Raw genomic sequence first — 288,358 nt, forward strand, 5'->3', positions numbered from 1 at the left:
GCTGGGATCATATGATTCACGGTGCACAGAAACAAGTCAATGGCACACATACTGTACATGTTAGGTCACATCAGACAATTCATGAACAAAGTTCTGTCCTTTGCTCCCACACTTCTTTCTGTATTATTTTCTGTCAGTTGATCTCTGAGGGAGCACACAGACCATCCCAAACTGGTGGCTCAATGGATAAGATGTAAAAGGGCAATATTTACTAAAATATACAGTATATATATATATATATATATATATATTCTAGTTTGGTAAGATTCTTAAATAGGCCACTTAATATGATAGAAACTACTTATTGGTTAAGTATTCATGCTGGGGGTATAATTTTCACTTAAGGGTTAATTATAACATTTTTCCTCAATCACAAAGTCACAATGTAACATTTTCTCCCAGAATTACACCTTAATTTTGTCCACAATTCAACCTTATTTGGACTGGGCTCATTTACTGAAAGTACCAAAAATCTGCTTAATTCCTCATGTTTTTGCCCATAATGCAATATTGCTCCCCAGAATTTTTACTTAATTGTGGTTTCTGCGCTGGGCACAAATTTCCAATAGATGCCAGTATCTTAAATATTTGTGTTAATATATTGTATGCAAATTGGCATAGCCTCCTGACAGTTAAGGGGGACCATGCAGACAGGACACACTGGATTTTGACTTACACAATCTTCAATTGCATGTGATTTAACTAGAGCAACTGAAGTGGTAGGCACAGTGCTTACTTTTGCTGGAGGGTGCTTTGGATTAAGCTTCATGCAATGTAGGTGCAAAGGCAAAATTGCTGCAGAGTAGCTGCTAGTAAAGATTAACACCAATTGGAGCAAGAAAGTTGAATAAGGTGTTCTGTTGGTTGCAGTTTTGCCATTTTTGCCACCGTAAATGAGCCCTAAATCCAACAATATGCTGAATAGTCTAACCATCCACCAAGCAAGCAAGCACTCTTACCTACATTAAGTCAACTGAACTACATGTATGATATGACAAAAATGCAAACAATGAATTTGCAGTGGATCATTTTGGCTGTAGTGAAAATGAAAATATTCAGCCTCCATTTTCAACAGTTTTGCCCAGCTTTTGCTTAGAAAATCATGGGGAGTTACAATGTGTGAATTATCTGGCATAAATTAAAGGTGTCCTGATGCTGACCAATTTTTGTAATATTAGGTTGTATATGATCAAACTGCGGGGGGGGGGGGGGGGGGCTGATTATTCAATCCACTTCAGCCCCACCCTGCTACATTTTTTTCTAATCTGTGGGTTGCCATTTTGGGGAGTCCAAACCACAGGATAGCAGGGAAGTTTCATAGCAAATAGTGGTTTATTTAGGCTGAAAGCTTATTTACAGTTCTAAATAAGTGCAGTCAGTCTGAAGGCCAAGGACAGTGAGATGTAGGGTTATCACTTATTTACAGACCAGGTTATTATTTTATAACTAAAGGAGAATAATTGATATCACTGTTTTCTTTTGGGAGAATCATTGCTCATTATTTTTCATTACAAATGAGCCCTTTAATAAATTAACAAAAGTGTGGGGATTTGTAAAGATACCAAACAGTCTGCACTATATGCCAGATGACAGCTTTGTACTGAGTACTGAGTAAGACTAGCATCTTGCCTTCTCCTCACCTTTATCATTTGCTTTATACTATCACTATAACACTTCCAGTAAATTAATTCTAACAGAATTTCCAAGTCATAGGGGCAGGAATTAGCTGTGCTTATGATTACAGTAGTTGGTGTCATCTACAGTGATGCACACCTAAAATCTTGGTTTCTATTTATGATCCCAGAATATGAGTTCATTTTAAAGACATTTGCAGTTATAATTAGATAAAGGCCACTGAAGGGATATTTTGGTCCTTACTTCACAGAAAATTGATTAAAAAATCATTTAGTGAGTCCATGTTTGGTAGGTCCATATCTGACAAAACATTCCCAAGGTGTAAAAGAAATGCATTACAGGCATGACACACACAGCAATTTTCTCACTAGTACAGTCACTTTAGGAAACACCACATCGATCTGTAATGCCAGGAACAAGGCTCAGGAAAAAATTGAATGTGCTAGCTCACAGATAAAATCATCACCTGTACCATGGTCCTTATACAGTATATACTTGCATCCAGACATATTGAATATTCTGATGTTCAGTCTTCACCAAAACAGAACAAGTTTAAGGCAATATTTTGGTATTTCTATTTCTGTGTAGAAGTAGCATCAGCTACTTCAGTATATGGGAATCAACAAGTATAACTGGACAAGATTTGCAAGCAAGAAACACTATAGTAAGCATCACAAAAACTCTTAGTAGGGATGCATACAAGGTCCAATATGTCACTCAGTTTTGCTCAGTATCAGTTTTTACAGATACAGGTATGTGGATGGTGCCTTAGAGATATTAGTCACCAGTTAAATAAGATCTAATTAATCAATCCCTTGATCCTTTGACTGCTCCTTCTCCAGAAAATGTGGAGGGTTGTGGTTATACACAGATTTTTTTTTAGCAGGGTAAGGAGTGGCAAAAATACAGTAGGTAAGGAAGAAATATTAAATCATTCCTGTTGCTGCTATTTTAAACTTTTCAATTAATGATTGATTTGGTTCAGCCATGCTTAAGACTTGATACCATAAAGGTAAATTATAACACTACAAATTCTTCTTGTGGCCAAAATACTACCCCACCAAAACAAAAAAACATATTAATACACTATGGCCTAAAACAAAACAAAAAACAGGCCAACAAAACACTTGGGCACACTTAAACACCATACATAGTTCATTGTGTTGTCTTGTACCTAGTGCCAATTGGCCATTGTGCCTATTCCTATAACACCAGATACACATGGGAGCCCTATACTTTACAGGTGTCACTGAATAGACAGTCAATACAAGACGCTGTTGGAACACTAAGCTAGCTTCCTTTCTTTGTTTTCCTTTTTTTTTGCGACTGTGAAAATTGAACTTAATTGAAGGACATCCCTCGACTTGTGCGGCATATTACAACATTTCTTGTGCCTAGCAAACTCTTCAGTAGGCATCATTTTGCTGCACTTCTGAGGAAAACTGGAGTATTGTGGAGGGTAAAATGGATAATCTGCAGCAATTGTATTGCTCCTGCTAGTCCCAATTCTTTGGTATTTATCAAATTGCTTTTAACACAACTTTCTGCACTCTCAGCACTCACGTGTTTGAGAGGATAGCATTCAGCTCATCCAAGGAAAGGATGAATGGGGAAGTTTAATTTATAGCACACGTGATTTGTTATATGTGTAATTAGTAACACGTTTATGGTGATTACAGTCACACCCATTTGTCTGGTTATTCAAGGAAAGCCATGAATATTATTTAGTCACATACACGTCACTTCTAAATTGTAAAACAAAAACCCAAACGGAATGTGTAATTAAAGACAGGCAATGTTTGTTTTGTAGGTATGGGATATGTTATCTGGAATGCTTGGGATCATTTTGTGTGGAAGGTTTTTCCTAAAATTTGGATCACAATATGGTATCTTAAGGCTACTACAGTGTGCCACTGCTCTAAGAGAATACATTTTAGGCAATAGACAGAGATATGTAGTGGCCAGACAGCAAGTTATCAATAGAGGCTTACATAAGAGTACCCTGATACAGAAAGAAGATAAACCAAGAAGGAAATAAATATTCATTCAATTTTTTATATTTTGTATAGACAAATAGCAACAGAATTGTGCATTAACTATATAAATGACTATAAAAACAATTGAATAAAAAAGGTCATTATAGAGACACAGTGATGGGGATACCTAGACTGTAATATTCTCAGATACATGTCCTGATGTATTGTAATATGTTTTTAGTGCTTGGCCATTTGTGTACTGTTACCCTGTGAAATATGTTTTCAGTGCTTGGCAATTCGTGTACTGTTACCATGTAAAAAGGGGTGATTGTGGCATCGCTGGCTCTGTACCACTTTGTAATGCAATCTGGACATCTGAAAGTACAATGCTAACCCAAGTCCTTGTATTTCCAGTTTGACTTCAGGCAAAGCAAAAAATTGATTCACAATATGGGCACCTAAAAGGACAAAAAATAAAGCTTTTATTTAGAGAGTTGCTTTATTCCAAAATAATCCTATGATATACCTAAACAACCATTATAACTTTAGTCAGGCAATTCGGCTACTGAAGGTGAAGCAACACACTCAGGCTTCAATAAGAAAAAAATCTCTAATAAATGAATCTGAACCTTGGTGATAAACTATGGCAACCAATATTTTACATTAATTGTACAGGTATGGGATCTATTATCTAGGGACCTGGGGTTTTCCAGATAAGGGATCTTTCAGTAATTTGGATCTCCATACTTTATGTCAACTAAAAAATCATTTAAACTTTAAATAAACCCAATAGCATTGTTTTGCCTCCAATAAGATCAATTATATCTTGGTATCTTGGATCACTGTTATATTTTAACAAAGAAAAAGGAAATATGTTTTAAAATTTTGACTTATTTTATTAAAATTGAATCTATGGAAGATGGCCTTTAGAGTTTTGGCGCTTTCTGGATAATGGGTTTCCAGAGAACAGATCCCATACCTGTATTACCTAAAGCTTTATCAAAAACTTATCACTGATTGGTTGCTACAGGTTACTGGCCAAGTGGAAATTTGCCCAGTGAAGTGCTTATCTGCAAAGACTTATCGCATACAGGCCCGGATTTGTGGCGAGGGCGGCAGAAAAATGTTGACATTTTGCTCCCATACGGAGCAATGGGGACTTCTCCCCACTGCTCCGTATGGGAGTTTAAATGTCCACGCATGCGCGCTTGCGTTGGCGCGGCGCAGGGGGAGGTGGGTTTGTTCGCGCATGTGTGCGGGGGGGGGGGGCGGCCTAGGGGCGCCCAGATTTGAAATCAAATTGCATACCTCCAGCCTGCTCCATCCCATGAGCAACTGCTAGTTTTGTTACATGGTAATCCTTCCTTTAGCCCTTTTAGCTTTTGCTTAAATATGTTTTTAAGGGCTCATTTTGTTTCCCTGCTTACTAATCTTTTATTCTATTTTGGCTGACCATGATATCATTTGTTAAATGCAGATATCTTCAGCACAAGATACATTCATTTATTATATATTCCTATATACTTCAATGAATATAAATGAAATGTTATAATTGAAACTGCCAATTTTTTTTGCCCCATGAAATTCATGCACATTATTGAAAAGTATTGTGCTATATGTCAGCTATATATACAAAGGCAGAAATAATATATTCTATGTTAGTGTTAAAAGGGGTGGTTCACCTTTGTAATAAAATTTATATATGGCTTTCCTGTGCCAAAAGAAGCATTTTTGCAATATATGCATTAGCAAAAATTTTAGGAGCTATTCACCTTGCTAATTCAAAGTGAACCACAAGACTTTTAGCAGAAAAATGCCACATATAAATTTCATTATAAGGGTGAACCACCCCTTTAGGGCCGTGGCAGACGGGGAGAGGAGACTTCCGCGATTTTGGGAAATCGCGGCTCCGCATATGCCATCCCACCGGCGATTTACATTCAAGCCGGTGGGATGGCATATCGGGGAGATTAGTCGCCCGCGACAAATCTCCCTTGTCACGGGCGACTAATCTCCCAATCTGCCACAGCCCTTAATGTTACATACAAAGAACAAAAGCTCTTATCCAAACAGAGCAACACAACAACAACTCTCCTTCTTAAGGCCTTATTTATGAAGCCAGGAAAAACATACTAAGCACGAAAAATAGGGCATGCCCGTGAAAAGTCAGTTAGGTAGCAAAGGTTAACACAATATTTTAAAAACAAATGTGCAGAAAGAAGGGTGTAATCAAGAGACAGGTAACCCAATACCTCTTAAGACAACTTTCTTTTCTCTTAATTTTCAAATTAAGTTGCTGAATTAGCTTCACGACCTTCCCACTGGCGATTCACTTTATTGCAGGTGGGAAGGTATTTGGGTAGATTAGTCCCCATCAGCAAAATAGTGAATTGCCGGTGGGAAGACATTAAACTGGGGGTGACTAATCTCCATTGGGGCAGGACTGAAGGTAATATATAGAAGTTGTATAAATAAAGGAAAATTATAGTTCTCATTAATTTAATTTCTAAATTACAAGGTGCCTTGGTATGACTGTTATCTTGTATTACTGTCCCTCTTTGTTTGGATAAGACAATCCATGGCTTCTGTAACCTAAGCAGGAGGGAGCCAAAACAAGTAAGCTTTTTTTCAGGTCACTGGGTAACTGTAAATCCTGACCTATCTCTGACAACTCAGCCCACCAGCAAGTAAAGGATTAAAGTTTATAAAATGGCAGCAATTGTTTATTTATTTTAGAGCATAGACCCTAGGCAATGCAAAGTACAAATTTATTAAACACCTTCTGCTGTTAAATTGTAGGCCACAGGTTTTTAGATTTTTATGAGGTGAAAGCCCCCTAGTCAATCCAGAAAATGGCTTCATTGCTACCCAATTCCACAGTGTGGGAAACTCTATTCCACCAATGGTGTTTTTAGTGTAGGGACCCATAGGGTTAAATGCCCTATGGAGTGATATCCCTACCTCTTCACATAGATCCCTTGTTACTGGGCGGTAGCCTTTGTAACAGTTTATAGTTATGCCTATCCTTTATTGGCCGATATGGTTGTCCACACCCCTTGCAGCCTCATATAGTGTCTAGCAAGGAGGTGTGGCTTCCTTTTTGGCTGCCGGTCTGCTACCTAGTACAACCCTCCATTGAGACTGGGTGCAGACACAGGCCCCAGTAAGCCATATCAATTGAAGTAAAGTCGGGGACAGGGCCCCATGAACGAGGTGAAGTTAGTTGCAGGATTAGACTCTGTCATAGCATGCTCTAGGAAATTGCTGTCCAACTTCTGTGGTACCGAGGGCTGGAATTTTCCGGCCTACGTGGTGGAGGGCCGATAATGGAAGCCAGTTTTGACCACTCCCCTTTTTAAACCACACCCACTTGAAACCACACCCATGTTTTCACATGACCATACGCAATGGTACAGCAAAAGCCTGCCATACTCTGCCTTTCCTACCCTGCCTGTGTGTGCCAAACTCTGCCTTCCCTACCCTGCCTGTGTATGCCATACTCTGCCTTCCCTACCCTGCCTGTGTGTGTCATACTCTGCCTTCCGTACCCTGCCTGTGTGTGCCATACGCTGCCTGCCCTATGCTGCCTGTGTGTGCCATACTCTGCCTGCCCTACCCTGCCTGTGTGTGCCATACTCTGCCTGCCCTACCCTGCCTGTGTGTGCCATACTCTGCCTCCTCTACCCTGCCTGTGTGTGCCATACTCTGCCTGCCCTTTGCTCCCTGAGTGTGCCATACTCTACCTGTCCTATGCTGCCTGTGTGTGCTATACTCAGCCTGCCCTACCCTGCCTGTGTGTGCCATACTCTGTCTGCCCTATGTTGCCTGTGTGTGCCATACTCTACCTGCCCTATGCTGCCTGTGTGTGCTATACTCAGCCTGCCCTACCCTGCCTGTGTATGCCATACTCTGTCTGCTCTATGTTGCCTGTGTGTGCCATACTGTGCCTGCCCTATGCTGCCTGCGTGTGCCATACTCAGCCTGCCCTACCCTGCCTGTGTGTGCCATACTCTGCCTTCCGTACCCTGCCTGTGTGTGCCATACGCTGCCTGCCCTATGCTGCCTGTGTGTGCCATACTCTGCCTGTCCTATGCTGCCTGCATGTGCCATACTCAGCCTGCCCTACCCTGCCTGTGTGTGCCATACTCTGCCTGCCCTATCCTGCCTGTGTGTGCCATACTCTGCCTGCCCTACCCTGCCCAGTGATGGCACACACAGGCAGCATACAATGACACAATGCTGGCACTGCTCTTACAGTCTGCACAATAACTATATATTAAAAAAACTTTTTAATTGCAGTACCACCTCAGTATATATTGTTTTTGTAGTGTGCAAGGTTTATTTGTGGGTTTCTACTGCTCTGAGGTGTGAAGAGGTGAACAATGTGGGTGATTACAGCCTGAGCCTGAGGTCTGAACACTGCAGGGGGTGAACAATGCAGAGATTAAAAGGTGTGAACAACACAGGGGATTACATGTTTACAGGGGGTTTACAGCCTGAATCTGAGGTGTGAACCATGCAGGGAGTCAGTTAATCTCAATACTGATACTCTTACACTTACATAAGAGTAAGCCATCAAAGCAGCCAGACAGGTGGGGGGCCACACAGAGGGGGGTCGCGGGCCGCATGCAGCCCGCGGGCCGCCAGTTGGACAGCACTGCTCTAGGAGTGTGACTCAGTTCAGGGCTATTTAGAAAGAGCAGCTGTTTGCTTCAACAAAGGAGAATTTAGTGGGTTTAGCATACCCAAGGCTCTGCTGCCTTACTGTAGGGACCACAGTTCAGACACAGGTGTCAGGCTAGTATTAACCCCTGACCCACCGTTGGCTGTAGGGATCCGGTCCAGTAAAGGGTATTGATCCTTGGGACTTCTGGCTAGTTGCTCATATCTATCTCCACTGGGGTGCTGCCTTGCTCTGTTACTTTGCAACTGTATTGAACAACTGTACCATCCTACCTCAATTACTGTGAGTCTTGAATGATCCCTGTACCAATAACATCTGTCATGGACAATAAAAAGTTACCCAGTTCATTTGCAAGAGCTCCTGGCGTCCTATTACTTTATTACACCACACAGTACCGTGGGAGTTGTAGTACAACAACATTGTTCAGTTTAACCTTCCACTTAGCGAAGGCCCACTCCTTTGAAAGAGACTCCCAATGTGCCCCATGCTCTAACCATAGCCTGGCGTTTAAAGTGCTTTTTAGCCAAAAAGGGGTTACATTAGCATGACATAAAATGGTGGCCTTTTAGTGGGCTTTTACTGGAGTTCAATTTTAACTACAAATGGTTAGAAATAATGGTTACATTTTTGTAGTAAATAGATTTTCTGTGACCATTTTAGTCAAGTGTATTCAGCGTTAGACTGGCTTGCCAGAGTCCCAGAGGATATACCAGCGGGCCCTAGCCAATTGTAATTCCTATCCACTTTTTCTGAAAGGTCTACATCAGACAAATTACATTTAGCACTATTTTTATCAAACTGTCTGAGTGGGCTATTGATATCTCTTGGGCTCTAGGTAAACCAGACCAACACTGGCTGTATTCCAAACTATTCTCAAACTTTTCCTAGTCTCTGGGACAGATAACAACAGTTTTAGGTCTAGTAATCTATACAATCAAGCACATAGTAATCAATGGTAAATTAAATTCTACTTGCTGATTGGCTGATTTGATTAAATAGAACCAAAGCAACTTTGCATCTGTTTTATTTCCCCTAATATTTCATGGCTAAAATCTTAAACCTAGTGCAGCTGAGAAAAACACCTGGTGTAAGCTGTATGGTGAATAATATATAGACAGACAGATCAATAGACAGATCTATATATATAGATATGGTTCCTGTCTTCAATATTACAATAAAGGAATCTAGAGGTTACAGTCTTTTCCTGACTGGATGCACCTCACGTGGGTTCACAGAATATTAACCCTTATGCAGTTGTAGATTGTACAGTATAAAACTGATAGTGTCATAACATCTTCTACCAGGTGCAGGTTAAAACTTGGTTTTGTGCAAACATCTGCATGGGAGCTCAGTGCATGGTTGCAAATGCAGCACCATTTCTTCCTTGTCAAAGCCATTTATACTGACACCAGTTTAACTATTTACAATTATCACACCATAGTCTTTGCATGTGGTTCATAATTTTGCTATAAAAGTATTTGCCTGGTGCTTTTGCATTACCTTTCCTATCCCCCATGGTAACTGTAACAGAGTCTCATTAATTACATTGTTATATACTTACAACTGTAAAGTCAGAACTGCAAGACTGTAATAATATTATTTATTTGCCCTTATTATCTTACAGTTGTAACAGTGACAATGATTCATTGGAAGGGTTAATAATTCAGAGCTATTTAAGATTACACAGTACCTGCAATTGTGATACATGGTGCTACGGTCTGATTAATATGTGCAATAGTATTCTAACAAGTCAGCAAAGATATTCAAAAATGACACATGAAGGTATGCCACACCATGTATTTAAAAACAAAAACACAAATTATGTCACTTTATAGCTTCCCTTTAACCCTTGTAATACTGGTTTTTATAGTACTAGCATAATCTACAGGTCTTTACAGAGATTATACATTTTTCACATTGGTCTTTGCTAATGGTTCTTACTATCTAAGGTTGGGTAAGGGGAAAAGACAGACGTGCCTATGTGCCTTCCCTACCTCTTTTCAATTCTTATGAGTACTGCAAATGTAGGAAGCACTGTGTTCATCCAAAAAAAGAGTGCAGAGACCTGTGGCAATTTTTTATACAATCACACTCTTCGTTTCTAAACTACTGCAAACAAATCAAAATCTGGTTTACTTTAACGATTAACTATCTATACCCTACCAGTGTAGTTTAATACTAAATTCTCTTGGTAAACAATCCCCAGCTAGGCAAATAAACCTAAAGCTATTAATCACATGACTAGTTAATATATGATAATTTAAAATGTCTGTATATTTCTGTGATAGACAAAAAAAGGGAAAATACACACGCTGGACTGAATATTTAGACAAAATGACAGACCGTGAGAAAATTGCCATTCCCTTCACACTTAGGTGCTACCCATCACAAAGGCTTTTCTGTGCAATCACTGTGAGCTTTGTATAATAATGTCCTTGGCATGCACAAACAAATCTTATTCGATGTCCTTTTACAATTGCTTTAGAAACAGCTTGAGAGCAGGCAATAGTTTACCAGGACACTTTGCCAAATGGTTAAAGTACAGGTACTAATTAACATTATTAGTATGGTTAGCTCAAGCATCCCCATCCTTTCTAACTCGTGAGCCACAGTCAAATGTAAAAAGATTTGGAGAGCAACACAAGCTACTAGGCTATTAGATAGCCCCTATGCACACTATTAGCTTACAGGACCTAGGAAACCTTGTTTTTTTAATTAACCAAAACTTGCCACAATTCACAAATAATTACCTGCTTTTGGGACATTGAGAGCAACATCCAAGGGGTTGGTGAGCAATATGTTGCTCACGAGCCACTGGTTGGGGATCACTGGGTTAGCTATTACACCCTTGCAGAACTGTGGCATGGGACTTGTACACTGGATGTAATATTGTTTACCTAAAATAATAAAGAACCACTCGGAGACCAGAGCTGGGTGGAATATAATGGCCGCAGCTTATTTATTAAATCTCACCAAAATAAACACAAAATGAACCAAGCACGCCAGAATAATAACTCTTCCAGCTGCCTTATTTTAAATCTTTTGACTCCGCCTTAATGCCAGGCCAGGAGCATATCAAATTTGTTTCAACTCTCCCATTAATTTTAGACCAACATAAACAACTCCAAGCTGCGACAATATATATATATATATATATATTTATTTTTTTTTATATACAACTACTGAATTACAATCATTACAAAGTAAACACTAACATGGGGTGGGTGGGTGGGAACGTCTTAAGACCGCTCCTGATGGAAGGTGAGCCTGTGCCCAAGAGCTTGCCCTTTTATACCCCCGTACCCTGTACATGTGACCCATTATAGCCAATCTTCTGTTAGCCCCCTTTTCTTGCCAGGACCCCTTGCCCAGCTGCTGCTTAATTTTCATCAGGAACCCCATTACCCACCAGGTGCGTTATCATTAACCCTGCCACTGCTGCTCCCCCCAGCTACAGTCCCATGCTACCTACAGCCCTAGATTAGGCCCTCCGTCTACACTAGGTTGGATTCTGGCCAGTATATGTTATCCCTGTGAGTTTACTCTAGACTAGATACATTGGTTTTATCCCATACTCCAAAAACATGAGGACAGGTTAACTAACACCTGAAAAAATTGCCCCCTGGGCCAAAGAATGATATGAATGATGCATAATCTCTACAAAAGCAATGTTGCTATATAAATAAAGAATACTCATTCATTTTATTATATATACAAGAAAGTATATATAAAAAATATAAACTGTCTGTATTAACCAGAAATGCTTGGTTCTAAAAGGGCTAGAAACCACTGCTTGTATATGAGGGACAGTTCAGAGGAGTTAGTCAGTTTATTCTTCCCCAGTGGCCATCAAGTCAATGCTATAAACAGCCATGGCTCCAATTACCACTTTTTCATTTGTCAAATATACTGTCCCCACATATAAATTTGTTAAAGAGACCCACACAACACAGAAACCCCTAATGTACCTATCACTGTAATCTCAAAAAGTATGAATAAATACTATTTTTATATGCTGAAGTCTAGCTGCAAATGTTTTTCTCTTTCTGCAGTATCATTTGAAATCCTGGCAGGGGAGGAGGGACTAAAACATGGATGCTACAAATTGTAACAACTCCTCAATAACTTGCAGACAGCATAAAGGAACTACAAAACCCACAAAGCATTGCACTGTGATGGCATTTCCCTACTGACATCATGTGTGCAGGGAATTGTGAGATTTGGAGGCTGAAAGCAGGTTTAGGACAGTCGACTACTGTTACATATTTTTGAATCTCAAAGTAGTTAGCCAGATCAGCAGGAGAACAGGGAGCTAGGCTTAGGTAATTGTTCCAAACCATAGCATTACATTATAAATCATGAAAAGGCTGCATATTTTTTCATTGATGTATATTGCAAAGTTTTCAAAAAGCTTAATTTGTGTTTGTGTGGAGTTACCCCTTAAGATGAAACACATACTCCTATGTGCCCAGTACTCTTTTTGGTCCCAGGGACTAATAGTCTCCAAAAAACCCAGAATGTTATTCGTATGCCATCCTGCTTGTGAGCACTTTCTTTGTTTGTCTCCCTTTCCTCTGTTTCCTCTGCCCTCTCTGTCTATGTACTGTATATACAGTATATGTTTAACCCTAACTTTGCAAAGCTTTAAAATTCAGTTAAGTTTGCCAGCTCCAAACCTGCCAAGAGTTTTGATTATGAATAAAAAAAAAAGGAATATGGATGAGTTAATCATACACATTACATATTAGTTACAGACAGTTTTATTTTCTTTACTGTAATCTTATTACAATAATCTTTAATTTGCTTTGCATTTCTGTTAAAAACTAGTGTCACATTATTGCTTGTAACTATTAAAAATGCTGGCAGTAATACCTGCCATTGATTTTCCCCATGTCAGATTTCCACTGATTATAGTTAGTCATACTGTATTTACTGACACTGATTACTAATATCAATACATTACCGTGTCAGTAAACAGTTTTAATCATTATGGCTGGCAAACTGGTAATGCTGTAAATCAGTCACCATAGATAATTCTGCTCAGGAGGGCTTGGGGGGGGGGGGTTGTAATTTTGGTGTGTTATGCTGTGTGCATCCCACAAAAAACTTTTATCACATCCTGCCCACATTAAGAATTGGAACTGGAGGGTAGCCTTGCCCACCTAACATTATTGATGTTGTAGTGCCTATCCAGTATGAGCATTTTCTTTTTCAAATGTATTTTAAATACTATATAACTAGGAAATACTTTGTTATTATGGGGTTTATCCATATGGGAATAGGGCTTAGTTTAGTTGTATTTCACATTTATAGCCCAGTGTTGCTTTTCATTGCTTAGTTCACTATATCCCTGGATGCATTTTTTTGATACTTTGGACTTGCTCATCTTGACATTTCAGTTCAGTGTTTTAGTAGAATCTCTATAGTTTTGAAACTGCAGTTTTCATTCATTCAGTTTCAGAGGAAAAGTAACAAGGATAAAATGATCTCTTTAAACCCATGACAATCACATTTGATATTACAAAAAGAGGTGAGTCACTTAACAGATGGACCCTTGGCTGGTGAAAATCCTTGGCGTTGAGTCTTTCTAGGCAGACTTATAGGGTACAGGGGAAAAAATGATCAAATAGGTAGTCTCAGAATGGAAATGTGGCAAAATTCCATTCATCATTTAAAAATAGGTGCACTAAGGTACATGGGCACTAATATGGGTTTATTTAGGTTGTGCACATGGTCTAATTATTATTCTGCAGTGCTCTGTCTAGCAGTTGCACCTATTATTCCCCGTAGCTAAAGCCCATGAGCCAACCTAAAGGTTCAGTCGCCCAACTTTTCGCCTTTACCTATGTGTTTTTCTTTGCTTTTTAAACTGCTAATATCTCAGATATTTTTTGGGTTTAGACTCCTTTAATGTGCGTTCATACGATACCTGTGTCAGTTTTCAGGAGGAAACACTTACTAGAGGTTATATACTAATTTGCTGCAGCAGTGTTATTCAAGTAAAAGCGTAATTTGTCAAATGCATGCCTTATAGATTAGATTATTTTCATTAGATGTAATGAGTTATTTGTCCCACTGAAAACCTTGCTGCTGGGATCATAATGTTCTAAATGGCCTCTCCAGAAAACAGTGAGATATGGAAGCCCTGAGTATCAAGGCATCCAAGTGAATAAGGTGTACAGCTTATACTGCGTAACATAATTACAAAAATTTTCGTTAAGTATATACATTTTGCCATCCTGGCTGGTACATTCTTTGTAAATAAGATCTCCTGTGCCTATGTACCTACAATAATAGGACTATAGGAGAATGCAGATAAAAGAATATCTTTTATTTCTTTGTGTATTTCAACTTTTTGTTATACATTTCTTTTTTAAACACTTTCTTGCTATTCACATGCCTTTTCAGGGCTCTCTTCACTGACAAGCCAGTACTTGTTATCTTTGTGGAAAACAATGCTCACGGCTGTTTCCTGTCAGATCACTCTCCCCTTTCAGTCAGTTTCTCTTTTAAGAATCATGTCACAGGGCTCGGCACATGGCTGGGCGGCCCAAAAGCAGTGCATTTGTGGTAGGGTAGTTCAGAGAGCAAATATATATCAACCTCTTTGTAAGCTCTTGAACTACATTTCCCAGATCACCAGTGAACAGCTACAGTTGCAACCAAAACACAATTACAGGAGCACTGAGTGTATAGTTACATGTTCTAGTTGTGTGCTGAGGTTGCACATATACAGTGGCTTGCAAAAGTATTCGGCACCCTTGGACTTTTCCACATTTTGTCACATTAAAGCCACAAACAAATCAATTTTATTGGAATTCCACGTGAAAGACCAATACAAAGTGGTGTACACGTGAGAAGTGGAACGAAAATCATACATGATTCCAAACATTTTTTACAAATAAATAACTGCAAAGTGGGGTGTGCGTAATTATTCAGCCCCCTTTGGTCTGAGTGCAGTCAGTTGCCCATAGACATTGCCTGATGAATGCTAATGACTAAATAGAGTGCACCTGTGTGTAATCTAATGTCAGTACAAATACAGCTGCTCTGTGACGGTCTCAGAGGTTGTCTAAGAGAATATTGGGAGCAACAACACCATGAAGTCCAAAGAACACACCAGACAGGTCAGGGATAAAGTTATTGAGAAATTTAAAGCAGGCTTAGGCTACAAAAAGATTTCCAAAGCCTTGAACATCCCATGGAGCACTGTTCAAGCGATCATTCAGAAATGGAAGGAGTATGGCACAACTGTAAACCTACCAAGACAAGGCTGTCCACCTAAACTCACAGGCCGAACAAGGAGAGCGCTGATCAGAAATGCAGCCAAGAGGCCCATGGTGACTCTGGACGAGCTGCAGAGATCTACAACTCAGGTGGGGGAATCTGTCCATAGGACAACTATTAGTCGTGCACTGCACAAAGTTGGCCTTTATGGAAGAGTGGCAAGAAGAAAGCCATTGTTAACAGAAAACCAACGGGACATTTGCAGTTTGCAGCAAACATGTGGAAGAAGGTGCTCTGGTCAGATGAGACCAAAATGGAATTTTTTGGCCAAAATGCAAAACGCTATGTGTGGCGGAAAACTAACACAGCACATCACTCTGAACACACCATCCCCACTGTCAAATATGGTGGTGGCAGCATCATGCTCTGGGGGTGCTTCTCTTCAGCAGGGACAGGGAAGCTGGTCAGAGTTGATGGGAAGATGGATGGAACCAAATACAGGGCAATCTTGGAAGAAAACCTCTTGGAGTCTGCAAAAGACTTGAGACTGGGGCGGAGGTTCACCTTCCAGCAGGACAACGACCCTAAACATAAAGCAAGGGCAACAATGGAATGGTTTAAAACAAAACATATCCATGTGTTAGAATGGCCCAGTCAAAGTCCAGATCTAAATCCAATCGAGAATCTGTGGCAAGATCTGAAAACTGCTGTTCACAAACGCTGTCCATCTAATCTGACTGAGCTGGAGCTGTTTTGCAAAGAAGAATGGGCAAGGATTTCAGTCTGTAGATGTGCAAAGCTGGTAGAGACATACCCTAAAAGCCTGGCAGCTGTAATTGCAGCAAAAGGTGGTTCTACAAAGTATTGACTCAGGGGGCTGAATTATTACGCACACCCCACTTTGCAGTTATTTATTTGTAAAAAATGTTTGGAATCATGTATGATTTTCCTTCCACTTCTCACGTGTACACCACTTTGTATTGGTCTTTCACGTGGAATTCCAATAAAATTGATTCATGTTTGTGGCTGTAATGTGACAAAATGTGGAAAAGTTCAAGGGGGCCGAATACTTTTGCAAGCCACTGTATGTATGTTTGGTTTATTTGCAGACAATTAGAGGTTGGAAAATCAAGGCATTGGTGCTAATTCATTATCAATGTATTGTGTGAAACTACAAGATATTCTGAAATATTTTAATGTAATCAAATATAAGACTGTGAAAGTGAGAAATATATGCAGTTTGTCAGACGCTGCAACAGGTTAGCAGCATGTAAAAGAAAATTCTCACAACTGGATTAATGTTAGACACACACCAGTAAGGTGAGGCTTACCACAGATGATTGCCCAAAATGATGACTGAACAGCAAAAGATGGTTAGCTGGATATCCTACATATGCCATCATCTTAAAAGAGGACTATACCCCCGGGCGCAAAAAGCACCCTTAATTATCATTGCCTAGACCCCCCTCACCTCTCCCTTATCGCACTGTTTTTAAGTTTACACTCTGTCCCTATCACTAACCACTAGCTAAAAATGCAAAGAAGCGCAGCCGCGCTGACATCTTCTTACCGACTAAAGACTCTTCGGGTCTTACCGCCAACACCTAACCTCCAACTGTGCATGTGCATGCAGGTTTGTATTGGCTGGGAGACCCAAAGTATCTTTAGTCAGTAAGAAGATGTCGGCGAGATACCCGGCTGTGCTTCTCTGCATTTTTAGCTAGCGGTTAGTGATAGGGACAGAGTGTAAACTTAAAATCAATGCGATAAGGGAGAGGTGAGGGGGGTCTAGGCAATGATAGTTAAGGGTGCTATTTGCGCCCAGGGGTATATTTCTCCTTTAATGGGCACCTATCACCCTCAATTTGCTCCCCCTACCAGAGGTATGGGCTATTAGGACCCACAAAAGGGGCACAATAGTTAAAAAAAAATCCCCAAGGGAGGTGAGGGCATAATGAGCAAGACTCCATGGTCGTTCATTATGCACATGCATGTGACGTAGGAGCGGTGTTTGTGACTCACCCACCTACCACACACACAAACTCAACTTGGCCAACCTTTACTCATAACTGAGAGCTTATTTCAGTTATGCTCCATTAAGTACTAGAGACTGTACTGCATATTCTAGATGGTGCTTTACCAGTGCTTTGTAAAGGGGAAGAATAATTTTCTCCTCCTGTGAATCTATACCCCTTTTATTACAGGACAATACCCCCAGGATTTGTCTAATGCAGTCCCATCAAGGGTATCAGTGGCTTGCTTATTTCTTATAATAAGCACATTTCAGTAAGTCATGCTAAGCACCAAGTATATCTAATAATACCACGACTAGATACTGTTTGTAAGAATATCTTTTATCTTTTAATTCATATATATGAGAATTGTCTGAAATGGGCTCTTTGCTACAGGCCCTGGTTTGATTCCTTATGACCCTGGACCAGTCACTTAATACAACGGTGCCCTAGCATAATTAATGTGCCTATGCTGGCTGCTATGGCAGAAAAACCGCTATATCAATATTTTTCTACTTTGACCCTTGCAGCTCAGGTTGATTTATCTAAATGACTTCTGTTTTAATATACACCTTATTAAAGTAATGGCAGGCTGGGTGATTTTGAGTGTTTTTAAGCTCCATGGGAATAAACCTAGCAAAACTCTTTGACCCTTGTGGCTTAGGTTGAGTTCTGTAAATTATGACCTAGTGTTTCCATCTGTTTTAATATACACCTTAGAACATACCTTTGTAGCTTTGTAGTTTTAAATTGTCCCTTCAAGGTGAATGGGACACCTGCATGCACCCTGGGCAGTCAAGTGACAGGCACATTGGTCCAGACAGATTCAAAATAGGCCCTGGCATTTTAAGTACACAGAGGCCCAAACAGCACCCCACAGACCTAATACATAGTGACTGTCTATGGCATCTTACAGCAGCCCCTCTGGCATTTGCCAGAACCCATATAATGCCAGCCGGGGTCTGCAGGCACAAAAATGCAGCACTGTTTTCTTGCAGTAATAACAGAATAATTATATCTACTGGTATAATATACATACTTCATGGCTGCATGCCTAAATGAAATAATTGCAACTCAAACATGATTTGACCTATGGGTTTATTTTATAAGCTGTCATGCATGTATCTCTTTGTTAGAGAAGCAAAAAAAAAAACCATGAAAGGATTCAGTTCAAATGTAACCTTGCATTTAACAACTCCATTGAGTCATTCTGAAGCGTATCTTTACAAACCTTGTCTGCCAGACACAGACACACTTTATATCCCTCCCAAGAAGACCAGTTGATAGATGTTCTAGTTTTTTTTGGTTTCTCTGGAAGGGTGATGTGTTATGAAACGCACATTGTTTTTCAGCAGACAGAGCCACTTCAGGTCTGATTAGGCTGTGTACCAAAATGAACCTAGAAATTTGCCTCATAATAACCTCGGCAAGAGAGGAAGAAACTGCTTACATAAGCATAACCGATTAGGAAAATGTCTTTTTTTTGCAGATTATCGACAGATCAAGGGTAAAAAGGACACATTTTCTTTTTTATTCATTTAGCAGCACAATAAAATCATTATTCAGGAACAATATATTAATGCAACTATATAGTTATGGTACTTAATGTCAGGAAATGGTATATATGGTAGTTAAGATAAAAAAAAGTAAGTTTTAAAAAAAATTATTCTGTGGTGGCTGGCCCAGGCCACTGGTATATGTTCTAGATATTCGCTTAGCGGCACAGGAAGATTTTTAAATCTCTGAGAGATCAACACATGCTATATATAACTATTTTGGTATGTTTTTCCTGCTTCCCTGTTCCAGGTTACTTGTTAGTCCATGATTTACACCCACAAACACTGTACTGCAGGCTTTCATAGTACAGTATATTGCAGTAGGCATAGGAACTCACTGGGGGGTCATTTATAAACACTGGGCAAATTGGCACCTGTGCAATAACTCACAGCAACCAATAAGAAGTTTGCTTTCTTTGTTCTATCGGCAGCTGGCTGAAAGAATTTCATAGTTGATTGGATGCTATTGGCTACTGCCCACCTGCAAATTTGCCCAGTATTTATATAATACTTAAAACTATTAAACAAAACCAATAAGGACACTTTAGATTCTCTGCCACCAAAATTTCAAATTATGCATAAATATTTTGTTTCATAACAGCAGACAGGCAAAGTGTTTTCTTCATATATTTATTACAGACTTTAGTTACTAAAAAATTTATGTTTCATCTGAAAGGCACAGCACCCTACAATTCAAATTCAGTCACAGTATATAGAATCCATAATAATGTCACTTACATTTACATCACAAGCCAGTGCTGTCCAACCTATTACATGTAGTGGGCCAGTTATTTGTCATACTGCATGTTGGAGTGCTGGATTAAATTAAAATTATAATGTCATATAGTGAGGATTATCATCCCTTAGACCGATTCGGCAGCTAATCGGCCCGTGTATGGGCACTACCGACGGGCCTGCCCGACCGATATCTGGCCTGAAATAGGACAGATATCAATCGGGCAGGTTAAAAAATCTAGTTGGATCAAGGACCGCATCAGCTCATTGATGCGGTCCCCGGACTGACTTTGCCTATACCCGTCATTATAATTCGATCGTTTGGCCCCAGGGCCAAACGAGTGAATTAGCCTGGATTCTCCCGATATCACCCACCCATAGGTGGGGGATATCGGGAGAAGATCCACTCACCAAGCAAGCGGATCTGAAGGTGTATGGGCACCTTTACATAAGAACTTTCCTACTTTTACCCCTTGATGAAACTGAAGCTGCTTTTCTTGGTCACCATTTAGCAACCTTTGCAAACTTTATCTCAGTATGTGTGTTTTAAATATGTGTCTGCTAAATTCAAGCTCCTCACTAAGTAAGGCTCCTTTATCAACACTTGGGGGCACATTTACAAAAGCACGAACGCTCGAGCGTTCATGCGAACGATCCAAGAGTATTTTCGCTGATTTTTTCGGGCGTCCGCACGACTTTTTCGTATGGCGCACGACTTTTTTATATGGCGCACAACTTTTTCGGACGTTTGCACGAAGAAATCGCAAAGGTTTTACCGTTGTTTACAATTGTTCGGTACAAAAATTTTGTGAATTTCGGATCGCCAATGCGATATTATCGTGACAAGTATGATTTTTTCGTAAGCATTTTCGTGATATTTGCGATCTTCCGAAATTTTCGTTTCCAATACGATTTTTTCCCATTCGTGATTCGGATTCGTGTATTAGTAAATGTGCCCCTTGGTATATAAACTGGGCAGTAACCAATGGCTACCAATCAAATAATTGCTTCCATTGTTCTACTAGCAACTGACTAAAAAAAAGATTATGACTAACTGGTTGCTATGGGTTCCTGTCCAGGTGCAACTCTGCCCACTGTTGATAATCGCCCCCCACCAGCCACAATATTTACCATATTTTTTAAAATACATTGACTAAAGGAAGACACTTAATAGAGGCTATATTGCATGAGCCAACCTTGATCACTTCCATGGAAAACACTAAAGTTCTATTAAGCCCTTTACAATGGGAATATGTATAAGGATTTATGGAACTATTACCACATTTCCTATAAATGCATTGTTAGTGAGTCATGAGCACAGGGCAATTGTAATAGGTTTCTAGTTCCTAAAGAAATTTTTATGAAGTTACTGTAAAGTCTTATGGAATACAGTAAAGACAACTTATTGGGCTATTAAATATACTTGATATACATAAACAATATGGTAGACACTCTTCTGTCTCTGGCTATTTACCATTATAAGCTTCTAAGTATAAATTATTATCTGGATAGCAAAGCAATTAGAATTTTAATTTACAAAAGCACTGACACAACAGACATGTTTAGGAAAAAACTTTAGAAAAACTCAAATTTCCAGTGATAGAATATTTTATTTGGATAAATTACAAATGGCTTGCTCATTTCTGGTTAGGACAATTTTCTACTAACAATATATATTGTACAGAAGAAGTATTGGCAAATACATCTGCCATTGCAAATAAATATTTTCTTCACTGGCAAAACTGTAAATTACATGTGTGGCCTTTTTGTTTACCTTGTTTGAGTTAAGATCTAGCAAACAGTGAGCTTTCATGTTTTAGGCTCATAAGCTAATTATTACTATGCAGGCATAGGTCATATTTCAAAGCTTCCTATGTGCAACCCATTATGCTTTGGCTCTGCTGGTGACTTTTTTTTACAAAGAATCTTTCAAGCTTTCAGCTTGAATACAAGGTCATTCAGTGTTCTGTGATGATCCATCTTCCTCATAGTGACATTTGTATTTTTTGGTATTGTTACATGAGCAAATATTGTGAAAAATGGGCATGTATATTTACACTATACTGTATAATGAAAAGCTATTACTAACAGGGGCCCCTAAAACACTTTAAAGGAGAAATAAACCCTAAAAACAAATATGGGTCGATTTAAATACTGCACCAGCCTAGTAAGTTTCATAATCTCTATAATAGGTTAAAAATTGTGCCCACCACGGATTTTGTTAGAAGTGTCAGTGACTCATGTCCACTGGGCAACTGTTAAGAAGCAGAGCTTAGGGGTTGCCACAAGCAGAAAATAAGTTTCCCTGTCATATAAGCGATGCCGCAGGGCCAATAATTAATTTCTGATACAAACTGCCATATATCGAAACTGCTAGATAACGAAGAACTTTTACCCTCAGTGACACTGTTTTCTTTGGGAATATCCTCTCTCCATATCACTCTTATTTTGGGTTTCTGTACTAGTGGCTCTGCCTCAAAAGTACTTAGTCCCACCACAGAAAAATATCTAGACACCTAACCTGCTTTATATAAACTTTGGTGAGGAAGGAATTTACAAACGTTTTTGTTTTGTGGGTATCTGACAGGTTAGAATATTTTGGTCATGTCCCCTGATTTCTGCAATAATAATATCTCAAAGAAAGCAGCGTTTATGTTAATGATGCATAGAACTATATGCCAACGATCTGCACATGTATGGCCACGTACCCAAAGCTCTCCCACTACCCTAGGGAGCACTGATTCAGAGGTAAAAGGCATACCCAATTTACTGTACATCTATAGTTTATCCACCTTAAAGAGATACAGACACCAGAAATGAAAACTTTTTTTACACCTATCATAACATTGACTTTGCATGAGTTTTATAATTTTGCCAAAAAAGTATTTCCTGATGCTTTTCCATTCCTTATCTGATCCCCCATGTTTTTCTATGAGGGGGCGGCCATATTTGTGCAGCAGGAGGCCGTTAGCATTAGAGGCTATACCTGACAGGCTGAGAAGGGACAGTCAAGTTGGCAAAACAGTCAGGTTTAGGAACTTCAGGAACAATTACATACAAAACCAGCCCTAACAGTGAAAAAAGATCAACATGACCTTTAGGTAACTTTTTATGTAGATTCATCACTTGAAAAGTATTTTTTTCGTGTCAGTATCACTTTAATAAAAGTTCAATTAAATTTGTTCACCTAAATTTCTCAATATACATTAAATTGCCTCAATGGTGTCCAAAAAACTCACCATGTATTTAACATTCTAACAAGATCCTCCCTTTAACCTACAGGAAAAATATATGCGGCAGGCATTCATTCAGATCATTATTGCCATATTTCATTGTATATGTCTCCCGTGAAATGGTTCATCAGTTTAGCTTACATTGAAATATTTACACTGAATGGCTAGTTAGTAAAAAGTACTGATGCTTTTGGACAATACAAGATAATATATATTGAACTACTTCATCCTTCCTCATGTAAAAATTGGTGTGCTCAAATAGTCATACCTTTATTAAAAGGAGTGTAACCTACAGGGTGCATCACAGAAAGAATGAATTAAATTAATTCAATAAGGTTCAGCTAAATATTCCACAAAAACTTGTCAAATACCAAACCCTAATTTGCAGATTTACATTTGTGCAAAATAACTAAAAATGTGTACCTGTTTTGTGACTTCCTCCTTAAACATCACATTGATAAATAATCACTCTCCGGAGATTCCCCAGGGCAGGGGTCCCCAAACTTTTTTACCCGTGAGCCACATTCAAATGTAAAAAGAGTTGGGGAGCAAATTAGGTAGCCCCTATATGAACTAACAGCCTACAAGAGGCTCTGTTTGGCAGTACACATGGTCTTTATGCATCTAAAACTTGCCTCCAAGCCACAAATTCAATGGGAGCAACATCCAAGGGGTTGGTGAGCAACATGTTACTCACAAGCTACTGGTTGGTGATTACTGCCCCAGGGTCTCAGCCTCACTTCCCCATTCCACTAGAGGGCAACCTAGAGTCTGATGCCTTTTTTGGTTATCTCTATACCTAATCTCTATAAACCTAATTCAGTATTACATGGTTCTACTCTGGGCACTACCAAACAGCGGCTTAAAGGAATAGTTCAGTGAAAAAATGAAACTAGGTAAATAGATAGGCTGTGCAAAATAAAAAAATGTTTCTAATATAGTTAGCCAAAAATGCAATCTATAAAGGCTGGAGTGAATGGATGGCCAGAACTCCTTTGCAGCTCTCTAACCTGTTAGCAGTCAGTAACCAATTAGTGACTTGGGGGGCATATGGGACATAACTTTAACTGTAGCGGTAGCTCGCAAACTAATTGAAAATGTCCAATGTTCCCCATTCAAGTCTCTGACTAACTAAGAGGTTAGAGAGCTGCAAAGGAGGAAGTAGTGTTCTGGATATTATGTTAGACATCCGCACACTCCAGCCTTTATAGATTACATTTGTGGTTAACTAACCATAATAGAAACATTTTAGATTTTGCACAGCCTGTCTATTTAGCCTGTTTTCATTTTTACACTGAACTGCTCCTTTAACTATACAAAGTATATCTCTAAGGTGAACTACACCTATAAGGGCAGATTTCTTAACTCATACTTATACTTACATCATGTGGGGTTACCACTATAAGAAATAAGTTTCCATTAAATACAGTGATATCCAAGTTACAAATCACTGGAAACCCACCTCAAGCTTTTCTATAAACATCTCATCATCCAACTACCCTGTGGCCAGTCTTCTAGCAGTGGCAGAGCCCAAGGCTGAATACACTGATTATCTCTATTAAATATGAATGGTTTAAAAACAGCTCTTTGAAGTTAAACTCCCACACCCTCCAACAGTCCACTGACAACCAAAAGCTGAAGACCAAGTACAATAATTAATTAATTAGTTAATTTTGATAGCAAAGTCAGACCTAATGTATGGATCCACTTTCAAGCTCTGTAGCTTCACTAACAAATATAGTGTGGGTCTGAGTGCAAATACAAGGTCTGACTTTACCTTAAGAGTTTGCAGTATTGCCGTACTGGCTATATTGCTACATTATAAATACTCATACAACTTCTGCTCTGTGGGGCCCACTATGTATTAAGCTGGTCATACATTGAAACATCTGCTTGTTTGGCAAGGTCGACAAATGAGTGGTTCTATACCTGATATGCCCACCTTGAGGCAGGCAGTATCATACTGATCCAATCACTTGGCCCATGAACCAAACGATTAGATCACAATGATAGGAATAGAGGCTGTTGGAGCGAGGACCACATTAATGAGCTGATACAGTTATCAGTCTGACAAGATGTTTAAACTTGTCTGATCAATATATAGATGATTTTTAGTAAAATATTGGTCTGGTTGGCCTGTCATAGTGCTGGGCATGGGCAGATAAGCTGCTGACTCGGACTAAAGGAGCTGAATCAATAATTAAACCTGCCCATACATGGCCACCTTTAGAGCTCTAAGAAGTTGCTGCAGGTTAACCAAAGACAGCTCAGCTCTAGACTTAGCTCAAGTGATCAAAAGACAAGGGTTATTCTTGATCAAGGACAGCCCAGAAAAAAAGGTGCTTTGAATAAAAAGTCATGTGCTGGCAGATCTAAATACATTAATAAAGGCAAAACACCAAAAAAAAAAAGCAACTTTACTATTTTCTATATAATAGATGAGAAGAAAAGGAGAAAAGGCTGGTCTCTTTCTGTTTGCAGTGTACTGATGGGCTCTGTATAGGCCTAAAAGCACACAGTCAGGGAGCTGATTTAGAGGAGTATGCATTTTTGTACAACTGGTTCTGTGCAGCACAGCCAATACAGGAACTGTAGAAAAACATGGGCAGCCTTCTGATTTGTTCTTATAGGTTACAGCACTTCTTTGCTAGAGATTTTAATACAGGGAAATTAGTATTATAAACAGACAGCCGTGCCTTTTCATGATCATAAATATGTAATTAAAACCCCCTGATGTTAAAATATGGTTTGAGAGTTGTAGTTTCACAACTCGGAGGCGTGAGAAACAGATTGCCCAAGGCATTTCAGTGTTAAAATATCTGTTTATCAACTAGTCTCTAGGCATGCTGAAATAAGCCTTAGCTATGTTTTCAGTTGCTAAAAGACAACATCACAACAGCCTTTCTAAACATATTTTAGTCTGAAAAACAATGGCGTACTGCTCAACATAACAAAGCTAAAGCGTGATCATCTACGCTCCACAACAGCTCTGAATCCTCTCACAGACAGATCTATTTCTCTGGTCCATCCTGTTGACTACAACGTTTTGTACGGCCAGCAGCTACAGGGCAATGAACGACTACAAAAACCACATATATCGCCTTAAAACTGAATGCAAAGCACGCAGGCAGCGAGCGGGGGAGCTGCGCGCATGCGCAGAAGAACTGAGAGCTTATGAACGGCAGTAACCTCCCGATCAGCTGGAGAAGTAGGTGAAAGGTAACTAGCAGTCAGTGGCTGTGCAGATTACACAACGCCGCTGGCTTCCTCCTCAGGGGCAACATGGGGATGACGGTGGCCGGGGAAAAGCTTCTAGGCATTGCTGTAGCAAACCAAAAAACATTCTCTAATTACACTTCATTGCTTTTATTGTTTGCGATCTCTATGCCCGTACAGTAATGTTGCACTGTTTGCTTTGGCTTTAGAAGTGGTCAGAGAACCTTGCACAGAAATAAATTGCCTTGTAAAATAATTTCTTTTAGTGCTTAGCGTTCGGTGTTATACATGGAGGAGTAAGAGCAGTGAATATACATGTATTTTGCGAGCTGTTTCTAGAAAAAAATAGAAAATAATATAACATGGTATTATTTACCTAGCAAGTACTAGTAGCCAACCAGCTGGTTGCATTTACTGGTCGGCTGTTTTAAAACATCTGATTAGCTGCTATGGTTTACTAGATGCAGACAATGTTTTTTTTAAATATTTTTTTTTAGCCCCCTGATAGTGGTGTATTTAAACTGTGACCCACACAGTCTTCTTTAAGGGAAGGATGAAAGGGGGCCTTTCAATGAGGTTGTGGAGTCCTGCTGAGGAGGTAGGGAATAAGCATAAACCAGTGATAATGCCTTACTCCAGTTATCATTGCACTACAACTATCAGCATCTTAAGCTGGCCATACACGCACCGAAAATATCGTACGAAACCCCGTTTCGTACGATATTCGGTGCGTGCATGGCAAGTCGGCGAGTTGCCTGATATCGCAGGAGGCTGCTGATATTGGTCGACTCGCTGATCGGCCATGTTAAAAGATTTTGATCGGGCGCCATAGAAGGCGCCTGATCAAAATCTGCCTTCAGGGCTGAATCGGCAGAAGGAGGTAGAAATCCTATTGTTTCTACCTCCTTATCTGCCGTTTCAGCCCTGAACGGTTAGCGGCCGATTGTACGATCTTTTGTGCGACCGATGGTCGCGCGAAAGATTGGAAATTGCCACATGTGTGGCCACCTTTAGAATCAATTTATCAATTGAATCCTCCTCAAAGGGCCCCTATGATGCTGAGGTTCCAGGCCCAATGCACTCTGTTACAGCCTGTTCAAGGGCACCTATCCTTAAAACATGTCACAAATTTATTAAAAATGTTAAAATAAACTCTCTAGTTTTGATATTCCCGAGTCCCTTAGCACTCACTAGGTCCTTTCTCTATCAGCCCCAGGAATAAGCATGCTTGGAATTGGGCAAGGGGAAAGTAAAATGAATGCCACATGGAGTGAATAATACTTGTTTTGACACAATTAATTTGTTTTGTACTAGTATAACAGTCATTTAGCTTGCATCCCTCTTAAATGCAAGATGCAATGTTTCAATCTCTCTGGAACAAGTATTGCATGGGTTGCTTGCATCTAAGGGTTAAGAAAAGACATTATCTGCCAACCTCCCCCCCCTCCAAAAAACAAACAGCATTTTGGTACAGGCTTGCCTCTGTATGCTGCACGATTAGCCTAGTGTTCTCTGCCTGTGACAGAGTAATATTCTTGTTCTTTGACCGACAGTAACCTCAGCAGGAGAGGAAGGAAGAGAGAGCTTGAGCAGAAGTGAAAAAGAACACAATAAAAAAAAGCATGTACCAAAAATCTACAAGTACTAAGAAATACCCAAAGGGTTATTTACAGTATTTTCCCGATTCTATTAACATCTAACTGTACATTTGTACATCTTCTCACAACACCTAGCAAAAGGGAAAACAGACCCTGCAAGTGACTGTTTGGTGGCTGTGCTCTCGGGAGCGTAGAGGGCTCAGAGGGTTCCAAGAAAAGTTGGACAAAGCAGGTCATATTTCCATATTTGTAAACATTTGAATTATTCCTGCATTTTTCTTAAATACTCCTTCCTGCTATACAGAAAGGGCTCACTTGCAAATGCAGTCCAAGTGCAAAGCACTCTGCGCACCCCCCCAAAAAAATCCTTGTTAGAGCCCAGCACAGACTTGCACCTGGATGCGTCTGCCCATTCAAATATAAATTCCCACTTCCCACCTACTCTCCTACCTAAGAGCTGGTGGGGAGTTGGCATTTATATGCAACAATGAAGGGAACTGGGAACTGCTTCCTCGGTTGTTATTTTACTTTTTGTATGATTAATGCAGAGCTGTGCTTATACTGACGTCACCTTCGGTTGGCACAAAAAATGTTCAGCAGCACATTAGTGTTCGATTCACAAGCTCTGATCCCTGACTGTCGAAGGTTGACAGCTCTGTTAATGTCAACACCCACTTATTGCACAATGCTGCAGTATATGTTGGTGTTTTATAAATGCATGTTAATAATAGCTGTTCTATGGACCAAAACATATTATTACAGGGAGTCATTAAAACCAATACTGTGTCTCTGGTAGAATCTTTTAAAAATCAAAGAAGAAGATAATGTTCAGATTTAGGGGCACATTTACTAAAAACTTTGGGGGGCTTAAAACACAATATGGTATAAATTGGGAGTAACCACGATAATTTCTGATGTTCTAAAATGTCACAAAAATGCTTTTATCGGTCGTACGAAAATATCGTAATTGCGTTCCAAAAGTCACAATATTTTCATACAGAAAAGTTCGTTAAGCCACGAAAACCTTTCTTGCTTTGTTGCCTTTCATGTCTAGCTTTGGAAGCCTTCCATAGGACTGGTTCTCGACAGATACAACCTGGCGCAAAGATAGTCCCAAGGAAAGTTTAACTAAAGCTTTAAAGAATTCTGAAATGTTTGTAGTTTTTACGCAAAATACGATTTTTTCGTGGTTTTTTAACAAACTTTTTGCATACATTCCGAAATGTTCTATAAGTTAGTGTTAGTGAGACTTTGAAAATAGCAATTTTCTATGTTGTTGTTGTTGCCTTTCTATTTGGTTATTTCAGTGAGACCTGAAGACTGTAAAACAGATTCACTTTGAGGCTAGGGTTTTTTTTTCTTTCTCTTCACTGACCTGTAAGTCCTATTTATCTTCTAGTGTGTTGACCTAGAGGAAGTGGCAGGGCTTTAACAATAGCCTTTTTATGTGCATATGTTGTAAGCAGGGCTTAGAAATGGGCTTGCATGCAGGACACCTATTAAAAAAAATCATTCTGTCTGTACAGGAAAGAGTGAATTCTGTACAGCTGTCGTGCGTTAAACATGAGGTTTGGTTTTACGCCTTCCCTAGTGCACTGCTACTACTTCAAACAACATATTTCATATTTTAGACTTTTTTTTTGGTATATTTTTATTCATAATGCGCTACTTGTGCATGCAGTGCTGTAGAAAAACATTATTAGTACAAACAGAGGGCAATTTAATAATGCAATTAAAGATAAATACAAAATATAGTTACATGTAAGTTAAGTGCTCAGTGTAACTGTAAAGCTGGGCATACACAGGCCTATAAATGCTGCCAGCTGTCTGAGTGTGGGGTATGGCGCCCTCAGACAGGCCTGCCTGACCGATATCTGGTCAAAAATCAGCCAGATGTCTATCAGGTAGGTTTAAAAAAACCACCATAAGGGCTCTGGCACACGGGGGAGATTAGTCGCCCACGACAAAACTCCCTGTTCGCGGGCGACTAATCTCCCCGAGTTTCCATGACCCGCCATCCCACCGGCGAACATGTAAGTCGCCGGCTGGATGGCAGACGCGGCGGGGCGATTTGCGCGAAATCGCGCCGCCGCGTCTGCCATCCCGCCGGCGACTTACATGTTCGCCGGTGGGATGGCAGGGGTAGGCAACTCGGGGAGATTAGTTGCCCGCGAACAGGGAGTTTTGTCGCGGGCGACTAATCTCCCCCGTGTGCCAGAGCCCTAAATGTGATCTTATTGTTCATGATCAGATCAATCTGATATTGGCCTCCTCAAGGTGGGCATATCAAGGAAAGATTCGCTCATCTCATGTTTCTACAGCCTGCTAAAGTTATCTAATTGCGGTAATAGTAAACTGCTTTATTTTATAAAGAAATAATGACAGAAATTAAGTTACTGCTGTGTGTGTAAGTATATACACTTTAGCGGTGTGTGACCCATGGTCTATATATATATAGGTTATTCGGGGTATGGATTGCTAAAGACTAGACAGCTGCTCATCACCAAAAGTGCTTGCAAGAGCTGATTCACTTCTTTTCTCACACACATCATAGGAAGTCACAGCTGCTGACTAGTATATATCTTTTTAATGGCAACTAGTTTTTAATTCACAGAAAGCTGTGTATTCTATTGTACAACATTTAGTAAGACTTGATACACTTTAGACCAGCAATTTCTAGACCAGCAATGTTTAAGTATGGTCCCCTATTACCTACTATCAGACCCTTGACAAGGAATAAAAAGGTGAATGTCCCAGGCAAAACTGTGATCTTGGACCAAATGAGAATCCATGCACAAGTGCCATCTGCATAAACTGAACAAAACAGAGAAAACCTACCAGGACTCATAAACAATGAGCAAAGTGGTACATATACGAAAGGGAGCTTCTGCAAAATATTTTCAATATTCTTGTGACACAGTGGTCAAAAAGTGCGACACTATTTATGCAAAAAGCATATTTCATATTTTTTTTAGTTTAAGATTTCTTTATTCTGTAAAGAATTGATCTAGAGTCTGAATATTTGCGCAAGGTATGTTTTTGCAGTTTATTTATTTAATAGTATTACATTGAGAAAAAAAATCTTCAACTGCCAATTTTTCATAACTTTGGGGAAGGTGTCATAAGCCTATTGAAACTGTGACCCAGGAGCACCACTGGGCCTTTTATATTATTTGGTCCCCAGTAGCTGCATGGGCAGCTGTATCCCTTTTCTACCTCTAGCTGAAGGCATCATGTTATATATATTTAATGTGCTACTAAGTAAGTGTCAAGTGTAGTGGTTCACTAGCTGATACAGTGGATCACTACTGAAAGGGACAAAAGGTGGGCTATTCTAAGATGAGCAGATCAGTTATAAAGATGGAGGAAATGTGCAGTTTTAGTGAACCAATGTTGTCCAACTGTTTTCAAAGAGTGGACCAATCAGCACATAAACCACATATTTGTGAGCTGGAATAAATTAAATTGATAATGTCAAAGAAAGATGTCTATAGACCCTTGGACATGATAGATGCAATAAAACAGCCTATTTAAATGTATCACAACAAATGTATCGCAAATGGTTGAATTGGTTTCAATGCATGGTAAGGTTCGACCTCTGCAAAATGCCAACTGTGCATGTGCACTGGGTCTTCCACAGTGGTCAAATAACTCTGTGCATGCACACTTTTAAGTAAGCTGGGGGGCTTCCAAAAAGCAGGAGAAAGACATATAGTGATAGGAGGCCAGTGGAGGGGACCTAAAACCAGGTAACACTTGGGAAAACCAATGGGATTGACATCTGTGCTTTTTCTGTTCTCTGAAATTCTGGTTTTAAGAGATATCTTTTCTGAGAAATAACTGAAATGCCATAAAAAGCCATAAACAAACACTTACCATTTAATTTACACTGGTGTTCTGTATCTAAGCTAAGGTTAAGCTTCTGTACAATAGGCCACTGGATGTCAGGATTTAAAAAGGGGTATCCTGTGGCTGTGCTTACTGTAATTGATAGTCCTGGCAAGGAGCCAAAATCCTTAACTGCATAGGACCTTCCCAGCCCCTGCTGACTATGCTTGTTCTTTGCATCCATAAACATCATTGTGCAGCTTAAAAAAAAACCTTTCTGGTATTCCTGGCATTGTCTTTGCTAACTGTGTCAATAGTGCATGTAGAGGATTAGACTTTGTAACACAAAATCTGCCCAACCACTTAAGCTGTGCAGCAGATGGCATCTGTGATCTATCCGACTTCTAAAACTATCTGCAAAGTGCAGTCTTAAAGACACAGTTTTTTACCCATTATAATATATTAGAATAAAGTGATCACCTGCCATTGGTTTGTAATAGATCAGAGATGCAAAGTAGTGAGCAAAAGTGGCTGAATTACAGAGAAGAAAATAAGCTGTCCATAAACATTCCCTAACAGTCCATATTTTTAGGACAATCCTCAATTGTAGAATAGAAAAGTGCAGGCCAAGACTGGGATTCAAAACAGGCCCTGGCATTTCAAGTACACAGAGCTCAAACAGACAACAAATAGTTACTGTCTACAGCAGTTTACAGCACCTCCTCACCCCACCTCTGGCATTTGCCAGGACCTACAGATTGCAATTTCAGGCCTGAAAAAGTGGATGGGCTAACCAAATGGTGGCTGGGGTTTGTGAAGATTGTTGCTTCACTTGGCCCAGTAGGGCATGGCCTGGGTTATTTAGGGGGTGTAGCTTAAAATGCTCCCCTTCCCCATTTTTTAATAACTATTAATATTATTGTATTCAGGAGACTGACCTAGGGTAGGTGTTGCAGGACCCCTTTCAGATGTGTGGAAGTCATCCAACTGGGATGCCCAGTCTTATTCTGCCATTAGAGAGGCAAAAATTACATCTAAAATGTCTGGTTGCTGCAGGTATGATTGGAATCAACCTCTTACTGCACACCACCTGTTCTAGACTAGGCATAAAGGTTTCCAGTCTAGGTACCTAGTGTGCCATGTGTAAACCTAACTGTGTAGCTAATTAAGTATAGTCTTAATGCTTCAGAGAACGGAAGGAATAACATAGTAAGGTCCATAAACACTGATTTCCACAAAATGAATTTATCAACTAGAGAGGATATCTTCATTCAAGGTACTGTTAGATGTATTGTTAATTCCATTGAGTCTGTTCAAAGAGTATATAACTCTGTCCTTTGGTTTTTCAGTTATGAGTGATCCCACATTACTGTGCAGAAAAACACGTATAGCTTCCAGTAGTCTTTGTTGCAGATATAAGCAAACTATTCCATATAGGTATTATTTCTACTTTGGTGGGAAATGTTGAAGCTAATACCCTGGATTTAGGAAAATTTATAGTATAAAATGGTACCTGCTAGAGAGGCTCTAAGCTTAGTAATGAATAGTAGAGTATTTATCTAAGGAGTTAAGTGCCCAGCAAGAGTTTGTGGAGTGCATCGTTTAGGGATGTAACTAGCCTGTAGGAGTAGCCTGTTTTGGAAACAAAGGGTAAAATGTTTCACATATTGTAACAGGTGGATATGTGTTTCTAATGGGGCATTTTACTGGCAATGTGGTTATACTAAGTTGTCTCTAGGGCAATCAACATTTATATACTCCTGTTAGGCCTGTCTGTAGTGAAATCAGTTCATTATGGCCATAGGACACCTATTGCATACATACAATGAATGTCAGGAAATGCCCTATCCAGATGGAACTATAGCCCTCTATGGAAAAGCACCAATTATTAATTCCGTGGTATTGTACAACTAACAAATAATTAGTCCACAGTGGGGAGTTATATGCTGTGAGGTGCAAGAGTCCCCATAAATACAGGGAATCCAATGTTTAGCAAAACCTTTGTGGGCATACCTCCCCCCACATTTTTTTTTTTTGGCACCCCCCCCACCAAAAAAAAAATCACAAGTTCATGTTTGTCAAAGGTAACAAAAAAAACAAATGTGACCTGCAACCCCCGTGAGTAGGGGCCCCCTTTTATAGAGGAAGTAGTCCCAGTCCCCCTGCCCTGCAGAGCCATGAGGTCTACTTCCTCTATAGTTTCACCACTGCATATCCATCTAGTAAGCATAGCAGCTATGTGGCTAAGCCTTTTTTTCTAAATACAGCACTGGAATATGTTGGCACTTTTTGTGTTAATTAATAAGGCCTAATATGAGAATGAGGATGCTGCATGACCCAAAGGGTAACAGTAACTGAAGATGGCATCATAAGGCTACAAACTTGATTACCTATCATTTTCTTGTTCATAAGGCTACAAACTTGATTACCTATCATTTTCTTGTTCATGAAACTAAGGCTAAGATACGCTCGGGTGCAGGCACATGTAGCCGAAATACGCATAAAAATCGAGACTTTGCATTCTCTCGCGTATGCGTATATTGGCTACATGTGCCTGCACCCGAGCGTATTCCATTCATTCGGATACAGGCACATGTAGGAGGCGTAGGGCGGTGTTTTCAGCAAACGCTTTTCCAATTGCCAAAAATATCCGCCCTACGCCTTGTCTGGCATTAGCCTTAATGATTTTAAATGGCAGTACAGTCACCCACACTCCCAATCAATACCTGCACCAGCTAAGTATTATGCATTCTGGCCCCCCTAGCGCTCCACCATGCAGCCAGCAGATTTGTGTTTGGGCTGGTGGGGCCCAACAGGATCGGGGCCTGCAGGGTTTTCTCTTAGTACACCGGTGGGCCAGTCCAGAATAATTAGGGAGGCCCGTATTTTAGCACAACTGTACGTACAGCACGGCCTATATGAGTAGCTGTATAGAAAAAATATACACGCACTGCAATTTTTCTAGGCAGCGCTCACTTGAGTTTGTAGTTGGTAACCCTAGTTTCTGAGTGAGGAGGGGGCATAGCTTCATGTTTATGAGTATAACAGCAGGACGGAGCATGCATGAATCAAGGCTCTGAAGGGTATCCATGCAGCTGCTCTTAGTAGACAAAGGCTGACATATGCCCAGCAGAGCTGTGAAGTGGCGCTCATGCGTAGTCATTGAGCTAATAAACTCTAGTAACCTCAACAGAAGGCAAGAAACTAGGTGAAAGGTAATTTAATGTCAGCAGCTCTGAAGCACAGACTCCACTGTTAGGATATTTACCAGTATGCATAAAAACACACACAGATTTCATTGGGAACAGCAAAAAAAAAGAGATTGTAAAAATATTTTTCTGCTCTGTTGCATCTAATTTGCTCTTTTGCTTTTCTGTGTATTGTGCCAGTCTTGCCCATGTTTTCTGTGTCTGTGATGTTTATATTTTTATTACCCCTGTTCTTTTACTAATTAGATAAATGTCCCTGTAAAAAGGGGGTAGTAATTATAAAAGTTCCTTTAGGCTTTTGCAAGACGTGGCGCAGGGCTGATATTTTCGGCAAGCGGAAAAACACTTGGCGAATATACAACCCTACGCCTGCTACTTGTGCCTACACCCGAATGAATGAGATACGCTCGGGTGCAGGCACATGTAGCCGATATACGCAAAAAAACACGAGACTTTGCATTATTTTGCGTTTTCATGCGTATATCAGCTACATGTGCCTGCACCCGAGCGTATCTCATTAATTCGGGTGCAGGCACAAGTAGCAGGCGTAGGGCTGTATTTTCGCCAAGAGTTTTTCCGCTTGCCGAAAACATCAGCCCTACGCCACGTCTGGCATCAGCTTAACATTGCTGCTTTGGGGTCCTAGGTTTAATTTCAACCTAGGACCCCACCTCTTCCCATGTCACCTCTTGTATCAGTTATTGACTGCTTTATATGTTACTCTGTATGTCCAATGTATGAAACCCACTTATTGTACAGCGCTGTGGAATATGTTGGCGCTTCATAAAATTCTTTTAATAATAATAATGTTAATAATGCCTGTGTGGGTTTCCTCCAGGTACTCCAGTTTCCGCTCGCACTCCATATACATATATGCAGATTAATAGGCTCCTAACAATAAACTGAATAGTGTATATTCCAGGTGTATCCCATTATTTTTTTTCTCTTCTACTGACATGGAAAAGTATTATCGGTGTCCTCCTGAGCCCTTGGTGCTGTACACAGATGTAAAAAAGTGCATGATTTTCTATCAGGCACTATAGGTCATGACAGGCAGCTAAGGACACTGTGCACCCATTACCACAACTTGTATCCCCATCCCAAACCGCATCTGATGTGTGTCAGCACTGATCATTTACAGTGAACCAGGGTAATGGGACAAAGGGTGTTTTGATTGCTACAGTCCTCTGCGGTGATTAAAACTTTTCTCAGCTGACAGCCACTTTCCATTCTCATAAACTGGAAACACATTCTCTTTCTAACCAGTTGTGATGACTTGAAGCAAGTAGTACGTGGAAACACAAAAGCCAGTGTTCCAGAGCAATACTCCATTAAACTCACTAATATATATGTGTATCGTACCTAGTGCAATTTTTATTTTTAAAGGAGACGGAAAGGCTAATTAAGAGTTAATCTCAAGCTGCAGGCATACCTTCAGTTGTCTCAATAGTCCCCATATTTCTCCAATTTCTCCAATTCAGATGATCAGAAGCCTCATAGGAAAAAAACACTGAGCTCTGAAAAGAAAGTTCCCATAATGCCTCGCTCCTGCACCAAGACCAAGACCAGTGTACATGCTCAGTTTGTAAGACTATGAGGAAGCTGCCTGCTGATTGGCTCAGATCACACATTCCCAAGGGGGGGGGGGTGGAAGGGAGTTCTTGGCATTCTTGAGGGAGGGGGGAGCAGGAGAGGGGGATAGGAGAGAGCTGCATGTCTCTGGCAGAGAAAAACAAACAGATAAGAAAGCCTGTATCTTTTGAAAGTCAGTGCAGGGTTTCTGTGAGTGCTTATGGCTGTATTTACATAGACCTTTCTGATAGAACTTACTTAGATTTTACCTTTCCTTCTCCTTTAAGGATGGGAATTGGTTTCCAGTAGGTAAGGCATATTGGCCAACACAGTTCTCCCTGAGGACTTTAGGGCGTGTTTATAAAAAAGTAAAAACAATACTTGCCATAGTTTGTAAAAAACTTGAGAAACTTGTAAAGGATTTTTAGGGGCAAATGTATTAATTTGTTAAAAATGAGAAAACACTTGAAAAGTATGCTCATTAAAATCCTATACAAGTGGACATTGCAGAATTGCTATTGTGAGCTCACGCCACTTTAATTATCTACAACTACCCCATGTCATTACTGCCTTAAAGGAGACATATATGATAACTAAAAAACCCCTATAGTAATGAATAATATATGGTGCTAGACTAAAAATTTATTTTTTCTTTAAAAAAGATAAATTTATTAGGGCTCCCCATTGATCTTCCCTGGTCCCTGACCCGGTGTTTAAAGTGAGGGGTGGGAATGTCCTAACAGTCCCTGCCAGAAGCTCAGTGGAGGGGGATAGCCAATTACAGCCCTGCCATCACACAAGCAAAGACATCCTTCAGTTCTCTGTCAGGTCAGCCTAGCAGCTGATTGGATCCTATTCTACAGTGCAGTGTGTTGAGTGTCACTGGCCCCCCTGCACAGCCTGGTAAAGAAGGCTGGATAGATGGGCTGGACTATTGGGGTATTTGGAGAAATTTTCAGTAAATATATATAATATATTTAGAGGCGTATAATGCACTGGCACTCTTGTTTTTCACACAATATAATAAAACAAACTCCCTGCATAACTTAGTATTTATAATAATACTTGTCCTCCCTGTGTGTACTTTTGTGCATTGTAAGATTGTACAGAGCTACGTATCCCTGTAGTGCTTTATAAATAAAGTTATAAATACAAACATACATACCAATGTGCTGGAATGAGAAAAAAAAATCATAATTTGGCAAAATCGACGACAAGAAAAAAAAATCACATCTGTATACAGCTGGAAAACCTCTAAAAGACAGACAGTAAGAGCATTAACTGGCCTGTTGTTGAGTGGAAATGCCTTGAATTAGACACTCTCTTAGCATGATAACTGTAGTAGTTAGCTCTGCACTGGGCAAAGTACATGTATGTTCAACCCATGATTTTGAGGTTGTCCTTCTACATTCTACATTCTTGTAAGTTACAAGAGAAGGAAAGGTAAAAACTAAGTAAGCTTTACCAGAAAGGTCTATGTAAATACAGCCATAAGCACTCACAGTAATGCTGGTCAGTGAAAAGAAACGCCACATTTCTTCTGTTCATGTATCTTCGGATCATGTATACATGATCTTCTGTGTAAGGCTACCTTCTCCTAGAAAAATCCTTCAGGGCACAGCACAAGTCTACTCAGTTTACTCCTCTCTCCCCTTCCCATCTCTGTTGTAATTGGAGCTGAGAGCTGTACCCTGGCGCACACTGCTATCTGGAAGTAAAGTTAGTCCAAGCTAAAATGGTAGCTTCTATCTTAAACAAACAGATGAAGCTTCTAGCGCTGTTTACTCAGTTATGGTAAAGCATTGTAGCTAATCTATTGGCAATAAAATGCCCAAGTGGCTTTCCTTCTACTTTGAGAGGCTTCTAATAAAATCATTCTAGTATGGGTACAAATGTGATTTAGACTTTTTATGAATTTAGGAATAGAGGGGGCATAGGTGTTAGTGACCATGGGTGCAAATTCCTGTGCTTCAGAATGAAAGCTGTGTATTCTGCAAAATGCTTTGGAATGGAACCTGTGCATTCTGCAAGAAAACAACACTGTATTCATGAACCGTGGACTGTGGGAGACATGTTGGCATACCTCTTACAAAATTGTTTGACATTCAGGCTTTAATGAGGACGTCCCTGCAGGCAGAGGATGCAAAGGAGGCCTGTACTTACAGCTTGCCATATTGTAGGTGGTAAAGACAAGACTGCTTTTTGCTTACCAGCAGAAGATGCAGAGAGCAGCAAGGTCCAGACATAAGGGCTTATTGAATGTGCGATTTTGCACCCCTTAGTATAGAATTTGCATCCAGGATCTTGGTAAACAACCCCTTTAAATTTTAATTGAAGTGATTAATGTATAATGTCTGTAAAGTACTACAAGATATGTCAGCTCTATTTATATAAAAGATAATACAAATTTGTATGTACACACTGCCATTGTACTTTTTTTTCTGCCAACCTTGGAAAATAAAGTCATAAAATGTAATTATGTTTACTTTTTTTAAAAATCCAGCAATTTATGTATATGATCTTGCTTTTTTTATAGGCTCCATTATAAGCAAATATTCTAATTTTAATTTTCCTTTTCTTTGTAATAAAACAGTATCTTGTACTTGCTATAATCCATCCATATTGGAGGTTTAGGGGATGATTCTAGGCCTGCATTTATTAACAGGCCAATAATTCATTATCTGTGGCAGTAGCCTGAAGCATGTTATAGTATTTTGGTCAGTTTATTGAACTGGGGATGTGGGCTGGTCTGCTGTTCATGGGCCCAGATTAGCTCAACTTTGTATAGACAGTCGCTACTCAGATAGGTCATCTTATAGGGGGGGGGGGGGTGTCTAATTTTTCAGTTTTTTAAAGCTCTTTAGGGTAGGTACAGTGAGTAGCTTCTAGTCTTAGGAGCTATGTTTTCTATTAGGCCCAAGTAGCATGCTTCTGGGGATTTAGCAAATTCTGATCTGCAGAATTGACCACTTCCCTCCCCTATACCTGGGATATATTGGGACAGGTCCAAAAACAGGAGTGTTCCTGGGCTCACTCCCATTTTAATCATAAGTTATCTAGCCTAAGGCCCATAGAGTGGAGGTGATACATTCTATCTATCATATACAGTAGATCATATCGGTGATGTATAAGGACACCACTACTACCAATTATGGAGGGTAACTATAAATAAGGTCATCCCAGTCATGAGTATCCAACTCATGAGTCATGTCTCAAACCCATTCTGAATGTAAGTTTGCAAAAGGGTTGCTTCTCTGTTTAGTATGGAGTAATTAGGAGACATGAATACTTTTGAGTGTGGTGCACTCACACACTCAGGTTCAGATATGGCAATCTTGTAGGACTTCGGAAACTGCCTGTTAGTTCATCTCCACATTTTGTTTAATTTTCTTTTTATCAAGAATATCTTTAAGACTTGGAACATTAATGAGATGCATCACTTTTTTGGTAGTTAATTTCATTCTTTATACACTTTTGACCCTTACGCTTAAAGATGAGGCTTTGCCAAGTTCTATAAGGTGGTGTGCACAGACCTACTCAGAAGGGCAGCAGTGGTTCTGCTATCACCAAAACACATTTTTGCCCTAAGCCAACATATGTGATTACCTATGTTGCTGGATTAGTTACCCAGGTTACTAACCCACTTACCACTTACTTACTAGTGGGCAGCTCAAGCTGCTTACTAGACAGCATCATTATCCTATGTACCTAGAGGACAAAAACTAAGGTTACCAGATCATTTGAAAAATCAGAGATGCTTGTCATAAATGCTGTTTGCTGGGCTAACCTAATTGCAATTTAATTTGAATTAAATGCAGTTGATGCAGCCCTTTTTAGTTGAATGTGTCCCTGATTTGTCACATGGTCTCTTAACCTACAGTAAACTTTTCGGGGCATCTTAGTACTTCTGTATGCATAAAATCAGCCAACAGACTGAGATGATTCATGAACTGAATAATTAGCAAAGCCTAACTAGTGTTTTCTCATTTCCTTGAAATGACAGTAATAGTCACATGTATATAATAGCTGCCAAGTGCTACAGTGACTGGTAATCATTTCTTTGTATTCTTTGTATGTCTTGCATACATTTTTTACTTACTAATTACTCCATAATCCATTAGCTTCTATGCACTGAACAGTTGGCTAAAAAGCAATGCCACGCATCCCTCTTCACAGATAGGTATGGCAATTGGACTGCCCTATCTGAATTTTTCACACTATCAGAACAATTTACCAAAAGTGTGAAAAGTAAAAATTCATCCAACTGTAAAATACAATTCTGTAAAAATTCAAAGTGGTTGATTCACTAAAGTGCATTAAATCGAGCGCTATTTATAGCATGCGTTAAAAATTTTATTGCTTCTTATTTTTGCGACTTAACACACGATTCACTAAAAGGATACTTGCGTTAATTTAGACGCAATGTTGTTTGCGTTATTTAAGCCGCGATTAGCATTTTTCTTGCGTTACTTTCCGTGTGTGCTTTAATTCCCGCTGCGTGCAATATATTTTGCTGCTTGCTATATTAGCGCACGATTTAACACATGATTTAACGCACGTAACCATTACGTTCGTAAAACTACTTTTCTGAAAATGACCATTTCCCTGAAAACTGGAGGATGCATGACTCTAGGGCCAACACATAGTTGAAAAAATCCCACTGCGAAGTCCATATTGTGTTGCCAAAAGCTCACCAACCACAATTTTCTAAGTACCGCCTACCCCAAGTAGGTGTTAATCTTCGCACAGACTAATGCGATATTTAGCGCGTTTAACACTTCATATGTGTTTGTGAATCATGCGCTAGTATTATTTCTACATGCGAATTAACGCATGCGTTAAAATTAACTCATTGCAGTAGCGTGCTATTAAACGCATGCGACATGCGTCTTAACGCAACGAATCGGTCGTTATTTATCGCGTGCTTTTTAATGCAGAAAGCATGCTATAAGCGTTATCGCACTTTAGTGAATCAGCCCCAAAGAATCACTTTGTCCTTTCAACCTTTGCAGTGTTCCCCTTAGAATAGATATTCTTCATGAGACAGGTTCTTCATTATTGAACGTAGTCAGAACATACTAGATGGACTGTCCATGAACTGTTGATAATTGATAAGGCTAGAAGGGCCCGCTTAAAGCGGACCTGTCACCTTAAGAAATAATTTCAAATTGTTTTCTGTTGTGTTTGGCAAGCAAAATAAACTTTACTTACACTGTATAAATTATTTTAATTTTATTTTCTTCATCCTTGGAATTCACAGCAATTGCAGCAAGCAGGCAGGGGCCATTTTGTGGACACTGTTATCAAAGCAGGCATTGCATCCTGCCAAAATCTTGTTTCTGTGCCAGTATGGGGGGACCTGATGCCCATGTCCATGCACTGGTTACACAATTACATGGTGAGGAGGGAGGGGGAATGTTAGGGGCGCAGCAACATCTAAGAAGTTCTGAATTGAAAGTGAAAGTAACTGTCTGCCCCACCTCTATGCCTAAGGCATAGAGGCGGGGCAGGCATTATATGATTGACAGCTGGGATTTTAAAATGCTTTTATAATGGGTATGGATGTGGTAATAAAAAAATTATTTTGGGTTTCATGTTTAATTTGAAAAGGACTTTTATTATACAACTTTTTATGTCTGGGTGACAGGTCCACTTTAAGACAATAGGCTACAAAAGCATATAACTACAAATTAAAATACTTATTTATTTTTTGTAATCGCCCAGTCTCACAAAGTGGTGGTTGATAGGATGTATAAGGGCAAAGACACACAGAGCTGCTTAGTAGCAGCTACGTGTCACAGTTACTAAACACCAGAAAATACCCTGCCATAGACAATACTGAGAATTGCCTCTGCTAAAACACACAGAAAGAGACAATTATCAGTAAATGATCAGCATTGTCTATTTTAGTAGCTGTGACAAGTAGCTGCTACTAGTAGTTCTGTGTGTCTTCACCCTAAAGAGATCCACACATTCAGAAAAGGTGGTTAACCACTCTTTTATAGTTTACATGCCTTTGTGATTCATGACAATGTGGCATGTTTTTTTGCCAGAAAGGAATGTAGAATTAGGGCGTAACTGCTTTGTTTAAAATGGGTAATAGCACTGCACGACTTGTATTGTTATGCTGTAATGGCATTTGTCATGCAATGATTAAATCAAAAAGGAAATTTAATCATTTTACTTAATGCCATCATACATACGCAAGACACTGTTTTGTTTTTCTCGACAGACAAATAGCATTGTACTCTGTGTTGCGGGGAATCTAACATAGAATAAATCCACAGTAACAGGCACATGGAGTGCCATCTCTCTTCCTGTCTATGGTATTGCAGGAATGACATCCTACTTTCAGGTATTTATAGTATAAATAAAATGTGATTAATGTAAATGTATTCTAATTAAGTACCTTTGTGTAGCAGTTTTAAATGATTTATTATTGTGACCAGACCAGTTGAAATGTATAGATCTATGTTCTTTTCAAACTAGGTTTCATTCAAAGAAATATTCAATGAAAGTGTGGATAAAAGCATACTGCAACTAAAACAGCATTTGTTTCATCAAAACATAAAGTTTCCTAAAAATATTGCTTTACCAAAATGCACCCCACACAAAAATATGTGCGTATGGATATAACATAAAGCTGATGCTACTTTAAGACCAATGTAAACTTACTGAGTCAGAGTTAATGGTAGAGAAATACCATTCCCATTTGTAAAGTTAAAATAGCATATTGATGCCAAATAGACCAATATTTCACAAAGCCAATAAAATATAATGTGATTAACACTCTACATTTTATCAGATATACACCAGTAATACGAATGACTTGCATTTCATTTTGTGACACATCCTTGTGACCCACCTAATTGGCCCTGAGTGATAAACTTTGGTGCCACACCTCATATGATGACCCTTTTTTTTTAGCTATACAGAAAGAGCTGAGCAGTGAATGTGGGAGCTGCTGATACAGCTAAAACCATAGTCCAGTCATGATCAGTTTGACAGTAATGCATCTGTTTGTACTTGCATGAGGCTCTTCTTTTTAGTTTGTTATTAAATGTTTAAAGGGATTCTGTCATGATTTTTATGGTGTACTTCTTATTTCTAAATTACAGTGTTTACATAGCAAATAATTTACTCTACCATTTAAAATTTTATTCTTGGACCAACACATTTATTTTTTTAGTTGTAATATTGGTGTGTAGGCAGCCATCTTAGTACATTGTGCCTTATTCTGAGCTTTTAGAAGGAGCCAGCACTACACATTAGAACTACTGGAGGAGTCCCTAGTCGGACTTGGATTTCTTTCTATTGACTGCTATTCTGATATCTACTGGGAGCTGATATCCTTGTTACCTTCCCATTGTTCTGCTGATCGGCTGCTGGGGGGGGAAAGGAAGGGGAGTAAAATCGCTCCAGCAGCTCAGCAGTAAAGTGTGACTGAAGTTATTAGAGCACAGATCACATGGCTGTAGCACCCTGGGACATGAAGAATAGGGTAGCCCCATGTGAAATTTCAGAGTTAAATATAAAAAAAATCTGCTTTTGAAAAAAAAATGGGTTTCAATTCAGGATTTTGCTGGAGAAGCTCTATTAACTAATAAAAAAACATGTTTTTCTGTGACAGTATTCCAGTATTCCACAAAAAATGATGAACAAAGAATATGGCCATTCTGTTGCCTGGCATCAGAACCTGGCCACCTCAGTCTGCCTTGCTGCTAGGCCCGGACTGTGAATTCTAGCAAATGCCAGGGGGCTGCTGTAAGATGAAGTAGCAAAATATTGATATATGCTTTCTGGCTACTCAGTCTATGGACCTACCAGACAGAGAGCATATGCTGGCACCAAACTAATTTTCCAGTGCAGCTGGATCTGAAACTGCTGATCTTTTCCACTCTAATCTGCCGATTCACCCTGCTTTGGCCAACATGATGCGTCACCAGATTAATATTCATAATACGTAGTACATCAGTCATGATTGGAAGGGCATTATACCAATATTCGTATGAATTTATTTAGTACAATATTATTTGTACATGAATGGCCCTCAATCTACTTAGGTAATGGTGTGGGTAGAGTTGCCAACTTTTCCTTTGATGAGATCCAGGCGGGTGTTGATGTCGCAGGGTGTTCCAGTGATGTCAATTTCCTTTTTGGAGGGTGTGGCCTTGACATTTGGGGGTGGGATATGATGCAGCAGACTGTGATTGGCTGCATTTCATGTCAACCAGGGGACACTACTGCCCATTTTTGAATTTCTGTCAGTTTTGATCCAGGCAGCCTGTTAAAAAAAACAGGCTGTCTGGTTCAGAAATGGTGGCAACCCTATTTGTGAGAAAGTTTGCCAGCATTACTTTCTCTATAAAAAAAAACACAAAAGCAGTAAAGTAGCACAAATTGTTTCAGGCTACTTTTCAGTGATATAAATTTCTACAGACTTTCTATCAATTTTAGCCATAGTTTAAAACTCTGTGCTGTTAGTTTTGTGGATTTTAGAAGTACATTTTTTCGAAACTGAAAACAGCAGATGAGGGCATATTAAATCAGGTGTGGCTACTTCTATTGTCTCCTAAGCTGTTTTTGCAGTAATAAATTAAGCACATCTACTGTGCTAGCATCTGCTTGATTTCTTATTATGATTACAAAATAGAGCTGAAGACAAATAGAGAGGTTACTAGAGGTTATTGGCATCCTTTAGTAGGTGAAGTAACCCCATTGAGACTGGTACAGGTAATTATTATATGTGGAGCAGGACACTATTATTTGTACAAGGTACTGTTTTATTATTACAGAGGAAAAGGAAATCATTTTCTAAAAATGAGGCTTATATGCTTAAAATGGTTTGTGGGAGATGGCATAATATGTCGCTTTCTGGATAAAGGGTTTCCATTTAAGGGAATAATAGTAGGATTTGCATTATTCTGTGGGTCTTCTAAGAAGAATGTATGATATTAACCTAAAATGTACTGCATTTAAAATAGACATATCTAATTTCCCAGGACAACAAATGCCAGTAACTTCATACCCATGTTCTACCCAAATAGGCACAATGCAATCATTTCTGTTATTGTAAGCACAGCCTACACACCTTTGCCCAGAGCTATCAGTCAGTGACCTGAACCACAGAAGAACTGCTGCTCAGTGAGGCAAAGTAATGGTTTGCAGTATCTCTGGGAGAAGTTTGTCAAAAGGCAGAATGCACAAAAACAACTGATCATGTGCTGTTGTTTTTCAGATGTCACACTTCTATTTTTAAACAAAGAGTTGTGTAACTGCTATATGTAACTATTCTGTCAAGTGTGAACACTCTAAAAAATAAATTATTGATACGAATAACATGCCAACATATTACACATTTATTGTATATAAATACATATTTGATAAACAACTAATAACAACACAAGTGTAGGGGTCATGTGACTGGGCAGATATAACCAGTGGCTTGCAAATATGTGAATACACGTATGGGATCCGTTATCTGGAAACCCGTTATGCAGAAAGCTCCGAATTCCGGAAAGCCTGTTTCCCATAGACTCCATTTTAATCAAATAATTCAGATTTTTAAAATTGATTTCCTTTTTCTCTATCAAAATAAAACAGTACCTTGTACTTAATCCCAACTAAGATATAAATAATCCTTATTGGATGCAAAACAATCTTATTGGGTTAATTTAATGTGTTATTAATTTTTTTTTAGTAGACTTAAGGTATGAAGATCTAAATTACGGAAAGACCCCTTATCTGGAAAACCCTTGGTCCCAAGCAGTCTGGATAACGGGTCCTATATCTGTATTAAAGGAAGTAACATGCAACAAACAATGACTACTCCTCTGATTCTCCTTCTGATATACAGTAGTTTACTAGATGGAATCATGCACACCAGTATAAATACCAGTATTTATAAAGCGCCAAAATATTCAGCATTGCTGTACAAAAAAGGGCAAACCAATCAAGCATACAGATTACATGTTAATACTTACAGAAGGGAAAGAGGGTCCTGCACATTGAAGCTTACCTCTAAAAAGTAACACAAAGTATGGCGACTTTGCTTGTTAATGCAGAACCACCAAAATATTCTATATTGATGCAGCAGATTTACCCCACCATCATACAACACATATGATAGAAACTATTTTAATAAATAGTTCTTGCATATAAATAAAGGGATCTCCATGTCCAAATCCACCTACTGGTTTTACAGGGGATACTTAGGGAAACCTGGATAAGGTAAAAAGATGATCTAGTAAAAAACAGAGCTTTTGGGGCAGTAAGCCCTACACTTTGCAGCTGTTGGCTCTATAAAGCTAGTATACAGTTGGCTAATTGAGACATGAGAAAAATAAATACATCTGTTTGCCAGAACATGACAATCTTGACTACCAGTGCAACATCAGCCTTCCTTACAACTGAGTCAGGGCAGCAGAGAATGACCTCATGTCATAATATACCCAGAAAATTGATGTCTTGAAGAGATTATTGCATCCATTTTCTATTAGTGATGTAGTTTTTTCAGAGACAGTTATATACTAACGTATTTTGCAGTGCAGTTTAATTCTGTGTTTTATTTTGGAACTTTTTCCTGTGCCCATTATTTAAAAGAATTGATCTTGTGGATCCATAAGTGTGGAACATCCATAGTCTATAGTGCCAGACAGTGGTTAAGGACTAGGCACATGGACTGGGAACCAAATACTCTTTACTTTCTCACCAGAACATGTGAAACATTCAGTATCTACTGGCCTCTTTAGACCAGAGCCTTTCACCAGCATTTTATACTCCTGGGATTCTCTAAGATCTCCTACCAGAAAACACTACTTTAAAAACATTATCCATTTACATAGGATCCTTGCCTTCCAGTCACACATGCAAGTTCTTCCCTTACAACACAAATCTTATCTGAGTGTTAGCAGAAGGAAATGTAGGTTAAAGGTGACATTTTTCTTTTTTGTTTTGTTTTTGCTGAATACAAGGCTGAAGGTTAAGCCATAAAGTCAGTAATGTCAGCGTCCTTTTGTTACATGGTCATAGCAATAAAAGACATGTGGAAGAAAGTCTGTCATGTGTTCATTCTCGAAGTTACCTACCATCGTTTTCTGCTAAATTGTCACCCTGAAAGGGAAACAAGGTAAACACTATGGGGCAGGTTTATCTAAGTACGAATTTGAATCTCGAAATGGGAAAAATTCGGATAAAATACGAAAATTTCTGATGATTGGAAATGTCACGAAAATGCTTACTAAAGATCGTAATAGTCACAATAATATCGTATTGGCAATCCGAAAATCATGAAATTTTCGTATCCGAGCGATCGTAAACGGCGGGAAAACCTTTCTGACTTTGATCCTTCAGTGCATGATTTGGGAAGCCTCCCATAGGACTCTGCAGCTCCAACCTGGCCCAAGGAAAGTCACGATACCGAAGCTTGAATGAATCCGAAACTTTCGTACTCGTTGCAACAAATACAATTTTGTTGCGCAAATTGACGCAAAGTATGAAAAAGTAGCAAAAAATACGCACAGTTCAAAAACTTCAAAATCAATCGTACTTTGATAAATGTGCCCCAATGGGTACTGATATTTTGGGCACTGCAGGGCAATTTTTAAGCTTCTGTTAAAGCATAATGGCTGCTCCCAGTGATATAAATTTTGAACTCAACAGGAATTTTAATAAGGCTTCCTGGGCAAACATCAAGCAAAGAGGAGAACCCCGGTCAAATAAAAGCATGTAAAAAAAATAAACTATACTTAAATCTACAAAACTTAAAAAATCACTTAATATTAATAAGTATATATATAGAGAGAAAGAGAGAGGCAATACATTGTGCCCAGGTACAAGACTGTACTTACTACAGTCAGACAACGATATGCAAAAGTAATAAACAAAATGAATTACATTAATAGGCTTCACCCTAGAATAAAGGTGGCCATACACGGACCGATTTTTTACTTACAAACGACCGATTCCCGAACGATCCGATGCTATCGTTAAGTTATCGTATAGTTGGTGGTGTACGAACGATCGTCGTCCCACTAAACGAGCCGACATTATCGTCCCCAAAATCGATCGGCCAGGTTTAAAAATTTTGGTCGTTTAACGATAAAATCTGCCAGTTGGTGTGAGTGTCAGACATTTGTCTTTCAACGATTGTTCTCTGCGCATGTCACGATTGCCAGCAGCGGAAATCAACGACATTCGATCGTACGTAGATGTACGATCGTACGTATTTTACGATAATGATGCGACAAAATCTTTCCCGAATTATCGTTGCTCGTGGATGGCATATCGTATGGGAACTCGATCGCCATACGATCGTTTGTCGATATAATCGTTCATCGCACAACGAGCGAAATCGCCTCGTGTATGGCCACCTTAAGAGTTTGAGAAGAAGAAAATTAAAGGAATAATGTCACGGGAAAACAAGTTAATAGAGCTTCTCCAGCAGAATCCTGCATTGAGATCTGTTTTTCACATGAGGCTAGCCATATTCTTTATTTCCCAGGTGCCACAGCCATGTGACCTGTGCTCTGATAAACTTCAGCCACACTTTACTGCTGAGCTGCAAGTTGGAGTAATCACCCCCCCTCCCAGCAGCAAACCAGCAGAACAATATGAAGGTAGCAAGATAGCAGCTCCCAGTAGATACAGTATCAGAATAGCACTCAATAGTAAGAAATCCAAGTCCGGCTTGCGACTCCTCCAGTTACATGGGAGTAGGAGAAACAATAGGGTATCTGAAAGCAGTTCTAATGTGTAGTGCTGGCTCCTTCTGAAAGCTCAGACTCAAGCAAAATGCACTGAAATGCCTGCCTATATTACAACTTAAAAAAAATACATTTGTTGGTTCAAGAATAAAATTTTTAATGGGAGAGTAAATAATTTGGTACAGTGTAATTTAGAAATAAAAAGTAATTTCTTAAAATGGGCCTTATGCGCCTAAATGAAAATGTAAGACCCCTTAGGAATGCTCTAGTTCTCCAGCTTGTGCTTGTGAAATGGAATGCATCTGCCCATACATTCACTGCCAAGACTCAGGGTCAGACTGCATACCTCCCAACATTTGAAAAATGAAAAGAGGGACAAAAAGATTTGGCGCGCGAAGCGCTGCAATTTTTGACCATGCCCACTTTTGTGGCCACGCCCCAATTACCACACCCCATTTTAAAAAAATACTCCTTTATATAGATGAAATGGCGGGATCAGACGCAAATGTGCTATACCCTCATACTGAACGACTTAAGGGAAACAATATAGCAACTCCTACATTAAAATACAAATATAAAGAGAAGGCAGTCAGTTAAAAGTGAGTTAAAACTATGTACCAGTTTTGCCCCCCCATACACAGTAGCCCCCCCAAACACAGTAGCCCCTCCATACACAGTAGCCCCCCATACACAGTAGCCCCCATACACAGTATCCCCCCATACACAGTAGCCCCCATACACAGTATCCCCCCATACACAGTAGCCCCCATACACAGTAGCCCCCCCACACACAGTGTCCCCCATACACAGTAGCCCCCCCATACACAGTAGCCCCCCCATACACAGTAGCCCCCATACACAGTAGCCCCCCCACACACAGTGTCCCCCATACACAGTAGCCCCCCATACACAGTAGCCCCGCCATAAAAAGTGGGACAGTTGGGGGGTTAAGGGCCCACCGGGGCTCCCGCCCCAGGGGCCCCCCTAACCCCCCCTTGCAGGGCCTCCCACCCGACCAGTTTTGCCCCCCATACACAGTAGCCCCCCCCAAACACAGTAGCCCCTCCATACACAGTAGCCCCCCATACACAGTAGCCCCCATACACAGTAGCCCCCATACACAGTAGCCCCCATACACAGTATCCCCCCATACACAGTAGCCCCCATACACAGTATCCCCATACACAGTAGCCACCATACACAGTAGCCCCCCCACACACAGTGTCCCCCATACACAGTAGCCCCCCATACACAGTAGCCCCCCCATACACAGTAGCCCCCCCACACACAGTGTCCCCCATACACAGTAGCCCCCCATACACAGTAGCCCCGCCATAAAAAGCGGGACAGTTGGGGGGTTAAGGGCCCACCGGGGCTCCCGCCCCAGGGGCCCCCCTAACCCCCCCTTGCAGGGCCTCCCACCCGACCTCCTCCCCCGAGCGCGTAAATTTAAAGCACCAGGGGAGGAACAGTCGGGCAGGGGGAGCACCGGCAAGGGTCAGGTCTGGGCCACTGGGGCCCACTAGAGCGGGGGCCCACCGGGATTTTTCCCGGTATCCCGGTGGCCCAGTCCGACCCTGCCAAGACTGACTGGCCTAAAATCTAAGGGGGTGGCATAAATGCTAAAAAGGGCCGCCCCTGGGGAGGAAAGGGGGTGCATTATGGGTAAATGAGTTTATGGGTAAATTAATTTTAAAAAATTACTGTCATGGCACTTTTTATTTACACTTTAACTTTATGTACAGTCTGTCTATATGAGAGATGACATAGGATTTTCCTTTATCCAGATCTTCATGTCCAGACATGTCCATGCATTCCTTAGCAAGGATTCATCTGACATTTAACTAGCTCATTTCCTCTTGCATGTTCTTATTAACTAATTAAGTGTAGGATTCTCGTCCTCTTCCCATACACATAGCTATTCTGTTACATGTTGAGTAGCTTGCTCCACTTCATAAACTCACAAACTTATTCACAAGATAAGCTTTATTTTATAGAAATTTGTACACTGTATATAAGACCATGTACATCTGCAAGAGCAGTAGTGGCCCTGCAATTTCTCTGCAGTCAGTTGCACGTTAATTAAACTACTTTCATTAAAGGTACTTGCATTAAAATAAGCTCTATGCACTTCCAAATAGTTGTGCATGGCACTACTTAGCCAATCCTGCCTGCCATTAGAAATTAAGTGGTGCTGCTCCTATTGGAGCAGAGGAACCCTGGACCTACTGCCACCTTCTGACCGCTCCATAGTTTCCTCCATGCCCAGCATCAATAGGCACGCCACAATTGAACCTAAAGAATTGGAAGCACACGTGGACGTGGTGGACTTCTGCACAATTTCATTGCAACGTAATATTTCGTATATTTTCTATGATGCACCATGAAGATATGCCCACATTGGGCAAGATTAAATTAACTGAACACAATATGTATCCTAGTTTAGATCTATATTTTTTTGCACTGTTTACTAGAGTATGCATTGTATTTTTACTTATAGCAACCAATCAGAAGCTAGTATTTACCGATCATCCAATCTGTTGGTCTGCTTTACTGCTCCTGGGCAAAGTAAAAGTTTGTAAAAGTTTCATCATTGATGCACAGGCATACTATTCTAATGTTGTAATGGGAGTCTTCACTCAAGAAGAAAGCAGTTGCCACTGTAAGGCCAGTCAGCTTTGCTGCCCATACATGGGCCATTCCAGATAAGTCTGTAGTTTATTGGTCCCTGCATGAAGATAAACTGATAGATTGCCTTGTCATCTATTGGGAAGATTTGAAAAGGTCCTACTGTCATCAGATTACCCGATCTGGCCCAGCATATATGTGCATGGCATTATTGAATAGAGATCCACTCTGGTCTATGGCCAGCTATGTAGTAAGGGAGCTGCTGTAGTCCAGGTAAAGGGCTGCCTAAAGCAAGGTTCTTACCTTCCCTCATGGCTCAAAACTTCTGAATTCTAATATCTGACTACTATAGGTTAATGCAATGCATATCAAACACCAATACGTAAGGTGCTCTACTTTTCCAAGTGCCAATTAGATTAGATATTAGATTCAAGATGCAAATTATAGTGCAGTTCATCTGGCCCATGTATTTAAGGCAAAAAAAAATATACTGTTTAGTCATTTGCTTAAAATATCTAAGCATACACTGACACCTAGTGGTCCAAATGTGAACATCTATTTATTAACAAAATACACTGGATGTTGTATTCATATAAAATGGTGGACATTGCAAAAACAATATGTAGTCCTGTTAGACTTGAAAATCATGTCTACTGTTGACTGTTGAGTAAAAGATACTCAAACTAGCTGATCCTTGCATAAAACAAACAATTTTTTACAATATAGTTCACTGTACAAAATTATCATAATGCAAGAATTAAAATTATAATCAAAAACACTAACCAATAATAAAACATGAACATATTTCCTGTCCCTTAAACATTCCAGTAACATTAGTCTCCAATGCACAATGCACTTATGAATAAAAATAGCTATTTATTTTGTACAGTCAGTCAGTCAGTGAGGACACCATTATCTACTGCAGAGTAAAGCCTCTATGGAACAATTTAATTTGTTCATACACATGATTCCACTGGTCACAGAATGTTCATTAATAATAAAGTTACTATGATTGTAGTGTAGTTATCATTGCAGCATGTCACATTTCTATAGAAAGGTCAGCCAGGCACATTAATATAAGAGTAACAATCATATTTCTCCTATTGGCCATATTGGTATAGACAACCAACATTTATCTCTACCTCTCTGTTTGTAAGTGTATGCTTTTTGATTATGCTGAAAGTTCCTGCTGGTTACAATATGAGTGATAAGCATCTAGCCCTGCGCCATAACCCTCAGCTTCTTCTCCCCTGCATTCAAGTGACACTGACACCAGAAAGCTTCTCTTTAAAATATGAATGTACATTAAAAGTTACCTATAGGTCATGTTGATTGTTTTTCTCTGATAGGGCTGCTTTTGTAAGTAATTGATACTTGAAGTTCCTAAACCTGACTGTTTTGCCAACCTGACTGTCCCTTCTCAACCTGTCAATTATAGCTTCTACTGCTAATGGACTCCTGCTGCACATATATGGCAGCCCCCTCATAGAGAAACATGGGGGATCAGATAGACACTATACAAACATTGGGCAAATACTTTTAAGGCATAATTATAAATAGCATGCAAGGACAATGTTATGATGGATGTAGAAAGGGTTCATTTTTGGTGTCAGTATCTCTTTAACATTCTTCCTCCCCATCACCCCACAACTCATATTCTCCTAAATCCTTTCCATCAGTTACTTCTTCCTCAAGCTTCCATTCTTTAGACACACACCTATTTTTATCTTCTAAAGCCAATTGAGACATGGAGATGTGCTGAACTGGAGGAGACATACTTCTGCAAGCAAACGCCATAACCGGATTAGCATTGTTTATAAATGGTGGGTGAACATACAAGTATATTTTGATCCACATTTGTACTGTGCATCTCTCCTGTGTTTGGCATAATGTCATCTTGTTTTGTAAGATTAACAAGTCCTTTTGAGTACATTTCGATACATAACAATCTGATCATATAATATGAGTACAGCCATTATCCTTGTTGGATTTAGGACACAATATTCTGTCCTAAACTCAAAGAAGAGTACTCCAATGTATATGTAAGAACTATCACTCATCTAACACATTGCATTTCTGGAATTTGAAAACTTTTGGACTGCTGTGTGCAGCACATATAAATGAGGTGATTATACTGTGTTCACAGTTGTGAATTTCAAATTTGCATGTGCCTAACTTTGAAGGAGAGATCATTTGATCATTTTGATACTATGTGGATTACTATTTGGCCTTTTTTGCTTTTTGCAGTTCATACAAAGATTGGACTTCCCCTGCCCTTTAGCAATAGCACCATCTTTGTTCTTATAGGTTAGAGTTATTTTGAGGTGCTGGTTTAGTTGATACATAATACAATATATAATAAATGACTTCTCTCTTTTAAAATGTTTGGTGTTTTTGATTATTATGGCATATATCAACCTATAGGGGTTATGCTCAAAACAAAGAACTGAAGACTTGTGCATATTTTCACTGGAAGATGCTGGTTTGTACCCCCATAAGGTACTCACCCACTTATGTAATAAAAAGCACTAAGTTTGTCCAGGAGCAATAACCCATAGCAACCAATAAGATGATTGCTTTTAAACAGATGACCAGTAATTTCTACCTGCTGATAAGTTACTGCTCCTGGGCAAACTTAGTGCCATTTATTACATAAGCCTGTAAGTAGTCTAATGTCACTGGACGATCTAATAACAATTCAGCTATAATGTTATTAGATCTTCCAGAATGTTTTGAAGATGATCTGAACACTTCATAACACTGTCCCACTGCACCTAGTAGTTCTCTGAGATACCTGACCAAAACCTTGGTGGCTTGGTTTTCATATACTGTATTAAAATAAGCAATCCTAAAGGTTCTAGCATTTCAATATTTTCCCCATTTAAAAAAAAAAAAAAAGTATATTCTTGGGCCTAATACTGTAATCTTCACAATGCATTTGTTCTGATAAATAAGCCTTATTGCCTGAAATCCTCACCGTCTGGATGACTAAAAGATTGACTAAACATAAAGACAGTTGAAAAAGTGGCGCAATTAGCGAAAAAATCTGTGAAAATATGCAAGGTACGAAAACGTCGGATTCGGACTGATCGTACTTTAGTAAATCTGCCCCTAAGGGGCACATTCATCAAAGTACGAGTTCGAATCCCGAAATGGGTAAAATTCGGATTGGATACGATAATTTCTGATGATCGCAAATATCACAAAAATGCTTATGAAAAAATTGTATTAGTCACGATAATATCGTATTGGCGATCCGAAAGTCACAAAATTTTCTTATCCGAACAATCATAAATGGCGGGAAAACCTTTCTGACTTTGATCCTTCTGTGCATGATTTTGGAAGCCTCCCATAGGACTCAATGGCACTCTGCAGCTCTAACCTGGCCAAAGGAAAGTCGCGATACCGAAGCTTGAATGAATCCGAAACTTTCGTACTCGGCGCGGCAATAGGATTTTGTCGCGTAATTTTTGAGGCACAGTACGAAAAAGTTGAGCAAATTAGGGAAAAAATCTATGAAAATAAGCAAGGTACAAAAAAGTCGGATTCGGACCGATCGTACTTTAATAAATCTGCCCCTAAAAGATGACAAAATCCTAAAATGCATTAAATTGCTGACCTGATGCTTACCACTAGGTGCCGCCACAAAGATACTTAATTTGTTCTGCAATTCACCTATACTTGTATTTCAGCTACCAAAAAAGCAGTTCAAAAATATATTAATTGCATATTAAAGCCTAAAATTTATAAATGCAAATGATTGCCTCTCTATGGGTATGTTAATCAAAGTGACAAGTTCTAAGCAAACATTTCTAATATTGATTTACAAGCTGTCCATCAGAATTTGACTCCAGCTACTGCATCTAGAGAGATAGATTGCTAACAGTGGGGTACTGAAAAGTAATTTAATAGTGTCAGAAACAGTACAAACATTTTTAATCAGTTATATCTAAGTTTCTTATTTTCCTAATGTGAAACTTATGCTAAATTTTCATGACAGTTCCGCTTTTAAGAACTATTCAGGTAGACTAGACCCACACACAACCAAAATCTACATTTTTACCCTTTTGGGATTGCTGTCTGACATGATCTGCAGCTGCTTTATCAAAACCCTGCCCTGCTATCCACCATATAAAACCATAAGAGGCATCATCCTAGAAAGTAGAAATATCAATATTAGAAATGTCATTATCAGATGGCAGGGAAGGTGGCAAGTGTGGCAGGAAATCCTACCCCCAGCTCCTCAAAGCTGCAGTCAAACTCATATCTGCAGTTCATATGTGCAAAATAATTTTTTTGCGCACACAGCCAAGAAGAAATTAGAGGGAACAATAAGTTTACCAATTAGTGGGGACCCTGCTATTAATTCATTGTTGTTCACATGGATCAATAGCTATGTGACATGGACTGCACTGCATTGTAGTAATGGCCTGTCTGGTTGGTAATATGTATAAACTCCTTTTAAGAATGATGGTATGTGTTTGGTGCTTGATGATTGTATGAGTAGTGAAATTCATTTATACTGTATAACTGTTTTATCTGAAGTAATATTCATAATGGTTGTTGCTCTGAATGAAAGGCTTATTGCGCTGTTCTTTGTAGTATGCTTAAAGGCCAATATATTGCAGACTGTCTCTCTTAAAATCTGTTAACCTTATGTTTAAGGGGGGATAGGATTAAAGAGGATCATATAATAAACTCTGTTATGCTTTATTTATCAGTAGGTCCTTCTACCAGACTAGATTAGAAAAAATGAGGTTCCATCTAAAGATTTGGAAAGGGTTTTTACAGTGGGAGCTGGGAAGTTGTAGGAATTCTTTCCCTGAATCAGTGGTACTGGCTGATACATTAGATAGCTTCAAGAAGGGATTGCATGGCTTTTAGCAAGTGAGGAAATACAGGGTTATTGAAAATAGTTATTAGTACAAAGGACTGGTCCGATTCCCATCTTGCAGTCAGGAAGGAATTTTCCCCCTCTGATTGGAGTGATGGAAGAAGGGGGTTTTGCTTGCCAAGGTTGAACTTGATAGATATCTTTTGTCTACCTAACTTACTATGTTACTATGTAAGGTACAGTAACAATCAATGTAAACTGAAACAAGAACAAGAAGAATTTATAGTAGCATATAGATATGTTAAATGTCTCCTAGCTTAGATGTTAAGCGTACATTTTTCACTGTATTTTCTGATATGCTGCTTTATGGTAACACCAAAACTTATATTATATACATGGCACCAGTAATTCTTCATTAAACTAAATCATACAAAGTTTCATGCTTGGAAGGAACCTGATAAAGAAATGAATTGCACAGGCAGGAGCCCTCTCTTCAAGTATCAAAGGGGAGAGTCTAAGATTCAGTCATTTTCTTATAGCTGCATGATTACCTTTTAGCTTGTTTTACAGAAGAATTGTAACTGAATAGCTGATTTCAATTTCATGCTAAGCTATTGAGAGTAGATACTGTCTAGTCTAGGACGCCTGATACATTCTGACATAAATGGCAGGGACAAATAAAATGCAAAGACTAACTGAAGGTCATGTTATCATTAATGGAGACTGCAGACAGTGGAGGGAACAATTGCTTACGTGATTAAATCTCTCGTGTTTATAATAGACTAAAGTGCTATTGACAATTCTAAAAAAATGGCAGCATTGGCCCAGACATATCATTTAGATGTGATTGCATGGAGGATTTGTGCCTTTTATATAAGTTGACTTCATAGGTATAAAGGCAGGAAACATGAGTAACTTCCTATCACTTGCACCACCCTTTAGTGGGCAACCTTATAATGAAAATATTACCCTAGGGCTAAGTTAAAAACTCCATAAATTAAAATATTTGAAAATTCAACAAAACATCATACTTTCCAGAAGGATGCGGGGTGGCACACAGATGGGGCCCAGACTTGTTAAGTCCAATATATCATGTTTTATCAATTTATTAGTTTGAATCTTTAAAGCTCCTTCTAACTAATTATTTGAATACTGAAATAAATGGTAATGCTAAGCAACATTCCAATATACATCAACTACAAATTTGAATTGGTTCAAGAAATATTTGAAAATGCATTTAGTATTGATAGCAGTATTTGTCTATCCATTTCTGCATTGCTGGTCCAGACACAATAATGATGTTCTTTACAGGTCTGTTAACTGTCTTCTGCTATATTGTTTTCCCTTTAAACAATAAATCTTTTAGCCAGTCCTTTGCATAAATACCCTTTAGCTTGTTTCCTTAAAGGAACAGTAACACCAAAAAATGAAAGTGTAGAAAAGTAATTACAATATAATGTACTGTTGCCCTGCATTGCTACTACTGGTGTGTTTGCCTCAGAAAGACTACTATAGTTTATATAAAAAGCTGCTGTGTAGCCATGGGGGCAGCCATTCAAGCTGGAAAAAAGGAGAAAAGGCACAGGTTACATAGCAGATAACTAGTAGATAAGCCCCATATAATGGGAGTTTATCTGTTATCTGCTAAGTAACCTGTGCCTTTTCTCCTTTGAATGGCTGCCCCCATGGCTACACAGCAGCTTTTTATATAAACTATAGTAGTCTTTCTGAGGCAAACACACCAGTAGTAGCAATGCAGGGCAACAGTACATTATATTGTAATTACTTTTCTACACTTTCATTTTTTGGTGTTACTGTTCCTTTAAAAAAGTACATAAAATACCTTTAATTGACAACTGATGGGAATTCTGTACATTGCCTCATTATGTATGCTGAAAGCCAACACAGAAAATACAAAGCTCTCCTGTGAGTGGCTAAAAGTGTGTTTGAGCAGCAACGAAAGAGAACAGGCCCGGTGTCATAGGGTAGATTCATAAATATTCTTTTAGATCAGTGTTCTGCTTATAAAAACAGGTATGTTACTGGCTCTGCTATAGTATTACACTGAGAAAAAGAAAAAAGTAAGTGGGGATATTTTTTTGATGCTTACAGTCTCAGAGTGACTCAAAGTTCCTTGTGCAAGTTCTTCTCAGGAGATACTTCTAGGCAATGTTTGGCTGGCAAGTGCTTACCGACAATTGCCATGTAGTCAATGGGAGTGAGAGTTTTAACTCCCCGTTTTTGGCCTACTCAAGTGTCGTGCTCAAATTTCACTACACTATTACTTTAAGTAAATGTTAGAAAGATCTCAGTTATAAAGAAAGGCCTACCAGTTTGAAATTGATAACCAGTTCAAGGCCAACTACAATGTGCCCCCAAGGCAAGCTGGCGATCACACTTTGCACCCCCATACATGTGAGCGTGAATAAAAAAAAAGAGAAAGAGAGGTGCACGGGAGGTGGGGTGATTGGCGAAGTCCAGGACTTGGGGAAGCAGAAGAGTTTGTGTCTAGAGCCCCCCCAGCATTGTGTCCTAGGCACATGCCTTTTCTGTTTCTATTAGTTCTGGCCTTGTTGATGTTGGAGAACTGTAGTTTATGGCAGGCTTGGACTGGCAGTCTGTAGACTCTGGCAAAGATGAACTGCTATAAGATTTACTGGGCCTGTAGGGGGCAGTTTTTTAAGTACTGTACTTAAAATGTCAGCCCTTATTTTGAAACTCAGTCCAGATACAGCTTACATGATTAAAAATAACTAGATATACACTATAAACATATTTTTAGAAAACATACAATTAGCCATCATGGGGCATGTTTACTAAAAATGGAGATAAATATCACTAGTGATGTTGCACATAGCAACCAAACAGCAATAAGATTTAAACAGTCATCTACAAGTTAGAAATCTAGAAATCACAGATCTTTCCATAGGAAACAAAGGTAAACAATGAGCTATCAATACAAAAAAGATGCAAATTTGTATACATGTGCATATAGCCATGAGAAAGAGCTGGGTGTCTTTTTAGCAAGTGAGGAAATACAAGGCTTATACTGTAATATAATGCATACTGTTATAACCAACCCAATGCATATTGTAAAAAAATAGAGTGTTAGTAACTGCCCGCCCTAGTGTCAGTATATGTTTTCTGTGGCATCATTATGAAAATGAGAGCGACACATTTGGATATCCTTTACAAGTTGGAAGCCTGCTGGTTTAATGATCCAGTTACCAACAGTGCACAACCATCTGATAATGAATAAAATCTGCATTTAAAAAGCAATTATTACATTTGGCAGGCAGAGAATGCATGATTAATATGCCACACTCAACACTTATTTCCATTAAATTAGCTAAAGCAGAAGTCAAATTGTATGGAGCAGCTGAAATTCTGGTGATAGCTACTGCTTCAGTAGTCTAGTTGCCTGTAATCAAAAGAGATGTTGAACAGTTTGTATTTTAATGTGTCTTGTAGAAGAAGCCAGACAAGGTCATTTCTTTTTTTTCAAGTAAGCTTATGATGGCTTAATACAATCTATCCTATACAGGGACAAGAGGACTTGAGGAACAGAATTGTACCTGAACCAATGCAAAATTATATTTTAGCTGGGTGATGTTACATGTAGAAATAAAATGCAAGGCGCACATTGGATCTTTCATTGTCAAAACATTAAAGGACATATAAGGCTTATTTCAAAATAGGTGCCAAAATGTTGAGTACCCATTAGTAAAATAAGATGCACCCAGTACCAGTGCCCCTGTTCGGAGAGAACTTCTCTGATGTTTAGCTTACCTTTCTCCAGGCATTCCCAGGCATCCCTTGTGCAGATACTTGTTCACTCATGTGCAGTAGAATAAATCTGGCAAGTTTTACTCTACTGCACATGCAGAAATTGCCAAAGGGCTGAGGGTTTAAAGGTATAAACATGCTGGGGAAGCTCCAGTGCAATTTTGTTTCTAAAAAGGAGCACTGGTCTGATTTAAAAGCAATTTTTATCAATCTATTTCACTACGCCACATAGTTTGGTAAATCTATGCCTATTGGGCATCAAACTGTTCAGTAGTAAATTAGTAGTAAAGTTCATATTTAGAATGTTTTATGTTGATACGTTCTAAAATGTAGGATATAGAATAGGGTTAAATGCAAGGTTTAAGACAATTTTTGGAAATTACATAAAAATTGCTACATTTAGCTTAGCTTTACTGTTTAGTGCTTTGCCATACAAAGACATATTTACCCATTTTACATTCGGCAGAATATGTATTTTCTGAAAATATGAGGTCAACTTACTTATTTACCACTTTTACCACATTTATTTCCACATTTATCTACCAAAAAATTTTTTATGTACTAACTTCCTTTTGGGGTCTCTAAATGCCACAGTGGGCATCAATCTGTTCAGTGGACCCTTGGCTTTCATATTTAGGATGTTTTTTTCTTGGTATCTAATGTTATGTGGGAGATAAGACATGATTACCTATTTTGGATTCAGCATAATGTGTACTTTTCAAAAATATATGGTTTTCTGGGGTAAACTTAATGTTCCAGGATTTTTGGCTTCAGAAATTTAAGTATGCCGTATTCTGCTGTAATGCTTTGATAATTTGTGTATTTACTACTGGGAGTTTCTGATCTATAGAAGTCAGAAATCTCCATAAAACTATACATATCAGGTATTGGCACACTTTCGAGAGACATGAGACTTTCTGAATCAGTTAAATTTCTGTCCATAAAATAAAACATGTTTCAGGTTCTCCTGAAAGAAAAAATATATAGTTTTCCTATCTAAACATAACCTGCCCCCCCAGTAAATGCCCCTAAAATGAGAGCACAAAACACCTGGCACTAAGGGGAAACAAAAATATGAAATTCTGCTGGCACTTTAAGGGTTAAGTTGGATTTGTCAGCAATTTGATTTTGTTTTCTAGGAACCTCATCCCATCAACCAAAATGTTGACAAATTAACTTTAATGTTTGAACCTGAACAAGAAAAGCTGCATCTAGACAAGTGTCTTAATCTTTTTTTTCAGAAGCAAGTGCAGGTATAAGGTGTTTTTGTGTGTGCGTGCGTATACAGACAGGGGGATCATTTGTAGTTGACAGTTGTCTTTTTAATACCAAATATATTATGTAACTATAAATACTACATTGCATCCAAAAAGCAGAACAAAATGTGTCAAACCGAATCAACAGCTAATCCAACCCATACTCAAATACCTGATCTCCATTTAATATTTATGGAGGTACCTGAACTCTCTGGGGCACATTTACTAATCCACGAACGCTCTTGAAGGCTCCGAGCATATTTTCGGCTACTTTTTCGTAACTTGGGTATTTTCGACAATTTTTTCGTTATTTTGCACGACTATTTCGTATTGTGCGTTAAAAATTATGCGACAAAATCTTATTGTCGCAACGAGTATGAAAGTTTCGGATTCATTCAACCTTCATATCATGACTATCCTTGGGCCAGGTTGGAGCTGCAGAGTGCCATTGCTTCCTATGGGAGGCTTCCAAAATCATGCACTGAAGGATCAAAGTTGGAAAGGTTTTCCTGCATTTTATGATCGTTCGGTATGAAAATTTAGTGACTTTCAGATCGCCAATACGATATTATCGTGACTAATACAATTTTTTCGTAAGCATATTCGTGATATTTGCAATCTTAAGAAATTATCATATCCAATTTATCCCATTCGGCATTTGAACTCGCGTTTTCATCAAAGTGTGAAATTAGAGTTCATCACAGTCAAATGACCCCATTCTCTGTTCATTCCTATGGGATTTTAAGAGGCGTATTTGTGGTGAACTATGACGTTCACACATTGATAAATAACACCTCAAAAATTAATAGAGAGTGGGGGTTTGATTGTGGTGAGCTCTAATTTCACATTTTCACATTTACTAAAACTCTAATATTCCTCTTTTTTCATTTTTAAAAATTCGACTAAACTCATTTCCACAAATGTCTGACATTTACTAAAACATCCGAATTGAAGAATTCAGTGCGGGAAAGGTTACAAAAAGTCGGGAAAAGACTAAAAATCCAAATCAGAAAAAAAAAATAAAATTAGATGGTTAGTATGACCCTCTTAGACTCTGGTCTCTGGTTTTCCTTTAGGCTAATGCCTCACGGGACGTATTTGCGGAAAGCCGAAAACCTTGCAGAGATTACGCCCCCTATGCTTAAAAATGCTTGCAGCTGATAGCATTGAATATGCTCGGGTGCAGGCACATGTAGCCGATATCTGCCAAAAAATGCGAGACTTTGAATTTTCGGAGGATATCGGCTACATGTGCCTGCACTTGATCATATTCCATTCATTCGGGTGCAGGCACAAGTAGAAGAATTTTTAAGCATATGGAGCGTATTCTCGGCAAGCGTTTTTCGGATCCAAGAATACGCTCCATACGTTCTGTGTGGCATTAGCGTTAGACGTAACTAAATCTTATTAGAATTAAAATGATTCATCTCTGATAACAGCAAATTGCTTAACTCAGGACCCAAATATTCAGTAGTTACCACTCCTGTAAGCATTTGATGACACTTTGTATTTAGTTTACATGAAAAACAGTTAACAGGGCCTTATTTATGACCTTACTCAGTATGTTCATCTTTGCTTAAAACAAGAATGGAGCCTACTTTACGTTTAAAAAAAAAAAAAAAAAAAAAGGCTTTCAGCTTTTATAAGGTGCTTAGCAAAGATTTTTGTCAAACCAAGAGAGATTGCGCAATTCTAAATTCACCACTTACGCAGGTCAAGATGGAATAATAGAGCTTTAAGTAAATCACTGCAGCAGGCCATGCTATAATTGTTTTAGTCAGGTTGAAACAAGGATGTGAATACACAAAGCACTTAGAATAAATGCAGTTTGTTTTTTGGAGCAGTTAAGTAAGCAGCATTTTCACTCCTTTTACATTTTCTAATTACAAGTACAAAACAGCTCATTTTTTCCTGTGGTGAATGTGTTTTACTTTTTTTTTAATTTATATATTGTCCTCAGTGCCTCCATTAACTTCTGTTTAAGGAAATGTCTCTCCTGAGACAGCCTGGCAACAAAATAATGTGTTTAGCATATTGAATAAAGGTAAGCTATTCAAAAATATACAGTGAAACAATGAGATGCTTACATAACATTTTTGCAGTATCTATATCTTATACACTCCCTTCTCCTTAATCAAAATACTTTAATTCAGCTGTAAATTAATGATGTTTAAAACCAGATCCATGATTCAGGGGAGCACTCAGGCAAATACATCCAACCTTAATTTAACTTTTAAATTTGTTGAAATGCTAGAAGTTTAACCCTTTTCATGCTGCCATTCAAAGAATGTGTGGTACCAAAATAAAAGCACTATGGTGCCAATTCTGTAGATTCTACTTTTCTGGGGTTCTTTTTAATCATGCCCCATTACTTGTTTACTGGCAGGACAGGGGTTAAATGACTATTGTTTATAGAATCAAAACTGAGAATCGTAGATCATGTGTTGTCTTATAACAGATGTCTGATAAAACCTCCAGCTGCTACAGTCAGACCGTGATTGGCCTTCCTGGCACAAGTACAGAAGCTTAGTGCCCCCTGATATAGAAGTGCATTGTTCTTTTAGTGAATAATATGCAATTTTATCACTGAGCCTCTGTTTTGCATATTAACATTGTTTATTAATAATACTCGTACTGATTAGGTCTTCTGTGGTAACCTGGTTAACTGTGCTGCAACTAGAAAACATTAGAAAAAAACAATTATTTTTAATACTTAAATTATAGAAGTATGGTAAAAAAAAGAAATAGAAGACAATTACATTTTGTATGATGTAGAGGGTATTATTCTGGGACAATTTGTAGTTGGTCATTTTTTCATTATTTGTAGTTTTTTAATTATTTAAATCTTTGTTCAGCAGCTATCTGGTTGCTAGGGTCCAAATTACCTTAGGAACCAAGGAGTGGTTTGCATAAGAGACTGGTATATAATTAGAAGAGGGATTGAATAGAAAGATAAGGAATACAAAATAACAATAGCAGTAAAACTGTAGCCTCGCAGAGCTATAGTTTTTTGGCTGCTGCATTTGAAATTTGGAAAGAGTCAGAAAAATTAAATAAGGAAGACCAACTGAAATTAGAATTGGCTATTCTATAACATACTAATAGTTAACCTAGGTGAACCACCCCTTTAAATATCATTATTTGTTGTATACTTAGCAACACTTAGCAGCTTTTCAATTGGTCTTCATTTTTTATGCCTCTTTTGTGCCTTTCAGCTTTCAAAAGGGGGTTACTGACCCCCACATCCAAATAACTATTGCTCTATGAGTCTAAAATGTTATTTTTACTTTTTCTTACATATCTTTTTATGCAGGCTCTCTCTTAGTCATATCTCCCATTCAATCCACTGCCTGGTTGCTCAATAATTCCAGCACCACAACAAATAAAAAATCAAGTATCATTGCAAATTGTATCCTAATATTACTGTCTGCATCATACTAAAAGTTAATTTAAGGGCTGTGTCGCCCGCGACAAATCTCCCTTGTCGTGGGCGACTAATCTCCCCGAAATACCATCCCACTGGCGATTGCCTTGAGAGGAAACTTCCGCGATTTCAGGGAAATCGTGGCGCCATGTATGCCATCCCACCGCCAATTTACATACTCGCCGATGGTATTTCGGGGAGATTTGTCGCGGCCGACTAGTCTCCCCATCTGGCACAGCCCTAAAAGTGAACTACCCCTTTTATGGCAGAGACCATGTCCCACAGGAGGATGTTATACACAACAGAAGATGGGCAAATATATGTGCTGGGAATGAGACCTAACAAATGATAATGGGGACACGACAGAATCTTACAGTTAGGGGAAAAGGTGCGGATTCCCAAACCACCACAAGCAGAAACAATCTGAGATGGTTTGATCAGCCTGGTAGCAGAGAGTCAGGGGGCGGGGCTTTGGCTGCTATTGCAGAGTTCTGATTGTCACTCACAGTTACGAGGACTTCCTGTGAAAGAATGAAAGGATACGCCCAGCCTGCATTTCAGCCTAGACACCAAGCAGAGAAGAGCTCTCTGCAGCCCTGTTGTTACGTTTTTAAGAAACAAAACGCAATTTAAGCCAGTTTTTCCCTGGGACAGTCTACAGTTTAAGGAAGGGTGCATAGCATAAGGAGATGAGGATGACACAATATGTTCCCCTTAAACAAATGTAGTTTTCTTTTCCCCCTTTTTTTTATATTATCCCCTCCCCCACTTGGAAATCTTCCAGTCTCAACCGAAAAAGGAATAAACACTACAGAATAAAAGGAACTGGTAACCCGCAAGAGGAGGCAACCATCTTCTCAGTATGGGATGCTGTGGGAGCACACAGGTAAAGCAGCTTATGGAGATTTCATCTCCCCCCCCCTTCCTTTACTTGAGCATCAGTATAAATGGAATCAGCTTTACACAACCGCTTTGAACTTGTTAACTGAGAATAAAATAGCCTAAACAACTTTACTGCATTTACCTACCCTTACCCAGTATTGATCTTGATTAGGTGCTTTGGTTTCGGGTCTTTACTGTTGCATCCTTGTTTGGGTTGTATGGGAGCTGCTAAGTATAACTGCTGCTAGGTATAACTGCATCTCAGTTAATCAAATTAATAATGTGTAAAGTGGTATTTTTATAGGGCCACACTCCATATAATATACAGTATGTGTTTGTGCGTGATCCTGATATATCAGAATTGTGACTAGGGTAAAAGGCGCTCTCCAATACTGATAATCATCTGATAATAGAATTATTAGCAATAAGAGAAAGGTAACTCAGTTATAAACATAATTATGTCTTTTGTAAATGTTGTTTTGTATTATTTGCTAACATGGTTATAAATTATAGTCATCCAGATTTGAAACGTTCTGCTTATCCTCAGGTGAACCTTTTACAGAGCCTTAACAATAAGTGCTGCCTTTTTTTTTTTTTAAATAACAAGTGTTTTTATACAGGCCTTTGCCAAGTCTGTTTGCAGTTAGTAGATTACTGTGGAAATCAGAAAGGTGTGTGTGTGTGCTTGTGTGTTACATTGCACCTACACACAAATAAGTCTCTTGTTTACTGGTAAAATTTGAGCTGCAATTTTTTTTTGTACATTCATTTCTTTGGGTATCTAAATGTAAATTAGTGTTTACTTTTCTTTTTCTATAACATGCATATAGAATGGTTGGCATATGTAAGTGAGCCACAGGCAGTGTATAATAGGCTATACGACTAGCTGTAAGGTCACTTATTGTGAAGTTCCAGGTCATGCAGGATTTAATGTGAGCTGCTTGAGTATATAGGGATGCCTATAAATTTGCAAATACTGACACCTGCATTTATTTATTTTTTGCATGTATCTTAACAACTTTTTTTTTTTGCCAAGCTAAATAGGATAGTATATCTTTTTGCAGCACTGCAGTTCTTAAATCTTCTGGCTGGTTATCAGCTCAATTCTTTCAAATACAGTATACCCACTTAGGGCTCTGGCACATGGGGAGATTAGTTGCCCACGACAAATCTCCCTTGTCACGGGCGACTAATCTCCCCGAACTACCATCCCACTGTTGAAAATGTAAGTCGCCGGTGGGATGGCACATGCTGAGCAGGCGATTTTGGCAAATCGCCGAAGTTGCCTCACGAGGCATTTTTGTCGATTTGCCAAAATCGCCTGTGCAGCGTGTGCCCTCCCACCGGCGACTTACATTTTCGATGGCAATCCGGGGAGATTAGTCGCCCGCGAAGAGGGAGATTTGTCGCGGGTGACTAATCTCCCCATGTGCCAGAGCCCTTAAGGGCTTGTCGCCCCAGGCGCTTTGGCGACAAGTCGCCACAACAATACACACGAAGAGATTTCATGCGAGTTGAGCTCCAGGCGATCTGCTACCCATGGTACCACTCAACAGTTACCCCTCCCACATGTTTACTCAAGTCGCTCAGAAAAGGGTCTGTGTGCAATTTGAAACAAGCGACTTGAAGTAGCCTCGTAAGTTTTGATGCTGGCGATTTCCATTGGTTTAGCATTGGCGTCTTGTCGTTCGTCTTGTCGCCAAATCGCTCTTTTAAAAATTGCCGGCGACAAATCTCCTCGTGTGCCAGAACCCTAAAAGGGGTTCTTTCACATTATCTCAGTAAGGCTGTAATTAACCAGAAAGGAATGGTAGATTATAGCTGCCTTTGGAAGATATAGATTACTTAAAAAATGTTTTGCTTTAAGTGTGTATGAATGTGTGTTCAACATGAAAAAGTGGTGACCGATAGCTTCTGGATAAATATTTGTATGTGGGCCAGACATGCAAAAAATCAAACAATATGTATTCTACTGCATCTGTGCTAGGGGCTACAATAAAAAACATGTACCTGTGTGCGTGCTTTACTGCAGTAGGAATGGACCCCTAAATGTATGCACATGTATCTCCTTATTCTGTTGAATGGTAAATACAAGCCAAGGAGAACTACAGTTAAAAAGAAGCATTAAGACATCTCGTGCTATTTTAAAAGCACAAAAGGAGCTCAAAATAACTTAAAGGCATAAACTACTGTTATTGAAGGATAAGGAAACACTGATTCACTGGGGGGCAGGGGTGTGGCAGTATGTTAGGCACCCTCCAGTGAATTGAATTGCAAATTTTCCCCCCAGGCCAGTGCTCCATTTAGTAAGAAATGCACCATAGCATTGCACAGCCATTACTTACTTTTGCCAGGCCTCTATATGGCAAATTTAGATTTGTGAGCATGCCCACCTTAGTTCACAGTTTCAAAGTACAGGTATGGGATCCCTTATCCAGAAACCCGTTATCTGGAAAGCTCCGAATTACGGAAAGCCTGTCTTCCATAGACTCCATTTTAATCAAATAATTCAGAATTTTAAAACTGATTTCCTTTTTCTCTGTAGTAATAAAACAGTACCTTGTAATTGATCCCAACTAAGATATAAATAATCCTTACTGGATGCAAAACCACCCTGTTTGGTTTAATGTTTTATTGATTTTTTAGTACACTTAAGGTATGGAGATCTAAATTACGGCAAGACCCCTTATGCGGAATACGCTTGGTCCCGAGCATTCTGGATAACAGGTCCTATACCTGTACTTGTACCCTGAGGTTTGCTTCCCTCTGCACTGAGAGCAGAATCAAAAATCTGGTGCTCAGTGCAGTGTCATGAGGCACAGTTTGCACACTTCATGGTTGCACCTACGAGTGGGCTATATCAGGCTAATTAGGTCGTTTGGCCCTGGGTTGGCAGGATTGATTCTTCATTGGATCGGGGACCACATCGGCTATTATTGCAGTCCTTGAACTGACAAGCACCTATACCCGCTGTTCTAATTCGATTGTTTGGCCTGATATCACCCACTTGTAGTTTTGGTTTTCGGTAGAAGATGTGCTCGCTTGGTGCCAAGTGAGCGGATCTTACCGTGTATCGCCACCTTAAGTTTTCGAGATGTCGATCGGACATGGTTGATTTTTCTTCTGATCGGGGACTAACAAATCTTACCTTAAGCCTATTGGCACCATTTTTTCACTATTGGCAGAAAAAACACTGGTTCAGCCCTCTTTCACTTGCTGTTCAGGGTGAGATAAAGACCAGAAAATGCACACTAACTTTGTGCCGCCCCAGACCTGGGCCTACAAATCCAAGCCTGGCCACACACTTCTTTCAGAAGTGCAAGTTGGGGAGCAGCATAGGATGAAGGCTGCTGCAATGGAGCACAGTACTTATTGCCTTCTGTGTGGCAGGTGGTAAGAACAGAGCTGGTCTGTGCAGCTTGCGCTAGATTTTTAATACGTTGCATGGTTGCATTAGCTAGGGCAAAGGTGCCACATGTATGAGCACTTCTGCCCAGAGAGCATTTACCCAGTGTCTTTTCACATTGGAGTATTATTTGGTAAATTGTAAATGTTTCTTTTAAAATAACTTAAAATAACTTTAAAATAACTTCTTAGGTAGATTTTATTTTCAATACAATATAAACCAAGGATTCTTAATTCAAGCCACTTTTGAGGATAGGCACACAGCCTTCAATATATGTCGGAGCCATATATAGAAGGCACCATTAGTACCCAAGGCTACTGTAAGTTTTCAGGTTGGTTTATTTCCCATGGATCCCCTTAGCCTAGCCTTACCCCAGGGAGATGGTATGGTTACTATCTGATCTGTAAAAATTATACTTGATGTCAATGTTGTTAATAGGGAAGAAAGCTAAAAATATACAAAAAAGGTGGCAACCCTGGGAGATAGTGATGGATGATGTTACCTTATGTGCCTGCTGCAGACACTGAGGCAGTGCAGATTGGAAGTCAAAGTGGAGTATTACGTTTCCCCTGATAGCGTAAGAAGTTCAAATAGTTGAAATACGCATAACTTGTGCATTTAGTGTTTACAAATACTTGAGAATAGTTTTGCTGTCTGCAAGCTTCTACTTGTTACATACACAGGTGAAAAGGAAGAGATTTGTAGCACAGGCAGACAAATGACAAAAGGGGGTTAAAGCAGAGGGGATAGCAGACAGAGAAGGAGAAAGGCTGGCAGCTGCAGGGACATAGTTATACATAACTGCAAGACTGATACGTCTTATACAGCTAACAGAAAAGTAAATGGTACTTTATTATTAGTGGATGTTGTGCCTTGCTGTGGTTCATACGAGTTGTGTATTTTATATGAGCCATTCTGTTGCTGGGGAGGATTCCTTTTGTGATAGACACAGCTATCCCTGCCCAGTAGCCAGAAGCAACCAATCTTCATTTCTATTTGGCAACACCAAAAGCCTGTCGACTCTCTAACCATCGCCCCCTTTGCCTTTAGTCCCACCCTCTTTGTTTACAGTCCCCACTGAGAAGCTATCTGGCTGGAAACAGCAACCAAAAGGTGCTGCGGAACCTCTCGCAGTCCTAGCAAGCAGTTCTCCTGCTCAGACATTCCCCTGTTCTTTCCATTTTTATTTCTTTCTTTCCCTCTCCAGTGAGTTGGTTGCAACTATGACTATGTCTGGTCAACCCATGACAGCCTTTTCCAGACAATGCAGATGGGACTTAACCTTTTCTTAGAGGAACATGTCAGGAGCCGAAAATAAAAGAGAAAGCAGCAAGTGCCTCCCAAGTCCCTGCCCCCCAGTGTTATTCCACCGGCTTTCATTTTGTATAGGGAGGGATTTAATTTTTCCTTCAGACCCTACCCTGTCTTGGATTTTTTTTTCCTAATATGGCAAGGTTTTTAACTAGATCTGTTTGAATTTTGGTGGACAATGCTAAAGAAAGGTGTGTGTGTGAGTGATGCAATGCATTTACACACAATAAACTTCTTTTGTTTATTAGAATAATTTGAGCCACTATTTATTGGACATCCATTTCTTTGGGTATCTTTCAATTAGAGCAAATATTTTCCTTTTTTTTTGTCAAGCTAAATAGGATAATAAATCTGTGTGCAGCACTGCAGTCTTGAAATCTTCAGGGCTAAACAAGCTTTAATTTCTTTTTAAGGCAATGTATGTACATTTAAGCTAAAAAAATTGCCAAGAACTTTGGCTAGAACATTTTCATCAGTGGGCGAAAGGAGTTAGGGGGAGACACAAATCTGCTGCTCCTCTTAGTGGGTCCAGGCCCCTCCCCACAGACAGATTTGCAGGTCACCGGTGACCCCACGGGTCCCCTGTATCGAAGAAGCAGATCCAATCTCCTCCTTGCAACTGCGGGGGTGTGCTTCCTTTTTAATTATTCGATTGTTCCTCTATAGCAGTGCTGTCCAACTTATGTGGTACGGAGGGACGGAATTTTTCTGGCCTATGTGGTGGAGGGCCAATAATAGAAGCCAGTTTCGACCACTTCCTTTTTTTAAACCGCACCCACTTCAAACAACACCCATGTTATCACAAGGGCTTATAAGACCATACCCACATTAATGGTGGTAGCGCAGCAAAAACCCAAATAGCTGGCGCTCACTGTAGGATATCGTCCTTCAATCATATGTGAAATAATTTTATTATGTCATATTAAGATACACCCTTAAATCCATATGCCTCCTCCTCCCTTGTGGATAGCACAGCAACCCCCAGCATATCATTACACACATTTGGGACCATATAATAACTATTTCCAAATGCTAACAAACTCCCAGAACAAACCCCTGCCTGGTTCACCTCCCACAGGCAGCATAGGGCAGGCAGAATATGGCACACACAGGTAGCATAGGGCAGGCAGAATATGGCACACACAGGTAGCATAGGGCAGGCAGAATATGGCACACACAGGCAGCATAGGGCAGGTAGAGTATGGCACACACAGGCAGCATAGGGCAGGTAGAGTATGGCACACACAGGCAGCATAGGGCAGGCAGAATACTACAGTCTGTCTGAGGTGTGAACAGTTGAACAATGTGGAGGCTTAAGGTGGCCATACACGAGGCGATTTCGCTCGTTGTGCGATGAACGATTATATCGACAAACGATCGTATGGCGATCGAGTTCCCATACGATATGCCATCCACGGGCAACGATAATTCGGGAAAGATTTTGTCGCATCATTATCGTAAAATACCTACGATCGTACATCTACGTACGATCGATGTCGTTGCCATTATCGTAAAATACCTACGATCGTACATCTACGTACGATCGATGTCGTTGCTGGCAATCGTGACATGCGCAGAGAACAATCGTTGAAAGACAAATGTCTGACACTCACACCAACTGGCAGATTTTATCGTTAAACGACCAAAATTTTTAAACCTGGCCGATCGATTTTGGGGACGATAATGTCGGCTCGTTTAGTGGGCCGACGATCGTTCGTACACCACCAACTATACGATAACTTAACGATAGCATCGGATCGTTCGGGAATCGGTCGTTTGTAAGTAAAATATCGGTCCGTGTATGGCCACCTTTACAGTCAGATGTGTGAACAATGCAGGTACTAAAAGGTGTGAAAAGTACAGGGGATTACAGCCTGAGTCCGAGGTGTGAACAATGCAGGGGGCCAGTTAATCTCAGTACTGATACCATTTAAAGTTTATACAAGAGTAAGCAGACACAGCAGCCAGACAGGTGGGGGGGCCATACAGAGGGGGGCTGCGGGCCGCCAGTTGGGCAGCTGATGTAGAGGGTTTTATTCTGAGACAATTTTGCAATTGGTCATTTTTTATTTTTGTAGTTTTTAAATTATTTCAATTTTTGTTCAGCAGCTCTCCAGTTTGGAGTTTCAGCGGCTATCTGGTTGCTAGGGTCCAAATTACCTTGCCAACCAGGGAGCAGTTTAAATAAGAGACTGGTATATGAATAGGAGAGGGACTGAATAGAAAGATAAGGAATAAAAAGTAACAATAGCAATACAACTGTAGCCTCACAGAGCAATAGTTTTTTGGCTGCTGCTGCATTTGAAATTTGTAAAGAGCCAGAAGAAAAGGCACATACTGATACCATTTAAAGTTTACACAAGAGTAAGCAGACACAGCAGCCAGACAGGTGGGGGCCGCCAGTTGGGCAGCTGATGTAGAGGGTTTTATTATAAGACAATTTGCCATTGGTCATATTTTATTCTTGTAGTTTTTAAATTATTTACATTTTTGTTCAGCAGCTCTCTAGTTTGGAGTTTCAGCGGCTATCTGGTTGCTAGGGTCCAAATTACCTTACCAACCAGGGAGCAGTTTGAATAAGAGACTGGTATATGAATAGGAGAGGGACTGAATTGAAAGATAAGGAATAAAAAGTAACTAGCAATACAACTGTAGCCTCACAGAGCAATAGCTTTTTGGTTGCTGCTGCATTTGAAATTTGTAAAGAGCCAGAAGAAAAGGCACATACTGATACCATTTAAAGTTTACACAAGAGTAAGCAGACACAGCAGCCAGACAGGTGGGGGGCCGTGGGCCGCCAGTTGGGCAGCTGATGTAGAGGGTTTTATTCTGAGACAGTTTGCAATTGGTCATATTTTATTCTTGTAGTTTTGAAATTATTTCAATTTTTGTTCAGCAGCTCTCCAGTTTGGAGTTTCAGCGGCTATCTGGTTGCTAGGGTCCAAATTACCTTGCCAACCAGGGAGCAGTTTGAATAAGAGACTGGTATATGAATAGGACAGGGGCTGAATAGAAAGATAAGGAATAAAAAGTAACAATAGCAATACAACTGTAGCCTCACAGAGCAATAGTTTTTTATGGCTGCTGCATTTGAAATTTGGAAAGAGCCAGAAGAAAAGCCACACATCATTCAAAAACTATAAAAATTAAATAAGGAAGACCAACTGAAATGTTGCTTAGAATTGGTTATTGGTAATACCTATTTTTACTTTTTGTTACATATCTTTTTATTCAGGCTCTCTCCTGTTCATATTCCAGTCTCCCATTCAATCCACTGCCTGGTTGCTTAATACTTCAAGCACCACAAATAAAAAATCAAGTCTCATTGCAAATTTTAGAGTTTGAGGAAAAGGTGCGGATTCCCAAACCACCACAAGCAGAAACAATCTGAGATGGTTTGATCAGCCTGGTAGCAGAGAGTCAGGGGGCGGGGCTTTGGCTGCTATTGCAGAGTTCTGATTGTCACTCACAGTTACGAGGACTTCCTGTGAAAGAATGAAAGGATACGCCCAGCCTGCATTTCAGCCTAGACACCAAGCAGAGAAGAGCTCTCTGCAGCCCTGTTATTACGTTTTTAAGAAACAAAACGCAATTTAAGCCAGTTTTTCCCTGGGGCACTCTACATTTTACAGAAGGGTGCATAGCATAAGGAGATGAGGATGACACAATATGTTCCCTTTAAACAAATGTAGTTTTCTTTCCCCCATTTTTTTATATTATCCCCTCCCCCAATTGGGAATCTTCCAGTCTCAACCGAAAAAGGAAAAAACTCTACAGAATAAAAGGAACTGGTAACCTGCAAGAGGAGGCAACCATCTTCTCAGTATGGGATGCTGTGGGAGCACACAGGTAAAGCAGCTTATGGAGATTTCATCCCCCCCCCCCTTCCTTTACTTGAGCATCAGTTTAAATGGAATCTGCTTTACACAACCGCTTTGAACTTGTGAACTAAAATAGCCTAAACAACTTTACTTTTTACTGCATTTACCTACTCTTACCCAGTATTGATTTTGATTAGGTGCTTTGGTTCTGAGTCTTTATTGTTGTATTTTTGTTTGGGTTGTATGGGAGCTGCTAAGTATAACTGCATCTCAGTTAATTACATTAATAATGTGTAAAGTGGTATTTGTATAGGGCCACACTCCATATAATGTATGTGTATCCAGATTTGAAACGTTCTGCTTATCCTCAGGTGAACCTTCTACAGAGCCTTAACAATAAGTGCTGCCTTTTTTTTTTTTTTTTTTTTTTTAAATAACAAGTGTTTTTATACAGGCCTTTGCCCAGGTCTGTTTGAATTTAGTAGACACTGTGGAAATCAGAAAGGTGTGTGTGTGCTTGTGTGTTACATTGCACCTACACACAATAAGTCTTTTGTTTACTGTTAAAATTGGAGCTTCAATTATTTATTGCACATTCATTTTTTTGGGTATCTAAATGTGAATTAATGTTTACTTTTCTTTTTCTATAATATGCATATAGAATGGTTGGCATATGTAAGTGAGCCATAGGCAGTGTATAATAGGCTATACGACTAGCTGTAAGGTCACTTATCGCAAAGATCCAGGTCATGCAGGATTTAGTGTGAGCTGCTTGAGTTTATAGGGATGCCTATAAATTTGCAAATACTGACACCTGCATTTATTTGTTTTTTGAATGTATCATAACAACTTCTTTTTTTGTCAAGCTAAATAGGATAGTAAATCTGTTTGCAGCACTGCAGTCCTTAAATCCTTTAGGCTGGTTATCAGCTCAACTCTTTCAAGTACAGTATACACACTAAAAGGGGGTTCTTTTGATTATCCTGATAACGTAATGTAAGATACATTATCTCGGTAAGGCTGTAATTAACCAGAAAGGAATGGTAGATAAAAGCTGCCTTTGAAAGATATAGATTACTTAAAAAATGTTTTGGGGTCCCTTTGCTGTGGTGTGTTTGAATGTGTGTTCAACATGGAAATGTGGTGACCGATAGCTTCAGGATAAATATTTGTATGTTGGCCAGACCCGCAAAAATCAACAATATGTATTCTACTGCATCTGTGCAGAGGGCTGCTAGCTGCTGCAATAGAAAACATGTCCCTGTGTGCTTTACTGCAGTAGGAATGGACCCCTAAATGTATGCACATGTATCTTCTTATTCTGTTGAATGATAAATACAAGCCAAGGAGAACTACAGTTAAAAAGAGGCATTAAGACAGCACATGCTATTTTAAAAAAACAAGAGGAGCTCAAAATAGCTGAAACTACTGTTATTAAAGGATAAGGAAACTCTGATGGGGGGGGATGGCAGTATGTTAGGCACCCTCCAGTGAATTGAATTGCAAATTTTTCCCCCCAGGCCAGTGCTCCATTTAGTAAAAAAATGCACCATAGCGCTGCACAGCCATTACTTACTTTTGCCAGGCCTCTATAAGGCAAATTTAGATTTGTGACCGTGCCCACCTCAGTTCTCAGTTAAAAAGTACTTGCACCCTGGGGTTTGCTGCCCTCAGCACTGACCGCAGAATCAAAAATATGGTGCTTAGTGCAGTGTCACAAGGCACAGTTTGCACACTGCATGGTTGCACCATGCAAACTGTGCCTCGTGACACTGCACTGAGCACCAGCTTTTTGATTCGGCTCTCAGTGCAGAGGGCAGGAAGTAACTGAGAACTAAGGTGGGCATACACGGGCCGATTGTAGCTGCCGATATCGGTCCTTTAGACCAATTTGGCAGCTTATTGGCCCATGTATGGGCATTAACGACATGCCTGCCCAACCAGCATCTGGCCTTAAATCGGGCAGATCTCGATCAGGCAGGTTTGATTAACCATTGGATAGGGGTCCACGTCGGCTTGTTGTTGTGGTCCCTGAAGTGACGGGCAATTATACCTGCCGTTCTAATTCCATCATTTGGCCCATGGACCAAATGACCGAATTAGCCCGATATTGCCTACTTGTAGGTTAGAATATGGGGAGAAGATATGCTCGATTAGCAACCTTGCCAAGTGAGCGGATCTTAGTGTTTGGCCACTGTAAGTTTTCCAGTTATCGATCTGACAGGCTTGATTTTTCTTCTGACCGTATCGTATCTACTCATTTATGCGGTTCTCTGTCTGACTTTTCCTATCCCTTCAACTGCAGTGTGATAATTTGACCCTATGTCCAAACGATCGCATCAGCACGATTTTGCCCACCCAAGATGAGCATATCAGGGGCAAGATTTGCTTGTTTCGCGACCTTGCCAAACTAGCAAATGTTACTATATATGTCTACCTTTAGCCTTATGGCACACTTGGTGCTTTTTTCACCATTGGCAGAAAAAACACTGGTTTCACTCTGTATTTGTGTGCATTGACAGCAGTGGAATCTGTCTGCCGGTGGCACACACAGTGGCAAGTGGATTCCACTCCTGCCAATGCACACACGTACAGGGTGGTAGTGTGAAAATCTGCGTTTTCCCTCAGCAGAGTGAACACCAGGTGTGTGTGTGTGTTTTTTTTTTTTTTTTTTCCCCCTCGTTAATTCTTATTCAAATAAATAACCCAGAAAAACTTCAGAAAAATTATCTCACCAGAACATACAATTTATACTATGGTCAAAATTATTGGTTTGTTTTGTGAAAGGGCAGCCACTGGGGTCAGTACTGTTATTACTAGGGTCCTCAAGACAACAGTTTTGTTCTGAAAAGTACGGCAAATCCTTCCAAAAATGTTTTGTATAGGGGCCCCAGGTGTGGTTTTCTAAATAATTCATAAAGTATATGTTAGGTATGTGAATTTATTTCTCAAGCAAGATTGATATGTACCTTGGTGACCAGTTCTCCAAGTCAGGAATATTATGTTTCCCCTGATAGGGTAAGAAATTCATATTTAGTTGGCAACAAGTCATATAATATAGTTAACAAACAATACCAGTAGTTGAAATAAGCATAAGCATTTGTTTACAAATACTTGAGAATAGTTTTGCTGTCTGTAAGCTTCTATTTGTCACATACACAGGTGAAAAGGAAAAAGCAGGGACATAATTACTCATAACTGAAAGACTGATACATCTTGTACAACTTGTACAGAAAAGTAAATGGTACTTAATTATTAGTGGATTTGTGCCTTGCTATGGTTCATACGAGTTGTGTAATTTGGTTGCTTGGGGAGGATTCCTTTTGTGATAGACACAGCTATCCTTGCCCAGTAGCCAGAAGCAACCAATCTTCCTTTCCATGGGGCAACACCAAAAGCCTGTTGACGTTCTAACCATCACCCCCTTGGCTGTTAGTCCAACCCTCTTTGTTTACAGTCCCCAATGAGAAGCTATCCGGCTGGAAACAGCAACCAAAAGGTGCTGCGGAGTTTCTTGCAGTCCTAGCAAGCACAGACATTCCACTGTTCTTTTTGTTTTTATTTCTTCCTTTCCCTCCCAGCATGTTGGTTGCAAACTGTCTGGTCAACCCATGGCAGCCTTTTCCAGGCATTGTTGAAGGGACTTTACCTCAACATGACGGGAGCTGAAAATAAGAGAGAGCAGCAAGTGACAGGGATGTTCCACTCTCCTTCCTTCCTTTGCCTCCCAGGTCCCTGTACCCCAGTGTTATTCCCCTTATTCCACTGGCTTTCATTTTGTATAGGGAGGGGTTTCATTTTTCCTTCAGACCCCGCCCTCTCTTGGAATCTAAAGAATTTCTTTTCACCTTCATTTCTTTTAAGGGTTTCCTGTTTTACCAGTGTTCCATAGCAGTTGGTGCGCAGTTCTCTACCAAACAAAATCGCACCCTCCCGTTGTTTAAGCAAATGTAGTTTTTCTTGCCCCCCCTTTTTAAATAGAGTATCCACCTGCACATGGGAATATTTCCAGTCTCAACTGAAGAAGGAAAAACCACTCCAGAATTAAAGGAACTGGTAACCTGCAAAAAGAGACAACCATCTTATCAGTATGGGATGCTGTGGGAGCACACAGGTAAAGCAGCGTATGGAGCTTTCATCTAACCCTGTTTACTTGATCCTGAGTAGAAATGGGACCTGTTTTATACCAAAGCTGAGCCCTTGTGGATAGGGGATAAAATTAGCAACGTTTAAATGATGCACCTTTACGCAGGTTTAGGTGCTATAGTTTAAAGTTGCTACCTCTGTATTCCTACACTGGTTTAATTGCAAGTATGATAGTCATAATGTGTAAAGTGATATTTGTTTGTAGATGGCCATTGTGCTCATAATTGTGTTAGGTGATCCTGATCCGTCTGAATTGTGATTCGGGTAAAGGTAGCACCTGTCTTTCTATCTGATAATTGTTTTTTTTTTTTTTTTTTTGCCATAAGGGAAGTGACACAAACATGAATAGTACCATATATCTCCTATTAATTTTGTTTTCACTTGCTAGCGTGGTTATAAATCATAGGTATCCAGATTTTAATTGCTCTGTTTATCCTCATATGAATGTTTTACAGTGCCTCTACAATAAGTGTGTGGGTTTTTTTTTTTTTTTTTTATATCACAAGGTTTTTTTACTAGATCTTTTTGACTTGTAGATTGTAAGCTCTTTTGGGCAGGGCTCTCTTCACATCTTGTATCGGTTATTGATTGCTTTATATGTTACTCTGTATGTCCAATGTATGAAATCCACTTATTGTACAGCGCTGCAGAATATGTTGGTGCTTTATAAATAAATGTTAATAATAATTTTGGTGGACGATGCTAAAGAAACGTGTTTGTGATGCAATGCATTTACACACAATAAACGTCTTTTGTTTATTAGAATAATTTGAGCCACTGTTTATTGGACATCCATTTCTTTGGGTATCATTCAATTAGAGCAAATATTTTCCTTTTTCTTTTGTCAAGCTACATAGGATAATAAATCTGTCCGCAGCGCTGCAGTCTTGAAATCTTCAGGCTGATCAGCTTAAATTTTTTAAGGCAGTGTATGTACATAAGCTGACAAAACTGCCCGACTTTTTGGCTAGAACATTTTCATCAGTGGGGGAAAAGGAGTTAGGGGGAGACATAAATCTGCTGCTCCTCTTCAGTGTTGTAACTGTGTGGGCCCAGGCCCCTTCCCACAGATTTGCAGGTCACCTGTGACCTACCCCCCTCCCACGGGTCCCATTTATCGAAGAAGCAGACCTCCTTGCAACTGCGGGGGTGTGCTTCCTCTATAATTATTCCATTGTTCCTCTATAGCAGTGCTGTCCAACTTCTGTGGTACCGAGGGACAGAATTTTTCTGGCCTACATGGTAGAGGTCCGATAATGGTAGTCAGTTTTGACCACTCCCCTTTTTAAATCACACCCACTTCAAACCACACCAATGTTATCACAAGAGCTTTTAAGATCAAATGGTTGGTGATTTACTTTAGGGGTGTCATGCTTCATTCATATGTGAAAGAAGTTTTTTGTCATATTAAGACATACCCTTAAATCCATATGCCTCCTTCTCTTTTGTGGATAGCACAGCAACCCCCAGCACATAATTACACACCTTAGGGACCATATAATGACTTATTTCCAAATGCTAGCAAACTCCTAGACAGAGTAAGGCACACACAGGCAGGGTAGGGACAAGCAGAGTACTGCCTGTGTGTGCAATACATTGCCTGCCCTATGCTGCCAGTGTGTTCCATATTCTTCCTGCCCTATGCTTCCTGTGTGTGCCATACTCTGCCTGTCCGATGCTACCTTTGTGTGTGCAATGCACTGCCTGCCCTATGCTGCCTGTGTGCCATACTCTGCCTGTCCGATGCTACCTTTGTGTGGGCAATACTCTGCCTACCCTATGCTGCCTGTGTGTGCAATACTCTGCCTGCCCTATGCTGTCCAACTTCTGTGGTACCGAGGGCTAGAATTTTTCTGGCCTACATGGTGGAGGTCTGCTAATGGAAGTCATTTTTCACCACTCCCCTTTTTAAATCACACCCACTTCAAACCACACCAATGTTATCACAAGAACTTTTACAACCAAATGGTTGGTGCTTTACTTTAGGGATGTCACGCTTCATTCATATGTGAAAGAAGTTTTTTGTCATATTAAAGCGGACCTGTCACCCTAAGAAATAAGTCCAAATTATTTTCTATATTGTTAGTTGAGCAAAATAAACTTTACTTACTCTATATAAATAATATAAATCTTGTTTCCTTCCATCTCGGAATTACTCAGTCAAAGCAAGCAGGCAGCTACCATTTTGTGGGCACTGTTATTAAGACAAGCTTTGTATCATGCCAAAATCTTATTTATGTGCCACAATGGGGGACCAGATGCTCATGCCCATGCACTGGCTACACAATTAGATGAGGAGGAGGGAGGGGAAAAGTGAGATGTGCAGTGACATCTAGGAAGTGCTGAACGGAAAGCTAAAGTTATTGTCTGCCCCGCCTCTATGCCTAAGGCATAGAGGCGGGGCAAGCAATATATGAGTGACAGCTGTGATTTTTAAATGCCTTTATAATGGGTTTGGATGTGTTAATATAAAAATGAATTTGGGTTTCATGTTTAATTTGAACAGGACTTTTATTATACAGATTTTCATGTCTGGGTGACAGGTCCACTTTAAGACATACCCTTAAATCCATATGCCTCCTTCTCTTCTGTGGATAGCACAGCAACCCCAGCACATAATTACACACCTTAGGGACCATATAATGACTATTTCCAAATGCTAGCAAACTCCTAGACAGAGTAAGGCGCACACACAGGCAGGGTAGGGCAGGCAGAGTACTGCCTGGGTGTGCAATACATTGCCTGCCCTATGCTGCCAGTGTGTTCCATATTCTTCCTGCCCTATGCTTCCTGTGTGTGCCATACTCTGCCTGTCAGATGCTACCTTTTGTGTGTGCAATACTCTACCTGCCCTATGCAGGCAGCATAGGGTAGGTAGTACATACAGTGACATAATGCTGGCACTACCGAGGTGTGAACAGGATAACAATTTGGGGAGCTACAGTCTGAGCCTGAGGTGTGAACAGTTCAGGGACTAAAAGGTGTGAACAGTACAGGGGATTACATGTGTAAACAATACAGGGGTCTGAGGTGTGAACAATGCAGGGGGCCAGTTAATCTCAGTACTGATACCTTTTAAAGCTTACAGAAAGGAAGGCAATCACAGCAGCCAAACAGAGAGGGGTCGCGGCTGCCAGTTGGACAGCACTGCTCTATAGGAACGGTCCGTTCAGCCATGCTTGGTTGACCTGTTTATGCCCACTTTTACAATGGATAATTTTGTTTACTTTTTTTTTTTTTTACCATTGTTACTGGAAACATCTCTTTAGTGGTGGCTTTCAGACCCAGATTTGCAGGCAGACCACAAGGGTCCTGTGTAGGGTTGCCACCTGCCCGGTTTTCGCGCAGACATCCCTGTTTTTGGGAGGGCTGTCTGGGTCAAAACTCCCTGTCCAATTTTCCAAATTAGGAAAAATGGGCAGGGTGCAAAATCTTCTAATCCAGCCCTGGTGGTAGTTGCCTAAAAATGAAGCAATATAAATTTGTAGTACAAGTATAGGGTTCCTTATTTGAAAACTAGGAAGCTTGAAAACCAAGAAAGGAGAACCCTTACCTGGAAAACCCCAGTTCCCCAGCATACTTTATAATAGATTCCATACCTGTAAAAAATGTATTCTTTCTGCTTTTACTGAAAATTGTTTAAAATTTTTTTTAGGGGTGTTCACCACTTGGCAAACATCAGGGCCCCTTCCTTTAAAGGACATGTCAACCTCAAAAATAACTTTTTGTCCAATAAAAAGAAAACTAAATTCTAAGCATCTTTGCAATTTGCATTTATTACATATTTATAATGGTTTTTGAGTTATTTGTATATATAACTGCTATTAAAAGCAGTGTTGGTTCTGGGGTTTGAATCAATGTAACAAACTCCAACAGATTTTACAGACTTGACTTGCTGGAGGAGCCTGGCACTTGCAACATTGTTTAAAAAGTAACAACCAGGTATTCAGCAAATGCTTCTTTCCATAGCAATTGCATTTACAAATAATGTTTAAAGCACTAATAGTTTTAAGATATTGCAAAGTTGCTTAGAATTTTGTTTTCTTTTATTAGGCTTAAAATTATTTTTTGGGTTGACATGTCCTTTTTATTTTGGCTACAGGTAGCTGCTGCATAAAAGTTGGAATGTATGTAACACCCACAAAAATATAACTATGCATCTGTCTGCATCAAGGGTATGAACCTGGTTGCTGTTGCATTGTGTAAGATGGTCCAGTACCACCTTTACTGCAGTAATAGCAGACCCCTAAAATGCTTGTGCATATATTTTCTTTATGCAATGGTGCAGTGATGAACTAACAATACACTTTTTTTTTTTGTATTTGTTAAGCCGGCGATTTAACTCCCTGTTCGCGGGCGACTAATCTCCCCGAGTTGCCTACCCCTGCCATCCCACCGGCGAACATGTAAGTCGCCGGCGGGATGGCAGACGCGGCGGCGCGATTTCGCGCAAATCGCCGGAAAAGACTCTTTTTCGGCGATTTCCGCAAATCGCCCCGCCGCGTCTGCCATCCCGCCGGCGACTTACATGTTCGCCGGTGGGATGGCAGGGGTAGGCAACTCGGGGAGATTAGTCGCCCGCGAACAGGGAGTTAAATCGCGGGCGACTAATCTCCCCCGTGTGCCAGAGCCCTTATACAAGCTGTAACCATGAAACTCCATTTAAGTACTTTTGCAGTTTGCAAAAGTACAAGTAATGGGATTGCATCACTTGGACACAGTTGGAGTTCAAATGAGTTTCACTGTCCTTGTTGATATAGCTTGCTGTGGGAACCATGGAATTACCACCTAATTGAAGATAGAGGTAGTTCCAGGATCCTTGAGTGTTAATAAGTACATAGAACACAATTTAGCAGAAGAGGCAGGATGGATGCAATAGCACATGGCACAACTATACAGTGAAAGAAGCATGTTTGGAGGCAAGTACCTTCAATGAATAGTGTCAAAAAGCACATCCACATCAATTTAACATGACAGCGCTTGCAGATGCATTTGCAAATTACCCCTATGTCCTCTTTCTCAGATTTAATGACCTCAGCATTATACTGCATTAAAGTTCCAAAGGTAGGTCAACTGATTCAGTCTGGTTATGAAGATTTTTAGGGGGTATGCACAAAATCGGCTTTCATTATTAGCTTGTAAATCTGTAAAGCTTCAACACTGTATATACAAGCCAACTTTTTTTAGTTAATGAAATAAAATAATTTGTAGGGTTTGATACATGTTCTAGGCTAATTAAATATTCATATACAGGCAATAATCCTGAAGCTCTGAATGCTGAGGTTTAATCAGAATAGTTATATTTAGTGAGCAACCTTTATGTTTGCAATTTCTTCCCGTCTATATTCTATTTACTTTTGAAAATGCCAGGAGAAAAGGGTCAAACACTAGTACCTTAAAAATGATTAGCTAAAAGCTTTTTCCAAGCACTTTGAATTGATTCATTTCATTAGGTTAGGTTTGCACAGACGATTTTTGTCACCCAGTGACCTGACAAGTCTGGCTCAGTTCCAGCAATCTCTGAAGACAGATGGAGAGGTTGTACGAAGCCAGAGATCAGTGTTGACGCCACTTTGTTAGGTCATGTGGTTTTTCACATTGGAATTTTGTTTAGTGAATTGGAATTGTTTCTTTTAACTTAGCATTTGTTAGATCTGTTATTTAATGTGTTTGTAATGTAATTTATTCCTTGGGTTAATTTTATTTTATTCAGTATAAACCAATGATTTGTAATCTATGGGTTAATATTCAGTAGTGGACCTTTTACCCTCCCTTGAGAATGGCCGTGTGTGTGTGTGTGTGTGTGTCTTTTCTCTCTCTCTCTCTCTCTGTCTCTGTCTCTGTCTCTGTCTCTCTCGACTTCAAGTCCCAGGAACCATTGCTTGTGTGCTGGTGCATCGTCAAAGCTGAGTTCCCTGTGGCCCATATAATATGTTTTAAAAATGGCAGCTTTAGGGGATGCCTATTTATTTAAAAACATAACTATCTGGGGGAAGAGACAATTTGTGGTGTACTAACTGAAAGCATTTTATTTTTGGGTGAAATAATGGAAGCATATAACTCAATCTAATTTTTTCAGGTCACTGGTGTATATATACTCCAGTACTGTACCTTTAATTCCCAGTTCCCCAAATGCAATTATATCTGCAAACTTTTATATGTTTAATACTCACAAATACAATGTGCTACAGTTGTGTAATTATTTTTTTGAGATCTCAACACAGATTTTTCAGGGGTGAACATTTCTTCAGGTGACATTTGGGCTGTTTGTCACAATTTGTTTTAAAATTTTGGAAGTATAATACCCAAGATTGTTAGTTCATGCACTTTGGCAAATGGGTAAATCATCTCTATACTCATAGAAAAACAATTTGAATTGGTTTTAGATCTTTAGTACTTCTAAGCAGTGACAAAAAGTGCTTTTTACACCAAATGTAAAATGAATGCTAATGTCTTCTAAAAAGCTGTTCCAAGAATCTGTGTGTGTGGCAATTATAGCTCTGTGTACCTGTCAATGGATGTCTGATTTCAGCAAGGTTCTCGGCAGCCATTAAACACCAGTCTTCAATGCATAGGAAGGGAAAATCTCTGAAAATCTCTTCACAGTATCGTTACTGCACTTTTGCGTAGCCTCGTTCTTGTTGCTAGTCACAATTTGTAATTAAAGGCACTATGCTTGCAAAACTAGAACAAATGTATCTGTGCATCTCCCTAAACTTGATGTTTAAGAGTCATATCAGTGGGAGGTGATGAAAATTAGATCATTCCCAGATAATAAATGCAATTTATTAAGACCTACTTTTATTTAATGCTTTTCATGTGAGATCGTTTCTGTTTTGTTTTCCCTAGATGTCTATGCTACAGAAGGAATTCTAGTTGCTGTTGAAATGGTGATATCATTATACAGTCTTAATTCTTAATTTGGACTATGATTCAGTCAAATCCAAAAATTGATGCTGTACATTGATGTGATTGAGCTGCTATATCATGCCCTTTCTCAAGTGTAGTCATTATTTTTAAAAACAATACTATGCCCCATATATAACCTAATTAAGTTACCATAAGAAAATCAATTTTAGAAATCGGTAATATGTGAAATCAGCCATTTCTCTAAATATAATCCAATATAACAGTGGTTTTAGAGATACTGGGCATTTGTTTCAAAACTTTTCAGTCAGTTCTATCAGTGCGAATGTGTCCATGCAGCCTAAGGAGGAGAGGTTAACCCATACACCTTCAGCTCTGTCATTTTACAAATGCTTTGCAACGATCCTAATGAACACATTAATGATTTTTTTTTTTTGTAACTCAAAATTTTTATTTAAAGAGTTATCATCTAATACATATAGTGCACATACAAGATTGTTCATCAATATATCTTGACCGTTGATTAGTTGAGATTTTTCTTTGACATATAAATGAAAAGAAAAATATAGTGTGGACAGATTCAAAACCAATAGAACAATGAGTGATAAAATCCAGACATTATTACATGGGATATCTTGTAGTTCTACAACCTCTACGTGGTTTTTCGCTAAGATATGGTTTTTAACTTCCATCATTCGTGATTTTTATGTTTGTGGGATTTTCTGAGCTCTCCTGGGGGTTTAGTGCAAAATAGGCTTCCCATGATGACCATATATTGGCATTTGATTGTACATTATTTGTTATGGAAGTCATAGTTTCAAATCGTTTATTATTTTCCACTCTTGTTATGACCTCAGATATACTGGGGATAGTCTGTGACTTCCACTTGGAAGTAAGTGCTAGTCATGCCGATGTTGTAATATGATTTATTAGTTTTTGAACTGGGCGTTTGAGTCTCGCTATGGGTTGTCCCAGTAGGAGGTGTGGTAGTTTAATGTTTAGTGACATTGCAAGTACCGAGTTGATAAGATTGCTCACCTCTTTCCAATAGTTTGTTACCAGGAGGCAATGCCATAGTATATGGCTTAAGGTACCTCTAGTTGTACATCCCCCTCCAACAGTGTGGGGAGCTATTTGGGTATATTTTTGATAGTCTGTCTGGTGTCATGTACCATCTCATTATTACCTTATAGACACTTTCTTTTTGCTGTGTGCAAGTAACTGTGGTTGGCATTGTCCCCAATTTTTGACCAGTAATTTCCTCCCTGAGGACCTCCTCCCAATACCGCATGTAGCTATGTTTGGGAAAGGGGTCCTCAGGTAAGGTTACCATCAGTTTGTAGAGATGAGATATTAAACCCCTATAGGGGAATGGGGAGCTCAGGATTTTTTCATACGGAGTCAGAGGGTTGGTTGCGGTTGTGCCCAGTTTGGAGATTATAAAGTCACATTAATTAATTTTATAGACTCTTGATGCAATGTTATGTCTCTGCAACTGCAAGCTGCCACATATTGCTTTTTTTACTTGCACAGACAAAAACAATGGTGTCTGCAAAGCAATGTGACAGCTGGTGATGTTATATCTATAAACCTCATAGGGGCCGGTTCATTAAAGCGCGAATTACGAGTACGATTTACGACAATTCAAATTAAATCCGAAATTTTCTGATGTGCGTTAAGTTTGGGAAAAGTCGCGTCGTGCTTGTATGAAAATATTATTGTATGATCCAAAAGTTACAAATTTTTTGTATCCGAACAATCGTAAACGGCAAGGAAACCTTTCTGCCTTTCAACCTTCAGTGCAGGATTTTGGAAGCCTCCCATAGGACAATTGTCACAAAGAGACAAGAGACAGGTATAGGACCCATGATCCAGAATGTTCGGGACCAAGGATATTCCGGATATTTCCGTAATTTGGATCTCCATACCTTAAGTCTACTAAAGAATCAATAAAACATTAATTAAACCACATGGGATTGTTTTGCATCCAATAAGGATTATTTATATCTTAGTTGGGATCAATTACAAGGTACTGTTTTATTGCTACAGAGAAAAAGGAAATCCGTTTTAAAATTCTGAAATATTTGATTAAAATGGAGTCTATGGGAGATGGGCATTCCGTAGTTCGGAGCTTTCTGGATAACGGGTTTCTGGATAAAGGATCCCATACCTGTTTAACCTGTTTGCTATTCAATTGCATTGGTTAAAATTAATTCTGGTGCAAATTACAATAAGCAGGAGGCTGTGACAGGTTGAGCAAGGGGGAAAATTAGGATGACTATAGAAATTTTTGTGAGTTGACATGTTTTCAAGATCTGTTAAGTCTCGATTTGACCGTTTTCGATGAAGAAAATAGCTACTTCATAAATGTACTTTGCAGATTCTGTCAATCGGGGTGTACATTTTTTTTTAGAGAAAATAAAATTGAAAGTGTAGAAAGCTACTTTTCCAGGCGTGAATTTGCTTCTATTTTATGCTAAAAATCCCTGCAGCTTTTTGAAAATATCAAGGCCATTTCAAATCACATCTAAAATGACCCTGAGGCATGGTGGGAAAAGAAATTATGTTTGTCTCATACTTTTAATGGATTCATTTATATTCTGCTTGTAACTGCATGATTGTGGGCTGACTACTGTGTATCAGAGTTCTGTGGGATTTCTTTGGACTTGCACTGCAGTATAGAGCCATGCTGTAACTAAATCGTTTTATTGTGCTTGGCCTGAAATATTTTAATGCATTTTTTTTTATTGCCAGTAAAGTGTACTAAAAGAAAGATAGCATAATAAATGTATCAGATGCTTTATCAGTATCCCTGGTATCCAATGACCTTTGTAAGGATGTCACACACAACTACACATAAACACATTTAAAACAGCCTTAGACCGAATTTAATGCATTTTAAGGGTAAGGGCAGGCAAAGCAAATATCCTATTATCAGCCCTGTGTTTTCCAGGCCGACCGCCACTCCTCTCTGTGTGTGCATACTAGGGCTTTTGCTATAGGTTTTGGTGCATGCAGACAGAACGGCGTACGGGAGCAGATCCGCTTCTCTCAGTGCAGGGCTGAGAGAAGCGAACATAAGCTTAGTCTGCCCTCGCCCTAACAGCTATTCCCAGTGCTGTGCTGACCAGGGCATTTCTGAGACCCTGATGCCTAACCCAACAGTTTACCTGGCACCCAGCTGATTGCTGTTGGAATGAATAAGGAACAATCCAGAGCACCTGCTGAGCTTGAAATTTCCCAGGTGACAATGCATAGAGAAGCACCCTATGTGCCGTTTCCCTTAGGCTAATGCCACACAGAGCGTATGGAGCATATTTTTGGCAAGCCGAAAAACGCTTGCCGAGAATACGCTCCTTACGCACAAAAATGCCCCTACCTGTGCCTGCACCCGAATGAATGGAATACACTCTGGTGCAGGCACATATAGCCGATATCCGCTGAAAATATGAAGTCTCATGTTTTTTTGTGGATATCAGCTACATGTGCCTGCACCCGAGCGTATTCCATTCATTCGGGTGCAGGCACAAGGTTGGCTGAATTTACAGTTGCGGGGCGTATTTTCGGCAAGTGTTTTTCAGCTTTAGCCTAAGCATGATGCATTGACACTAAATAATTAAAGAATAATTAAGAAAAACTAAGCAGCAGTGCAAGCGTCAATCAGTGTAGCAATTGCAGCAAGGCAGCTGGTCTACACATATGTTTTGCTTAAAGTTTGATGAACAGAGTACTGACAATTTGTGTGGTAACTATTTATTACTGTTACACTACAAGACTTAAAACACTGATTGAGTTGTATGTACAGTATGGAAGAAGAGAAATAATCAGATTTGCTGTTCCGTGCCTCCTGCAACCTTAGCATTTCAAATATTTTGACTTAACATTCCCATCTACCTTCTGTACCTATAGTTCAGGAATGTTAGTTAAGGGTTGGTTTTTATGCTGTTGGTTTTCTAGTTTTGTCAGTTTACTTGCTTTACAGTATTTGTTGTTATTTTTATAGTTTTGACCTTTGACCCCTGATTTATTGCCATGCTCATTCTATTTTTTTTTTAATTTTTTTTAATATATTTTTGTTCATAAACTAAAAGGCAGAGCTGTTAGAATACATTTCTAACTATTAACATAAAGAAACAGGTTTGCAGTCACACAGGTTTGCAGACCTGATGTCCATGCACTGGCTGCATAATTATAGACAGGGAAGTTGGTATGTGAGGAGTGCGCTGACATCTGTCAGTTTCCAAAAATATTGTTTTACCAGTTCTAGATTACAGAATTTTGTAGTGCATGGGATCTTACTCAGGCACACATTTTAAAGCTGACCTGACCATACTGTATCTGTGCAGGTAGAACCTTCCCAAACCAAAGGTAGGATCGGATCTTAAAAGAGAATGAAAGTCAAAAAATAATTTAAGCTCAATGAAATGGCCATTATGTCTACATGTAAACTCTCATTAACTTTACAGTCTGGATTAAGTACAAATGAAAAGGTTTCATTCTCCTTTAATAAACAGACCTGTCAGAAATGGACCATGTTTACTGCCCAATATAGTTCTTTCAATGGGAATTTTAAACATACCCAATAAAATATCCGTCTGGTCCTAAGAGAGACCATCATTTTGGCCTATAAGACAATAAGTTTCTGGCTATGTCTAAAGTGGTTGTGTAAGCAGCTTTTGTCTATCAATGTATGTCTAAATACGTAATTCACTTTTGGGATAGCTTTTAGTGTGCTAAAAAAATGTCCTATTAGCAGCTTTTCAACTGGTATTATTTTTTTGTCTCTCTCTCCAGTTCAAATGGGGGTGACTGACCTGCAGGCAAATAAATATTGCTTTGGAAGGCTTTCATTTTGTTTCTTATGACTTGTCTTTTTGTTCATGCTCTCTCCTTATCATTTTACAGTCTTTCATTCAAGCCATCCACCTCTCATCCAACCCGGATGCTAGGGTAAATTGGATCCTGCTGAACATAATACTAAATAAATCAAAAACCTTAAAAAGAATTAGAGTATCACTGTCTACCTTTAAAGTTATGTTTTAGCATGATGTAAAGCAGTGATCCCCAACCAGTGACTCGTGAGCAACATGTTGCTCAGCAACCCCTTGGATGTTGCTTTCAGTGCCCCCAAACCAGGTAGTTATTTTTGAGTTCCTGTTCTGGTGGCAAGATTTACTACCAAATAAAGCCTCTTGTAAGTTGATAGTGTGCATAGAGGCTGCCTAATAGCCAAGCTTAGCCTTTATTTGGCCCCTCCATGAATTTTTATGATGCTTGTGTTGCTCTCCAAGTCTTTTTACATTTGACTGTGGCTCAAGTTTAGCTTTCTTAACTAAGGTCTATTGGTCTTAGTGAAGTCGTTTGCACATGGATAGAAAACTGGCTACAGGTTCGGGTACAGAGGGTGGTTGTTAATGGTACATTCTCTAATTGGAGTAAGGTTCTCGGTGGGGTCCCTCAGGGTTCTGTACTGGGTCCACTTTTGTTTAACTTGTTCATAAAAGACTAGGGGGCTGATTTACAAATCCACGAATCCGAATGAGAAAAATTCGGATTGGAAAACTAACATTTTGCGACTTTTTCGTATTTTTGCGATTTTTTTCGTCGCTGTTACGATTTTCCCGTAAAATGTCTTCCCCTTTACAGAGCGCTGGTAAGGCCCCATCTAGAATATGCTGTCCAGTTCTGGTCTCCAGTGCTCAAACGGGACATTATTGAGTTAGAGATGGTCCAGAGAAGGGCAACTAAGCTGGTAAAGGGTATGGAAAGTCTTCGTTATGAAGAAAGACTGGCCAAGTTGGGTCTGTTTACACTGGAGAAGAGGTGCTTAAGAGGTGACATGACAACTATGTATAAATATATAAGGGGATCATATAATAACCTCTCTGATGCTTTATTTACCAGTAGATCCATTCAAGGGACATAAGGGCACCCACTCTGTTTAGAAGAAGGGAGGTTCCATTTAAATATTCGGAAAGGTTTTTTTTAATGGTACGGGTATAGGACCTGTTATCCAGAATGCTTGGGACCTGGGGTTTTCCGGATCTTGGATCTCCATAACTAAAGTCTGCTAAAAATCATTTAAATATTTTATAAACCCAATAGGATTGTAGGATTGTTTTGCCTCCAATAAGGATTAATTAGATCCTAGTTGGGATCAAGTACAAGGTACTGATTTATAATTACACAGAAAAAGGAAATCATTTTTAAAAATTAGAATTATTTGCTTATAATGGAGTCTATGGGAGATGGGCTTTCCATAATTTGGAACTTTCTGGATAATAGGTTTCTGGATAAGGCATCCCACACCTGTTCTAAGCATCGCTGCTGTGCATTGCTGAGTACTACTATTCCATAGGGCATAATGAAATATCAGCTTTGTAGGTGACTGTCAGGAAAAACTTAGTGATTTTTTTTTTTTTTACACGATCGTGGTTGCTAATAAATTTTGCTCATCACCATTTCATAATAAATATGCTCCTTTATATTCAAGGATTAACTTGCTGTTCTGGCTATTGAACAGCCTTTTTTCATTGATTTCTGTGGTATGTTTGTTCTACCTTGTTTTAAAACAGCCAAGTGTAAAAAGATTATGTTCATCATGGTAGCCATAATGAAAATCTCAAGATATTGGCTTTAATATTTTTATAGAGTGCATGGGCTTTTTACTGATTGTAAACAAGGCAATAGATGCAAGTGCTTGTTTGGAAGGGCTTCATAAATCACTAGGCCTTTTATTACAATGCCAGTATAATTATGGGCCTGTGTTGCTTGTCAGGCAGGAAAATGTACGACTATCTGGCAAAAGCCATTATCAGAAAAGGGACCAGATGCATTCAGCTCTCCATTCTCCAGTGTCCTCTGATATATTTCATACACAATCTGGTGATAAGTGGTGATAGTTTATTTGACAGGGTAGTGCCTGTGTGTAAATTTTGTTTCTATATAGCATGTTATGGATTTTTACTCAAGTTCTGCAAAGGTGATTGAATGTTAGCGATTCACTATCACTAACATTTGTTCTCCCTATTTTCGACAGCAGCTACATAATAGATGGCTTTGCCTCCCTGACTGAAATTAAGCACATGGGAGTTTTGTAGTTATTTTCTTCAAACAGAAACTGTGTGTACAGCTGCTATAAAAACCCAGTACTTTGTTATTAAATATTTATAAATTTTTCTCTATGGGACTCCTGGTACAGTATTAAAGCCTAAATGATCCTTTATCCCAAAAAATGATATGCAATACAATATACAATTTTATATGAACAGTTTGAAATACCTATCTAAAATATGTAATAAAGGCCTGAAGATAATATTTAACATTATTATACATACAAGGCAAGGTGAACAATGGGAATTAGGACTGTTGCAAGATCTTTTAATCTATAGGGGGAAAATGGGGTTAAAACCTGTGTTTTGTTTTTTTAGCTATTTATTAACTGTTTGGATTTGCATTGTAAACTTGTTTGTTGTGTACAGGGGAATATAGATTTTGCAAGGTTATTTTATATGCTTGCTTGAAGAGACGGAAGGCTTGTGACGGTAGGGATATCTGATTTTGAGAAAGGAGTTTCTCCAGATATATGTTCAGAAGGTGTGAGTTAAATGAAGTAATTAAAAAAACTTCCCTTGCTTTATTTAATTCATTAACTTTTATTATTTTATATAGCACCAACAATTTAAGCAGTGCTTTTACAGAAATTATCAATCATTTACATTAGTTCCCACCCCATTCAAGCTTACAAGCTAAGGTTTCTATCACATTCACATATACTTAGGATGTATGCAATTTGACATTGTTATATGGGAGGGTATATGTAACCTTTAAATGCAGAAAAGCAAATGTATTAAGAAAGCAAAATTAATAAAATTATTATGTAAATTAATTAAAGGTCTGATAATGTGTTTTTTGGAAATAGTGTCATGTTAGCAGGAACTAGTCATTTTATATATCAAATATCTTTAAAGGAGAAGGAAAGGCTAAGTCACTTGGGGGTGCCAAAATGTTAGGCACCCCCAAGTGACTTAGATCGCTTACCTTGTACCCCGGGCTGGTGCCCCTGTTAGGAGAAAAAAGCACCAGCCCGGGGCACCTGTAGTGAGCGCTTCCTCCTTCCTTTTTCTTCTGCCGGCGAAATCCGTGGGCCGGCGCATGCGCAGTAGAGTGAAAAGCCGACTTTCAAGTCTAAGTTCGGCTTTTCACTCTACTGCGCATGCGCGCGCAAGCGAAAAGGAAGTAGGAAGCGCTCGCTGCTACCCCGGGCTGGTGCTATTGTCTCCGTACAGGGGCGCCAGCCCGGGGTAAAAAGTAAGCGATCTAAGTCACTTGGGGGTGCCTAACATTTTGGCACCTCCAAGTGACTTAGCCTTTCCTTCTCATTTAAAGTGTTACAAAATGCATATTTTGCCACATTTATTAAAAGTATGTATCTGTTTCCTTACACAATCTAGTAACTATTTTAACATGGACTTTTTTCTATATTTAAACTTTTAGAGCTCCAAACGAGACTGGAGGCCGTTGGAGGAGCACAGCTGTACTGATATTCCATGGCTCCTACTGTTCATTCTTTTTTGTGTTGGAATGGTGAGTAATTTTATTTGCCAGTGGTCACTGTGGAAAAGAGATCCCCAACATTTTGTTAAAACATTAACATAAAAGCACAAAAGCATGTGTTGCAAAGAATGCCCGTTTTTTGCAGATTGCATGTCCTTAGACTCTCTTTGGTACCACACTTGTCTCCAAGTCTGGAACTGACAGAGCCCTAGCTTTGAGGCCAGTGACATAAACAAACAAACAAATCTCAGTAGTGCACAAATTTTGAAGAGTGCAAAACCGATATATGCATTCCTCTTGGGTTTACTGACAAAAATGCTTAAATCAAAGATAAAAGGAATTGCTATTTGGTTTATTTGTAGTTTAAGGGCTCTGGCACACAAATCTCCCTTTTCGCGGGCGGCTAATCTCCCCGAATAACCATACCACTGGCGAAAATGTAAATCGCCGGTGGGATGGCATACGTGGCTTCCTCTCAAGGCAACTTCCGCAATTTCGGGGAAATCGTGGGGGCGTGTATGATGTCCTACCGGCGATTTACATTATCGCCGGTGGGATGGCATTTCGGGGAGATTAGTCACCTGCAACGAGAGATTTGTCGAGGGCAACTAATCTCCCGTGTGCCACAGCCCTAAGCGCAACAGTATGCACAAATACCAAGGGCCTCTGTCCATTTTCTCAGTGTGTTAAATGGCCATAAACGTTTGCATGTTGTTGAATTTAATCTACAAATAAATTTACAGTTGAGGAACCTGATAAGCAGGTTTGTGGACAGATAGGCTTGGAGTGGAGGAAGTAGGAATATATAATGAATACTGTACCCCCGTTGCAAAATGTAAGGATATTCGTCAATGAGAAGTTCTATGACCAAATAAAGGCATGAAGATAAAGTTGTTATTATAACAATAATTTATTGTTATGATAATACGCAAGTTTCACAGCGTTATGTGACACATATGACATCACCAAACACAGATTATAATAATATAATTTACATGATTATCATAATCTTGTTTTTTTTTGTTTTTAATATGTTCACTGCGTAACATTTTGAGTAGAAAGACATAAAAGAAGACATACCTTTAATTGCTAATGCTGCAAAATCATATACAATTTTCATGATATAAAAGTTTTGTTCTACACCTAAAACCCGCAGCAGATTGCTGTTCTATATAATCCAGTGGGTATTTTGCATTAATGTATTGTAATACATTTATACAATTTAGTCTGTATGTAATTAAAATATGGTGTTCGATTGTAATAACAGGCATTGAAACTATTATTTCAGTACTCTGTTAAGAATGTCTGTTATTATTCTGTTGTGTTTTTCAATCAGTTACTTCCAGGCTGCTATGAAGCAGCAACTTACTTATATATATATTCCTAGTCATAAATAGATTGTACTGTTTTATTTAGGTATATGAAGAGTGGCTAAGGACAAGCTGAATATTCTATTTACATGTGTATATATGTGTAACTATGCAGAAGAAAATGTCAGCAAAACAAATCTCATAAAATAAATAGCAAAAAATTAAAAACAAATACATTTCAATATAAAGACTGTTTTTTTCATTTTGGCAAAAGAAATTACAATGAAAACCATCACTTTTAGGTTTATTATATTTTTGAGTTCCTAAACATCTAATTAACATGCTAATTATTGCAGGGCAGCATGTAGAGCTTTCAGATTTTGCTTCTGTTTGCTCATCTGAAGACAAGTAATTAGCTATTCCGAGTTATTCTTTTCTTTTACAAGTTGGCATGTTAACATGTTGTGACAATAGAAAGAGGTAAGAAGATCAAATTTGAAGGAATGCATCCTAGATTTTGTACAGGCTGAACATTAAGCCGAAATTTCTTTTTTCATGCTAATAAAAATGTGGTGGTGGTTAGCAAAGTGTTTAGTCATCTGATATGAAGATGACTTTGTTAAAACAGGCGCTAATGGTTGACATTATTACATAGCTATTTATGGAAAAGACATCAGTCAAGTCCAGCTCTTCAATGTTCAGCCTGACCATGCTCAATCACAGACATGCAAAAAAAACTCCACACATGGGTTTAGACAGGGGAAAATTCATCAAAGGATTCATATCCATTAGGACTTTAATAAAAACATTTATATATAATTATGATAAATATTTATTTATGCCTTGACAGCCCCCTGGGCAATGAGCCAAGGGGGCTGTCATGTTGGTCCCACAACTTGATTGTCACTGGACTGACCTCCAAACCGCTAAATTTAGGAAAGCATTGTGACTTATTAGTGTCTAAATTAAAGCAATTTATCAAAAAAGAGTGGGCATAAACACCTCAACAATAATTTAAATACTTCATTTTAAACAATAGGAAGCATTTTTTTTTAGTTATTGCTGCTAACATGGTACAATGAGTTATATTTAAAGTGGACCTGTCACCCAGACATAAAAAGCTGTATAATAAAAGCCCTTTTCAAATTAAACATGAAACCCAAAATCATTTTTTTTATTACCACATCCATACCCATTATAAAAGCATTTAAAAATCCCAGCTGTCAGTCATATATTGCCTGCCCCGCCTCTATGCCTTAGGCATAGAGGTGGGGCAGACAGTTACTTTCACTTTCAATTCAGAACTTTTTAGATGTTGCTGCACTGCTCACATTCCCCCTCCCTCCTTACCATGTAATTTTGTAACCAGTGCATGGACATGGGCATTAAGTCCCCCCATACTGGCACAGAAACAACATATTGGCAGAATGCAATGCCTGCTTTGATAAAAGTGTCCACAAAATGGCCCCTGCCTGCATGCTGCAATTGTGGATTCCAAGGCTGAAGAAACTAAGATTAAAATAATTTATATAGTGTAAGTAAAGTTTATTTTGCTTGACAACCACAATAGAAAACAATTTGGAATTATTTCTTAAGGTGACAGGTCCGCTTTAAAGGAGAACTAAACTCACTGCACATTTTCTTTACAAATACCATTACTGAGTGCCCCCAAGTGAACTGCTAAATCGATTTACTATATACCTATAAAAAAATTCACTATTCAGGCCGAATCCAGCCTTTTTTTGATGGATTTGGTTTCGGCCAAATCGAATCCAACCCCTAATTAGCATAAATTAGCATGTGCAAATTAGCATTCGGAAAAGGGTTAGAGTTTATGGGGGAAAACTTTTTAGCTGTGCGCACGGCAACTTTTAATCCTTCCCGGTCCTAATTAGCATATGCTAATTAGGATTCAGATACGGTTTGGGATTCTGCAGAATCCATCGGGGGGGTTTGGCAGAACCCAAAAAAGTGGGTTCAGTGCATCCCTAGTTCTAGGTGCCACTAATGTGAATCCATTGGCAGTAAAATACCAAAATGACTTTCCTTCTCCTATTAAGGGAGAGGGAGAGCTACATAAACGCTGTGCTTTGGAATGCAGTTCATTAAAATTCTGACTACAGGCAATGGCAAAAGTATTTTAAGCTTGGAAAGGGGTAAAATAGAATTGTGTTTAGCTGGCCATCCAGAGGGGTTTAGTTTTCCTTTAAAGAGCATCTCCTTTTTTTAGGTAAGGCCTTTATAGGTCTTTGTAATATGGAGCAGCTCATGAAGTGGTTCAAATTGGATTGCTGATTTGTTTTTCAAATTTAATTTTGCTTTCAATTTCAGATTTTGCCTAATTTAGTGCAAGGAATGGCAAAATATGCGTATTTCATAATTTAAAGAAGCAAATTTATGTGTATCTTAAGCACTGTTAATTGAAATGCTTTTGAAAAATGGGGTATAAATGCGCTTTAACGTGGCAATTACTTTTTAATAATGGTAATATGGGTAACAATGGTGATATGGGTGTTTGATAATTTTGTTCCTTAAATACTTTCAGTAATACAGGTATCTGTTATCCCGAATGCTTGGGACATGGGGTTTTACAGATAAGGGGTCTTTCTATAATTTGAAACTCCATACCATAACTGACTGATATGCAATAATAGAGATAATTAGACATGTGGCAAAATCATTTCTCGTGTTATTACTGTTGTAAGATAACACTAACAACTTTGTTGCTTGCCTCCTTGGGAGCTAGGAACTAAAAGTAAATGGAAATTGTATTTTCAGAATTGGTTAATATAGCTGTATTGTAAATAATTTTTTCAGTGTCAGATTTATTTGCATTCTCCATTTGATAAAGGAGAAGTGGATGGCAACCACTCTGCTCTGTTACAGGGCAAGTGAATTTATAGCTAAGGTACCTTGAAAGCTTTTAGCAGTAGAAAAGTTGAATCATTTTTTCTCCTCCCAGCATGTGGCATAATGCTAAGGCTTCCTTCTAAATCACTTTGAAGAATAGATCATTGGTGGAGCTAGAAGGGAGACCTTCATAAGGCTTAAGAGCTTCATAAAACTCTTGAAATGCTATAGCTAGGTAGCAAGCTAGTACCTTGCTGCTTTATGGGTTTTTTTTTGCAAATGACAATTGATGTTTAGTGAGTGGAGTAGATCTAGTCCTGCTTATTATATGTAAAGGTGGCCATTCCGGTACAAATAAAATGTGAAAAACAAACATTTTTTGGTATGTATATGCTGGTCTGCCAATCTCAACCAACATGTATGTGCTATGAATTTTTGTTGCTTTGTTGATCAAGCCATGCTAGCCATTGCATTAACAAATCTTGTGATTTCCCATTCCTGACAACAAAGATATACACCCACGCAAGTAAGTGGGTGTTTTGAACTGCTAAAAAGTATTGTTAGTCAAAAATGCAGAGTAGAATGCTTTACTCAGAGACTAGTCAGTGCTGGGTTTTTTCACCAGATATACTATGTAACCCCCTTGTTTCCTGTGTATAACATACACATACAGTACACATACAATATGTACTTCTGTAGAGCAAGGAAGAGCAAATGCAAAATTTTGTACTAATGCTATTTAAAGAAGCAGTATAACCTTAAGTTCAATGAATAGGTCTTGTGCTGAATGTACTCTTTGCCTATTGTTTTTATTACAAAAAAAATGGAAAGCTATTTCATGTTCCTTGCATGGTAGATCATTCGATTACCAGTAATGGGGTAGCCTAAGGCATACCAAAATAATTAAGATTCCTGAAACTAAAAAATAAAAATGGGCAAACAAAGTCACCTCCTGGTGACCAAAGGAGGGAAAAGCTACTAAACATGGTTATTCAAGCTCAAATACCACTCATGCTTAGTTAAAAATTAGTATACATTTATTTCAGTTCATTAAATAACAGCAAAAGACCCCTTACATGCAATTCCTAAAACCATGTTATGCTTACCCAGCACTTAAAGTAATCATAGGCTCCAAGGGGGGGAAACACACACAAAAGGTATATATAAAGATATCAAACCCCTCTCGCCCCTTAATTAAAATCCATCATGTCATAATTAACTCTTACACTCGCAGGTCCCAAGTTCAATCCAATTAACATGTAAGATAGAAACATGATATGAAACATACATGTTATGGGGTCACATATCATTATACTGTTATAACACAAAAAGGGACAGTTTTAAATACAGCAAGTACCTACTATCATATCAAATATAAGTCGCGTCAAAAGTAAAATTCATGGCCAAAGGTATGCGTGTTTGTAAATTAAAGATCCACAAAACCTCTTGTTTATGTAAAGTAATGTTTGATATGATAGTAGGCACTTGCTGTATTTAAAACTGTCCCTTTTTGTGTTATCAGTGTTAACAGTATAATGATCGGATTAGCCCGATATTGCCCACTCGTAGGTGAAGATATCGGGAGTAAAATAGCAGCTCCCTTTTTTTCCATGGATGGGGGCACTGGCTGGGGAGTTAGAGAGAGATAAAGCAATCCCATTTCTGTGGGAAATGGCAATGCTGTCTTCTGGATCATAGATTACATGCCACAATATAACTAATTCTGCTGTTTCAAGTACAAATTATTTTGACCATTCTGAAGTTGGCTGTGGAAGATCCTTTTACAGCATGCTATCTGAACATACATCCTACAGATATAAATATTCTGTAGTTCATACAGTGCAGGGCAACATTACATAATATTTATATTACCGGTACTTTAAAACATTTTCATTTTTTTGGTGTTACTGTTCCTTTTAATGCAAGCAAAACCCAAAGTACTACCCAATTATTTTCTTTCTAACATTTCAGCTGTAGCTTGCTTTTTTGAAGCTAACAGAGGCAGCATGAGTGTAAACAGCATTTTTAATGGTGTATTCATCCTTAGCTCTGCCTTTTATTTTATACTACGGCTTTTTGCTGAGATGCTGCCTAAAAGTAATGAAGGTAAAATTATTTTCCCAGCAGTAAAAAAAATACTGTTTAAATTTTGATGTATTTTATACAAAATAGTAATGGTATAATATGCTATTTCATATTGCAGTAGCTTGTTTACTTTCTCTTTAAATGAAAGTGCTTTTCAATTGATATTAATCTTTTAAGCAGGTGTCTTATTAATAAGTTAACAAAAAGAAAACAGGTTCATTTGTTTGATCTATTACCGTAACAGTAAATAATGCTACTGTATGTGATTTTTAATTTGTTTTGCTCATTGCAGGTAACCCTGCAGAGAGCAGTACACTAGAACAAGCTTTACCTGAAAATAACTGATAAATCAAAGGCAATCACAGAATGGATAATTCCTTGCTGATTATAAAGCACTGTCCATAAATAGATGGCTGGCTGGACCAAGATCCAGAGAAAATTGAAATAATGCTTTGTTTCTTGTGACAATACTCCAGGTCAAAAACTGAAGAACGAGATTGTCACCAAGAGTAAAATGGGGCCATTCCCTCTCTGTTTTGCTGCAGCTATCTGTAATCAATAGTAGTTTACTCTGAGATTAAATGGGTGCATTACAAAGGAACTTCTCGGCTGTTAGTTTTATTGATAGTTATGAGATATTTAAAATGACCAAAGCAATGTGCTGATTTAACAGTAGATTGTATAGGAAGTATTGTTATCTCAAAACTTTCTCAAACTATCTCAAAGTTGTATTTTATTGAAAGTTGTAATATTTTTCTGTGTTTTGGGTGCCTTTTGCTGCCATTCTCTGCCGTGCAGTTTTAATATATTACCCCAAATGTGCAGGCTGTGTTGTCCTTTTAAACTCTTCAATGCCCTGAAAATGCCATCATGTAGCAAATTTACCACAGAGTGGTACGCCTTTTGTTTTTAAAACTGCAGCGACATCTCCCAAGTAAGGATAGGTTCCCACTGGGAGCTTTTTTTAAGGTATATAAACAAATGAAAACATTGTAAAATACCTTCTACCTCAGAAATAAGAGTCCTAGCGACATCATACAAATAAATAACCCCTGTATAGCTGACATTTGTTTTTGCATTGTTTACTATCAGTATGTTCACTGTCTACAGCAGTTTTGTCCAACTGGTGGCCTGTGGGCCCCTCCTTGTGTGACCCCCATTCATCTGTCTAGCTGCTGTTACCAGTTACATATGCAAGCTTTAAAATTGTATCAGGACTGAAAAAAACTGCCCCTGCATTATTCACACCTCAGATTCAGGCTTGTATATCTTTGTATTGTTCACACATGTATTTTCCTGCATTGTTCACACCTAAAAGACCTTAGACTTTAGGCTTCCGCATTGTTAACCTGTTCACACCTCAGACCGACTGTTGGAGTAGTGCCAGCATTGTGTCACTGCATATAGTACAGTACAAACTGTGTTGGAGATATCATGATCGGTTACTTTCCTTCTCTGCCTGCCCTGCCTTTGTGCCTTACTCTACCTGCCCTACCCTGCCTGTGTGTGTGCCATTCTAACTGCCCTGTGGAAGGTAAATTTGCTGTTCTACCCAAAAGGGCGGAGGAGGCATATGGACTTGAGGTTTTGTCTTAATATGACATAATAAACATCTTTCACATATGAGTAAATGGTGATATCCCTGCAGTGAGCTCCAATTTTCTGTTTGTGTGCTACCACCAATGATGTGAGTTTGGTCTTTAAAGATCTTGTAATAACATGGGTGTGGTTTAAAAAAAGGGAGTCGTCAAAACTGGCCATTATCGACCCTCCGTCACATAGGTCAGAAAAATTCCAGCCCTTGGTACCACAGAAGTTGGACCGCACTTGTACAATAATGTCTCATAATTGTATGTAGCTATACAAATTACTATGTCCCATTATTCTCAAACGTCAGATATAACACAGTATGATATTAATTCAATGTTGTTACCAAACATGATCCGTAAGATAACTTGTTGGAGATATTCATTAATGTAATCACAGACCATAACATATCATAGGTAACAATTTAACTGCACTGAGCCATTCAGTCCCTCAATATAATTCATATGTCCAAAAAGTCTTCCTCTGTAGTAGTAATATAGTAAAAAAAGTACCCCTATTAAAAAATAGGATATCCAGTGACAGGAATTCCATGACCATATAGAGGCACAAGGCTGAAGGCCAAGTATATTTTATAGAGCACATGGAACTCCGAGGTGACTTCTAAAATCATTTTGTAGCAGGGGTACTTTATTTATTATTCGTGTCATGACTCATGTGTCAGTAAGTCATGACACAAATTACATCACATAACACTGATTATAACTGATGACATCACTAAGCATTGCTTGTAAGTATGTAATGTACAGGATATTCACCACTCTTGTGTATTATATATTTAAATTCACCACTCCCTTTGGAAAATTGGTACATTGTCATTCAGCACCTATTGGGTTTCTGGTTTGTAGGAAGCATTGCAAAGTTGGCTGCTTTTTTTTTTGCCATAGACAGGTTTCAAGGCTGTACAAATTAAAGTTTGTTGCACACAAATCCTCTTAATTGTCTTGTAGTTCTTACAAAAGAAACTAAACCACATGGGTGTTTAATAATGAATAAGACATTTAAATGCATGTCAGTATATGCCTTATATGTTAGTGTTGGCCATTGTGTACATAGTAAAATATGTTACTCTGTGCAAGTTTCTGGAGGCCCCTGTGTTTTGGGGGCCATGTTTGGTAGACAGTGTGTATTTGCTTCATAGGTCAAGCAATACTTAAGTTTCTTTAGTTTTTATTTAAATTTTTTACTCCAAAAAACATTTGACAATTCACTATTCATATACCAATGCTGTAAAATAGACTTCTTGATTAATGCACAGCGCATATGCTACAGAGCTACACCTTTTCAAATGTAGTGGCCGGATGTGGTCTATGATGATTGTAATTAAGAAAACAAATCTATCAATAGAGGTTGTGTATAAAAACCTGGTAGGCATGAGTTTGTACAGTCCACTATTTGCGGGGTGCAATTCGAAAACGCTATATTTTGTAAATGTGAACTAGTTCTCTAACCAACTTAGATTTTAGGGAATGCAACATAAAATTAATATGTATGTAATAAATTCTTGTCTTTATTGTATTCCTTAATCAGGGCTTCATTTGTGGTTTTTCCATTGCCACTGGAGCTGCCTCACGTTTGGTGTCTGGCTATGATAGCTATGGAAACATCTGTGGGCAAAAGAATACCAAAATTGAAGGGTTTGTTAACAGCGGCCTTGACCACAGCAACCACAAGTAAGTCCATTATTTTGTAATGTGCATTTGTTACAAAAGTACTGCGTTAATCTAGGTTTACATTAAGATTCTGTGTAAGCACCAGTCAGGAGTTTGTGTGGAGACAGGTCTTGCCTTGTTAATCTAAAGGTGGCCACACACGTGGCGATTTCCGATCTTTCGTGCGACCATCAACCACTAACTGTTCAGGGCTGAAACGGCAGATAAGGAGGTAGAAACGGCAGATAAGGAGGTAGAAACAATAGGATTTCTACCTCCTTCTGCCGATTCAGCCCTGAAGGCAGATTTTGATCAGGCGCCTTCTATGGCGCCCGATAAAAATCTTTTGACCTGGCCGATTGGCGAGTCGACCGATATCAGCAGCCTCCTGCGATATCGGCCGACTTGCCATACACGCACCGAATATCGTACGAAACGGGGTTTTGTACGATATTATCGGTGCGTGTATGGCCAGCTTAAGTGGGTGGATAACATACAGGCACAAATAAGAGGGGGGCATTCCAAGTAAGTGCTTTTCCAGTCATTGTGTAAATTCAAAGCCATCCTACTGGAAGAGAAGTACGCTGCCCCCCCCCTCTTTTCACAACACTGATGTTGATTAGGTGGAATAAAATCAGAAGCAGTCAGGGCAGCAGGGCTTTAAAAGCTACTATATGACCTGTCTATTGTTCACTCATCTTCATAGCATCATTTGTAGCAAATACAATTAATTCTATGCTAATAAGGAGGAGACAAGGCATTCACGGTAGTGCTGCAAGATAAGTTGCCCTGCCTCCTCCTGACTTGGTGCTTACTACTTTTCATCAACATAGTGAAGGATGGGTCAGTGACTCCCTTTCTCTGGCAGAATAGTGCTCAATATGATGCTAAGGTAAGAGCTTCCTTTAAAGAACAAGTCAACCCAAAATATATTTTTTGACAGAAAAAAAAGCTTTGCAATATACATTCATTACAAATTTGTAAGAGTTATTTGTATGTATGATTGCTATTAAAAGCAGTGTTTGTCCTTTTTTTATTCTGTGCCCTGGGGCTCTGATTATCAGATTATCAGACCGGTCTTGCTGGAAGAGACTGACCTTTGCAGCATTGTTTAAGGGCTCTGGCACACGGGGGAGATTAGTCGCCCGCGACAAAACTCCCTGTTCGCGGGCGACTAATCTCCCCGAGTTGCCTACCCCTGCCATCCCACCGGCGAACATGTAAGTCGCCGGCGGGATGGCAGACGCAGCGGCGCGATTTCCCGAAATCGCCGAAAAAGACTCGCGAGCCTTTTTCGGCGATTTCGGGAAATTGCGCCGCTGCGAGAACCGCGAGTCTTTTTCGGCGATTTGCGCGAAATCGCGCCGCCGCGTCTGCCATCCCGCTGGCGACTTACATGTTCGCCGGTGGGATGGCAGGGGTAGGCAACTCGGGGAGATTAGTCGCCCGCGAACAGGGAGTTTTGTCGCGGGCGACTAATCTCCCCCGTGTGCCAGAGCCCTAAAAACTAACACCCAGGAGTTCAGCAAATGCTGCCTTCAATAGTAATTACGTTTACAAATAACTTTTATTAGGAAAAAATGTCCTTTAAATGCATATATTGAAAAAGCTATTATTTTTTATAAATCCAGTGTAGAAAAATTGTTCTACTATATTAAAGGGCAATTTCCATCAATTGCTGAGAAATTATATATTTCAGATAATGTTAGTCATGGTAAGAATACTTTAGAGAAAATCCTTATTTACAGAAGGACTCCTTTACGTGGCATGTAGATGGCGCTACTAAGATACTGTTATTGTTATTTCCATGCGCTTACTCCAGCTGATGGAAAAAATGTGGACAGATAGGTAGTTCAGTTTTGAGTCCTTCATACTGATTCGGCAACCCTATTTATCTGTGTACAGCAACCTCAAAGGGGCCTACCCGATATATGCCTGAAAATTGGTCCTATGTTGATTATGCAGATTTGATTTACCCGTCAGATCGAGGACCTCATCGGCTCATTGATGCTCCGGCATCTTGTGTTGCCTCACTTAGGTGGGCATATTGGGAGAAAGATCTGCTTATTTGGAGTCCTTGCCGAACAAGCAGATATCATTGTGTATGGCCAGCTTTAGCTTGCAGTTTCTTTTTGTTTTTTTTTAAATATGGTTCAAGCTACAAATGTCAGTCTAATAAGCCACTGGATTTCTTGTCAACTCACAGCCCTCCTATAATGTTATATTGTCCTCACTAAAAGTTGGCAAATGGTGTTGCATAGTTAAAAAAAAGGGTTGTGACTAGAGATTATTTCGACTGTAGCCAGTCAAAAACCTGCGGGGGTAGAATACCCTAGGTTAGTCTTAGCATAAACCACCCCCTTAATTTGGTCATAGGGATATTGGGGCCCTGTCAACAGCATTTCACATGGCTTTGCAACCAGCAACTTTTTACATTCTGCTAAAACATGTGAAACATTATAGAATATGAAATATTAATATATGTTTGCTAAGTAAATGTTATTTTTAATACCACCTAGGAAATCTTGTATAACCTATTTGTTAATGTCATCTTAGTGAATGCATGTGAGCAAAGTGATTGTTCTTATGGTAGATAGCAGTCTTGCAGCCTGCACTAATTCCTCATTAAAAAGGGCACCAAATCTGATGTCTTAATAAAAATCTGCTGCATGTAAATTAAAGTAATGTAATAGACGTAAGATTAAGTAAGGTTTGTAGCAGTAGATTCATCTGCAGCAACTGTGATTTTATAACCTATGTACTTATGCTGTCATGTACATGTTTCAGGTACGTTTTTTTCTTGGATCCTTGCAAACTTGACTTAGTAAATCGAAAAATCAAGTCTATAGCGCTCTGTGTTTCAGAATGTCCTCGGGAAGAGCTACAAACCCTCAATGATGTTAAAAAATTTGCAGAAACAAATGGTGAGTCCCTAAGGTCATAGAGCTGGCAAAGCAGTTCTGCAGAGTAGCTTTTCACAACAGAAATATCTGTTTGAAGCCACACTGTAATAATGTTTTTTATTTTTTTTTTTTTTTTTACGGATTGGTAACAATGGTTACATTTTGTAAAATATACCATACTCTTGCTCTCAAAAGTTTATGGGGGTTGGTTCATTTTTATATATGTTATTGTGTGAGGAAAATAGTAATAACTGGAGGGTAATATTAAACTGGTAAGAATTCTGTATAAAGTTTAATATGCCCCTGAATGCCCCTTTTAAGAAACACGGGTAAGGACAAGAGGGTAATAAGTGCTGTCTACCACAAGGGTTGGGCTGTTGGCACTATGGGCCTAACAACACCGCAATTCACCCATACGGCTGCTATAAGGGTTTTTTTTTGTTTTTTTTTTTAACTTTGTCTATAAAAGGGAATACAAGTCTGTTATAAACCTACATGTACAAGCTAATGATTCGGTCAGCAAATCTCATGAGGGTACCTGTATTCCATTACTCCCAGACAGAACATGCTTTTACTGCAGTAATAAAGGGATTTATGTGCTAATCTCCCTAGGCACAGGACCATAAAAGAATTAATTCAGTGCTTTCTGTGCATGAAGCCTTCTCTTTAGGTGTTGGTTACTTTATATTCAAATTTAGAAGGCAAAAGGTGGAAAATAGAAGCTTCCACAGAATACAGCATTGATTTCTAACGTTTCATATTATACAGAATTGCACAGGGAAGTAGATCAGTTATTTGGTGGGTAATCAAGAGTTCTTTTATGCTTTTGTGTGGATATACAGGAAATCACTTATTCTAGATACTGTCTGGGGTTGCTTTATCATTTATATTACATTCCCTTTTGGTGACATTACATACATTGTAAAATATTCAGGTTTCTAAATGTGCAGGGCTGCAATAAGCATTTTTAGTTTCTGTGAGCACCATGAGCTTAAGGCAATTTTCCTGCTTGTTTGTGAAGGAAACAAAAATATTTGAAACATTTTCTTACCCAGTTAGCGTATACATCAAACCTAACTGCAATGCAATCTAGGACATTGTTTTTATTCATATTTTCTTAAAACACATTTAATGGTTGGTTCAGTTAGGTTTGATTTACAGAGAAATACATTTTTACCATTCTTTTTAAAAATGTTAAAGGAGAAGGAAAGGCTAAGTCACTTGGGGGTGCCAAAATGTTAGGCACCCCCAAGTGACTTAGATCGCCTACCTTGTACCCCAGCCAAAGGTACTTGTAGTGAGCGCTTCCTTCTTCCTTTTTCTTCTGCCGGCGAAATCCGTGGGCCGGCGCATGCGCAGTAGAGTAAAAAGTCGACTTTCTTGTTTAAGTTCGGCTTTTCACTCTACTGCGCAAGCGAGTAGGAAGTAGGAAGCGCTCGCTGCTACCTCGGGCTGGTGCTGTTCTCTTAGTTACAGGGGCACCAGCCCGGGGTAAAAGGTAAGCGATCTAAGTCACTTGGGGGTGCCTAACATTTTGGCACCCCCAAGTGACTTAGCCTTTCCTTCTCCTTTAAGCAGATCATCCCCTGTCCACTGTAACCTATAATATATATAGGTCAGATTATCCTAAAAGCACTGTTAACTTGCAACTTGCTGTAATTTTACTAGGTAAACCAGCATTCTGAGGTTTTGTTTTGTTTTTTTTTAAAAAAAAAGCCATGATTTATCTTTATAAAAGATTTTATAATGTATTAAATGACCAAAATAGCACTAACCCCCATATGTAATAAAAGACTAGTCTCTTTTATTACGTATGGGGGTTAGTGCTATTTTGGTCAGTTGCAGTAACTCATAGCAACCAATAAGATGTTTGCTTTAAAACAGGTGACCAGTAAATTATACCTGCTGATTGGCCAGTCTAGAGGTAGCATTTACTTGTCATCTCTTTAAAAGTAAGTATCTTATTGGTTTCTAAGAATGCAGACACACGGAGCTACTAGTAGCAGCTACTTGTTGTGGCTACTAAATTAGACTACTACTAAATTCCCACCAGCGATTTACATTGTTGCCGGTGGGATGGCATTGCAGGGAGATTAGTCGCCCGTGGCAATGAAGATTTGTTGCGGGGCAACTAATCTGCCTGTCTGTCAATGCCCCAAGAGTTACTGCACCTGTGCAGACTTTGTGCCTTTATTACATATGGGAATATATATAAGGTTACATAATTTCTATACTTAGCCTTTTTGGGCTTTAGTTGTTGTTCAGTTTATTTTTTATGTTGTCTCTTTACTGTGCCATGGTATTTATCACAAGTGGCTTGTATAAACATAGCACATAACTTGCTTCTCTTGCGTCTGTGGGCAGCTCTGACAAACAAATACCATTGCTTATACCTTGTAGATTCTTTTTTTTTTTTTTTTTTTTAACAATTTTTTTATTGAGCATCACTAAATATCATTTTACATATACAGTATAACATACTGATTGTGTTACAGATGCCATGTTTAACATTGAAATAAAATATAATCCAACTTAACAGTGATGGCGTCATATTTTGTGCAGTTTCTAAGTTCTGTCTCTACTTAATTAACATCTTTTATTCTGGTTGAGGGGAAATTCAGAAATCATTATATGTACCAACATTGGTTCTATATATACATTATGTAAGGGTCCACTACTGGGTCTAAGTGTATCCAGGGTTCCCATTCTTTATAAAATTTGTCCGGGCAACCTCTTAGTTAGCTTGTAGAGTGGGATAGATTTTTCTATCAATTGTTCCTACTTTGTAGGTAGGAAGTATTATTCAGAGTTTAAAAAGCTGTATCTTAGATCGAAAAAGCATTTCACACTCATCGCATTCTTTTGGTAACTTATCTATGGATGCACCAGATCCAGAATCGAATCCCAATCTGAAGTTGTGACTGTTGTTGCCGCAACCCAATTTTTTTCTTACAATTTTTTTTTAATTTGCAAATTAGTGTTCGGCGCGTCCCTCGGCTTTCCCTTGATAGCCAGTATTTTTATTTTTTTTTTTATTTATTTTAAACTCGATTCAGAAAAAAAAACCACTGCAACTTTTCTGACAATTACTGTGCGTCTAAATGGCTAAAAATCAAATTGTTGCAGCGACAATTCGATAAAACCTGGATTTTTGCGGCAACAATTGGAAAAAGTTGAGTTTTTTTACCACTGTCTTGCAGTGACTTTTCCTTGCGACTTTTTTTTTATTCAGTAAATATGATATATTCGAGAAAACAAACTTAGTTGAATTTGAAAATAAAAAAAAAAAAGAAATTATGGAGTTTTAGTAAATCTGCCCCCAAGTCTTATGTTTGTTGGTGGATATTGACTGAATGTGCCTGCACCCAGGCAGATTCAGTACTTCCGGGTGCAGGCACATTAAGAACATTTTTCAAGCGTACGGGTGGATTGTAAGCCTGCGCTTGTATGCAGGCTGACAGTCTGCCTTGTAAGGGCCTTACTCTATGGGGCCCATTCATTAAAGCACAAATTTAATTTAAAGCACAAATCACTACTAAAAAACACGATTGAATAAAAAATGCGGAGTAACCACATAGATGTGCGAAAATTCTTTTCTTGGTCATATGAAAATATAGTGGTTTGCAATCCGAAAGTCACAAAATTTTCGTATCCAAACAAACAGAGTGAAAACCTTTCTGATTTTGAGACAAAATGTATGATGTTGGAAGCCTTCTCGATACCAAAGCTTGAATGAATAACAAAACTTTCGTAGTTGTGGCAAAAAGTACTACTTTTTTGTGGAATAATGAATCTACCACAAAAAAGTCGTGAAATTTTAACGAAATTATTGTGAATATTACGAAATGTTCTATAAGTTAGAAAAAATACAAATTTCTCTCAATCGTGGTCAGTCGTGCTTTAATGAATAGGCCCCCGTGTGTAAATGTGTGGTTTGCCTTTACTGCTTTGTAAGATTTGCTGCTTTTTTAAAAGTAGACTACTTACAAAGATAGTAAATGGAGTCAGTATATTTTTAATTTAAAAAAGGATGTCCACCCAACTTTTAGTTGTAGATTAGTATGAAAGAAATGTATATTTAAGTAGGTTTTAAATATACATTTTCGGTATTAAAGTTTTTTTTGAATATAATTTTAAAGCAGTATCCGTCTTATTTTTTTTCGCCACTGCTTGTTTTGGCTATTCAGCTTTCGTCCAGCCAAGATTCCAGTTTCTACAATGCATTGCATGTTCTGTTATGAACAGACCTAAAAAGAAGGAAAATAATTAAATAAAAGTATAAAAGGCATTGTGGAGATTGTAGTCTTGGCTGGAGGAGAGCTAGTTTTTGCACATTCTGTACAGAATGATATCCGTATCTGCAGCTTTTTCTTAAATAGCAGCAGACTTTACAAATACATTTAAAAACGCTAAATTACTAGAATTAATTTATAAATAGTTGCTGAGAATTACAATTTCTTTTATTATGCCAAATAAACAATGAGGAGGAAATGTCCTTTAATTGTGGCATATAATCAATGAATAAAACATGTCCGTCAGTGCTTGTGCACATTAAATCTATTTTGTACTGAGTATATTATGTGCTTTATCTTTCACTCCTCTAAACAGTACAAAGCTAGCTTGGTTGTTATTGATTAATTAAGATAGATAAGGCTTTAATCTTTAAGCTTTTTGTTTTGATGTTTAACTTCTGTCCACGTTGAGAAGAGAAATTGGTTTATAAATGCTGCATGCTGATGGATGTTTACCAGGTTTATCAGGTGTGCCTCCAAAAAGGAGGGAGAATGGCACATGTCAGCTGTAATCCTCTTGAACACTTTCAGCATCTGCTGATTAAAGTCACCTCTAAAGTTCAGCTTTATAGTCACTGCGGCAAGGGCTTTTTGCAGCAGGGATATTGCAACTGCCATTATTATACTAAAGGGCCCATTCATTAAAGCACGATGACTGCGATTAGTAAAAATTTGTATTTTTTCTTAAGTTTAGAACTTTTTGTACTGTTAGCGATATCGTTAAAGTACGACTTTTTCGGGATACGTTTGTTATTGCATGAAAAAGACGTACTTTTCGTACTTTGTGCAACGACAACGAAAATTTCGGAATTCGTTCAAGCTTTGGTATCATGACTATCTTTTGGCCAGGTTGGAGCTGCAGAGCGCTGTTAAGTCCTATGGAAGGCCTCCAAAATCATGCATTGAAATTTCAGAAAGGTTTTCGCAGCGTTTATTTTTTCCAATCATACTTTTAACAATCCGAAATTCATGCTTTAATGAATGGGCCCCTAAGTCTTGCATTATGATGTGGTTGACCATATTAGTCAGACTTTGTTGATCCTCTTGTCTTGAAGGTTGCCACACTAAGTATTTTTAATTTTTTAACACAGAAGCATCCCTATTTTTATTGTGTATGTAGTTGCATCAGGTTAAGCTGCATATTTGTATCAGCATTTTAGATGCATCTCGGGGTACATTTGAATAACTTCCAATGTGTAAGAAAGGGGGTACTGTCATTGTGATATAGATTCTCAAAATACTTGACATTTTTCATCTTGGTTATTTAGTAAAGTGTTGGTAAACATTCCTGTGTGATCCTGGGACAAATGCAACAGAGGGAATAGCCAGACAGTGATTTGGTCATAATTGTGTACCCAGTACAGCACCTATGTAGTCTTTTAGCCGCTTGACATAAAACTAACTGCAGTCTGTTTGACTATAGGATTTATGAACCTGTGGGTAAAATGTATAATACCTTTCATTGGTATTCACAATCCTGTAACCATGTTTCAGAGACAAAAATAGAGGGAACAAGCATATTTATTTGGTGTAGGCTCCTGAGGATTCATAGTAATCCACTGGGTTAATTTCATTGAGATTCTGGCCTTAAATCAAAGGTGGTATTTAGAAATTCTTAAACATTATGAATTCTGGACCAGTGTCATAAAAATAAACACTTCTGCACTGTTATAAGATGTTTATCTTCTCTCTGACGGATTTTGGGTGTCAACTCTTGATCAACCCATTCCTTCCCAGTGACTGGGGTCTCTTCTCCTCTGCTTTCTGACTTAATATGTTATGTTCCCTGATCCAGTGATTGCTGGTTTGGGAAGGAGTTACTCCTTTGTTAGGAACAAATAACAGCCAAAAACAGTGTACGTGTACTTTAATTGGACCCCAATCGTGGGGATGCACCAAATGAGCCCAAATTTAGAAAACAAAAGGAAATTCCGGACACACTAATACACAAATTGTTATTGCAAAACAAATGTGTAATTTATTAAGTGGAAAAATTAATTCTGTAACCTTGGAGACTGGTATTTAATACATAGAAATTCACTGAACCACAGTGCAATACTATTGCACTTCCAAAATATATATCTGCATAATTTGATATAGTGTTAATATAAATAGTAAATCATGCTACACGGATTTTAGCATTGCAATGAAGCTCACAGATGGGCAATCCTTATGTATAGCACCATAAATTACACTTTGTGTTGCAATAAGGACTTGTGTTTTTATGCCCACCATTTCCTTTCTTTTTCTATTTGTTTTTACACTGACATATAAAACAGTTATGAATGAGAAGGGTGCAATCAGTGGACCTTTAGTCTGCTTCTGTCCTCCATGATTACCAAGCTATGCCCCCATAATTAACATTTAAATCCACATATAAATGATATGCATAGTGTGCCATTTGTATTCAGATGTTTCCTAATCTTACCAAAGCACATGGGTATTTCTGTAGCTAAAGAGCTCTGTACAGAGTAAAAACAAAAAGCGATTCTTCCCTATCTCACTTCAGCTAAGATTGTAAGTTTCTATAACGAAAGGATCGTATTTGTAACTGTGATTGATAGTGTTCAGATACAATGTACTGCTTAGATCTTTACATAACAGGTATGAGAGCTAAGTAATTGCAGCCAAAATGCACGGTCTCCGTCTGTACATTAACCATAGCTGCTGCTCATTCATTTTTGTTCATATAATCTTTTATACCAATCTTATTCTGAGAACAGTAATGCTGTTGCCATGCAATAAAAGACAACCTTCTGAAGGCGCAGCATTATAATACATACACTACATTAAGGGGGAGATTTATTAACCCATAAGTTTGATTTCTTTTCACGATTAAAGCTTTTTTTGCACTAAAAAAACTTGAATTATGTTTAAAAAAAAAAAAAAAGTCGAATGTCTAGTATTTATTAAGTGCCAAAAACCAGAAAACTCAAATTTAAAAATTCACCATCGAAAAGCTTGTGCGTTTCTATAGAAGTCAATGGGAGTTGTCTTAGGCAAAGTCAAGCCATAGTTTCCAAGGTATTTTAAAGGTTTTCTAGTTTCTTATTCAAGCGAGTTTCCCTTATTAATAAATAAGCAAGCATTTGATATGCGAGTTTATCCAATTTAGAAAAACAAACTCAAATGCACATTCAAAAACTGATAAATAAGCCCATAAATGCAATGAAGTGTAAAAAATAACGCTTCCCCTTAATTTGTTTCCATGTGTTTAAAGAGCTATATTTTTTCCCCCCAAGAAAATAATAGGATATACATATTAGCTCTATGGACAGTTTCATTGACTTGTTTAAAGATGATTTGTACCATTGACTATCTGTTAGAGCCTTTTTTAAAAACATATATTTCTCTATTGCCAAAGAAACAATTTGTCAAAAGAAAAAAAAAAAAAGGGGTGATATCAAGTTTTGATCTCACCCAATTTTGCCAACGTAGATAGAATTCACTGTTTAAGTGTTCAGACCCCTTCCCAAATTTCTGTTGGTTGTAATAAAAATGTCCTGGGTCTCATAGCGCATACAGATTACAGGACAAATATACAACAGCAAAAAGTAGTTTAATTTAAATTACAAGGATTTTTTACAAATAATTAGGAAGAGCTAAAAGGGGGCAGAGACAAAACCGTTTCTTTTATTCCCTTAAAAATGGTGTTAATTCAATATTCTCATTCAGGCCAAAAGGTTTGACCATATGAAAATCAAAAATGCATTTTTGTTCCTTACGGAGCAGTAGTTTAGTCATATCTCTTCCTTTCTCTCTCATGTTGTGAGTTAAGGTGGCCATACACAGGTCGATTGTTGCTGCCGATATCACTCCCTTGGCAGCTTATCGGCCTGTGTAGGGGCAGGAACAAGGGGCATGCGCTACCGATATCTGGCCTGAAATTGGCCAGATATCGAAGGGGCAGGTTAAAAGATTTAGTCGGATCGGAGACCACATCGGCTCATTGATGCGGTCCTCGAACCGACTGCCCCATTGCCGCCAATATAATTTGATTGTTATTGTTATTGCGATATTTATCGGGACAATAATTCGGAGCCCACACATGGTCCGAAAATCTTACGATTATCCAAAATTATTTGGTACGCGACCTCCTGAAAAGTAGCATATTAAAACCCAATTATGAAAGGTCAGAGCAGGAAACACAGACCCTAAATTTGCCTATAGCCTGAACAGAAACATACCATAAAATGATGTCAGAATATTTATACGCAAAGCACCAAAATATTTTGGTAAGTAAGCAAACAAGTAGCTGGTGTCTGTGGAGAGCAGTGTGACGTATTATCCAGTGATGGTCTGACTACCTCTTATGGCATTTAAAGACAATTAATAGTCAGGGAGTGTTAATTCTATACTAAGCTTGGGGAACAGAAAGGATAAACAATACAAGTCCTGGCATCCGTCTATAAAAAAATCATTCAAAATCAACATTTTTGTTGCAGAGCATTTTGTCATACTACTTCATACACTGACACTTCTTATCTAAAAATAGTTATAGGAAGGAGAGTGCATATCATGACAGACTCCATCTCCATTAAAACAGCAGACATTTTAAAAAATAATTTAGTATAGAAATTTAGGGACTGTATTGTTCCCCTTTTTGTGATTTTCATTCCCTTTTTTGCAGGTTCAGCTTTATGTGATTATTCACTTACTCCTTCCCAGTATACTACAGACAGCAGTGCATCATCCTTATGTCCCAAGCTTCCAGTGCCAAAAAGGTAAGCTAAAAAAGTTTGTCTGAATCCTTTGATTTTTTTTTGGATAATGGGTGCTCTTTCTGCTTGATTTGTGTTGAGTTGCACATGAGTTCTCCTCACTCTGTGTATACTTCTAAGTGATGGTTTGGTGCTTATGACTTGCTCTGCATTTGCCATTTAGGACTAAGCGGCAGATAGATTCCTTAGTGAAATGGACCATTTTCTATCATTTGGCAGCTGTGGAGAATAGAGCATTTTTGTTCAATCAATGGATGTGTGATAATTCTTCTGCAGTATTTGAGCAAGCTCTATTGTGTTCATTCAAGGCTAAAATAGTTTTTCTTAATAGTTTTCTTTTTTTTTCAACTATCCCCGAGGGGAATAAAATACATTTCCCTTCTGTGCTGTATTTTGGTAACCTTTTGTTTGTTATGGGTTTTGACCCCTGCACACAGAAGCAGATAGAATGCCAGACGCTGTTAAACTCTTTTACAATTGATCAGAAAAAAAATAGGAGTGAGATCTTCTCATTTTGCCAGGCAGTTTTCTCTGAAATTGTTGTAGAGCTGCCTACATTTCTGGTACATAATGCTTCACGGTACATGATTTTAGCTACTCTGATTTTACTTAATTGTTGAGTGCATGCAAAGATTACTGAGTGGGTTATGCAGAATACCAAATGAAAGAATCTCTAGGTTGTAATTTAGTTCAGAGAACAAGTAGGAGAGATTAGTCTGTCAGGACTGTCTCTACCAGTGAAGGCTTATTTTTATAATCAGACATGAAAGGTACTTACTTAATTCTGCTAGATACTTTAACATTCTAACAGTGCCTATACCAGAGGGAGACTTGCTTAACCAGCTGAAATTTCTAGTTGTATTGTTTGTACATTTAACAAAATAAAAAGGGCAAAATAAATATTGTTGTATCTGAACAACTTTTTCACATTTAACAAAAAAAAAAAGTATATATAAAATGGGGAATATGGTACTTAAATATAAAGGGCAAAATAAATATTGTTTTTTTTTAATACCTTTCATAGGTATTATACTTTAAAGAAGTAAACACCCATATAAAGTCATTGTTGCAATACTGCTTTCATTTGGGGTGGAAAAGGAACACTGTTGGCTAAACCTTACATCGTTTACATTGTTATGCATTTCAAATGCATGTATATAAAGCTGGCAATAGATTGAAAGATCTGCTTGTTTGATGAGGTTGCCAAACATGTTAATCTTTCCACGAGCCACAAACTGAGCCACAACAATGGAAATACAGGGCATTGGGGCAAGCTGATTATAATTGCTCTGCTGATATTTTTAAACCTGTCCAGTTGATATTTGGCTCATTTTTGGCCAGATATTGGTTGGGTAGGCCTGTTGGAGTTCCCCATACATGGGTAGATAAGCTGCTGACTCGATCTGAAGGAGCCAAATTGGCAGCTAAAATCTTCATATGTATGGCCGCCAGTGATAGGGACCATAGAGTGAAAGTTCTACTGGGCTAGGGACTACTCTGTAAAGTGCTGCACAATATGTTGGATTGACACTATATAAATAAAGGATAATACATAGCCTATCTGCTTAGAAAATATCCTATTTATTCCCTGAATAAAACATTTAATTTTACACATGAAATATACATTAAAATTGGCTTATTCATACCACTCTCTAGAAATCCTAAACCTATTTGCAAGCGAAGTGATAATGTATCACCTTAGCCCTTGGGAAGCTACTGTGGTTATCAGACTTCAAGCCATGCTGCAGATTTCAGACTTTAATTTATGTCTTTCAAGAGATCACCCATTTTTATTCCTTTCTAGCCTTGGCTGTGTGCTGCAAGCAATTATTGTATCTGCTTGTAGGTTTTAGTTGCAAAGGATGTCAGGGTTTTTTCAGCTGTTATTTTGTATATTTTAATTCCTCTTACCAAGAACATCTCTATCTGTCAATAACACCCCATGATATAAAACTTTTCTTCTTTTAAATGTATGCCTAAAATTTCTGTATTATACTTGTCAAACCACACAACTTTTTTACCAGGTCGTTAGAGATATGTAATCCCTCAAGTGTTGTAACAGTGCGACCCTTCTGTAAAAGTGTTATATTGACAGCATTTCAAGTTCAAAAATTATGTAGTTTGCCTAGTTAAATTTTTGATCTTTTTAGATAATAGCCATTTTCTTTCATTGTGAGGATTCACTGTACTTTATGCCTGTAGCTTTTCAGTTTTATGTTGTTAGACTCCAGAAAAGTGGTTTTAGTCTTTGTTAGTCTACTATCAAAATCACATTTGATCACATTTATTTTTATACACATACTTTTACCAATTCTGGCCATCCAAGCATTTAGTTCCCAAAGTGTGGCGCTTGTCCATTTTTGGAGGTCCCAAGCAAGTGGGAGGGAGGCCCAGCACGAAGGATAATTATGATGAAGTTTGTGGGTGACTGTTTACAGTTTTGGGTGTCACTAGAACTTTAGCAGACTGCCTATGTTGTCATATATCTTTAATTTGTTATGAGCTAAAGGGAGCCTGATGAAAAAGGGGTTCTAGTCTCAAGACCTCTGGCATATAGTGATGTTACATAAAGGAACTGTTTATGATTCACACCCGAGTCCTCCAGCATTCACTGGGTCTGCTCACCCAATTATGTATGCCTATGTAAAACTTTCTGTCTCTAGCCTTCCTGATTATACTCCTCAACCATACTTGGGATTTGAGTCCTTGTAACTTTTTAATAGTAGGCATGGAAGGTTTCCAGAAAAACTTGACAGTATTTTGAAATAAATCAAAATGTAAAATATATATATATATATATATATATATATATATATATATATATATATATATATATATATATATATATATATGTGTGTGTTTTCCCCAACTATAAAGATGGCTTAGAGTTTTCTAGGCATATATGTGTACATGCATATCTATACATGTATGTGTACATCTGGGGCAAGGAGTTATGTGAATGATGAGAAGTCTCTGTAAATTGCTATGTAACATGAAATCAATAAATTAAGGACCATTATTAAAGAAGAAGGTCCCCTTGCTTTAAGGTGAAGACACATGGGCTAGTGCTAGTAGCTAGTAGCAGCTACTTGTCGTGGCTACTAAAATAGACAATGCAGATCATTTACTGGTAACTGTCTCTGCATGTGTTAGCAGAGGCAATTCTCAGTATTGTTTATGGCAGGGTATTTCCTGGTATTTAGTAGCCGTGAAAATGTAGCTGCTACTACTAGCTTTGTATGTCTCCACCCTTGGGAATTGCCTTTTGAGGTTAGAGTGCCTTTAAGAGTAAAAACTCCACAAGATGACTCTTTAATCTTAATACATGTATCGGACCCCTTATCTGGAAACCCGTTATCCAGAAAATGACGGAAAGGCCATGTCCCATAGACTCCATTTTAATCAAATAATTCACATTTTTAAAAATGGTTTCCTTTTTCTCTGTAAAAATAAAACAGTACGGTGTACTTGATCCCAACTAAGATATAATTAGTTGGGATATAGGACATCCGAATTGCGGAAAGACCCCCTTATACGGAAAACCCCAGGTCCCGAGCATTCTGGATAATAGGTCCCATACCTGTAGTTTGTCTGACTTATTATTCTTTTGTCACACTTAGGTTTCAGACAGGAGGTTACATTTAAACAAGACCATAAATCCTTTGATTTATGCCTCTGCTTGTAATGTCTTTACATTTACAAACTGTGTGTGGCTTTTGCTTGGCTGAGACACAGAAGATTGAGGTCAATAATTTAATAATTCTAGTGATCACAGATTTAAAAGCCTGTAGTTGTGATCCAACCAGGATCCATCAACATGCTGATCACCTGAATGTTCTGTTATGGTAATCCAGATAGCATTCATTGTGTAATGGTTGATTAGAGCGGACTAAATCTGGATTCCAGTTCTGGCAGATAGTCACAAGCCTCCTTCTGTGCTGCAGATATTAACCTCATTTGTCTTTGTCTGTTTGTGTTTGGAGAATGCGAATATCAAAATCTTGTGGTTTCTAAATTTTCAAATGTAAATAAAGTCTAATTCTCTATCCAGCAAATTTTTAAAGAAATTAAAGGTAAGTTCATGCTACAAGCACAAATCAAAGCTTATGGGGCAGGTAAATATCATGGCTCTGTCTAGCATAAATGAAACCATTGGGAAAGAGTGGGAAGTAGTTGAAAGGTAGCTTAATTTTATGGAATTTATGATATACTTCTTTTATTTATCATAAGTTATCTTGATACTTTATTTTTAATTGTAAATGGTCTTGGCTTTCATATCAGTTCGACTACCATCCCAAGTGTCTTCATCACTGCTTTATAAAAAATGTTGCTCAGGGTCACCCAGTCTTTAGGCTTGTCTTGCAGAACACCTACTCTTGTGTTTTTTAAGGATAAGTGCGGGGATCACCAAAAGGGCAGGGTTTGGGCAGAGAGGGGGTGGTATTTTAGTACAATGGTCATAGCTGTGGTGTATCACAGACTTGATTTCAGGGTCCTCCTACCAGGGGCTAGGTGACAGGTTAATAAATGGGGCTTCCTTAGGGAAGGGCCCTGCAAACCTAGTATTATGGGGCCTGTGATTCCCGATGGCATCCCTGAGTGTAGTTCTGTGACTGGCTATCTCTAAAGATTGTTTCCTTTCATTTCCTGAGCTTTGTTAATGGCAAAAACACATGGCCTCCATTCACCTTTTCATTTCTGTGTTGATGTTGCATTCTTTCCATTTTATATTTCGGTAGGAGTAATTTTTTTTCCTTTTTTGTTTTTGTTTTCTCCTTGTGTCACCAGTGCACCTATTCCATTCTTCCATCGCTGTGCTCCTGTGAACATTTCCTGCTATGCCAAGTTTGCAGAAGCCCTGATCACTTTTGTCAGTGACAATAGTGTCCTACACAGGCTGATTAGTGGAGTAATGACCAGCAAAGAAATTATAATGGGACTTTGCTTGTTATCACTAGGTAATGATATTTTTAATTACTAGCCTTCATTGTGTAGTACTGTTTAGGAACCTAACAGCTCAGGATAGTGTTCATTTAATAATACTTTGTTTATCCTGTCTTTTTTTATGGGATTCCTTTCAGTATTATAGAAAAGGGTCAGTTTTATAGCAGCAAAGGATACAAAATCTGCAGCAGAATATATTGTGTATACCAACCTATCAAATGTCATTTCTATCTAGCTAAAGTTTTCTGTTGAATATATGTTTTAAACTACTTGTCAAGTTTATTTATCATTTTAAAGTTTATTTCATATATTGTAAATATTTATTTTTATCCTTACATAAAATGCTGTAACCAAAAACTGTCCATCTACTTAAAGGACATGGAAAGGCAAAGTCACTTGGGGGTGCCAAAATGTTTACCCCGGGCTGGTGCCCCTGTTGGGAGAGAACAGCACCAGCCTGGGGTACCTGCAGCGCCTCCTCCTTCCTGTATCGCCGTGCGCGCATGCGCAGTAGAGTGGAAAGCCGAACTTTAACAGAGAAGTCGGCTTATCACTCTACTGCGCATGCGCCTGAGTCGCAGTCACAGCTTAACGAAGGAGGAAGCGCATCGCCCCAGATACCCCGGGTTGGTGCTGTTTTCTCCCAACAGGGGCACCAGCCCGGGGTACAAGGTAAGCGATTAAAGTCACTTGGGGGTGCCAAAATGTTAGGCAGTTTTTTTGCCTTTCCTTGTCCTTTAAGACTGAACTGTATTAAGCTATGCAACTATGTAACTAGCCATATGTCTTACTTGTCACATTATTTCTTTAAAATGTAGAAATTATTTTTACTGAAAACCCTTTAATTTACTGTAGGGCTCATGTACTACTTTCAGGGAAGAGTGGTAACTACATAATGCAAAACACATGTTGGATGGTACCTGTTTTATGTGCCCTGGTTTTTGCTGAAGGTCCTTATATGTAAAAACAGAGCATGAATACAATGCTGCCTGCATGGCAGTTCTGTTGCAACATTGTATTCATGAGAGCCAGACATAGGAAAGTACTTAGTATGCTTTTGTATCCCTTAGAGCTCTTGTTCTTCCATCTAGGGCAGTGCTGTCCAACTTCTGTTGTACCGAGGGCCGGAATTTTTCCGACGTACGTGGTGGAGGGCCGATAATGAAAGCCAGTTTTGACCACTCCCCTTTTTGAAACCGCACCCACTTGAAACCACACCCATGTTATCACATGACCATACCCATATTAATGGTTGTAGTACAGCAAAAACCTGCCATACTCTGCCTGCCCTACCCTGCCTGTGTGTGCCATACTCTGCCTGCCCTACCCTGCCTGTGTGTGCCATACTCTGCCTGCCTGTGTGTGCCATACTCTGCCTGCCCTACCCTGCCTGTGTGTGCCATACTCTGCCTGCCCTACCCTGTCTGTGTGTGCCATACTCTGCCTTCACTACCCTGCCTGTGTGTGCCATACTCTGCCTGCCCTACCCTGTCTGTGTGTGCCATACTCTGCCTTCCCTACCCTGCCTGTGTGCCATACTTTCACTGTGTGTGCCATTCTTGGCTGGTTTGTGCCATACTTGGCCTGTGTGTGCCATACTCTGCCTGCCCTACCCTGCCTGTGTGTGCCATACTCTGCCTTCCCTACCCTGCCTGTGTGTGCCATACTCTGCTTGCCCTATGATGTGTGTGTATGGCACACACAGGCAGCCTACAGTGACACAATGCTGGCACTGCTCCTACAGTCTGCACAATAACTATATATTAAAAAAACTTTTTAATTGAAGTACCACCTCAGTATATGTTCTTTTTGTAGGGATTATTTGTGGGTTTCTACTGCTCCTGAGGTGTGAACAGGGGGAACAATGGGGTTGATTACAACCTGAGCCTGAGGTGTGAACACTGCAGGGGGTGAACAATGCAGACATTAAAAGGTGTGAACAACACAGGGGATTACATATTTAAACAATACAGCCTGATTACAGCCTGAATCTGAGGTGAGAACCATGCAGGGGGGGCAGTTAATCACAGTACTGATACCACTTAGAGCTTACACAAGAGTAAGCCATCAAAGCAGCCAGACAGGTGGGGGGCCACACAGAGGGGGGTCGCGGGCCGCCAGTTGGACAGCACTGATCTAGGGTGTCACTAAACTCTTTGGATACATTTGTTAAGTATACCTAAGAAATTACTTCTTGTAAGAGAGGTTTAATTTTGTTACAGTCTTCCTTTATATCCTTTAATGCAGTATGTTTAGATAAAAACTGGGTAGCAAGGGTTACCAAATATGGGAAAGAATGATGAAGCCAGCTAGTGCAGGAAGCTTTTAATTTTTATTTTTTTAGGGATGCCGGTTACACCACTTAATTGAATTTTCTATCATGTGACCCAGTTCTCCTTTTGCCAAGTGTATAAACCTTTGATACTATCTTGATGGAAAATAGCTTTACAGTTTACTGTTCTTATCCCATGCCACATAAGTCATGAGTTAAGCTAGTGATGGATTAGAGGTGGCATCTAGGAAAACCTGAGGACTGCCCAACTGTGCAATACATGGTGGTAGGACCAAAACTGTTGAGCAATTTTTACTAGAACACCGCTCCAATCCCATATGAAACTTGCATTTCAAGTATTTAGAGGTTCCCAATCTGAGGTATTAAGTGGTTTAAGCCAGGGCGGCGAAGATTAAATCTGTTTCAATTTTTACTTCCCAGGTCATTGGATGATCCATTCACACAAGATCCTGTGTCACTGATGTAACAAATTATAAAAGATATTTTCTGAGTTAATGTGACTGATTGCTTCATACCCACTATATCTTTCAGTTTCACTATTTGTCCTGTTTAACTCAAGAAATAGGGGGAAAAAAACACAGATTTTTCTTAAAACAGTGAACAGAACAATTTGAACAAAGGGGTATATTTCTTCTTAGGCTCCTGCCACACGGGGGTGATTTTCATTGTGTCAGGTGGGGTGCAGGCACACAGAGTGGATTTCCATGCGAAAATGCTTGAGTATGCAGTTATTCACCAAAATCCACTCCGTGTGCCTGACTGTAAGCAGGCATATGCAGGCAGTGACTCAAAGCAAACCACTGGAAAAATATGGGAACTTGAACCTTGCCTTTATTTTACCTATATAATAGCATAACATAGGTTTTGCTACCCATTTGTTCTCATTAATGCACTTGAATGGCCAGATATTGACATCTATATGTCAATATATAACTATATTGTTATATAGTTATCAAGAATGGTCATTTATTTATGTGTTATATTTTTAGTTTTGTATTCAGAACAAACATTTTTGTCTGATGAAAGTGGTAAACCATTATCATTTTGTGTATATGAATGTGAGATTTAAAATCAAACCCTTTTTATGGAATGTTGTGTGTTGTACCAAAACACTAAGAATGACTTAGGTTTGTGGTTAAAAAAAGCATCTTGGTAAACATGGTTCAGTCAAAAATACAAAGTTTCAAGGGCTCAATTGCTAAAAAGACGCAACTAGCAGACAGGCTAGTTGCTCACCAAAAGGTTGATAGAAATGAGTCTTTTCAACCTCACATTCTATATTATGTAAGGGCCATGTTGTTTGCCCATATTATTTATTTTTTTTCTTTTACACCCTGTTTTTTTTTTTTTGCCATTCTTTGAAAAGAATGGTATGCTGGTTGGCACACTTTGAGCCCACATGTGAAGAGGGTGCCCTTAGGCATTCCGTCATACAAGAGGCAAGGTGAAGGCACATTCTGTACCTTTAGTTCATCAGGCGTAGAATGCACTTGAGCTGCGTAGATACATGTGATATCTATATGCTTTAATATGGGATTATTTAATCTTCCCTAATATAATGTGTTTAAAGGTTACTGTCATGATTTTTATGGTGTACTTTATTATTTCTAAACCACACGGTTTACATAGCAAATAATTCACTCTACCATTTAAAATTGTATTCTTGACCCAACAAAGTATTTTTTTTGGTTGTAATATTGGTGTGTAGGCAGCCATCTCAGTGCAATGTGCCTGAGTCTGAGCTTTCAGTAATAGCCAGCGCTGCACATTAGAACTGCTTTCAGATAACCTATTGTTTCTTCTACTCCCATGTACCTGGAGGAGTCCCAAGCTAGACTTGGATTTCTTTTGAGAATAGCACTATTGAGTGCTATTCTGATATCTACTGGGATGTGCTATATTGCTACCTTCCTGCTGATTGGCTGGTTTGAAGGGGGTGATATCACCCCAACTTGCAGTGCAGCAGTAAAGTGTGACTGTTTATTAGAGCACAAGTCACATGGCTGTAGCACTCTGGAAAATGAAGAACATGGCTAGCCCCATGTGAAATTTCCAAATTAAATATAAAAAAATATTTTTGTGTTTTTGACAGTATTCCTTTAACATTTTACTACACAACTTACTGGGTTTTAAAATACCCCTTCTATATGTGGCTAACAACACTTAATGATAAAATCTACAAAATGTAGACAATATAGGGCTTATTTACATATGGCAGGCCAGGGTGCAAAGTACAAAATACAGATTCAAGCCACAATGCTTCTGTTAGCTCTTGTCCTGCATTATCTCACAAATTCAGTGCTGCCTGCATGCAGCAATATTGTATTCATGAGGCCATGGTGGCTGGGAGCAAGTAGGCTTCCATTTTCTCACCCACTACCTTTTCCCTAACTTGCCATTGGCGCTCTAGTAATTGTGGCTAGACATTCATAAACGAGGCCAAATAAGTATATTTAGCATATTTTACTGGCTTAGTAATGATTTAATACTGGAATTATATATTTCCTTCTTCTTTTTACAGTTTTGTCTATGATTTTAATGGTTATAATCCGGTACATCTCCAGAGTACTTGTTTGGATCATAACAATCTTGGTCGTGTTGGGATCACTTGGTAAGATTTCCACACCCATCTCATGCCTTATATTGTAGTTTTTTGTTTTTTTATTATTATTTTACGAAGTGGAATAAAACCTATAGTTTCTGAACAATATTCTTCAGATAAGGATATGATTTGTATGCACTTCTTTATCTGAATCATAAGCTTAGAGCTCTAATTTAAAGTTCAACATTAAGAGAGATCCATCGTCCTACATTCTAACAGTCAGTTTTATGAAAGCATAATGGAAATATAGGTATTCATTTAAACTCTTCAGACACTTTTGGGGGAGAAGGGTAGTGTCAGTGACAATAGATTGATCATACTACTAAATCATAAATTGCACCACAGAAGGCAAACTGGATGTCCAATTTCTTACATACATCAATAACATACAAGCTTTAGTTAAACTTATTCTTCCGTTTTTTTGGAAATGATAAGTTAAATTCAGTATTTGTTTATATATCTTCCTGTTCTGTGGTTCTGACTGAAAACAGTATGGCATCTGTTCTGCTCCAGGTCTCTTAGGGCTATGGAAGATAGGATTTCTAGCTTGGTGGTGGCAAAATACTTGCAATTGCCCCTCCATAGATCTACATTGAAATAGGAGGTTATTGTGATTATTGCTTGAAAACATCTTTTAAAGTGAGCAGGGGGCCAAACATTCGCAATTGGTTCATCTGCTCATTAACATGTGTAGGAATCTACACAAGATGAACACATAATACTACAAACTTCCAGACAGATTAGGCTTTTTTTATAATTTTAAAACCATAAGTTCAAATATTTTTAGAACTGCATTTTCTTTCATGGAATCCCTCTTTTAATGTTATTGCCTTTTTATAACTATTCCTTATTCAGCAATAAAAAAACATTCATTTAATCACAATTCAGTGTTCTGTGAATTAAACAAGCCATTTTGCCAAATGACTTTTGCATTCTAAAACCCATTTGAAAGTTATTAAAGGAGAAGGGAAGGTAAAAATTACCGGGAATAGGATGAAAAGCTGAACAAAAACATAAATGCCGGCTTTTCCACTCTGCTGCACATGTGTAGGCCCAGGATCCTGAAAATAGAAAAGAGAAGGAAGAGGGTAATTGTCCAACCTTTCCTTCTCCTTTAACTATGGTTTTTTGTTTTTTTGCACAAAACAGGTATTTAGAATAGCTTTTACAAGGATCAGTAGCAATATCATTGCTTCTCGTGATCTGATTTTTGACTTTCTTTCTACTTTTTGATAATCAGGAGGTACGGGTGTTCTCTGGTGGCTCTACGCTGATAAGAAGAAATCTTTCAATGAAAATCTCCCACCAGATCAACTTCAGGTTTCCAAAGACAATCTTCAGGCCCTGCTTGTTTATGCCATTGCTGCCACGGTTTTCACAGTAAGTTATTATTGTTTTATAGCTGACAGATTGCTTGTCATTCACATGTTATTTCAAACATGAATTACAAACATGAGACCAAAAAACGTGTTCTTCTAAATCAGTGATACTCAGCAGGCTCTTTGCATATGTTTTACTAACTCTCTAGCATTACCTGAACTCAAATTCTGGTATTCACACAAATCTTGTTTTAATAAAACCCAGAAAATATAAAACGTAGCTGTGCTGAGATGTGGCATCTCCAAGTACCTAGAAGGGTAAGCAACTGTATGATAACCTTACTTGCATGTTGCTATCTTTTTTATACTTATTTGTAAGACCTACAGCACTCGTTAATCCAGCCTATCAATAAACCAGAGCAGCTTGTTTACATTGTGCTAGTATAGCTCCATTTTACAGTTACAGAAGCCATTATTGTTCAGGTCTATCAAGCTTTCTGAGACCTTCTAACTGAATTATTTATTAAGCATTGTTTTTATTTCCACAGAAGGGTATGTTAGCATAGACTCATTCTAGACTTTCATATAACCTCTTGCCCCTCTCTTAAATGTACTGCACATGTAGTTAATTCTTTTGCACAGAATAAAATAGATTTATAGTGAGCACAAGGGAAATATATGTCACTGGGATTTTCCGAGACCAAGTGTTTTTATTAAATTCAGCAGATTCAGAGGGGTTTGATAAAATGATTACAGGATTTCGTAAGAGCTGCTTGACTCAAGTAGTATTTTCTATAGAGAATAAACTGCTGTATAATTTATGGAAATATGAGAAAAGAGCACTCTAAACATATTTGTGTTTGATTTACACTTTGTAAATAAAATATTATTTCTGCAAATAAATGATTTAAAGGCATTGCCGACACAACTGGTGTGCTTCTTTCCCTTTGCAAAGCTACAACAACAATAGCCAACAAAAAAGAAAAAAAACTCAAGACTCCATCTTTAAATAAGGCAATATGGCTTATAGACAATGGACTTATCTGTTGTTTTCACCTTACCCCAATTTATCCCCTCAGTTACTAGGTTTTAGTTAGTTAGGAAAAGGGAAGAGAGGGATTACCCTCTCTTCCCTTTTCCTAACTAACCAAAACCTACCTCAGTAAAGGCAAACCATACCTGTACCTCTAACCTATACCTATATATCCCTCCTTATCAATAATACATGAGTCAAAGACAGCAATATTACATGTTTTTTTGACTGAAGCTATGTAAATTGCGATTACTGATTATGTTTAATAAAAAGAAGTTACAAAAAAAAATGGAGTCTATGGGAGATGGCCTTACCGTAATTCGGAACTTTATGGATAATGGGTTTCTGGATAAGGGGTCCAATACCTGTATAAGTCTTTAGTTTAACCTACTAGCCTGTTGAATGTGATTCCATGCTTTCATGCTGGTCATGGTTCAAACTGATGCCAAAAATATTCTGCCCTGTAGCTGTAGTTGAATAACAGATCTCAATTGAGCCTCCTATATACTGAGTATAATAATTAGCCTGAATGCTTCCAGCTTTTCTCATAACAGAAATTTAGTAAGAAGTGATTATTATTCTTTATGTATATAATGATAACTAATTCTGCTGGGCTTTCCTGAGATTATACACAATTCATATCAGTCATATCAGTTTAAAATCCCTATTACATTCACACACAAAATTCATTTTTTTTCATCTTTGCTTCATTTGGTGCAAGGATTTTTTTCAAGGTTTTTTTTTTTTTTTTTTTTTTACTAATTATTTCCCATGACCTACATTTAAAAGCTGGGAAGATGTAGAAGAGGAAGGCAAATAATTCAAAATCCATAAAAAAAAAATAAAAGATGAAGACCAGTTGAAAAAAATGCAAAAAAAAGGACATTCAATAATGTACTAATTGGTAACTTAAAAAGCAAGCTACCTCTTTAATGTTTTTACTCTAAAGAAACACTGCATTCACTGATTGGCACTTGTAACATAATGTTTGTTGTTATTGCTTTTATATGGATAATAAATGTATTTATTATGCAGTTATACAAATGCAATCAACAGCCGTTACTAATAACAGAGCTATAAATGCCTAACATTTAAACGGGCATAGGGCTTGTAGAGATGACCCCTTAATTCAATCTTAAAGATGTTAATAATGTAATTGCATTGCCGTTTATTTGCATTGACCTCGCATTCAGACTTACTCACAGCTAATGAACACGTAAATTACCAGCACATTCAGCTGAAACTCTGAAGTCACTATATGATAGCTGCCCAGAGAATGACAATGGTACTTTCTATTAATTTACACCAGCTGGTAAGGGAAGTAATGGGCCCACTTGGTACCTTTTGAGTCACTCGTTCTTAACTCACCCATGAAGCATAGTGATAATCTTGACACTAGCAGATGGACATCTTATTGAGAGCTGCCAGCTCTAGGATTATTGTTGGTATCATTATTGTTCAATGTTTCCCTTGATGCTGATGTCCAGCTGTGCAGGGATATGCAGTGACTGTAAAGCAGAGATAATTTGCTATTCTGGTCTACCAAAGGCTGTATCTTTTATTAATCCATTATGTACCCTTCTGCATTTATTCAGTCCGTAAAACTGTAATAAGCTCCACATTGTCGATCTAAATAGAAAAACCTATTAAAAGTCAGTAAATATTTACACACAAACACACACACATATATATAGTACAACAGAATGTCGCTACTCACAGGATTTTTCTTAACAAGAAGCTTGAAAGCTTTATTTATGTGAATCTCTGCGTTTTGGTCCTCTATAGGGACGTTTGTCAGGAGCAAAGAAAAGCAACCTGAAATGACCCAAAATGTTGAGACTCACATAGATATAATCTATATAGATATGTCTATATGTATGTATGTGTATAAAATATGTATATTGCACCTACAGGATTGTTTCTTCTGAAACTTCTGCTTTTTTTGTACTTTTATTCCAGATACACCAATGTCTCTGTCTGTATAATATGTATCTGAGCTTGTTCTTTTCTCCCTGCCAGGTCATCTTGTTGCTTATGATGCTGATTATGCGCAAGCGGGTTGCCCTCACTATTGCCTTGTTCCATGTGGCTGGGAAGGTTTTCATCCATCTCCCGCTGCTTGTCTTCCAGCCCTTTTGGACCTTCTTTGCTCTCCTCTTATTTTGGGTCTACTGGGTAATGGTTTTGCTGTTCCTTGGAACTGCAGGTAAGCAGAAAATGATACCATTATATGAAATAACTTGTGAAAAAGGAAAAAGTTGCTTTTTCTGTGCAGTCCTATAATGGGTTTATTAATAAATGTGTTTATGTAAGAAGCAAATTAAATTCATATTAATATAAGAATTATTATAAATTAATATTTTTTTTGTGTCTAATTACTGTTTTAGATTTACACTGCTTTTCTGGCTTTCATTCTTAATGAAGTAATTACAGGTCAAAAAGGAGTTGTCATTAGTTAAGACTTGAACAGAGATTTTAGAGTGCAGTAAGGTTCATCTGTATCTAAAGTAATTTGTACTGCCATTACAGTGTATTTGATTTAACTTTCTGCTGGATTGGCACCTAATACAATGTGTGAATACCACGTGGAGCCTTTTCTCTCTTGCAGCAAGATTAACAGATGTTTTTTCACAAGAACAAAAAGGCATTTGTTCAAATGATGTACTTGATACTTTTTCTGTTGTTTTTAATCAGGTTTGAAACCTTGTTTTTTTCTGACAAAAAGCACTAGGGGAAAAAAAGCATTAAATGTGTTAGGTCCAAGAGCAGCAGTCTGGTGCTTCACACAGGAATCAATTGTGTCCTTGCAGGAATGCTGTCCACATATCACACAGCACATTAGTTCAACACCTGTTTTAATCACAAAATATCTTTTATTTATTTTTTTTAATTTCTTTTGTGAAACAAGCCAAGCAGGGGAAACAAAAGCTATTCAATGTTTGCTCATTGCAAGGTAGACAATTAGGTTACCAGTGCGCAGATTATTGCTCCCCTCCCTTTTGTTGATCGGACATCTACTAATCTGAAAGCAGAAATAGTAGCAACAAGGGGTGAAGGGAAGGTTTGGTTTATACACAGCCCAATATCTCTAGTTAAACTCAACTAATATAAGAAAGGCAGGAATAGCACTCATTTACATGACTTAAAATGTGTAATCAACATTTTGGGGGACACACCCTTCTCCCAAAATGTTGATTAAATTTCACCAGTTATGTGTGTGGCTTAATAAAAGTATTTAAAATACCAAGAAATTAGTGAGTACTATTAATGCCTTTCTTACATTGGGATTCCTTAACTCATCCCCCATACACTGGAAATGAATTTAACCCCCCATGTATTTTTTTTTTTTTTATTCATTTGTAACACTTGTTTGGCTAGGATATGGCAAAACCCAGGCTAGTGATAGGTATAGAGCATGTGTTACATGCGACCTTAATGCACAGGAGTGGGCCTCCGCTATATGGGAGGTATTGATGGAGCTGAGGGTGTAGTTGAACTACAACTAGGTAAGAGCTTGTGTGGTGCAGATGGAATAATGGACGCCAGAAAGGTTCTTGCTCATGAACTATAGTACAATTTATTGGACAAAGGCACAGCTTAATAGTGCAGCAGGGTATACTCCCAGACACAGCAGTATAGAATGTGTGATCACCGTGGAAGATACAAAGGTGACACTTAGGCACAGAATATCCCACTTGGAGGATGCACAGAGGATTAGTTGACACCTGAGATATAGACCTTTCAGAAGGGAGTGTTCCGGCCGACTGTGGTCCAGGGGAGAGCTCCTAACACTGGTACCTGGCGTCTAATAAAACCGGTCCCTAAAGAACGACTACAGAGCCGGGGTGGACTAAACCCTTTGTTACAACTCCTGGTTGGGGCTATTGACTGCCCTTGCTAACTAGGCTGACTACAATCACCTCTCCTAGAGGGTGCTATAAATGAAACTGTCTGCGCTGGCTTTACCTCGTTCACGGGGCCCTGTCCCCGACTTATCACTAGGGTAGGTGGTCCCCTAGGGTACAAATTGCTTCTGGGCCTATGTTCTGGTCCAGGCTCAGTTGGGATCTGTCCAGAACACAGCATGCAGCCAAAAGAGGAAGCCACTTCCTTGTGCAAGACACTATATAGTCTGCCAAGGGGAGTGGTCAACCTGGGCTAAACCTATAGAGGGCAGCCTAATAACAGTAACCTGAGATCAGAGGGCTCTGCCCTATAACCATACAGATAAGATAAGGATAAGGGATAACACCATAGGGAGCTTAACCCTATGGGTCCCTACACATTTATAGGTACTACTAATACACGAACGTTGTATAGTAGAATATGTTCTGTTTGCACAGTAGTTCATGTAGCAACATAAAATGTGCACAATATACTTGGTCCAAAATGTTATACATATTATTTTTAGCAATCTTGCTACTGAACTGCTTTATCATTCATAAGATCAAAAATAAGTAAATGTTTATATATAAGTATCTCCAGTATGGTTTAATCATTGGAGACACCACAACCTAAAGATCTGCAATTGGCATGTAGCATAAATCGACTTACATCACACGCATGCACATAATGAGAATGTTGTGGTACTTGCTTATCATGCCCGTGCATGTGCCCCAACAATGGCCACTTACACCAGGACCTCATTCCCGGGGTAGGTGGATTAGCGCTGGTGAGGGGATATATAGATAGCGCGTTCAGTTCAGCTGTGTGACAGTACAACCCGAAAGGGTTTAAATGCCACAGATGTCCCACCACGATGGTTGAAACTCACAGAAGTGCGATTCAGTCACAATGGTGTCATGGTTCTCATTGAAGCAGGTGTTAATTTTTAAATGTACTTGAGTGGAAGTGTGAATTGTTATTAAACCGCTAGGACAAGGTTGCTGATAAGCAGTGTCTCAGGCCCTCTCCTCTGTTCAGGGATGTTTTTTTTTTAGTTTGCATAAATGGCCTCTTTCACACCTCTTTCAAACTGTCTTCTCTTTCCAAAATATGAACATTGCTGTCCTCAAATGAGTATCCCCTTTCCTTGAGATGTAGCTAAACTGCTGAGCCATTCTCTTACTAAGTGGTTTTTTAGATTCCCCAATGTGTCTATGAAGAATGTCTTTCATCCAGGTCATGATATACAGTGTCTAGTAGAATTAAGTCTAAAACAACACCTCTCATCCAAGTGGCTTCTTCAGTTCAAATGAGGGGTAGGGAATTCCCCAGCATTTAAACCATTGCGGGTAGTACAGTCACAGAAATTCAATCAGAATGGTTCCATGGACTTATTCAGTTGGGTGTTGGCTGAAATTCACAGGTGTGAGAAAGTATGATCCAGCCACAATGGTACCATGATTCTCATTGAGAAGGTGTTAATCTTGTAAAGTACATGACTGTACTGTGTGAATTGTTGTGAACCTGCTTGAGTAAGGATGTCAAAGCAGCATTGTAAGTGGCAAGTGGCGTCAGTGGAACATCAGAAAAACTTAAGAGAATTTTTAACAAACATGGCATTCCTGTGTTTTTCAAACCCAGCAACACCCTGAGGCAGAAGTTGGTGCACCCTAAAGACCCAGCACCAAACCACATGAAAAGTTATGTTGTCTATGCTGCCCAGTGTAGTGAATCAAGTGCTCAGACTTATACATTGAGGAAACAAAACCACTGCTCTGTAAGAGAATGGCCCAACATAGGAGGGCTAACTCCTAAGGACAAGAAAACTTGGGCCACTTGCAGAGTCATGCCCCACCTTCCCAAAACATGTCAAACTGAATTTCCAATCGTGCACCATTTTCCTGTACCTCTCAATAAAATGCAGAGGAGCAACTAACTAAATCGTGGGAATCAATGCTTCTGCAGCATGTACTTCTGTTTTGCAAAAGTTAGAGAAACCTGCTGTAAATATTGCACACATGGTAGTGCTAAGCATGATTAAAAATGAAGCATTAAATATCTTCTCTTTGTAAATCAGAAAATTAACACAGTTAATTCTTCACTAGGCTTTCCCCATCACTGCATTTCATTGTTTGTAATAACTTTGATCTCTTTGATTTTAGGTGACCCATCTACTAATGAGCAGGGGTTTGTGGAATTCCGGATCAATGGCCCTTTGCAGTACATGTGGTGGTACCACCTTGTGGGGCTCATTTGGATCAGTGAGTTTATTCTAGCTTGCCAACAAATGACCATTGCCGGAGCTGTGGTAACTTATTATTTCACAAGGTAGGGGTTTTTGTTTGAAGGTCGAATTATAATGAGATGTAATTTATATTAATTTTCTTTACACCAATACCTGTGAACTTTATGAAGATTTTTCATATTTATATGTGATCTACAATCATTTATATGATGATCTATTTTTGCAGCTAAGTCAGCACATTTATTTCTGCAATTTTTCACTAGGTTACTGACAAGATATATTTCTACGCAAGATGGATGCTTTGATAAGCACATTTTTTGTTGAAAGCAGGCAGTTTGGAATAAATTTGGATCTGTGAGAAGTATTCTCAGGCTATGAAAATTTATATTTTGTGAAGCCTGTATATTAGGCAACACTTGTGTGTCATAGCCCTTCTCATTTGCCTGTGTAATATTCTTGCCAATGTTTATTAATGTTATTCCACAGGAACAAAAATGATCTTCCATTTACCCCAATTTTGGCCTCAGTAAATCGACTCATTCGTTACCATCTTGGGACCGTGGCCAAAGGAGCTTTTATTATCACATTGGTGAAAATTCCACGAATGATCCTAATGTACATCCATAGCCAGCTGAAAGGAAAGGTAAACACAATATCTCGTGTATAAACCACCCTCTTGCAGTTTGTATCATTGAATTATTGGCTGTATACAGGCCAATATTAGCCGAGGACTGAGCCACTCCCAGAATCTGTAGAGGGGGCCAAAACAACAGCCTGCCCGATTACTATCTGGACTTGGAACTATAAATCACACTGATTGTATTATTATGGCTAATTATACATGCTTATTACCTGTGTTGGCAATAGTGCTATATCAGTATGCTGAAGTCATATGCCTGTTTCAGAATTATGCCCTTGCCAATTCTTCCTTCAGAACACTTATTTTTTCTACTATCTCTTTCCCTGCTTTATTCTATTTCCACTTATGGCCAAAGATGCAAGTGCACAAATGCAAACCCACTTTGTACACAAAGTTGGTGAGCAACATTTTGCCCCCTAGCAACTGTTTGGGGATCACTACTGGAAGCTGGTTCTAACAATTTGCAATATGTTGACATAATACGTAACTGACATATTGAGAGCAAACAGATATTTAGCACAAGAAAGCAACACTCAAATCTCTTTAGGTAGTCGCCTCATTCCAGACTGGCCAGATCTTTCCATATTTATTAGGGCAATGCTCCATATTGCGCATGGAACTGCTTCTATAGTGACCAGGTTATATTATACAGCACTACTAATCCTTCTTCCCCTCATAGCCCCTAGTTTTGTTGAAAAGCCAGCATTTTTATAGCATTTTTGTTTTTACTGTTCCAACTACAAACAAAAAAAACGGTTTTAATATTGTTTTTAAAAACTTTTAAATTTGGGTAAAACCCTGAATTATGTTTTCATTTGGCAGAAATATAAGATTTGTCATTACTAAAATAATGTTGCTAAAAACCATTTAACATAACATTAAGAAAAGCATTTATTCCACCCACCATCATCTCATAAACTGCTTGTATCTTACTTTGGCTTGCAGGAAAATGCCTGTGCACGCTGTATGCTGAAATCCTGTATCTGCTGCCTGTGGTGCCTAGAAAAGTGCCTAGCTTATTTAAACCAGGTAAGGGCTTCCATTAGTAAAACACATTGTATGTGTGTGTGTGTGTGTGTGACCTTTTGGGTTGCAGTATTTTAATATCAGTTCACATGTTCTCACGTGCAGTTCCTTTCTGGTTCTTTCTTTAATATAAAGTTATTGTTAAATAAAATTCTATTTATTTTAAGAATCGCATAACCTCAAAGTGAAATAAAGGAGGCTGTAGCATAAGCAGTGGAGTGGGGGATATGTTACTGGGATTTGTAGTTGCTGTACGGGGTAAAGAGCAAAAGAGAAGGCAGTGGAATTTGTAGGGAATCCGAAGTGGTGGTTGGAGGGACCTTTGTTTTGTGTATGTAATAAAAGGTGCAGGCTGGACAGCTGGTTGCACATACATGGAGATGGTGTGAGAGAGTAATGAACTTTTAAGGAATTAGTAGAGGGCATTCCTATTATGATGAAATATCATTGACATGTTAAGTTCTCATTAATACTGAATATGAATGTTATATTAGTTGCTTCGAAATTACAGTAGACACTGCCTCATATAGCCCAAAAAAAAATTCTATTGGTTTACTAGTATTGACCTTCAGCAAGTCATCAACACACATGTTGTTATTCTGAATAAGCTTAGTAGAGGTGTGTATAATCCTGCTTAAAATTCTGTATTATAATATATCACAACAAGATATTACATTTTAGATTTGTAACTGATGCAATTTTTCGGTAGTGACATTATGACTCGGTTTGAAAGAATGAAGCATGAAATTGAAATGGTGAAATAGCAGCTCTGTGATTCTGATCTTTTCCTGTCCTTGCCTGGAACAAGCTAAATAATTCCATATGTTGCCTTTGTAGTAGTTTTTTTTTTTTTTTGGTTAATTCTTTCAAATGCCAAGCATACAGATAAAAGCAAAAATAACTGATTTAGCAGTCTTGTAAATCATAATAGCGGCTTTCAAGTTAAATCAAATGTACTTGAATATTTAGGAATATATATATGTATGTATATATATATATATATATATAAACTCCAATAAAAGCAACAACTTCAGTTAATTTTAAATACAGATAATATCTCTCAAGTATGTCTTAGTTGTAGTATCTCCGTTACTTATTTATGTTGAAATTATTCTAAAATTAAAATGGTCATGATAGATCCCTGGGATTCTACTTTTTTTTCTTTTTCAGTAAGGACTATTTTCATTTTTTCTACTAATTTTAATTTTAAGAGAGCTGGGAATTAGACCATAAATTAACAAATGCATTATCTCTTCTCGTATAAGAATGCTTACACAGCCACTGCTATCAACAGCACAAACTTCTGTACCTCTGCTAAAGATGCACTAGTCATTCTAGTGGAAAATGTTCTGAGAGTGGCAGCTATCAACACAGTGGGGGATTTTATGCTTTTCCTTGGCAAGGTAAGATTGTATCTTGGTCTGTCTGCAGAAAGTAGAAATTAATTTGTGTTCTATTTTTTTTATTAATAAGCAAATCCTCTCTCTTTTTTTTATTATACTGTGGTTTTTTTGTAAAAATGTCATATTAATGAAAACTTGTACTGTATTAGCCAGGAATGTTTGGACCTTTGCCCAATTTGGCCATCCAAGATAATCCCAAAGCCAATTATAAGATCACACTGAGGCTCAATGCAGACCCTTTGGAGGACAACAACACCCACAACCCAATACATTAAATTCCCTAGAGGGTTGTCTGGCATTCTTTTTTTTACATTGATATCTAGCCACTGTCCAATCAGATATCATTAGGGAAGCTGTAGTTTTGGAGCCAAACTAGGTGCAGTGGATTGCAATCTTGGTAAGAGTGGTTAAGTTGGCTGCCAAGGTCAGTGCAAGTATTGCCAGCTTACACAGTTATAGATATGGTTTAGATTGTAAGCCCCTGTTGATAGAGCCCTCATTACCTACTAAATCAGTTTGTGTGCATGTTCATAGGAACGAAGGTTCCATCATAATATTCATAAAGGTTATTTTTACAGTAAGCTGTAAAGTTATGGAATTCTCTCCCTGAATCAGTTGAACTGGCTGATACATTAGATAGCTTCAAGAAGGTGTTGGATGACTTTTTAGCATGTAAGGAGATGCAGGGTTATTAAAAACAGATCTTCGAACAGAGGCTGGTGTTATTGCCAACTTTGAGTCAGGAAGGATTTTTTCCCCCCCTCTAAGGCAAAATGGAGAGGCTTCAGAAGGGTTTTTTTTTTTTTTTTTTCCATCTGGATCAGGTAATGGTTAGTAAGTATTACTTAGACATAAAAGGTTGAACTTGATAGCCAGTTGTCATTGTTCAACCTATGTTTTTATTAAAAATAGCATTCATTAACTCTGGACCTATATGCAATAGTGAACCTGACAGTATAAAACATGTTGAATATCTTCCTGTTTTGCTGGGGGCACCGGAATAACATTATATTGTTAAAGAGGACCTGTCACATCATCATTTATTTATATAGCGCCAGCAAATTTTATGCTTTAATATATTTAAACAAACCGGAATCTTAAAAATTTCAACAAACAAGGGTATACAGAGTAACATTAGGAACAGAGGGCCCTGCTCACAAGACCTTACAATCTACAGGTAATAATTCCAAATTCTTTTTTATTATATTAGTTGAGCAAAATAAACTTTACTTAAACATTATTATATAAATGTGTCTCCTTTATTCTTTTGGAATACACAATTAGGCTGATGCCTAATGTGGTAGATTCCCAGCCTGCAGAAACTCCATACTCGAGCAGTGTTGAAATCCATCTGCTGTGAGTTTCAGTTGTCACCTCTCTGAAGAGTTAGGGCTGTGGCACACGGGGAGATTAGTCATCTGCAACAAATGTCCCTTGTCGCAGGCGACTAATCTCCCCGAAATGCCATCCCACCTCCGAGAATGTAAATCTCCGGTGGGATGGCATACGCAGCGACTTTCCTCTCAAGGCAACGTCCGTGATTTCAGGAATTCACGTTGCCGCATATGCAATCCCACTGGTGATTTACATTCAAGCCGGTGGGATGGCATATCAGGGAGATTAGTTGCCCACAACAAGGGAGATTTGTTGCGGGCGACTAATCTCCTCGTCTACCACGGCCCTTAGGGTGAAGACACATGGAGCCACTAGTAGCCGCTACTTGTCACGGCTACAGAAAAAGACAATGCAGTTCATTTACTGATGATTGTCTACGTGTGTTTTAGCAGAGGCAGTTCTCAGTATTGTCTATGGCAGGGTATTTTCTCACATTTAGAAGCCATGACAAGTAGCTGCTACTGAGTAGCTCAGTGGCTTCATCCTTACAGTCCCCACTGTGATTGGATTAGTGGAAGAGTTAATATGCCAAGGACTTCCCCCTACGAGTCTGTTGAACTAAAGAAGCTACTGTGATGAGTAGTGAAACATCTTCAATGATTACTCAAGTTCATTTGCTCTAGTTTAGTTGCAGATGGCAGCATTTTTATTGCCTCAAAATCACTGTTTAGAACCACCAGACTGTGCTATATTTTGGTTCTATAATAATGAAAAAAAGGCCAGTAAGAAAATAAGCAGGATGTGTTGCCCTATGTTCTTTAGTCACATGCAAACCATTTGTCATTTCTGGAGTATATATTTTAAGTACTGCATCATCTTGGATCATCTAATATTGGCGCTTAGAAATCACTAGCTTTCTTAGAATATAGTATTTTGTTCACCCTGCAGAAATATAATTAATAGCACACATGCCACTTCCATTTGTGACATTTTGAAGTCACAATCAACGCTTACTCCAGTCCTGAAAACATTAGCAATCTTGTCACATAAATTCGAAGACAGATAATTCCATATACTTATTTTAACCGTGTGTGAAATGACCTCTAGCTAGGTGCCTTTATTTTCAGAGTGCTGCAGAAAAAGCCTTTCTTTTGTCACTTGCCTGCTATCAGAACTACAAAGTAATAGAAGAGCTGAATTCATTGTGCTGATCCCATTTCATGGAAATACACAATTAAACAGGGAGGGGGATGTGAGTTCTTGGCTAATGAGTTCTGTTTAACCTCAGGGATTGCCAAGTGGCGGCAGCTATTATCTAATGACAGCAGCAAACTGTCAGTTCTAGTTTTGAGGGCAAATACATTGTATTGAAATTGTTTACTAAAATGTCTAATGGTAGAAAAGATATTCAGGCAACAGCTTGTGCATTTTGATGAACTTTAACCAGTCAGTGTTATATTGGAATATTCCTCTTTTGTAAGCATAAAATGATATGTTATAGATAGATGTTTATGTTAAAAGGTTTGGAAGACCTACAATATTTACTGACAAGCTGCTAATAAAGAGACCAGCCATTTAAAGTAACATTAAAGGGTTACTTACCCCCAGTTAATTTTCCAGATTTGGTATTGTTGTCTTTTCTCTATGATACATATTGCCATTGTGGTTAAACTTATTGCCACGATACAGATCAAGGTTGTCCAACTTGGCACAGATTTGAGGATCTATACAAGATCATTTTCAAACCAGCAGTTTAGTTTATTTATTGTTCAGCGAATCCCATGCTCTATCCTGCCATCCACAATTCAGCTTCCCAAACCAGAATTATATACGTAGGTGATATAAAATAGAACTTATTTTGGCCAAACAGCCAGTATTTAGGTAAAGTTAACCAGTTGCTTAGCACTACCATCTCTCTATGGCACATGGAAAGATTAGTCGAAAATACTTTCCCACCTGCATTAAAGGGGGGGTCACCTTTAAATTAACTTTTGATATGTTAACAAATGTCATATTCCTAGCAACTTTGAAATTGGTCTTCATTATTTATTTTTTAATTATTTTGCCTTCCTCTTCTACATCTTTCCAGCTTTCAAATGGGGGTCACTTTGCCAGGCTACAGTTTTATTATTGTTACTTTTTATTCCTTATTTTTCTATTCAGGCCTCTCCTATTCATATTCTTGTCTCTCATTAAACCACTGCTTGGTAAACAAGACCCTAGCAACCAGATAGCTGCTAAAATTCCAAATTGGAGAGACGTTGAACCAAACACTAAATAACTGGAAAACCACACATAAAAAGTGAACTCACTCTCTACATCATACTTAATATAAAGGTGAAGAAAACACCTTTAATGGAAATAACCAATCAGAAAATATACTCGTCACTTGTGCTTTCTGTAGTAGCCCTATTTGGTGTGTGTTTTCCACTGCCAATTTTTGAAGAGCATTTTAGGGCTCTGGCACACAGGGAGATTAGTTGCCCGCAACAAATTTCCTGTGTCTCGGGCAACTAATCTCCCTGAAATGGCCTTCCACCAGCGAAAATGTAAATTGCCGGTGGGATGGCATACGCGGTGGCGCAATTTCATTGAAATCGTGCCGCCGCATATGCCATCCCACCGGCAAATTACACTTTTGCCGGTGGGATCGCAATCCGGGGAGATTAGTCGCCCGCGAACAGGGAGTTTTGTCGCGGGCGACTAATCTCCCCGTGTGCCTGAGCCCTTAAGGAGATGTCGCCATCGGTAGAACAGATTTACCTTAAAAAATAAAACGCCTCGTGTGAGATGACCCTAACAAAAACTACTGTCAGAATCCTGCATATTTGCAGCAAGAAAATGACTAAATCTCCCTTGTTGTACTATTTAGTCCCAGTTTGGAGTTTAAAGGGTCTAATCCCAACTAGGCATCTATTCTAAATGGTAGGCAAGGAAATGACCTGAATAGAATGATAAACAATAAAAATAATATTTGAAGTAAAATTAAAGGGCACGTATGCATAGGGCCAATTTGGTCTGATCTGAGCGTTGGCATTGAGGCCTATGGAAACCCATCAGATAAGGACAATGTAAATGCATATACGTGTTCCTCCTGTGGTATTTTCAAACCTGTTTGAATGATATCTGCTTGATTTTCTCCCATATATTTGTCCTTCCAGACCAAGTCACAGCTTATTGGCCTGTCTGCTTTTATCGGCATGTGTATGGCTAGCATTTTTCTTGACAAAAAGAGTTTATATCTGACACAAAAATATAAAGTAATGCTTTGGAAACATCTCAAAATGCTTGCTAAGCTATAGCAATAAGTTAATTATATGCATGTCATATTCCATACATATTGAATTCACAGAAAATTACATTTGTATGGTCCCAAGCATTCTGGATAACAGGTCCTATAGCTGTACCTATAAAATTGTAAGTGCACAAGTAAGAGGATAGTGGAAGTTTTTTTCCCCCCACTTGTTATTCATTCTGTGGTTTGTGAATCGCTGCTTATCTGTAACCAATCGACCATGGCACAACCTTAACATTGTCAGATACTTGAGTTCTGCCATTTGTAGGCAAGTGGTAAATGCTATTGTCACAGAACTACAAGCTGTCATGTCTTTTTTTTTCACATTCCTGTACATGAAAAGTCCTGTTCTGAATCATTTTAAGAATGTTTTCTGCCCTTCTGGCACTAGGGATTTTCTACATAATTGTGGCATTAGGTGCAAGATAAATGTGCACCAGTATGCTTTGCAATTGATATAATATGAACCAGCTGACAAAGTGCTAATTGCTGGATACCCTGCCCCCTCAGGTGGTAGCAGCACAGATATTATTGGTACCAAGTTCACTTTAGCAGTGAATCTTTCAAAGGCAAAGAACAGTGGAATTGAGTTTCTGGACCACAATGCTCTCTATCATCATAAAACTACACCATATGTACAGTGATTTCATATTTTGTCTTCTCTTTTTTTACCTTTAGATTCTGATTGTGAGCAGCACAGGACTAGCGGGGGTTATGCTACTGAACTATCAACGGGACTACACAGTTTGGGTGCTTCCCCTCATCATTGTCTGCCTGTTTGCGTTTTTAGTTGCACATTGTTTCCTTTCCATCTATGAAATGGTTGTTGATGTCCTCTTCCTGTGCTTTGCTATTGACACAAAGTATAATGATGGGAGCCCCGGCAAAGAATTTTACATGGACAAGGTTCTCATGGTAGGTATCAACTAGCACTAGGAAAAATTTAATAAAAGTATCTTTATTAAAGAAAGGTGTGGGGCACAGGAAAGCAAAGTTTTGAGCTTATACAATCAAGCTTGATAAACAGCCATGAAGGAGCAAAATGTTCCTTTCTAGTGCCCTAACTGCTTTTTAAAAGGTACTTTTGTTACATTGTTGCTGGTCAATTGGAGATAACATACCGTATATACTCGAGTATAAGCCAATCCGAATATAAGCCGAGGTACCTAATTTTACCTAAGAAAACTGGAAAACTTATTGACTCGAGTATATAAGCCTAGGGTGGGAAATGCAGCAGCTACTGCTAAGTTTTAATAATCAAAATAAATACCAATAAAATGACATTGAGGCATCAGTGGGGTATAGGTTTTTCAATATTTATTTCAAAGAAAAACAGTAAACTAGCTCTGTAAGCAGAGAAGAGGGTCAACAAAAACAATATGAGTACTACCCCACGCTCATTGCACATTGGCAAACTAGCAGCAGACCCGGTCCCGGAGGAGATGTAAGGGCAAATAATTATTGCTAGTGGGAGCCTAGGCCAGGGCACTGGAGGGTCTGGTTGCAGGTGGCCTAATTTGCACACAAAGGAGAGAGGGTGCTAGTCTAGAGGGACCCATGGCACCCGACTCGAGTATAAGCCGAGGGTGACTTTTTTAGCACATTTTGGGTGCTGAAAAACTAGGCTTATACTCGAGTATATACAGTATTTCTGGTGTCGGGAAGTCAGTGGACTTTTTCCTGCAGAGAAGATTTTGCCTATGAGGGAGAGCAACTATTGTGGGTGACAACCATAATGCACGTATAGGATCCATTATCTGGGAACCTGTTGTCCAGAAAGCTCCAAATTACAGCAAGGCTATCTTCCATATATTGAATTTTAAGCAATAATATTAAAAAAAATTTAAAAACATATTTCCTTTTTTTCTGTAAAAATAAACAGGAAGCTTGTACTTAATCCTAACTAAGCTATATGAATCCATATTGATGGCAAACCAATCCCGTTGGGTTTATTTAATGTTTAAATGATTTTTAGCAGACTTAAGATAAAGAGATAATTTACTAAAAGATCTTTTATCCAGAAATCCCTAGGTCCTGAGCATTTTGGATAATAGATCCTATACCTGCAGCTTTAACATTTAAATGGTAGGAATTATTGATTCAATGATTGATTATATATTAATTTCTTCAGCTTTGCAACATATAGGATTAAAACCAAAAATGCCACATTCAGATGGACATCACATGAGTAATTATATTTACACCTGAAGGTGCTTGCAGAGATTCCTAATAAAATATGGATAATTTCGAACAAATAGAATAAAACTTCATAATTTCTACTCTACTCGGGATGCTTTTTAAAAATGTAGTAATTATACAAGTTAGTGTCAGCAGTTATAATACAAACACACTTGTCGCATATTGTGGCATGTTATACCTTTTAAACCAAGCACAATTTTAACCCTGCCTTAAGAATGCTATTAAAACTCTAGACACAACAGTAGCTATCTCTATCATCCTGTTCAGAATAATATAGGTACAAAAAGTTGCTGGTTTCATGTTACAACTGACGGATAATAGCTGTGTTTCATTCCAGGAGTTTGTGGAAAACAGTAGAAGAGCTATGAAAGAGCCAGGAAGTGCAGCTGAGGGCAGGGAGCTGAAACCAATGGTAGGTGGCAGCAAGGAGATGGCCATACTCCAAGAATTTTATTTTTACTTCCTGTCCCTTTCTATCTTCACTGACTGGGCTTCGTCTGGTGACACTTTTGTTGTCTGCATAACCCAAGACTTTCTTCTTTTTCTGCTTGTGTGTTTGCCTATCACTTGGCTAGCAGAATTCTTCTCGCATCTGAGACCATCACCTATAAAAGCAAGCTGAAAGGAACTTCCACATTTGTTCTCTGGTTGAAGGAGCACTGGATTCTTGTACAGTAACCTTATTTAAGGCTTATTACGTACTATAACCTTTTGAGGTTACTTCAGATCTATTTCCATTGGAAAATATATACCCATTATGTTAATGGAAGATTCAATTTTTCTGTTATAAAAGGCAGGTTTTGTATAGCACTCTCATCATAAAGAATTCCAAAGGCTGTACAAATGTATAGTAATCATTTTTATTCTTAGTTTGCATTACTGCCAGGCAGCTCCCGCATTCATTGAGCAACTAACACAGAAAAAGAAATAATTTCAGAGCTAAAAATTCTGTATGGTCGGAACACGGAGCTGCAGGGAACACAAAGGCAGGATTTTCATTCTTCTTGTGGGGGACACGGAATAGCAAAACTATAGTAAATTCTTTGGTGTGCTGACACACGAAAAGTCAGAGCGTAATTGGCTACATTTGTTTTTCAGTATTTAGACAAAATATTTGGCAGGCCAATAAAAGCCTCAGTGGTTGGATTATTATACTCTAGAGTGGTACAGTTTTACACATGCCCATATTAAATCACTAAATTTCCTTTCAACTTGTCAGAAGTGTTCATTTCATCTTTCTTAAAACATGTGTGTGTAATCTTTATTCCTTCTTTTCCTTTTGTTTTTGGAAATACTAACCAATCTAAATATGCTCAAAGTATGAACAAATGTATGTCTATTACCTGTAATTATCCTGGGTTAATCTCCTTCATATTGCTGCTCATATAATATATGTACCCCTCAGGAATTCTAGAAAGTTATGTGTGTGGCTTCATATGTCCAGAAATCATGGCTGACAAAGTCATGTTTAAATCTCTTTAGGAGCACAATACCCATAGATATCTACTTGTTTCGTCTTATCCAAGATTTTCATTCTTGGCACCACCCTTAATCTTCGTAATGTTTTTTTTTGCTGCCACAACTCTAAGCTAATGATGCTTATAACTGCTCTGCCTTGAACTCCAAAGCATCTATTCTTTCTTTAGTTACTTTCTCTATTTGTTTGCTCATCAGTATAAAGACTTCAAAATTATACTAATAACTGCACATTTCTAGAAATATAAATACTATGGGACATTTCTTCTTTCAACTGCCAGCACTTTGTCATAAGTAAAAAGGGAAAAAAGGAAAACCATTTCCACTGATTTTTGGCTCTTAATATACCATATATTTTAAAAAGTCCCAAGTAGCTGCACTCTTTCACATAAGAATGCCTGGGTGCACGTAGCAAAACATATTTATAGAATGGCAAGCAAAGGCAATATACTCTGAAGTCTTTATTGTAGTGTTAAAGATATGCTCTTTATTTGGGGAAACAAATTTTCGGTCTCCTTTGAGACCTTTGTCAACGTTACAGATACAAACAGAATTTCAACAATGCAGCCAATGACAATAGACACATTTAGATTTGTCTATTTCACACCCACATGACTATGCACTTTTAACCACTGTATGATTAACTCCTTGTACCATTATATCAATATTTATATTACACACAATTTTTCCAACATTCCTACACATCCGCATATGTATAGAACTTTTACTTAGCAACTATATACTAACTTTTGGCACTATTTTCTAGGTGGAGGGGTAAAAAGTTTAGGTTCTCTATCTGTTTGTATTTTTGTCAAATGTCTCAAAACCATGGTTCCCTAAATAAACAGCACATCTTTAACACTACTATAAAGACCTTTGAGTACCTTGCCCTTTGCTTGCTGTTTTCTTGCCTTGCACCAGAGATAGAACAGCCTATGCTGCTAACTTCTATCACTTCATTCAAATGAATAAATAATTCAGTGTGGGCTGTCATCATTGGCAAAGGCAGAGAGACTACAATTGTAATTCTGAGGTGCTCATAGTGCTTTAAGCATCTGTTGCCACTTTAGGAACAGCATTACTTGGTAACAATCTCATCCCTTTTATTTAGAAACAGGGAAAATAATGTGCAAATGTGGATTCTAAGACCCTGACATTCTGTTAAAGCCCTTGCCAACAACATAGAAACTTGTATAGAAAAGGTTAATGGATTTTGTATTGTCTGTTTGAAGTAAATGCTAAACATAAAGTGAAACATGGTCAGGAATGTTTGCTTATATACAGAAATGTCAGGAATTCTTTATGGCAATTGCTGTAGTGCTAATAATGTATTGTTATTTTGTGTTCCAAATAAGTAGTATTATTTCTTTTGGGCCTATATGTTAATAGATGGTGCTGGTGGTGAAATTGTTCTGTATTTGTGGGCTACAGTCACTGTTCCTTATTCTTCCATCTTTAAGGCCTGAGCATCATGCTTATAAAAGACAAGTCTACTTTCCACTCTCCCATAAATGGATGCTGTCTTTATATAATCACTTCTACTATACTTCTTTTTATTTATCACATAAGCTTTAATAGTGGCCTTTTATTGTCAGTCACATTAGAGGTTCAGATTTCATTTATTGATATTATTTATGAATTAATTGCATTTATTTACTCCCCCCCCCCAATTATGCATTTTTAAATCAGCCACAGTATCTCTAAGTTCAATGTAGTAAATGTTAATAAGCCATTCACCTAGAGGGTTCGTGATCCTACGTTTCATTTAAGAAAGAGTAGTTCTGATCCTGAGAGTATGTCTACTATCCCAGCCATAAAGCAGGATAGTGCTTTTGTTTGCCAGAAAGGAAATAGTCAGCCCCCATTCAAGTATAAAAAGTGCCAATAACAAAACCGCTTTATTTAGGGACTTTATTTACAGGCTGCTTACTCATAAGGTAAAATGGAGACTTGACCAATATTGCCTCTAGTTTCATAGCTCCATCCTGCTGTTATTTGGGGATTGAATTGTGGTGCATGTTACATGTTGCAATGTGTCTAAGATCTCTATGTATGACTTTGTTTTCTAGGCTTCGGGGACAAGTACAGCTTGAATCTAGCCCAGCAATATTGGAGCCCATTGACATTCCAAAATTAACCAAGCAGCCAAAATGAAAGCAGGGTTTATAACCTCCTGTTTATATACATATATATTTGCTCTGTCTTATATGGGTCTCTGCAAGCAGCATTGTTTATATACTTTTTTCTTTTTGGTTGTATTAGGTGTCCAACGTATGGAAAGTAAAGAAAAAAACACATAAAAAAAAAAACACATAAAAACATAAGTGAATCTTGATACCGCCCCCCCCATTTTTAAGTCGGGTTTAAATGCTTTAAAACATGGGATTGTCTACATTTCACTGATGCCTCTGTGTTCTGTATTATGTTTTTTATACACTGGTAGATTGAGCTTTTTTTGCCTGTCGTTTGGGAACAAATTCTAGTTCTAGAATGTTACAAGATGAGGGAATGCAAAAATTATATTTCTTTTTATAGAATTGTTTTTACATTTTTTTATTCACTCCATTTTTCCATAGAAAATAACAAAACGCTCTTTTAAGCACCTTGCTGTATTCCTGTAATCTCTCAGAATTTGCACTAAACATACACACAGGCCAGCCGATATTATGGAGGACTGAAACCGGTAATCAGGAGTAAGGACTGTTTACAGAAATGACAAAAGGCACCCATCAAGTGATAAAGAACATGTATTTCCTCACAGCTACCCAAACCATTATAAAATACAAAAATTCCAAGTTTGAATATTCACAAAAATGATACGTATGTGTGAGAAGGTTTTCTCTCCACCCCTTGCTTGTTCCTTATTACTGAATGGGTAGCAGAGGTTACAAGGGCGCTCAGGTGTATTTTGGTTAGATGTAACCACACCAGACACTGGGTTGTTTGGTTAGCCCTTGGCCCCCGACTGCAGATTTAGCAGTAGACAAACATTCATGGTAACGGATTATTTAGCAATACCTCTGTGAGGTAACCTCTCTTGTTAAATATAGAATCATTATTCCAGTGCTGGTTCTCTCTCTCACTCTCAGTGGTATGTTATGTTTCTGCCATTCCTACTAGGCCAAAAAGCTTAGTTTCTAATATTCTACAAAATTGTCTTCCTTTTTGCTTTCTAAAGGTATACAAATATTCTTATCATTCCTGCGTACCTAAACTAGTGTGCGTTATACTGTCTTATAGGAGGCTAGCATAAAAGATATTATACTCAAATTACTTTTCATTCAGTCTCATGAAACTACAATTTTTTTCATTTGGTTAATCATTTGGTAAGTATTGGGGAGCAACACAAGCATGGTTGCTGGGGGTGAAAATAAGCACTATAATTGGCTATTTGATAGCCCCTATGCTAGTAGGCTGTGTTTGGCTTTTCACTGGGTTTTATGCAACCAAAATTGCCTCCTTGCCAGAAACTCCAAATATGAGCAACTGGGAGCAACATCCAAGGGGTTGGTAAGCAGCATGTTGCTCACAAACCACTGGTTGGGGATCACTGGTCTATGATCTTTATTATCTGTATATCTAATATAAAGGTAGCATGTAATACCATAACCTTTCTTAAACATTATCAACAGAGCAAAATTGATGCTTTAAATCACTTGGGGGTGCAAAATTTAGGAATCCCTCAGTGACTCTAATCACTTATGTCCTACCAGCACTCCTCTTCTTTAAAAAGTGCATTGGCCTGCCGCCATCTTGTTCCACTCAGTGAAATATAAGAGCAGAGAATAGATAGAGCAGGGATACCTAATCTTGAGCCCCGAAGTCTTAATGGAATAAAGCTTATATTGTGCTGTGACCAGAGCTATATTTATACACACACACACACACACACACACACACACATATATATAATATATATATATATAATATATATATATAATATATATATAATATATATATATAATATATATATATATAATATATATTATATATATAATATATATATAATATATATATTATATATATAATATAATATATTATATATATATATAATATAATATATTATATATAATATAATATAATATATATATATATATAATATCTATATAGGCAGCCGTGGGTCCATGCCTAGGGTGGTAGCTTTTGGGGGTTGGCCCATGGGTGCCTATAATGTATATAAACAAAATATTCACCAAAACCCCTGCTGGTGGAGACTAAATTATAATTTACTGTTGCCCTGCATTGGTAAAAATTGTGTGTTTGCTTCAGAAACACACACACACACACACACACACACACACACACACACATATATTATATTAAACACAACTCCACCAATCTTTGGCCTCCTATATTAAGGGCTTCCACCACCACGGTACTCCTGCAGCTGTTTTTCTGGGAATGCTGCATTCAGTTTATTGAGATAAAGCCACTTGAATGTACACATTAATTACCGTATGTCTGGTGGCAGTGCAACAACCCTTACATGAATCCAGGATGAGGAGGGATGCACTGTAAGCTCCCTGGAAGGTAAATGGGAGCAAACAGTATATAGCATAGGTTTATAGCATATAGTCCAGTTGCTTTAAATTTATTTATACTAGATATACCATGACCTGGATGAATGAAAATCTTCATAGACATATATAGCATAGGGCTGCTGTTTGTAATAACCAGAGAAGTACAAAGGCCCTATGTTATACAAGAAATTCTAACAAGCTCACTGTTGCATGGTTATGTCTTAAATTCATTTTCCTTAGACTCAAGTAGAAGATGACCTCTAGTGGTTATAATGATATTTTGATGTGTATAAGGAAGTAATACAGTATGTTAGATGTCACACATAATTACAGCATAAATGCACTAAAACGTGTGTCAATTTTGGATTTATTTTTGAAAATGTATTTACAGAGAATATACTGTAAGAATTGCTTTTCGCCCAGTAATAATCATATGACCTAATGTTTCTTTATGCCACTAGTTTTCAGAAACTTACCCTTTGATTATGATATCCATTAGACTTTATGCTTAGTTTGTTCAATGCTCAATTTGTGAGAATGCTATCTTATCCCTATTCATTTTCACAGTATGCTTTTTTTCCCCAATATTTGTCAGTAATTCCATGAAAATTCCATTTTGCTGTTTAGCAATATAAACCATGATGGCATTGTGTCACTTGCACTGTGGCAAAGTTAGTGTGAGTCTGTAGTGTGAGCCATTTTTCTGCCATTCATTCCAGTGGAGTTGCACTTTCTCTGCCTAGGCACCACTTGCAACAATAACCTAGTTTATTGATATAAATTAAGGTATGATGCTTCAGCTTGCATTCCATAGTGGATTTGTTCTTTTGGAAAGCCTAAGTCTTCTATTTAAAGGTTTATCCAAGCAAAGGCCATGGGCAGGAAGCTCACCAGAAACGTGCTGCTTCCCTTTATTCTCTGAGAGTGAGAAGATATGAGAGAACTGTCACTGTTCAACTCCTGCCAATCGATTCCTTGTAGTTGCTGGTTTAGGCATTTAAAACCCACAGTCACTTGACCTTTTAAGGGCAGATTGTATATGTCTTGGAGTCAGGTGTAAGATTTCAGTGAATGGTGCTTGTGGATTTCTCGCAATATAAATGAGGGTTAAGAGAGGCTTTGCAATAAAACACTAAAATCGTCTATCACCCCCAAGAAAGTCATCTTTCTGTTAATGCAGGGCTGTCACCACAAGGGTTTTGTCTTCTGCTATGATCCTATGAACACTGGCAAGTACCCAGAAATCTGTTTTTTACATTGCTAATCATCTCAAAGACCTATTTTGCTAAGGCATTTACATATGTTATTTTCTACACTAACATTCTCAAGATAAAATCCTTCAAAATGGCAGCCTTTTATTAATACAAATAATAACATATAGTAAGTGTATTAATGTATGGAAACACTGCAAAACCAATGGAGCTTGCAGACAACCCATTTTGAGTATTTGAGTTCTGTTGCTCTTCCCTTGCAGTGTGCTGTAAAAGTAGCTCTGGGTCGCAATACAGAGCTTTCTACTGCTATGCAAACTCCTACAGATTGTTGTATATAAACCCATTGGTCATTTAACAGCAACACAACTGTATATGTGGAGCACTGTACTGGGCATCCCTCAGTAGGCTACTGCAACTTCTGCTCATCATCTGAGTATTCATGTAACTGCATCAGCGATTACACATCAGGCACACTTGCAGTCAAACATTTAGGGATTTTCATTTTTTTTTTAATTAGGATTTCTTCAAAGACTTGTTTTGCCGTATTTGTATGTCAGTTTTACATTTATTCCATTAATGGCTACCCGTTGTTTGTTTTTACAGTGCCTAGAGCTGCTCTATGAATTTCCACATGCAGCAGCCCTATGCACTGAAAGAGTGCAGCTTCCCATGAACACTAACAGCATCTCAGGACAGGGAACCTCTCACAGTGTGTTGGGGGGTGGGGGGCTCTGACTATTTATTCCAGTCTGTAGGGATGCTCTATGTGGGAATTAGTAATGCAGTCATGAACAAGAATTGTTTTTTTTTTTTTTTTTAAATGGGTCCAAACTGACTGGAGTGCAGCTCTCATCTACCAGCAATGAATTTGGGGGATTGTACTGAATAAGTTTTAGCAATACATGGCCTTTTTCCTTTAGGACCTGACACGGGGAATTTGACCATTGCTGTGCTCTTTCAGAAACACAACAGAGACTTTTTGGGTGAAATATTATTCATTGTCATAAAGGCAGAGGAGCTTGTTGGCTTTCCCCCCCGTACCTGATGCCACCCCACCTCTGTACACTCATTTGCTTGCCATGTTTATATTTCTTTCCAGTTTTGATGCTGAATTCATGTATTTTTTTGCACTTTACAAAATCAAATTCTTTTCTAATGTTTTTAGGATTGCGCTATTGCTGGCTTGTGTTCCATTTATTATGTCATTTCTGAGGGGGGGAAATATTTACCACCCAGTATAGTGTTCCATGTGCAGCGTATCAGGGACTAAACTCATTGGTGGTGCACTAAAAGGGATAGTGTTTCATACGTTGCAAATGGCAAATCTGTGTACTTAACCCATTCATAGCACTGAATCCATTACACTACAAATTTAGTAATATCATTTTTTTAAAAAAGTTTCTTGGCATAGCAGTGGGCTACAGAAACTTTACAGAAGCAAAAGCTTAAATAATGTATTGTACAATGTTTAACCTAGTGATACATTAGAACTCAGGAGTTTAAGCAGCTGCCATGTATTCTGCCTTGTCATTAAACACAACCTTCCCTGGAGGGTGGAATGCATTGCTGTGTGCACTCACAAAGGACCACTGAAACAGCATCTGTGCATTTTACATGTATGTAAATATGTATAAATAGTATGTATCATTAATTCTCCGAAAGAAAAAGAAGGCTGGTTGATAAGGCGGCTTTGCAGTATGTCTCATGGCTGTCTGTATAGGGTTTTCTCAAACAGATCCCTGGCCCTGTTATTGCGCGTCCCCCGTGTTCCAACCACTGAGGCTGACTTGTACGATTTCCATTTAATACTAGATGAAAGAGCAAGATACCTTTGAGAAACTATTTTTTAAATAATATGGAAATGAAAGTGATTATTCTTTCTCCCTATTGCAAATTAAATGTCTGTCAGAGTAATGATGCAAACTGTATTTTAGTCTAACAAGATGTATAGATTTTTTATGTAAAAAAAAAAGTTAAATAAACCTTTTTTGTAGCAAAATTGTTGCACTTTTATTTCCCAATAAATTTGTTACTGCATTTATATATTTTTATCATTGAAATTGTAACCTTCATTTAATTGCTGTATCTTCTGTTTTGGTTTCCTTAGTAAATCAACCAAAATATTGGACTGCACTGTGATCCCTGTGGGCTTTGATCTACTGAAAACATTATAATGCCATTATAGGAGCTTCCTGTGTTGCTTCTGAATAATTATCCATGCTAGGGTCTGAGAGTCTCATTTCATATTATGTGAATTTTCCCACTGACCAGAACCAAAGAGGATTCTGGACTTTTTGGGTTCAAGCTACCTTTTGTGATCCAATATTTTTCAGAAGATTGATCAGTAGGTGATATATTTTCATTGCAGTCACTCTGGCATTTGATTGTGAGAGTATCCAGAACAAAGAACTGGTATTCACTTGAAAGGATATACTAATTGCTAATCATGCATAGCCCCTCTAAGGTGGGCAGCCCCATAGTATGGAAACCTCTGACCTACTGTGATCACTTATTGTGATTATTACAAACATTTGGTTTTTGGTGACTTAATCCAAAGCGAAATTTGTTGTTCAACTATTTAAAGTGACTTCCCACCACCATCCTCCTCCCACAGGAGACTCATTTGGCCAGGCAGAAAATAGTGGCTTTTAAAAAGTTTTGAGTGGGCCGCCAGGCTCCATCAGGTGGTCCCCAGACCTTATCCACGCAGACCAGACAGGCTTCATGCCCAGGAGGTCCACTGTAATTGACTTTAGTGGTTTTATTTAATACTGCTAAAGTAAAATTGCTAGGAGCTTTCCATTAGATGTTGGAACATTGTTGGTTCTATTCAGTCATAGGAGCAATAGTGAGACTGGGCATGATCAGGCCTGACAAACATTCAGCATTCCAATTTATCTCATGGTTATGGGGATAAGATCAGGGCTCTGTGCATGCCAGTTACATTCTACTACTTCTGATAGTCGAGCATAAAACATTGAAAACAGCCCCATACCATTATCCCTCCCCCAGCAAGCTTCCACTGGCTGCACTATGACTTCAGATAGGTAGTGTTCTGGCATCTGCCACACCCAGACTTCTCCATCAGACTGCTACATGGTGAAATGCTGTTCAACACTCCTTTGCCTTTCCCCTTCTCATGATTTCGTCCCATTCCCGACTGCAAGACTTCTCCCGGGATTCTGCCTGTCTCTGGAACTCACTGCCTCAATCCATGCAACTCTCCCCTTACTAACGTTCAAACGCTCCCTAAAGGCCCACCTGTATAGAAAAGCTGATTCAAGTATTGTGCAATGAGAGAGAAATCTAGAACATAAAATGGACCTAATACCAAGATTTGTGGTCTGCCATCAACCACAGTAGCAGAAAGAAGAACTTTACGCACTGGTTAACTTTGTGGAGCTTGCCACTTCAGGGAAAAAACAAGGAATTCTGGGAACTAATCCCAAAGAGCTCAAAGAAAATCCCATTTACATGGGTTTATTCTATAGGCTAAAGCCAGCATAATAGCTGATCAGATTCCCAACTACTGATTGGTTTTGGGGCTCATCAGTGTAGTGCAGGGTTTTCTAAACTGCTCAGGTAGAGCCACCTCAGGGAACATACTTGACTCGTGGCAGGAACGTCCCAAACTCTGTTTGACCTAATGCTGTTACTGAAAGCAACCCTAGCAATTGTGTTCCAATGGCAAAACAAGCAGCATTCTGATACTTAACATATAGGTATTAAATATAATGGGCGTTTATGAGATAACGAGGCCCCAGCCTCTAGACTAATATTTGGATCCTGCAGAGATGAAAAACACAAAAAAAAAAAATATTTGGAGCACAATTTACTGACATGATTTACATAACTATGATATATTGTTCAGTCTATTTAATGCATTTTAACTCAAACCTAAAGATGAACAAAATTTTGAAATTCTTTTGGGTGTCCTGAAACCAAAGTTTGATAAATGGCTGATCTGGATCATTGCTCTACAGTAAATACAGTAATAGTAAAAAACCCCAAAGGCACAAATGAAACCTTTGGGTTTTTTTGCACCTTGCCCCAATCAAATTTGTGTATTAGTTTTAGCATTATTTAGAACATCCAAGTCCAGGATCACCTAGTGATGTAAGGCACTGGGGAACCCAGTACCTAAAGCCTGCTTATGACCAAGTGTCAAAGGAAAACTAAAGCTTAGCAAAGAAGTAGTGTAAAAAAGCTGCACATTATGTTTTGAGCCCGAGGCAACCCCAGCCCTTTTAATAGTGAAGATCTGTGCCTCCAAATATGCCTTTAGTGTTGTTCCTATTGATTCACTGTACACGCTCTGTGCTGCTGCAGTTAAATGAGCTTGAGAAAGGATCCGGAGGGGCCCAAAACATTGCTCTTGTTTTTTGTATGTACCTGGGCAAATAAAACACTTTTTTACACGGCTTGCAATTTCAGTGTGCTACTGGATTTTTTTGCTGTTGGATATTGACCCCCATGCAAGGTGAGGTTCTTCCAGTATTTTGCACCTGATACCCTTATGGGTATGTTAACAGAGAGTTGAGCTCCCCAACTCTACTACTGTTAGTTACCTGAGCTAACACACAATACAATATACAGGAATATAGAGAATATAAAAGTCACAGTACAAGGCCGATTAGTAATTTATTCAGATTCTCATTACATGGCAGCAAAGAGACCATTGCATTCTGCAGTCAAATTTGAATGAATGAGAAATGCTTGGGTGCAGGCACATGTAGCCGAAATACGCATAAAAACACGGGAATTTGCATTCTCTCACGTTTTTATGTGTATTTTGGCTACAGGTGCCTGCACCCGAGCGTATTCCATTCATGTGGGTGCAGGCACATTTAGGAGGCATAGGGCGGTATTTTCAGAAAGCGCTTTTCCGCTTGGCAAAAATATCCGCCCTACGCCTCGTCTGCCATCAGCCTTAGAATCAGCTTAAATGCCAGGTGAACCTCATTTTCTGCTTAATGATTTCCAGAGACCCTCAAGCTTCTCAACAGCTGCTCAGGGCACACTGGGCATGTATGTGTTACTGACATTCCAACAGAATCCTATGTTACTCTGTATGTCCAATGTATGTAACCCACTTATTGTACAGCGCTGCGGAATATGTTGGCGCTTTATAAATAAATGTTAATGTAATGTAAATAATGTAAATCCAAAATTGGGAGCTCCTGTGACAACTTTCATGGCCTGAATCCTTACTGTTATAGAGATCCTTTAGGCTGGTGCAGTAAGTCCAGTATTAAATAAAATATGACATTTCTAGCCATATGCATCTTTATAGTTAAGTTTGTCTGTAAGTACAGGGCTCCCTTGTGCCTCATTTTTAATTCAGAGCAGGATGCAGTAGCAGTGCTGGCATTAATTGGCACAACCGATGTCCAAGGGGCCCCATTTAGTGGCCTTTTGTGTTTCTGCAATAGCACCTAGCTATTAATAAATGCCTCCCCTGTCACCATTCATCATAATTATATGTTAGTAAGTGAAAGAACATGGCAAGTAGTTAAATAAATATAATCATATGTTAAAGGGGTAGTAAACCCAACTATAACATTGTCCCACTGCAGTGCAGTGCAGTGCTGCAGGGTGTACAATAAAATGTGTTTAATGCATTGTCTATAGTATTGTAGTACTATAATTCTACCACAAGATGCCAGTATACAAACAGGTTAATACATTTATTTGCATTCATTGTATTTCTGCAACAAGTGAGCATTAGGCTAATGCCACACAAAGCGTATGGTGCATATTTTCAGCAACCCAAAAAACAATTGCCAAGAATACGCTCATACACTTAAAACTCCCCCTGCCTGTACCTGCACCTGAATGAATTGAATACACTCGGGTGAAGGCACATGTAGCCGATATCCGCATAAAAACCCAAGACTTTGCATTTTCTTGCATATTTATGCGGACATCGGTTACATGTGTCTGCACCCGAGTGTATTCAATTCATTCGAGGGCAGGCACAGGTAGGAAACGTATGGAGCGAATTTTGGGCAAGTGTTTATATAAGCGTCATAAAATTGCTTCTGTCAACTTTTGATCTCAGAGCTTGATGTTAAAGGAGAAGGAAAGGTACAATCACTGTATCCTATTCTTATGTCCTTTTGCCTTTACTACCTCTTCCCTTTCACATTTCCTGTTCCCTTCTCCGACACTCCTGTCTCTTTGATAAGTTCAGTCTACTTTTTTAACTTTTTTATTCTGATCGCTACCATTTCTTTCTCTTTTCCATTTCTGACTGAACCCTCCCCTAATCCCCAAACCTCAGTTTCCCTGCACGATTACCACTTTTCTATAGGAGTCATTTACAAAAACCCTAGACATAAAAGCTAAAGCACTAAGGGGCACAATTCTAGATGCCTCCCCCAGCTCACCCCTTATCACTACACAGCTGCCAGACACAAGTTTTTTGTAAAAGAACAACATATGTACCCAAAAGGCCAGCACCTTAGAAAGACAGACATGTCCCCGTTTGTCCCTTGCCCTGTAGTACATTATCTGGCACTACATATTTTTACATTGCACTATAATAATTTACTAGTTAATTACAGTAAAATATACAAGTAGTGCTATATAAATACAGATATACATACATAGGCAGTGTAATCAATAGGAAAATGTGCATTTTCTTTATTTTATTTTTTTTAAGTAACAAATCCCACCTGATCATCCATAAGATTGTAAGAATTTGAGTCTTGAGTTTGAGTTATTTGATGTAGTTTCTGATGGTACCACTAGTGGCTTGGATTGGCCTAAAGATGAAAAATTGGCCAATCACAGGCCACTAGCTATGACAACCCCCCCCCTGCGGTGACATCACAGATGATGACAAGGTCTGGAGGAAGAAGGTTGTGCTGTGTGAAAAATGGTGAAAATAAATGGAAAATGTGGAAAGAATCTACAGTTGTTAGATGTAGGATGTAGTTTGTGATTTCACAAGAGGGGTACCACTAGTGGCTTGAATTGGCCAAAGATGAAAAATTGGCTGATCACAGGCCACTAGCTATGCCCACCCCTATCCCCCCCTCTGGTGACATCACAGATGATAATAAGGTCTGGAGGAAGAAGCTTGTGTTGTGTGGAATATGTATGTGGAATATGTATGGTTGTGCTGTGTGAAAAATGGTGAAAATAAAGGGAAAATGTGGAAAGAATCTACAGTTGTGAGATGTAGGATGTAGTTTGTGATATAACTAGAGTTGTACCGCTAGTGACTTAGACTGGCCAAAGATGGAAAATTGGCCAATCACAGGCCACATCAGAGATGATGATAAGCTCTGAAGGAAGCATGTGTCTGCAGTTGTTAGATGTGGTTTGATGTCACTAGAGGGGTACCGCTAGTGGCTTGGATTGGCCCAAAGATGGAAAATTAGCCAATTACAGGCCACTAGCTATGCCCACCCCTATCCCCCCCTCTGGTGACATCACAGATGATGATAAGATCTGGAAGAAGAAGCTTGTGTTGTTTGAAAAATGGTGAAAATAAAGGGAAAATGTGGAAAGAATCTGAGTCTATAGTTGTGAGATGTAGGATGTAGTTTGTGATATCACTAGAGTTGTACCGCTAGTGACTGGCCCAAAGATGGAATTACAGGCCACTAGCTATGCCCACCCTATCCCCCCCCTCTGGTGACATCACAGACGATGATAAGGTCTGGAGACTGTAGGTTGTGCAGTGTGAAAAATGAATATCTAGTTATTGCCTGCGATGAGGTGACAGTGAAACCAGCAGTGGGATCAGTTTCACAGAGTAAAATGGCAATAAATTGTATCTGCTCACCTCGGTAGAAGCTAGTATGTTATACTTTACCGATGATACAGGATGAAACAATGAGGCAGGTGAATGAGGCAGATGTTACAGTAGCTTGTCTCCTGGTGGAATGTCTGCAGAGCTGTTTGAGGTACATTTGGATGGGATGAACCTGAAAAAAAGACATGTTCAAGTAAGCTATAGCTATATATATATACAGTATCAGGTTCAGCATGGTAGAACTTATGTTCTCCTATTAACAAAGCATAAAGAATTATCCTCTTGAAGTTTACATCTTTGTGATAGAAAAGTAAGGATCAAATCTAAGACCTTTCTGACAGCTTTTGGAGTCATAGTGAATGTTGAGGTATTGGTTGTGTAGTAGAAACTGTCCTATTTAGCTGTGAGTAGCATTACCATCCCTTAAACATACTGTTTGCCAAACTAGATTTACATTTGTGGCTAACAGTGTGCCAGAGCACAATTGTATCCCTTTGAACTTTCTGAGTTTTCTTGTTGCCTCCCAACATTCTTGACCAATCACAGACTATTAGATTTGCCCACCTTATAGTGATATTGCAGACTATAACAGATTTTACAGCCAGCAGAGAGTGATCTGCAGGGAATGCTTGGAGAAATACCTGAGAGCTCATATGACTGAGAAGTGAGTATTTTAAAAATAAATAGCAGGTGCTGCACCTTCTGGTTAAAAACAAACCAAAGATTTTCTGAAGTCATAGTCTAATCTGACCTATTGGTTCTATTAACATTATTTTATCCTGCCTCACTTTCTTACCTCTGTGCTGGTACAAAGATGTCTCACTCCTGCCAGCTTGGATCCACATAGTCAAAGTTCTTTAGTATGCGGATCACACCAGCGTTGTCTTCAGGGAACGGGATGTTGTTCTTACTGAGCCCCTTAACTGATCTCTGTAATAAATAATAGAAATGCAATAATTATTCCCTTTAATCAAGGTGATATCAAATGTTCTACAAGACATTTGGGATACTCAGGCTGCCCCTTGATTATATTTTTGATGTTTTCTTCTTCGTCTGTGGTGTCATCCTGTGAAAATGGTAAAGTACCAGTAGCCATTTCATACAGGATGACACCAAAGGACCACCAGTCAGCCCCTGAGTTGTGTTGTTGGTCTAACAAAACCTTAAAAAGAAAAAAAAGGTTATTTGTCAACATGTAAGAAATTTCTAAGACACCTACTTTTATATATTATTCCTAACTCATTTTTTATCTGCATCTCTTCAAGTGTTATATTTTGATTTGGCAATGATAGAGTGAGAACTCCAAGTGAATGATTATGTTCTTGCTCAAGGTTTAAGGAAACCAGGCAGGCCTGTTCTACAACTACATGGCACTTGCTGTTAAATAAAAAATTGAGTATTATAATATGAAATGTATGGGAACTGATAATCTCACCTCTGGGGCAATATATCCTGGTGTTCCATAGAACCCACGGCATGTCTCAGGACTGAATATGTTGGTACATGCAAGGCCAAAATCTCCGATCTTCACATGGCCTTCTTCATCCATCAAAATATTTTCAGGCTTGAGGTCACTATAAGACATATGAAGGAAAGTTTATAGCATGTTGCTAGGAGGAGGAATTAAAGGACTTCAGGAAAAATCAAAGAGTAGGCTTTAATAGTGGACAAATAAAACACCCCAAGAGAGGCATCAGGGATTTAAGCATCATTGATATGTAGGATTAGACATTGAAAGTAATTATGCCCAGAAATAGATCTAAGTATAAAAGGGAATTTTACAGAAAAGGAAATTTTTCTTACCGATGAACAATCCCGTTGGTATGCAGGAACTCCAACCCCACAATCAGTTCTGCAGAATAAAACCTTTTTTTAAAAAAAAAAAAAGTAGATGGAAATCATGTTAGAAAATCAATATCATATACAGAGTACCTGCAGATTGCCTCATGACATATATATCAAAAATTAAAGTAAATTCTATACAAACCACTTAAACACCTTCCTGTAAGGTCAGGTCACATATTACTTACAATACAGGTATGGGATTGGTTATCCGGAAAATGGAATATTCTGTACAAGAGGTTCCATACTTGTACTGTGGAACTGCTCCGCAATTCAAATTTATGTTCTTGAGAAGTGTACCGCCACCGGCTTATTCCTGTTCAATTAGGATATTACTTACAGTATTTGGTGAGTGTTCAGTTGTCCATGGCGCTTTATAAGCTTGTCCATTGTGCCGCCATTGATGTACTCCAGGACAAATAATATGAGTGACTGGATACAAAAAAAGAAATGATAGGGTGAGACATAAAAATGGATAAGGTGGACAATTTAGAAAATTAATAAGGTGAGGTGCAGAGTGCAGCTGTTCCCCTAGGTAGAATTGTTCTTGTACCCCTTACTGCTCTTGCTCTTTTACCAGGGGATCCAAAATCTAATCTATCTAATTTATGTGGTGATGCAGTTTCATGTAAAAATAAATATGTTATATAAAATACTTTTATTAGTACCATTAGATCTGGAAGAAGAAGACCATAGCTCATTTCTTTTACCTCAGTTTGAAATGTTGCATATGCCCTGCACAGAAATGGGCATCCTCCAGCTAACTGTAGTATCTTGGTCTCTCTTCTGACATATTTGAAGTCCTTCTCCTGTTTCTTTTGGATGACCTTCACTGCTACAAGTTCTTCATTGATGTTGTAGGAAGCCAAAACCACCTAGAAAAAAGAGTGAGAAGGAAGTAATATTAGTCTGTCTCTTCTACGTCGAGAGATGATCCCTGAAATGTATTGTATATCTAATTTATCCTATAAGATTTGAAATTTTGTTTCTAGACTAATGGGAAATAATATATCTATAAGAAAACTGAACCTATAAGGGGAAATTACACCAAAAAACAGAGCAATCATTAGAGGGTATTAACCTTGGTAAATGAAGTTGCTGATACAAATACATATAATCCTAAATCAAAGTAAGTGTAGGGCTTGCCTTACCAGGGATAAATGATGAAGTCTGCCAGCTTGAATATACTGAAATATCTAGACAACAATCCATATTTTATTTAAAGGCGAAGTCAATTTCTTACTAGATTTTTACACAAAATACCTATCTATGGTTACTCTTGAGTACAACCTTTCCTTTTTCCATAAGGGGAAATCATACAGACATTATTAGCATAGCAAAGATACCAGGAATGTGTTTAGAGGAGCCACTACCATTGTGCCACCTCTGTGTATAGCTATATTTTGGTACCTAACAAGTTCCAATAATGTGTCACACAAAGATTTTCCATTTAGAATTGCATTACTCACTCTGCCGAAGCCACCTTTTCCAAGCTCTGCCATTGCACTGTAGTTCTTAATATCAAAGGACGGCGTTCTTTTGGCGTCCTCTCTCATTGTCTTATATTTTCTTCCTTCTATGGGATTAAAAAAAAATTTGATGTAAATTTAATTGCCAGACATACACTAAGGGGCGTATTAACACTGGAGACAAATATCACCAGTGATATTGACCATAGCAACAAATCAGATCCTTGTCTTCCAACTTGTAGGTGACCGGTTAAAATCTAATTGCAGATTGGTTGCAATGGGCAACATCACTAGTAAGGTTAATAAATACTACTAACCCCCATATGTAATAAAAAGCACTAAGTGTTCTCAGTAGTGGTAACCCATAACAACCACTAGGATGTTTGCGTCCAAACAGGTGACCTGTAAATTCTACCTGCTGATTGGTTGCTATGAATTACTATTCCTAGGCAAACCTAGTGCCTTTTATTACATAAACCCCTTAAAGGAGAATGCAAGTCAAAATTTAAAAACATACTGCCCAATAGTCCTCCTATTGTTTAGTAAAAACACCACACTTTTGGCTCACCTAATCAAATATTTACTCAGTCACACTTACTTCACATTTTCTAGAACAGGCAGTCATCTCTAAAAAGGTATTCTCCCTTCCTTTCCCTTCTTGCTTCATACTGCACATGTTTCATTCCTTCCCCCCCTCCCCTCTGCCAGATCCGCTTCTGATTGGCTGGTGGGCATGTGTAGCTCAGAACAGGAGACAGGATCAAGTTACACACATGCTCAGAGAATAGGAAAGCTGCCACTGGCACCTACAGGAAGGGAAGAGAGATTTCAGTGATGTCACTGTAGTCTTCACACTGCTGTAGGCTGCCAGCACCATATCTCAGAGAAGCAAGCAGGGATCTGGGAATTTAGATATGCAGTAAGTGCTTAAAAAGAATGCCTTTAGACTTACTTTTAATTTATATTAACCTTTCATTGTCCTTTAATGTCTAAAAAATATTTTGTCATACAGTAGTAATTATGTACTTTAATTACACAAAGAATTTGTGATCCTTGCAGTAATCTGTGATGCATACTGCTACAAGGTGCTAACGAATACCAAACTAGATTTCCTACTACTAGTACTACTTTAGCTTTCAGAGTATCAGGGAGGGAGATAGGGTTTGAGAGGTTTTTGTATGATTTGCAACCTGGCTCATTTTCCCAAAACAGGCAACACTAACCCTAAAACCTTTTCATATTTCCTATATGTCTATATTTAGAAGTAGCTTATCAAATAACTGACTAGAAATGGGTGGGACTCATAAGGTAGGTGCCAAAGTTCAGTAATACTGGGAGGGGTCCTAGCTGGGTATAAATGAAAATCGCCTCACTTTGGGAGGTCCAGCGTGCACCTTTACATTTTCTGCATTTGAACTACTAGGTCCAGGGACAGAGATAGAAGGATTGCATTGGTTACAACTCAAAACAATTCAGGAGTATCTACAAGCCCCACTGCCACAAATAAATAGGTTTCCTTCAAAGAAAAGAAACTGTTGTATAAAGTGGCCATTATATGTTGCATTGGGCATGAGCATAGGGATATTGGTAGATAAACAGGAAGGAAGTACTAAGAAGCTGTTGGGCTTTGAGTATTGGTGCTCCATTGCAGTAAATAGTGGATCTTACATGAAACTCTGCAATGGTGTTCATAGTTACTCAACTGACTGTGGCTATACAATGTTACAGGTAAGACAACTGGGTTTTGCATTTGTGCTGCTGTAATACTCTGCTATATGCACTGGCACTTAGTGGATGTGGTGTTCTGCACAAGCCATGTAATGTCAACTTAAATTTGTTTTTTTTATATATTTGTGGTAAAGAGAAACAAATTCTTAATAAAGAACACATGTTAAAGGACAAGTAAAGGAAAATTCACTGGGGGTGCCACCCAGGGTGGAATTCCTGATGCACACTACTGCCAGTGCCTCAGCTATCCTCTTCTAGTATCCTGGACACCACACATGCTCAGTAGAGTAAAGATTGGACTCCAACTTTAAAGTTGCAAATTTCACTCTACTGTGCACACGTGCTTTCCGGACAGTGCAAAGGAGCACAAGATGGCAGAGCAATGCAGCAGAGGCAGCACCCACGGCTGATGAGAAAATGTACCATGTTTCTTGTTCATGAGATACTTTTAGCAGCGATTTTATTAATATTAGAGACAAACATCGGCGGTGATGTTGCAGATAGCAACCAATTATATTTTTGCTTTTCTTTTCTAACTTGTAGATAACCATTCTAATCTAATTGCTGATTGGTTGCTACGCGCAACATCACCTGTGATGTTAATAAATACACACAAGGTGCTGTAGGTGACTTGGTTGGATTGTGACTTTTACTGACAAGCAATTGCATTATCAGACTGAAAGTATTGCCCTGATATAGTGGAGGATCTTGACATAAGTGATATATTACGTGTAGAGGGGAAAACTATTCTCTTTTGCTTCCACGTGGACCAATAATAAGAAAGTTTTGGGGGTTAAAAAAAATGTGTAATGTGCATATGAGCACAATGGATAAAAACCCCAGCAACGGATAAAATAGATGGCAATACAAAGATAAAGTGGATAAAACCCTCAACATATATTAAAGTAAGGCAGGGGTCATATCTACCTTCCATACATTCTATACAGAGTGAATAAGTTGACACTGCCACCCTATATACATTATATATGTAAAAGGCAGTGGATCCTGGTATTCTAAGGACATTTTAGACAGTGAAAGGAAGTGAGTACTGGCATCCCACAATCTTTATACAAAGGAAAAGTGCTAGTACCCCACACAATGTAAGTCACTGGATACTGGCCCCTACTGCCACAAAAGCAAACTACATATATTCCGAGGCAGTGGGAACAGACATCTCAAGTGCATTATAGGCACAAGTTCCCTATTATGTATATGTCAACTTATGCAAACTTATTTATGCATGACATTGAGAATGGAGATTTTTGTGCAAAGTGAGATGTTTTCTGGAAATATCTTTCACTATTAAAGATATGTGGATGACATTTTATTCATTTGGAAGGGCACAGAACAGAGGTTACTCCAATTTGCTGACTATATGAAAAGGGCACATAGAACAATAAAATTCACACTGGAACATCACAGCTCTACTATACACCTCCTAGATGTACAAGTGATCAAAAAAGGCAATCTCATACAAACAATTATTTACAGGAAACCGAGAGACAGAAATAGTATGCTACTTTATAATAGTTTTCATCCACCAGGCACACAACAGGGCTTAGCCAAACGTCAGTTCAAGTGGGCAAGACGGATCACTTCTACACAGGATATGTATGAGAAGCAAGCACACATTATTACCCAGAAATTTAGGGAAAGAGGATACCCTAAACACTTATTGGAGGGGACAAGGAAAAAGGTGGCAGATATTGACAGAGATGGGTTATTGAAAAGTAAACAAACTGATAAGGGTAAAATAATACTTTTTTGAGCACATATGTTACGCACTCTAAAGCCATTAAAAAGATTATAAGGAAGTATTGGCCATTGTTACAAAATAGTGAATCCACCTCAAAATATTTTGGCACAGTCTCTTTATTTGCATACAGGAGAGATAAGAATTTGGGTAATAGCCTGATATCTACTGATATGAGAGCCCCATCAGTACCCAAACAACTATTCCTAAAAATATGGTACATTCCCATGCCTGTCATGCTAAAACTGTAAGGCCTTATTAAAGGGCCCAAATATCACATCCTTCACTGGGCTTCAATATTGAAGTAGGAGTTTATTTCACATGCCTATCCAAAAATGTGATCTACCTTTTAAAATGTCCATGTGGTCCATATGTAGGACAAACTTGTAGACAAATACACTTACGCTTGAACAAACTTAGAAGTAATATATAAAACACATGCAAAAGAGCCACGAGTATTAACCCTTTGCCTAATTTAGACATAATGCAAGCCAACCAAGTTGGCAGATTCTGTAGATGTAATGACTGTTACAGAGGGGGACAACATACATAAGCTGTTATAGTTAACTTCAATTGTTTTTTGTGACTATGTATTATATCACTAATGATGGATTATTTCTTGCAGATAAAGAAAAGAGAATTAGTAACTATCCAAATTCTTAGAGAGAGAGAAAAAGTCATCAGGTAATATTATTTATACATTGGATATGCATCCTATTGCTTTTTTTTTTTTTTTTCCGAAATCAGTTTTTATTGAGTTTTAATTTTCATCCCAATACAACAACACAAAATCCAAATAATAGAAAAAAGGAAAAAAAAATAATAATAATAAAGAAAAACATTAGGGTACAGGTTTTAACATACAGTATAGCATGTGTACATTTGTACAGAAGTAGTTTGTGTTAGACTACCAGGTAATGGATTTGCATAGATATAGTTAAGTCAAGTAGCTGCCTTGTGCAGTACTGTATGGGTCGATTGCCATTAAAGTAAGGAGAAATCAAAGTTTCATAAAGATTATACATTATAGTCAACAATAAAAATAAATAATTTACCCAACCTATTTATGGTTTCTTGTCATTTCTATGAGGGGTGGAGGTTGAGGGGAAGGTAAAGGGGAAGATATTTACCGGTATTCATTTGCTTCAGCTTGAGGTACTAAAAATGGGATGTGTTCTGAGATCCATGGGGATCATATTTTGCTAACCTTTTTGGTGCAGCCTCTATGTAGGAAAGTGAGCTGGTAAAGGGGGACTGAGGCGTTGACCATCTCTACCCATTTTATTTTTTTTTGGAGGGTGGTTAGCTTTCCAGTTGAAAAAGGCTGAATCCTGGCCGAATACCGAACCGAATCCTGGATTCAATTTGCGAAAATAACTACTAGGGATAAGAATTGGAGCTTGACGGAACACATAGGTAAATTTGGGGAGTAGTATCATTTTAAAGAGGTTTATTCGCCCCAGTAGTGTCAGTGGAAGAGTGCCTTATCCCTTTATTTTAGATTCTAGGAGGGTCAGCAATGGTGTGAGGTTGAGTTCAAGGAATTTATTTAAGTCTCTGTGAATTTGGATTCTGAGGTATGTAAAGGTTGGAGTCCATTGTAGCGGGGGTGTGGTATGCTTGATTATCTAGGGGGAAAATATCTATTGGGAAGATTTGTGATTTGCTCTAGTTTATAGTTAATTTAGTATGTTGATTAATTACAGCAAGGGTTGTATCTAGGAAGTTATGTGGATCTTCTAGGAACTATCATCAGGGTACATTGCCACCGTTTCTGTGAGGCTTTTGACTCCCGCTGTCTGTTACCTCTGCTTAGTGGGAAAAATAAAAAATCTTGTGGTTTGTTCTTATAAGGGCGATTGGCTTGTGGTAGAGCACAACCACCCATTTCCAAGTTGGGGCCAATTCCCATAACCTTCATTGTAGTCCAGAATAAGCTCCATTCAATGGAGTCAAACGCTTTTTCATTGTCTAATGTGGCTATAACCCGAAGGCCAGGGTTATCATGTACAATTGACATGTAAATATATAATCTGCGAATTTTTCTATCTGTGGTGCGGCCTGGTATAAGGTATAAGTGGGGGTCAGTATCAATGATTGGGGAGAAACTTAGGAAGGAACGACAGAGAAAGTGCAGAGAGTCTAAGTACGTTATTTAAAAACATCCCACCCGCCTGTCCCCAACTTGAGTAGGTTTCATTCCCAAAAACTTTAACTGTAACTGCAGGGATGGGAACCAGAGGGTTTTGCATCAGTTCCTTAGTTCCTTTAACCGGGAAGAGATTGCATCCAGGTTTGGAGCGTATCCTCATTTTAGGTGTTGTGGCGCCTTGTCGGTGATCTGGGCCCGCTTGGGTTGCAGGGAGCCATGGAGGGTGTAAAATTTTCTGGCTTCCTGGAGAATTCTGTTGCTTTCCCTGTAATTGAAGAGGCGAGCTATGAGTGGTCTAGGGGGTGCTCCAGGTGGTGGAGGTTTGCCAGGAACCCTGTGGGCTCTTTCAATTAGAAAGCATTGTGAAAAGGGTTCTCTGCCAAATGTCTGTATGATCCAATTTTCTATAAAGCTTTCCATGTCCTTGCCCTTAGCTCGTTTGGGGAAACCTACGAGACGTAAATTATTGCGTCTCAGGCCGTTTTCCAGATCATCTGACTTGGCTTGCAGTGTTGCGATTTTACAGGCATGATCTTCTAGTGCAGGGGTGGCCAATACGTCGATATTGGTCCACCAATCGATCCCCCATGGATTTCTGGTGGACCGCGATGAAGCCGGGGATGCTGAAGTGCTGCGTGAATGCATGCGTACACTGTGTCGCATATGTATGCATTAACGCCGCACTTCCGCTTTCCCCGGTCATCGGTCGATCACAGGCGAAAGAAGTCTGGCCACCCAAGTTTTGAAGGTCTAGTTTTATTATGGTGAAGTCATTTTTTTGCCCTGTACCTGATCCCAGTCCTCCTCCCAATCCAAAATGTTTGCTGCGCTGCCATCTTGGGAGGCGACACGCAGGGGCTCTGTGTGTCTGGAACATTGCGGCGCACCTTTATTTTTGCCCATGGCTCAGCATTTGCCGGAGCTTTGCACATGTGCGTCAGGCCATGCCCCCCCATTGCTTTTTTACAGGTTTTTGTTTTTATGGTTATTTTTTTATGGACATTGTGATGGACTTCACTGGATAATTTATGGATAAACACAAGGAGAACTGTTGGTATGGGCACTAGGGGGCATTGTAACTGCAGATATAAAAGACTGGTGATGTCTGTTGTTAGTTGCACCTGAGGAAGGGATTGGGTTAACCCCCTCCCAACATTATGCAGGGTGTGAATAAGTGTCAAGCTTTACCACATGCAATAAACACACTTCTTTTTTGTATTACAAGTGGATTAATGCATTTTTTTCTCTTTATGTATTACTGGTTGGAAGGTACTAGTTTTATCCACTTACACCCCACTGTATTTTATTGTAGGCAGTTATAAGCACACCAAGGGTCAGTGGCGTATAATCAGTCCACCAGGCCCCACCCCCTGCAACAAAGCCCTGGTGGGGCGGCAGTGCACACTCGAAGACTCTCAATCCCTATTTTGGCTCCGCTACGCTGTCACCTGCAGCAAAACACAGTTTTTGGCCTTTATACAGCTTGATGCAGGTTCCAGGCAGATGTAGAAAAACTTTATCTGGCTATACACATACGCTTTTACTGGGCTATACATAGATCTGTCAGTTTGTGTGCTCTTGGAGGCATGCCATATGACATGGTACCTGATACCCTAGCATATGAGCATTTGACACTGTTTATATGTCGTTGCTATGTTACTACTTGAATATAAGAGCATGGATTATCATACAGTCACTTGTATTTGACAGTTCAGAGTGTATGAACTGTGCCTGGGGCACTCAAACTGCAGGGTTGAGAAAAAAATACTACAAATTCTGTCATTCTTTTTTAAGAGTATTATGAAACTTTACATGTCATGTATTTACACTGGTGCTAAATTGCGCTTATGAAATCAATCAGATCTTTGCTTTAATTTTCAAACTTGGTAGTAGACCAATCAAAGTTAACTGCTTTTTGGTAAACTATTGTTTTCTCCAACCAGAGTGCTGCCTCTATCAGCCCACACCTCTGGTGGGGGAAGCTATTTTGGTTGATAGGTGCCTTTTAAAAGACAAAAAAGCTCTCTATGTAATTTCACTTCTGTAACAAGAGATATGTCTCCAAAAACCTAAAATTTGAAATAAAAAGTTTTCAAAATAATTAAGAACATAATATAAACCTATTATTTTATATGTATGAAAATAAACTGATTTTGACAGCCTCATACCCTCCTATATACTGTATAGTTCTATAGTTCCATTATGTGTGCGTAGGGACCCATAGGGTTAATATGCCCCTATGGCTTTAAACCCTACAGTTTCCTTCTTTATCCTGTTACTGGGCAAAGACTCATTTTTCTAGTTTACCATTTGCATTCTGTGCCTTATTGGTTCATAGGTAGACCACTCCCTTTGCACTCTAATATAGTGTTTAGTTAAGGGCTGGATCCTACTCTTTGGCTGCATCTGTTGACTCAGGTGGAAGTTCCACTGAGCCTGGGATCAACAGAGCCCCAGTAACCCATACTACCCTAGAGAACCATCTGAAGAATAGCTAGAATATCAGAATATCTTAAAGAGCACTTTCTAGGAAAGTGAGATAGTCAGTCTAGATAGAAAGAGCAGTTTCTGTCTCCAACCAGCTCCAACTGTATTTTTTACATTATACACCAGCTAGTAAGTTATGGTACATTTTTACAGTTTTACCCCACAAACCCTATTTTATCAGAAGACATTTTACTGAATTAAAAAAAAATGTTTCCACCACCTTTTAGATTCAGGCAAAGTAGATACAGGATAGAGGCAAGTAATAAAAAGGAAGGGTATGGTCAAATTCAGGCACAGGTCCCAGTAGTCGTTTATACCAAGTAATTAGGAGTCAGCCACCTTATACATCTGTAAATCTGCCCTAGACCCTGAATATACCAAATGGTTATGAAAATGATAGGCAGTATCTCACATATAATGTTTATTTGGACAAAATGCACAAAACAATTATACTATTATCTACTGTATATACTCAAGTATAAGCCTAGTTTTTCAGCACCCAAAGTGTGCTTATACTCGAGTCAGGTGCCATGGGTCCCTCTAGGCTAGCACCCTCTCTCCTTTGTGTGCAAATTAGGCCTCCCGCAACCAGACCCTCCAGTGCCCTGGCCTAGGCTCCCACTAGCAATACTTATTTCCCCTTACATCTCCTCCGGGACCGGGTCTGCTGCCAGTTTGCCAATGTGCAATGAGCGTGGGTAGTACTCATATTGTTTTTGTTGACCCTTTTCTCCGCTTACAGAGCTAGTTTACTGTTTTTCTTTTAAACAAATATTGAAAAACATATACCCCACTGATGCCTCAATTAATGTCATTTTATTGGTATTTATTTTGATTGTTAAAACTTAGCAGTAGCTGCTGCATTACCCACCCTAGGCTTATACTCAAGTCAATATGTTTTTCCAGTTTTCTTAGGTAAAATTAGGTACCTCGGCTTATATTTGGATCGGCTTATACTCGAGTATATACAGTATTCAAAATTCAATGATACCAAAAGGGATTGTTTATCAATATATTCAAGCTGGCCAACTACATCAAAGTCATCCCTGGTCTGGCCAGTCCTACCTCACTTTAATCCAGGGGTGGGCAAACTACGGCCCGCTGGCCTTTTTAATCCGGCCCGCCAACACGGGTCCCTTAAAAGAAATATGGGGTTTGATTGGTTGTGCCCGGTGCGTGCGTTTGATGTCAGCGCACACGGGGCGCAACTATATAAAAGGATGCCGCAGGGACAGGAGCAACAGGTCCCTGGGGGGTGATGGAGGATGCTGGGGAATGGAGCTGGAGGATGCTGGGGGGGAGCTGCAGAAAGCTGGAGGATGTTGGGGAGGATGCTAGGGTGGGGAGCTGAGAGGCCCCCTGATTTCTGATGGCAGCCCTGGGCATAACGCCGGCCCGGCTTAAGTCATTGTGGCCCCTGAGCCAAAAAGTTTGCCCACCCCTCCTTTAATCTGATTCATTAAGAACTCTACTGCTTCATTATACATTTTTACAGGGACTAAGTTTTATCTGTAACTTTCTTGCTTTGTAGGTTAACACTTGGTTGCCCTTTTATTGGCCACAATTGAGATCACCTGACTGTAGCTGGGAATGATGGGAGCTACAGCATGGAGCTGGCCATTAGAATGCATAAATCAACTTATATATTGGCTTTATAAGCTATCACCTACATGAACAGCAGTGGAACAGCTCGTTTCTACAAACGTGCATTACAGTTGCTTTTCAGTCAAAGTCCCACTGGGCTCCCTATAGTTCCTGCCCACCTCCCACAGCAGTTGCCAGATCTGTTTCCTCTATAGTTACACCCCTGCTCTTCAGTAAAATGATTTGTGATATTGTACCAAAGTAGCTGTGATAAAAAAATGGCAAGGGGCAGAATTTGGCACGCTGGGGGGGGAAGGGATAGGGGGGCAAGGAAGAGACCAAGCTAGAAGCAGGAATGAGGGAAGGTCAGAACATTTCTAGCAAATACACTGGCTAGTATTTTATTAGCTAGGCCAGTAACTAACCAAGCAGGTGGGAACTAATGTTAGTTCTTTTCACAATTTTTTTTTATTTATTATGCAACAAAAACGACAATTGCAAAATATAAAAATGTGCCATCTAAAAGCTAGCCAGATCAGATAACGGGAAGATCTGTTTGTTTCATGGTTTTCAGCTATTTTTTACACTCACATTTGTGCGACAATCTGAAAAAATTGCAGTTTTTTTTTTGTTTGTGCTTTTTCAATTAGGATTGTTAAATAAATGACTAGACATTCTTGTTTTCTACTTGTTTAGTTGTGGTTTCAAAAAACAACTCTAAAAGCACAATTATCAGAATGTTCATAAATCTGTCCCTACCTAAAATGTCACACAAGTTGTGTCAGATTTGTCACTTATTTTGCTGGGCAGCTCTGTAATGAGCAAAGAATCACTCAGGCCTCATCAGAACTGCAAATATGTCTCAGATGCTTCAACATTTCCCCCCTTCCCAGAGAAATATGAGGGACTGGACCCACTGCCTCTACGCAATATTTATTTAGCTTTCCTATTCAGCAGCTACCCCTGACCAAAAAAAATAGAAACTTCTAAACTAGACATTTTTATTTATTTTCTAGAAGCCCAGCCACCAAGTTCTGTCCTCGATTCTGCCAGAGCGAATCATTATACCGCCCCTTATAAACATGCGCGGGGGGCTCCTTATTGACTCCCGACAGCACGCAGGGTAGGAAATACCTCATACTACTCTACTGTTGCTCCAAAACTTGATTTTTATAAACACAGTGCGAATTACAATAAGTCCCCTAGAAGCTGAGCCATTGCTAGCATTCAATGTTCCCGCTGCCTGGCGCAACTTTCCTTCCCCGGCTCCTAGCTAGCCCCGCCCCTTCTCACTCCGCACGGTCACATGACCAGCACGTCACCCGTCCTTCTCCCTACTGGCAGGTGTTCTTGTGCTCTTGCTCCCGAAGCCTTTAGCAGTTCTAGCAGCGACTAAGGAGGAGGAGGGGTTTGGGCTGGTCACCCATTCACACAAGTCATCTTTTCTTTATCCTCCTCTACAAAAGCCCGGAGGAGACAAGAGGCTCGGCCATGGATACACAGAAAGTAAGTACTTTGCATGGGGGGAGATGTCCGATGCCCAGTCACAGAATGATCCCCAACCATTTCATTCATTGTGTTGTCTCATAGTTTTGCTGTTAAGGTTATACACGTATGTGGTGCCTATGTTACTCTGGCCTAATGGGCCGATTGTTCAGGTGAATTACCCAGTGTAGGCATCTGAATCCCATGTACAGAATGGCTGGCTTGTAACCCAGTTAAACGGGAAATGTGTTCTGGGGGGTCTGATGATTGTGCTGCTATCGCTATGGGCGTGGGGTGTAGCCGAGATCGTCTCACTCTGCTAGAACTGCAGCAGGCCAGCTGTTAACTACGAATCCCAGCATCCCTTGCATCAGGGGCTGGGAGAGAATGCTGGGAGTTCAGCAGCGCAGGCACTTGATCTATTTGGAGCCAAACACAAACGTTCCAAGTATTTGCATTGGGTGGTGTGTAAGCATATCACTTGGCTCAGTGGCAGGTGGGTTATGGAGAGGTGTGAGCATGTACTGGCCTGGGTTATTGAATGTATGTAAAGTCAGCTTCTAACAATATTTGTATTGGAACTCTTTATGGGAGAATGCACTAACACTTTGAAAAGGGAATGGAAAAAGGAAAGGTAATGCATTTCATAATGTAATCTTGTTTATTGGACAGTTATTATGTTTCAAATTGTAATTGAACAGAATGCATTTTTAGATTACTTATTTTGGAGCAATTTTTTTTCAGTAAGAACTACAATTACATACACTGTGCCCTGGCGCAAACATGTAGGGGCTCATTTACTAACACTGCTTGCATCAAGACAGTAACCCATAACAACCAGTCAGTTATGTGCATTGTTCATGCAGCTGCAAGGCCACCTCTTAGGGCTCTGGCACACGGGGAGATTAGTTGCCCGCGACAAATCTCCCGTGTCTCGGGTGACTAATCTCCCCGAAATGCCATCCCACCGGCGAAAATGTAAATCGCCGGTAGGATGGTATACGCGGCGGCGCGATTTCACTAAAATCGTGGAAGTTTCCTCTCGAGGCAACGATTTACATTTTTGCCGGTGGGATGGCAATCCAGGGAGATTAGTCGCCCACGAACAGGAAGTTTTGTCACGAGTGACTAATCTCCCCGTGTGCCAGAGCCCTTACACAAAAATTGTATCTGCCCCTAAAAAAGTAGGTCTTCCAGCTTGCTCATTATGTTCATACGTGTGACATCAAAAATGAGCAAGCTGGGACTCTAAGGCGCATATTTATTACAGTGTGTAAGCCAACATCACCGGTGATGTTGCCCACAGCAACCAATCAGTTCTTTACTTTTGTTTTCTAACTTGATCCTCAGGCTAATGCCAGATGGGGCAGATTCTCGGCCTGTGGATAAATGCAGGCCAAGAATCAGCCCCTATGCTGGCATCACTTAGCCTGCACACAGAGTGGACTTCAGTCACGAAACAGGTGAGTATGCATTTCGTACATGAAATCCACTCTATTTGCCTACTCATGGGTTGCCGCAATGGCTTTGGATGCAGGCAGGCACAGGGAAACATGCCAACATAGGGGCTTATCCTCGACCTACAATTTTCCACAGGCAGAGAATCAGCCCTGTTTGGCATTAGCTTAATGGAGCTCCCTCCTGGTGCAGTCGTCATATCTCAAACTATAGTAAAGTATAGTAAAAGTATTTATTGGAAAAAATAGTATTGTTTTCCCCAACCAAAGTGTAGGCTCTATTAGCCCACAGTGGCAGAAACAAGTTTCCTATAGTAGGCACCCTTTTAAATAGATTGGCATGAGTTACTAAACTTGGGCAGATTTGCTCTGTTTTAATAACTAAGCCTCGCAGTCTAAAAATTGTACTGAATACATTCTACAGTTCTATATTAGTTTGTTACTTTAAGAATGCAAGGGGCAATTCCAAGGATTTGGCTGAATCGTTATTGAGAACACTGAAAAGAAATACATTGGAATGTAAAATGCTGATCACTAAGCATATTTCAGTATTTGGTGCTCTGTAGATTGCTAAATGATGGATACATTTGAAGGTCCTACTTTATTTATATTAGAAAAATCACGCTAAATGTTGTGTACATTGTGAATAAAATTCTGCATTAACCTGTAACTTGCAGAAGGCTGCTGCTCTAGCAGTTTGATTGGAGTATTCAGTTTTGTCAAGAGCCATATCACTAGAGAGCAAACAGTGCAGGCCCCCTCACATGTATTGTTGGGATGCTAATTTAAAGAGGAGCAGGTGGAGGTTTGCACAACAATTCAATAATTTAACAAGGGGCTTGGAGCATTGGGATGTGCATACTCCATTGGGCAACAGAATGCAACCCTTAGTCAGCTTTAAAAAAAAAAAAAAAAAAGGCAATTTGCAGTGAAGCAGATGATGCTAATGCCTATGTCCTTTGTTAAACTGTTGCCATTGTGTCCCTGGGAGTTAGTGGCAGCATCAGACAACTGTGATGTGATCTGAAAATAAGGTTTTAAATTGAGATACTCTGTTACAATGCATAAATCCTGCTAAAAAGTTTAAAATCAGGTAAAAATAGATTTATAGAGAAAAATTGTTTGAGAACACAACAGTAACTCACAACTGCAAATCTTACATTTAGATATGTTAATGAGCAATACAAATTTTAAAGTCAGTCAGGTGGTTTTTGGCATTTAGACAATGCACAGATGATATGGAATTTATACTCATGAGTAGGAGCCTATAGTCTATTGCACTTTAATTTTTCATTATTATAGTTGATTGAGCCAATTGCTGATTGGTAGGTGTGGGGTAGTAAACAACTAACTGAGCCATCAGTGTGCATCCAGAATTGCTCCAGTTTGTGATATATCCACCATAAATAATAAATACATATAAATTAATAAGGAAATATGTAGTTAGATAATGCAGACAATAAAAATACATAGTCCAAAGTTTTCATTTTAAAATTTGAACAGTTGATGAAATGGTTTTGGAATCATTTGCTTTATCAATGTTTGTATGTATCATTCTTGTCATTCATTTAATGATTTTTGCAGACCTTGACTGCATTAGACACATATAGTGGCAAAACCTGTATCTTTACAATTGGACTTAAAGCACTATTATGGTGGCATGTAAGAATATATATATATTTCCCTATCCATCCATATAGCAGAGAGGATTGATAATTGAATAATTTTAAAAATTTTAATATTTTGTGGTTGACTATATCTGGTGGAGAAACAGTTACTGTACAGAGGAGAAGTTTGGTATGTGACCAATAACAGAAGCTGTATGGCAGTGAAGGGGTGTTGTGGGGAACAGAAATGGATCTGGGAGCATCATAGCTGGTGTCAGGTGCCTTTAGTGTGAACTTGAGCATGCCTCTGTGTCTGAGCGTACTTTCTAAGTCCTACATTCTATTTCCCTCTCATCTCTTATGTCTTTAGGACTAATACAAAAAAATGTTGCAAATTGCATCATTAATCCTTTGGGTTTTCACCTGTTCCTCCTATCAGTTTCTAAGCTGTAAGAGAGGGGCCTAATGTGGAAATGAAATGGATAATTATTCAGTGGAAGCAAACATGGTATGATCATTTAACTATACTTGCAGCCAAGTATCGCATGTAAAACATAATTTAAGAATTTGCTCTGATTAAGAAGTATTATGTGTGTGTATATAATATATCTTTTTGCAAAACTATCCTTTTATTTTTCTGAATAACAATGAAAAACTGTTCTCAGTGAAGAAAAAAATCAGCCATCCAAAGCTACTCCATGCACTCCTAAATAGTTACATTTGGTGCCTTCTGTTCTGAATATTGCTTAAGTGCATCCATTAAAACAGGGGGACCTTGGAGGTGTTGGTTTTTAAAACAAACTCACCAACTTGTAACTATGCTGCAGTTTTTGTAAGATACTTTAAGCCTCTCACATCCTAATCCACTCTTCAGAAGTCCACACGCAATCAAATAGAGGCAAGCACATCAACATTTTAATAGGGAATTCCATTCAAATATTTTATTGTGTGGCATACACAACTTTTCAGGGGGCTCCTGGTGCCCCTCCTCCAGGGTTCCCACAGCAACCTATGTCAGTAAGATGCAAGGCATAATTGTTCCTATGGAATCTGACACAGACATAATTTTGCCACATGGGGTATATTTATCAAAGAGTGAAGTTAGAGCTCACCACAGTCCACTAGAGTGAAAGTTGCCACTCTCCATTTATTTCTAAAACATTTTTAAAGGCATGTTTATCATGTTTATGTTTATTTTTCATTTCACTCATTGATAAATACTAATTTAAAACCTGAAGTGATGCAGTTCTGATTTATGTGGGAAAAACCCCAGTGCATTGTGGGTTGAAAAGATGGATATTGAATCCAAAATTGTGTTCACTGCATTGTGGTAAATAATTGAACCATTTAGATTTATATTGCTAAAGAAAACTTTACCATCCAGGTAGGTGCATAATCATAGACCTCTGTATATGGGATAGTAAAGCTCAATATACTTCTGTAAATCCTCCTTAGCAGTGTTGCTTCACCGTTTTCAAAGCCTTCTGCAACATGTTATAGAGTGTTATGCCATCATGGGGTCTGTAGTCCAGGAGCCACAGAGATGTATTCTTAAAGCAACAATGCATAATAAAACTCTCTCCAACACCTTCTGGGCCAGCAGCCAAATGTCTGAACATTCTCCAGTGAGAATCCTGTCTGCTCTGTTTACACTTGACACTCAACTTGGCTTTATACGATTATCATAGAAGGCATTTAAGAGGCACTTCACCCTCACAAAAATATCTTTTAAACCTAATATCAACAAATAATTTCAATTGCTTCCTATCTATATTATTTGTTTCATATGCTGGTATCATAACTGCGCATATGATCTTGAACACAGGGTATGCTGCAGGGTCTCACTGGGCACGCTTCTGTGCACACCAGCAGTGACAGGGTCTTATTGTAATGCCCCTGGCCAGTTGACTTAATCTAACTTTGTGCAACTAGCACCAAATTAGTTACTGTCTGTGAAGCATTAAAAACGGAAAAAAAAAAAAAATTGTCATTCAGATAATGTGCTCATCTACACCAAGGCACTAGCTTAAAGTAATCCCATCTACATTAGCTCAAGGGCTTACTCCACATAATTAATTATTTACAGGACAATAGGGCTGATTTACCAATAGACCTAAATAAGCAGCCAGAGCCTTTTGGATTTTGCATACTTTTTACTGGTTTGCTTGTGGGTACAAGTTTTTTTGTTATTAATTAAGCACAGATATGCTACTGCTATTTCTTTTTGCCCTCTTAAAGGACGTCAACCCCAAAAATACATTTTTGCCTAATAAAAGAAAACATAATTCTAAGCAACTTTGCAATATCAGTTTATTAAAATTTTTTAGTGCTTTAAAAGTTATTTGTAAATGTAATTGCCATAGGAAGCAGCATTTGCTGAACTCCTGGTTGTTACTTTTTCAACAATGTTGCAAGTGCCAGGCTCCTTCCAGCAAGGCAGGCTGTGATGATAAGAATTATTGGGCCTGTGTGAAAATAGAGGAGGGGGGATTTAGGAAAGGCAGAACTTGATCTTTAGATTTCATGCCCTATTATTTTTCAGTTTCATTCAAATCATTGCCTGTTTGTTTAATGTCACTCTAGAAAAACTACAGTACAAAAATGTCAAATTGTAACCATAGAAAAATATTTAAAGTGGAGACAATCCTACAATACCACTCTCTGCATCAGACTAAAATGTATTTCTGGTTCCTGTTCTTCTCATTTGTGAACAGACCACCTTAATGGCTAGGTATTCATGCCCTGTGGCAGTGGTAATAGGAATGGAGAACTGTGTATGCATGTGATCTAAATGGTAGCAAGCAGCAGAACAACTTAAACAACAACGTATAGCCAATGGAACGGAAATGTATTTATGCACACAGAGCTGGTATGTGTATGCTGCCCTGTACATAGTCCTGCACTAGTCAAATAAAGTCATGAGAACCTTAATTAAAAAAAGATTGTATTCGCTTACCAAATTGTGCAAACCGATAGAAAATGTTTTAAACTCAGCCCCACCCCCGAGTCCTTTCTGTAGAAAATCCATGTGAAAATGCCTTTGAATCCATTGGGCATTGTAAAACTCAGATGGTCCTTCCTGCTAGGAGTTATACAATAAACCCTGAATATTAATGTTCCTCAAAGCTCAGAGTACAAAGTACAAAATGTTTATTTTCTATTTTTTTAGGGCTTCCAATGAATTTATTTCAAGATTAGGTTTTCTATGCCATAATAAAATATTACAATTAATGAACATTGCTGGTTTAAAAAAAAAAGTATTTGACAGACTTAAAATCAGATGATTTTATATATAGGTTGTCTTTTAAGATTATAACATCTTATAAGACCTTACATAAATGAATAAAGGGGTGTACTAAGTAGCAGTTTCCTTTGACTAAGGAAATACACCTTGAGGTCAATATAGACTTAAGCCAAGTAATGTGGAGTTTTTTTTGTTTGTTTTATTTTTTGCTGAAACATGCTAAAATAGTTTTAGTTCAGAGACGAAATCCTAAAATATACATGACAGCATATAGTCTGTCTCAGGATTAAGTTTATCTTTAGTCTTCTATTAAATTCATATTTTACATTATTACTCTATATAATAAAGTTGTTTACAAGTACGTATGAATAAAACTGTCATGTGCCACCCCAGTGAAGAAAAGGAGACATGGAAGTGTCTTTCGTCAGCAGTCTAATTTACAGGGGGGAAGGGGGGTCAATATTTTAGTCACTCCAGTGAATTAAGTTCTTAAGCTTTTTCCTTGGGCTGGTACATTTTTTCACTTGAGCTGTCTAACATATTTGTATCAACCAGTGGGAATATGAATTCCCACACTTTAATATTTTGTAGAGCCACCTTTTGCAGCTGTAACAACTTTAAAGAACAAGAAATATCAAGAATGGGCTAAAATCAAAAAGTCATGGGGTGCTATTTTGTAAAGCACCCCCTGGCAACTCGTATTTAACCTCTGCAAGTATGGTCCTGACGGGCTGCCTGCGGTGCTGTGCTTGAACAGTACCGTAGGCAGCGGGGCTTATTTGGATGTGTTTCTTATTGAACTTTGTAATGAGCATGTGTGGCACCATAGAAAAATTGACCTTTACATTTTTTTGGGTACTTTATACCAGTTTAGCAGACTGTGAGGATGAAATGTAGGACCACTCATCAAGGTTGGTTTCCTTCAGGTTAAGTTATTCTTCATGGTTGTGCATCGTCTTTGAACAGTGCCACAAACTCTTAGATGGAGTGAGATCAGGACTTCAGTTGTAGGACATGGCCTTCCCAATTGGAAAGGGTTGAGGGGGGACAACACTGCTAGCTCAGAGAGCGCAGTTGCGCTTTCTGCACTTGAGTAGCAGGTATTTTGCTTTTTAAAGTTAGCAGGAGCAGATTTTTGCCACCCCTAGTAACCTGCAGGGCACTGCTGCCTGAAACAAGTTCCTCAACTCACCTCATGCCAGCAGCTCCCCTGGCCAGCTTAATAGTTTACCTTACCTATGAAGGTTTTTTTGGTTGTAATGACATTGGCATTATTATATTAGGGAATTAAATGGACTAGGCAATAGGCAGTTGCCTGTTTTTGCAATTTGGATTACCTACTCAGACAGTTGCTACTGCCAAAACTATGTGTTTGTATGGATTTATATTGGCAGCAAAGTTTGTTTTGGGAACAACTCTAGGCCCAATATTGTTCTTGTTGGTCACTTATAGGAGTCTTTATGTTATTTACTTAGTGCAGTTTGTGTTTTTTAATACCCCTTCGTCTTGGTGTGAAAATACTTTCAAAATGCCTTTTTATTTTATTTATTCATCAAAACCATTAAAATAGAAAAGGAAAGAAAAAGGAAAAAAAGCCAGTTAATGCAGCACACCCATTATCAGTACTGTATACCAGCATTATTTTTTTTGTACATCTGACTATTTATGTCTAGGTCTGCAAAACCAATGTACTATTTATTGACAGAAATCCTTCTGTGCACTTTGCTTTTACTCATTTTGAAATTTATAGATTTCTTGCCAAGCAATTTATTTCTGATACAGGGCAATCTAAAACTGGATTATAGTCCATGCTAGGAGCAAAAACTACTACTAGTTTGATGTAAAAATGTTCTTCAGTAGACTTCAAATTATGAAAATACTTTTTTTCTAGAAAACTCGGTTTCCAGGCTTTCTGGAAAACACATCCCATATCTGTTTAAAGTTGGATATATTTCCTGAGAGAATACTGTAGCTGCTAACTTTAGCAAATCATTTCTAGGCACATTTTGCTTCAGTGGTGGTGTGTCTCAGAAAACACAAAGCTAGTTTTATCTCTAAAACAGGGATTTAAACATTGTTCCAAGAATGTTTAGGACAGAAAATAATGGGTCTGATTTATTAAATATCAAACTGGAAAACCTAGTAACATCTTTAGGAGTCTGATCTAATTTAAAGCGACGCTGACATGTTCCTATGAAAATCTTGAACATGTTAGTGTTACTTAAAGGAGAAGGAAAGGCTAATAAAGAGTTAATTTCAAGCTGCAGGCATACCTTCGGTTCTCTCAATAGTGCCCTTAAGTCTTCCCATATTTCTCCCGTTAAGATGATCAGAAGCCTCATAGGGGAAAAAAAAAAACACTGAGCTCTGTAAAGAAAGTTCCCATAATGCCTCGCTCCTACACCAAGACCAAGACCGGTGTACATGCTCAGTTTGTAAAACTACGAAGAAGCTGCTGATTAGCTCAGGTCCACATTCCTAAGGGGGGGAAGGAGTTCTAAGCATTCTTGAGGGATGAGGGAGCAGGAGAGGAGAGAGCTGCGTGTCTCTGACAACAAATCGTATTTCTTTTGACAGAGAACTCCGTGCAGCATTTCTGTGAGTGCTTATGGCTGTATTTGCATAGACCTTTCTGATAAAGCTTACTTAGTTTTTACCTTTCCTTCTCTTTTAAGTGTTGCCGCATCAAACTCTTTCTGGGGGTCTTTTGTCCAGAAATATTTCGTTAACATTTTTATGTTAGTATCACTTTAAGATTTATCACATATATCAGAGCTAATGCCTGTTTCTATTTGTCAGAATGTAGTGTAGCTGTCAAACACGATTATGTTTTATGGAATTTAGTATCACTCAGTAAAATGTACAGCAGTTTGATACATTGTCTCTTTGATCTGCTGCGCTTCTGCCACATTAAACACTGGTGTGGCATACATCAAAAAACTGACTGGAATCTAGCAGAATTGGTCCTTTAGAACCAGTGCTGTAGATTTTAAGATCCACAGTATTTAAAGAATTAAAAGGGCCAATTGACCAATATGGCCAGCATGAGCCTAACAAGTAGAACTCATATTAAAGTTTTGTTCTTGCTACTTAGCTTTTTTTTCCCCAAATATATATCTTAAAAATAATCTTCATCTGTAAATAATAACTAATAGTAACTAATAAATGATTGGGTTTTTTTTGTGTTTTTACTCTTAAGGTGACCATACATGGGCCGATTCTAGCTGCCGATATCGGTCCCTTAGACCGATTTAACAGCTTATCGGCCTGTGTAGGGGCACTAACGACATGCCTGCGTGACCGACATCTGGCCTGAAATCACCAGATCTTGATCTGGCAGGTTTGAAAATCAGTCGGATCGGGGACCGCACCGGCTCGTTGATGATCACCTTTACTACCTTACGGTTTAATAAAGATCTGTATAAATGGTGGTTTTTCCTTTATTCCTGGCAGTGTCCCAGGTTTACAGATAAGGAGAAGTTCATGATACCAAAGATTCAAGTCTGTGGGATGTTGTGTAAAGTCAAGGGGTTTCAGCTTTCCACTGTTTAGAGCAAGAATTATTAAGAAAAAACTATAGCTGTTAACTTTTCAATATACATTAATTAAAATGTGTATTAATTTTGCAATTATTTGTAAATAAAATTACAGTTGAAAGCAATATTTGTATATCCCTTTCTATTCTCTACTCATTCCTGGTTCTGACTCTTCAGTATCAGAAACCAGGTCTTCTCAAGGTTTTTTAATTAGCTGGCTTCCGCTACATTATTTTTTTCAGTAGTTCAAACAAGCAGATGCTGCTTTCAATAGCAATTACATTTACAAATAACTTAAAGGAACAGTAACACCAAAAAATCAAAGTGTTTTAAAGTAATTTAAAATATAAGGGGGAAGACACACAGAGCTACTAGTAGCAGCTACTTGTCGTGGCTACTAAAAGAGACAATGCTGATCATTTACTGATAATTGTCTCTACGTGTGTTTTAGCAGAGGCAGTTCTCAGTATTGTCTATGGGAGGGTAGTTATGACAAGTAGCTGCTACTAGTAGCAGGTGTGTTTGCTACAGAAACCCTATTATAGTTTATATAAATACCCTGCTGTGTAATCATAGGGGCAGCAATTCAAAGAAGAAAAGGCACAGGTTACATAGCAGATAACAGATAAGCTGTTATCTGCTATGTAGCCTGTGCCTTTTCTCCTTTTTTTCCTGCTTGAATGGCTACCCATATGACCACTCAGCAGTTTTGTTTATATAAACTATAGTAGTTTCTCTGAAGCAAACACACCAGTTGTACCAATGCAGAGTAACAATACATTATATTTTAATGACTTTTTTAAACTTTCATATATTGGTGTTACTGTTCCTTTAACTTTTAAAAATGCTTATTCAATATGTATTGCCTTGATTTACATTTTCTTTCATTGTATAAAAAGAAGGGGGGAGTCACTTTAAGGGAAACATTAAAGTAAACTAAGACGAACCTATAAATGGGATGCTAACTTTAAATATAAGCAATAATGCATACGCAAGTCTATATTTAAATCTACTTGCTTGTAGCCTACATACTGTTACATGAAGGTCACTTTTACAAAATAACTTTTAGCATGTGTCATACACACATGTGCGCACACCTTTAAGTAGAACTAGAGCTTATTATAGAAGTAGGCTAGAAATTCTACACATTAGGGATCATTTACATCTCACCATACATGTGCGCAAAGTGCAAGAAAAGGACACAATCGCCCACTGTGTGGTGCCTTGCCTTGTTCTATTGGAGCACAGAGACCTGTCGAATGCCCTTTAAATGGAGCACTTTTTGCTTTAAGCAGCACTTGATCCAAGAGGGCAGGGGGAGACATGTAGATGTCCCCCCCCCCAGCTGTCCCTAACTTGTGCATGAGGAGACACAGCCCCTGAGGCCTAGACTTGCTATGTACAAAGACCAGCAAATCCCGGGGCACAAGAACTCTATAACTGAGCATTAAGGGACACACTCTTGCTATCTTTCATGCTCTTGCACCCCAGGGGTTTAAAAATGACCTCTGTTAATAAGGTAACCCCAACCCTTTATGACTATGACTGCACCTCTTGAGGCGACCACAGTAGACCCCATCTTCTTTTCTGCTGATTCACATCACATATTTTGGGCTGAGCATGGTGACTAGCTCACAGTATGTACAAGGGTGGACTCATCTACTTATTTGGCAACCTTGCCTAACAAAAGGATTTGGCAGTGTATGACTACCTTTACATGCAAAACACAGCAAATTTGGTCTGAGTTAATAACAGCTGCATCCTAATTCTTTTTAAAGCTACATGGCACTTTTGTAACCTAATTTACAGTACATGGAATTAGCTGCGGTTGGTTTTACATTTTATATTTTTTATTAAGCAAGTAGTGAGTTGCATATGTTGCATTTGGCCCTGTGGAAATAACACTGCTCTTTTAGTAGAAGGGCAGTACTTTGTTAATCTCTAATTTTATGTACAGAATTGGATTTGCATCATTTTGCTTCCTTATATACATCTCCATCAGCTATACAAAAGTTTTCATTTTTTTATGAAGACAGTTCTCTGTGAATGTGTACAGCTCATCCCACAATACATGTATCTACTTTCTTGTTGTACAAAGTAAACCTTGAATGTTTTCTGTGTAAATATTTGATGTTTTTCACAGGCTACTTCTAATTTACTTTTTATAATAAATATGTTCCATCTCTATTTCCCATTTGTCTAGGAAGCTTTGCAGAGGATTGTTACAACCCTTGCCAACAAAAATGATGAAATCCAGAATTTTATTGATACTCTCAGGCACAGACTAAGAGGCGTGCAGGTATGTCTGGTAGTAAATAACAGCCATAAATAAGCAACTTAGTAGAAAATGCAATTTTTAAGAAAAAACTTATATTAAATGTAAAGATTAGGAAATACAGTATGCTTTTTGTATATGTATTTTAAAAGTGTATCACTATCAGGCTAGGACTGGGGCTTCTGCACCCCCCCAATGGCCCCCGCTGCCTCCCCCCCTCCCACCCCGCAGAGGCCCCAAACACCATCTGATCACCTCCCCCCTCCGACCACTTTATTTATATAAGGCACGGTTATACAAGTGAGCTTGTTTATGTAATATATTTTTATAGAGACCTACATTGTTTGGGTGTATAGTTTTCTTTTATTAGAGCATGTTTATAAAGTTCAGTTCAGTCAATTAAAACCATTAATTAGCTCCATTACAGAGCTAATTGCAGTATTTATAAAGGGATTTCTCATACCATAATTTACGCCACTACTTACCTCCACACCTGATCTAGCATAACCCAAAAATCAGAGGGCAAAGGAATTCTGGTGGCAAAAGTGGGATAAAATTGGTGGGACAGCTTTTACGTATTTTGTGTATAACACCTGTTTTTATTTCAGAATTTTTCACTCAGCTACATGCTGACTGCAAAAATAGAAATTAATTAGTTCTCCTGGTTATGTCTTATATTTACAGTTGCTGTGTGTTGCTAAGAAGGGAAAAAGTTTTAAACCATAATCATGTCAACTCCCACGAATTTCACTGGGAGTTACTAGGTTTGGATCACCTATCCTTGGCCTCCTGTCACTGTATATCATTCCCCCAGGTTTTCAAGTTTCTTTAGCAAATTTAATTCATGCATGCACAGAGGGAGCTTGTGTGCATGGGCGTCACTTCCAGCAGTGAGCATGCACAATGATTTTGCTTCCAGTGATGTCACAGGGCACAGCAAAAAAAAATTGCCCCATGGCTGCAGCCCACCCTGGTTGACATCTCTGAAACCACACATCTAAGGACTGTATTTTTGGTTTACTTGTGTATAGAAAGTAATCCTTATGCTAGTATAATTTTATGGTACAGGAATCTCTTTGTACACGGTATGTTAGCATTCTCTAACACCCATATAATGTCATGGTTAAGCATTGGTCACTTGGAAATTTTGAAACCTACAGTTGGGTGCAGTTTATGATACCAATTTTAAGAGAGAAAATTTTTTTTAGACTTTCTGTGCCTCAGCATGCTCAGGCGATCCTTGTTGGGGGCATGTTTTTAGCATACAGCAGATGTACAGTGGTGTGAAAAACTATTTGCCCCCTTCCTGATTTCTTATTCTTTTGCATGTTTGTCACACTTAAATGTTTCTGCTCATCAAACACATTTAACTATTAGTCAAAGATAACACAAGTAAACACAAAATGCAGTTTTTAAATGAGGGTTTTTATTATTTAGGGAGAAAAAAAATCCAAACCTACATGGCCATGTGTGAAAAAGTAATTGCCCCCTGAACCTAATAACTGGTTGGGCCACCCTTAGCAGCAATAACTGCAATCAAGCATTTGAGATAACTTGCAACGAGTCTTTTACAGCGCTCTGGAGGAATTTTGGCCCACTCATCTTTGCAGAATTGTTGTAATTCAGCTTTATTTGAGGGTTTTCTAGCATGAACCGCCTTTTTAAGGTCATGCCACAACATCTCAATAGGATTCAGGTCAGGACTTTGACTAGGCCACTCCAAAGTCTTCATTTTGTTTTTCTTCAGCCATTCAGAGGTGGATTTGCTGGTTTGTTTTGGGTCATTGTCCTGCTGCAGCACCCAAGATCGCTTCAGCTTGAGTTGACAAACAGATGGCCAGACATTCTCCTTCAGGATTTTTTGGTAGACAGTAGAATTCATGGTTCCATCTATCACAGCAAGCCTTCCAGGTCCTGAAGCAGCAAAACAACCCCAGACCATCACACTACCGCCACCATATTTTACTGTTGGTATGATGTTCTTTTTCTGAAATGCTGTGTTACTTTTACGCCAGATGTAACGGGACACGCACCTTCCAAAAAGTTCAACTTTTGTCTCGTCGGTCCACAAGATATTGATCTTGGCAATCATTGAGATGTTTTTTAGCAAAATTGAGATGAGCCATAATGTTCTTTTTGCTTAAAGTGGTTTGCGCCTTGGAAATCTGCCATGCAGGCCGTTTTTGCCCAGTCTCTTTCTTATGGTGGAGTCGTGAACACTGACCTTAATTGAGGCAAGTGAGGCCTGCAGTTCTTTAGATGTTGTCCTGGGGTCTTTTGTGGCCTCTCGGATGAGTTGTCTCTGCGCTCTTGGGGTAATTTTGGTCGGCCGGCCACTCCTGGGAAGGTTCACCACTGTTCCATGTTTTTGCCATTTGTGGATAATGGCTCTCACTGTGGTTCGCTGGAGTACCAAAGCTTTAGAAATGGCTTTATAACCTTTACCAGACTGATAGATCTCAATTACTTTTGTTCTAATTTGTTCCTCAATTTCTTTGGATCTTGGCATGATGTCTAGCTTTTGAGGTGCTTTTGGTCTACTTCTCTGTGTCAGGTAGCTCCTATTTAAGTGATTTCTTGATTGAAACAGGTGTGGCAGTAATCAGGCCTGGGGGTGACTACAGAAATTGATATTGAAATTGAAAATTGAAATTGATAAACCACAGTTAAGTTATTTTTTAACAAGGGGGGCAATCACTTTTTCACACAGGGCCATGTAGATTTGGAGTTTTTTTTCTCCCTTAATAACGTAAACCTTCATTTAAAAACTGCATTTTGTGTTCAATTATGTTATCTTTGACTAATAGTTAACGGTTTTTGATGAGCAGAAACATTTAAGTGTGACAAACATGCAAAAGAATAAGAAATCAGGAAGGGGGCAAATAGTTTTTCACACCACTGTATGTATGTATGTATATCTTTATTTATAAAGCGCTACTTATGTATGCAGTGCTGTACAGTAGAATACATTAATACAAACAGGGGATTACATTGGGTCAGGTATACAGCCTTTATTACACGGATTCCCAACCTTTTTTACCCGTGAGCCACATTTCAATTTAAAAAGAGTTTGGGAGCAACACAAGCATTGAAAATGTACTTGGAGGTGCCAAATAAGGGCTATGATTGGCTATTTGGTAGTCCCTATGTGGACTGGCAGCCTACAGGAGTGTCTGTTTGGCAGTACACCTGTTTTTCTGCAACAAAAATTTGACTCCAAGCCCTGAATTGGGGTTCTGGTTGGGGACCACTGTTAACAACATACAACTATCTAATTGTATTGGATGGGATAGTGACCATATCTTAATAAGGGAAAATAACATAAAATAAGGGGAATTTATATCAATATCTGGGTGCCCTATTACAACTTTAGGTATATAAAGCATGTAAGAGTGTTCCAAATTCTGTTCTACTAAAGAGAGACATATTATTGTTGATACAATGAAATATGGTGCAAATGGTATTGTGACATTGCAGGCAAACTCGACTAAAGTCCTTTCAGATTTGGATGATGAGTTTGATAGCCTTTACTCATTCCTGGATGAGATGAAAGAGAGCATGTCTAACACTATAAAGCAAGAGCAAGCCCGTAAAACACAGGAGCTGCAGGTAAGCCCATAATGTTTTATTTCTAACATATTGATAACCTAGATCTGACAAGAATCCAATACTGACAGTCTAAGTACAGCATCACTTTAACTTGGTTCCAAACTTTACTAACTGCCTTTTTACATATTGAGTTGTTTTTACATATTTAAAGTTTCTGTGGTAATGAAATAGTACAATGCCTTAAATTGACATTCATGGTTTTTATTGTTTCTTACAGATTGACCACACAGTATTTTCAATGCTTTTGCCATATGGTTATTATGCATTCAGCACTTCGCAAAACATGAGTTTCTAATGTTTACCAATGGGTATGCACCTACAGAATCTAAGATTAGGACTTAATGCAATAGAACTTGAGCAAGATCATGTTTACTGTATTCAGTGGTGATCTACATTTTGTAACAATTCAGCAAACACACTTGAGGATATTTTAATGTCATAATGTAGTCATTAGTTGGAGCACAGTGCCCTCAAACACAGGTTACTTTTGTAACTATTATTACTAAGTATGAGACTTCCAGCTACGAGCAGGGTGTACATTGCCTGTTTTGCTGTTCAACAAAGGATTTTGGGTAGTGGTGGCTTTTAAAGAAGTAAGTTTATTGTATTCTGTGCGTTTGGCCCCAGTGTGTTCTTGCTTTGAGGAGGGGAACTGTTAAAGCACTCACTTTGGAAACTGAGCAGTTGAAATGTGAATGTTAGCAGACAGAGTCCTGTAAAGGCAACACACTTCTTTCACCACTGAAACTCTGCTTCTGTCAAGATGCATTAATAGTTTTATTAAGAAAAATGTGCAATACAAAACATGGCAAATAAATAGTTATTCCAGATTTCATCCTAAATAGCTTTCAGGGCTTTTAGGAGTACTTAGGAAAGCCAGTTGGCATTCTCCTAGGATTTCACACTAAGTTTCCAAAAATCCCAGGCTTTCTAATGTATACTTTCACTATCACAAAAGTAATTCACAATCAATTTTATATACTTCAAGGAAGGGTTGGTTCCCGTTTTCCCATTGTTCTTACCTTCCGTAATTCTGAACTTTCTGGATAATTGGTTTCCGGATAAGGGATCCTATACCTGTACCAGTCTGTAAGTTTAACTGTCCCTACCATATTAAGAGGCACAAATAACAGCCTTATAAAATGGTTAAAAGACATTAGAAAAACATTAGAAAAGTATACTTCCCTATAAATAGAGCAAGCATAGATCTTCTTATGTAAAGGTTTTTGGTATTTGTGTGGGGAGAGGGTAAAAGGGGGGCTAGTTGGGAGGTTAAGAGTAGAATAGGGTGGGTGGGGAACATTCAAACATATAATAAACATCAACAGTGTGCTGTCCAAATTCAGCAAAGAAAATACATGTAATACTGTGAGTTTTATCCAACCTTTATCCAACTTTCCCAGATTAGAGTATGTGTACATAACTAGCTTCTGGCAGATATTGCAATATATTTTCAGTTGTTCAACTTTGTCAAAATCATCTATGATCGAGCCAGTCATATGTTGTTTGATTCATTCTTTCAGTGTTAAAACCATTCAATATACCTGAATTTTAATACAAAATTGTATGTGCAACTTGCTTGTTTGAAACTCCTGACTGGTTGTTCAATTTATTGGACAATACAGGATTAAGCAGACAGAAGCTGGGAAGTAGGGAGATTATGACAAGATGCTGGTATAGCATATATTAATAGCAGAAAGAAAAGTTGTGCTTATCTGGATAAAAAAACTTTCAGTTATAAAGCAGAGTTTCAAGCAGACTTTTATTTCAATATTTTACTATTCTTTTATATAGTAATAAGTTCACAATATTGGAATTTTAAATGAATAAAAATAAAGCAAAAGGCTACATGCCTAATTTTTAATGGTGGCTTAAAACCAGTACCAGTTCCAGTATCACATAATAATTTAACCCTTGCTGTTGTTCAACAGTCATAGATCAATAGTCTTTATTAAAATGTTTAGTTTTATTTATACAGAACAATTATTCTGTGTCTAAACTTTATAAAACAAATACAAAATTTGCAAAGGATATTAATTTTCCTTCAGTGACCTGGCTTAGCACTGGAAAAAAAGAATAATTAGTTCCAGGTTTACAAAAAAAATAGTAATGTGGTTACAATTTTAACAATTCAGGCAAAAAGATGTTGAAATTTTTCAAAAATATCAGAAAGGTACAGGTATAGGATCTTATTCAGAATGTGTGGAACCAGGGGTTTTACAGATGTAATTTGGATAACCAGACTTGAAAAGTGGCTTGATTCTTGTCCTTCAGACCAATTTGGCAGCTTATACCCCTGACGGGCCTACCCAACCAAAATCTGGCCTAATATTGGCCAGATCTTGATTGGGCAGGTTTGATGTTCTGTTGGATCGGGGACTACATTGGCTTGTTGCTGCAGTCCCTGATCCAAAAGGGCCTATACCCGCTGTTGTAAGACAAGATCCACGAATCTTCCTGTGTATGGCCACCTTTTAGTCTGCTAAAACTCACTTAAACATTATGTATTAATAAATGTGATAACATTTGATAAAGAAATGCCAAATAGCTGCTGAAGAAATGCCATAGAAAAATATATACATTCTATTGCAACTTTTCCCACATAATTATAAATACAGATTTCCCACATCATTCTCTGTATGGAGATGAACAATTCTATCTAAATACTAAAAATTTTAAAAAAACTTGGTATTCATAAATAAAGACAGAAATCATTAAAAATATAAACAAGCAAAATAAATGCTGGCTAAACGCCTGGCATGTAGGCAAGAAATGATTGACATGGCATTAATTTTGAAAATTGTTGCGATAGCTTTTGACAAATGACATAACAGAATGCACAACACCCTGATTATGAGTCAGATTTATTTGCATTAAGCCTGCATTTAATGCATGTAGGTGTAAACAATTTTTATTTTTGTCTTCTGTAGATAGTAAATGATAACTGTAGATATATTTGCAGCTGATGGCTTAGTATTTGCAACATAAAAATCTGCTTCTCTTGCTCCCCTTTTTCCTAGAATCAGTTGACCCAGTGTACAAATGCCCTGGAGAGCTCAGAGGAGCTATTAGAATTCGCTTCACAGTCTCTCAGCATAAAGGAACCTGAAGAATTCACAAAGGTACAGACAAGTCAGTCTGATTAGATGCCTGCCAGTCTCTTTTTGCAACAGAGTTAGAAGCTGTCAGGAAGCATAAAGAGACTGTAATTCTCCGAATTCTCTACTTGCAGATACTAAACGCATCTACCTATGTTTTCTATTTGTATAGTTTTTTTTACAGATAGATCCTTTATTTTCATATTTTATCACCAGTGAAAAAATTGTGTGATCGAAGCTATAATAGCTAGAGCTGTAGCAAGAAGCTACTTAAAATGGCAGCTGCTGTCTTAGGCAAACGGAGAAAGTTTCTAGAGTTGTTTACTCCGGTATGGTTATGCTTTCTGCAGAATAAATATATTATTCTAGGTGGCACTAATGTGGTGAATCTATTGGCAGTAAAATGCCAAAATGACTTTTACTCCTTTTAAGGGTGTTTATTTTTGCAAACAAAGGTATTTTGTGGCATTTTTGTTGTCTGCCCAAAGGTTATTTTGCATTGGTGACATACAGTAACTCACAATATGCTATTACCCTAAAGGACCAGGGTTACCCTTTTGAAATAAAAAATAACAAAAGTGGTATAAGGTGGATACCTTTATTGGCTAAGATACCCATAGCAAGCTTTCAAGCTTTCAAGCTTTTTCAAGCTTTTTCAAGCTTGAATACCACTTTTGTTATTTTTTATTTCAACAGGGTTACCCTGTAACATTTTGACTGGCTAGCACGGTACATCAACTTTTCCTAAAGGACCAGTAACACCAAAAAATGTAAGAGTTTTTATGCAGTTAAAAGTAATGTCCTGTTTGCCTGGATTGGTAAAGTTGTTTTTTTTGCTTCAAATGCACTACTGCAGTTGATATTAATAGCAGAATATTTCTTAGATCGCTGATAAGCTGCTTAGAATACAAATACAGTCTTTTGAAAACAGAAGCTATTTACATGCCTCATGCTACACCCAGCATTCCTTTTACCCTCACGTCTAGTTTATTATGCAAAGGGCATATTAATCTGCATATGTGTGTATATTTCTTCTGTGTGGTTTCAGCTATGATTGCAGTAATAACAATTGCTTACAGAAAGTTAGACTTATAGCAAATGGGGTGCTTTTCAGCTAGATAAAATGTGCCCAAGCATTTTCCCCTGTTGCTTCTTGCTTGAAAAGAGGTGAGCTTGACTGGGCAGTAGCCTAGCTGTCTGTAAAGACAGCAGCTGGGTGTCTCTTATCAACATTCTTCTGCCATAAACGCCTTACACGCCAACCACCAGTGCTGTTTGGCCAGTCAATTGCTATATGGCAAGGTGAACCAGAATTTGAGCTCTTCAGCAGTTGCATTCTTTACTGTCTTTCACAGTTACTATAATGTGTGCAGAACATTTTTTTTTTCTTAATAATACATGTTAATACAGTACAGTGGGAAATTATATACCGATTGTCTCGCCTATTCTCTATAGACCCAATGACAGCAGTATCAGAATATTTTTATGATCAGTAGTTGTTGTTGTATTTTAGTTTATGGAGAATCTCTGGACAAAGACAAGCAGTATGCCAACTGCCATTTAAGAAAATATAAACACTCCAACAGCAATTCACAAGTTAACACGCTGTAAGGCAATACATGAATTATTATGATGCACTGTCTTGCATGGAGTTCACATTCCTTCAGACTTGCATGGACACTAACTTTACCTCTCTCTTCTCCTTTACTTGCACCAAGGCTGCCAGACAGATCAAGGATAGGTACAGTACAAGCTTCCACTTCTTCTTCCTGCTATGTTAATTTGCCACTGTTCCTTTCCTTTGTAACAGCCTGTCTTGTTTTATATTAACCTCTTTCTTCATTCTTATTGGTTGAAAGTTCAATAAGAATATCCTATTTCATGTATATTGTTTGAGAGTGGATTGGTTGTAAGCTTGGAGCCAACTTATCTATATGTGTATAAAAGAAACATTTTAGTAGTTATTGACTGTTTTAATTTCAAACGTAAGAAGTAATGACTGCACAATGATTACTTCCTCTCTACCTTTAAAATCATGCCCGGAGTAACTTGGAAATGTTACCAAATTAGCTTTGTAAACTTTGTAATCCTTAGCCATAAAACAAAACTCAAATCCTGTAGTGATAATTCTGTATATGATGTGCATTGATTTTTGGTCTGATAGTCCCCAAGTGACCTGTATAGTATAATAGCTAAAGCAATCATACAGAATAGCAGTAGCCATTCCATTCTGCAGTTGGGTTTATTACGGGAGAGATGCCAATGTTTCATTATGAATAATGGCTAAAAAGAAAATACAAATCTAGAGAGTAGCAGCTTGCATAAAATAAGGCTTAGAGCTAATTGGCATATGCAATTGTATATTGTATATGAGCTATGTTTACTATGCATGCATTGTTGGTTACTGATGTTCTGATGTTCTCTTGAATCCCTAAAACATTGTTCATGCTACAGGCATTTATATGATTCATGATAGACCAATACTTCTGATAAGTCAGGTAAATTTGTAGGGCAATGACACACAGGGGCTAGCCATTTTGTATTTAGTAATAAAAAAAAAATATATAAGCAATCCAAACCTATTGCAATGTCTTACTATGCAATGAGAAATTAGAGACAAGTAGAAAGATGTGGTATCTTTTAGAACAGTGGGATTCACCAAACAAGCAGATAGCAGGAGGCTTATATGGCAGTCATTTTAACAGAAAGTAGTGTGGCCCTGTATGTCAGATAGCAAAACATTCACTTCATCTGGACTAATCAGAGTATATCTGTAAGTGTTCCATCCTTGTTCAAATCTGTGTCTATTTGTTGATTTGTTTTTTGTAATCTTTCCATTGCAGAGTAACAATGGCCGCTGCATTTCGACTCTCACTGAAACCAAAGGTCAGCGACAATATGACCCATTTAATGGTGGACTTTTCCCAAGAAAGGAAGATAGTCCAGGCTCTGAAGTTCTTACCAGGTAAGGTGAACAGTGCCAATACATGCTAGAACAGCAGTTCTCAACCTGTGTGTCAGGACCCCTTTGGGGGTTGAATGACCCTTTCACAAGGGTCGCCTAAGACCATTGGAAAACACATATTTCTGATGGTCTTAGGAATAATTTTATGGTTGGGGGTCACCACAACATGAGGAACTGTATTAAAGGGTCACGGCATTAGGAAGGTTGAGAACCACTGTGCAAGAATGTTACATATCTAAGAAGACTAGGGGAATTCCCTACTACTCAGATAAGCTGAAGAAGTCGCTCAAATAAATAGTGAAATGTTTTCAAGAAAACTCAAAGTCCAGTTGCTTTAGACTTTATTCTACTAGATACTGTATAGAATGTTACCTGTTAATATCTTTTGTTTATATGAGGGATGCACTGTATACCAGATTAAGTTTGGCCAAATCCAAGACTTTTTTGGCAGGATTGGAATTCGGACTAATTCAAGTGCTAGCCAAACTGAATCAGAACCCATCAGCGTCTCATGATTAAGTGTGCAGATTTTATTTCCCAGAACTTCATACATTTTTATAGGCAAGTGAGAATTAGGATTCATAGAAGATTTAGCCAAATTTGAAAAGAGTAGATTTGGTGCTTCACCTATTTATATTTAGATTCAGAATCTTCTGAATGTTTTATTGTAGATACTATTTAACATGTAGTGGTCTCTGTCCCATTTAGTGTACTGAGTTGAAACACAGAAATGTCCAGAATAGACATAATTTGTAATGTGCTTTAAGGGATTCTGTCCTGATTCTTATGGTATATATTTTATTTCTAAATTACACTGTTTACCTAGCAAATAATTCTCTCAACCATTTAACATTTTATTCTTTAACCAACTTGCAGCTCAGCAGTAAAATGTGACTGAAGTTCATCAGCTAATTAGAATTCGGAAAGGGGTTAAATGGGCAGTGAATTTTTTTTTTATTTTTTTTTTGCTGCGTGGTGATTTTTTTAACCCCTTCCAATTATAATCAGCATATGCTAATTAAGATTTGGTTCAGGATTCGGCCAAATCCTTCTGGGTGGGTTCGTGGGTTTGGCCAAACCCAGAGAAAGTGGGTTCGGTACATCCCTAATTTTAATGTTATTAGTGTAATTGGAATGCATGTGAAACTGTTTATAAACTGACTCCTTCATCCCTTTAACCAGATGGCTCCCAGATGTCTACAATGCACAGAGACCATATGGGTACCAAAGCACTGCTAATCTGTGGCAACTGAGCAAAATACACAACCAGTACATTGGCAATAGTTTAAGGGGGGTAGTTTTCCTTAAATCGCCTTTATTTAGCTTTTTGCTCAGGGCCTGAACTAAAGGCCCCCATACACGGGCCGATAGAAGCTGCCGATATCGGTCCCTTGGACCGATTCGGCTGCTAATCGGCCCGTGTATGGGAAGAAACGAGCGGCCTGGCTGACCGATATCTGGCCTGAAATTGGCCAGATATCGATCGGCCAGGTTAGAAAATCCAGTCGGATCGGGGACCGCATCGGCTCGTTGATGCGGTCCCCGAACCGACTGCCCATGGCCGCAAATGTAATCCCCAGGGCCAAACGATCAGATTTTTTTTTTTTTAAAGCAAGTTGCTACCCGATATCGCCCACCCGTAGGTGGGGATATCGGGTAAAGATCCGCTCGCTTGGCGACATCGCCATGCGAGCGGATCTTATAGTGTATGGGGACCTTAAGAAATAAAAAGTAAGAATAACAATAAAATTGTACCTTTACAGTTTTTTGGCTGCCAACAACCATGTTGCACTTCAGATTACAGGCTGGAAAGTGACAGAAGAGAAAGACAAATAATAAAATAAAAACTGTATAAAAAAATTGTATTGAAAATAAAATATACTCTATTACAGTGCTGTCCAACTGGCAGCCAGTGGCCCCCCACCTGTCTGGCTGCTGTGACTGCTTACCTTTTGTGTGAGCTTTAAATGGTATCAGTACTGAGATTAAGTGACCCCCAGCTCACACCTCAGATTCAGGCTGTAAACCCCTGTATTGTTTAAACATTTAATCCCCTGTATTGCTCACAATTTTTAATCCCTGCATTGTTCACCCCCTGCATTGTTCACACCTTAAGGTGGCCATACACGTGGCGATCCGACGATGTTTCGTACGACCATCGGTCGCACGAAACATCGTAAGATCCGCCACACACCATTCAGGGCTGAATCGGCAGGTAAGGAGGTAGAAACAATAGGATTTCTACCTCCTTCTGCCGATTCAGCTCTGAAGGGAGAATTTTGGTCAGGCGCCTTCTATGGCGCCCGATCAAAATTTTCAAACTTGTCCGATCGGCGAGTCGTCCGATATCGGCAGCTTCCTGCGATATCGGTCGACTCGCCGACATGCCATACACGCACCGATTATCGTACGAAACGAGGTTTCGTACGATAATATCGGTGCGTGTATGGCCACCTTTAGACTCAGACTATAACTAAACGGGCATCTATTATCGGCCCTCCACCACATAGGCCAGAAAAATTCCGGCCCTCGGTAGTACCACAGAAGTTGGACAGCACTGCTCTAGACTAATAGGTGGTGGCATAGAGGGATGGCAGTATTTTCTGACCTGTGGCCAAAATGCTCCTAAAAAAAAAAACTAAAGGTATGCTACTATAACTACTATACAAGTGATCCCCAACCAGTGGTTCCTGAGCAACATGTTGCTCACCAACCCCTTGGATGTTGCTCTCAGTTATTTTTGAATTCCTGGCTCTGGGCACGTTTTAGTTGCATAAAAACCAGGTGTACTGACAAATAGAACTTCCTGTAAGCTGCCAGTTCAGACAAGCTACCAAACAGACAATTACAGCCCATATTTGACACCCCCAAAAACATTTTATATGCTTGTGTTGCTCCCCAACTTCTTTATACCTTTGATTGTGGCTTGCATTTAAAAAGAACAAACTAGGGTCCTCTTTACTGTACAAAATACTTATAAATATAATACTTATATAAATGACCAAATAATTTGTCTGAAGGGCAGCAATAGTATATCCATTGTAGCAGAGGGCCAACTCTTATTCAGTCTATCTTTGAATTACCCAATGATCCAAGCAACCCAAGCAACTTTATTATTTGTGCTTATAGCTCCTGAATAATTTAACATTTCTTTGTTATTTTTTCCTCACAACAATTCACTGAGCCACAGAAGGGCTTTCCTTGGTTAACCTGCAAAATAGCGATGCCCTAGTTTAGTACAATGGACAGGGTCTCAAATATCTGCTTATATACTGTGGTGCCTGTACCTTTCACTCTCTTTTTATACTGCTGTGAATCTTTAAATGAATATAGACCTACATTACTCTAACTATGGCAACAATTTTCAGAAATTACAGTCTTTAAAGCCTTGATGTTGAAGGGCAACCAACATATATAAATAGGACAATCTGGGGAAACCAGAAGATTTCCCAGCAGTATGATCTGGTGCTATTTAACAATACCTTGCTGAATGTTAGGTACATTTTCCTGGTACAGGTAGAGGACCAGTTATCCAGAATGCTCAGGACCAAAGGTATTCCAGATAGGGTGTCTTTCTGTAATTTGGATCTAAATACCTTAAGTCTACTAAAAAAATTTAATGAAACATTAATTAAACCCAATAGGATTGTTTTACATCCAATAAGGTTTAAGTATATCTTATTTGGGCCCAAATGCAGCCTACTGTTATATTATTATATAGAAAAAGGAAATCCATTTAAAAAATCTGAATTATTTAATTAAAATGGAGTTTATGTAAGAAATGCTTTTCTATAATTCGGAGCTTTCTGGATAACGGGTTTTCCGGATCCCATACCTGTAGTTAGGAAACTGTTAACAAATTGACATGTTTATCAAAGTTGCTTGTTGTGTCAATTTATTAATGTTTTCGACTTCTTTGAGCACATTAATTTTTAATGGGTGTTGACTTTCAGCACTGCTCAGTAACAGAGCTGAGCACTAACACTTGTTTATATTGTGCTCTTGGATGCAAATTACAGGCAGGGAGAAAGTATTTTGGGTTAGTAGGCTGTTGAATAAAAAGGCAAGCTTTTAAAGGAGAAGGAAAGGCTATTAAAGAGTTAATCTCAAGCTGCAGGCATACCTTCAGTTGTCTCAATAGTGCCCTTAAGTCTCCCCATATTTCACCTGTTCAGAAGATCTGAAGCCAAACAGGAAGAAAAAACGCTGAGATGTGTAAAGAAAGTTCCCATAATGCCTCACTCCTGCACAGACAACGAGACCAAACTGAACATGCTCAGTTAGTTAGACTATGGGGCTGATTTACTAAGACACGAATTGCGACCGAATTGGAAAAATTCCGATTGGAAAACGAACATTTTGCGACTTTTTCGTATTTTTTGCGATTTTTTTCGGCGCCTTTACGACTTTTCGGAAAATATCGCGACTTTTTCGTTACCAATACGATTTGCGCGATAAAACGAGATAAAACTTGCGCGAAAAGTTGCGCTTTTTTCGTAGCGTTAAAACTTAAAAGGCGCGACGTTTTGCGCAAGTTTTAACACTACGAAAAAATCGCAACTTTTTGCGCAAGTTTTAACGCTACGAAAAAATGGCAACTTTCGGAATGGCTACGAAAAACTCGCGTTTTTCCGCAAAAATCGCATTGGTAACGAAAAAGTCGCGATAATTTTCCGAAAAAATCACAAAATACCGATCATTACGAAAAAAACGCAATCGGACGCATTCGGCCCGTTCGTGAGTAAGTAAATGGGCCCCTATGAGTCAGCTTTCTGCTGATTGGCTCAGATCCACATTCCTAAGGGGGGGGGGTGAGTTCTTAGCATTCTTGAGGGAGGGGGGAGCAGGAAAGAGCAGAGAACAGAAAGCTGCGTGTCTCTGGCTCAGGAATTACAGACACAACTTACCGTATATACTCGAGTATAAGCCGTTCCGAGTATAAGCCGAGGTACCTAATTTTACCTAAGAAAACTAGAAAAACTTATTGACTCGAGTATAAGCCGAGGGGAAATACAGCAGCTACTGCTAAGTTTTTTTTTTCAACTGTCAGGCAAGTTTGGGAAGGCTAAGGAAGCTGCCATACTAAGTAATGATAAGATGAAAATCCAAGCAACTGGCAAGCTTTGGTAAATTCTGTTTTTCTGCCCCAATGTCCTGCTGAGGGTACCATATAGGCGGATTCCCAAATCAGTGCCTGCTGCCTCTTCCATTGGCTTGGCCTGTGAGTAAAGCACACGTTGGCCTCTTAACAGTAACAGTTAACAGTAGATATATATGAGAACAGAACTCAGCAAAAAAAGTGAATAACAGCAATGGGTTGTTGCACTTCTTTAACACCCCATCCCTTTCCCCCTGAAATACCTGTATGGCACAGGTGTGGAACAGACCTCTTTAGTCATGGCCTGGAATGCCCCCTGAGAAAAAGGTTAAAGTAAGACACTGTCCAATCAGGGCCCCGCGTTGCGTCCCACACACAGACAACCATCTTACCCGCTTGCCCCCCTCCACTTGCTTATCAGGTAGAGCAGGAAAAGTGCAGCGCCAGCTACAGACGAGTTGCGGGCAGTCAGTTACTTGCTGTACACCGGCGCCATGATCACTGTCAGGAGGAAGGGCGGAGCTTAGACAGAAGGGAAGCCCACCCGCAGCAAGCTGGGAAAGCATGTAAACCGTTTCCTGTTTCAGGTGCCGAACCTCCAAATGTCCTATTTCTGGGCCCGTGGAAGAACGGAAGCGCATACAACAGAGTGCGCCCTGGATGAACTGCCAGCCGTCCGTCAACTAAAATCCACAGCACCTCAGTGCGCAAATGCGCGTAACAATAGCCCAGTTCTGCTTTCCCAGTTTATCTTAAACTGGGAAAGCAGAACTGGGCTATTGTTACGCACATTTGCGCACTGAGGTGCTGTGTGCTGTGGATTTTAGTTGACGGACGGCGCACTCTGTTGTATGCGCTTCCGTTCTTCCACGGGGGTACGGGCATACAGGGGGGGGGTGCATGCGCAACGAATGCCATCTTTAAATCTACCATACTCTATACCCGAGTATAAGCCGAGGGTGACTTTTTCAGCACATTTTTTGTGCTGAAAAACTCGGCTTATACTCGAGTATATACGGTATCTTTTTTCAGAGAAGTCAGTGCAGCATTACTGTGAGTGCTTATGGCTGTATTTACATAGACCTTTCTGATAAAGCTTACTTAGTTTTTACCTTTCCTTCTCCTTTTACAACATTATACTGTAGCATCCTGGCTACCTGAAAATGGAAGGCTGTGATAAGTTTTGCATACCCTTTCTGTGCCTTTGATGTTATAAGTTAAATAGCTGCACAAATGGAAAGCACCATATTACTGAGCAGTGACACATTCAAATATTATTTTTTTGCAGTCCCTAAGGCACCTGAAATTGATCCAGCAGACTGCATTGTGGCAGACAACTGTGTGACGGTGGCATGGAGAATGACTGAAGAAGATAGCAAAATTGATCATTATGTGCTTGAATATAGGAAGACTAACTATGATGGACTACCTAGGGTTAAAGATGAGAGATGCTGGGAGTTGATTGATCACATAAAGGACACTGAATATACTCTTTCTGGTAAGTGCAAGTAAGTGAAGTAAGGAATATTTATGAGAACTTACCATATGTCTGTGTAGCAAACCTTATTAATCATTTTTTTTATGTAACTTGTATAGTATTTCAGGAAGTTTTTGGCCGATTGAGTTTTACTCGCATTACATACAGAACCATGAGTGCAGCTGAAGACAAATATCTTTTGTAAAGACTGTCCTAGTTAAGCATGTAAAAGAGAGTGGGATATAAAGTTCACTGTTCACTGTTAACAATCCAGAGATTCAGTTTCATTATGCATAGCTAATGCAGATTCATGTTACAAGGCTTTGCAGGTAACCTAATGCTTCTACTGGAACAATTTATTTGCTTACGGAGCTAAACGAAACACTCTTAGAACAGTACAATACAGTTTTCTGCTGCAGTGCGCAGTGCTGCTGGCACAATGATAGGATCAATACTCAAACCTATTCAGCTCTAAACCAATGTGGAAACATTTAAAATCACCCAGAAATTTTTGTTTTTGATAGAAATTGCTCAGCAATGTAGCAGTCAATTGATCAGAAATTATAGCCAGTACTGCCAAAGGCATTGCATGCATTATATTTCTTGTTGTGCTCATCAGTCTTTACATTCATGTAAGAATCCCCCATTTGCGGCAACTTCAGATTTGCATACCTGTTATTTCTGTAGGTCATCCCAGTGATATAAATGGCTGCAGGCATTTTGTTTTCTGAGATTAACCAGAAGCTACTTCCTCAAGAGCTCAGTAGGATTGGGGCCTGGTGGCTGTGATGGCCAGTTTATCAAATACAGTACAGGTATAGGCCCCGTTTTCCAGAAAGCTTCAAATTACGTGAAGCCATTTCCAATAGACTACATTTTAACCTAATAATTTTAAAACAGTACCTTGTACTTGATCCTAACCAATATATAATTAATCCTTATTGGTGATAAAACAATCCCATTTGGTTTACTTAAAATTTCAATAATGTTTAGTAGATAAGGTTTGGAGATCCATATTACAGAAAGACCCCTTATCCAGAAAGCCCCAGGCCCCAAGCATTCTGGATAACAGCCCCCCCCCCCCATCACAGGGGATGCCATAACATTTAAAAAAAAATAAAAAAGATACACATTTCTTGATTATTTCAAACTTTTAAAAACTAGTGTTTGTTTATGAATATAATAAGTTGGGAGCCCTATTGAATTAGCATTTTAAAAGATCTAACTGTGCACCTATGAGATAAACTCTATATGAACATCTAAGGGAAGGTTTGTTAATGCACAGCAGATCAGCACTTTTTCTTATTTTAGAAAGCCCCTCGGTGGAAAATACTTCAACTAACAAGGTTTGTTTGGTTATTTTTTCCCCCCCAAAATTTTTTTGGCTCGAGCAAACATAAATCTGCCCCACAGAGTAAGGATTTTGATAAGAAAACACATAATGCCAGGAGTATGAAATGATTCTCAGCGCTGCTTTTGCTTATTTCAGATCATTCATAAATACTGTATTGGCATCTTGTTAAAAGTGCTTTGCAATTATTTATTTAGTAGAGAAACAATAAACATTTTGCCCTTACTATTTTCTACCTGAGATTTGACCAATGAATACAGTCATAATAGATTATTGTTGGAACATTACATCATCTAAACATCTCCCCCATTTGTAATGACTGGCACTAAGGATGCCCAGGTGCACTGGCCCATAGCAACATAGCTGGCGTATAAATAGGTGGGGCATATCTGTTTATGTATGCCAAGCTTTTTTAATTAGGTATCCTTGTTCAGAAGCTGCATACTCTCCTGATAAGTGAAATGACACAAGTGCTTCAATTGGAGCAGGATTTGTCAGGATGTCATTCCAGTACTTATTATATGACTTCCTTCCATCCTGGTGGGTAGGATGGTAAGATCTTAAATTTTTATATTCCAGAGATTTAACCCTCTATGGTGCACGTGCACAAAATTTTTCCCAAGCACACACAAATGATAGCTGCAGAAAAAGCACTTTCATTACTGTTTGGATTCAGTGCTGAGATAGAGCAAGGGGGGACTGACTGTCCATGTTATGCAGCTTTAAAGCAATTCTTCCAGTGGTTAAAATCCTTTAGATTAACTTTTAGTTGACATAGACATTGATATCCTGAGACAATTTGCAATTAGTTTTTATTTTTTTGTGGTTTTTCAGTTGTTTAACTTTCTGTTTTGCAGCTCTCTAGTCTGGAAATTCAGTAGTTATTTGGTTGCTATGGTCTTGTTTACCTTAGCAACATTTGGAAAGAATGCTTTTGTACATTGATATCTCTGTTCTGTTATTTTTAAAAACACACAGAACATTAGACTCTTATCTTTTAATCAGTGTGAGTAATAAGAGCTTCAGACTTTTCACTGTAACTAAAACTTATTAGGTGATTCATCAATTATTACTACATATTTCACTTGTGCTTTTACTTGTAGGTTTAAGGTTTGACTCCAAGTATATGAACTTCCGAGTAAGAGCTTGCAATAAGGCCGTTGCTGGGGAATATTCAGATCCGGTCACGTTAGAAACCAAAGGTATTGTTTTTTCCCTGTCTCCTGGCACACGTATTACTAAGTCGTCCTGATAAACTGTATTATTTTCAGCACAAATGCATTTATATACTTTCTTTTGTTTCATAAAAAAAACAAAAACAACATTATATCCTGCAGAGCTACTGTATATCACTGACTGGTGAACACTCCAGTATGCCATATGAATTCACAACAGATTATAAATTCTCAAAAGGTTAGGTATGCCTTTTCCAAGACATCATGGGTTCTTAACCTTGTAATTCAATTTGTATGGGTAACAGAGGCAACTGTGTATTCCACTAGGCAGTGATTAGGATTGAAAATGGTATGCGATATCAAACTACTAATATGGACTTACAAACTACAAAACAGAAAACAAAGAGTGATATAGCTAGCTGATAACCATTTTTTATTTTTATATAGACAGTCTTTATGGCAGAGATAAAAAGTGTTCTTTGGCAACATATATTATATATGTTTTAAGGCAAATGTCTCACTGTGCATCGTAGCCTCACTGCTCAGCTTCTATTTGCCTCACTCATTATGCTGGCAAACTTCAAGGTATTTTTTTGGCTCCATGCCTATCAAAGGGTTCCATATACTTTATATTTTATCTGGCCCCCAAACATGTCAGATAATTACCCCGCTGAATGCAAAATAGAAATGAGAATTGGCTTACAGGATGTTAAAGAGGATGTTCACCTTTGCGCGAGTTGGCAAACACAATTTTAAACAGTCTTTATATCCAACCATTAACAAAAATGTAAGTAGTAGGGGCTGAGCAAGGTTCAGGAACTACTGTGTATGTGTCAGCTTGTGTGATCACATATCACTACCATAGTTGTATTGGCAGGCTTTTCTTTCTTCTCTGTATCGGCCACTCATGTAATCCTCTTTACTGGAGCATTAGAGCTCTGCCTCTCTCTTCACTTTCTGAGCACCTGAACTTAAAATAGAAGGCACAGGAGCTTTGAAAACCTTTATATGGTTAAAGGAGAAGGAACGGCTACTAAAGAGTTAATCTCAAGCTGCAGGCTTACCTTCAGTTGTCTCAATAGTGCCCTTAAATCTCCCCATATTTCAATCGTTCAGATGATCAGAAGCCAAACAGAAAAAAAAATTCTGAGCTGGGTAAAGAGGATTCCCATAATGCATCGCTCCTGCACAGACACTGAGACCAGCATTGTAGGCGGCGCAAGTGCATGTTCCTCTTCTGGGAGCATGCCCAAACAGGAGCGCTCCCTTCAGACCGTCTGTGCCCACTATGAGCACACACTAATAGCTAGTGTTCGGTTGCTATGATGACTCACCAGCGCTTGGGGGAGTGCATGTTACGCATGCGCAGTGTAGTGCACTGAAGAAAAGGAAGTGGGCATACCACTTCCAAGATGGCTGCACCATTCACTTCAGCGAGGTTAACTTTGAAGTAAGTTTATCTAAGTTATTCTTGCTATAAGAGAGCCAAAACTATAGCGTTTTTAATTAACAGTAGTAGCACTATTGAATGGTATCATTTATAGATTTTGCCTTTCCTTCTCCTTAAAAGGAGAAGGAAAGGCTAATAAAGAGTTAATCTCAAGCTGTAGGCATACCTTCAGTTCTCTCAATACTGCCCTTAGGTCTCCCCATATTTCTCCTGTTCATATGATCAGAAGCCTCATAGGAAAAAAAAAATGCTGAGCTCTGTAAAGAAAGTTCCCATAATGCCTCGCTACTGCACCAAGACCCCGACCCCTGTACATGCCAAGTTTGTAAGACTATGAGGAAGCTTCCTGCTGAGTGGTTCAGATCACACATTCCTAAGGGGGAAAAGGGAGTTCTTAGCATTCTTATGGGAGGGGGGAGTAGGAGAGAGAAGAGAGCTGCGCAGACTCTGGCACAGGGAAAAAAAGAGACAAGAAATCCTGTTTCTTTTGACAGAGGGCTCAGTGCAGCGTTTCTGTGAGTGCTGATGGCTGTATTTACATAGACCTTTCTGATAAAGTTTACTTAGTTTTTCTTTCCTTCTCCTTTTATTACATGTAATGTGTTGCTGAAAACATATGCACAAGCTAAGATATGTTATTGGATATTTTTTTTCAATAAATACATGATCAAATATATCATTTTTTGTTTCGTTTGTTTAGCTAGGTTTTCTTTATCTACATTTAGGGCTTGTTTAAAAATCAGTTGATGTTTTACGTCACATTCATATAAAAATGTAGAACATTTTAAAGGGTTCACAAACGTTCGAGAACCACTGTATATACAGTGGCTTGCAAAAGTATTCGGCCCCCTTGAACTTTTCCACATTTTGTCACATTACAGCCACAAACATGAATCAATTTTATTGGAATTCCATGTGAAAGACCAATACAAAGTGGTGTACACGTGAGAAGTGGAACGAAAATCATACATGATTCCAAACATTTTTTACAAATAAATAACTGCAAAGTGGGGTGTGCGTAATTATTCAGCCCCTTGAGTCAATACTTTGTAGAACCACCTTTTGCTGCAATTACAGCTGCCAGGCTTTTAGGGTATGTCTCTACCAGCTTTGCACATCTAGAGACTGAAATCCTTGCCCATTCTTCTTTGCAAAACAGCTCCAGCTCAGTCAGATTAGATGGACAGCGTTTGTGAACAGCAGTTTTCAGATCTTGCCACAGATTCTCGATTGGATTTAGATCTGGACTTTGACTGGGCCATTCTAACACATGGATATGTTTTGTTTTAAACCATTCCATTGTTGCCCTGGCTTTATGTTTAGGGTCGTTGTCCTGCTGGAAGGTGAACCTCCGCCCCAGTCTCAAGTCTTTTTCAGACTCTTTTTCTTCCAAGATTGCCCTGTATTTGGCTCCATCCATCTTCCCATCAACTCTGACCAGCTTCCCTGTCCCTGCTGAAGAGAAGCACCCCCAGAGCATGATGCTGCCACCACCATATTTGACAGTGGGGATGGTGTGTTCAGAGTGATGTGCAGTGTTAGTTTTCCGCCACACATAGCGTTTTGCATTTTGGCCAAAAAGTTCCATTTTGGTCTCATCTGACCAGAGCGCCTTCTTCCACATGTTTGCTGTGTCCCCCACATGGCTTGTGGCAAACTGCAAACGGGACTTCTTATGGTTTTCTGTTAACAACGGCTTTCTTCTTGCCACTCTTCCATAAAGGCCAACTTTGTGCAGTGCACGACTAATAGTTGTCCTATGGACAGATTCCCCCACCTGAGCTGTAGATCTCTGCAGCTCGTCCAGAGTCACCATGGGCCTCTTGGCTGCATTTCTGATCAGCGCTCTCCTTGTTCGGCCTGTGAGTTTAGGTGGACGGCCTTGTCTTGGTAGGTTTACAGTTGTGCCATACTCCTTCCATTTCTGAATGATCGCTTGAACAGTGCTCCGTGGGATGTTCAAGGCTTTGGAAATATTTTTGTAGCCTAAGCCTGCTTTAAATTTCTCAATAACTTTATCCCTGACCTGTCTGGTGTGTTCTTTGGACTTTATGGTGTTGTTGCTCCCAATATTCTCTTAGACAAACCTCTGAGGCCGTCACAGAGCAGCTGTATTTGTACTGACATTAGATTACACACAGTTGCACTCTATTTAGTCATTAGCACTCATCAGGCAATGTCTATGGGCAACTGACTGCACTCAGACCAAAGGGGGCTGAATAATTACGCACACCCCACTTTGCAGTTATTTAATTGTAAAAAATGTTTGGCATCATGTATGATTTTCGTTCCACTTCTCACGTGTACACCACTTTGTATTGGTCTTTCACATGGAATTCCAAGAAAATTGATTCATGTTTGTGGCTGTAATGTGACAAAATGTGGAAAAGTTCAAGGGGGCCGAATACTTTTGCAAGCCACTGTGTATATATATATATATATATATATATATATATCCATATATACCATACTCTTTAACCAGTAATTATGTCTTTATGTTTTGTAAACCTTTAAAACAATTTGATTTTAATGCAGGTGTGATCAAAATCTGTTACATTCAGTTGGAATTACAAAAGATGAGTATATTAAAGAGATACTGAGACCACAAATTAAACCTTTTTTACATCTATCATAGCATTGTCTTTGCATGAGCTTTATAATTTTGCCAAAAAAGTATTTCCTGATGCTTTTCCATTCCTTATCTGATCCCCCATGTTCTTCTATGAGGGGGTGGCCATATTTGTGCAGCAGGAGGCCGTTAGCATTAGAATCTTTAACTGACAGGCTGAGAATGGACAGTCAGGTTGGCAAAACAGTCAGGTTTAGGGACTTCAAGCAACAATTACATACAAAACCAGCCCTAACAGTGAAAAAAAATCAACATAACCTATAGGTAACTTTTTATGTAGATTCATAATTTGAAAAGTAATTTTTTCATGTCAGTATCACTTTAATGTACCAAAGGTGGCTATACATGTAAAAATCAAAGCTTAAAAAAATTAAAAAATTAGCCCTTTGATATGTTTTAGGTAATTATGATTAGTGAAATTCTGTGCCCATTTTGTGCCTAGTAAATGTAAATGAGCCCTAGACGTTGTCTGTGCAATATCCATGCAAGATAGTAATGTTTCAGTTACCAAATTTACTCTGGTTAGCTAAACTGCAGCTCTCTCTGTTGGAGCCCATGGAGCCACTGATGGGGAATAGCTGGCATCCTAACGTTGGGTCAGACGGGCGTATTGTCAGCCCGCAGATAAGTGCAAGCTGACAATATGCCTATGTAGCCTTACTCTTGCAGAACAGCCAGCAAAAGTTGAATGGCTGCATTTTTGCATTAGGGTTTTTGGATGATTTTAATCAAAGAAACTTTTTTAGACTATAAATTATCCAATGACATGTCCAATTTAAACATTAAAAACCCCAAAGGATTATTTTGACTTAAACTTGGATTTATACTAGCTGTTATTATTTAATACACACTACTGTCTAATTACAGAGAGAAATCAAAGCTTAGGTATTCAACTGCTCAGTCCTACTGCTTCCAGGTTTTAGGTTCTCTCTTTGATTTCTATTGAAAATGCCATTGCTTTCTTGATAATGAGTTTCCAAATATTAGATCTGGTACCTGTATTTGGAATTATTTATGCATTACTATAAATAAATTAAAACATCAAACAATAGTCATTTTAGTTATTTTGCAGTATTCTGTATAAAATACATTTCTGAATGTGACATGCATTTTGCACAGTTATGTCAAATGACTTGGGGGAATTACTAACCAACCAATTCACATGTGAAGCTGGTTTAGCCTCAGGAAGTCAATCCATACGATATTAATTAGGCTGTGATAGAAAGGGACATAGTGAGAGTAAGGAGATGTAACTGTGTTTGCTAGCAGTCACACAGCCAGTCACTTCATATCACTTCAGCTGCAGCCGAACTTCGACCAGTCACTGTGTAAGCCCTGAGGTTAAATAGGCTTTTTTTCTTGTTTCTGTTTGGAACACTATAGTCTTTTTTATGCCTCTTTCCTTTTTCAGCAGATCACAGCATTTTTTCCCAAAACAGGAGAGGAATGAGACCTCTGTTGCTTACAACTAACATAGCATTGCAACCAAACTACATTAGAATTACACTTGTCATATCTGTATTGGTCTTTATTTCTCTTACAGCACTGATGTTTAGCTTTGACAACACATCATCCCATCTTAACTTAAAAGTAGAAGAATCAGTTGTTGAGTGGGACCCAACGGGAGGGAAAAGTCAGGAGAACAAAGTAAAAGGAAAGGAAAACAAAGGCAGGTAAGGAGGCACGATCCTGGGAATTCAGATGACCTGTCAGATATGATATTGTTAGAAAATATAATTTTCCACAATAAAGCATACTGAAAAATCATACAGGCCACTTGGGATTTGAGCGTATTTATGTTAGTTAACTCTCTCCTCTTTGATAAATAGTGTTAAACATTTTATTATTCGGCCCCTAACAAGCTTTTAGTATACCAAGTAACGTGGTTCCCAGAATTCCTGTCACTTTGTCTTACAATGCATCAGTACAAACCGAGTCAGCGGCTATTTCATAGCATTTCAAGCATTAAGTAGTTCGTAATAAAAAAAAAAAAACATTATTCTTTAGTGCAAATTATTAAGCATTTTTTTCTTTAACAACCATCTAACCATTTTATTAGCAAACCTAAAGAATTATTCCAGGACTTAGTTACCCACAGAGTTGCCCACACTTTTGCCAGGCAACTGAGACTATAGCAGTGTTCCAGAATGCCAGTGGCAGCAGCGTACTGTATTTTCTGCCAAAAGCAGACTGGAGAATGCATATCTTTGCATATTTCTTGCATTCGGATTTACTTACAGATTTGCTTATTTCTGTTGTCTGACAGTGGCCATGTCACGTTACTGAAGAACAATACCAGGTGAACATACCATAGTTATAGTTAGTACCAGGAGCACTCTTCTGCTTTTCCTGGAAGCTCTAGAACGCTAACCCTAGTGAATCATGTTCTATGTATGCTAATACTAAATGCAAACCAATCTAACATGCCTTATTCTAATACCAGAATGCATCTCTGTTTTCTTTTTCATTTTCCCTTTTCCTTTCATATATTCTACTTGCATCATATCTTTAATTTTTAAAGAAAATGCAAATTTTAAACTCAGTGTGTGCCAATTAGTTTGCCTATTTTTAGACTTCAAAAAGTAGTGCAGTATACTTTGTAGTGGGGCCCTGAAAAGGAGGCGTAGGCCCCTTGTGTGTTCATTGTTCTATATTGACAGAGCTGTGCAGTCTGCCGAGAGTGAGGTTACAAAGTACCAGTTTAAATAACATCCATTTTGGGTACTATATTTTTCAACTATATAGTTTTGTTATTGTTTAAGAAATCTACCTGTGAATTACTAATCAGTCAAACTACATTAGCACAGACAGAATAATTGCTTCTGATTAAAGGAATATTGTCATGGGAAAACATGTTTTTATAAAACACATCAGTTAATAGAGCTTCTCCAGCAGAATCCTGCATTGAAATCTGTTTTTCAAAAACACATGCAGATTTTTCTTATATTTAATTTTAGCCATATTTTTTAATTTAACAATAGCGCTGTGTAGCGCTGGCTCTTTCTGAAACCTCAGGCTCAGGCACAATGCACTGAGATATTACAACTGAAAACAGTTACATTTGTTGGTTCAAGAATAACATCTTAAAGTGGACCTGTCACCCAGACATAAAAAGCTGTATAATAAAAGCCCTTTTCAAATTAAACATGAAACCCAAAATCATTTTTTTATTACCACATCCATACCCATTATAAAAGCATTTTAAAATCCCAGCTGTCAATCATATAATGCCTGCCCCGCCTCTATGCCTTAGGCATAGAGGTGGGGCAGACAGTTACTTTCACTTTCAATTCAGAACTTTTAGATGTTGCTGCCCTCCTCACATTCCCCCTCCTTCAGTGCTTGGTTATGGGCACCAGGTCCCCCCATACTGGCACAGAAACAAGATTTCGGCAGGATGCAATGCCTGCTTTGATAACAGTGTCCACAAAATGGCACCTGCCTGCTTGCTGCAATTGTGAATTCCAAGGCTGAAGAAAATAAGATTAAAATAATTTATATAGTGTAAGTAAAGTTTATTTTGCATGCCAAACACAATAGAAAACAATTTAAAATTATTTCTTAAGGTGACAGGTCCGCTTTAAATGGTTTTGCCTCTCTGCTTCTATATCAAGCAGCCTCTTAGCTATCTTTCCACCTGTCTGTATTCCTCACTAAATGCGTACAAATTGTTCCCTTTGCTCGACCATGCCCTACTTTTTTCTTCTGTGCGTTTATATGGAGTGCCTCTGTCCTTTGTTCATTTGTTTATTTTGCTCTGATTCTGTCTCTCCTTGTCACTCCTTATTTCCTTTTGTTCTTATTAGCCCCTTTAATTACCCCCACTTGGCTTGTGATGTTTTCACCCCTTAGTACTCCATTGGACTTGCCTTGCTACACTCCTCCTCGTTTTGCCTCCTTTCTGCTTCATTTTCCTCCTTTTTTTGCTTGTATAAAAACCCTTACACCCTATGTGTTTCCTACAATTTCCCTGTCTCATATATCACTTTGAGAAAGGCTGCAGGAGCAGCCGAAACATCAGTTACAGTTACACATGCAATAAACGACTGCGTTTTTTCATAAGTCCTATTTGAAGCGGCCCATTTATGTTCGAATATATATATATATATATATATATATATATATTCCCCTACCAAACTTCCCTCTCTTTTTCTCTGCAACAAATGTCTCCCATAGTTTAGTCTTTGCCTTTATTCTTACCCTGATGCCACACATGGCATTACCTTAACAGGTACAGATATGCAGCAAATAGGATTACGCTGAGTAACTCTTGGTTGGTTTGGATGTTTCAAATAATACCATTTTAGTAATAAATAATGACACACTCCAGCATCTACATTTGGTGCGTGCTTTTCAGCAGCAAAAGTCCACCTGTTTTTCAGTGGCTGACCTAATGCTAAATAAGCAGTAGCTTATTACAGAACTAAAATGATTTACTGTAGTAATACTATGGAACATTCTGGCAGCATTTGTAGCATGCAAGAGCTTAACTCATAAACCTTGCTAATCCCTGCCCTTAATTTGCTAATTACGTTTCTAAAAACAAGACATGCTTTCTGTTGAGTGCTAAAGGCTGTTGGATTGTGTTTGCTAGAGGAATTTGTTTTAACCTGATGACTGGTCATTCATGGAATGCAGAAGCAAAAGTGAACCAATGTTAAGAATCATAATAATAGTGAACAATAGAAACAAAATCAAACTTTCAAAATTAAAAAACGTTTAAAATAAGAACTAAAAAGCAGCAGATTTGGGCATATGAAATTGCTGGCTTGGCTTTCTCCACACATTTTATGTCATCCATTAATGACCAGTTTCTATGACAATGTCGAGGGACAATCTGCCTGATTGTCTTGGGCAATGAAACACCCCATACTGGGCTCCTCTGATTGATGTGACACTATTATTTGCATAATTCCTTTGAAATTTTCTTTTAAAAATATGTTTTGGAAAACCAAAAAAATGTCTTAGCATGGCTGCATCTTTATTTCTTTTTCATGCTTTCGTTTGCAATATTTTTTTTTGGTAAGTACAATTCTTTTAATGTTTATGTTTCAGTGCTGATCTGAAGCTGCGTTTGTTTGTTCCTGGCTGATTTTAAGCCCTTTTGCCAATAAATGCATGTTGTTTTTGATGTTTTTTTTAGAAATTACATTTATTTGACTGATCAAGATGAAGTGATTGTCATTTATACTGAAAGGTGTAGGGATATGTTAGGCTAATGGCACCCATTTATTTTCTCTGCCAGCAGATTAATGTCTGTATGGCCTGCTACTGCCCCATGTATGCAGCAACTGGCATGAATGTCATTAACCTATCACTGTGCACATTGGGCAGATCTGGGGCAGACAATACATGCATATAGTAAATGTTTCAGAGTTATCAGTTTGAGATCGGCCAAATATAAAGTAAAGATGTCTAGTAATATTAGCACTTGTGTCCTAAGGACCACACATGGCATTTTTACATTGCTTTATTACTAAATTGTAATGCTAAGTAACACCTGTAGGCAATGTTTTTAAGTGCTCATATCACCCAGGTGTATTTCTAAATTACCTAAGATTTGTGTAATAGCTAATCATGTTAATATTGGTAATGAATCGCGCCAAAACACCTACAATTAATATGCAGACCTGAACAAAGTGTTATCGCAGGAATTCCCTAATGACATAGATCTAAATTCTCCTATAATTTCAGCAACTTTAAATTTGCAAGATTTTTACACCATTTGTGTGTGTTCTATAAACAGCATATTCGTGTTTTCTATAGTAAGGCTGTAGTATTCTTAAAACAGATGTAAGGCTAATGCCAGACAAGGCGTAGGGCGGATATTTTCGGCAAGTGGAAAAACGCTTGCTGAAAATACCGCCCTATGTCTCCTACATGTGCCCACACCCGAATGAATGGAATACACTTGGGTGCAGGCACATGTAGCCGAAATACGCATAAAAATGTGAGACTTTCAAACTCTCGCGTTTTTATGCTTATTTCCACTACATGTGCCTGCACCCGAGCGTATTCTATTCATTCGGGTGCAGGCACAAGTAGGAGGCGTAGGGCAGAATATTCGGCAAACGTTTTTTCGCTTGCCGAAAATATCCGCCCTACGCCTCGTCTGACATCAGCTTTAAAGGATAATCACTGGGGGGTGCCAAAATGTTAGTCACCACTCTAGTGATTTTAATCCAATACTTGAGCAAGTGCTCCTGTTCACTGAAAAGTGCACCAATCTTCTTCTTCTTCTTTAATAATCAATGTGGCCCTGGACCAGGTGCATATGTGTAACAGAGTGAAATGCTGGCTTTTTGCTTTTAAGTTTAAATTTTCACTTTACTGCTCATGCTCACCCAAACTGGGCCACAGATAGAATCCAGGAAGAAGATGGCAGCTGTTGTAGTTTACAGATCATGCCTTTCCTTCTTTTTTTAATTATCTATTTCTATTTATTTTACCATATTTTTTTATTACATATTGTCTCTGTCCTACAGAAGTGGAACCCCATCACCAAAAAGAACATCTGTCACTTCAAGGCCAGCTACAGTAAGGGGAAGCAGAGACCGATTTACTGGCGAGTCGTACACAGTTTTGGGTAAGCATCCAGAATCTAACAATTATTATTCTAAGGGAAAACAAGCTTTATCTCCCTTTCCACCTAAATATACTAATCATTTGTAAATCAGATACAAAATAGAGGCGGCAGCAGTTTCCTGTTCATAGTTATGTACATGTATATATGTATAATTTTTCTTAATTCTTTGTTTATATATCATGAGTAGGATACACAGCGCTGCACATCTTTTTGTTTTTGTATGAGTAACAACTTTGGTACTGGAAATAGGGCAAGCCGAAAAAAATGCCATCACAAAAATGAAAATGTCTAGACTGGATCAGTATTGTATCTTATTTTTTTTAAAATCTATTTTGTATAGGCGACACTGCAATTGAAAGTGGGCAGCATTACTGGGAGGTAAAAGCCCAGAAGGACTGCAAATCATACAGTGTGGGCATCACACATAAAACAATAGGCAAGTTTGACCAACTGGGAAAGACGAATACCAGCTGGTGTTTATACGTCAACAACTGGTTGCAGACAACATTTGCTGCAAAGCACAACAACAAGGCCAAAGCATTGGAGATGACTGTCCCAGACAGAATAGGAATATACTGTGATTTCGATGGAGGTAATCACCATAGCTTTCTACTCTACACCAACCCTAACTGTCTGTGCACTTCTTGATTTCAATTAACCCTTAGGTTGCTGATTGTCAGCTAAAAGTCTGGTATTAGGAGTCTAAAAATGCAAATATCTCGGTAACGGCTAAAAACTGCAGATGAAGGTAAATTGCAAGAGTGCTCACAGTAAAGGTGGCCATACACGTTAAGATCCGCACGATTGGCGAGGTCGCCAAGCAAGCGGATCTTCTCCCAATATCCCCACCTACGGGTGGGCGATATCGGGAAAATGTAGGCTAATTCGATCCTTTGGCCCTGGGACCAAACGATCGAATACTAATGGCGGCAATGGCACAGTCAGTTCAATGAGCCGGTGCGGTCCCCGATCCGACTGAATCTTTTAACCTGCCAGATTGATATCTGCCCAATTTCAGGCCAGATATCGGTCGGGTATGGCCATCTTTTCTGCCCCTACACGGGCCGATAAGCTGCCGAATTGGTCCAAGGAACCAATATCGGCAGCTACAATCGGCCCATGTATGGCCACCTTTAGACTGCATCAATTCTCCGTATGTCCAATGAATGTAACCCACTTATTGTACAGCGCCGCGGAATATGTTGGCGCTTTATAAATAAATGTTAATGTAATGTAATCAATTCATTTTTTTGCATTTAAATTATTATTATTATTTAACATTTATTTATAAAGCGCCAACATATTCCGCAACGCTGTACAATAAGTGGGTTTCATACATTGGACATACAGAGTAACATATAAAGCAATCAATAACCGATACAAGAGGTGAAGAGGGCCCTGCCCAAAAGAGCTTACAATCTACAAGGAGAAAGGGTTGAGACAGAAGGCATGGGAATCCCCTTTAAAGTATATTTCATAAATTGCACTAAATGTGTTCTTTGGGGCAGTGGATAATTTTCAGTGCAATGGATAATTGGAGAAGCGGATACCTAAGTAGTCTTTCGTTCAGTTGTAATGTGAGAAAATATTTGCACCCTTGCTATACTGAGTCTCTAGTGCTTTAAGTGAAGGCAGAGTTTAGAAAGCTGGCAATAATTCTTATGGTTAGATGTACAGGTATTTTAAAGTCAGCTCTCTTAGGGAAATGGCACACATGGCAATCAAGACAAAGCACTGGAAAATAGCTTGGTATAGTGATCCACTAAAATCTTCACATGTCCACCAGAAAATGTGTAAGAAGTCATTTTCTTACGATTACCCAGGATTGCCACATGTAAAGTATATTTAGCTTAAGATCTCCTTGTGTGTCATTGCTCTTAAACTTTAGGGATAATGGGGAGCCACTCTTAAACTTCAGGGATACAGGGGTTCCACTCTCCTTGCTGAAGTTATGCATGCCCACTGCTTAATATTTGTAGAGGGCGTGAAAACTTCGGAACACACATAAGAGCGGGCAGGGAGGGAGTGGGGGCTACATACCTGTGTGCGCCAGGCCCTTCTAAAGATTTTCTTGTAGCAGGGCCCAGTGCATATTCAGTACTCCACTGGTAATAAATAACACAAAAATTGCATTTTTACATGTACAGTTTACATGTTGGCAACCCATTTTTACTTGTAGTCTCCCTTATGTAAATCCTTTCATGTTCCACCAATGGAATTCCCTACAAACAGGATTTTTTTTTTTTAATATCTGGCATTCAAGAAAATATCTATACTAGGGTTGCCACCTTCTAGACTGAGCAACTCCGGACAGGGTTGGGGTGGTGACATCATGGGGGTGGGGCACGACATCGAGGGTGGGACAGTGATGTCACAGACGTGGTTATTGGTGGCAGTGGTGGTTGGCTGATCTCTGTGTCAATCTAACCTGCCAGGTTTTTCAAATCAGGACAGACTGTTTTGACCTGATCAGCCTCCCGAAAACTGGGCTGTCCGGGTCAAAACTGGGCAGGTGGCAACCCTAATATATACTTATGATGTAGCAGTGTAGTCGCTGACAGCAGTGGCACCTGTATTGTTTATTGGACTGGATAACCTGTCTGATGTCTTATATTTTAAAATACAGATATTAATGTTTAAGCTATATGATATTAAATATAAACTGTCAATTATAATGTTTATTTTTTTTTTTTTCAGGTCAACTTGCATTTTATAATGCAGATACAAAACAATTGCTATATAGTTTTAAAACAAAATTTACACAACCAATTATCCCAGGATTCATGGTAAGTAGAAAGTAATATTTTTGTATTCAAAAAATGGGAAATTGGGGCACAATGTGAATAATGTCTTTTTGTGAAAATGTTTTTAGGGGCATATTTACGGCAGTAGGAAACAGATACAATTTCTTTTACAAGCTACTGGTGCCTAATATAGGTTTACCAAATCACCAAAGACTTTTAACTTATTTGCTTCCTACTTTTTCAACTGTTCATTGAGAAGAGTTTTACTGTTTTTCATTCAGATACATGTTATTAAAGTGTTCTTAGACATCCATAACACGAAGGAAAGACTTGGTTATCTGGGTGCTAAGGAAAGCTAAAGGGATTTTAATAGGATTAAATGTAGTCAGCTGATCTGTACATGAGGAATTTTGCTGTAGGAAACTTGAGCACATTAGCGTTACACTGACGACCGTCTATGCTGGAGGGAAAAAATGTTCTTATTAAAAGACCATAAGGCTGAAGAAAAAATATTACTACAGTACCACAGATTACATTATATATTTAGGATATACTCTTTGACAAAAAGAGATATAAGGGTCTCTAGTGTGTATTTTACCTATTTGTAAAAGTGTATAAACATGTTATCACCATATAGCTTGGTCAGTTTTTTACTGAATATCTGTGTGTTTTTTTTGCATAGCAAAATATAGATCTATGGAATTTTCTTTATAAGAGAATTTAAAATACATGTAGAAAATGTACATTAACTTTAAACATGTTGGTGGACATAACTGTAAAATGAATAACCAGTAGAGAGATATGAGATTATCTACAGGTGCTTTACATTATGCAGTAAAAGACCAAATATGTTATACGACTATAGGACCTATTATCCAGAATGATGGGGACCTGAGGTTTTAGCAATAAGGGATCTTTTCTGTAATTTAAACATTAATTAAACCCAGGAGGACTGTTTTGCCTCCAATAATTAATAATTTAGTTGGGATCAAGTACAAAGTACTGTTTTACTATTACAGAAAAAAAGAGATTATTTAACTAAAACATAGTCTGTGGGACATGGCTTTCCCGAAATTGAGAGCTTTCTGGATAACAGATCCCATACTGGTACAAAAAATTAAGGTACATTTTCATCAAAATATATTTTATATACTGTATGGTGAGGATTTATAGAGAAGAGAGCTTATGTACATCTGCAAGTTAAGCTGCGGTCCCCACAAAACCGTAAAATCACTTGCGTCAAAATGTATTTTGTATAGTTACACTTGACAACACTTAGTTCTTTCTGCCTTCCATTTTGAATTAAGTGCTGCTGCGCCTGTTGACACCGGAGGACCCTGGAGTTACTGCCTGGTAACGGTAAAAAAAACTTGGAGACAAAACAATATTTTTTGACAGAATAATCTCTTCAGTTGTGAAAGGCAAACTATTTATGGTGGAACCCAGCTTTGTGGTTGCTGGCCCATCATCTGATAGGTCAAATAAATATTAAGCATATGATGTCGGAGTGTAATGAGTATAATATGCCAGACCCCTAATAAATATATTGTCTGATTTCTTTGCATTTAGGTTTGGTGTGGTGGAATAACATTATATACAGGACTGCAGGTTCCAAGTGCTGTGAGGACACTTCAGAAGTCAGAGAATGGGATGAGTGGCTCATCTAGCAGCCTAACCAGCGCTGTTCAATAACCTGATATGGTTGAAAAGTTTTCTCTGAGTGGATTATTAGTTTTTTTTCATTTAATTCTGTAGTAACATGCTGGTTGCTGTTCACCAAAACTGCAAGCAAACTGATCTTTTAGGTCATGTGGCGTCTTGGTGCCCTGCTCGTATGCTCGTCCAGTCAGCAAAGCATACCAATTGCAAGCCATCTGAGAAGATACTGAAGTTGTTGGAAGTATAAGTAGGATGTCATACTTACAGGTTTCAATTGCAGTCATGCTGCACATAATGACTTTTTTCCAACCTAGCCACACAGTTCAAATGTGTATTTAAAAAAAAAGTTTTAAATGTCTTGTAAGTATAAAGAGTGTAAGTATAAAGAAGAATGTAAAATACTGTAAATGGGATGTAAACTTCTACTCTTATTGTCTGTTACATCAGGTTGAGGCTTATACAATACACAGAATATTTGGTGCTCTTTTTGGTTAAATAATGCTTGAGTGCCTCAATGTGGAGAATGGTGTGTTCCATCTGACAAACAACAAAGCATTTACTATCACCTGAATGGAGAAGTCTATCCAAGGACCAAACTGAATGGCAGTGCCACTTGTGAGATTTTGGCTAAGGTGCATTCTGATGAGTTTCAGTTTTTCAGATTTACCAGTCATTGTAGTTGAAAACCACACCTTCCAGTTATCCTGTCTACCAGGTGCAGTACTGAATTATGGTTCGCAAGTGGGGTGGTCCTTGTTGGAAAGAATATTGTGCATTCTCTGTGGATCATGGACACTGTAAAAAGAGTGAGATTTTCTTTTAATGGTTTAATATGTTGCTGGTTGCTGAGGTATTTTGCTAAACAAAAAGTGAAATATTAGAAAAAACTACAAAACCTACTCTCAAAATATTACTCTCTATATCATACTAATAGTAAACTCAAAGGTGAACAACCACTTTAAGGACCAGTAGTGTCATGAAGTTTTCATAGTTTACATTTAAAAGGGAACTAAAATTCGATAAAGAGCCCTGCACAACACAGAAACCCCTAATATACCTATGTATACCTATGCAATGTTTCTTCAAAAAACATGAATAAATACCATTTTGATATGCTGAAATTCAGCTACAAAGCAGTTCTTTTGTTTCAGCATTACATTAAAAATCATGAAAAGGCTGCATATTTTTAATTGATGTATATTGCAAAGTTTCTTGAAATTATGTTTACTTTTCGAAAAGCTTAAGCTGTGTTTGGGTGGCGTTCCCCTTTATAGGGCTTATTTGCTGGACATGTCAGTATCACGTTATGATCTCTGCAGACGGCTGATTATTTTTTGGAATTATAATTTCAACCATTTGTTCTCACCTTATAAGTATAGAAAGGATATTTGCTATGGTTAGTTATTCAACTACAATAATTGGAGAAGGCAAGTTAATCTTTTCTACAATGATGTGGAATATGTTTATAAATATGCGGTATTAAGAACAATAACAGTGTTACCTTGCCTTGATCTATAGCTACCCCCCTCCCCCCAGTGTCACTCCAGATACCAATATTTAAATTTTCAAATATAGGCTTTTGAATAGAAGGGTTGCTGAAATATTATTTGTAGCACCCCCTCTGAATCCTGATTCTTGGAAGTATAAATTACCTGAATGTCATCTGAGGCTATAAGAGAGCCTCCTGGCAGGTCCTGGCAGCTTTTATGCCTAAATAAGGGGAACATGTCCTGCCCATGGAGGTAGGGGTACAGTATTGTGCAAGAAACATGTAAGTACCTGGCAGGAAAAAAAAAAACCACTTTTAATTATATGATTAACCTCTCCTTTAATTATGTGTAAAAGATTACAAGTACATTTTTTGTATGTAATTTAAAAACAGTTTAATGCTTTCATTTGTATTCAGACAAATTCAATACGAAATCTTCTCTCTTAATTCAATTTCAGATTCTCCCATAGAACTAGATGCAATTCAAAAAACAACTTGCTCTTTATCACAATGTTGAAATCTATGGGAAAACTAATTTAATAGAAAAGTTTTTTCCCCTCAAATTGGATTTCACCCATTGATTTTTATGGGACAAACCATAAAATAAAATGTTCTTACTGATTTGAATCTGGGCCATCGTGTTATTTCCAGATTACTAGGATTGCAGTTGTACAGCTGAGGCATGGCGAGCTAAAACTTTTTTTTTTTTAAAGAAATGTTAAAATCCTTGGACAAGACCATGGTATGATGTAAAGAGAGAATTGCTTTCAGACCTCCAAAAGTTGTACTGTTGTACTACCCAATGCAAAATGATGAGATGTTGCTGAAAAGCAGGTTTTCGCTGCAGTGCACACAGCATTTTACCATGAATACTAGCCATAGCTCGTTTAAATAATGCATATTGTAAAAGAATAATTTGGATTTTAAAGATGTTCTTTAAGGGACAATGAAAACCTTACTCATTGAGAATCCCAATTTGTTATGCACCCTGCAGTGTCCTCTTACCCGAGGCTAGTGTGCCTCATCTTTAAAATACACACTGATTGGTTTTCTCCAGGGCAGGTCACCACTATCTATCCCCAGCTTCCCAGGCAGGGCGTACAACTCTTTGGAAAAGTTATGTAATGTGCATACAGCAAGCCTGAACTCACACAGTGAATCAGATAGGACTTCCGGCCCTTTGGGAAACTAGTCTTCTTGTGGTTGTTGATCCAGACTATGAGGTGAGCAAGAGGACAACAAATTAAAAAAAAAATGTGGCAACCCCTAGTGACTGAGGTTTTCCTTCCAATAATTATAGGGTTTCTCAAAGATAAAGTAAAAGTGAGTAACACATTACATAGTTACATAGGGTTGAAAAAAACCGTTGTCCATCAAGTTCAACCCAGCACACAACCTATACTAACCAATCTATACACTCACATACATAAACTATATATATACAACCAGTAATACTAACTGTAGATATTAGTATCACAATAGCCTTGGATATTCTGCTTGTTCAAAAACTCATCCAGGCCCCTCTTAAAGGCATTAACAGAGTCTGCCATTACCACATCACTAGGAAGGGCATTCCACAACCTCACTGCCCTCACCGTGAAAAACCACCTACGCTGCTTCAAATGGAAGCTCCGTTCCTCTAATCTAAAGGGGTGACCTCTGGTGCGCTGATTGTTTTTATGGGAAAAAAGAACATCCCCCAACTGCCTATAATCCCCTCTAATGTACTTGTACAGAGTAATCATGTCCCCTCGCAAGCGCCTCTTTTCCAGAGAAAACAACCCCAACCTCGACAGTCTAACCTCATAGCTTAAATCTTCCATCCCCTTAACCAGTTTAGTTGCACGTCTCTGCACTCTCTCCAGCTCATTAATATCCTTCTTAAGGACTGGAGCCCAAAACTGCACTGCATACTCAAGGTGAGGCCTTACCAGGGACCTATAAAGCGGCATTGTTAATTCTCTTTTCATTTCAAATACACATAACATTACTAAGGCATTACTACAGTAAAACACAATACTACTGAGGAATTGCAAATGACTGCTGCACTCTAGGAATTCTGATGATTGAGACAAAGCTATAAAAACTGTGTGTATGCTACACTGTCCCTGTTTTTGAAGCAGAAGTTTAGAAACTGTAACACAATGTAATAAATAAAAGGTGCTTTTCCATCAATGTACAATGTAAATGTTAGGCTTGTCTCCCTCTTTTGGGCAATTATCAGTTTTGTTAAACCAACTGCACACACTGGTTTCATATGCCCGCTGGCCCAGTGGTTATAAAGTGATCAGACGGGTAGCATTTCAGAAGGTATGTATACATTGCACGGAAAGTAGAAGCCTCTCCATATTCACTACATTTACAGGCACCTGTGTAATAACAACCAATGGAGACAGAAATGATCTTGGCTTTGCATTAAATGTAGATAATCTTCTCTATATCTAATGCAAATTAATTAGAAATACACTTATTTACATTTTCATTCTTTTTCACAACCTTCTCCATTCATTCATATTGTTTTAACTTCATTATAACAGGATGGTTTGATAAACCACTTTTAAAAGTAACCTATGGCTGAGTGTCACATATGCAGCACATAAATTGTTCAAAATTGTAATACATTGTAAGAATTCTGCTGGAAAAAATCTTAAAAGTGCTAGTTAATCTATGCTACATCAGTGCCTTTAATAGAAAAAAACCTGCACAGGACCTGTATTTTTTTTTTTTTTTTTTAAATCAAATACTCCTTGTGCATACATGGTCTGTAATAATGTTACCACTTGGTACAAAAACTGCAAATGAGAAGGTCATTAAGCGTAGGTTAAACAATGAAATGTATGTGACTATAGCTGTTACTGAGAAGAAGTGGGCACACACACATATATATTTATATATATGTGTGTGCGTGTATATATATATATATAATCTCACCGAAAGTACTGCGCACTCCATTAATGCCCACTTCAATTTATTGCAGTATAAAAATACATAAGCCCCACCCACACAGGTGAGCACCAGTGAACATACCCCATCAGGCTAAACCAAAAAATACAGGTCTATAGTGGGTGTATTTTTTGATTTAGCCTGATGGGGTATGTTCACTGGTGCTCACCTGTGTGGGTGGGGCTTTTGTTACCTATAAAGGGTGGAGTTCCTTATATGTGTATTTTATTGTGTGTAACATCTTGATTAAGGTCCCAGACCAGGACCGAAACGTTGATGTGATGTATTTTTATACTGCAGTAAGTTGAAGTGGACATTAATGGAGGGCGCAGTACTTTCGGTGAGAAAGTGGTTCAAGCCTGTACACCTGTAGAGTCGCACTAATGTTGTTTTCTACAAGGGAATTTTTTGACCACTTGGCTTTAAAGAACAAAGAGCGGGCTTTAAAGATCATTTCAGTAGTTTTTCCACATGAATCACAGTATACAATTGGGTGCTAAGAATAACCATAGCAGGCTTCGTAGTAAATAACACTGCAATAGGACATTCATATTGCAGCAGGACATCAAAAATGTACATTACATTTCCGCTATTCAAGAACTTAACCCCTCTTCTACCAAATCTTAACCTTCAGCTATTAAATGTAACTCAGGAATAAAGAAATAATGATTCTATTTTAGTTCCTATTTCAGATACCATTATATGAGCCACATTGTTAAACAAACGTCATCCTTGTTGCATCCTTAATTGTTGCTGTTTTTGAGGAGCTTGGAAATTAGATTTGAGCTTCTCTGCTCTAGGTTATACAGGGATCAAATGTCTGTTAACATTGCCTCATTGTTTCTCACATGTATTATTTTATGTTGTAATCCTGATAACTGTAAAATAAATGCTAACTTGAACAAATTTTTGTGTTTGTGTGCATTTGTGTTAATTTGCATGTTGGGTTTCTAGCTCTGCAATCTGGGTTAAAATCTATGCTGCTAACACAGATTTAAAAAATAAAACCTGTTTGTCAGAGGACCTCGGAAGTGACTGGATAAAAAGCATCCATTACTGGATGAAAAAAATGCCACAAAATGTCCTAGAGGGCTACAAATAAACTCCCAGTTTTGTGCACTGTATCATTTATAGGCGAGTTCCCTGCTCCAGATAAGTATGAAAGCTGATAATGAAGCCACACCAACTAAACAAGAATAAAGACTGAAAAACAAACATACAATACCCTGAATTAAAACCCAACCCTGATACTCCTCACAGCACGATAAAACTGCAATCTGTTCTTCAGCCAGTTCTCTATCCAATTACAAATATTATGTTCAAAGAGTGGTGGTAAATGGAACATTTTCTAATTGGGCCTGGTAGAGTACCGCAGGCGTCAGTCCTTGGTCCTTTGCTTTTTAACTTTTTTATTCATGACCTGGAGGTGGGCATAGAATGTACTCCTTTCTATTTTTGCTGATGATACAAAATTGTGCAAAATTATAAGTTCCATGCTGGATGCTGCCACTTTGTAGAGCGATTTGACAAAATTTGAAAAGTGGGCAGCAAACTGGAAAATGAGTACAAAGTATAAAGTTATGCACTTTGGTAGAAATAATATAAATGCAAGTTAGGCTGATGTCAGTCATGGCGGATTCTCAGCAAGCCAAAAAACGCTTGCCGAGAATACGCCCTCCGTCTCCTACCTGTGCAGGCACATGTAGCCGAAATACGCATAAAAAAAGCAAGACTTTGCATTCTCTTACATTTTTATGCGTATATCGGCTACAAGTACCTGCACCTGAGCGTATCTCATTCTTTCCGGTGCAGGGACAGGTAGGGCGCATTTACAGTAGCAGCGTGTATTCTCAGCAAGCGCTGTTCGGCTTGCCGAGAATACACCATGTCTGACATCAACCTTATCTACTAAATGGTGGTGTGTAGGGGATATCCTTAATTGAGAAGGATCTGGGGATTTAGTAGATAAGTTGTCTAATTCCAGGCAGTGTCATTCTGTGGCTACTTAAGCAAATAAAGTGCTGTCTTGTATAAAAAAGGACAATGACTCATGGGATGAAAACATAATTTTCCCTCTTTATAGGTCCCTGGTAAGGCCTCACCTTGAGTTTGCAGTGCAGTTTTGGGCTCCAGTCCTTAACAAGGATATTAATGAGCTGGAGAGAGTGCAGAGACGTGCAACTAAACTGGTTAAGGGGATGAAAGATTTAAACTATGAGGTTAGACTGTCGAGGTTGGGGTTGTTTTCTCTGGGAAAAAAGGCGCTTGCGAGGGGACATGATTACTCTAAACAAGTACATTAGAGGGGATTATATGCATATAGGGGATGTTCTTTTTAATATAAAAATGATCAACGCACCAGAGGCCACCCCTTAGATTAGAGGAACGGAGCTTCCATTTGAAGCAGCGTAGGTGGTTTTTCATGGTGAGGGCAGCGAGGATGGGGAATGCCTTTCCTAGTGATGTTGTAATGGCAGATTCTGTTAAAGCCTTTAAGAGGGGTTTGGATGATTTCTTGAACAAGCATAGGGATACTAAAATCTACAGTTAATATTGATGATATATATAGTTTATGCACAGTATGTGAGTGTATAGATAGGTCAGTATGGGTCTGTATGTGAGTGTATAGATACGTCAGTATGGGTCTTTATGTGAGTGGATAGATAGGTCAGTATGGGTCTGTATGTGAGTGGATAGATAGGTCAGTATGGGTCTGTATGTGAATGTATAGATAGGTCAGTATGGGTCTGTATGTGAGTGTATAGATATATAGGTCAGTATGGGTCTGTATGTGAATGTATAGATAGGTCAGTATGGTTCTGCATGTGAGTGTACAGATAGGTCAGTATAGGTTTATGTATGTGAGTGTATAGATAGGTCAGTATAGGTTTCTGTGTTCTGGGTTCACTTGGAAGGATTGAACTTGATGGACTTTGGTCTTTTTCAAAGCTAACTTAACTATGTAACTATATGTCACTCCAAAAGGTTTTGCTAAAATATTCTGCCACCAATGTATAATATTTCTTCTAAGGTCAACTTTTACTGTGGTGGCTCAAAATCTCCTTATGCTATCTGACATGGTCATTTTACTAAAGGTGGCCATACACGAGCAGATCCGCTCGCTTGGCGATGTCGCCAAGCGAGCGGATCTTCCCCCGATATCCCCACCTACGGGTGGGCGATATTGGGGAGCATTTAGGTAAAAAAAAAAATATGTGGGCGGCAATGGGGCAGTCGGATCGGGGACCGCCAATTTCAGGCCAGATATCGGTCGGCCAGGCCGCTCTGCTCTCCCCATACACGGGCCGATTAGCTGCCGAATTGGTCCAAGGGACCGATATCGGCAGCTATAGTCGGCCCGTGTATGGGGACCTTAAGGCTCTGTGTATAGACACAACTAAACATGTAGATAAACACCTTTGGGTCAAAACAGCAGGGAACTAGCAGTACATGTTTTGAAGGTCTCACCTTGGGCAAACTGGGCAAATCTGAACCTTCAAATCCTCACTACCTAACTCTTGAAGAAACAGTAAAATTAAAAAAATCAAAGTGTTTTGAAGTAATTAGAATATAATGTACTTAACTGGTAGAACTGCTGTGTTTTCTTCAAAAACAGTATAGTTATATAGTAGTATATAAATAAGCTGCTGTATAACCATGGGGGCAACCATTCAAAGAAGAAAAGGCTCAGGTTACATAGCAGATAAGCTCTGTAGAGCAGAATTGTATTTTATAGAGCTTACCCATTAACTGTGTGTTATTTAGACCAATTTCAATTACCTCTATTGGTACGCAGCAGCTTTGTTTATATACACACTATTAGAGTTTCTGAAGCAAACATATCTGTTTTACCAGGGCAGCAGTACATTATACTATTATTAATTATATTATTATTACTTTAAAACATGCTAATTTTTTATTGTTACTGTTTCTTTAACTCAGGAGAAACAGACTTATTTCCAAAGAGCAGGACAGAGATACAAGCTTCTCCTCTCCTGGAACAGCATATTGCCAGACTAAGAACCAAATATTTTATGATACTTACAATATAATTCATACCTTTATGCTGCAAAATCTTGCCCTTTCAGTCCTAATTATTTATCAGAATACTATGCAATCCAATCTAACTGCCAGTAATCCAAATAAAACTACGGCTACAGGCGTCACCAAAAATATTGGCATCTTTTTAATTTTAATTATACACCAGTCCTGCCAGAAACTTGTTTCAAATAACAATGCCATGGGATTCACATCTTATGCAATGGAATAACACAAAAAAAGCTGGAATAACATACAATGCACTAAATCTTAGCTCATTCTGCACAGAGATCCTAAAAATGACTGGACAAAATGAACGGCACCTTTAAAAAGACAAGAAATATTTGGATTTTAAACAGGTAATTCATAACCCTAGAACATCCAAAACAGAGTGGTGCTGGTGACCAAAATCATAGGTAGGCTGCATGTACCTAAACCAGAATTATAGGCATTCATTAAATAAACTATTAGTCTCCCTGTTCTCACTGCAGAATTTTAGAAATAGTGCAAGAAAGGCAACTGCCAGTACACATTTTGCATGCGCACAGAAAGCTGTGGTAATTGCCTTTCTGATACATGCACACACTACACTGGGATTTTGCACTTCTCAATGGTTTGACCCAGACAAGTTTCCGTAGAAGGACCGTGTGAGCTGCTAACCAGGAAGCCTGACTGCCTGTACAAAGGAATGTAGCAGTGAGATACAGATGAGATGAACAGCCAGTATTATATCTATGTGCCTGACGTCTGTGGATCTCTTGTAAGTAGTTATAAGCAGAGGATTGCAAAGCCCGTCTCTTGTCTATTTACTGCACATTAATTTACCAGACTACTCGCTACAGATCTGTGGGTATTTTATTGTTTGGTTTCTGTGCACCAACTTGGTATATAGCATATAGGCTGTTTATATTTCCCTGCACTTTATCAAGACTCTGAGTTGGTGTATTCACATTGGAAAAGGTACCAATGCATTTTAATCACTTTATTTAAATTTAGTGTTAGTGCCATACACACAGGAATTTCTTTTTAGAAATATTCTTAAAATAAAAGTACACTAAATCTAAGCCAGTTTTAATATTAGACCCAATACCACTGTCATGCACCACTGTGTAATGAATAAGAGAGCATAGATCAATGGCTACTTTCTATTTAAATGCATATCCTGCTTCTCTGCAAGGTACCAGCTGACATAATTGGTATATAATAATATGATATGATAAGGTATAGTAAGCTCTACGGGGCAGGGACCTCCATCCTCTTGTGTCTTTGACTCTTAACTTATTGCAACTGTATTTATCTTGTATCTATCTGTATATATTGTTGTACTTTGTATTTATCTATTATTATCTTAATAATCCCCTGTTTGTATTAATGTATTCTACTGTACAGCGCTGCGTACATAAGTAGCGCTTTATAAATAAAGATATACATACATACATAAGGTGCCAGCACTTCACATCTAGTCCATTAGTCCTCAGTCCTCATAGTTTTTTTTATTATGGGGTAATTCCTATGGGACATAGCCAACTGCAGCTTTTCTTTGGGTTAAAATGACCCATATAGGTAATATACAGTGATGTCCATGTACCCTTGTAACTCACACAGAAAGAGTGAATATATGACTAAAGCCAGAACATATCATTTGTTCCTCAATCCCCTTACAAAAATATCTGAGTTTTCTGCTGAAAATCTGCTCTAGCAAAACCCAGGACGTTTACCACTTATGTCTGAACATTCAGTTATGTTCTATATTGATTACTTATAGTTATGTAAGCGGTGCCGGTTTTATATATTTTTGAGTTGTCAGTATGATGCCTTCTATCTGATGGCAAAGCTGCTTCTGCAAGTGCCTGTTGTTTAATCATGGATACACTTCAGGCATGTATTTGTATATTTAGACTAAAAGCAAACAGTACATTAGCTAGTAATAATAAAATCCAATTGCTAAAGCAACCCTTTTCACAGGTATTCTGTGCTTTACAAAACAAAGTCTTCAGTAACGGACACAGGCTGACTTGTCGGCCAACAATTCAGTTGTTGTACTTAGTTCACTATGCATTTGCATGAAATCATTCATCTCCTGTGTGAAGGGTTAACATATGTATGCACAATTCTAAGAAGGTCTGTGTATGTGCTACTTCAGTTTTTGACCATCCTGTCTCTGTGCAAGTTATTTTGTCCTTGATGATCTCAGCAAATGCTCAAGGCTAACAAACCAAAATAAGCTTCAGCAGCTACTCTAAATGAATTCCTGTTTTCTGCTAATAACTACAAGGCATATGTGCCCACCCATGTTACGTAAGCATAATGGAATATTTGTATCTACATGTATATGATCTGTGGCAAAACCATGAATAAATGGGATTTGATAGGAGATTCACTACTTGTCTGTGTCTCTCTGTGCAAGTTCCCGGATCCGTATCACGTGACCGTGTACCAACAAGCAGGGGGCGGGCCAAGCCGTCCGGGCACCCTAGGCAACCCGGTCAGCCACCTCGCCCGCCCCGCCCCCTCCGTTGGCGCGCATGCATAACAGTTGTTAGAAAATGCGTGTATAAACTGGCATAGTAAATGAGAACTAAGTTGACTTTATTTTCTAGAACTTATGTTTTCGGTAACTAAATATTTTATCTACAGTACCATGTGACATTTTAATCTTTTTATTTTTTTACTTTTCAGGCTTCTTTCACTTTTCATATGAAGTCATAAAGATGTCAAGAACCGTGCTGATTTTTAACTGTGTTCCAACCAGCCCTGGGTGATGCAACGCATTAATAAAAACGTGGTTTTGGCTGTTCTGACTGCAGCAAGTTCATTATTTCTAATTTTTCAGTTGTTTTACTTTAAGTATTACTTATCTGGAAAGGTAATTCATAGTGCTCTGCAGTAGGCAACATCATTAAATAATAATAACTAAAGCCAATTTTTATATCAAATTATTTTTGACAATTCCACTATTGTTTGGCCAGTACTAAAGTAATGTTATGGAGCTGATGACTTTTATGTCATGTTAAATTAATGTTTAATTTCAAGTTGCCACTCACTTGTCTGGTGTGCGGGCAAAAGTAGGGCACCAGCTCTAAATGTGCAGCTAGGAAGGCTGCACTGACTGCAATTTAATTTAAATGCAGTCAATGCACCCCTGCAACATGAATTTATTAGACATGTCCTGGAATTGTCAAGTGATCTGGTTCCCTAGGCTAGGGCGCAACCAGGAAGAGATATCTACTCTTTCCAAGTATCCAGTTTTTTTTTTGTCATGTTCTAACTAGGTCATAAAATAAAATAAATTCAGGACTCAATGACAATTCAGGACTTATTGACAGCTTACAGTTAACTAGATAAAAAGAGGTCAGGTTAGATTCCATAGGTTTTGTAGATGTAAAGATTTGTTTCAGAGAGTTGTATGGTATCATCTATTAGGATGGCAGGTGTTAGTATGGCCCCTGAGATGACCATACAAGCAAACATGGTTGAGTGAGCGGTTAGTGATTCTACTATACCGCACCACCAAAACTGTGGATGTATAGTTGCATCACTTAACAAGAAAATTATCATAATTTATTAAAGTATTTAAATGGTGTGCTCCCTATTTCCTCACTGTATTTGTTTATTAACAGTACAGATATGGGACCTGTTATCCAGAATGCTCAGGACATGGGGATAAGGGATGTTTTCGAAATTTGGATCTCCATAACTTGTTTTGCCTCCAATAATGATTAATTATATCTCAGTTGGGATCAAGTACTGTACAAGGTACTGTTTTATAATTACAGAGAAAAAGGAAATCATTTTTAAAACTTAGAATTATTTGCTTATAATGGAGTCTATGGGAGATGGCATTTCCATAATTAGGAACTTTCTGGATAATGGGTTTCCGGATAAGGGATCTCATACTGTACTCTGGACCCAGACCTTAGTCGTGAACAGCTTCTAGATTAGACTTGAAGTACTGGATGTACAAGGTTACATTTGTTCAAATTGTTGCATATGGTAACATATTTGTTTTTCTCCATGTTCAGAATGGTCCGGGTTTTTCCAACCTGAAGGGAATCATATCATCACAAGAGACTACACAATGGGTAGGTACAAATGTTTGTTTAGGAGTCATTAATTTTTCTATGATGATTATATAATTTGCAAGGTAGCCGTTTGTCAGTGGACCCAAATCGAAAGTTATAAAGCCAGTGATACTTGTGCAGATATAGGAAAGGGTTGATGTTGGGCTTGTACATTACAGTGATGGTGCTAGTCAAAAGATTCATTTACTTCAGTGCCAAAAGCTTTGCTTTGTAATATAAGGTCACTTATATGTTCCCCAGGAGCTAGTTTACTATCTAAATGATTAGGCTTTTTGAGGCAAATACAACAGCCTTTGTCTAGTAATATAATTTTTATTGAACTCCCTTTACTAGAAATATCTTCCACATGCATGACATCATTGCTTATGAAGCTGCAATTTTTTTTGAGTTTGAAATCACCACATTGTTGTAACTTTAAACACTAGTTATCAGTGAAAATCTTTTTTTTCTGATCTAAAAGATACAAACAGAGAGACAATTAAATGATGGCATGTTTGCATTGATATAATTAGTTCATAGGGGTGATACCATATTGCAAGAAACACTGTTTATGTGTCCTTATAATGTTATAATAGGTTTTTGGAATCAAATGATTGTCAGAACAGAATTATTTACTACAGTTTTACATGTGTGATGTTTTTTTTTTCATTTAAATAGAGAGTGGTGAAGAAGTTTTTAAACTTGGTGACTAATCACAAAGTACCAGTGTTTGTAGTGGACTCTGCGCTTTTACAAATAATCAACAAAGACCTGGAACAGTTGAAAAGCACCCCTGGTATTCGGCCCCAGTGTCATTGCTTCTGTGAGCAGAGAGATGTTACTACTTTTGGACTTCAAGATGCATTATGGGAGTCAAATGTAAGAGTCTACAAATCTTCTCAATGCATTTGTGATGCCTGGGCAATGATAAATAAGTTTTATGCCTTACTGAAATAATAGTAAATGTGTTAGTGAATAATCAGGGAACAACCTATTCACAGACTGCTTAGGCATGTTCCAATATTTTTATTAGCGCCCTGTGAATTTTCCTCTGTTAGTTAAGAATTAACAAATAAAACATTAAAGGCCAAGGAAATCCTTATCTCTATCTCAGCTAAACAAAATGGGTTTTCTTACTGATGGAGATTTTTCTGAAATGTATACATTTACTTGTGTTTTTTCTATCCATAGCTACATTTCACTGGACATAATTTTTATTGCTCCAAGGCATATTATGTTGCTTTAAGTATCAGAGTTGTGTTTCAGGAAAACTTTTTTCGAGCTGCTGAGAAGATGGGATTTCAGTGGCAGAAGTATGAGGGAAGAGATCCAAGACTTGAAGGGATTGAAGACCTGTCAGGAACAAAAATCCCACTGCACTACATCTTCAAAATGGCATCTCATACCATCCACTTGGTTGTGTTTTATGAAAGAAGTAGCAACTACCTCTGGCATGGCCCTCTAAGGCTAAAGCGAAAGATGGACAGAAAGTTTGTGCCTTTCCAGAAACTTCAGTTTGGTCAATACGCAGGGGCTTATAATAGGTAACATCAAAGGCTTTGATCTTGGTTATATTGTGAGTATACTGCAACATTGTTTTAAGTTATAATATGTTTAGAATATTCTATTATTAACTAAAATGCTGAATGCATTATTTTTTTCTAATTTTCATATCTTGAAAGGGAGGGATAAGTACAATTCTTTGCAATTCAGACAATATAATAACAGGTTATCTACAATTATATGATTTATATTACATTTATTTTCCCTTTTTATAAACAAACCTCTGCCTTCACCCAGTTGTAGCCCAATTAGATTGTGTGATAAGGAAGAGCTCATTATACAGAGGGCTTCTCGGTGAATTGCTGATTAGTTTTCAGCTTGCTTTTAAGGGCATACATACAATTAGAATGTTACTTTACTCTCATTTTGAGAGTTTGCCCTGTTTAATGCAAAAAAAACCCCTCAAAATCTGTAAATATTTTGTTTATCAGGACAACAGGCAAAGAGTATGTTTAGCACAAGCCATATGTATTGCTTTAACTGGTTTGCTCTGTGCCCCATTTCTATAATATGCTTAGAGACAGCTTGATCTAAAATTCTAGTTTTCATTTTCAATTTATGCACCCCAATACATTCATGGACACGTTGTATCATTTGCCTCACATACATTTTTACAAAGGGGCTTGATTCCCCAAAATTGCTGTTCTTAATATTCTGAAACTCTACAAACAATCATGTGGCACTTGGATGACTTGGTGTTCTCACCTTGTTTCAGACCAGAGCTGATCCTAATTACTGCTGATCAATTAAAGATGTGGATTCCAAAGGACCCATCAGAGTTTTTGAGGGAGATACTGCACTCTAGGTTTCTCGAATGTCGGTATAAAGAGGCTCGGTCATTTTTCCAGGTTTGGAAATTAATCTTCCTAGAAATTATATCATAGGTTAGATGTGTCATGTTTTATAATGCAGAAAATTGATATTGGGTTGTGGCAACTGGTTTGCACAATGTGAAACAGGTCACTGAGGTTTCTGATATTCTTACCATTATTTATTTTGTTTACCTGTGGTCAAATTGTTCTCTATATATTTAAAGTACATACAGCCATTTGTCCCATAGCACCAAAACAGAACCTGCAACAAAATGTAATTGTTGGAAGTTTCAGCGGGCAGTCTTGTTCAGTTGTTTATGTAACTTACTGGTCAACTTTTTGTTATTATAGGGCACCTATTATGCAGAAATTGTTTTCCCTAATCCAGTTGGGGTAAACAACAGTATTTTGTCAAGATACGCCCATGTAGGTGGCCATGTTGGAGCACACATGTGCGCAAAATGAATAAGTGCCCTGGTTTGCTCATGATGCACAAACGTGCATCGTAATATAGGATCAGTCTATGCGTCACAATTTTGTTTCACGCATGAAAATCACATTGTTCCATTAATTTTAAATGAGGCTAAAAATCTCAAATGTTTTAATATATTAGGGAAAAATAAAATTGCTTAAAATCTTCATAGACACTTCCCATTATTCATAGAAAATTGACAGCTTATACAAAATTATATAAAATTTTTCATGCAAATATTCATTTCTTTCTTTGTTAGATTAAAAAAAAATATTTCAGTATATTCACAGGCAAGTTTTTCTGTCATGTTTATTTTTTCAAATCAAGGGGGAAAAAGTAATCTCCGTTTTTGATAAATCTGCTCCTTGCTTTATACTAGCAACAGATACTTATTAATTGAATGGGAGAAGAAAATAACACTGTTATTGAACCACAAGTCCCTGGCCCCCTAGCATCCTATCTGTATTTTTGAACCTGAGAATATCAGAGATAGCTGTTAGCTAAAACTGGCGTTCTGTAGAGTTGCTATATCTCTCTGATGTATATCATGATGCTGCAGTATATGTTAATGTACCAATACATTCATACATACATACATACATACATACATACATACATACATTCATACAGTACTGATATAACGTACTTGCTCCTTTTATCTATGTTTGCATTCTTGGAATATCCCTGCAGGTTTGCACTAGTGTTGTTTTCATGCCATTTGCTTGCATGCAAGATAAACATATTTGCAGTTATAGATTTGAAATTACATTTTTTAAATAAAGCTCTACAATGTCCAGTCACCTAATACATTTGTGTTCAGGGCATCATTTAAAGTGCACTCATATGGAGCCTATTTACAAAAAAATATTGCAGTAGGAAATTAGTTTCTTGTCTACCACTAGGTGGAAGTAGAGCTTTAGAAGAAATTGGTCCCTATATCTGTGTAATGCAGTTATGGAAGATGAAAAGTTGTTGTATACAAACCTACATTTTTCTAAAGCTCTACCGGATAAATAACACTTTTCTCTCATGTGAAATAAAAGCCATAAGTTTGCCCAGGTGCAGTAACCTATAACCAATAAGCTTTTGAAACCAGTAAATGCTCCCTGCTGATTGGATGATATAGGTGATTACACCAGTGGCAAACTTTGCACCTTTTATTAGATTTTCCTGTAACTTTTCACTAAAGTACGATTATCTTTTGAATGTTACTGTCCAATTCATCTAATTGTATTGGAGAAAGGGACCTTATATAAATGCAGTGATAGTGCAGGCATCTGGGTGTGTTTCGGTGTGTGAGTGATTTACTAGCTGCTTTTTCCTGTTTTTCTGTTTGTTATTTTCCTGCAACGTGGCATGCAGTTTACTTTAATTACTTGTATTAAGTGGATTATTTTTGGGGGGTAGAGATAAACTCATTATACTTTGTGGTTTAAGTACTAATACTTTGCAGATAGCTTTTATACTTTTTTGTTCTATATATTATTTTATCATTTTGTCTTCATTGAGATTTCACCACTAGGTGGCGTATCTGGTTTGCAAACCCCCAAGGTGCTCAAGCAGTACAAATGATAATGGATCTTCACATCATGACAGTACTAAGGCATCACTCAAAGCAACTGGCACTGTGTTACATTTGGCTGCAGACTCTCCCAAAGAAGTGTGCAACTAATCACTTTGTGCCAAGAAAGTTTAGTTGCACATAAAATGGTGCAGAGTGTATTTTTTTCTCTTTTAGCAACCCATAGTAGCTTTATTGGCATGAAGATTTGGGTGCATTCTTGTGCAGTAAAAATAAGTTGGTTTGATCCTATGTGGGTGTGTGCCCACAGCTCATAAAGAATGTAAGCTCATTAATAGGGAGGGGTCTTGAAGGTACATCGTCACATATTCATACAGCTTTTTTTTTTTTTTTTTTAGTTGATTAGCCTTCATGACTGTATATTATTATTTCATGCATTGTGTATATTTCATTTATTTTATTGAGCAGGATAGGGCAATTATTGGAGCAGGGTAGAATAGATTTTTTACTTAAAAAAATGTTAGTGTTACTTTTCCTTTAAGAATACATAGACTGACTATATCGGAGTAATTGCTACAGACTGACCAGATAGGCCTGATTAGACCTAATCAAGAAGTCTGGCTAATCAAGAAGTCTGAAAGCCTGGCTAGTCAGTCTATAGGACAGCTCTGACTGAGAGACATAGAGGGGTGTCTGTGAATCCAACATACAGGAATGTGCGGTATGTGCTTGTACAAACAGTTACCTGTGCAGAGAAGTCTGTAATATTGCTGCAATTGATGTGTCACTGGTATAGAGGAAGTCTTATACTCTCTTTTGTTACCCCTGTATCTGGCTATTGAAGCAAGAGTTGTATCTGCATGTATAAATTGCAGGAGGGTGACTGGCAGCTGATCTAAGCCTGCTGGTGAGCAGCACAAACCTAGGGTTGCCAGCTGTCCGGTTTTGACCCAGACAGCCCGGTTTTTGGAAGTGCTGTCTGGGTCAAAAGCTTCTCCCTGGTTTCTAAAATTAAGAAAACCAGGCAGAACTCACTGTCAATGAACGGCCAATCGTTGATCGCCGGGCATAGCCCCGCCCCATGATGTCACGACTTCACTTCTCCCTGTGATGTCACGGCCCGCCTCTTCCCCCACCCCCCTAACGTCACCCCGCTCCATGGCCTGCCTAAGAAAGCCGGCAGAGGTGGCAACCATACACAAACCCGAATGCAAAAGAGCCTGAAGTGCTGTGTATATAAAGCTGGATATAAAACTGCTTTACTGTTATATGTACAAATGCAGCTTCATCAGCACCCAGACCAGCTCCATTCCTTTACTTTCCCTTTGCACTTGTTTGCTGCTGAGGGGTGTGGCCCATGACATGCCACAGCAAATTGGCCTTCACTCTACTTCTGGGGGGTGGGGGATGGGAGGCAGGTTTAATAATTAGCCATAACTTTGTAATGGTGCAAAATTTTTGAAAGCTATAAATTGTCTAAACTTTATATTTTCAGTATATTTCAATAGAATTGAGTGGCTTGTCTTGTTCTTTTAGCATCTATTACGTGCTAGTTGAGAGATGAATGCTGGGAGTATGCATGTACTTGTGACCAGCAGACAAATCTTTATTTGTTATGTTGCATTTTGGCCCCTAGTACATGCACTTTAACTTTTCCCCTGTTTTCTGACAAATGATCAAGACTGCTGCAGTGCATCATATCCTGAATGTCTGTGTGAACATTACTTACTTAACATTACATTTTGGCCACTGAATTCTTTTAATTTATTTATGCATTTTCAAAATTGTATTCACATTAAATTCTTTTTCTGACCTATTAGTTGTATCCTGATGACTACTCAGTGGATGCAATAGAATTTAGAATGCATGCAAAACGGCTGTTACACTTGGCAACGTTAACCTTGGGCGATATTGGCGTCACCTTCTGGCTAAGCAGCGGGACCTGCTTAGGTAATGGATGATCATATGCATTATTTTTTTCTGCTTCATCCATAAAATTAGTTAGACGTAATCCAATACATGCCTCTTACACTTAAACACTTAAATTAATAAGACCAGAATTTATTTTTCTTCTGCACTATTCCACAAGGAGTATTAGTTGCTAATTTTGCAGTTTCAGACCTGAACATCACTGGCAAGCTGCCCACAAGTTCCTTATTGCATTTCATATGCTTCTTTTTGCCATTTGTTCTGCACACTTCACAATACTTACTGAACATCATAGAAGTTTGCTATAAAATCCTCATTTGTCTATTGGCACATAGAATAGCAGCAATATAATATCACATATTCATTAAATTCTGCTTTAAAACATTCTAGACCTTGCCTAATGCTTTAGCAAGACAGGAAGTGATAATTTAATCAAGGATTAGGTAGATCTAAAATGTTGCTCTGACCATTGCACTATGTACATATTTAAAACATTAATCTCATCAGAAATAAGTCACTAAGGCCAGACACATTTCCCTTTAAATGAAGTACATGATCTGTTATCCAAAATTCATGGAACCTGAGAAAGGCACACAAAGCAATTTCGGGCCTATTGTTCTGTTGTCTTCACTTTATTCTCAGGTATCGTAATGAAGAATTATATTTGGAGATTTTGCTTAATAACCAAAATCCCCCGGGGTGCAAATTCTCTACAGAGAATTTTTTATTGGTATCCTGCTAGTACAGAGCTTTAACCCAGGTGATTACTACATATATATATATATATACTTGCAAAAAATCGGCACTCACCAATCTCAAGGCAGCGGCTGGGTGCTGACCAAAAATAATGCATCAAATTTCAAAAATCAGAAAGCACTCACAGCTATAGCATCGTCAGCTTTCTGTTTTTTTGAAATTTGATATATATATATATAATACATACATACATACCTACATACATACCTGCATTAGAACTCAAAATGAACAGTTGCTTGATACTTAATAACTGAATCTATTTTCTATCTTATAGGCTGGTTCAGGCAGTGTAATATTATACCTTACAGTAAAGATGTGGATATAGGGATATTTATACATGACTACAAGCCTGAAATAATCCCAGCTTTTCAGAAGGCAGGACTTCAGCTGAAACACAAATTCGGCAAGGTTTGTAACTTGGCCTCCGTTAAAGATTCCTGGTTATTTTTGGTTCTTGGTTTTGATACCCTTTGAATCTATGATGCAGGGGTAGCAGTCTTGGGACAGACCAATAATATATATAAAGCATAAGTAAGTTTTTTTCTCAACTAACGTGATAAGAAAGGATTTGGATTTTTTTTTTTTAAGGTGACAGGTCCACTTGCTGTAAAAATACTTCTCTTCAGTGAAGGACATGCTAATCAATAGACCTGCCAAAAACATTCATTTAAGACAAGGCCTCAAGCTAACTATAATGTTCTCTATTAGAAAAGAGTCTGAGTTTTGATCTCCTGTCCTAAAGTATGCTAATATATGGTTCTTTTCCCTGGTTTGCAGGTGGAAGACAGTTTGGAGCTGTCTTTTATTGAGAAACACAATGTGAAACTTGACATTTTTTTCTTTTACGAGGAAGAAAACTATATGTGGAATGGAGGAACGCAAGCTAAAAGTGGCAAGAAATTTAAGTATGTTTTTTTTGTTCAAACTGTATAGCATTATATAAAAGCATTTACAAGGTTTAGGGTGGTATTTATTGCTGTGATCTCAATTTCAACTTGTAAATTGTAACTTATTAATATATTTAGTGATTATATACAGTAGTGATTTTGAAAAGTAAAAAAAATGGATGTATAAATAGGAAACATGCACAGAAACATGGAGAGACTTGGCATCAAGCAACCAGTCAAAAATTACATTATCAATCTGCTTTAATAAGCAAATATCTGATGGGTTGCAATCGGTTATAGAACTGGTGCATATTTTTCAGTTGGTAATACATTTGCCATAGCAATTTTGTTTGACGGTGTCATTACAAAACAAAGTCTTACCTAGAAGTTCTCCGGTTAATATCCAAGTGTTAAAAAGTCTATTTATAGCTTCATATTGCTTAATAAATCTGACTGAAGTAAACCGAACAGAAACAACATTTTTATATATAATGTTTATTTTTATTTTTCAGATATTTGTTTCCTAGATTTACCCTTTGTTGGACTGAATTTGAAGAGCTAAAAGTGCAAGTGCCCTGTGAAGCGAAAGAATATGTGGAAGCCAACTATGGGAAAAATTGGGATGTTCCTGTGAAAGCTTGGGACTGGAAGAATTCTCCACCCAACGTGCAACCCAATGGCATTTGGCCTGTTGATGAGTTTGCTGAAGTTATCCAGATCTACTGAAGAAAACTGTGAAACATGCAACAGTGGGGAACCATACATAGCAAGGGCATATTAATATATAAAAAAGTTCCTAACCAGAATTCTGTCTTGGCCCCCTCTGTGTATCTCAGTTCTGAATTTATTGTGCACCTTAAATATTTGCTAGTTCCATTTAGTGTATTGTGGTATCAAATGCAAGCAAAGTGTTTATATTTTGGGGACATTCTTGTCCTAAAGAATACACTATTTTATATTTATATATAATAGTATAAATTATATATAGGGGGATCCACCACTTAAGTGGTATTTTGTTTAAGCATCAGATTTATCAAAATGTGTGTTTAGACCTTAATACATAAAAACTCACCCGCATTCTATTCATTCCTATGGGATTTTTAGAAGTGTATTTATCAATGGGTGAAAGAACTCACCATTCAATAAAAACGCTTCTAAAAAAAACCCATAGGAATGAATAGAATGTGGGTGAGTTTTTATGTATCAAGCTCTTAACTGCAATTTTGATAAATCTGCCCCTAAGTAACATGATACATTATTTTAAAAGATTTTCTTATTAAATTTTCATCTATGTTCTTTTCAAACTATTTCAAACAGTGTTGCTAATAAGACTATAAATAAGACTATTTCTGCAAGGGGATGAAAAAAAGTGAATTGATTACCATTGTATATCAGCTATGGATTGAATATGTATACATTTCAGTATTTTTTAGGATGAAAAACATTTGAATTAAGGTTATGTGAATGAGGCAGTAGGCAGTCTTTCTTGCATTTGGATTCTATAAAAGTTCCTTGGAGTTCAGCAAAAGGCCTTGTTGTGTGGTATGGTTAGACTATGGTCCTTAGCCTTCTTTATAAAGAAACATCACAACGGCACCAGTAATTCCATGAAATATAATAAGGGAAACATAAGTAGAGATTGTTATGAATAGTGCCTTGGAAGAATTTATGCTAAGCTAACTTTATGTTTATAAAAAAATAATCAGGATCATTAAGATTGAGTAGAAGAGTATTTGGCTTCCATCTTAGTGAGCTTTAATGGATCCACTTCCATCCAGTGCCTTGGGCAATCCTAGGAGTTCAACCAACTGGTTACTGCATTTCTTGCATATATTAAAAATATAACTTGTAAAACACCAGTACTTTGTCTCTAAATATTGTAATGGTATAATTTTGGCAAATGTCTGCCACTAATCATAGAAACTACTACTAGGATTATAAGAAACAATTCACCTGTTACTGAAAGATATAGATGATAACCAGTATAAGGAAGAGAAAAGTGGTTGCAATACTAGTTACAGGTTTATCAGTATTACTGACCTTCATGTGCAAATGTATTTTGAATATATTGTGAGAGTGCTGTATCTACTCAGTCAACATCATCAGGTTACTGTAACCCCATTTTTGAGTTACCTTTCTTTGGTGTCATGTATTTCCCCATGTACAAATGTTTAAAATTTTATGTTTTGCATATTATTAATGTCTACCTCAGAGCTGTAATTCAGAAAGGTTTTTAAAAAAATAAAGTGTCAGTACACTGTTAAATATTCCTGCAGAGTTGTGCTCGGCACAGGGGAGCACCTAGGCTTGTATATTTTCGTGGTATATCTGCATAGTATATGAGAAGATATATGGAACCGATTGCTCCTTCTTCCATATGTTTAACCCTTCTGTATCTGGCAATACAGTTTGTGATGCTAGACTTATGGAAAAAAACGATGCAGAAACATGCCAAAAGAATTACAGTATGTTTTTGCATTTTACCAGCGTTTCTTAATTTCTCCTGTATTCTCCCCTTGCAGGTTTTATGGTTGTAATTAAAAAGCATGTCATTTTATTTCTGTCCATCCCTTAATGTCTCTTAGGAAAATAAACATTAATAAACAAATGTGTGTTACTATAATTCACAATGGAATATGGGTGGTTGTGCTGTTTCTGCTTATGGTTCTTAATCACAAGACTCAGTGAAACATTTCTATAGTACTGAGCTTGGCTACTTTTGTGCACTCAAGCTAAGGGAGATCAAATTGTTACCAATGGCTTCTGCTACATGGCACCCTTTTAGAAAAGTCCACTGAAAAAAATGAATAATTGGTTGGATTAATGCAGACCTAGGCTTAAAAAAAGGAGTACAAGCAGTAATTACTTTTTAGAGTTCACGTTTTGAACTTATCACAATGTTACATTTCTGTGTCTAGGTATCTAAATGTGTCATGGTAATAATTCTTCTATACAAAATTGAGACGTGATCTTTGCAATATATTCATTGATTCCCACTCTGGCCAGTCCTGTATAAACCATAGCAAAAACAGGGAAGTTGCGTTTGCGACTAAATTTTAAACCATTAGGCAGGGGCGCAATAAGGCCATGAACACAAAATTTATATAGACAAAAGAGTTCTTCGGCACTCACCCATTATCAATATATAGGACATTCTGTGCATTAAGCTGCCAAGATATGCCCTCCATATATTGCAATATACTTCAAGCTGGTCAACTACGTCAAAGTTATCCCTGCCCTGGCCAGTCCTACACACACTTTCATCTAATTTATTAAGAATTCTACTGCTTCAATATACATTTTACACAGGGATCGAGTTTTACCAGCAACCTTCTTGCTTTTAAGGTTAAAACTCCCAAATGGTTGCCTTTTTATTGGCTCCACTGGGATCACCTGACTGTAGCTGTGAAGCGTGGGAGCTACAACATGGAGCTGGCCACTGCTCCTGTATAAACTATAGCAAACAAGGGAAAGTTGTGCTCACCTATAAACAGTTTTAAATCATTATATGAGGATGTGACCACAAAATTCATACAAAGACATGAAATACTTCACACTCACCCGATATCTGTAATATATATATATATATATAGGAGATTAATACATTTTGTGCATTATGCAGCTACTACTACTAATAAATATAATATATATGTTTTGTAGCTTAATGCAAGTGGCATTGCATTTAAATGTTTACCAATCTAGCCTTTTGTGTACTGTTTGATTTGTAAGTAAATGCCACCTATAACTGGTTTAATTTTAGCATAACAATTATGGCAGATATCTGTAGTCAACCATAGGCTGTATGAGGGGCAAACAGACTTTATTTTCATATCTCAGGAAATTTGGCCATATCTTTTTCTTCAGAAATATTCTTGTTTCTGCTAGCTGTGCTTAGGGCTATGTAACCTACTGTCAACAGAAAGAGTTTGCTGCCATTTATTTATGACTGCTTTCTTTCCTGACCCCAGTTAGTAATTAAATGATTGTGTACTTACTACTAAGGCAATTCTCTGTTCTTTTGAGGTACTGCAGTGTGCTCTTATTTCTCCTGTTATTGTAGGACAATAACGTGACCTTTAGGCAGAAGCCACACCAATAAATCTTTAATAGTCTGGACGATATAGTAGAAGACATAGCAGGTGTGTTTTTACTGTTGTCTCTTAAATGCATAGCAACCATCCTACAAATTGCTTTACCCTTTGTCCTACTTTATACCCCATACAAGACAGAAACCCCTAATATACCTATCACTGTAATCTTCCTTTAAAAAGTATGAATAAATACCATTTTATATACTGAAATCCAGATGCAAAACATTTCTCTTTCTGTATCATTTGATATCCTGTTAGGGAAGGAGGGATTAAAACACTGATGTTACAAACTGTAACAACTTCTCCACAGTTTACAGACAGCATGCAGGAACTACAGAACCCATCAATACATTGCACTGGGATGTTCCTTTCCTTATTGACATCATGTGTGCACGGAATTGTGGGATTTGTATGATGCAGGCTAAAGACAGGCTACTTTTACATTTTATTTGAGTCAGCCAGATCAGCAGGACAACAGGAGGCAAGGCTTAGGTAATTGTTCCAAACCATATTATTGTATTAAAATCATGAAAAAGCTGCATATTTTTTACATATATTATATATGATGTATATTGCAAAGTTGCTTAAAATTATGTTTACTTTTCAAAAAGCTAAAGTTGTCCCCTTTAAAAAAAAAATATTGTCTGTATATCTTACAGATGAGTGTAAACTGTTTAAATCTTCCTCAAGCTGCAAATTAATACAATTTTGTTGGTTGACAAAAATCAATTTGAATATCTGGCTTGACTTTTGACAAACATGACTGTATGGAAATCTAAGTTCAAAACTACTAGAATCTTAATGGATCTCTCTCTCTCTCTCTCTCTCTCTCTCTCTATATATATATAAATTAAAATTGATGGAGCACCCAAGATTGGAGAGTGGTCTGAGTGCAGACTTCACCTTGAACATATATACTATATATAGTAAAATGACACCCTTCTACCCGGAATCATAGTTGTTGATGAAATTGATGCCAAACAGTCAGACATAGCAAGAACTGAAGATAAAAAATATTGGTATATTTTGTCTGCTGCATTTTTAATTCCAGTTTCCAAACACCCAAAATACCCCCCTGCCACCTCTCATACAATTAAATAGATAATTCTGGGACTGACTAGCATTAGTTCTCTGGCTCTGCACTGAAAAACTTAGGAAAAAAAAATGCTAAACCATGTGCCATAAGCCAAAAACTGCAAGCTGAAGCAATAATATAAAACTTGATATGAAGATTCTGTTGATGCCCTATGTAACATAACCTGTAGTCATGTCACACTATAAACTCTGTAGAGAAATGAGGTGGGCTAAAAAAAACTCCAAATATTATAAGGACACCACTCCAAAATGGATGGTAAGCTACAAGTCTTTTAGCAGTCTGAAACTAGCCATTAAAAAACGTAAATTGTGTTTTTGCTTTCTTAGATAACATTTTGCCATTGCCCAGTTACAGATTAGTTAAAACAACAATGCCATTGCCAGTGTCAAAGCCACCAGCAGTTTATCTTTATTTATGTTAGTATACACAAATATACAGTACTATTTATGTTCTTCATATGAAAAATGACTTATGCTTATATATTTTATAGGACTTTCTTATTTGGTCCCTTTACTTGTTCTTTAGGCTTGAAGTGTTGCTCTGTGCCAAATACCCTGCCTTTTCCCAACAACACTGCATAGACTTCAGGTTGTAGCAGGGTTTGAAATTCTTGGTTCTCAATCAGCAAGGGGTCTTATAGTATCAAACAAAAAAAACCTAACTAAATCCACTGTAAGATGTGTATGGAGAACAGTTGGAAATACACAAAGATAAAAAATTATAAACATTATAAAACTTTATAAAAGCGGTAGGAAGGTAAAATAGTCATAATTAGGGGGTGATTTATCAATGCTAGAATCCACATTTTAACTTTTTCAGGGGCAAGAAAACAATGGTATAAAATTGGGAAAATGTAAAATAAGGGGAAATGTATTATGCATTATATATTGGTTTGACCACAAAACAAAATGTAAAATTGGGCTTTCACTGTATTTACATTTTTTAATTAGCAAGCAGTCATTCAAGTGCAGTAAAATTTCAAGTTCATCCAAAATTCCGAGTTTATTCCATGTCTCGTAGTAGTTATTTACTTGCGACCTGAAATGAGGTGTACGACAACTGACATTTTTATAAAACTAGGATATGCAAGAACGGCCACATGTAGAATGATGGCCCCGCAGGAAAGTGATAGGTATCCTGCAGTTTATGGACAATTCTGCATCTCTATGCTGTGTGTGCAACTGTGGTACCGAATTTAATGGGCACTCCTTTAATATTCCCCATTGACTTATAGCAGCACATTAACAATGTAAAGAATGGTCATTATTCATTAAACTTGCATTCAGCCGACCGTTATTCATGAGACAATCAGTAGGAGACAGGGATGGAATGGACTGATAGTGTTAAACCTTTTGACAGTATTTTATTTTACGTAGGTGCTTAACAAATAATCTCCCAGCAAAAGAAATCAGGCTTATCAGCCTCACACAGATTGCTTCAATTTCTTATCTCCATAGAGCAGTTTGCTGAAGTGATCTCAGTTTTATGCAGGGAAAAGAAGAATCAAAGGCTTAAAATAAACCTTAACCCCCTCCTTTTTTTTTACTCTCTCATCAAGAAGAATAGCCCAGCGAAGCTTCTACCCAGAGCTGTTTCCAAACCGTTTTCAGTAAATAACATGTAGCTTTATTTAATACACTAAGAGATTAATTTTTTATTTTCTTCCACATAAAAGAATATAAAAGCTGCTGAATGGAAAAATGGAAAATCTCCCCATTTGCATGGGATTCCAACTATAAATGCGCTTAAATAGCATTAGAAGTGTTTGTAAGAGCAAACATTTGCTTTGGCTTGCTCACATTATTGAAGATATCAGTTTCCTTGGCTTCTGGCAACATCCATCTGTGACTTGGATAAGATTTATAGTGAGAAACGTAACTGCTGTTTGTATCTCCTTTCAAACAAGAAAATTGGACTTCTGTGATTGGTGATACCCAGCCTCCATATTCACATTCACACAAAAGCTGGCTAGATTGGGGACGTTAAAAACAATGTTTAATGTGCAGAATCATTTTGTTGAATTTGTCATGTACATTTATTTCCCTTTGTTCAACTCCACAAGTGTGGCTTGGAGTAAAATGGTAGAATGTGGTAGCAATACTAGTAAAAGTGACCTTAAATGCTGAATATTGAAAATATTTATCTGTCAACCTTAAAATGTATGGTTGCAAAGAAAGCTGAACTATAGGAGTTTTCCTACTTACGTTTCAGGCTGGAACTAGGGGCAAGCTAAAGAGACACATGCCTAGGTCCTGTGGGTGGGTTACCATTACCTCAAGAACAGGAGTGTCAGGTGGTTTCCCCTTACTGTTACAAAATAAAAAAGGAGGTCACTCTTTTGGACTTTTTAAATTGTGGACAATGGATAATGTCAGGAGCTTGGAACAGGGATGGCCCCAGTAAAGAGTGAGCACCAGGGCACAAGGTCATACTCAATGGAAGCCAATAATTAGAGACCCATTAATGCATAGATCTTTAAAAAGAGCAAGGATTATAGTTAAAGTGAGTAGTCAAAAAATGGAAGGAGCTTCCACAGGGGCTTTATTTGTACAAATCTTAAAGTTATGGCCAACTGGAAATGCTGGAATTAAATGGGACATGCTGTTAAACAAAAAAACATTGGTGATATACAGGAGATCCAGAAGTGTTAGATACATGCTTATATCTGTGGATCCTGCTGTTAAATATTGTATTCTAGAGTGAGTCATGTTACTATCTGGAGATCAAGTTATTACATATAATTCTAGAAGTATGATATGTAATATGTAATAAGGCCAGGATATTATTGTTGATTTAATTGTTCTACCTGTACTTCAATGATTGAAAGCGATAGATATGCCCATTAAAATTGATTTTTGCTTATACTGGACCTGCTAAAATGAACGTGTTCCCTTATATAACATAAACTGCCATGCCCTTAATGAAATAGTTTGCTTTACACAAGTCCCATATAAAAGTTGCATGTGATAGATTGAGAAAATGGCAACCTCAAGGGAATGAGAACCCAGTAACCATGCATTTTGCTCAAAATTATCACCAAGTCAGCTCAATGAGAGGTACGGTTAAAGAGCATGTATGTAAACCTAAACCTAAAAAAATACTGAATTTAGTAACTCAATACAGTACAACACATATTTATATTTTACATGTTTTTGATTATCAGGTAATAAGTATTTATAAGGTTAAAGACTTTTTTACAAACACTAGGGGATGGGAAGTCATCCATGATGGCCTTGGATCTACCCGTTTGGGATAATCCCACTGGGCATGTGCACTAAAATAATTGTTTGTACATTTGTAGTGTGCTATTGTCGTAATTATTGTGTGCTTTTTTTTTTTTACTCTTGATTTAATAAATGTGAAATAATAATATGTTGATATATACGTTCAGTGTATATATTTTTTCATTTTTATGTCTAACTGTAAAAAGGGAGCTTTAGGGCTTTGTCTATATGAATATGTTATATAAAGATGTGAGTGATGGAGACTGAGAACTTTTTCAGACATATATATGTGTGAATATATGAATATGTGTTAGCTCCTTTGGAAACTTAGGTGTTGACCTTTTTTAATATGCAATGACCTTAAGTGATAGTTGTAACTGGCCAGGCTTTAATTTCTAGGCCTTCTTGAGACTAATCCAAACAGATCAATTACTCACTATGTACACATAATGCAGGGCCCCTCTGAATTCCAACCCAGGCTGCGTACTGGGGAGATCCCAGTAGAGTAGGAGGCAGCACGCTTGCAGGTGCAGTATCTCCGCAGGGCTGTGAGAGCAATGAATACTAAGGTTTAGCGCTCAAGCACACTGAGCCTGTTTAGCGGCCACTAGATAATCCCCATATAATCTGATTATGTAAATTCCTACTTCACTATCCTCCTTACCTCCTATTTGTCACTATGTTCCTTATTCACTCAAAGAAGGAAAAAGTGTATGAAACCCAACTAAACACGCTGCAGGAAAATACAGAATAACACCCACAACAAGCAGAGAGGAGCAAACAATAGGTAGATCTATTTTAAACAACTGTGCTAGTTTAGAAAATATGGTATCAATTACACAAATTCAACAATATCTTACACTTTATGCATCATATAAAGCTAATGGTCTTTTGTCATTGTGTCACTGTGAATCCATGTCATATAGAGGTACATTTGATATATAAAGCATCTATATGCTGAACCCCCTTACTTGATTAACAGCTTTGTCTGGTACGAATATAGCCAGGGCCAAGGATCATAGACTAAAGGTAAAAACATAAAATACCCTGCGGCACTGTTTCACCAACAAAGTCTCTTCATTCTGTACATTTAAATGAATAGAATGTCTTTCACTGCACTGTGCCTTAACGCTGCACCAAAAAAGATAGTTCCCAAAAATAAATTCTACATTAGAGGGCAGATTTATCAAAATGTGAGTTTAGAGCTTAATACATAAAAACCCATGTTTTATTCATTCCTGTGGTATTTTTAGAAGTGGATTTATCAAATGGTGAACTCACTTTCACCCATTAATAAATATGCTTCTAAAAATCCTATAGGAATAAATATAACGTGGGCAAATTTTTATGTATTGAGCTCTAAACTCAGATTTGAACAAATCTGCCCCTAGATTTAACACAATACAAATTATTAATTAGGACCAATGATTCAGTTATTCCAGAATAACAGTGAGGAATTCCACACTGTTATTCTATTAATCTGATATAGACTCCATTTTAAGGAAATAATTCACATTTTTAAAAAATACTGTACTTGATTCTAATTAACATATAATTAATCCTTATTGATGGCAAAACAATTCTATTGGGTTTATTTAATGTTTAAATGATTTTTTGGCAGACGTCAGGTATGGAGATCCAAATTATCGGGAAAACCCCAGGTCCCGAGCATTCTGGATAACAGGTCCCATACCTGTATGTAATTTGACTGTGCACCCACTGAAGCAAGTAAGAGAGTGCACAAAAAGTGTCATTGTTGGCATTTATAGCCAGATTTTCAGCATTGTAACAAAATCTTGACATGAAAAGTTCCAAAATGTTTTTGTGCAATCTATGGGAAATTCATACTCAGTCCAGTATTGCTTACATTGCCATATCCTGATCTATTCATTTGAATTCTTTCTGAGACATACCTGTGTAAGTGTGTATCCATCTTTTTTACTCTTTCAAAGTTGCACAAATAAACTCTTTATGCCACTAATTTCCATAAGGGCTCAAGTTGTGTATGTTTTGCTGTCTAAAATCATTTGCTTATAGGCAATACTTCTTAGGGGGAAAACTATAAAATACATTTTAAGAGAAAATGATTGATACTTTGAACTTTTGCCAAGTCTTAGATTTCTATCGTTTTCTGTATTTTTTAAAAAACACAGTAAAAATAATTCTTAGCTAATTACAGGTATGGGATTCAGATACGCATTATTCAGAAAGCTCCCAATGACGTGATGGCCATGTGTCATAGACTCCATTTTAAGTAAATAATTCTACATTTTAAAAATGGTTTCCTTTTTCTCTGTAATAAAACAGTACCTTGTAATTGATCCCAATTAATATATAATTCATCCTTATTGGAGGCAAAAAAAACCCTACTGGGTTTCATTAATGTTTAAATGATTTTTAGCAGGCTTAAGGTATGGTGATATAAATTATGGAAAGATCCCTTATCCAGAAAACACCTGGCCCCAAGAATTTTGGATGATTCTATCTGTAATAACATTCTGTACGTAGCTGGAATAAATTTACTCCAGTGAAATGTTCTAAAGGTTCCTCTAGTGACTGAGATATAAAATCATATCGATATGATTTTTAGTAATGCAGTCTGGGTGTTTAGCTGCAAGTAGAGCCCACTTAATATTTCTTACCAAACACAATATATTATTTCCAAATCTATGTAATGATGTAGAATGATTTGACCTATTATTTTGCTATGTTATATACCTATTCTGTTAAAAAGGTTATTCCCTTACGGAGTGATCAGTTCTTGTTCCACTGCACTATGCAGCATAGGTTAACATGTTCTTTTTAAGCACAAAATAATTCTATGTTATTGTTCTCTTTCTTTTTTTGGCTTTGAACACTGACAAGCGCAAAGCATGCTATAACACCTATTCCTCTAGCCAGTGGAAAGTCTAGGATAAATAAATGGGAGGGATCTATGTATATGACAGAAAGGATCTCCCAGGAGATGAACACCAAGTATTTCTGGGACCAGCAGTGACACACGTCAGACAAAGGATCTGTTTTTCTATAAATGAAGGAGAAGTCTGCCCATTTGCTGAGCTACCAACTAGTTAATCACTGGCAAGTCTGCCTTCCTCCAGCAGCAACTCTTGTGTGCTCTATTGTATATCTGACTGCAGTGAGCACACTGGGAAACTCATCTGGTAACAGAGATTTCTGCATTTCTTCATCATAAGGTTTTCTTAAAAGGTAAGTGTTTTGCATTACTAAATACGTGCTATGTTTGATTTTACTGAAAGTCTTTCTAGGCACTTGGCTACTTAATATCTGCCATCTTTTTTCACAACATCAGAAATATATATTAAATAATACTGAACCATTTTTCAAGATTTTTTTCCTATTCTTTTTTGTTTTTTGACTGGTAAACTAACATTTATTTTCTTTATTTATTGTCAATCATCTCTAAGTTATCACAAATGAAGGGAAAAGGCTGTTAAAAAGGGGGTTGTATCAAAGAAACCCTGATTTTACTCATAATTATAAAATTACAAGTTAAAGAGAAAGTTCCAAGGTCAGTTTTTTTAAAGGAATGGGAAATAATTTTAGAATTTTCACATTTTATTTTCACATAGCTTGCTATCTGATTGGTTTCTGGCTCAGTTTTAAAGGCATTCCAGTGATCAAGTTGTCATTAGCATGAAAAATCTATTATAACATTAAAAACACCCCCAAATTGTCAGTTTACCTGGGTATTACAATGAAGCAGAATTAAAAAATACTGTTGCTTGAAAAACACATGATCTAATGAGTCTAATTTATGTATCTGTGTTTTATTATTCTACACATAGAGCTTTTTGTTATTTAGAAACTCTGGAATACGGCAATGGTGTTAGTAATGGTGTCCAATTTAAACAATTTCTAATGTATAACTGATTTCTTTTTCACAATAAAACAGTACCTTGCACCTAATGGTAACTAAGCTTGCATACGTCCATGTTGGTGGACAATCCTATTTTTAATATCTAAATGTTTTTATTAGCTTTAAGGCATGATATTCTAAATTACAGAAATTACCCATATCTAATAAATATTACATGTATCAATCAATCTACATAAATATAATCTAATATATATATATAATATCTAATATATCTCTCTAATGTATATATATATAAAATTACATGCATTATTTGTTACGTCTCTCTTGAATTGAACACTACTCATTTTACACTATTAGACACATATTTTGCAACGAATTTTAGCTATGCAAATGCTTTTCCATCATTCTACATTTTTGACCCCCTATAATTATCTCTATGATATACAGTGAAAGAACTAAACATATGAGGGTAATTTAACTTAAATAATTTAAAGCTGAACATAAATACCCTCTTTAATCCCTTTTGGTCTTAAATAAGGAATACATTTTTATATATTGCTATTATACTAGATCATTAAATCAAAATAATGTTTTTCTAGATTTTTATGGTACATGGTTAAAGTATACACAGAAATTTGGTCCACATCTCAAATGAATCCTTACATATTTACTCCATATACAGTCTTTTAAAGCTGTTTTGTTCTTATGTAAGAACTGATCTGTAGAAAGGTGATCTCAGTTTCTATATGGAAAAGAAATGTTGGGAAGTGAATACAGCTGAATACATTTCACCATTCAAATTACAGAGCTGCGGATTAAAATGACACGCAAGATTTTCACTAACACCAGAGAGAGATGGAGGCAGCAGAATGTTAATAGTGCATTTGCTGAGCTAAGGAAGCTTATCCCAACCCACCCACCAGACAAGAAACTAAGCAAGAATGAAACATTGAGACTGGCTATGCGGTACATCAACTTCCTAATTGATATCCTTGGGGATCAAGAAATAAGGAAAACTGGAGGAAATTCTCGAAGAAATATTTTAGGTCTGTTTGAGTCAGAACACTCAGGTGTGGAAGACTGGACTGCTATGGGTCACAGCAATGACTCTTCCCCAGGGATGAGCAGTGACACACAGGACTGCTGGTCATTGGCCCCCTCACCATAAAGCTGAGAAAATGGGCGTATTATGCGCCATTTAGGTGTATGTGCGTTAACCTATTGTGCTGAATTAGTTATGTAATGGGGACATATTGATATTGTTTTCAAATAACTTATTTTTAAATACATGGTTCTATACAAGCCAAGACTGTCTGACATACCTGCAGTGAGACAGTTGTCTTAATAGCATGCTTTAAATGTAATGTTGATAGTACAGCTCTTATTATGGTTCTGTTGTCACACGCTAAATGCCATTTCATAAGGCTGTCTTTGCAGCAGATGCTTTCATTGACCACACTGACAAGGTGCAGAACTGGGCAAGCACAAGGAAATGATATTCACATCAGAGATCAAAGCTTCCATTATACTTGCACCACTTTAGAATGAACCACACTTAGGTGATCAGGGTAGCTAAAAAGGGATGGTCAAAAGAATTGTGTATACTTGGCTACCTCAATTCTTATTTTCTTATCTTTCATAGATAAGAAAATTGGGGGGTTCATAAATGGAAATATTAGATATTGCCTACGTAAGCAGCATTTAGTGGATATTACAATGCTACCTTTTAAAATAATCTGGAAGAGGACATTTGTTGTTTTTGGTAGATAAGGTACACACAGTGTCCATGGCACAACATGCTGGAAAGAGAAATAGGCTGTATATTTTACCTTCTTTAATTAAACATGCTTCAGATGCAGATTTGTGTCTTGAAAAGACCACTCGTAGATGGGGATATCGGGAGAAGATCTTACCGTGTATGGCCACCTTTAGTGTAAAACTTACAATAGTAATTTTGATAATGTAAATTAAATGAATGAACCTAAAATATTTGATTGATTGGTCATGGCCATTCTCTCGCAGAAATGCTTAGCAAATATATGGAGGCTGTGTAAATGGAGAGACTTTTGGTTTATTTTGGGAGTTGTTTAATTGTTGAAACACTGGGTCAAAATGGCAAAAACTTGACCTCCATTTGTCCTGCCAATCTGCACTGCCTTATTGTCAAATAAGAACTGACAGAAGTGCGCAAGGGCTGTGAATTCTCACAGGGGCTGTTTTGACACCCAAAGTAAAAAAAAAGCCACCCAAAATCTCCCAAATCTCCCTTAAAACTCAACAGCAAGCCCATATAGCTGGACTTGGAACCCTCTGAAGTGATATCTGTTTTTTGTTCTTCCATTTGTGAATATATTTTGTCTGCAAAAATTACTCCTAATGAAATAAGACTCTCTAAACTTGTTTATGTTGATGACTGGATTTGATTTCCACCCGTATTTATTAAGATGATTTTGTAGGTTGGTAATAAAATAATTGTGAGCTTTTCCAACATATATTTATAGTTAGTCGCACCAACCAAAGAATTTTTTTTCAGGGTTTCAAAATTTGTGAAATGTATACTTGTATTTATTTGTTAATATATTCCAATAAATTATTGAATTATGTTTTTCATATATATTTTTATAATTGTACGTTGTGTGTTTCATTGTTTTTAAACTTTTACATAAGATTTGTAATATATATTGGTCTTTTTTTAAATGTATTAAAAAGTAAAGATCAATTGCAAAAATTATTTTATAAGATTAATGTGGGAAAATGGATATGTTTTGAAAACAAGGCAATGAAGTGCCAATGCCCTGTTGGTCTGTGCTTCCATTATAAACCAATTGTACAGAACACAAAAGCAGAACTCTCCCGCCCACAAGTAAGTATTTTGGACAAAATGCATAAAAGACACTAAAATTACAGTGCCCCCTGCTGTTCTGTTCGGCCATCAGAAAGTTAAGTTACAGAGCAGAAAGGGTTTAAATTCTGGTGCTCTTGTGTTCTGAGAAGATTTCCTTTACTAGGCAGAATAGTTTTTCATGATGCCAGCTGACAATGAACCAACAGCGAGCAATAGAACTGAGCAGAGAAGTGCCAGGAGATGATTATGTTTAGGGACCTATTTATTATACAGGTAAAGGATTTATTTTCCGGAAACCCATTATCCAGAAAGTTCCAAATTATGGAAAGTCCATCTCCCATAGACTCCATTTTAAACAAATGATTCTAATTTTTAAAAATTATTTCCCTTACTCTGTAATATTAAAACAATACCTTGTACTTGATCCCAACTAAGACATAATTAATCCTTACTGGAGGCAAAACAATCCTATTGGGTTTATTTAATGTTTAAACGATTTTTAGTAAACTTAAAGTGGACCTGTCACCCAGCCATAAAAAGCTGTATAATAAAAGTCCTTTTCAAATAAAACAAGAAACCCAAATTAATTTTTATATTAACACATCCAAACCCATTATAAAGGCATTTAAAAATCCCAGCTGTCAATCACATATTGCCTGCCCCGCCTCTATGACTTTGGCATAGAGGCGGGGCAGACAAGTACTTTAACTTTCAATTCAGCTCTCACTTTCCCCCTCCTTCCTAACCATCTAATTGTGTAGCCAGTACATGGGCATGGGCATCTGGTCCCCCATTCTGGCACATACGCAAGATTTTGGGGTGATACAAAGCTTGTCTTCATAAGAGTGTCCACAAAATGGCACCTGCCTATTTGATGTGATTGTGTAATTCAGGACTGAAGGAAACTAGATTTATATTACTTATATAATGTAAGTTAAGTTTATTTTGCTTAACAAACACAATAGAAAAGAATTTGGAATTATTTCTTAGGGTGACAGGTCCCCTTTAAAGCATGGAGATCCAAACTACAGAAAGATCCCTTATCCGGAAGACCCAAGGTCCCGAGCATTCTTGGTAACAGATCCCATACCTGTACTGTGGAAAATGAAATTAGTTAAAAAAAAAAGGTGTAAAAAGCTGTGTAAATGGCAAATTTTGTTGCCAATCTTTTACACCTCATAATAAATATGTCCAGAACTTAAACTTAGCATTTACTAATTAACTTCTGTGTGAATTATTGTTGATTCTGCTGTTGACCTCTAGAACTTTGGGGAAAAGAAAGAGATGTCACAGTTAGCCATGCATGCATCTTCCACACAGATAACAACAAAATGGGACCACAAAATGAAGAGCTGGTGGCTTTACTCATCAGGCAGTCAATAAATTTCATCATTGATTTTTTTAGTGCCAGCAAGTTACACAGTGCTTTATTATAATATAATAACAAAACAGGGATTTATATTTAAACAAATTAACAAACAAGGGTTACAGAGACCCACTGGAAAATGCCAGAGGGGATGCTGTAAGATGCAATAGAAAGTCACTATTTATTGTGCCTGTGGGGGGGGGGGGGGGGTGTTTGGGACTTTGAAGCCCAGTCCAGGCCTGATCAGAGGGCCTCACTAGAGCTTACACTTTGAAGGAATGGCAAAAAAGACATTTGTATTGACTGTACAACCCACACTAAGTTTAGAAAGAGTCAACAATTGGTAACTTAATTTATTATGTACAGTAACGTGGTCTGAAGCACAGTCAATAATCTGTATGGAGCCCCCTTACTAAACCAATGTTATTGCAAGCCAAGAGAAGGAAATCAGCAGAATTATCAACAAAAGTTTTAAAACAAGCATGAATTGTTAATAATTTCCTTTCATGAACTGGATTTTTTTAAATGTATTCTCCAAGAATGTTTTTTCAATAGAAAAGGCAATACTAAGCAAAAACTGTAAGGGAAAGAAAAAACTATACTGTAACATACAAACAATATGCACCAATTTTCATATAAAATATATAGCTTAATTTAAGAAAAAGTGAATAGGAGGCAGCAATAGTTTAACTGTATCTACTTGATGGATCAGCGATGAAAGAGCTGGGAGTGAATGGGCAGCTTAACTGCTGACCTTTGGGAACACAGGTCAGCACCAAGTCATCCTCAAAGCTGCAGGATAACAGACTGTGGGGATCCAAGGCATTTAATTGCTGGATATGCTTAAAGTCAAAGTTAGCAGCTGCACTGTGACCTCTTTAGCGACCAAAAGGCATACATTCTCATAAAAGAAAGATTTAAAAAAGGTGAATAGTTGAGCTTTCTGAATTAGCACAAGATTAGGTAAATGTGCTGAATCTCAAATAAGAAATTTGCAGGTTTTTTTTCAGTGAACAGAGATTTCCATTTTATTAGCAATCATATAGTACAAACAGATGATCAATGTGAACAATCATATTACAGTAAGTTATTGAAGAGTATAAAGCAAGAAAAGACTAAGAAAGTACAACTATGGAGTGCAGCTATAGTAGATACTTTTTTTTTTTAAAGTTTACTATGCAACTAAAAGGATAACTATCCAAATCCAAAAATTCACCAGCTAAAACTTGTACGTATATCTTTATTTATAAAGCGCTACTTATGTACTCAGTGCTGTACAGTAAAATAGATTAATACAATAAGGGGTTATTAAAATAACAATAAATACAAATAAATACAAGGTACAGTTCAATAAGTTAAGAATCAAAGAGACAAGAGGATAGAGGTCCCTGCCCCATTGAGCTTACAATCTAAATCTATAAGTGATGCAGGTTACAGAGGGTGACACTGCAATATAAGTGTTAGTTCCCAGATCAGGTGCTGTGTGAGTGCTCCAAGAGGCAGTCTTTAAGTTTAGTTCAGAAAAGTCTGAGGGAGATTCTCAGGAAAGGCATTCCAAATATAAGGAGCAGCAAGGCAGAAAGGTTTAAGGCAGGAAGTGGTAGTAGTAGTTGGGGGCGCAACAAAGCGGTTGCTCTGTGAGGAACGGAGGAGTCGGCCAGGAACGTATGGAGACACAAGGGAAGAGATGTAGTGAAGGGCAGAGAAATGGAGAGCTTTGAAGGTTAGCAGAAGATATTCTTTGTTTAATAGGAAGCCATGAGGACTTTAGCAGTGGAAGGGCCTGACCGCTCCTGTATGAGAGGAGGAGAATTCTGGCAGTATTTAATACAGACTGTAGGGGGGGCGAGATGGGAGTTAGGAAGGCCAATTAGTAAAAGGTTACAGTAGTCTAAGCTCTTTCGGGCAGGGCCCTCTTCACCTCTTGTATCGGTTATTGATTGCTTTATATGTTACTCTGTATGTCCAATGTATGTAACCCACTTATTGTACAGCACTGCGGAATATGTTGGCGCTTTATAAATAAATGTTAATGTAATGTAATGTAGTCAGTAGCAGGTTAAAGTAAAAAAAACTTGTCGAGATCATGCAGAAGTCAACGGCAGATGTCCCTTCCCTTCCCTGGAGGATCTACCTTTGCTTTGAAAGTTTAGAGGTTTTCGCATTTTTGATGCTGGTTTTTTGTGTGACAATTAGAAAAGTGGAGGTTTTGGTACTACAATTCGAAAAAGTCTTACTTTAGCAACTGCGCAAACTTTTTCAGTTCAGTAAATGTCAGAAATTAGTGGAAATTCGTTTTTTCGAATTTTTAAAAAGAAAGAAATGAGAAATGTTAGTGTTTTAGTAAATGGATGGAAATGAATGGACCATTTCCAAATTTAAAGAGATAACCTTATAAAATATTTAACCATATGTTTACTATTTAAATGTTATAACATGGGCACTTTCTAGACAGGGTGCTCTTGTAATGGTAAATAATATTTCCATAACTTTTTTTTCTCTATATATTTTTATTGCTTTATAACAGCAAAACAAACATTTTAAGTTTCACATATTTAGCTTGTGTGATGCTTGTGGCAATTACAAAGATGTTACCATAAAGTTTACAGATTATGTCATCGATATTAGGGAAAATTTTTATTTTATCCCAATTAACTGTGATAATCACTATCAATTCCAACAATAACAGTTACACATATAACTCAATAAGAGAAAGAGAAGAAAAAAGTAAGAGAAAAAAAACAAATAATATCTGAGGATATATAACCATAAATCACAACTTGATTTTAAGAACAATTGACTACTCCATTAAGCAGATAAGAGGTGAGTAGGGAGAGGCCCTCGGAATCTATAATCAATCCAGGGCTGCCATATTTTAAGAAATTATGGTTATTTGTCTAATGCCATTCTCGTCAACTTCTCATTAACAAATATCCAATCAATTTTGGGTTTAAGTAAATTCTAGTTTTTTGAAGGAGAGTTCCAAGATCTTGCTAAGACTTGTCTTGTAGTGAAGAATATTTGATTAATTAATTTTCTTGGATATTAAATATTTCCATATCATTGCAGAATTGGATATCTAAATATGTTAAAGGTAAAACATGAGGCCTCATTTACAAATCATAAACAATAAATAATAGACAGAGAAAGAGACCCTCTAATGCTTATATCGCACCGCTAAGGTCCTGAATATGAGTACATACAACATATAACAAATAAGCAGTGAAATAAGCAAACATTTAATGGTTCTAATTAATTACACGTAAGGAGGGCAGAATATTGGGATCATGTGGCACAGGCATGCACCTTTATGTCATTTGGTATAGTATGTTTTGCTTTCTGAATTTCTGTAATTAATTAGAACCATTTAATGTTTGCTTATTTCGCTGCTTATTTGTTTTGTGTTGTACTTATTTACAAATCCCACAGACCCAAGTGCTGGAACCCTAGGACCCATCCACAAAGCTCTTGCACCTGTGGAGTCAGAGTTTTGGAGTTGAAAGCAATCTTAGGTACCTGAATTTGGAGTCAGAGTTGCCATAAACTAGGAGTAGGAGTCAAAGGATTTATGTACCGACTCCACAGACCTAGAGCTGTGAAGTTGGTACATAAATAAATAAGACAGGAATGTTATCTCTATTGAGACAATGGGGCACCAATGTGTCTATTAATCCAATACATTTTATTTAATTTTCAATCCGTCTAGAATACTGGACTGTTTAGGCTTAAAAACTGTATTATATTTAGTTAGATTATATTTTATACCCAATGAATCACTTGTTGTTTTTTGTTGTCAGACAGTTTTTTTCAGCAGGTAGATTGCTACAATTTTGTGCAATCTGTTCAGTAGATCCTGCCTGAAGTGAGTCTCTGTGGTATCCACACATGCAAATAACACAACTGCCTCTTTAAAAGATCCATCACCTTTGCCTATACAAAGCCTGGTGCTGTCTGTATTCTCAGGAATGGCCCAGGAACTAGAGAAAAAGAGGAGACACCATGTTTGGAACTACATTCCATTACACTTGTTGAATTTCGCAATGCTAAAAGGATTCCACTGTGACAGCGGATAAAAATCTTTGGCTATTTATAGGCCTCATGCATGTTGTGTGTGTATATAACTGGCTCATGCTATAAATACTTTCTTTGATTAGATAAACCCCTTTACTCTCACCTGATCCAATGCAAAAAATGTTGACCAATTTGTCTTCAATTTTTATGTTTTTAATTATTTGCCTTCTTGTAAAAAATTTTTTTACTCTGTGAGACTGCAGTTTTATTGTTACTGTTAGTTTTTATTACTTGTCTTTCTTTTCAGGCCTCTCCTATTCGCCTTTCAGTTTTACAGCACTCTAGCAAAGCAGTGATGTGCAGGTTGACAAAAAGTTGACCCAAACCCCCTTCACCCCATCTCTGATGTCACAAAGAGGGTGGAAGGAGCAGATGTGCACCTATAAATATATTCTGCCGGAGGTGGAAGCAGTGCATAGTAGGTCGCTGGTGGAGAAGGCAGAAGGTAGAGCTTGGCCCGAACTTACCTGCAAATCGCAAATCTTGTGTGAATCTCAACCCAAACCCACCTGACCCACTCATCATTATTTCAATACTTTGCACCAGAAATAAGCATACTTCTATGCATAACTATACAGAACCATATAGTAAATTAAATGGTGGGGCAAGGTAGAAACGGCAAAAAACACTCAATTTCTTGAGTATTGTACTAGTATGTAATGTACTAGTATTTTCTATTCTGTCAGGCTAGGGTAGGTATGCCCAACTGGTTGCTGATAGGATGTGGCCAGAGTAAAATAATATATTCCAGTTCAAGACTACTTTTAACTAATAACTATATGATGTCCGGCAAGAGTATTTTAAACCTTTGGGTACTGAATTCCTTTATTGAGCATTGGGGAGGAACAAACTTTGATGAGGTGCTGACTTTGAAAATGACAAAAAAAAAGAAAATAAGATAATGTAAGTAAAATTGTTCTATATCCTGCAGGAACCACATCAGTTCATTTACAGTAATTTTTTTAAATCCATTCATCATAGCAGCACACATGTAACAGAGGAAAACAGGCATACCCCACCCCTTGTTTGACGTGGCCCAGAGGGGATTAAATTGTATTCATTCTTGAAACAAAAAATAAAAAAACCTGGCATATTAAGAGTGCTTTATTGTGTTAATACATGTATTTACAAATCTAAAATGTGTATAATCCTGCAAGTAACAATATAGCTTTATATACTACTTATAAGGTCCTGTGAACATGACATTGCAAAGATCAGTTGCAGATTCACATTCAGTGACCATAACGATTTGCATCCATTTAAAGAGTTTTTGAAATTGGAATTGCTGCTCTGAATCAAGGGACTATAGCCAGGGCATTTTTAAATAAATAAGCAAAGAAGAAATTTGCCCAGGTCCCATTAAGACAGGGGAACCTACAAAATAGGGCTGATTCACTAAGGTGCATTAAAACGAGCGCTATTTATAGCATGCGTTAAAAATTTGATCGTGTCTTATTTTTTGCGTCTTAATGATATTTGCGTTAATTTATACGCAATGCTGTTTGCGTTAAGTCATAAAGACTATTTTTGTGCGGTATTTAACTCAACGCACACTAATTAACGCAGCGTGCTACTTGTTGTGCGCGCTAATTAACGCACGTGCGCTACTTTTCGTGCACACGCCATATTAGCCATACACACCATTACATTCGTAAAACTACTTTTTTTTAAAATGACCATTTCCCTGCAAACTGGAGGCTGCATCACTCTAGGGCCAACACAGACTTGAATAAATCCCACTGCAAAGTCCATATTGTGTTGCCAAAAGCTCATGAACTGTACTTTTCTATAATTACCACCTGCCCAAGTAGGTGTTAATTTTCGCATAGACTAATGCGATATTTAGAGCGTCTAAGTGTTTGTGAATCATGCGTTAGTATTATTTCTGCGCGCTAATAAACGCAATGCGGTAAAAGTAACGCATGCGGTTGCGCACTAATTAACGCATGCGATATGCGACTTAATGCATGTGATAATACTTTAGTGAATCGCGCGTTTTTTCGCGTCTATTTTAATGCAAAAAACCATGCAATAAGCGTTGCACTAGTGAATCAACCCTAACATGTGATATAACTTGACTAATGTATCATTTAGAAATGACAGATCCCTTATTTTAATCAATCGAACATACTGTATGAAATAAGAAATGGTTGTTTATTACCTAGCAGAACATCTTTGCTGAGCAGCATGCAGTAATCCAGTAGTGTGCACTCTTCTAGTTCCGGACAATGCTCTGGGCTAGTCATGCTCTAACAGTGAGAACTATTGGCCCACTCTTTCCCTGGCATGGACAGCTATCCCTGCAACTACTCCCTATTTATCTGGACTAAATACCTTTCCTGCAATAAACTTTATAGATAACATACACACCACAGTACAGTACAGTAATAGATACAGTTGACAGGCCCATATGCTCAAGCAGTGCTATGCAGTGCACAGTAGGCCACAGTTCTCCTTCATACAGACATAACTATTTTAATTACATTTCTTTATATATATTTACTGATTGGTCCTTTTTATATATTATAACTTTTATAGGATATATTTCTGAATGCTGCTATGCTTCTGAAATTGGTTCTATATTTATACACCATATATTGTTAGGTCATTTGTAGAATGGGTAGCACCACTGAATTTTTTTTCTGTACTTGACTATATCTTTTTTCTTTATTGGACTGTTTGGTACAGTTTAGGGACCTGTCCAGTGTGAGTAAGGAGTAATTGTAAATCTCTTTGTGTTTTTGACAAAATCCTAATACATATTGCAACAAACTTAATTTGCAAAGTTCTACCTCTGTGTTCCAGTGTTTTCTGAAACATATTCTTCTCATCACATGAACAAAACAGAGGTAAATGAAGAAAATGTATTTGCAGTAAAGAATAATTTTTTCCTGCCTTATCAGTCCTCTGCAGATTCTCTAACTCTCTTATCTGAGAAAGCAGATTACTTGCCTGATCAGCTCTCCATGCTGAGTACAAATCAAAAAGCTTTGTTGTTCTTTTTTTCCCCATTTTTGGCACATTGTGCAGAAACTGCTAATTTCCAGCCAGATAAATCAATTAATGTAATGCAGAGCGGTTTTAATTTTCCCTGCATTTTCTTTATGTTAATCCCCCTCCCTCCAACATTTTGCTGTAGATCAACGATGTAATAGCATCTAAGAGATCTTAGAAGAGGACTTTACAGAAATGCAGGTGCAGCCTTTCAGTATCTTGTTACCAAGCCCATTCTGCTTTTTATAAATCGCTGCCCCTCCCTGCAATTCCATGCATTAGTCACTTTCCCCTTGTGACAGACACTTTGTTTCCACCACCCTCCTTTTTATTTCTTTCTAATGTACAACACTGCAGCTAATCTGATTATGCTAATTTGTACTTCATGAACCCAGACACAGGGTCCTTTGCAGGAGAAAAAGAAGAGCGTGGCTCAAGGGCCTGGGATCAACTAGTAGGGTGGGGGGAATATACAATAAGTTCAAGTTGGTTAAGAAAATGTCTTCTGTTTTAGTGAACAAAGCACTCACTGGGAAGTCTGCAATGCTCTTGACAACCTGGAGTGTTAAAACTACCCTAAGAAAAATAACAATGCTGGGTAGGCTATGATCGCAAAACAATTAAATAATGATATGAATACACATTCCCAAAAATGCAAAGGGCACAAATTGTAATTCTAAATGTATTTTAGACTCCTGTTTAATACTGTTGAAAAACAGATCTTCAATAGCCTTTTGTGAGATTGAAATTACTGAAACTGACTGTTTAAGGAATGAGCTTTACTATTTGATAGAGCAGAAATTGTTATTGGACCAATACTCTAACAAACCAATATTTGGATTGTGCGTGACCAAGACTGCCACTGACAGACAGAGCCAGATTTTCATAAACAGGATTCTGACTTCTTGCACACAGCCATTAAATCTAAAGGAGTTACTGTTGTTATCAGTTAGCTATGGTACTTTAAATTATTGACAAGGAACAAATCAAGAAATCGAGGCATTTATCATCACACTGAATATCTTATGGCCTTTAGGCTAATGCCACACAGTCTGCGGATAAACACATACACAAGCAGTTTTGCCCCTAATTCTGCTGTGTGTGGCTGCACCTGGGCCATAGCAATGGCTCTGGGTGCAGGCACAACCAGAAGCTTTTTAGAGTGTAGGGGTGGATTCTCGGCCTGCGTCTATCCACAGTCTGAGAATCCGCCCATGTGCACTGGCCTTAATGGTCTTGCCTAGCTAGGAATGGGAAAAAAGAAGTTAAAACCTTAAAGGACATGTAAACCCCACACACAAAAATTTAATCAGTGAACAGCCTCTTTGAAGTCTTTCAATACTTGCCATACTGGTTGTCCAGAGGTTAATAGAAAGGCTGCAACATCCCCTTAATCACTTAGATTTCCTTCTCCTCCTGTAACCCACTTAGCCCCTCCCTCAGGAATTTGCATTGGCTGTTGGCTTGTGGGCATGCTCAGTTGTTCTAAGCTCAGATTACTATACACGCCCTCCAGTCTAGCAGCCAGTATGGCATTGCTGGTTCCCATAGAAACTCAGCTCTAGCTGTCTGTTTATTATTTTTTTCTCCTAACCTCCTCTCCTGGGCTCAGCTCAAACAAAGCAGAACTTTTATCAGAGACAGCTCTGCCTGTGTGAGCCTGCACTCTTGATTAAATGTATGCTGAATAAGGGTTTGTGTGTGTGTGCTGTTTGCAGATTTAAATGTATCTGATTATGTATCAGAGGAAAAATTGCCACCGGGTGAAAGCTGCTATTTGCTTTAGGAAAATGTGATGGTGCTAGCAAGCGGAGGGGATATATGCAGTACACATGATGCCGTTTGGGTGGGGGAGATGTGCCTAACTGATATACATTGTAGGCAAATGTAGGCTTTACATGTCTTTTAAGGCAAGGTCTTGCTAAGGTAAAAACAGCAAATAAAAGACTAATACATGTAAACAGAATGTTACAGGTGATTAAAGGAGAAGAAAAGTTTAAAATCACTGCTAGTCAGCAATGTTCTTCCTCCTTTTTTCGCACCACTTGCACAAGCGAGTGAAAAGCCGAACTTTAACAAAAAAAAGCCGAAGATAGAAGAGACAAGGAAGAGGATTCCGGTCTCACAGTTACCCCGGGTTGGGGCAGTTTTCTCCTAACAGGAGCGTCAGCCTGGGGTATAAGGTAAGCGTTTACAATAATTGGGGGGTGCCTAACATTGAGAGGAAATGCACACAAGCAGGAGTGACATCACTTCCAGTTAGCCAATGCACACAGATTTTGTTAATGGCATTAACATGCAATTCACTTGGCGCAAGCCTGTTGCAGTTATATTAGCACAAAACAATGCGGGGACCCTGGATGTACTACCAAGTCCAGGATACTCTAGCATCAATGCATGCAGTTGCACACAAATTTATCAGAGAACTCTTGGCGGGTGCATTTTATTAATAGCTTACATATTTATGTTACTTTTTGCACATCCCACTTATCATTCCAGTCATAAATGAGTCTTCAGTTGTTCTGTCAAAAGTATAAATTACATATTTTGGCGCTACGTGGTACAATCATGGCACTACACGTCACTGAACATAATGCAAACAGAATTAATCATTGTTTGTTATTAGGCATCACAGGATGATCTCACATCATATTTCTGTAAGTCAACACTATGCAATGATATGCTGTGCCTTTGTAGTCACTATGGATGAGTATTTTACTTAGTGTTTCCTAGGGTTAATAACATGCATTAAGTATCAGTTCTCATTCATGTCCTCTTCATATCCCATATACTGTAGACTACTGTAACTTACTGCTTTGTGGACTCCCCCTGTCTAAACTGACCCTACTTTTATCTATCATAAAACCAGCTGTCAGGTACACCTCTGCTCCTGCCCGACAATTTTTTTCAAATGATCAATTAAAATCCAACTTCTTATTCAAGCATATGATCCAAGCCCTCAGGTACTCCCACACTCTTCCTCCAACCACACTGGCTTGCAACTTTTCAACACAAATTTACCACTAATAACTTAACAAAGAGGAAATCTACATTGGGCAGCCTCACCATATGTCTTAGTTGATCTTCTTTTTGGATTGTAAAATGCCTCTAAAACTGTAGGACTGCGTTTCAGTAAGTGACACTGGATTTATGTTAAACAATGGCTCCCTCTGGTGGCCGGAAAGTTACTCTTCTAACCGGGCTCTTGTAACAGTGTACGCTAACCATATGGGAAGCCCTGCCTCCGAAAGCAAAAGTTCACATCAGATGTTTGGAACGCAAAGGGCTGACATTTGATACAATCATTCCTGCCCTGAGTGCTGTACGACTTCCGCGTTAATTAGCGGGACTATAAATAGGCGAGATTCTTGAGGCTCCATATGCAGCATGCACCCGCCCCCTGTCACACTACTAGCCCTCCTTCCTTCCCCGCCCTCCTACGTCAGCTTTCTCCCAACTCCGCGCTCCAATCATAGCTGCACTTCCTCCTTCCGCCAACCAGTATGAGCCCTCCTCTTTGCCCCGCCCTATCCCTTATGGCACCTACCCTCTGCTCATATCCGCCCAGTTCCTTCTGTCATTCATAGTCTCCACGCCTCCTTGTACTCCCCCTCATTCAGCATGAACCCTCCCCTACTGGGCTGTCACACATGCCCTAAATTGTTCACCGTACTGAGGCAGTAACTCTGAATTGTTTAGCAGCGAGAATCCCTTCCTTCGCCATGGAGTCCTTTTCTGAGCTTTCCTTGCAGTTTTCCCAGCTGTCCATGTTCCCTTTCTTTGAGACGGCTCATTATCTGACTTCTGTGATGTCTGCCAGGGAGCAAGCAGGTGAGGAGGTGTGCAATGCCCGACAGAGCATGGCACTGCTGAATGCATGGATTTATGTCATGTGAACCGAATATGATAGAGCCAGTGGGTTTCATATCAGTTCCATTTAACCTCCCCTTAGGCGGCCCAGCATTTGGTTCCCCCCAACCTCATAATAAGCAAATGGATATATAAGGAAAGGTGTCAGAGTAAGTTCTGTTCGAGTTCCAAGACTATGCAGAATAGTGATTGAATGGCTAACTCGCCTTTAGGCTATACCCTGATTTTACTGCTCCAGGGCCCCCAGAGAAGCAGGCCCACAGTATAGGAACATGTAGCCCAGACCAGGGCTCCCCAACTAGAGGACCGCAGGCTGGATGTGACCCTCCTAAAGATTTTCATGGCCCCCACTTTGCTTCGTAGACTTCAATTTACAATATCATTTTTATTGAATTTGGCCCTCCTACTTGCTGTGTGACGTATAATCACCCAACTACATGTATTAGGTTGGACAGCACTGGTCTAGTAATATAAATTACACGTATTGTACATGTATGAGACACACCCATATAATAATGAGAGTTTTACAGTTACCCTGCTATTATTCTAGGCGTATCATTAGTAGCGAGGAAGCTTTCATTCCATTTTCACCTTTAATAGCCCTGATGCTTGTCCCACCTCACACTTTGGGAAAGCTTATGTTATAAGTAAAGCATTATACATTAGCTTTTCTGGCCTTGACCTTGCCCAGAGAACTGTTGATATTTCCTGGGCTGTCTCCTCTGTTGGTTTATTGAATCTAGATGTTTGGAAACTACATTAAAGTGGCCATGGACAGTTGTAACACAAGTGTTAAGTGTGTTTACCTAATAATGAAAGGCATGTTGTATGATGAACAGCCACTTTCATCTGTTGAAATACAATTCTTAGCATCCTCTGGCACAAGACTTATATTTAGGCTGCCTAAGGTGCATTGTTGAGCATTGTTGGGATACTGAGGCCAAGAGCACGATTCCGGCTCAGCGTAAGATAAACATTCACTGCCTATTTGGTACCTAGTACCTTCAGTACTTTAAGATGGACCGTTTGCTTATTATAAAGTGTGTGTGTCCTTAGGCAAACCTTTTAATTACTTTTTATAAACCTTTCCCTGTAAAGTGTAGGTAAAAAGTGAACACATTGGGTAAGACTTTTCCACTAGTTACTGAAAAAATAGAGTTGATGTGTAATAAAAACTTTGACTTTGTCTATGCTTAACATTGGTTTAATAAGTAACTTTCTTTACCCACAACTGATTAACTTTTTAAACTTTTTTAACGTTTTTGATATTCTTCTTTGGCTCAACACTAACCCCTCTATACCAGTCCCTGCTAAATTCCAGCATAACTTAAAATAACAGTTTTGTTGTGTATACATAATATTCAGTTTAACTTTATGGAAGGAATGAAAAGGATTAGAAGAGTCAGAGGAGAAAAGCAAAAGAAAACAGTATTTGAAGTGCACCTAGGGCTGTACATATATATTTACATACAGTGTATACATGTAAAATAATCCCTATATTTAAATTTGCACCACAATAGTTAATCATTAATAAACTTGCAGAGTTTAAACTAATGCTGAGCTTCCCCTTTTGCATAGATTCTCACTGTAAATCTCTCTTTGTGTGCCATATAAAATTACATATATCAAAGTTAGCCTGGAATTTACTCCATAATTATACTTAGAAAAAGCCACTGAGGTGTACAGGAAGAAAGTGTCACAAGTAACAGAAGCAATTTTAATAACTACTCCTACCCAAATTTAATAGACTTGTTATATGTTTGCAAATGTTCTTTCTTTTAGGTCATGGTATATCTCTAGCATATAAGTCATGGTATATCTCTTGCAATAAGTCAAATCAACTAGCAAAACTTTTTGTAGGACTTTTTTGCTTGACTTATTTATTAAAGCCCAGGATGGAAGTTTTGAACACGAACTCAAGCAAAATTGTGCCTCTTATTACTCAGTTACACAACTTTTTACTAACCACTAATAAATGGAATTTTGTAACTACAGCATCACCTGCTGGTGAATTTCTGTAACTGTACAACTGGAGTTTAATATGATCAGAAAGAAAACAGAGAACTGTTCTGATTTTGCTCTGCTAAGGAAAGTGATGACAAAGGTCTTCTAAAGCTTTTAATCCCTTTTCTAAGCAACATCAGAACAGTTCTCTGTTTTCCATCTAAACATAATCTCTCTGACCATTGAGTTACATGAATTGAGCCCCAGTTAATAATATTAGCAGTTAATAAAATGTTAAATTGCTACATATCCTTTAAGGCCAGCCATAAATGTGCTTTTGTGCTACAGTAATCCATATTGTAGATTTATTAGGTACCATTTACTAACATGGCCAAATTTCAATACTGTAGCCCAGTGTGCCATAGTTTCTAAACACAATAGACTGTTTTCTCCCTGATTTTCATGTTCAGTCTTGATGTTCCTGTGGGCTTTTCCACAAAAAAAGTCTCCATTTTGGAGCATAAAACAGTCAGCAAAGATCTGATTAGTTACACAAGCCTAATTACATGTCCCTCTTCCCTGAAGCCCTGCCACTTCTGTTAGAAAAAAACAAAACAATAAAACACATGGGGCACTTAGTTTAGTGTTACTTTAAAGCAAGTGCCCCCAACCCTTTCTTATACGTGAGCCACAGTCAAATGTTAGAAGACTTGGGAAGCAACACAAGCATCATAAAAGTTTGTAGGGGTGCCAAATAAGGGCTGTTACTCGCTATTTGGTAGCCTCTGTGCATACTTTTTAGCTGACAGGAGGTTTTGTTTGATAGTACATCTTGTTTTTATTCAACTAAAATTTGCTTCTGAGGCAGGAGTTCAAAAATAAGCACCTGCTTTGAGGCCACTGGGAGCAGCATCCAAGGGGTTGGTGAGCAACATGTTACTCACAAGCTACTGGTTGGGGAACACTGCTTTAAAGAATGCTTCAAGGTTTATCACGCCATTTGAAGTGCAAACTTAAATGCATTTTTCATTATTGGCACCTTACAATCATAATCCATCCAAGTATAAACATGAATGTTACTGCTGCTTTGTTTTGCACACAATCCAATGTTTTGCATTTTTTCGTACAGTTAGTAGAACCTGTCATGCTCTTCATGTATTTATATGTATGCATGTATTTATAAATCAAGCCTCACTTGTTAAATATTTGCAAGCCTTTTTGTTAGAAAACTGCAAATGGTCCTAACTTGATCTCATAGTGCTGCAGTGCTGATAAGTAAATGTATTACTTAACCCTATAAGACTGTAAATGGAGCCTGTTGAACACATGAAGATTTCAGCCCTGTGTGATCTAAGGAGTGAAATAACATAGACAGCAGTCTGGAGGCTAAGTAACCAGCACATGGGGTGGAAAAATATTTTTACTTAACTTAATGAAATATTTACAGGCAAAGTTATGCACAAACCAAATAAGTTTATCCTAGCATTGTAGCCTACAGCAACCAATGATATTTGCTCTTCCATTTCTTGCTGTATTAGATCAGTAAATGCTATGCTTAACATGGCAAACATGCAGCTTCCAGATATCATCGAAATATACAGCATTTTTGTAATGTTTGTATTTATGATTTTGTTCTCCATCTATTTCACTTACATTATTATTATTATTACATTTGGTATGTTATATGAGTGGGAAAGGGCCTATAGAGAAAGATAAACAATAGTAACAAGAAAAAAGTGCAAAAAGCATCAGTTTTTTCTTTGCTGGGGTCAGTGACTTATAACAGCAATTTTTAACAACATAAAGTAACTATAACAAAATAAAGTTACGATAAATAAACTAATACTAAAAGTACTGAATGTGAACTTCTCCTGAAAGCTGGAAAAAAGCAGAAAGGAAGCAATTTTTCAACAAAATAAAGTATAACAAAATAAAGTTATTAAGAATAAACAAATACTAAAAGTATTAGTGCCATTCATTCAGGTTATACTGGACTCAGATAGTGAGTTGCATTTAAATTCCACATAGACAGATTTATTAATCCTTTCTAAAAAGTTGGAACTTTAAAAACTATTTGTTTATGGACCTGGCCTTAATGTTTTATTTCATGGTAATTGTTTTTGAGAAAAAGAACCTATGGCAGCTTGCAGCAAACCGTTACAATTGAATAATTTTTTTATCACTTCCATAGAGGGAAAGTACTCAGCAGCAGTTTAACATTCTCCCATGAAGTAAAAAAGGAATTAAAGTGGTATATTATAGCCTCAGGAATAAACTTCTGTGTGAAGATTTTCTTTGCCTTATAAGGTGTCCTATATATGTGTTCACTTGACATGAAATAAAACATGCCTTTAAAACAATTCTTTAAATCAGAAATGTTCTTCCTAGGGCCAATTTTGTATTTTAATCGACATCTATGCACTAGAAAATTCTGTGGAGCTCTTTGAGTCTTATAGAAAAGACATTGTTATTATAATTTATTCACAGGACAACCACTGGAAGACCAAAAGGGTTATTTACTAGGCTCCTGGACAGTGTAACCTTAGTGCTCGTTCTAAGGCTGGTTGTGCTTTGCCCCTTGTGCTGGATTAAAAGTCTGATGCTTGTTTAGGGTTGGTGGTAATGACAATAATGCTAGCGCTCTGTAACTTGTCATGAATAACACTGCCAAAGGCATTGTGTTAAAAAAATGAACTTGTGTGTGCAGTTAGGACACAGTCACACTAAAGAGGGGAGGTGGCGGTAGCTTCAGGTTCCCCCTACATCAATAGAGGTAGTTGCTCAAAATTCACAGGAGGGGCAAAGGTTGAGGTGCTGACCACAGTTGCAGAACTGTGGTCTTCAATGTAAATTACCTTTTAAAGTGTTATTAGTGGAAGTATCTGACACCCACTGCAAAACTAATTTTCACTTGTAATGGATGGTGTCCCATCAAACAGTTCAGCATAGCACAGTATGTAATCATAGCACAGGTAATGATCTGTTTAAATTGTTTTTTTTTTTTTTTAATAGGTGCTGTGGATGTAGCATCTCGCAGTCCTTTGGCATCCTGGTTTAGTTCCATGCTTTACTGCTTTGGAGGTGGCATTTTATCTTCTATTCTGCTTGCTGAACCTCCTGTTGGAATTCTTTCAAACACTACTAGCATTATATTGGCATCTGCAGTATGGTAAGATGTTAATAAGCATATGTTGAATGTAATACCTTGCTCATGAATCTATTTTATTTCAGGTTAATTAGAATTGCTATCCTTGCCAACAGAAACTTATTGTTTGCATACATTGTGCAAATGTGTATATTTTCATGAGATTCTACTGGCAAGGATACAGCCATTCTACTTATCTTCAATGCAAAGGTATTTTCAGTTGCCCACACAAGATGGAGGACAACAATATGTGTTCCCTTACTCTTAGGGGTCTTGTAACATGTAGGTACCATGGCTTCTTTTGTCTTGATGGTACCTTTATTTATTTTTTAGGGCCGCAATACCCTAAAACAGTTCAGTGTAAGTTTTTTGTATGTAGTAGGCTAATTTTTTTTTATATTGCAGGTTTGAGGACCAGATTATATTAAAATGATGTATTACAAAAAAGTCTGTGGAGTTCTTGAAAAGAGCTCCACCATAAAATCCCTTGGAGGGGCTTACTGTATATACTCTAGTTTTTCCTAGTTTTTCAGCACCCAAAATGTGCTGAAAAAGTGACCCTCGGCTTATACTCGAGTCGGGTGCCATGGGTCCCTCTAGACTAGCACCCTCTCTCCTTTTGTGTGCAAATTAGGCCACCTGCAACCAAACCCTCCAGTGCCCTGGCCTAGGCTACCACTAGAAATACTTATTTCCCCTTACATCTCCTCCGGGACCGGGTCTGCCGCCAGTTTGCCAGTTTGTGCAATGAGTGTGGGGTAGTACACATATTGTTTTTGTTGACCCACTTCTCCGCTTACAAAGCTAGTTTACTGTTTTTATTTGAAATAAATATATAGGCTTATGCTCGAGTCAATACGTTTTTCCAGTTTTCTTAGGTAAAATTAGGTACCTCGGCTTATATTCGGATCGGCTTATACTCGAGTATATACGGTATCTGGCCTGCGGGCCTCTAGTTTGACAACCATAAATCTTGTGGGAATTATCCTATGTAAAAAATAATGTAAACCTTTTGATGTTTTCTGTCAGTTGATAAACACTTTTTTAATCTTCAAACTTATGCACAGTACACCTGCATGTGTATGTTTCCTGAATAAACTTGCAGCAGCACAAATAGAACAGGAAGGTATGCATATTCATTTCCCCTGTGTCCACAAAGGCCAGACAAGTCATTAATAAAAATTTTCATATGTTTTCTGTCTTCACTGACTTATAATATCTTTATACATTAAAGTAGGGGTTACATTATTCACTATAGTGTATATATTTTTCCTAATACAGAATGGAAATTATTCTGTGACACAGATTAACTCTGAGTAACTGAGTTAACTTTTACCATTAGAACAAATGAGTTGCTAAATTACTACATTTCCAAAAAATATCTTTGAAAATGTTGACATTTTTTCAATCTTTAATTAAATCTGAAAATAAATACATGGTGCCATTAGATATTTGCTGCTATATTGCCATCTGCTGTCGCTTTGTGGTTCCTGCAATGGAGAAAGTAAAAAGTGCAAGTAATATTTGAATAACATTTCATACAGGAACGTTTATTGAAATTAAAGCATTTTATATGGCTAGGATAACATGTAGGTAGCTTGTATTAAATAAATAAAACATATTTACAGGAAAGATGTGATATAATCATATCAATCTTTTTTTTTCCTTGATTTAATTAGGGACATGGTGCTTTACAAACACTTAGATTGTAAGCTCTACGGGACAGGGACCTACTTCCTACTGTGTCTCATACCACATGGCACTTATTCCCTGTGTATTTATTTATATATATATAATAGTATTTATTTATTATATCACTTGTCCTCCCTGTGTGTAATTTTGTATTTTGTAAGATTGTACAGCACTGCGTACCCTTGTGGCACTTTATAAATAAAGTTATACATATACACATTTACAGTTTAAAAGGGAAACTATCAGGAAAATACATTATGTTGAAGGAAATTAAAAAAACAACCAAATGGCACTAGTAAGGTTTCAAGAGTCTCAGGGTTTTGTTGAGTTTTTTTTAGTATTAATATATACTATATATAGTGACTATAGTAGGACTTCCCTATGCACCATGGGAAAGAAAAGCCTCTGGTAATTATTTCTGTTGTTAAAATCATCATGTGGAAAATGCAGTTTTTTTGGGGGGGGCGTTAAAGACAAAGATGTAGCAAATCATTGAGGTTATTTCAAAATTTTTTTTTTTTTTACATTCAGGTACATGGTGTATTATTTCCCTTATGATCTCTTCTACAATTGCTTCTTTTTCCTTCCTATCCGACTCATCCTTGCAGGGATGAAGGAAGTGACCAGGACATGGAAGATATTATCAGGGGTGGCACATGCTCATAGCCACTATAAAGATGCAATGCTAGTCATGATAACTATAGGTTGGGCTAGAGGTAAGCTAGACATATGTGCATTCTTAATTTGCCAAACAGTCAAACTCCTTTTTTAGTTGTGAGATAGCAGTGGTTATTTGACCACCTTGGCAGAGGGACCAATAACAGGATATAACATTATATACTGACTGGAACTATTGCCTCAAAAAATATGACAAGGTTGCTTTGCTTAAGCCTTGCTGTTATTTAAATATCTAAATGTTGAGCCTATATTTTGGTTAAAATAGAAATGATTATTTAGTTTTTGTTTGTCTTTTTCATCTTAACTAGAGACAGCAGATAAAATACTTGCATTATTTCATTGCCAGCGGTTTATCAATTACTGCTTTATTAGTGGTCTGATCAGGATGTAGGTAAAACTATATGTTGGGTACAAGATTAGACCCATGCACATTTCTACTAAAATTATACAATTATAGAAGATAATTAGGGTAATGCATAAACACAGTCAAAGTTTGCCCCATTTCACTGACCCACAGCAACCATTCAAGGCTTTGCTTTCTAGTGGGAATAGGCAATGAAATAATAACTGTGGATTAGTTGCTGTAAATTACAGAACTGGAGCAACATTTAAGGAACAAATATTCAACTTTGTCTTTGTGCATAAACCCTTATTTGGCCTATGTGCTTGTAGCGAAAGAGCCTGTGTGCTGCAGATGAATGTACTGTGTCTGTAGCATCATCTCATTTTAATTCACTGGCTTTAGACCATAGCACATATTCATTAATCAGGTAACCGGGCACATTTTAGGAAGAGAAAACAAATTCATATAGGTAGTATATTCACTTATTTTTTTCCATGTTTCCAGGTGCTGGAGGAGGATTGATCTCCAACTTTGAACAACTAGTGAGGGGTGTCTGGAAACCAGAGAGCAATGAATTCCTCAAAATGTCATAGTATGTAAATCAGAATAATTGTTATTTTTATTTGGCATAATGTGTGTTTTTTTTTCTATTGAATTGCATCTGGCTCTGTAGGAAACTGGAATTTGATTAAAACTGAATCTGAACAATTTTTTCATATCATGATATGAAAGAGGACATAGCCTAATTTTGAAAACTCTATATTTGCTTCTAAACCTCAAGCAAGCAATTTTCACATATAAAATTATTACAAATCTTGTACCACTTTCATAAAAAAAATTGATTATTCGCTGACCTAAATGAACTTTACAGTTTGCTTGCTTTCATTTTCTACAGAACTTCAGTAAAATACAGAGCCGCCACCACTCCTCGCTCAGGCAGTCGGTACCCTCTGTGTCTGTTCATTTAGCTCTGAGAAAGTTTATATGGAAAAGATATAGGGAAGTTTGCTTGTTTTGAATTTTAGGATTTATTATTCAACATTAGGCTATATGTCTCCTTTCAAAGAGAAGGAAACCCCGATTGACTGGGTGGTGCCAAGAGCACATCTCTGACATTACTTACCTTCCCATGAGATGTAGCATGGGCTTGATTTGGGCCACAATAATATAACATATTTCAATTTCCCTTTACTGTGCATGTATGAGTGATATCCACGCTAGTGATGCTGAAAAAAGGTAATTAAAGTGCAATTTTTTCTACAGGGAGCACTGCCTGGGCAAAATAGGGTTTACTTGTCCTTTAAGTAAAAATAAGTTTGACTCACCTACAATATTTCTTCTTTACAGCCCTGTAAAGGTGACCTTAATTGGAGCTGTTTTGTTTACATTACAACATGGCCAGTACCTTCCTATCTCACGGCATAATCTCATGTTTATCTACACACTGTTTCTAATACTGATTAAGGTAAGTACAATTATGCAGTTCCTGACTTTGGGGCAGTGTAGTATTGTGGGCTGCTGCTCTTATGGGTTTCTTTTTATGAGAATGCATGACTTACTAAATGTATGTTTTCAGATATTGGAGATCTTGAGATTAACATACATGGTTTGCTATTACTGGACGCTTCTTCTATTGTATCGTTATTGCAGTTGACTTAGTTTTGTCACTTGCTACATGTTTCTCACCTCTTTGTCCTGTCCTTTACTAAGGTAGCAGCAGAATGGTGCCACTAGCTACAAAATTTGCTGGCAATAAAAATGGCATATCAAATGTAATAAGTCTCTAACCCTCAGAAGAAGACTTCTGAGGGCTTCTGCTTTAATCATCAGACTAACCCTCCCTTTTACTTGTTTCATGAGGAGAAAGTGATAAAAGGGTTCATTGTGGCCAAGCACAACATTGCATTTGCAGCAGTTAAGTCTAGTACATCAAAATGAATGCAGTTGCGCACATTTGTTCATTAATCTGGCTAAAATTTTCAAATGCATTTCTGGCATTTCTTATTTAAAAAGACATTTGTGTTTAATTCTTTCGGTGCAAGTTTGCAAATATTGATGCAGCCCACTATGGGAACCCTGGAATTATGATAAAAAAAAAATCCTTTAAACAGATGCTTTTAGCTATAGCATCAATTGAGAATACCTTTGCTGTGGCAAGCTAAATGGCATCTACCTCTTTGAAAAGCACTGGCTGTCCTCTAAATTTGTTGTCTGAATGACTGTAAGGTGTGTATGTATGTGTACTTTTACACACAAACAAAAAATCTCAAAATAATGATTACATTTTTCCATCTGAATAGAAAGCAGATTAACCGATTATACCCTTGCTATGGGGTAAAAAGACTATCTTTGCTGAGTTTAAGATTAGAGAGATCGATCTGTCAGATTATACGGTAGCTTCTAGCAAGGTGCCCTCACTCTACATGTTAAGAATAAAGTCTAAAATCTAAAGGAATCAAGTACTTCTTAACAAGTATTTTAGATGTTCTGCCTATATACAGTATATATATATATATATATATATATATATATATATAATATATTTAGATATATGTATATAGCAATTGTGATGTCTGTCAAAACTATTTTTCTGCATGATTAATTAAAATTGCTATGACTTTGTGGCAACAAACTGATATAGCCAGGGTTTTAGCAAAGCCATACCAATTTTAATTAATAATATATTAGAAAATGTTTATATACTGTTTTGACACTGCACCCACAATTGTTAAATAATTCGGATCTGACTGCGGCTACTCGACACATATATACACATATATATACATACAGGTATTGGACCCCTTTTCCGGAAACCCATTATCCAGAAAGTTCTGAATTATGGATAGGCCATCTCCCATAGACTCAATTTTAATGAAAATTCACATTTTTAAAGATGGATTAATCGCTAGGCGGAGTTACCAGCAAACGTAGCACGGCATCGCAATTAAATATGTTTACAAGTAGGCGTCAGTAGCTGTTATCATCAGTATCGTTGGCTGGAAACGATTTTGCGATGCCGTACACATACATAATACTAATGCAGTTCTGAGCCACCGACCCTGCTAACCCGGCGTTTTGTGCTTATTTAATACCTTTGCGGGTCTGTCCTTACGCAATGCAATAGCAGCCCTGTTCTTCATGCTATAATTTGGCTACACTTATAGGCACCGATTGGTGAGTTGCAGTTCAGCTATGGAGGATGCTCATTCGTTTTTGTCTGTTTTTGAATTAATTAGCTTGCAATTTGTCTCACCTGATGTCACTGCTGCTTTCCCGCCACTTTGGGTTTTTCAGGGGGGTTGTTTCCATTCACTGTAACTTTGACAAAGGCTGTGGACACAGCCGAAACATTAGTTCCACGTCACAATAAATTACCACTTTTTTTTAAATCCTGTGAGTGCGGAATCTGTCTTTATGGTTTATGTGACATCTGCTATACTGAACCCAGGCACATTGGCTCCAGAATTATATATATTATAATAATTAATATATCCATATTATGTACCATATATGACATAAGCGTTACATCTTTACATGAATTGAGTTGTAAATTAAATCTGGCCTATTGATGTAGTAATTCTGATCCTTTCCAATATAAAGTTATTACAGATTTTAAGTGGTTATTTGAAACCGTTAAAAGCAGTAGCTTCTTTCTTTATATTCTTTGCGTTGCTGGTTCTGACTGTTGAATCAATGAATTAATGTAGAAGCTATCTAACTGACCCGTAAAGAAGCATGGAAGGCACTGTGTGGCTGACTTTCATTACTTTGTTTTAATTTAATTTTCAGAACCAACAATACAGAAAGAGACGTACAGATAATGTCTTCAACTCTTCAATTAACAAATAATTTTAAAACCTTTGACAATGTTGAATTAATGGCTACTTAAAAGTTGCTTAAAATTACTTATTCTGTAATTAGGCAGAATTTTATTATTGGGCGTGCATCCTATTATGCTGAAAAATTCCACCTTGCACCAATAAATCATTATCTTAAATCACACCCAGAACTTTTTTTTACTATTACTCCAGAGAGAATAAATTGCTCCTACCTGTGTTCAGCAGCTCTGTATTTGTCAGAGACAGACAGAGAGGCATGTGGGTGTATTTCCTCCCATCCCCCAACTTATGTAATGGATTGGCAGTGGGTAAAGGCTGTGATGGGGCCCTGTACATAGGGCAGGTGGTAAGGACAGGGCTGACTTGTGCTCTCCAACTTTTATTTGGTGTAAGGTGCAGATTTGTACAGCTAGGGAGAATAGGTCTTAAACCTTAAGTGTTTTCATGGGGCCACATTTAAACAAATTTGAGGCCCTATATTTTGTTGCGTGATTGGCTGTTGCTTACAGTGTATGAACCGTCTGAAGGGTGAACAAAAATGTATCATTGATCTAACAGATTTTACATATTTTCTTTTGTAATAGAAGGTGGCCATGCATGTGTATGGCCACTCGTATGTTACTTGTTCTTTCAACCCTCAGACCAAGAAATATAAGTTTCCAGGTGATGATGATAACAGATAAATTCACTAATCTGATAAAGAGGAAATAATACATCTAGACAGTATACAGTACTTAATGCAAATCCTTAATACAATGAAAAGCTACTGCCCCTGAGTGTTCTTTTTTTTTTTTTTTTTTTTCTTTTATAAACCATATGAGGTTGCTCTATTGAAATCCTAACAGGAAAAAACTAGTAATCGGTTACTAGCTACTAAGGACTAAGGGACACTAAATTACCTACTATGGCTAGGAAAGATACTTTGGAATATCTGTCTCCAGCAGATGTTTGGTCTGTTTGTCTGGTCATTTGTACCTTCAGAGTTTATAAAAAAGATTTTTCACTAATTTTTCACATATTGGAAAAGCTTGTACCTTACAAAAAGTGCTGCACTGTTTGATATAAATACATCTGATTGAATTGTTTTGATATCATTTTTGCTTTTGTTCTTCTGAATTTAGGTGACCATGATGCTGACACGTTCTACAGCCTCTCCATTTCTACCTCTTGAGACATCCCTACAGCACATTCTGTTTAGTCGGCAGCAGATACCAGCAGAAGTTAGGGAGAGTCCTTCTTCTTCAGGTGACAAAGGGAAGCCTTCTAAGAAAACACTGGATAAGGACTCTGGAGAACAAGACAATAAAAAGGACAACTGAGCCACAAGTAGTAGAAAAATGCACCAGCAGTAACACATGTTTAAAGACTTAATCCTTCCAATGTGAAAAAGCCTTTGTTACTGAATATAAAGGGTAGGGATGCTGACTACATATTGGGCCTGCTCAGTCACTGTAAAGAATACTGCATCTGGTAAATGAGTATGTTACGGCTAACCAATAGCTAATCATTATTACTTAGGCAGGGGCCTTGGTGTCCTGAGAAAAAATGCTAAGCTAGCAAGGGTCATATTGCATCACTTGGAAGAAATTGCTTTATAATTTGAAATATGGTGGTTGATTGTATTTAATAATTTCAAGTAATATATGTTGATTTGGATTGGTGAGTAATAATTGTGACTGAGATGTAGAATAGTGGCTGAAAGATCCTAAATTTATGTTTAATAATTTTGATACAAAAATAGCATATTCAGGGTGATAATTTATAGAAATGATAAATTATGCATATTTTAAATACCAGAATAATCAAATGTTTATTTTTTTTCTCTTTTAAAGATACTAGACTATTTCTACCTCTACCAAACTTTTTGGGCAGATTGCTGATTAAAACTGAAAATAATTGTCCTTGTTCTTTTATAATACAAACTTTTTCCGGGGGCATGGCTTGAAGAACATAACTGAAGTCATAGTAAGTGGGTAGACCCTACACTTGGAGAACATAATCAAATTTTTAGTAAGAGGATAGCCCCTACACTGGAGATTGGTAAACTTAAAAAAAAATAAAAAATAAAGATAAAGTACAACAATGGAAAATTGTTACTCTACTACTTCCACAGTTAAACCTTGATATCTGCTTCCTCTTTTATAGTAGATATATTATACCCAACTGATTTCTTTAAATGCATTAAGGGATTGTGTAAATTATTTTTAGTGGGTGATGGTTGGAAAACAAACTTCTTTGAACTTGTGTGTTGCATGTTTTCACTACAGCATCTTACAGGATGTACAGTCCTGTCTATCCAGTTTGTTGTTTGCAAGGTAAGTAGTTAAAGGCTATTACTTAGTGGTAGGGTTACTTTTTTTAAATCCAGGTTGAATGTGAGACAGTATATACTTGGTATATACTTACAAGCCTTTCAATCTTGGGAAAAAAAGAGATTTTCACACTTTTTGGGTTCAAGCAGTTTTTGGAATCCAACCTTGGTTCAAGGCTCTTTCACTCATAACAAGGTATGGGGGAAATGTAATAAACATAATAAACAGAAACAAACATTTACAGTGCCAATAATTGTTTTGTTCTTTTGCACATTGTACAGTTTCTAAACCCATGAGAACACAACTGCGAATAAAAAAAATTGTGCATTTTCATTTGTTCCAGTGCTTAGTGTATGTAATAGTTATTTTGCACCAAATTTATGCCACTTCAGACTGGTCTTAAAAATGTACAATTGAAATTTGCACTTTAATAAACTGTCTAATGAACAATGTTACACTGCAAATTGTTATTATATCTTGCCATGATTTTTAAAGTTTGCCAGCTGTGGTTCTAAGAATATATGAGTTGGCAATAAAGCATTGATCTCTCTTACCCTAAGGGTCATGGCACATGGGGCTTTAAGTGGCATGTATTCAAGCAGCCAAAACAATTGGCTGCTTGAATTGTGCATATATATTTGAGATCTTTTTTTTTCTGCTGAAAACACCACAGGCTATTTATATTATCATGCTGAGGTCAAAACTTTTTAAATGTCTTGTCTCCTACAGTTACCGCCAAAGGCTAAATCCTGCGTTCTAAGCTTTCTGTGTAGAAATGCTGCTTTTGTTTTTTTTTTTACTGGCTCTGGGTATATAAAAGTCTCATTTTGCATTTAGTAAAAAAAAAAACAGTTTTTAGTTATTTTATTTAATCTCTCGTCAGTACAGTTTTAAACCAATATTATTATGTAACCCCTATTTGGCTGTCAGGCAACCCCAGCTAGATTGGCTTTAGAGCATGGGGTACATAGGACTTTCGCTATGTGGAAATATCCTTGGGGTGTGGTGCAACTACGACTCATTTAGGCTGTGTGCAAAGTGATATAAAGAATGGACGCAAGAAGGTTCATTGTGCTGAAACAGAAATTAACTTGTTTATTGTCCAAGACAATTAGTCAACAGGGTTATTGCAGATACTCACACACAGGAGATAGCAGGTAAAAGTTCTGAGGATAGAAAGAGAGAATGTCCACCGGTTTATCCCACCTCTACATAGTCTGGGCAGGGTAAAGACAGCCAAACAGCATGGCACCACTATGGAGAGTAGTCTGGACAAGTATCTCAGGTCCTCAGGATGTATACCTTAGCTGTTAAGGATCCCAAACAGCCGACTATGGATCAGGGATAGAAACTAACCTGAATCCTGTGTCTTAACCGTGGTCCTGCACTAAGGCAACAGTGCCTGTAAGGAAGGGTACTTCCAGCTAATCTCTCCTGGTTGGAGCCAAAAACTGCTCTTTCTATCTGATCTCACTGCCTCAGTGCTCCTAAGGATGTTCTACTATTCTAGCTATTCCTCGTTCACGGGGTCCCTCTTCCCCGAGTTTCACTAGAGTCAGATGGTTCTCTTGGGTATAATGGCTTCCTGGGTCCCTGTTGATCCCAAGCTCAGTGGAACTTCCACCTAAGTCAACAGATGAAGCCAAAGAGCAGGATCCACCCCTTAACTAAACACTATATTAGAGTGCAAAGTGAGTGGTCTACCTATGAACCAATAAGGCACAAATGCAAATGGTAAACTAGATACATGGGTCTTTGCCCAGTAACAGGATAAAGAAGGAAATTGTTGGGTTTAAAACCATAGGGGCATATTAACCCATGGGTCCCTACAATTACTTCTCATTTATTGGACCAGGGTTGTATGAGGAGACTCATAACATGTACAAAATGATGACATATGTTGAGTTGAGTCCAACTGGTGGCTGCCATTTCTAGGAGATGCTTTGGCATCTTTGAACTATGTTACTTGAAGAACCTTTTCCCACTGATGGTCAGCAATGCTTTGCCATATACAGCACCAGCACCAACACAGCACCAGCAAATTTGGAAAAGCTGGAATCAAGGAAATTTGAGAAAACCATAATGAGAGTGTCACATAGCTCTGTTCCGAAGAAAAAATGTTGATACATCTTTATTTCACAAATAGGTATATTTAGGATATATCATTACTTTTGTATTCACTTCTCCCACTTTTGACCCCTTGTAACACACACTATTATTAAGTAAATGTTGCCTGAAAGCAAAAGTATAGAATTAGTGTAGAACTAGGTTTTTGCAGTTTCCTTTAGGAGATCTAAATGAACAGTATAATAAAAATAATACTACAGAGAGGTAAGTTAAAAAAAGAAACTGGCAGTTTACATTTTTAAACATTTATTTTTAAACACTTATTCTGCTCCCAGGAGAAAATGAAAATGCTAAAATATGTTGAATATTCATATTTTCTCAGAGTTGACATAGTAGAAAGCTGACATTTTACAAGTATTTAAATTGGAAAAACTTTTTTAAAGCTGTCAGCCGTGCATCAGTAGTGGAAAACTATTTAAAGGCGTATTAAGAGATTTTATTTAGTACAGCTATGAGATCTCAAAACCCGTTATCCATAAACTTCTGAATTACTGGAATAAATTCTAATTTCTTAAAATTATTTCCTTTTTCTCTGTAATAGGATAGCAGTAGCTTTATATTTGTTTAATGTTTTTTAGCAGACAATGTGTGGCATTCCAAATTACAGAATGATCCTTTACCTGGAAAACCCCAGTTTTCCTACTGGAATCTGGTTTTGGAAAGAGCAATTTTTTCTATATTTAATTTTAAAATTTGACATGGACATAAACATTTTCTTACTTTACCAAGAGCCCTCAGCCATGTGAATTTTCATCTGATAAACTTCAGTCTCTCTATACTGCTGCACTGCAAGTTGTACTGGTGTAAACTCCCTTCCCTCCTCAGGTAACTAACAGTTCTTATACACGCCTCTCCTGAAGGAGACAACTGAACTGATAGGATTTCCATGTTTCTATGCTGCTGCCCAGATATGGAGGCTAATCAGTGTGAGAAGGTGCATGAAGACTGGGTTAAACAGATTGATAATGGGGAGCATATTGCTAAAGACTGGACACTGCACTGGACATTGACTCTATGGCTCTTATTGACATGCATGGTTATGTAAGAAAAAACGATTATTAAAACTAATATTTATAGGATTGTAATGGATCTTAAGCTGGCAAAGGGTGAAAGCTGTGTGAAGAAGATATGGGAGCTTGCAGTATTAAATAAGAACATGGAGGAGGTGGAAAGTGAAATTGATATTGTTCTTAAAAAGATTGAGCCCTGGAGAGAGACATATAGCAATAAGGAGAGATTTCAGCAAATGCATAAGGGTGAATCTGCAGCACAGATTGACTTTGCTTCTAAGGGTGTACAGTTTTCTGGCAATACTATGCAAAAAACATTTAAGAGAAGAAATGTAGTGAAAATAAAGTGGACAGGAGAGAAAGGAAGGAGCAGTAGGTTTGAAGCAAGAAACCGGTCAGCTTATTTCCTAATAAATGTAAATATAAAAAATGTGCTTTGTGTGAAGGTCTGGGCCATGACAGTAAAAAATGTAACAAAAAGGTGTTTTGAATAAAAAGTTGGGCCATATACAATGAGACTTCCCAGAGGCATGGTACAATGTGCTTAAAAACTGGCCAGATATTGGAAAGGAATTTCAGACTGAGCAGGTTGCCCCAGATGAGAACATAGATTAGTCCATAGTTCAGGAAGGAAACATGCAAGAGGACAGTGGTATGGGAATGATAGGGGAAATGTGGGAAAGGAAGGAGAGGAGGTTGTTTAGGCAGGTAAAAGAGAGATGATAAAAAGGAGAGGGGTAATTGGACAGTGGTTGATTAAAAGTCAGGGAAGAAACAAAGCAAAATGCTGTGTCCAACAGATTCATTCTCCCACAAGGGAAAAGTTGGGGGAACTTGCAGAGGAGGAAAAGATTTTAAGAGAATTGAGAGAAAGGAGCAAAAGGAGAAATGTGTTAAAGAGGTCCCTGGGCAATCTAAGCGGAAGAGGAGTAGCACAGTGAAGGGGCAAAATTAAAAAGAAAACGTTAGGGATTCTGTGAAGAATGAATAGGAGGTATGGAGGAAGGTGAGGCACTTAACTGGAATGTAGGAGGTGAGCAGCCCAAATTTCACGTTAAGAGGAGGGGTTCTACTGAGAAGAATGGGGGTGGTAAAAGTGACATTCATGTTTTAAGTAATCAACAGGACAGGATGTATATTCTATTGAATACAATGCCAATGCTGTGATAAGGGAAATCTTATTGTTATGTTATTATTGCTTTCTGATGATTTAATGTTTTACTTGCTTTTGTTTTCTGTATTTGTTTGATATTGATTTTAATAAAGAAAATCCCCTGACACCTGCATTGCTAAAAATGCTCCTATGTTCTACTTAGTGGTGGGTATAAGAATAGCGCTCAATAGTAAAACACTGAAGTCAAGTCCTCCAGTTACGTTGCGTAGGAGAAACATTAGCTTATCGAAAAGCAATTCCACAATGACCGGAGATGGCTGCCTACACACCAATATAACAACTTAAAAAAAATACATTAAGTGGTTCAATAACATTTTAAATGGTAGAATTAACTATTTGCAATCTATACTGTAATTTAGTAATAAAAACTACACCATAAAAATCATGATAGAAACATTCCTAAACATTTCTAATGTTTCTGTCAGTGTATCATAGCATGTAGCATTGGATCACTCCCATGAAATGGTTTTGATCTTCTCCTTGTGGATAGTTTCCAGACCACTGTGTGTTGTGATTAAAAAGCCAACCACTATCCTTATTAAATAAGTTGGCACCTAAACAACAAATGCAAAGTGAAAAGTGGAAAAAAATCTGGGTTGGGCTACTATCAAGCTTTTGAAAGGTCACCTAGAAGGCAAATTCTGCCTATGAATAGTGTCTGCTTAATACTGGATTAACCTAGTTCAGCTCTTGGGTTACCTGCTGTTTCAGTTGCTTTACAAAGGAGCAGAATGTGCTCTGTCAGTATTAATATGCAGGAAGTAATGAATTTGTGCTTTATAAGCGAAATACACACTAGCCTTGTAAGTACCTTTGACTTAGTGTTATATGAAAGTTAATATAAAAGAGTTCTTATGAAGGGCAAAGTAAACTATCTTTTTTTTTAAACACAATAAAAAATAACACCATATGAAAATCTGAGAAGTGCTGTCTTTGGACTTTAGAAACTCCCAGCACTCACTAATACTGTATGCAGTGGAAGAGGTTATTTGTAAAAAAAAAAAGGGGGTTCGAACCCACATTAGTGCACCTGCTGTTATGACTTTTGAATGCATGGCATAAGGATATCTCCCAGTATTTCTTCTATTTCTAGTAGTTTGCATTCCCCAACAAAGCGAGAAAGAGAACAATGTGGGTACAATGGAGAGAAATAGACTGAATGCATCATTTACTAGATTGCTTGCTTTATTTTAACTGTAGGGCCATCAATCTTAGCAACAGAAAAAAGAAGATGGTACTATAATATCTGTATCCATACTATATATAGATCTATGTTTTTTTAGCTAAGGAACCACCCTGTATAATATTGTATTCCCATCATTTCTGCTTCGGGAGAATTATTCATCTCACCTCTAACAAAATATCTGGACATCTGCCTCTCCAAGATCTCATTGTGAAACTGGGGGTATTATTACAACATTGATCCTTCCTTTATTGTTATAACAGCCTCTTTTGTTGTAGGAAGGCATTAGATGTTGGAACATTTGTGGAACTTGATTCTATTCAGCCATAAAGCATTAAAAGCAATAATTTTTTGGGGGGAGATGGGGGGATAGCTTCTCACCTCATAGGTTTTTCTGTAGCAGTCAAGTCCTCCCATTCCCATCTCAGCTAAACAATTCTTTTCAGTGCTCGCTTTGTGCACGGGAACATTATTATGTTAAAATGGGGAGGGGTCCTTCCAAACTGTTGGCACAAAGCAGGAAGCACAGAATTGTCAAGAATGACATTAGTAGTGGTAAAGATTGCTTTTAGTTCATCCTGTTGTATTTGCCCAAGCCATAAAAACAGTCCAATTATTACTCTTCTACCATACAATTGGCACTTGGTTATTCACCAAATCTAAACTCATCTGTTAGACTGACAAAAAGTGAAATTATATTCATCACTCCAGAGAACATATTTTTACTGCTTTAAAGCCAAAATGGTGGCTAGCTTCTTTGTCTGATTGTTGGTCCTTCTGTGTGGGGCTGTAATCCTGAAATCTGCCCCGCTACTTGCTCTAGTTCACTGATCCTTTGGAACCCACTAATTATAGCAGCATGACTTTCTGGTTCTAGTTGTGGATGTCTGTCAACCTGCAGCCTTTTCAATTCATCTAGTTGTTTGTAAGTAAAATATTTGAATTGAGTAATCTGGCGGAATGGCCTAAAAGTTAATTTTGAGCAATTATATGATTCAGTTGTTTTACCCACTGTGATTTCCAATTACCCCAACGAAAAAGTAATTTCGAGCAATTTGTCACCTACATTGAAAGTGATTTTCAGCAGGTAATAAAGTGCCATTACCTTAATAGTGCACAATAACTGGAGATAGAGTTTCTAGCCTGGAAATTCTGCTGATAAGCTGGCATTGGAAAGCTTTTATATATATATAAATTTCACACATAAATATAGCTCTTTTTATATTTGCTGTTATATATTGGTTTATATATAATATTTACCTCTCTTGCAGTAGATAAAATATTTGTGGGGGCTGACTGTATAGTATATTTATTTATATTATGGCTAAAGAATATTATTTATTATTATTAACAATACATATAGAACAATACACTGGTAGAGAGTTACTAAAAGATGTTATAACTAAGGGTGGTAGCATTTTCTGCCAGGCTGTTAGCATTTTCTGTACTAAAAAGGAAAACACATCTGTTTTCTCCTATTATTTAAGTTAAATCATGTACAAATAGTCTCAGAAACAGACACAACTTTTTGACACTGTGAGATTTGTTATATCACAGAGATTCACAATGAAAGTATAGTTATATTACAGATTGTACATAGACAGTGAGGTTTTTTTTGTTAAGAACAACAAACAAACAAATAGAGTTGTAGGTAGTAGAGTAACTAGATATGACTACCAAGATTTATTAAAATTTCTTATGGGGTTTTCCAGGTAAAGGATAACCTCTGTACTTTTAGCTAGAGGTTAGTAATAGGGACAGCCTGTGTCACAGCTAGAGTGAAGAGGAGTGAACATTACAGGTGATGTTGCCCAGGGCAACCAATCAGCAATTAGATTTCAACAGTTAAAAAACCAATGCAAAGCAT

General features: G+C 38.1%; 4 protein-coding genes and 1 long non-coding RNA gene across 11 annotated transcripts; all 5 read left to right on the forward strand.

Moving 5' to 3' along the window:
- Positions 1–26,259: 26,259 nt before the first annotated feature.
- Positions 26,260–148,351, forward strand: slc44a1 (solute carrier family 44 (choline transporter), member 1). 4 transcript variants are annotated; one of them, XM_004910857.4, is made up of 16 exons: positions 26,260–26,277; positions 94,043–94,132; positions 103,483–103,625; positions 106,392–106,528; positions 115,430–115,523; positions 120,309–120,478; positions 125,279–125,368; positions 126,600–126,739; positions 129,731–129,917; positions 133,759–133,924; positions 134,328–134,484; positions 135,427–135,510; positions 136,773–136,910; positions 142,219–142,455; positions 144,077–144,151; positions 147,285–147,817. In XM_004910857.4, the coding sequence occupies exons 2-16, from the start codon at positions 94,130–94,132 to the stop codon at positions 147,306–147,308; spliced, it is 1,845 nt and encodes a 614-aa protein (XP_004910914.2). In that variant the 5' UTR covers positions 26,260–26,277; positions 94,043–94,129; the 3' UTR covers positions 147,309–147,817. The 4 variants fall into 4 exon arrangements, with proteins under 4 accessions (XP_004910914.2, XP_004910912.2, XP_002934036.2 ...); XM_004910855.4 differs by lacking the exon at positions 26,260–26,277 and adding an exon at positions 65,660–65,999; XM_002933990.5 differs by lacking the exon at positions 26,260–26,277 and adding an exon at positions 74,218–74,561 and having other exon boundaries at positions 147,285–148,351.
- A 24,674-nt stretch (positions 148,352–173,025) lies between these two features.
- fsd1l (fibronectin type III and SPRY domain containing 1-like) lies at positions 173,026–221,290 on the forward strand. Of its 4 annotated transcripts, none has more exons than XM_004910850.4 (14): positions 173,026–173,235; positions 185,262–185,357; positions 188,811–188,942; positions 191,963–192,064; positions 193,759–193,781; positions 194,884–195,005; positions 201,392–201,601; positions 204,035–204,133; positions 209,729–209,858; positions 210,452–210,484; positions 214,671–214,771; positions 215,112–215,363; positions 217,469–217,557; positions 219,085–221,290. In XM_004910850.4, exons 1-14 carry the CDS (start codon positions 173,221–173,223, stop codon positions 219,205–219,207), a joined length of 1,527 nt encoding a protein of 508 aa, XP_004910907.1. In that variant the 5' UTR covers positions 173,026–173,220; the 3' UTR covers positions 219,208–221,290. The 4 variants fall into 4 exon arrangements, with proteins under 4 accessions (XP_004910907.1, XP_004910909.1, XP_004910910.1 ...); XM_004910852.4 differs by having other exon boundaries at positions 214,674–214,771; XM_004910853.4 differs by lacking the exon at positions 210,452–210,484 and having other exon boundaries at positions 173,027–173,235; positions 214,674–214,771.
- Positions 221,291–228,350: 7,060 nt separating this feature from the next.
- fktn (fukutin) lies at positions 228,351–242,254 on the forward strand. Its single transcript, NM_001102894.1, is given in 10 exon segments — positions 228,351–228,404; positions 230,324–230,510; positions 231,667–231,726; positions 232,384–232,584; positions 232,972–233,249; positions 233,984–234,116; positions 237,895–238,024; positions 239,034–239,167; positions 239,537–239,664; positions 240,159–242,254. Coding segments are annotated over 9 exon segments (1,383 nt in total). The 5' UTR covers positions 228,351–228,404; positions 230,324–230,405; the 3' UTR covers positions 240,373–242,254.
- Positions 242,255–251,038: 8,784 nt separating this feature from the next.
- Positions 251,039–254,514, forward strand: tal2. The gene is made up of 2 exons (XR_208206.4): positions 251,039–251,267; positions 252,705–254,514. It is a non-coding gene; the product is annotated as a T-cell acute lymphocytic leukemia 2 (long non-coding RNA).
- Positions 254,515–266,874: 12,360 nt separating this feature from the next.
- Positions 266,875–281,452, forward strand: tmem38b (transmembrane protein 38B). Its single transcript, NM_001016127.3, is given in 6 exon segments — positions 266,875–267,005; positions 272,001–272,157; positions 274,357–274,541; positions 275,351–275,438; positions 276,194–276,311; positions 279,807–281,452. Coding segments are annotated over 6 exon segments (855 nt in total). The 5' UTR covers positions 266,875–266,896; the 3' UTR covers positions 280,005–281,452.
- Positions 281,453–288,358: the final 6,906 nt, after the last annotated feature.

This window comes from Xenopus tropicalis, chromosome 1, assembly GCF_000004195.4.
Source record: "Xenopus tropicalis strain Nigerian chromosome 1, UCB_Xtro_10.0, whole genome shotgun sequence".
NCBI classification, from domain to species: domain Eukaryota; kingdom Metazoa; phylum Chordata; class Amphibia; order Anura; family Pipidae; genus Xenopus; species Xenopus tropicalis.

Bases quoted from the DNA above. Each gene is read 5' to 3' on its own strand.
- fsd1l (XM_004910850.4), top strand. The intron at 185,358-188,810 runs GTATGTCTGGTA...GTGACATTGCAG, and splicing joins ACAGACTAAGAGGCGTGCAG to GCAAACTCGACTAAAGTCCT. The intron at 210,485-214,670 runs GTGAACATACCA...TCTGTCCTACAG, and splicing joins TTACTGAAGAACAATACCAG to AAGTGGAACCCCATCACCAA.
- slc44a1 (XM_004910855.4), top strand. From the start codon at position 65,976: ATGGGATGCTGTGGGAGCACACAG. The intron at 106,529-115,429 runs GTGAGTCCCTAA...CCTTTTTTGCAG, and splicing joins AAAATTTGCAGAAACAAATG to GTTCAGCTTTATGTGATTAT. The intron at 142,456-144,076 runs GTAGGTATCAAC...GTTTCATTCCAG, and splicing joins ACATGGACAAGGTTCTCATG to GAGTTTGTGGAAAACAGTAG.